The sequence below is a fragment of the Cheilinus undulatus genome, linkage group 13 (assembly GCF_018320785.1).
Source record: "Cheilinus undulatus linkage group 13, ASM1832078v1, whole genome shotgun sequence".
Classification (NCBI taxonomy): domain Eukaryota; kingdom Metazoa; phylum Chordata; class Actinopteri; order Labriformes; family Labridae; genus Cheilinus; species Cheilinus undulatus.
Window position 1 is genome coordinate 6,714,961 of NC_054877.1, and position 288,358 is coordinate 7,003,318.

The 288,358-nt window shown below is 39.9% G+C and overlaps 1 protein-coding gene across 2 annotated transcripts; it reads right to left on the reverse strand.

Moving 5' to 3' along the window:
* Positions 1–9,242: 9,242 nt before the first annotated feature.
* On the reverse strand, positions 9,243–166,551 carry LOC121519770 (neuropilin-1a-like). 2 transcript variants are annotated; one of them, XM_041802656.1, is made up of 18 exons: positions 165,907–166,551; positions 164,356–164,530; positions 110,430–110,611; positions 96,325–96,552; positions 85,879–86,049; positions 71,164–71,330; positions 53,083–53,238; positions 50,408–50,552; positions 44,436–44,611; positions 44,166–44,321; positions 37,957–38,101; positions 32,172–32,354; positions 30,682–30,726; positions 25,397–25,534; positions 20,970–21,274; positions 19,361–19,457; positions 19,121–19,165; positions 9,243–16,731 (listed from the first exon to the last, which is right to left on the reverse strand). In XM_041802656.1, exons 1-18 carry the CDS (start codon positions 165,995–165,997, stop codon positions 16,457–16,459), a joined length of 2,880 nt encoding a protein of 959 aa, XP_041658590.1. In that variant the 5' UTR covers positions 165,998–166,551; the 3' UTR covers positions 9,243–16,456. The 2 variants fall into 2 exon arrangements, with proteins under 2 accessions (XP_041658590.1, XP_041658591.1); XM_041802657.1 differs by lacking the exons at positions 164,356–164,530; positions 165,907–166,551 and adding an exon at positions 128,101–128,124.
* Between the last annotated feature and the right edge of the window lie 121,807 nt (positions 166,552–288,358).

The following is a 288,358-nucleotide window of genomic DNA, read 5'->3' on the forward strand; positions in this document are numbered from 1 at the left end:
GCATGTACAAGAATGACACATTACATACAACAATACATCTGCAACTCATCACAATTATGATTTAGATATGCACAAGCATTGGTTGTTATTATTTCTAGTCATTAAAAATAATGCTCACCTCATATTTGAGGCACACCTAGAATGATGATATCCGGAGGCCCCTAGAGCACTAAGTCCTGACATTTTCACACCTCTGAGTGCTTGAGGGAAGTCTGCAGATATGCAGACTTACAATAATTGTCATGCACTTCATTTCAAAGTGGGACAATACTGAGCATACTAACAATGAATTTGCCTCATAATCTTAAAGTTTATGTCAAGAGCCCAGAACATCAGGGGCCCCTAAGTCTATATTTGTAAATTTTCAGTTGCCTTCAGTTTGGGTTGTGTATACCGTGCCCACAAACAGGAGCCATATGAACTCCCAGTCCCCCTCCCTTGGTATTCATCAAATTTCTCTGAACTTTGAGATCAAGAGTTGCGCTTGAGGAAGTTTTCAGAAATGGAGAAGCCCATGGATTTTAATTTTTAGCCACGCATGGGAACAAAAGGTGCTATGGTAACTGTTAAGCTTGGTTAATGCTTCTCGGTTGAGGCTAGCACCAAAATTCTACATTGCATCTAAACTGCCACATTTTTAGCGTGTATGTGTTCAAGAAAACCTGGAAACTGAAACTAATCATGGGGGAGTTTGAGCTGATAAATGTCCAGCAACAGGTGATTTTTTTGCAGATAAAAGATGAAACATCTAAGGAGTTTGAAATTACGGCCACTGGGTCTTCTGATGTGTGAGGGGGAACGTTTTACCTGTTACCCTTTAGCTAAGTTTATGGTGACTTTAACCGATAGTTGTTTCCTTATCACTACTCCATATCCTCCCTCTTTCTCAAATACATTTTCTGTGAAAAAAGTTTGTTCGTGGCTAAATAAATAAAAGCATAACTTCTGTTGAGTGAGAGAAGAAAAAGAAGCTCAAAAATAAGCCTGGGCTCAACACTTAAGTAAAAGATCAATTCTACCAAGCATTTAAAGGTAAACGACCACATATTCATCTGTGGTGTCTTCACTTTTCATCAGTGTTGTTGACAGTTTCACCTCCATTTCCTGTGTGAACTGAGAGAGCTGTCTTTGATGCAAACCCTTGCTTCAGCTGACTAAAATATCTCTGCCTTTTCCTGTATAAGAATGAAGAAACAAGTCTTGATGCCTGTCAAAAGTTAGAAAGACACAGAGGTGGGTTTTACATGTGCAAAGAACCCGCATTAATCAATCTGGATTAAAAGGATAAATCTACACTTTTAAACCCCAGTTGTAAGGTAATTTCAACCAAACATTCAAAAACTCTACCACGCTAAAGTACTGATGTTGTGTGATTAAAGGAAATCAAAATAGTTGTCTGATATATCTCCATCTATACAACACCTTTCTAATCAACTGAATGTCTAGCTGTGATTCTAATTTGTAGGAGCCAAAGGGTTAAAGCACATAGCTGCTTTAGAAAAAAACAACCGATATTGACTTAAGCTCTCTGTCATCAATAACTAGACATGCACCGTTTGTACTGAGAACAATAATGATCTTAACTGAACCTTTTATATCATGGCGTACCATTTAATCAGACTTTTTAATAAAAAAAAAAAGATCATAACCACAGATTTCATATCATATCCTCACAAAAAAGTATTTCAATGCAAAAATTATCAAAAAAAAAAAAAAAAAAAAAAAATCATCCATTATCAATGTCTGGAGCCAGTCCCAGCTGCCACTGGGAAATAGGCTAGGTATGACATACATTATGATATAACACAGTAACACACTTGTGCATTCATCCATCATTGATTAGTATTATTGAAAGCTCTGTTCATCCATCCATCCATCCATCCATCTATCCATCAATTAATCATCCATCCATCCATCCATCCATCCATCCATCTATCCATCAATTAATCATCCATCCATCCATCCATCCATCCATCCATCTATCATCCATCTATCCATCCATCTATCCATCCATCCATCCATCCATCCATCCATCCATCCATCCATCCATCAGTAAACGAGCCATCCATCCATCAATTAATCGTCCATCCATCCATCCATCCATCTATCATCCATCTATCCATCCATCCATCCATCCATCCATCCATCCATCCATCCATCCATCCATCAGTAAACGAGCCATCCATCCATCAATTAATCGTCCATCCATCCATCCATCCATCTATCCATCCATCTATCCATCCATCCATCCATCCATCCATCAGTAAACGAGCCATCCATCCATCAATTAATCGTCCATCCATCCATCCATCCATCTTTCATCCATCTATCCATCCATCCATCCATCCATCCATCCATCCATCCATCCATCCATCCATCAGTAAACGAGCCATCCATCCATCAATTAATCATCCATCCATCCATCCATCCATCTATCATCCATCTATCCATCCATCCATCCATCCATCCATCCATCCATCCATCCATCAGTAAACGATCCATCCATCCATCAATTAATCGTCCATCCATCCATCCATCCATCCATCCATCTATCCATCAATTAATCATCCATCCATCCATCCATCCATCCATCTATCATCCATCTATCCATCCATCTATCCATCCATCCATCCATCCATCCATCCATCCATCCATCAGTAAACGAGCCATCCATCCATCAATTAATCATCCATCCATCCATCCATCCATCCATACCCAGTTGTCATTGGGCCAGAGGCAGGGCTCACTCATGACAATCTACTGGCAAACAAACAGTCATGCTCACAATCACACCTACAGTCCCCTCTAAAAGTATTGGAACGCTGGGCCCAATTCTTTTATATTTGCTGTAGACTGAAAACATTTGGGTTTGACACTTAAAGATGAATATGAGAAAAAAGATCAACATGTCAGCTTTGATTTCCAGATGTTTACATCTGGATCTGATCACAACTTAGGAGATAGCTTTATTTGTAACAGAAAACCAAATGAGCAAAAGTATTGGAGTAGATCAACTTAAAACAGATGAAAGTGAATAAGGCTTATTATTTAGTTGGAAATCCTATTCTTACAGTAACTGCATCAATCCTGTGACCCACTGACATCACCAAATGTTTGCATTCTACTTTTGTGATGCTTTTCCAGGCTTTCACTGCAGCCTCTTTCAGTTGTTGTTTGTTTTGGCGGGTTACTCCCTTCAATCTTCTCTTTAGCAGCTAAAATGCCTGCTCTATAAGGCTCAAGTCTGGGGATTGACTTGCCCAGTCTAAAACTCTCCACTTTTTGCCCCTGATGAACTCCTTTGTTGTTTTGGCAGTGTGTTTCAGGTCATTATCTCACTGCACCATTCAGTTTGGTTGCGTCTTTCTTTAGATTGGCAGACAAAATGTTTCTGTTGACTTCTGAGTCCATCACTGATTAATCTAAGCAGATGTCTTGGGACTATGGGAGGAAACGTACGTACCTGAAGAGAACCCACACATTATCAGGGAGGACATGCTAAATCCACAGAGAAAGGTCCTGTTTGACAGGAATTTGAACTAGAACACTGTGGCTGTGAGGCAACAGCTCTAACTGCAATAAATACACAGTGAAATAAAAATATGTGAACCAATACAATACAAGATATGTGCACCTGGATTAATGATGAAACTACAGAGTTGTGCAGGAAGTTGCAGAATGCTGCTTAGTGAAAATATGGAACTTACAGGGTAAAAATAACGACAGTTTGCTGTCATTGAGCATTCACAATCAGGTTTCACAATCAATGACTAGGAGCCCGTTGCCAGAGGAGCGCAGGGTCTGCGAGGGTTCATAAGGTAAAAGCAGTTCTGAAAAATAAGCAGGCCCAAGACCATTAAGACATTTAAAAACCAGTAAAAGAACTTTAAAATTGATCCTAAAACACATGGGGAGCCAATGCAGTGATTCTAAAACTGGTGTAATGTGGGCCCGCCCTCTGGTCTTCGTCAGGACACGTGCTGCTGAATTTTGGAGTAACTGTAGACCTGAAATATTCTTCTGGGAAGACCAGAGAGCAGGGCATTACAGTAGTGTACACGACTGGTGATAAATGCATGCATCAGCGTCTCCGTGTTGACCTGAGAGAGAATGGGGCGGACTCTGGCGATGTTCTTTAGATGATAAAAACCTATTTTTCTTACATTCTTAATGTGTGGAATAAAAGTCAGCTCAGAGTCAAAAATTACGCCCAGGTTTTTCGCTTGTGATGATGGATTAAAAGACAGTGCTTGTAGTTTGGGTAAAAGTTTCTCTCTCTGGGCCTCAGGACTGATAACTAAAACTCCAGAAAACATGAATTTAGTAGTTAGATTGTATTTCTGTGTTCAGGGGTGTAGCTAAGGATTTTGGGCCCCCAGAAAGAGTATTACACAGGGCCCCCCTTAACCGGCCAGCCAAGCAACAAATGTTGCATCATTTTTTTCAAATATATATACTTTCTAAATCTATTTTTGAACTGTAATTTCTCCATTTATGAGCAACATTTTTACTATGGTTAAATTGAATTTACTTGCATTATTTCACAGTGCTGGACTATACCATTTGGACATATTTATTTTACCCTATTTGATACAAAATTCAGTCTGTTGACCCATTCATTTTGTTGCTTTTAATAAATAATGACAGTAATTACTAAGAAAAAAAAATAGATAAAAACACATTTTTAATTGTAGGCTCCTCAAGGGCCCCTCCCTACCGTGGGCCTGGGTAATCAGTACCCCCCCCCCGCTACGCCCCTGTCTGTGTTACTTATGAATGGAATTTAACTGAAAGTACTGCTGCTGACTCTGAAATCCCCTCATGGACCCACTTAGAACCCACCATGTGAACTTCATGGAGAAGTATAGGGCTTCTGCAGCCATATTTAGCCTGTTAAATCCTTCTAAAATGTGTGATGAGGGTGTGAAGCAGCTGGTGCTGCCAGCTGTTTATTTGGCACATGAAGTCACCCTCTAGTCTTTTCACATATTTACATCATGGCCTAGCCGTCCTACCACCTCTGATCATCTGTTCAGGGAGAGTTTGCTGACTGATCTTTTTGCATCATCAGTTTCACACACATAGATAAAGCGAACACAACACCCAGCCTGTAATGGTGACTTCCTTTGAAGGCACACGCGAGGCATAAAGCAAGAAAAGTTATTTTGTTTGCTTTGTGTTTTGCACCCGCACAGCAAGACTGTAGCATGGCAGATCAACTCGGTGTTTTCTGTCTGAGAATAAGACTGAACTGAAACAGCAAATAAGCAGAACTGCAGACTTTGACCTGGGCCTGGGAAAGAGGCATGGTGGTGGATATTTGGACAGGAAACCTCCGTCAAACCAAAACCACATGACTAAAGTTCACATGAGAAGTTGAGAGAAAGCCAGGCAGAGCTGAATGTTGCAGTAAAATGTTGCTAACTTAACACTACCCAAAAATGAAGATGACGGCTTTAATCATGCATGTGAAGCATTTAGAGATTTTATGACATGCAGCTGTGAGACAGGAATGTTTCAAAGGGCAACACTGCCACTCAGTGGTCAAAACACGGTACTGCATGCAGATTATGATGGTTGCAATCCACAAGGACAACTCATATCCAGGTTTATATTCAGCCATGTCAAAGAACTAAACTCATTATTGATCTTTTTTCTATTTCTACTCTTCAGATAAGAATTTATATCTATATTGGAAAAAATTTTGTCGCATGCAAATGCGGTCTAGATAAGTCCTTGTGCTTTTGGAACTTCTGGTAGCATTTCATTTTTCATCTATATCTGTGCAGTCTAGAGCTCAACTATGATTCAAACAAGGTTACAAAGGAGAAAAGAAGCTCTGCAAAATACTTGAAAATAATTTAACAATTTTCAAAAGCAGTTTAAGAATTTTCTGGAAACCTAAAAGAACCAAAACAACATTTTAACACTGATTTCCTGTGATAGAGATTCAATTTTTAGTTGTTTTCTTGCGATCTTGACTCATTCCTCTCATACCCCGCAAGATACAGAAGCACAAACCGGACAGAACTAGGATTAACTTACCTCACTGGTGTGGGGAATAGCAGCACGACGTGACTGATCTGGACTGTCTCAGGTCCAGTCATCGGGCTGTTGTTTTGTTTCAGAAATTATCCTCTTATCAGAAGAAAACAAGCTTTTTTAATCTTAGGATAAGGAGGTGAATACGTTTAGGTCTTGAGAAAACCTGACCAAAACATGGTGTCATGATCCAGGTTTTGATTTATTATGTTTCTGAGTTTTCCTATGGTTATCCTTTGTGAATTCTGTGATTTCTAGTTTGAGCTTCTATTAGGTTTGGAGTTTATTAGGAGTTTTCTTTAGCCCTCGTGTTTCTTGTGTAGTATTTTCCTGTTTCCAGTATTTAGTTACTTCTTGTGTTTTATGTTTTATTACTCCTTGTATTTCATGTCTAGTTATTCTCTGTGCTTCATGTTTAGGTTATTCCCTGTGTTTTATGTTTAGTTACTCCTTGTATTTTATGTCTAGTTATTCCTTGTTTCATGTCTAGTTTTACTCCTCGTGTTTCATGTTTAGTAATTCCCTGCTTCATGTTAGTTTTACATTCCCTGTGTTTCATGTTTGGTTAATTCCTATGTCTCATGTTTAGTTTTACTCCCTATGTTTGAGTTTCACTCCTTGGTTCTTTGTATCCTCCTGTGTTTTCAGTGTTTCTGTAGTTTAGCTTCTTGTGGTCAGTTTTCAGTCCTTGTGTGCTTCTTGTGTTAGGTCCCATGTTTCCTGTTTTATTTTGTAGTTGCCTTCCCTTGTGTGTGATTCCAGTTTTGCTTCCTGCCTGAGTTTCCCTCCACTTTGATTATCTTTCACCAGTTTCACCTGTGTCTGATTGTCCACACCTGTCTGCCATTGTTAATCACTCCCTGTGTATATAAGCTTTGTGTCTCCCTGTGTCTGTGTCGGTTTATTGCATATGTCCTCCCCGTGCTTGTTACTCCTCGTGCTTCCTCGTGCTTCCTCGTGCTCTCTATGGATTTTGTTTTGTTTCTTTGATTTTGATTCCGGTGTTTTAAGTTGTAAGTAGTTCTTTTGTTTGTTTATTAAATCAGTTTTGTACCATCTGCATTTGGGTCCTCCCTTTTGAGTTTTTCCCCGTAACCCGTGACACATGGTATCTACACCGCAGACACAAACACCACACAGGAAAGGAATTCTTGCCAGGAAGTCATCTTATTCCAACCACTACCTTCACTGGTGCTATGGAGAAGTTCATGCTCATTCCTAGTGGCATACATGTCTATTTGAAGGGGTTTAATAGAGTCACCTGTGGCTGCAATCACAACACTGAGTCTGTGTGGATAGGTTTCAGTCACATCTGGACACTAAAATTTTACTCTATGATTCTATGAGGAGCTGCTCAAGCTCTGTCAGGTTGAACAGGGATCAGGCATGAAATAATCATGAAACATTACGAGACGGAGATGTTTTAAAGCTAAACGCAAAGCCAGAACTACACTCCAGACATGGCTGCTGCACTGTGTCACTCTGCCCAGTGGTTTACTCAAGAAATAGTTCAGAGTATTTGCTTCATTGTTGTAATGTTACATAATTATATGTTATTATTTCATAGCGTGGTGAATGTACAGGTCACAACTTTTCCTCGAGAGCGTTTTGGAGTTGTTGGATTGTGTATTTGATGAGTTTGATGAGGGAAAGCCGGAATACCGTCTGCTTATATTAAGTTGACACAGCAGGTCCAAACTCGGCAGCGCAGATCTAAAAACAGCTTGCACCGACAACTGAAGGTAACAAACCTATTACTAAGACTATAGAGATTATGGCAATGGGCGAATTTGCCAGAATGTTGAAATATCCCTTTAAGTCCAGCCACAAATTCTCTATTGGATTTAGGTCTGGGCTTTGGCTCAGCCACTCCAGGACATTTACCATGTTGTCTTTGAACCATTTTTGTGTAGCTTTCTCTGTAAGCTTCAGGTCTTTTTCATGCTGCAAAATAAATCTTCTACCAAGCCATAGTTCTCTTGCAGACTGGATAAGATTGCACTCCAGGATTTTCCTATATTTTGCTCTCATTTTAACCTCTACCTTTACAAGCCTTCCAGGCCAGCTGCCGACAATCATCCCCACTGCATGATGCTGCCACCACTGTTCTACACAGGGGAGAATGTGTTTGAGGTGATGTGCAGAGTTTGGTGTCCGCCAAACAAAACGTCTTGTCTGATGGCAAAAAGCACCATTTTGCACTTCTTCAACTTTACCATGGAGTCTCCCACATGCCTTCTGGTGAGCTCTAGTCCAGATTCAATCTGAGTTTTCTTCACCAGTGTCTTTCTCTTTGCCACTCTCCCATTAAGCTTTGACTGGTGAAGAACCCAGCCTACAGTTGTTGTCTGCAGTCTCTCCTGTCTCAGCTGCTGAAGCTTTTAACTCCTTCAGAGTAGTCATAGGTGTCTTGGTGGCCTCTCTCACTAGTCTCCTTCTTGCACGCTCACTCATTTGGTGAGGACGGCCTGATCTAAGCAGATTTACACATGGGCCATATTCCTTCCATCCCTTGGTGATGGATTAACTGAACTCTGGGGATGTTCAGTGCCTTGGAATTATTTCTGTATCCATCCCAACTTATACTTTTCAATAACCTTTTCTCTGAGTGGCTTGGAGTGTTCTTTTGTCTTCATGGTGTAATGGTAGCCAGGAATACCGATTAACCAGCGTCAGGACTTTACAGACCCAGGTGTCTTTATACTACAATCATTTGAGATGCATTCACTGCACTCAGGTGATTCCCATTTCACTGATTGTGAGACTAACAGCAATTGGCTGGACCTGTGTTGAATAAGGTCAGTCACTCTAAAGGGGGTGAATATTTATGCAGTCTCTTATTTTACCTGGACTATTCTTATTTGATAATATTACTTTATAGAAATCTGTTTTTATCTTGACATTAAAGAAATTTTGTGCAATATTTTTTCATCAAAAGCCAAACTATATTGACCATTTATAAAATCAATTAAACAACCCGGGAGGTGTTTCAGCTGTTGTTGTCACAGTGCTCTCCGTTGAAAACAGCTGAACAGAACAGCAGCGCTCTGAAACAGAGGTTTTGCAGACTAGAAGCACTCAAAGCCCTGGCTGCAGACACGGGTCCTTATTGAAACTGAAGCGTATTCATGGGACACTTTTATTGCCCAGACCCTCTAACATAAGAGACAACAGGTAGGAAATAAAAGAGTGGAGCAGCATTTACTTAAAACATTTATTTGATCCAATTCTTTGGAATGTAATAGTCGATGATCAGAGTCTGAGACAACAGAGACGGATGAGTCTGGGTGCTGACCAGAAAGTCAAAGTACAAACAATACTTTTAGTCACTTAAGGCCTCACTGCTAGTCCATTTTTTAACTTTCTTATTTCCTTTCTCATTTTTTTTCTTGATCTGAGACAGCAAAAGTTACAGAAGCAGTACTGAAAATAAAACTTTTTTTTCTCGTCATACAAATAAAACAAAAAAAGAAATCAATGGCACATACATCAGTGACAAAAACACAAGGTGATATTATACCAAGTAAATAAAACCGTTACGCTTCATATAAGCTTTTTCGAGAATGAAAAACATCTCAGTAAATTTTCAGAATAATAACATTGTCATCTGAAAGTGTTAAAAAGAAGCAACAATAACACTGTCCTCCTCCTCCTCTGCCTCTGTCTTTCTCTCTTTTATAAATCAACATCATAAACACAGATTTTTTTTAAATATATCAGTGCAACATTTGTTTTCACAGCGAGTGCTGCAGCATCCTTTCGCACCTGGATGATAAAGCACATCCTGTCAGACTGAAATTATACTTTAAAACCCAAAATCTTGCCCAGCTCTTTACTGAAAATGTTAGATAATAGGCAGAAAATACAAATATTCTTAAATCAGTGTGACTGTAAGGAGCTTTGCAGGGAAATCTCAACAATCAAAGCACTGGGATTAAATCAGAAATCTCTTAGTTCTAACACAAACATAAATGTGATTTAAATTTAGCTTTAAGAGGGCTCTTTCTCCACAGAAATAAAGCAAAAACATGTTTGATTGATGCTATATTGACAGTTTAACCTCACATTTTGAGCTAACATGATGCAACATAACGCTACATTAAAATCAACACAGTAAATTTCCACATTGAAATCCAGCTGCTGTTCACATGGGACAAACTTAAAGTGTTATCAGACCTGATCACAATGTTAATAGTTCTTTTAAAAACCTGCAGGACTTTGCAACTTTTCATTTGTGTTTGCACTGCAAAAATGAAGAAGAGGGGAGTCCAATCTTTCAGCACAAGAGGAACTTTCAGTGACAAATGCAGAAGCAGAAACAGAAGTTTGAAACATCTGCTGATCAGCTTATAATGGTAGCTTTAAAAAGCAGTAAAACAGGAAGAAAAGGGCTGATATTGAAGATTATATTGTGCATGTCTTCATTACAGTCCAGCAACTCAGATCTTAGCAAGTGTATTTGTTTAATTTCTTGTCATAAATATCTCTCTGGTAATGCTAAGCCATGTTTGCATTTAAGTCCAGATAAATATTTTATTTCAAAGTATAGAAATTATACGCAAATCAGAAATCCCACAGTTTCCAATCACCAGATAGTAAAAACTGCAGTGAGTCTAGAACAAAGGGCTGGGGTGTTTTCCACGGTACAATTACTATAAACAAGGCCTGATCATGAAGTGTAAAGACCTTGAAGCAGTCCTTTCTCAAGTGTGGATCTGGTGGGTCCCCGCGGCCGAGTTGGTCCTTAAAAGTGTATAAAATCAACAACAAAATTAACTTTTAAAACTTAAACTGTGTTTTAGTTGATCACAAAATACTTGATTACATGTTTACATATTACATTCTACTATATTCTACTACGCTACTTGCTTCCCGATGACAGAAATTTCCAGATGCCTGTGAGGTCTTCAAAATAACTATGAAAATGTTTAAAGACTTGAAACTTTGAACCAACATTACAAGGCAGATGGATTTGCCAAACTGTCATCAGGCGAGTCCATCTTGTAAAGCTCCAATCTACAATGTCTGTACCAAACCAGAAATGGTTCTGACCAATCAGCATAAGTTATAGTGTCAGCAGTTATCAATGGCTGCATGCAGGGTAGCGGTTAGCTCGGATGTAGCTATAGTAGAGTGTCAGTTTTATCAGTGCTGGACCACATGTCTTCACAGCATTGAAAGCTTTTCATGACGGGAAGGATGTTTACCTCTTCTGCTGACCTGTTTTGGTATGAGTTTACGATCATTACCAGTGAGGTTGACTTGTACTGTAAGCCAGCGTACAATAACTACCGCTACGGTAGCGAGAAGCTCGGATGCAGCTGTAGAAAAGCGGCAGTTTAATCAGACCTTGACAACATTTCTTAATCAAAACGAACAAAGATCCACATCGAAAGCATCTCTCGGCCTTCTGACAGGCTCTGGCATGATAACGCTAGCATAGTAGCTCTAGCCTTTATAGTTCAGGCTAGCATTGAAGCTGTGCATGCCCGGTACCTCATTTTGTCTTGTTGCTCCGATTGGCCCATCATGAATGTTGCAGAGTTTTTGTCCAATCACCTTTGCAAGATTTTTTTAAAGTCCTGCTCTTCCCTAACAGTTTTTAAGGGAGGTTCCCATAGATGAATGTGAAATATATATCCATGAAATGGATATGTGAATATATGATAGGCTATAATTAGACAGAATATGCAGGTGACTTTGCAGACGCCTGGTCAAAACAAAATAAACTGTGGTGGCTTGTTGGCTGTATTTTGCTTCTCTGTAAATTCTTTGCAAAGGTTGATGTCCCTAAAAGCCAAGCATTCAAACTAGGCAAAGGCTACCTCTGAGCAGTTCTGAAGGCTAGACATGACCCATGACCTCCAAATCTAGTTAGTCCATTCTTGGGTGGGTGAACATTTGTGCAAAATATGATGAAAATCTGTCAGAATGTTCACCTATTGCCAAGTATGGAGCAGGTTTAGTAAGTAAATCTAATTTTTATACACTCAAGTAAACTTTTCCTGCCTTTTTTTGCAGATCTTGTACTTAAATCAATTCAGGCCTTATTTACTGCTTTTTTTGTCTTGAAATAAAGAGTTTATCTGGACTTATAAGGCAAACATAGCTCGCAATAAGTGTACTGAAAAACTTTGACAAGAAATCAGAATGCACCTGTTAAGATTTACATTTTTCAATATGATAACTTTGCTACAAGCTTGGCGCTCTCCTTCTTGTTGTTGCATTTTTGTGTTGGCCACTAGCAATGACTTCTTTTTCGCCATGCATATGCAAACAAACAAAAAAATCCTTAAAGTTTGGTACTTGTTGTTTATGCTCCTGATTTTAATCTCCTTCTTAGAGCTTTTTTATCCACAAAAAGGCCAAATCTGTTCTCATAACTGCAGCATTTGGAACTATCATACCTGCCTAAAGTATGTCACATTTAGTCCATTAAAGAGAAAACATTCAGTAGGGTTTCTCCTCTTTTTAAAAGGGAAAACATAGAAAAATCAGTCCAGATATTGAAAAAATGTCTTTCTGATGGCTGACAATTTCTTCCTTTAAAGACTCAGATCTCTTGATTTAACAGTGCTAGAAACAAGTGAGCAGAAACACGACATTTAGCTACCAAAGCTAAACACAAACAAAGCAATTATCATGACAACAGCACTTAAAAAGGCTTTCTGTTTTTTAGTTTTTGACCAATTTATACAAAAAAAGCCAATATTTCATTCAAAAGGATCCACACTGCTTGAAGTGGCACTAATGTGGCATTTTATGTCCTGAAAAATGAATGACATTGGAATAAATGCTTCAAACTTGGTTCTGATTTGTACTGGTGTGACTGATCTTGACTGCTGCAAAAGAAGCAGAGTCTTCAGTCTGACTGTTTTTAGCGGATCTGGACCCCAAATGTATATTTATTCTGAATTTTCCTTTAACTTTTATGTGTTTTCCTTTTCTTGTTAATTGTTAATGTGGATTCGATAGAGAGTTGGTGCAAAATTCCTGCTGTAACTGTGCACTGATTGTTTCTGACGGGACATAAGGCTGTTTCAGTGAAGCTGGATGGTCAGAAGACACTCCAGTGAAACCTAAAAGTGGGTTAAATGCAAACTGAGGTGCAGCAGAAACCCTGAAACAAAAAGCCAAAGAACCATACAAATAAGCCTGCAAATGACCTTTTCCAAAAATCCAACTTTCTGGGTTTTTATGATTTAAAAAGACAAGATAACAAGCCTTTATATGTCTCTGCTGTGGTTTGCCAAAATGACATGTGAGGCAAGAATCGGACAGAATGATCCGCTGCGATAAGTCACATGTGGGAGTTGTTTGATGTCATTTCACTCCGTAAAAGATCCTTCAAATGTTTCTCCTCTGATAGTCAAAACCCTGACAGAAAGGGCAGCATTGTCGTAAAGTCTTCAAATAGAGTTTCCACTCCCAGTAAGCTCCATCAGAGGGACACGTGACGTCCGTTTCACAGCTGGACACACTTCAGCTTCAAGGTTTCACAGTCATTCCGTGTGCCAGTGAGAATATGTCGCCGTCTGTGGTGAAGGTATCTCCACAAGATCCATCCTTTGAGCAGTTCTGAGGTTGTCTGTTTTACCCTGTACAAAAACTTCACTTCCCATGATGCTCTTCCTCTCCTTAATCTCAAAGCCTTCCTCTTCCTCTCGCCAGAGCACAAACAGAAACCAAACAACAACGAAGATCACGTAGAAAAGCAGCACAAACATGGTTGTTAAAACTTTCTGTACATTTTCTGTACGTTTGGGACGAGTTTGATTCAAACAGAGAAAGGATACTGCGGCACTGGTGTCTTTTACTATATAGAAAAGGGCGCTCAAATATATTAAAACTATGTACAATATGTTGGATGTGTCATGTGCCATGAAAACGAGGCGTTCAGAGCTCCCACACATTCTGAAATGCCATAAATTATCCAGAGCTTTCAAAAAAAAACCTATCAATGCTTGTTTTAAGATAAATATGTCAGTGAGACTGCCATAAAGGCAAGATCTTTATATCCAAACCAACACATCTAGTATCAATAACACTTTACAATGAGGTACAGAAAGGTAGTGAACCAATGGAAAACATGCAGACTGATTTAACTTCAGATCTTCAGAATAACAGCAGCAGTGGACCAATAATGCAAATTGGCTTGCAGAATGTTGGGTTAATCATTTAGCTGCTAATACATGGTGAGTAACTCCCTGTTAGATGCACCTCCAGTGTTCGTCTCTGATGCAGGTAACTGTTAGTTCTTTACACCTTCATTTGCAAAAAGCGACATGTGCTCTTTTTCTTCCTTAGATCTGCTGGACTTGGTTTAATCCTCTTTCTAGACAGCCTGGCTTCAGACCGCAGATCTCAGATGCCCCCCCCTTCTGGACCACACTGAGATGTTGCATTTGTCAGAATGGAAAAGCATGCTAAAATTTAAGAAAAATAAAATCAAATTCAACTTCTAGTACCAGTTAAGATACCAACAGTTAAAAGTCAAAAACCTGACCTGCAAAACCTGATTACGAAATTAATAAAGTGAAATAAACAGTCTGCTAACAGGATAAAGCTCATCCTACATGAAAACATCCTGGCATAGCTAATGTAGCTAAGGTTAAAGCTAATGGAGCTATGGTAGCTACATAGATAATGCCGCTACAAAGGTAATGTAGCTAAATCTAAAGCTAATGAAGCTACGCAGCTATTTAGCTACATAACTAACATAGCTAAAGCTAAAGCAAACAAAGCTTCGATACATTATGCTATGTTAGCTAAAGCTAGACTGGTTTTAGAAGTACTTTATGCTAACAGTGGCTGGCTGAAGCTAATGTAGCTACATTGACCAATGCAGTAATGTTAACTACTTGGCTAGCAAAGCTTCTTTCCATCTGTCTATCTCCTTCTGCTTATTCGATGTTGGCTCACGGTTGCAGCAGGCATAGTAAGTCAACCCAGACAACCCTCTCCCCAGCAACTTTCCAGCTCTTCCTGAGGAATTTTCAAGGCCTTCTCAGGTCAAATGAGATGTATAATTCCTACAGTGAGGTCTGTGTCTGCTCTGGGGTCTTCTCAGGAGACCGGGGGGCCCGCCACAGGGAGGTTACCGGGAGACATCCTGATCAGATGCCCTAACCACCTCAAGTGGCTCCTTGTTGCTTTAGAGATCTGAGCTCCACACATTATCTCTAAGGCTGAGCCCAGACACCCTCATGGGGAACTCATTTTGACTCAAAAACCAGTCTGCACTGCTGGGGGGGGTCAGTACGCCTGGGCCTCCACCCTTGCCTGCCGCCTGGTCTCCAATGCAGCCGACCCTCATGCCTTTCCCTGCAGGTGGTCGGCCCACAGGGTTGCGGCACCATATTGCCTTTTCTAACTGGGCTCCACGGAGTATAGCCTAGCCACCAGCACTGGGTCTGACTCCAGGGGGTGCCCTGGTTTCTCTAAAGCTCACAGAGCAAAGTCACCCACCATTCACTGTTGATTATGTCACATTCTTTTATGTTGCCTGGTTGAGGCATTACCTGGTAACTAGGCCTGCTTTGAGTACCTTAATGTAAAGTGTTACCTTGATATAAATCCCTTTACCACAAGTCTAAAAAGCATGTAATTTATGGAAAAATCCAGGACTAATTTTCCGGACTTTACCGCGTGTTTTGTGTAGGAACCCTGAACGAAACGCCAGCCGATGAGAAAACAACCAGCAGAAAACAAGGCAACAGAAAATCTGAGAAAAAAAAGGCACTGTCGGAACTAGACACAGGTCACGATGGTACCCGCCCTCACTCACTCACATAGAAACAAACACACATAAAGAAAGATGCCTGCACTTCATATACACATAAAAACACAGGAGAAACTCTCACACACCTCACAGACGGACTCAGTGATACATACACACCTTAAATGCAGATGCATATGGACATGATTCTTTCACACACGCTCAAACACTCACACTCACACTCACAGGGAAATGTGGTCGGCTAAAGAGCCGGATATCTGAATTTTCACAAACTCTGCCCTCTCTCTATGAAATATCAGACAAAAAACAACGAAAACAAACAAATAAACAAATCTTTTCTGTCTGTAAAAGTTCACAAATGATACTTTCCTCTGAATTGGTCTCAACACCAGCATGTGATTACATGAAATCAACAAAGCACGCCGAAAAACAAATAGAATCCTTAGTTTTCTTCTTCTTCTTTTTTTTGCTGTACAGATTCTTTATACACAGTGCCCCCTGCAGGTCAGTCCTTTCTACTGCCGCTCCTGAGAAATAAAATGACATTGGCTCACTTTCAGCCCACCCTGCCGTCCGTCCCGTCGGTGGCTTCAGCCCTGCGCTCCTCCCGTTTGATTGGCTGCTTCACGAGTCCGTGCGGAGCCATCACAGCTCCGTGTGTCCCTCCCCCCTACCTCACGCCTCTGAGTAGTTAGTCTGTCCGTTCATCTTGTCCTTCTTTAGCTTCACGCCATCCACCAGCTCAAAGTTATAATTCTCCAGGGCGGATAAGTTCCTGTCCGTCATGCTGCCCTGCGAGCAGGCGCAGTACAGCACCACGCCGCAGATGGCGCCAAGGAAGACGCCCAGCGCTGACATGGCGATGATGGTGATGAGGATGGGGTCCAGGGTCTTCAGCATGTTGCCTGGGCCGCCGAGGTCGCTGTCCTCCTGTGGGAGGGAATCCATCGCTGTGGGAGAAAGAAAACGATGGTTAATGCTCCATTTCAACCAAAAAGTGCTGTGAAGAAGTATTTGCCCCCTTTAATCCTTGTCACTCTTAATGTTTCAGTTATCTAACAAATTCTTATATAAGACAAAAATAACCATAATTTTTGGAAAGCTGAGTTCAATTTCACCAGGCTGGATGACTGCCAGATCTGTTGAATTAAGAAATCCCTTAAATGGAACCTGTCTGACAAAGTGAAGTGGACCAAAAGATCTCAAAAAGCAACAAATCATGGCACCATCTAAAGAAACTCAAGAACAGATGAGAATCAAAGTCATTGACATCTATCAGTCTGGAAAGGGTTATTAGGCCATTTCTAAGGGCCTGGAATCCAGTGAACCACAATCAGAGCTATGAACCACAAATAAAGAAAACTTTAAACAGTGATGGACCTTTCCTGTAGTGGCCAGCCACTGTTAAGGGTTTGGGACTCCAGGGAGCCATGGTGAGAGCCATTAGCCACAAATGGAGAAAACTTTAAACAGTGGTGAACCTTCCCAGGAGCGGCCAGCCAACCAAAATTGCTCCAAGAGCATATCGACGGCTCATCCAGGTCACAAATGAACCGAGAACAACATCTTAAGATTCTCAAAGGCAAGGATGGGATGTTTTAAAAGCTTTGATGGCATCATCATCACAGACCGAGGACAGAATGTTGGTAAAGCTGGGGATGTTGGGGCCTTCGCCCTCCATTTCCACCAAACAGTAGGCCAAAGTTGCCAACAAAAGACAGTCAACATAAAGGAAAGACTGTTGGCGTATACAAGCGTAGTGAACCTACCCAGTAGTGGCCGGCCATTTCCAAGGCTTTGGGACTCCAGTGAACCAGGTGAGAGCCATTAACCACAAATGGAGAAAACTTTAAACTGCAGTGGACTTTGCCAGGAGTGGCCAGCCACTTCTAAGGCTTTGGGACCCCCAGTGAACCATGTTGAGAGCCATTGACCACAATGGAGAAAACATTCCCAGGAGCGGCCGGCCTACCTAAATTGCTCCATGAGAACACTGACGATTTATTCAGAAGGTCACAGTTAAGGTCAGTGGTCATGGTTTAATAATAAGAAAGAATCCAGGCAAATATGGCATCCATGGGAGAGTTCCAAGACCAAAATCACAGCTGACCATTAAGAACAAAAGCTTTAGAAGGCTCTCTCCCCCAATAAATGAAATCATCATTCAAATATTGTACTTTGCCTTTACTCTGGATATCTTTGTCTGAAACATTTAAGTGTGACAAATATGCAAAAAAAAAAAAAAAAATTAAACTAGAAAACAGGAAGAGGGCGAATACTTTTTAACAGCACTCTATATGACTACAAACTCCAATGACTGTGCAAGTGGTTGGACAGTTTCTGGATCATAAAATACAAATGGCAGCCTTTTCTAGCAACTTTTCTCCTTTAAACCTCAGTGTTTCTTCTCTGTTTAGCTTCCAGGTTTGATCTTATCCCATTATAACTTGTGAATGCTGTTCTTTTTTGGCAGCAGATACCACAATTTTTGATGCCAGGTGCTCCGTGAACCATGATAGGAAAGCTGCAGCGTAGATATTACCTCACATAAACAGTGTGTCAGAACTGATTCATTTATGACTTCAACCAAAATAAAATCAACAAGTTAAGGGCCACCTACACTGAAAAATAAAGCACTGAATGATCCCCCAGTGAACATCCTGGCTGGGGAACAATAATGCTCTGAAAACAGGGACACAGGCAAATTCATGCTCATTATCTTCAGCAGCTCTGAGGCCTGATTTATGCTGCTGTGTTGTACTTACGATAAAGGTCTGCATAGCCCTGAACCCTGCACATGTAGTTTGCATGCACCTCTTCAAAATTGTAACTACACAATGAAACATGGTTGTGATTGGTCCACTGGGTAGCACTGGATAACTGTCAGCCTCTGAGTAATGCCTACAGGTTTACTGTATGTGTGTATGTATGTATGAGGGAGATAGATGGCTGCAGATGGTGACACAACTAGTCAAATCTACTTGTTGGGGTTCGATGTGCATGTCTCTCCTACAGGTTGAACAAATGCAAAACATTCCCATACTCTGCCTTGGCTGGAACAGAAATAATTACAATATACTCAACTGTTGCCACTGAACAAGCAGGGAATGTGGTGATGGGACCAGGAACTTACATAAATTGTTTACGCTGACTGATTTTGCAAACCAAAGCTCAAAAAGAGTCAAAAACAAAAGAATCATTAAGGCAACTTAGCCAGTTTCACTGTGTAGATGAAACGACAGCCTGTGGAGGCTTGTCTGCTAAAATTAAGAATATATATGCAACCAAAACAAACATATTGACATTTTAACGACAAAATTAGATCAGAAAGGTCCTTACGTAGGATGATAATCTCAGTCGGCGGAGACGTAGGAGCTTCTGGATCTTTAAATGAGAAATAAAAACAACCTTGGTTTATTTAAATATCAGAGACTATTTATATCAGAGAAATTAACTGAGCATAACAAGAGGATGAGGAACAAAAAGTATTTGAAATTTGAAACCAAAGCATTACTTTGTGAATTACCCTAACTGAATATTTGATACAGTGAAAATGAGCTACAGTGATAGAAGTCAGACCTTTGCAGTCCTCAGGACTGAGTCCATCCAGGATCTGGATGTTGTCCACAGCTATGTGCCCTGCACTGCGTCTGTCGGCAACACCTTCCACAACCACCTGCAAGAGAAAAACATATTTAATCAGATGCTGCATGCTTAATTTTCCAGCCTACATGAAAGCAAGAAATTCCAAGATGATCCGCTAGACATGGAATCTGACAAAAACATCGCCTTTGCAAAGTTAGCTTTAAACATGACAACAATCTTCCTGTGACCCTGCATGTACCTATGAGGACAGTGGTACATTTAGGCTTAGCAGCGGCATAGTAATTTCCATTAAAGTTCAAGTGATTTCCATGGGAGTTCTGGAGAATTGGCTCTGAAAGTTTAAGGATTGTTTTCTCGAAAACTATTGGGGGATCTGGTTTTTGTTCACAGTGTTTTTTCAAAGCTGTGTGCTTTGAAGCTTTGGCATTTTTTGGTACTTTCATGGGAATTTGGAGAGTTTCTTTTTAAAGTCTGGGAATTTGAGTTGAAATTTTGGTGGAGAATTTCCTTTGAATTTTTCCTGAATTTCCATGGGATTTTTAGGGAATTTGTCTTGATATTTTCCATAATTTTACCTTAAATTTTTGGCTAATTTATTTTTTAATTTTCTTGATTTTCCTTAGAAATTTGGAGAAATTTCTTTTCAAGAAATTTGATAATTTGCTTCGAAATTTGGGGGAACTAGTTTGGAAGTTTGTTCATAATGTTCCAAGGAGTTTGAGGGAAAATAATGTGTATCTATTTTTTGTTAACGAAATTAAATTAAAAGTTTTGGTTGGAAATTGCTTTGAAATTTTGGGGAATTTGCCTTAATTTTTAGGAATTTCACTGGAATTTCTGACCTACATTGTATGTATATCTTAACACTTTTTCAGAAAAGGTTGCCAAAACCTTTGGGAACAATTGAGGACATTTTGAAGTATTTTTAAACGCTTTTTCTGAAATTTAACTTAATTTTTTGGTAATGTCCTTGAAATTTTGATGGAATTTGGGGGGGGTTATGTTTTGAAAATTTTCCAAGACCTCTGGAACTTTTAGTGGAAATTTAGTTCAAACATGACTTTACTGCCTGATAGGACCCCCTACCAACTGACCTGTACACTTTCAAAATTTATTTTAAAGAATGAGATAAAAAATGTTGTGTTGTATACTAAGATAAGTTTGGTGTCCTCATATGCAGACATCATTTTTGGTGAAAACTACTTCCTGTTCAAAGACAGGGCTAAGGCTTTATACTAACCATGTCTGACTTATCCTAAATAAGCGGGAGAAACTGAAAATGTAGTGCAAATAAAAGCTTGGGTTTCAGGAGGTTAAGGCTCAACATGTTGCTTATTCTGTGCAAAAGATCTAAAATCTTTTTCTGTATGAAGGTGAAGTGTGATATTTATCTTTGCTGTTGCTGTTTCAGCAAGAATTTACACATGACTCTCCTTAAATTTAAATCTAACTATTGATCAAATAGTCATCTTTTATAATAATTTACAGTCAAATTTTACCTTCATAAAGGCTAAAAATGTAAAGATAGAACTATAAATCTTAAACAGCATCACACATGATTTAAAACGGCATTGTTTTTTACCTGATATGAGACACTGGAGTGAGGCAGTAGCACCCGCCCCTCCCTCCATCTGCTGCCCTGGTGCCCGCTGACCGTCCACAGGATCTGCCCGCCCTCCCCTTCCCTCCTCTGTTTGATGTGCAGCGCTCCGGCGTGCTCCCCGAACATGTGATACCAGAACGACATGCACAGGTCGGCGTCTGGGGCAGTGATGGGCAGGCTGGCCAAGCTCGCCACCTTCTCTTCTTCATCATTGTCATCCTCACCGGTTTTACTCGGCATGTCTATGTCACCAAGCTGCATGTAGATGAAGTTCCCTGGTCCGCCTGCGGGGGGCAGCAGAAGACAAGGTAAGAAGTGGCTGTGTGGGGCAGAGGTTCTGACTTTGTTTTAATCAAATAATGAAGCAAAGACCCCAGAAACAAAAAAAAAATGAAGCCTGTAGGCAGTCTTCTGAATAAAAAGTAGTATGTAAATGATTTATATTGACCTTTTTAATGACAATGAGAGGTTTCAAGGGCTCTCAAGGGTTTATTATGCAGCCAATTCATGACATTAGAGTAAATAGCAAACACTCCTAACTATTTTTTGTGTTTCAAGTGTTAATTAATTGTTATGTGTCCTGTTTTTTACACAAAGTAACCTGTAAACATCAAACTCAAGGGCTTCACAAGGTTTCAAAGGACTCTATCAGCGCTGCTCCAGGAGGAGACACAACCAGAAATCACAAAAGCGCCTCATTTTTTACTCAGGATCTGGTTAAGTCAAGAAATCAAGGTGAAGCCATTCATTTCAGAGCTGCTGCTGTCTCCACGCAAACATCCATCACAGCAGCTTTGAATGGAGAGCGGAGGCACACTGATAAATGTGAGCACTGTATCCTTTCAAAAGTCAGGATTTTCAAGGCTGTCCATTCATATCAGTCAATACTGAAGGGATAGAAGCTTGGATAAGTTCTGCTCTGTTCTATTCACTGCAGGTACACAGCACATAAACATGGGGATGTATTGATTTCTGCTTCTATGCATCTTTGCAGGGCTGAAAATGTTTAAAGGTGTGGTATATTCCTTGATGTGTTGTTGTTGGTTCCGGGAATATTTTCTCACATATTTTATATTATCTCTGAAAGAATGGTCACCTGTTGCTTTTTGAATTTTCTTCCTGTCCCTCCACCAAGAAGTTGGCCTGACTGACAAAAGCTACCACACAAAGCTGCTACATGATGCTAGTTACCACAAATGCAAACCCAAATCCAAAAAAGTTGGGACACTGTGTAAAATTTGAATTCAGTGATGTGTGAATCCTTTTCAACCAGCAAATTATTTAAGCCTTAAACAGATAAACTATGTTGTTTTATGGAAATATACAAACATCCTACATTGATGCCTATCTCGTGTTCCAAAAAAGTTGGGACAGGAGCATGTATACCAATGTGTTAAATCAATCTATCTTCTAGCAACGTACTGTACATGTTTGAGGACTGACGACACTAAATGTTGAAGTAGTGAAAGTAGGATTCCTTTCCATTCTTGCTTGATTTTGTTCTTTATAATGCTCCATACAGTTTCAAAAGGAGACAGGTCTGGACTTCATTCAGTGGCTGCACTATTTTATTGTGAAGCTATGCTGTTGTAGCTTGTGCAGAGTATTTCTTTGCATTGTCTTGCTAAAATAAGTAGGAATGTTACTGAAAAAGATGCCTGGATGGAAACATATGTTGCTCCAAAACCTGCAAGTACCTCTCAGTATTAAAAGTGCCTTTACAGATGAACAAGGGACCCATGCAATGGGCACTAATACACCCACACACCATCAAAGATGCTGGCTTTTGAACTTTGCATTATACTAATGTGAACGGTCCTTTTCCTCTTTAGACTGGGGAACTTGGTGGCCAGTATTTCCATAAACAATCTGAGATGTGGATTCATCATACCACAGCACACTTTTCCACTTTAGGTCAGTCCATCTCAGATGAGCTAGGGTCCAAAGAAGTCATCAGTGCTTCTGGATGTTGTTGATTTAAGGCTTTCACTTTGCATGCTAGAGTCTTAACTTACATTTGTAGATGCAAAGATACACCGTGGTAACTAACAGTGATTTTTATAGAAGAATTCTAGAAGTTTATAATGCAGGGCCACTTGAGGAACTGAGGTGTTATTGAGCATGCCACAACTTTCCCAGTTTTTCCCTGCCCTGTCCCAAATATTTTGGAAAAGATTCGGAGGCATCAAGTTCAGTGTGCATACTTCCAAAAAACAGTAAAGTTTAACATTAAATGACTTGCTTTTGTGCTGAATTTAACTGAATAAAGAAAATTTGCAAGTCATAGTACTCGATTTGAATTGTCTTCCACGATGTCCCAACTTTTCTGGGATTAGGGTTTGTAAAGGTCAATTTATGAGCCCTATTACATGAAAGATGGGTTGTTTGTGACATATATATATATCCCCACTTTGTATCATGGTTTTTAAATTAAAGTGAAACAACTTAAGTTCAACTGAAATTAGACTTTGAATTTAAATTTCAATAACAGAAACACAGCTGCTGTTGGATTGCTGAACGGAAGATCTTTGCACCTTCAAATGCAATAGTTAACTGTCCACAAACATCATAAACTACAACTATAATACAAATCTGCAGCTTTTAATATAATAGCCCATAAACATAATTCATTTCCCACAAATATAACAGCAGGAGTGACTCTGGGATTTATTTTGTTTTTGGGAAGTTAAAAATTGTAATAATTTCCCACTAATGTAATATGACCATAAATTTTTGTGGTCATTGTTTTTTGTTGGAGCTTTTATACAACTTTTAGTGGTTTCGAGTCGGCCTGAGTTCAAGTCACATCAAAAAAAATGTAGCCATTGCAATTTTTAGTTCGCCATGAAACAGGAAGTAGTGTTTTATCAGAGTCTTGAAACACTGGTAGAGCCGTGAATCTTAGCAGAGTGGGTTAAAACAATCAAAACAATTCTCTGCAGAAATTATGTTTTACTTTAACATAAAAAATCCTCATCTAATCAAACTTTGTTTTCAGTCTCAGGAAGTTTGCACCCTGTATGTTTAAGACACAACTGACTTTAATAGGGAGAGTCAGCACAACTTTGACCTGTGAGTTTTGTTAACATGCAAAAAAAAGTTATATTTTTGTCAGCTCTTACTGAACCGTACAATAACATTTGGATTAGACAAAGCCCTTCTGAGGGTTTATTTCAAGAAGGACCCCTTGGAGTTTTTGCAGATTTTTCCAAACTTGATATCAGTCCTCTCCTTTTCTTTTTTATAAATTTTGTGCTAAGATTTTCAGTGTTTTGGACCCCAGAAAACAACTTCCTGTTTCATGGCGACCAACAAAAAAACAGTTTTTTGATGTCACCTAAGCATAAGGTGATTCAAACCCTCTCACTGAGAACCTACATATTTGTGCATTCTTTTACACGTTATAGTTTTGCATTGGCTCATGTTAAAGGCCCGGTTTATACTTTCGCTACGCCATAGCGATACAGTAGTGACCTACGCTGTTACTCCTCATGCTCCTCAGCAGTGATGCAGTTACCGGTCCTGCTACTACATTTCCTGCTTGTTTGTCTTCAGGAAACCATGAAAATTGAACCCAAGTGCATTATGTTAGAGCTTGAGCCACTAAATATTGAGTGAAAGTTGATTAAAATTCAGTTATTGCAAAGACAAAATCTGCTGTAGCATCTGGATATTGTCCCAGCAAGAATTTTCTAAGTCGTTGTTGTGCAAGCTTAATTAGAGTTTCCATTTATCCTTCCAAAGTAAACACTAAATTGAAAGTGCTTCCATTCTCATGAAAAAAGCAAAGATTATCATGGAACAGAATATTAAAGCTCTGGAAAAATGATTAAAAACTCATAAAGTTGTATTAAAATGTTCGAGAGAATGCTGCAAGCAGCCACAGTGTGGTTGAAAAGTTCAGCAAAAATCCCTTTTTGGAACAGATTTCCAGTTATTATCAGCAGATGTTATAACTTTAATCTAGTCTATTTATTTAACTTTATTTACACAGCTAACTAGCTCAGTCTGGATAGAAATCACATGAATATATTTACTGAGAGTTTCCCAAACATTTTTATTAATTTTCCACTCCTGGTTTTGGCCTTAATTTAGTGCTCCACGCTGATAAAATCACCTCCTGTTTTCAGCTTTATCCATGTTTTCTATCTGCTTTTCCATTCAGGAATAAACTTATGTCCAACACATTTCTTATAGCATTTTCCTCCAAGAGAAGCCTCTGCTGTGATTCCCAGAAGCAGCACAGACTGCAGTTTGTTATTTAGAGCTGACTGTAGTTAAAAATATTCTCACTTCTAATAGAAGAGGGTCAGACAGTAACAGAGAGAGAGAGCTGCAGAAAGCATCTGTAGAGAGCAGCTGGTTGAAAACACAAACAACACAAAGGTGAGGGAACAGCTGCCTACCTGTGTGGTCGAGGGTGGGCCCTCTGTGGATGGTCGGGGCCCCGTTGGGTTGGATGAGCCACTCGGCACCCGTTCCCGTCTCTCTGCTCCAGCCGCAGAACGATGAGAAGTCAAAGTTGCAGGCGAACCACACGTACGCTGAAGACACATAAAGAGGAGGGAATCTGTGGTGAGTTGGTTGAAAACTGAGGTTTCCTTGCTCTCTCATATGAAACAAACTTTAAGGAATATCCAAGCTGAGAGGTTTTACCACTTCCTCAAAACGTTGAGGTTTCTATCTGTCTTTAATGTGCAACCAAAATAGACAATGGATGATACAGACTGTATGAAACATGAACAGAGTCACAGGGACGCTGCCATCTGCTTGACAGGTGACAAGTGCTTGGTCTGACCTGCCTCTTGTATAATGTGGTTTTCAATTCTGGTGGTATTATGGTATACCGGGGAAAATTTGATAAGGTTAAACTGTTAAAAACAAGAAATCATTTAACCCTAATGAAAATCGCCACGTTACCTAACTTTGGTTACACTTCTGTACTTTGAAATGGGCATCACGAATATCAAACTGTATGCCTGATATTTCTGATATTCTTATAATTTTAGAGAAAATTTATTCCATGAGTCAATATTAGCAAATCTTGAGAGATCAAAGCGCAGAAAAGCGACTAGTTTGCTTCAGGCAGACTAAATCAGACCCTCATCTATTCCTTTAAAATTGTCTGAAAAAAGCAAAGTTCTGTTAACTTTTGCTGGACTGAGCATTAAAAGGCATCAAATTCAGAGTTTGGCAGGCTAAAACCTCTGATCGTACACCAGGTTCACCCTCTAAATTGACTTCAGCTCAGAGAGCTGGAGAGAGCAGGCAGTCTGGAGAAAAAAACCTGAGTCTTGTAACATCAATATTAGAAAGCTGTTCCTGCTCTATTGTACACACAGTGTAAATCAGAGAGCTTGTGGAGAACATGTCACACCGTACAAAAGCCCTGTGCAGATGTGCCGGGGTGAAAAAGACACAGAGACGGTTGTGATTGTAGCCGTGGTGCAGCGCTGCAGGGCCTGAGTGAAACGCAGGAACTCAGACGTCAGCAGTGATAGAAAACAGTGCCATCACGCACACATGTTTGGGATCAGGACATCCAAAGAGAGAAAAAAACGGAGCCTTTGACAGAGGAAGGCGTGGTGCCACCAACATGCGGATGTGGCCGCAAACAGAGAAAAAAAGCAGCATTTCCCTCCATGGTTTTTGTCTTTCTGTCAGTGCCAGCAGTCGGCTGGCGGCAGCGGTTTACCACAGCATCCAAACCGACGCTGGAGTCCCAAACGTACACTGGACATGTTGTTTCTGAGAGGCTAATAGGATGCAGAGATGACCGTGGAGCCGCTAACCCCCCTGCAACCCCAAGCTGTCTTCACGCGATGCCTCTGCTCAGCTAATTGAGACCCAAGAGGCCTTTATTCTCTGACTGTACACCTCGCCTGGCTCCTCTCTTTTACCTTCACTCTCCTTTTCTCCCTCTTCATCCTCCTCAGCCTCCTTCACTCTGTCTCATCTCTATTCAGTCCTCTCCTCCTTGCTGGCTCGCTCTCCCTCTCTCCGTCTTTGTGTCTCTGTCACTGCTTCTATTTTTCTACCTTTCCCTCTATTCATCACTCTCCTCCTTGGGTTGGTGATGAGATGAATTTGGAGTATTCACTGGGGAAGATAAACTGTGACACCGTGCTGAGATGTTCTCCCAGGAAATAAAGCTTACAGAGCTGAATTTGGATTTAAATGTGGAGTTAATTCAAGCTCACAAACCTTAGTGTCTTTCAATAAATAAGCAGGGGAAGAGAGAACTCCTGAAGACTTTATTTAGTCCTTCAGTCCTTTAGCTCAGAAGAAAGTCTTAGAAATACAGTCCTTGAACACTTGTAAGAGAGAAAAACATGCAAGATTGAGACTACTTTGGATATTTTCTGTGATTCTATCATCTTTTACAAAAACTAACATGTCTACTGAGTTATAAATTAATAAATGTACACATTTGATCGACCAAAATGTGGCTTTAAAGGTCAACTTTTCAGGCATGAATCATAAGTCAAGTTCAGACCGAAGATCTGCTGACATGTAGTTGAGATCAGCCGACCTTATGCAAGCCCTCATCAGCTGCAACAAGCTGATTCACTCTAAGAACGCTACTGGCAGATCACACTTGTGCTGCCATATTTAGTCTGCTCTAGCCAAGCTACACTTTGCTGCAAGCTGCTTTTGCAACCCTCCTCCACCCCAGCTCTTCCTTTATTCTCCTTCTCACTAAGGTCCCGTCCACATGGAGACAAATTTAGGAGTATATGCAAAAGTCTTTTGTCGTATCGGCGTTTCATTCATATGGAAATGGCGTTTTGGGATGCTGTAAACGCTAAATTTTGAGTGAACAAATCTGTAACCATTTCGTCTCTGTGTGGACAGCCAACCGCATCTTTCTTGAAAGGATTACGTCACACATAGCATAGCCCACGTAAGCCGCATGCACGGGTCAAGCCAAAACAACAATGGCGGGTTACAAGATTGTGTTCGTGCTGCAGAGGCTACTGGGCTTATTATGGCTTGTACAGCAAAATCTGGTGCTCCTTTACCACTACTGAAAACAACAAACACCAGATGTTCTTAAATCCACTGCAGAGAACAACCAGAAGGGCAACTAGGAGAAAGTTTGCGGCAGTTTTCTGTGATCTTCTTCTCTCTTTTGGTGCATTTCTGTGGCAGCGTTGTCCACGTACAGGCTTTGCATATATAATACAGTGTTTTCAGTCATTTTCAGTGGTTCTGTGCTTATGTAGATATTTTCTGAAATGGTAATGTGTTTAGGGAAAACTTTTTCAAAACGAAACGGTAATATATCATTTTCGTCTCTGTGTGGACAAGGCCTTAATCAAAGTCAGTCTGTTGTCATTGTTGCCTACTCTGCTCTTTTTTTTTTTTAACTCCTTCTCTCCCTGCCCTAGTCTTTCCTTGTAGGCACAGGAAAGGCAGGAATGAGTGCTGATCCTGCTTGGACTTTCCATGTAGGCTCAGGAGGATCCCAGAACAGCCAAATCTCCAAAAATGAATAACGGCAACATATGCAAATTAATCATTTAAATAAGAAAAATTAATACGACCACGGCTGAAAGGCGGGGCAGGGGTTAGCACTGTTGCCTCACGGCAAGAAGGTCCCTGGTTTGCTTCCTGGTCAGGGCCTTAATGTGCGGAGGTTGCATGTTCTCCCCGTGCATGTGTGTGTTCTCTCTGGGTACTCCGGCTTCCTCCAACCACCAAAAACCTGCTCATCAGGTTAACGGGTCACTCTAAATTGGCTGTAGGTGTGAGTGTGAGCGTGCCTGGTTGTCTGGCTCTATATGTCAGCGCTACGATTGACTGGCTACCAGTCCAGGGTGAACCCCGTCTCTCGCCCAATGACAGCTGGGATAAGCTCCAGCCTCCACGTGAACCCTAACGGGATAAGCAGTATGGAAAATGAATGGATGGAAATATGACCACAAACCATGAATGTTTCTTGACAAAGTGGTCCTGACTGAAGAAGACTGTTTGCAATACTGCAAGAAACAGTTACATATGTGTAAACTGAGCCTTCACAGTTATTGTTCAATCAAAAACAGCAGCCAGTCGTGTTTTACAATTAAACACAATCCACACATATTTACATGGGATTTTAAGAAACAGGGTTGTTTTGTCCATGTTATCCCATGTTGCCTGCTGTCATTGCTCTTTTTTGTTACATGTATAATAGCTGTGGAGTATCATTACCTTTCTAGAAGAGAAATATCCCAAAGTAAGGAGTCTAAACTGAAAAAGTGCCAATTCCAAACACAACCTGCTCTATAATCTGTGAAAACAGGCTACAGGCAGACACTATTTTAAAGTCCAGAGTCACATGAAGGGACCAAAAATGTTGGAAACTGCTGCCTAAGTCCAGTCGAAGTGTCACATGAGCTTGAAACACAATTTAGGTAATGTCTGCTAATTTTAAACCACTTGAAAGTAAGAAATGAGGTCAGTAAAATGACCATAATGCACAAATAACATTTATCTGCTGACAGACCTCCTGATTTTTATTGTTCAACAGTAAGAACATGAGATTTCTGTTGTCTCATTACATTCATTATTTATCTGTTCGCCTGTAAAATGCTTTTATTCTCCCTCTGTTTCTCAGCGTTTTCTCTCCTTTTTTTTTTTGGCCTCTCTATTTTCCATCTGTCGTCCCCGTGCAGTTTCATTTTAACTGGATTTTCTGGCGTGGCCGATGAGAAGGGAACAAAAACAATGCAGCTGCATTTTGGAGTAAATCTATCAACGTTTGTCTGCTCGGCTTGTCGGGCCGACAGCGTGCTGGGCTAAAGTCTCATTTGTGAACTGGGCCGATGAAAAAGCCATTTGCTCCCATGAAAGTCAGTTTCATTGTTCGGCGTGACTGTGGTCACAATTGATGGTGACACTGAATAACGGGGACACTGGCTGAATTTAAAGCCTGATCTGGCAACCCACAACAGGACTTCTTATTTGTAAATCTGCCTGCAGAGCGGTTCAGCTCCAAAGAAGCCGGGCAGTTTAGAGGGGTGATACGAGGGTTTGGAGCAGTGATACTCAATGTGTGGCTCTGGAGCCACATGAGGCTCTTTTGTGATTATTGTAATATTTAATTTTATTGAATATATAAATATTATTCCCCCAGAAAACCTCAAAGGGAAAGTTTTCACCCATTAGAGCTACCTTTTGCCATTAAATACCACCTGTTTCCTATTGTTTTGCCCATTTTTGCCACTTTTTTGCCACTTTAGCCCATTTTTTTTCTTTTCACATTTTTTTTTTTTTTGCCCATTTACGTTACCTTTTGCCATTAAATACCTACCACATGTTTCCTATTTTTTGCCCACTTTTTCCACTCACAACTGCTTTTTGCCCATTTTAGTGAATTCCCACTCATTTTTGCCACTTTTGGACCATTTATGCCACCTGTAACTTATTTTTTTGTCACTTTTCACCCATTTTTGCTATTTTCTGACCCTTCTTCCACTCTTCTCCCCATTTTTGCCCCTTTTCACACATTTTTGCTGCTTTTTGCCACTTTTCACCACTTACATTGTGGCTCTTACAGAGGTATTTTTCAATGATTTGGCTCTTTGGTTGAGCAGGGTTGAGTAACACTGGTTTGGAGAGAGAAAATATAAAATAAAAAGAGGAAAGAGGATAAAAAAAAGGTGACAGAAGAGTAAACACGGCAGCAGATTGTGTTGGACATCCTCACCTGGTATGAAATCCAGGATGGGGTCAGGGGCCGGGGTTCCTCCTGCTGTGGACAGATGGGAGAGCGGAGAAAGGTTAAGGTCAGGATGATTGGTCACACCCACACAGATGCCATCACATACTGAACACACCTTATGTGGAATTAATTATTATATTTAATGTTGGCTATTACGGACATATTTGCATCTAATTTTTCTCCTTTATATAGGATAACATGTTTATGTTTGGAGAAAATGACTAAAATGTACTTGTTAAGACAGCAAAACCAGCATTATTATTCCAATACATACAGAAGAAGAATTTTATATCTCAGAAGAAGAAGTTTATAACTAAAGAAAACAACAACAAGATTCTTTTTTTTTTTTTTTTTTTACAGGAAAACAGAAAATGCATGGAAGTCCACTTAAAGCTCTAGCATTTAGCATTTAGCACTGCATTTCAGAGAGCATTAGGAAACCCTGATCCAAATTCTTTTCATGCATGTTCACTCCGCTTAAATATAAGGAGGTTTGCATACATATGACAAGATAAAAGATGATAAAGGGGAATTTAAAGCATGGCTGTGACTAAAAACCTCCAAAAGAACCAGTGCTGTCAGCATTAATGCATTAATTGGGATGAGATTAAGGGGGAAAAATAATGCATTCAGTTTCTTAAACTGCATTCATTGCTGTTCTCTTATAAGCAAGTGGTTTCCAACTGGTGGACCCTTAAGTAGGCTGCACAGCTGTGTAAACAGTTTGCAACTTACGCTGCTCCAAGCAACAGCATATTGTTGTATTACTCTGTTTCATCAGGTAAATCCATCTTGCAAAGCTCCAGTTTGAAAGACAGGACCAATCAGCATCACTGGAGGAGAATGAGGCAGTAGCTACAGGCAGGGTTTAGTAGGAATGGAAGCTGATAGCAATGGCTGCCACCTGTGTAGGGTTTAGCTTGGGTTTAGCTATAGTATAGTGGCAGATGTATCTAAACTGGATCACTTTTTGATTAAAACAAGAGCAAAGAGCCACACTGTAAGCTTTATATGATAGAAAAGATATTTTCGCTTTCTGCCCGACCTGCTTTAGCATGAGTTTGCGATAGTTACAGGTGGTGTTTAGTCGTCCTCTTGCTCTGATTGGTCATCAATGAATGTATAGGATAGGAGGTGGGGTTTGAGGCTAGACTGGTAGACATACACTGCTTTAAGGATTGTAGTTAAGCAAGGGATCACCGGACATCAATGAGTCATTTTGTACATGCAGTCCACCATATTTAGTATGGGTGACCGGGGCTAAGAAGTTACACAATGGAATCTAGTTATCAGATTTTGCCTATTGTTGACAGATTTTTAGTGAAAGATTTCATTTTTCATTTTGAAAAGTTGAGGGGCAATTTGCTGTGCTGATCCTGTTTTGGCCCTCTGTTCCCAACTCCTCAGAAAGTCCAGTGGGGGATCACAGAAGCATAAATATGATGGCTTTAAATAGCTTTATTTCAATGCTTTACCTGTCACTATGTCGAACTCATCAGGGGCTTCGGTCTCCACCACACAGTCCAGTTGTCCCTCTTCACACTCTGGAGCTGGGGTCGTGCCTGGGATGGTGATGGGCGCTGTGGTGGTCGCTCCAAACGTGGTCATGGGAAGTGTGGAGGCCATGGGTGTGGTGGGAGGGGGCGCCGTTGTAATATCTGAATATTGGAAATAAGAAAATACAGTCTCTTATTTACAAAGATACAGACGTATATCCAAATTCTTGTCCAGTTTTTCAGAATAAAACTAAAAGAAATAAAATGTAGAAATCATGCGTGTTACAAAATATGATGTGCAGCCATCATCTACAATATGTTCCCTACATTTAAAGGTTTAAAGCATGTGAAACTTGTCATCACTTTCACTGTCAGGACTTTTCAGAAACCCACAAATCTTTTTAGAAACTCAGAAACTTTACTTCCCTTCCAAAAGAGGAACAGCTGTCTTAAAAAAGTTGGTATACCCAAAAAAGCGTAGCAAAGAAGGAAGTTTTTCTGCTAGAGCAAGCAGTGTAAGAGCGCATTATCCAGAGTTTCAGGTGGAAACACAAAAACTTGACTTTGTTTTAGTCAAACTGCAGGCCTAGCTACTTGAACGGTAAAAATGCAGTCACATATAACATCAGGAAAATAACGATTTGAGTTGGTTTCAGTTTTAATAACAAAATCCACAGTATATTCAGCGATGTGAAAAGGCTTTCCAGATAAAGAAAAGAGAAACTTTTGTTTCCTTTTTGATGGAGAAGTTTAAAAAAAAAAACAAGAAATAAGCAGAGCAGATCATTGCTTCACTATGGAAGTTATTAAAGGGCAGCGATGTTTCTCACTGGATACAAAACTGCATCTTACAAACTGCACACAGAGCTGGGAAAATTTTTTGCCGCCATCTAAAATCAGATATCAACTTAGATCAACCATATTTTTTTGGGAAGCTGAATTCAATTTCACTAGCCACACCCAGACCTGATTACTGCTAGACCTGTTAAATCCAGAAACCCCTTAAATCTGACCAAGTGATATAGGCTAAAAGATCACAAAAAGCAACACATCATGGCGCCATCTTAAGAAACTCAAGAACAGATGTAAACAAAGTCATTGACATCTTATTAGTCTGGAAAGGGTTACAAGGTCATTTATAAGGCTTTAAGACTCCAGTGAGAGCCATTATCCATAAAAAGAGAAAACCTGACACAGTGGTGAACCTTTCTAGTAGTGGCTGGCCATTTCTAAGGCTTTGGGACTCAAGCCAACCAAAGTGGGAGCCATTATCCACAAACGGAGAAAACTTGGAACAGTAATTACCCTCCCCAGTAGTGGCCAGCCATTTCCAAGGCTTTGGGACTCTAGCAAATCACAGTGAGAGCCATTATCCACAAATGGGGAAAACTTGGTACAGATGTGAACATTCCAAGGAGTGGCCAGCCAACCAAAATGACTCCAAAAGCGCATCGATGACTCCTCCAGGAGGTCACAAATGAACGCAGAACATCTAAAGACCTGCCTCCCTTGACTCAGTTGAGGTCAGTGTTTATGATTTACAGTAAAAAAGAGGCAGGGCAAAAACAGCCTGCTGACCAGAAACAATGCAAAGACATATTTCACACTTGACATAAACATCCAGATGAATATGATGGCATTAGTCTCAGAATTGAAAGAAATGCCCATTTAGGCTCTGTAAGCAGCTCTGACATCAAACAGAGAAGGTGCTGTATGACAGATCTACAATTTGCCCTGCAGAAAAGAGCAAAAGAGCGTTGCACATAGCCAAATCAAGGAGGCATATCTTCATTGTAATAGCATCTGAAGCTTTTTAAGATCTCTGCTTTTTGATGATTTCTGCAGGAGGATTGTGGCTCGCTTAGGTAAAGAGATATCAAACTGAAAACTCGACACTCTCGTTGACAATCCTGCTGCAAAACTCGAGAGTCTCCATTTTTTTCTGAACATTAAAGACAAGCCGACGCTCTTGTTCCCCATCAAGGACCGAAGTGATAACGACGGAAACTCACGTATCTTGTTAAACTCCAGCATGCTCTCCATGTCTGCTGATGTGCTTTTATGGAAATGCAGAAAATTGAAGATGAATTAGCATATGTAGGCTGTGTAAAAAATCACAGATGGTGTGCATGTAATTAAACTTTGTAAGGAGGGAAACATGTTTGAGTGGGATGAAGGTTCGCTCCGACAACAGCGTGGATGTAAGGACATGATTTAACTCAAAGCTGCTCCAGTAATGATAAAAGAAAACAACTGTTGAATGCGATTTCCAGGCAGATTGTGAGCTTGTTAGCTTCTCTGCTGTCTTGATTATTTTTACACAACATCGCTTTTAGAAGCTTTTTTCAAGGAGATGCTCAATTAATCCAAATAAACATCTAATTCAGGGATCTAACATTAGGCATCTTATAATAAAAAGGCTTTTAATAACAGCTTTAGACTGCAGCAGAGAGCATTAACGTATAACACGACTATAATTAGGATAATTGGTACAGCACTGCTAATTTGTATGTTAAGGGTTTATATTAAGATGTTTGTGGATTTGACTCTTTCTTTAAGCACCCATCTTTGTGTACAGTATGAGGCTGTATGTCTTTTTAATGCAAACATGAGGTTTGTATGCATCCGAGTGTGTAGAGAAGTCTGTTTAAAGTGTCATTATCCTCATCAGGGACATAAATACAGCTTTAAATAGCAGATTTGTTTGTTTTTCTCATCTTTCCCTCTCATTTAAAGCTCACTCTCATCCTCTCAGCCCCTTTCACCTCCCTACACTTGCACACCCCCACATCTCTCACCAGTGCAATAACCTCCTGAGACCCGAGCATTTGTTTCTAACACATTTTTATTTTCTCCCACTTATTTGGTGTCAGTAGGACCTAAAAGTTTAAGAGCTCAGCCTTGTCTTTAAACAGGAACCAGATTTTACCAAAAATGATATCCACAAATCTGCTGAAGGTCCAGAAAACACAGACCTGGATCGGTTTAGACCAGATGCTTTGTCTGTTATTGGGGTCTTCAGTCAGTCAGAAATGCTGTCAGCCATTAAGAGAGATGGGGGGGTCATTTTCATCTTATGTTGATGATGGACCACAGGGACAAAATTCCTGTAAAAGTTCTTAATTTATTGGATATTTTCCTTTTCCAAAATCCACAAACGTTTCCTAAAATTTAAAAGAAATTTCCTAAAATTTGCAAAGAAAATTGTTCAAAATACTTTAAAAATTTCCCATTAAAAGTACCCCAAAATTTCTTTAAATATTCCCTGACTATTTAAGTGAAACCTCACTATAAAGTCTTAACACTCCAATGAAACATCACCCCAAAATTCCAAGTAAATTCCTGGAAATTTTCAAGAAATTTCCCCTAAAATTTCTTAACAAATTCCCCCAAATTTACGAATATATTCATTAAAATTTCCAGGAAAATACCTAATCAAGTTCCTAATAAATGTCCAAATAAGTTTCCTAATTTCCTATGAAAAATGCCATTAACTATGAAAGCAAAATTCCTAAAATCTTCCAATGGAACTCCAAATTCCCCAAAATTTCAAAAAAATTTCCTAAAATGTGAGTCGAAATTTTTCAACATATCTTAAAGTATCCCATTTAAAATAATATTTAATTTCTTTAAATATTACCCAAATGTGTAGGTGAAACCTTACAATAAAACCTAAACAAGCCAGTAAAATTTTCCCCCCAAATTTCCATTTAAATTACTGAACAATTTCAAGCAAATTCCCTCAAAGTTTCTCATCAAATTCCCTGAAATTTACAAATGCATTTACTAAAATTCCATGAAAATGAAGGAAAATCCACCAAACAAACGAACAAACAAAAAATCCCTGAAATATTCATGAAAATTCTTGGAAATTTCAAATGCCCCCCCCACCAATTGCAAGTGATACTACTTTCAAAAATTGTTCAAGATGACTTTCTCCCTACGATTTAAACTGTTGGTAGAGCCATAAGCAGTGCAGAACTTTGGCCTTTTAAAAGTGTACTGACAGTACTGAGACGGGCTAACTGGCTTCTTTTAAGATGAAGGCTGGTGTGTGAACCTGTGCCAGAGACTTATGGACTACGTGCTGCTGCTAAAGTTACTCAGTGCTGAAAGCAGGTGACCTGGGCTCTCTGTGGAAGTCAGATAGACCCTGTTATCCCTGTTTAAAGTCACTGTACTATCAGATTAATTGTAAAACCAGTACATTAAGGTGAAAAAGATATTTTTGTTTTAAGTAAGCGGTTCAGGGAGAAATTGTTCCATTATTGGTTGGAGCTGGAAAGAAGGTAGCTGTTTTTTTACTGATTAATTAACAAAATAAAGAGAAATTGATCCAAACTACCCGTGCTGAAACTCAAAAGATACATGTTGTAGCATAATCCAGATGCACAATAGCTGTCAAATGCAATCATCCACAATGGAAATATAACAAAACAGAAAAGATAAAAAAGAACAAAAAGCAATAAATATAAAACATAAACCATTTCAAACTGAGTCAAACTTTGCACAAAGGGGTTCATAAATTCTTCTTGCTGATGCAGACATTAGAAATGCCCTTATTGTAAAAATGAGTCAATTATGCGACTCTTCCAACAAACACTGACTACATAAATGAGACAGACGGAGTCAAAAATGGTGAACTCTATCACAGAAGAATGAAATATGAGTGTTTACTGATGTGTACTGTATCACAGAGTCCTGTCCAGTAAACAGACCTTATTAAGAGAGCAGCATTCTCACAGCTCTGCTCTACATTAGCTGCCTGTCAAATCCTCCGCTCTGCTGCTTCTCATCTTTCAACACTTGAACTTTCAAATAAACTTCACAGTAAAAACAAACTAAAATAATCAGCCACTGAGAGTTTTCAGAGGTTTGGGCCTCCTCATATCTTCACTTTGAGGTTTTAAGGCATTCTCAGAAGCTAATATGATCTTCTGTGTCAGAAAAACTTTATCTGTTGTCTCTGTTACTCCTCTCCTCTCTCTCACCTCCCTCTCTCTCCTCTGAACTCTCTCCTGCTTCAGCTGATCCTTATCACTCTCCTTACAGGGAAACAGGAGACTCCAGAGAGCCTCCACTCCTCCTTTCATCTGCTCCTCCCTCACCTACTGTGGGAGGTCGAGCCCTCCTCTCTCCCTCCCCCTCTATCTGCGACACACACACAAGCTCCATCCAGGTCTGACCTCTGCTGCTGCAGAGATAGACGCCTGCCATGGCATCGGCAGCCCTTCATGTACTGTCTCTCTCTCTCTGACTCCCATTAAAGAGCTAGCATGGATAAAACTTACCAAACCCAGCCTGAAAACAAAATTACTGTCATCAAACTGCAGTTTTTACCTGAGAAACAATCTAAAACATCTCTTCTTAAGACAGAAACCACAGGGATGCTCTGCTTTAATATCAGCCAGAATGTAGTGTTATAAAAAAAGGATATTAAAATATAATAAGAGGAGACAAACTGCCCCAAGGAAGGTGTTTAAATCCTGCAGAGTAACCCAGTTTATACTTCTTCTTATTGTGTGAGTCTGTAATGTTCTGTCTACTATGTTCTTATGACAAGAATATTTTTATCAGGTTAGATGTTAGAAACTTAAATTTGAATCCTAGAAGAATCCTGTAATAAGTAATACATGATTCAAGAAATATCAAATTCATATTAAATTTTTGATTGATTTAATTGTTAATATTGTTTGCGGTCTGCATGTATGAGTTTCTGTTCCAACTTTTATTCCTGTCTTATTTTATAGCGAAGTCGACTCACCGTCCAGTTCACAGCCCAGCAGCTCCAGTCGGAGTCCCAAGCCCTCGATCGTCGCTCTCTCCGGGTAGATCCTAACAAAACGAGTCAAGAGGGGACCCACTGACCTCAGCTCTGGGGTGTCATGGTTCTGGTTCCCGGCAAATATCTGAAGAGGAAACAGAGACAGGTCAGGGCTGGATTCAGTCCTTAGTCACAGTTTTCCAAGAGGAAGACAATGCTTACAAATCATGACTGCAAAACATCTCATTCAGCACATAGCGTTAGTTCAGGTAGAGCAGGGGCGTCTAAACTGTTTTCATCCGGGCCACATACAGAAATATATATAATATAAGGATGGTAGGGCCACTTTCATGTACCTCACCATGAGGATATTAAAGTTATGTAGGTTAAGATGTGATTGGGTGTGCCCAAAGGCTATCTAATAGCTGACAAGGCAAATCGCCAATCATTTTAAGGAGTTTGGGGTGGCCAATCAGATTTCAGGTGGCTCACCTCAGCCATTGATACCACTGGCTTTGTCCCTGGAAAGTCATTGGTGCTGCTATTTACTGACATGATCTATCAGGGTGTTATCAAGCAAGATATTATTATTTTGGTTGCCAATGTATTTACCAGTGTTGCCTCAATTTAGTCATGAAAAAAGATGCAAATGGCGCATGCAACTGTTAAACTTTGTCATGAGATGAAGTGTTTGCCGTATCTCTGGTGTCTTATGAGGGCTGGGCACTATGTATGCATGACGAGTAAATAGAGTGCAATCAATCAATTAATCAATGCACTTTAATTTTCACCCTGGGGGATCTGTGTCACACTTCTTTAAGAAGAAGGGCACAGTGTTGACAATTTTCTTCACCTATAGTGCCACCAAGGAAGTCATTTCATTTTGTTTTCTCCCACTGGAGGAGGCACACTGGGTATTAAACCAGTTTTCTCAGCTGGTGAGGGCCAAAAGTGAAGTTAATCCTGTTTGACCTCCTTAAAATGGGAACTGAGTGTCCACATTATTATGATTTCTCCTCTTTGTGGGCATCTTTGAATTTGCTTTTACCAGTTTTCTCCACTGGAAATGCAAAGTGGGATGAATTTATTGAATATTTTCCACTGGAAGGGCAGCCTGGTGGTTATTTCCCCACAATTTTTCCAATGAAACGGCATCATGGAGAACATATAATCATATTTTACTAACTAGAATGGCACCCTGTATTGCTAACTCACACCTAATCCCTTGTCCTCCATTGGATGTGCAACCAGAGGGCACCTTTCTGCTTTATCTTTGCAAGGGACATCCTTGAGGGCATTTTTGTGGCATACCCTACTTAAGAGAAGAATAAGTCAATAAAAGAATCATAGATGAGTCCTTTTAGAGGCAGACAAACAAAATTAACTTGCTAATTTAGATATTTTGCAGCTTTATAATAACAAAGTTTGCAGACACTCCTTCATAAGTTGCTTCTGTTGCTTTAGTGTAAATCAGAGTATCAGAAAAACTGTTAACCAGGATGTCTGCACATTTCATCAAAGCTAAAACTTCAGAGAGCTTTGAAGAGTATGTTAAGACTTTTAGAAAGTAGATATCACTATTAAATGAACATGAAACTAGGGAGTAACTCTCCGATCACAGACGAAAACGGTTTTCTATCAAAGCAGAAATCAGACAAAGCTTAAGAGCATCATTTAAGGAGATCATTTATCAAACATGAAATATTCTCAGGGCTTTAAACACTTATCTTTCCAGGAAAAATCAGTTTTTACAAAATGTTAACAAATAGTTTTGACAAAGAGGTAAATCTCAGACACATGGACTAATCTGACTCTTTACTGCTTTATTCTGTCCCAAAACAAAGGAGCGTTCACTCTGTTTCTGATCAAATGTTGGTCATTTCGATAAGAAGCTGAAACCAAACGAAAGGAGGAAATAAAGGCCAAAGGCAGGAAATCAGAACCAGAGTCCTTCCTTTAAAAATGTCTGACGTGGAGGAGGCACAGATGAAAATGGTTTCCGTCACACTGGGGGGAAAACAGTCAGGCGGTGAACACCAAAAGCACCGCTGGATGTTTGAACTATGAAGGTTTTCATGTACCTGATTCAATAAAGGCTGCAGAGAGGCATTATGGGTAGAGTTAGGAAGTGGCCCCACATGTAAAAAGTGGAACTTTAAGGTAGATTTGCACCTCTAAGGGTGCCCAAACTATAGCATGGGGGCCAAATGTGGCCTGTGGTCCAATTTTGATTGGCCCGGAGCAAATTCTATAAATAAAATGAAATATGTCCCACATTTGATCGAGGAGCTTGTGCTTTTTTTGTGAATAAACTGAGAAAACACTGTACATGGTAAAAATGTTGGCAATCAAAACAATATCATCTTGTTTTCTAACTTCCTGATAAGTTTTGTCAGCAAACAGCATTACCAATAATATTCCAGAGGTGGAGCCAGTGGCAGCTAGAGCCAAACAAGACCCCCAAGACCCCATTAAATCGAGCGTTACACTCTGCTGCTCTCTCTGCAAGCTGCTCTCTCTGCAACCCTCCTCCACCCCAGCTCCTCCTTTATTCTGACTTAATCAGTGTCACATATCTCACCTTGTGGATATTAAATATGCCCTGACATCCTTGTATAATTCTATATGTGGCCCTCAGTGGCTTTATGGGAATGAAAAATACCCAAATTGTATGCTATTGTGCATGTGTGGAGGTGAAGATTGGTATTGTCTTTAACCAGGATCTATAGTACTAATTTTGATCCTTTTGTGCAGGAATCACAATAAATCCTCCCTGAATCCTTGAATCCTGATCCCTTGAACATTTTTATGCTTTATGAGAAACAGGTGTAAGGTGAGACAACCAACAGGCCAGATACTGTGAACATGAACATATACAGTAACTACGCTGTCCATGTGTGAGCCTCGTCTCAATGCATGTCCCAGCCCGGGCCTCGCTCAGCCTTTCCTGCCTCGCCTTTTGAAGCGGTTTTATAAAAAGACACAGGAAACAGAGCAGAGACGCAGGCTGAGGGGACAGAGGAGCATCTAGATCTGCGTCTGCACTAAATCAGCAGGAGACTGACGGCCAACCTCGTCCTCCGCCCCGCCATCTGGAACGCATCGAGGAGGATGTCGCACCAACAGGGCCGAGAGCCGAAGGGAGGAAGTGGAGTCTTAAAGCAATGACATGAATTTCCTCCAGGGGATCAGACACAAAGTCCCTAAAATCTCCAAGAAGGGATACAGACCGAGACTGAGACAAGAGGGATCTTTGCTTTTATTCTCTACTCCTAATCTGAGTTTCTTTTGGAGATTTGGTCTCCGTCTTTTACACTCAGTTGCACTTGTCAGTCAAATAAAAGCTACTGCTGCTTTCAAAGGCTGGCTCTCTGCTGCTGCTTTTGTAGCTCGTTGAACAGCCTAAATCTCCCTCCTTTATTCTGCATATAAAGTTAGTAAGAATAAATTTATTAGATGACCATAAAGCTAAGAGGGAAGTGTTTATCCGTTCACTGACATTAATGGTCTGAATGACTCCAATTTATTCAAAGTTAATTAAAATGTCGTCAGAGGCTCTTACATCAAAAAGCATTAGTATGCAGATGTGAAATGGGTGTCCACTAAATAAATTCATAAAATAATGAATAAAAATGCATTTTATAGTGAATGTGCAGCCATTAAAGTAGATTTGGCAAAACCAGCGGTAAAAGAAAGCAGATAAAAAAAACATATATGCAGGTTTGCATGCTTTATCTATGTACGTGGTGTTCAGACAGCGCAATAAACGTGAGTATAGAAGGATAAATCAGGGAATTAATGCAGATATCTGGAGGTCTCTATCTCTGTAATATTTACAGTCTTCAGTCCTCTCCAGCTACATGAGGTGATGGAGGTTAAGGCTCTAGAGGAGAAGTAGCTCCTCAGACTGTTAGACCGGCTCTAATGGCTCTATAGCTCATCCTTCATGACACGAGGACAAACAGAGCTCAGCAGGGACTACCTGCTTTTTTAGGACCCCTGGTTCCAGAAGCAAATCTATTTATATCAAAATCATCCAACCACATTTCAGAAATCAGTGTTTCCAATCCTGGAACCCAGCCAACCAGCAACCTGAAACGATCAAACTTTTAATTCAGAACAAAAATGGGATCTGAAAATGGAGAAAAGGGCTGTACACAGTTTCTCTGGGAGTAAAAGAGACACAAATCCTGCAGTAATTTAGCAAACCTCTTTAAAAAATCGCTGTTCAATACAAGTCTGATTCTGCTTGGGTTTTGGCCCATAAGCAGGATGTTTTTCAATCCGTGCATCAGTCCTGTGTTTAATATTTGGTTGACAATTAAATAACAGATGAATGTTAAAACCAAATCAAAGAATGAAAGAATGGCTCGTTTTCTCATTTCCGTTACTGAAACGAAATCAAACAAACAAACAAACAAAAAAAAAAACCAAAAAAAAACACTGTTTTGATAATCTAATTGCGATTTTTTCCCCTAATATTGCGATTTGATATGTGATTATGTCTGAAGTTCCTCAGTTTGTATATTTTCCAACAAATACAAGTAATAAACCATTCTATCTTACAACCAACACAATATTAGATTAAAGAAGAGCTGAACAATTCTGAAAAAATAACTTATTGTGATAATTTTGGCTCGTATTGCAAATCAAATATGAATTCTTGTATTGAAAGGAGTGTTAATTTTTGTCATTCTCATATTCTAAAGAAAAATGTACAAAAAAGGAGAAAAATTGAATTTTTGCAGACTAATCTAAAAAAATGGGACTTTTAAGACTGCATGATGTAATGTATAACATTGCACCTTCTGTAATTTGAAAATTGCAGTTATGATTAAATCTAATTTGCGATGAATTGCCCAGCCCAAAACAATACTCTTGAAAAATAACCCCAACAGGGATCACTGTACGACAGGCAATATTTTTACACAGCTAAGCACATCTAAATACTCTGCCCAAGGGCATGATGGGAAACTCTGCCAACACTTCTCTTAGATATGAAATACAGTGTAGTCAGAGGTGGAAAAAGTAAAAGAGTATAATACTCAAGTAAAAGTACAGCTACTCTAAAACTCTAAAACATACTTAGGTAAAAGCAAAAGTACTGATTTCTAAATGTACTCAAAAAAGTACAAGTACAAGGAAAAACGACTGAATTACAGCAGTTTGAGTTAAAGCAATCAGTTACTTTCCACCCCTGATAATGAGTAAGAAAAAGAGGAAAAAAGTAGGTCACATGTAAAATATTTAAGAACTCATTTGTACCAGTTAAATCACTACGTTTACTTCTGGGGGGGATATGGTACTTCTTGATTTTTGATATTCATGTTGGGATCATTGAATTGAATATGAAAAAACCGCCCCAAGCAATCAATTCCATTTCATTTTTCAATATTACTCAGTGCAGGTGTTGCGCTCAGAAAAGCATCCTGAGAATCCCGCGCCCATTATTGAGGAGCTCACTGCTTACTGCGATGATATAAGGATCACAACGTCAGTTTAGCTAGAGGCCACCAGATCAGGGTTTTATTCTAGTTATTCTTATCCATTGAAATGTATACTGCACATAATTTACACACAATCAAAAATAGGGAAAAGTTTTAATGTTGCTATAAATGTTAAGTAAAAAGAAGGTAAAAATAAAGTATGAAGAAGTCCTTATCTATGGCGTAGAAACAGCAGCACCTAAAGGTCTGAAGAGGCTGAAGTTCCAGTACAAACACCCTACAGGCTCTGGTCTGATGCATGGACCAAATCATACTGGGATTTTCCCTCAAACTTCTTAAACCATTGTGTTTCCATTTCCTAGCATGTATTTTTTGTTGTGCCCTCCAACACAGTTCCCTTTTTTAAGCTTTCCTCACGTCAAACCTTCTTTGAGCGCCTCGAACAAAAGCGTCCGACAATCAGAGCAGCCACCGCTCAGATGAACAGAAGTCTATAATTTGGGTGCCAAACATTTCATTCATGAGCGGCGTTGAGGTCGAGCGAGCGTCTTTGTGATGGCTTCCAGGAATTCCAGATTACAGTGAGAGGAGGTTTATTTCATGTCAACAACCTCTGACTCTCTCCTTTATAATTTACTTTCTGCTCATCTGTGCTGGCTTTATCGTCATGCTGCTGCTGAAGGATAGAAACCAGTGATAGAGGATGATAAAGACAGAGTATGGAGCTATCTATGACAGCATGCATGCTCAGGCTGAACCAACCTTAGGCCTGGTGGTGTTGTCTTCCTTTATAATAGTCCAATCCTCTCCATCTAGACTGTGGCCAATCCTGAACCTCTTCATGAAGACATTCCTGTCCCGGTGTTTTCCTCCCTGGATCACAACACCACTCACCATCTTGTCCTGGCCCAGATCCACCTACCAGGAAATACAAAGGGGACATCTGTCAATTTATAAAGCCCTAAATCCCCTGATTTATGCCTTGATTATCTTTTACAGTTCACTCTCTTTATTATCAGACATTGAACCCACCTGTAGCCACTCGTTCCTGAAAGGCTGCTTGGTCTGCTGCCCGGTCCAGCCTGATCTCCCCGTCAACAATCGAGAGTTTTCAGCGACCCAGCCTCGGTCTGCGTACGATGAGGCGCTGATCTGAGCATCTGATATTTGCCCTGACACCATCCCCAGCATCCCTGCACATGGATAGTCTGCAGAGAGAGAGAGAGAGAGGGGGAAACTTTTGAACGGCATACAAAAAAAGATAGGACAGCGCCTTATCTCGTCTCTAATGTAGTCAGCTGTTAAAGCCAGTGCCCTCTGGGTGCTGCTGCTGGGTTTAAACTTTAGAGTAGGAGCATAAAAGATCCATTTATTGCAGACATGTTGGCTGAATCTAACATCAAACTTTGCATCATTGGAGTGAATGTATTCACCTGGATCTCTGCTGTTAATCCATTAATCCAGAGATAATATTGAATACTTGAATAATGGCATGATTCATCTCTCTGATTCTACTATAAAGAGCCTCCTGTATGATACATGCTGTGGTTCTACTACTACTCCTACTGTTTCGACTGTGGCTAGAAAGACAATGTTTGGACCAGCAACAGCAAAGCTGCTCTTCTAGTGGGTGTTTGGAACAGAAACAGCCCTAGGATAAGAATACACAATGCTGCAATGAGCTAGGAATCAGCTGAAACGGTTCAATAATGTGTCATTAGTGTAAGAGCAGGGTCTAAGAGCGAGCTCATCCCCACGATTTCACTGTTATTTCATAGACAGAATAAAGGGATTATCCTCACCGGCACACTACAGTGAAGTATTCATTTTTTATAAACCAATCATGGTTAGTATAATTTGTTTTTTTGACACCCCCCCAAACTGCTCAAGGTTGCACAGGGATCGGGTGTGAACAGCCCTTTTCAAATCCAGCCACAAATTCTCTATTGGATTGAGGTCTGGGCTTTGACTCGTCCACTCCAGAGCGTTAACCTTGTTGTCTGTAAACCATTTTTGTGTAGCTTTCACTGTGTGCTTTGGCTTATTGTCTTGCTGGGAAATAAAGACTGAATAAGACTGTCCTCTAGGATCGCCCTATATTTTGCCACATCCATTTAACCCTCTACCTTTACAAGCCTTCTAGGCCCAGCTGCCGAGAAGCATCCCCACAGCATGATGCTGCCACCACCATGCTTCAGTGGGAATGGTATGTTAACGAAAAAGCACCATTTGGAGTCTCATGAGACCAAAAAGCTTTCTCCTACTTGACCATGGAGTCTCCTACATGCCTTTGCTGATCTCTAGTCCAGATTCAATCTGAGTTTTCTTCAACAGTGTCTTTCTCTTTGTCACTCTCCCATAAAGTTTTGATTGGTGAAAAACCTGGCCAACAGTTGCTGTATACAGAGTCTCTCATATCAGCTGCTGAAGCGCTGAACTCCTTCAGAGTAGTCATAGGTGTTTTGGTGGTCTTTCTCACTAGTTTCCTTCTTGCACGCTCACTCAGTCTGTGAGGACGGCCTGATCTAAGCAGATTTATATGTATGCAATATTCCCTCCATTTGTTGATGATGGATTTAACTGAACTCTAGGCGACGTTCAGTGACTTGGACGTTTTTTTAATCGATCCCCTGACTTATACTTTTCAATAACCTATTCTCTGAGTTGCTTGGAGTGTTCTTTTGTCTTCATGGTGTAATGGTAGCCAGGAATACTGATGAACCAGTGACTCAGGTGATCCACATTTCACTAATTGTGAGACTACTAGCACCAGTTGATTGGTCTTTAAAGGGGGTGGATATTCATGCAGTCACTTGTTCACATTACATCTTTTTGTTTAACTGACATTACTTTGCAGAAATCTGACTTTTACAGAGTTTTTTTGTAGTTTTTTTTTTTTTTTTGCAAAAAATGACATATTCTATTGACCATGATTGATCTATAAAATCAATAAAAGGGTAAAACATCCAAGGGGGTTAATACTTTTTATAGGTGCTGTATGGACTGAGGACTTGATGGTAAAACATAAACATTTCATACCAGAGGTGTCTCTATTTGCTCCACTTTAACCTTGGATATATAGATCATCTATAACTCAGAGCAGACTCGAAGGATCAAGTCGACTTTTCATCCAAATAGTATTTAAAGAAATGCCAAAAAGAATTGAAGCTCGTACCACTCATGACATCCTCATGTTTTAGTTTGTGTTTCAAGTGAAAATAGAAAACCTCAAATTAAATTGTCAGTCGCAGAAGAGAAAGCCCCCACATGGTATCAATGATTGTAATTCTATTAGAATAAACCAGAGTGCCAGTTTTTAAAGATGGCATGCAGCTAAAAACATCTCAAGAAAGAAAATTCAATAATAGAAACACAGAGAATAAAACTGATTTAATATGAAGCAAAAATGAGACTGAAATAAATCAGCTGATCTAAGTAAAGACGAAAAACAAAACCAGAGTAGCGAATTTCTGATCTGATTCCTAATAATAATTGTCATAATAAAAATCATAATGATTTAAAAAAAAAAAACTAAAAATAAAATGAAATATGTCCCTTTTAGCATGCTTTGGTGCAAAAGTCTAAACATAAACACAGCACATGGAGTTATTTTAACCACAGAGCTTAAGAAATAGTGCTATTTTCAAACTAAATACCACTTAAATAAGGACTTTTTATCTTTTACGTGTCCATCTGAGGCTTGCACGCTGACAGTGAAGAAGCAGCTGGTATCAGAGTCTCTGGAAAACGTTCAAAGTCTGGTCTCATGGCTGTTTGACACCGACAGACTCGTCTGGTGAAAGGGACGCTGCGGCCGCGTCGAGGTTAGAAGACAATCTGTTGGACAAGCAGGCTGGTCTGCTTTCTCTGAGGGTGTGCATGTATAAGGAAATATACTGAATAAATATTGGATAAACCACAGACCCACGATGCATTGTTAATTTAACTCTTAAATATACACAAACGAGTTTAAACTCTATTGATTAGATTTAACTACGAGGCTCAGACAGTCGAGGTCTCAGCGTGATATCAGACAGATGTTTTATATCTGTCTCTTTACAGCAGCTCCAGAGGATGTAAATTCCTTTACCATGTGAATATAGACACTCTGTGCTCCTTATGGAAACCCCCTGCAGTAAAGTCTGTGTGCATTCTTGTGGTCCTCTGCTTATGACTACATTACATCCCCTTAAAGACAGAAAAAAGGCTTTAAAGAGCAAAAGAGGGATGGTCTGCCTTTATTTCATCACGTTTTTGATATTCTAATAGTTTGAGATAGTGGTGTTTGATTTGTGTCAGCTGTGAGCCGCAATCATCAAAATTAGAATAACAAAAAAAAGTCTAAAAATATTTCTCTTTGTATGAGCTGAATCTATAAATACGTGGAAGTTTCACTTTTAAAATCACAGGGTAAATAACTTTCATGATATTCTTGTGTTTTGAGGTTGTGATGACTGGACTACTGTTGACATGGCGTTCCCTTTACAGAACGAAACAATGTTTTTTTTTATATTCTATTTTTATGTAGATGAACATGTTTCCGAGAATGTAGCATGTATGGACAGGATTTATTTTTGAAAACAGCATAACCTGCCTATGTGTGAACCACTTTAACCAGTGTATTTCTTTAGCTGACCAGAGTAACATCAGTGCTTAAAACTGACAAATGAACAGGAGAATATTGGGTTATATTTGCAAAAGACTGCTTCTCTTTCATGTTTTTATCACTTTTAAGAATGTTTGTTTCGTACCAGCAGTTCTGATGAAGTTTAAATGTGGAAATTAGATTAGACTGAAGTCAAAGGAGGATTAAGTTCAGTGGCAGTGGCAGACTCAGGACGTTTAAGGGTCGGGGGCAACAATGATGAGTGGGGCACCATCATTCATTAAGTTGTCATTTCTAGTTTAATTAATAATGAAACTATTAAGAAATCCTAGTTAAGATTTAATGTGTTTTTATTATGATTACAGCTACTACACCTCTGGAGTTATGAACCATTTAACCACATTTTAACAAAGATAGACAAACAAGGACGTCAATGGAAATAAACCTTATACCAAGGAGCTTTTAGCACTTTATTGCATTTTTTCCACTCTTAAACATGTGATTTGTCCACTAAGAAGACACCTATAAGGACAGCAGGGAGGGACTTTTCTCATGTATTGTCCATTTAAAAGGCAACCTGGAGACACTTATCATAAACTGTCTGAATTAAAGGCATTCAGGAGGCCCCCCCCCCCACTCATATCTAAGAAAAGCTAAGCTAATAAAGAGAATCTGTTCATGTTTAATATGAAACTCAAAATTCTTAAGTCTAGAAAGTTCTCGAATACAAGGAAAAATAGATTTTTAAAAAAATTTCAAACATTGTAAATGCACTTAAAACAAAATGTAGAATTTTTAAGACAATAAAGTCAAAAATCCAGACACTTTCATTTTTCTTGTAAATTTCTATTTTACAGTACTGTAAATTTAGGTTTTAAATTTTAAATTTTTGAGTTTCTAGTATCAAAATGTAAGAATTTTTAGACTTGGAAATTTCAAGTTTCTTCTATTAAATTTCCGACTTTTAAAACCTGAACTTCTGAGTTTGATTCCTTGTTAATATATGACTTTATAATGTTTTTCTTTCCCAAAAATGTTTATGTTTTTGCTCAACATGTTGTAGATTTTCTTCTGTTTCTCATCTTGTAGCTTGGTATTAATATATTATGTTTCTAATCATGGTTTTAAAAATGTGTATATGTACATCTAATTTTGACAACCTCAAGAGTAGACAGCGTCCTGCAACCCTCCTGAGATCTTTGGCAAACCCCCTAGGGGTGTCCGGGCCCCAGGTTGGGAACTACTGCTTTAGAGCAACCATTTTTCCTCATAAACGTGACACACTGCTGTCAAAAATCACCAGAGATTTTAATTGTTTCACTGATAAAACCCTATAAAGGCCTACGGATGCTTTTCTTATAAAAACACCTTTGTATAAAGTACTTCATAACTGCTTTATCATAGTTTTATTCAATATTTGCTAATCTAATTTTGGCAGCATCAGAGCAGACAAAGCCTCACCCTAAGATCTTTGGTTGCCCCCCCCCTGCAGGGTCCTGGACCCCAGGTTGGGAAGTAATGCACTTAGATGGCACTTATGTCCACTGAGTGGGAACCAAAGGGGGCATTTTATCATGTTAATTTACCATAGGGGTGTACAAGAGGGCACTTTCTGATGTTTTTCAACATTGGGGACCCCAGAGGTGTGACTCCTGACCCCCCTCTGAGTCCACCAGTGATTCAAGGTAAATGTTAGAGGAGCTTTCTATACAGGCAAAGTAAAAATGGTAGAAGATAGAGCTAAATGCCATGTTCTTGATTAGTAGTTTGGTCTGAGAATAGAGCTTGGTTAAGATCCAGGTGAAATGAGGATAAAGGACAAGGATCAGTTTCATGTTTAATACTTGCAAACACGCTCCGTGGTTTCCCGCTTCTGTCATTATATCACCTGAATCACCTGTCTCGCACTCTGCAGCCTGTTCTCCCATGAGTAACAGCCTAATATCTACTTTATGGAGCTCTCCTACTGAGAGTTGCTTGTAGCACATCAAGGACTGAGGTTTATATAATGTTAGAGGATGAGTAATGAGGCGGCGTGATTTTTCCTGCGTTCCTCTGTAATGAATAACGGTGTCCTTCTGTGGGAGTTTGGGCTCGCCTTGGAAGCAATGATTATTTTAAATCAACACAGAGCAGCAGGAGGTTCTCGTCCCGCAGCCAAAAAGATGCTGAGAAAAAGTGAGAAAACGTTGTTAAAGGGCGTGAAAGTGGAGGTTAGGGAAGAGAACAGTCAAACAGGCCTCAGCAGGTAAAACTTTTAAAGAAGTGTCCCAGACTGTCACTCATGTCTCCGAAAACTTTTAGTTGGTTTAAAAAGCATCCCCATAGAAATGTTCACAGAGCAGCTTGTAAAGGTCGCTGGCGTGTGAGTGAAACTATAAATGTTTGCTGCCGTTACCTGATGTCCTGCAGCCGTAGACCTCAAAGCGCATGCAGATGCCTTGCTCCCAGGTCATGGGGCGGATTCGGATGTAGCGAGCCAGCGTCTGTTTGGGGAGGTAGGCGTGAACCTCGTCTGTTGGGTTGTGGTTCCCCTGGAAGATCTAGAGAACAGAAAGTACAGGAACATTAAAAAAGGTTCTCGTGATGCTGATTTATCAGAGGTGCTCCCACGACTGGAGCTGCTGTGGATGCTAGTCAGTGCTGCTAAATCGACTAAATCACTCTCTCTGCTTGTTTCTTTTCTCTGCCACCTTTTCTTCTACATCTACCAACAGTTCACTGATTTCCATTACTTCTACTACAGAGTATGAATGGTTTTATAATTACTGCCAAAACAATTGTGCTTTCAAAACATTAACCAAATGAAAACTGCTACTTTTGCTAAGACTGCAAGCCTGTACTCAAACCGTTTCATTAGCCCACAGTTCACAGTGTCGTTTAAGGATCATTGGAGCCAGCGGGGGAGTGTGGCGCTTTTTAATATCAAACTGTTAAACTCATATAAAAGCAAACATATGACAGTAATGCAGGAGAGGAAAGGATGCAGATATAAAGATGTTAAAAATGCATACATTTTTTTACATAAATCTAAATTAACACTAGGAAGCAAACACACAAATGTAAACACTATCATTAGTACTTCTTCTGCCGCTTGCACTGCTAGCGCTCATTTTTTTTAATTTGCTATCAGGCAAAGACAGAGATTGCCCCAGGCTCTTGTGCTCTTAGGGGCCACAAGATATATCAATTATAGATGTTAATCTAGAATGAAGTATTACTTATAACACTACTAATAAGGAGCCAAGAGTGACTACAACTGCATGAAAATAGTATGAAAAACACAAGACTGGAGAGATGCTTGAATATGAAGATGATGCTATGCAGTGTTGCACAGGGTCAGTGGTAGTATATACAAAGGAATGCCTTGGGTTTGTTTGATAGAGTTGTCTATTACTCCTCTGAAATAACAGAAAATATAAGTGTAGCTTTATATCATTTCTGTTGAAGGAGGATGGATGCTGAAGCACATTGAAGTTGTTTTTAATTACACAAGCATAATAAGGGCTTTTTAACTTTTTTTTGGCATAAAGACGAGTGCCTTTAACCTTGCAAAGCAGATGGATACGCCCATTTTCCTTGTTTCTTACTGGGGAATCCATCTTGCAAAGCTCCCGTCTGAACAGTTTGGGCCTGGTTAGAAAGTGACAGGAACAGTCAGTGTCAAGGGGCAGTGCTTTCGGGGACGACAGAGTCGTGATGTAAGCAAGCAGCAACAAGAGGCCGGTGCAGATATGTCGGAAGACATTAGTGTGGATGCTGCTAAAGGGCCAGTTTTATCAGAACTTGGCAACATTTCTATGTTAAAAGAAGAACGAAGAACAGCAGTGAGTTGTTTTCTTTTCAAAAACGAACAAAGTCATGTACTGACATGTCTACAGTCGCCATGGTTCACGTTATGCAGCTCTCTGTGGAGATTACTCCTCGGTAGCGGCTACGTCATATGTTTCGTTGCTCTGATTGGCCAGAAAAGATGTGACAGATAGAACGTTCATCCAATCACCCTCAGAGTTTTTATGTCAGAGGCTCTGCCCTTCCCCAAACACCGTCTGTGGGAGGTTTACCAGATGCATGTGTGAAGCAAATCCATCTGGCGTGTCAGGTTAGAGGGTCTTGGTGTCTTTGATGAATTTTCTAGCATTAAAATAAATAACTGCAGTCAAGTAGAACCCTACACCTACCCTAACCCCACAGACATGCTAGAACAATGCATAAAGGCAACATGCAATATTTAAAATGCATTACTTGTAGCAGAAGAATGGATAATGCATTAGTGGTGAGCACATATTTGTTATTTTTGAGCGCCGCCTGGCCTAGAGACATGTTCAGATATTACAGTGTGCTGAGTTTGATTATGACGCTCCTCTTTGAGCTGATAGGCAAGCACTGTTAGGTATTTATATTTCACATTTAGGTCCCACACACCTCACTGGCTCTTGTGTGGAAAAAGAGCGCTGAAATTAAGTGTACTGCAAATATGATTCTTCCTACAAGCTTGTGCTGTTTCTGAGAATTCTTCTGTTTAAAACATGTCTATATTTAGATTGCATGGTTACGGGTGTCTTTATACATAATTGATGCATACAGGCAGCTTCCTTTGTAAAAGTGTGTCACGATGAATATTTTCTTTGTATTTTCTGAATGAGAGTAGCCTATATTATTTATGTAGCACACTTTTCAACATGAATAGAGAAGAGGGTGGATTATTAAAGCTGGTTACATGCAGTATATTCAACATTTTATCTATTATGCTCTCTTATTGACACTGGGAAGCTCTTTGAGCAATTATTCTTGAAAAGTAGATCAGAGATAACCAGAGCTATTATATAGGTCTCTCTTTGAATAAGTGCCATTTGCATTGTGTTGAATGTGGCTGTTAATGATATCTAGGCTTTCACTCATTTTGTTCACTGCCTTCCTTGTTTAGTTGTGTTTTTTTTTCTATTTACATGAATAAAATAAATTTTAATCAAGCAATCAGTCGAATAAATCAATGATATGTCTTCTATTCCAGAATCTGATTGAAGATTGAGGTTTAAGTAGTTGTAAAGTCAGGATTAAACCACTCGTTACCTTCTGCTTTGAGCCTTCCTTCACAGTGACCCAGTCCTCCCCTGTGGAGCTCACATCTACTTTGTACGTCCGGACATAGTAGTGCTTCTTGGTCTCTCTTGAGATTGCTCCCTGTGTCCCGATGGCCGTGACAAACCGGAGAAATCCCAGATCCACCTAGAGACACAGTAAAAATGGTAATTTAATGTTAATGGGAAAAAAAGACAGATTTGTTATAAAAGATAAACCTTGAAAAAAACATAAAAGAAAATTGGCCACCCTGTAAGTACAGTGGATTATGGAGACAGTAATTATAAGAAAGAGTGTTTCAGGGTCACCAGAGTAAAGACGACACTTTTTTGCTCTGTCACTAGCAGGTTTTGTGACCTTCTCTGCAGAATTTTACCCATTAAAAAGATTCTAGGGCTGCAGCTATCCTGAAGACAACAAGTTGAATGTGGTCTCCCATGGATGTATTTTACATTGTCAAGTACATACGTAGCTAGAGCCTCGACTTAAAGTGCTCTCACACCTACAAAAAAACTCCTTAAAATGTCCAAAATATGTGTGAGTTGCATGTGTGAATGCAAAGAGATAAATTTGGCCATTGTATGTGTGGCTGATGTGAAATCAGTTCTTTAAAAGTCGTAAATCTGCTTCACTATGTTTCCTGTTTGCCAGTATTTTGCTCTTTTCTTGAAACTAAAACCAACACTGATAGAAAGGCAAAAAACATCCCACTCTGTTTCTTTAGCTACCATTTCTACATCAGTATTTTTAAGGCATCTTCTGTCAACTAAGACCTGATTATCTCTGTGTGCACCCTGCGATTTCAGGCTTTCCTAAAAAACCCTGAAGTTAGTACCCCGCAAAGCCAGTGGAGATTCATTGGTGTCTTCAGGTGAATCCATCTTGCAAAGCCTCCAGCTGAAATGATTGTTACCATTCAGAGAATGATCAGTCTGCAGCTTTTTGAAATAGGCAGCAAGGTTAAGTTGTACCACAAGCCTGTAAACATGGCGGCCAGTGAAAAGACTAGCATGGGTGCAGCTATGGTAGTAGTGTTGTCAGAGCTGGAGCAAAGAACCATACTGAAAAGCTTTCCTTGGTGGAAAAAAATGCTTTTGCAACGACCCCAACCAGCTTCAGCAAGAGATGAATTCCCCAACTGGCTCCACTGGTAGTAAGAGATTGATTAAGGCTACCTGTCAGACTCACCCAGGTGGTGCATGCCTACTACATCTTATGTTTTGTTGCTCTGATTAGCCTGTAATAACTCAGAGAGACAAAACTTTTGTCCAATCAACCCACAAGATTGTTTTGAAGTGTCCTGCTCTACCCAAACAACATTCATGGGCTTTTGCCCACATGGAAAGGAAATATATCCCATGCAACATGTAATAGATATGCGAGGCAGTCTATTCGGCATGTCAGGTTACAAGCCTCCCCAGTCTTGAATTGTAACTATCTTGAGTTAAGAGTCTGGGCTAAAGTCTGTTCTATGCTTGACGCACCCAATTCAAATGTGACGTAAAATCTTATAGACACGCCCCTTCACAGGGGTCCCATACAGGGATTTTTCGCCTGGCCATGCACATCTGAGAACTTTTAAAAATATCAACATCTGTATATGATTCTTCCTTGAAGGATCACAGAAGCAGCACCTGGCTTGAAATATCACACATAGTAGGAAAATAAAAATGGCGTCCACATGGAAAGCATAACCGAGCTTTGAGGGATGACAATGGGGAGGTACCTATGAGAGGCAAGAGAGACCATTTTGATCGAATCAGCTTTGAAAAGCTCAAATAAGGTCAGAACTTGTGGTAAGGATGAGGCAGGTTTGGAAACATAGAGGAGTGAGTCATCTGCATAGAGAGAGAGCTTATGCCAGACTCTTCCCTTCCATATTCCTTATATATTTTTCTTTCATAAATAACAGCAATCACAAGTGGTTGATGGCACCTGTAAAAGAAGAAGGCGTCTGTCCCCTTGGATGTGTGGATTAAGATATTTAAAGTAAAAGGTTATTCAGTGAAACAGAATATACACCATGACAGCCAGATGATGTTTATGTGTTTATGTTTTTGTTTCTTCTGAAGAATTTATGTGAAATCTCATGTGTGAAATTCTTTCTACAAAATCTTGGTGTGCATTTAGGGTTTTAGATTTTAAAAACCATCTTTAAGTCTTCATCTCCCAAGAAGATTTCAGGGGCAGAACATTAAAACAATGACAGTCAGAGTTTTTGAATGGACAGTCTCTGTGTGAGATAATCAGGGCAAAAACAAAGCGGTTCAGAGCAGGGTAACCTGTGTCTTCAGCTGGAGAGAAATCTCCTCAGATGGTCTCCAAAGTGAGCAGCAGCAGGGTGGATGTTGTGGTTTTGGGATGTGTTTAAAAGCCCCATTAACAGCTCTGATAATGCGTCTGCCCAGCACCCATCAGCTCCCAAACACAGGAACAAGTTTAGCTCAGCGTTTAAACCTTTTATCAGCAGAAGCAGCACTTTGGATCATAAAATAAAATCCTGTTTCTTTGTTATCAAACAATCTTTCCCAAGAAGAGGACAGGCCGTGACACATGATGGAGGTCATGGGTTTAACTCTGTCTCAGAGATCCATGTGAGCTCGGAGCCTCTGATCCAGAAGGTTGTCCACCAGAGTCTGTTTCTCTGAGATACGGAGCCGTGTGTGAGACGTCAGACTCATTTAGAGCGCAGCAGGCAGCGTGTGATGAGAGTGTGTGAAAAACAGCTCAGGATCAATTTTACGGCTGTCCGCCCACATCACTAATGACTACGGTGTGACCTGCCATGTGTCTGTGTTTTTAACCTCCTGGATTTAGAGGTTAAGTTTGGCCAACAGCAGATTTCATGAGAGGAAATCAGGATTAAATATTTAACAACTGGACTTTAAAGTAGCTGCGTGGTAAAAGGTTCGGCCTTTAGCTGATTATACTCCAAAACTGCATGTCACCATTTTCAGAATTTACTGGTTATATCTGAGCAAAAGCATCACATTTCCCCAGTAAATCCAGCCAGGATCTGCCAGTTAGCCTAGCTTAGCATTAAGATCATAAGCAGTGGCAAAACGCCACTGACAGTGAAAGACATCATAGCAGCTCTCTGCAGATAGCATTAGCTAGGCTGCAAGGTTGTTTATCTAAACCAAAATCCCCCAAATAGAGCTCAGCAGTATGGTTTATAAAGTAAAAGCCCCAAAGTGGTTTAATTATTTGCCATAATAACAAAACAACGAGCTATCAGAGTGTAAAACAAAGATCCTGTAGAAGATACAAGCTTATATCATATCATTATATCATTATATTAACAAAGGCATGGTTTACTTGCAATCTTGGGTTAAAAAGCTGCAATGCACACAAAATCTGTCAAGTTGGATAGATTTTTTTGTTGATAAATAGTTGATAAATACATAAATAACCTTTAATGAGTTCTTCCTTTTGTAAAACGGTTCCCAACAAGTTTTTTTTAAAGTGTATGTTTTCTTAAAGACAGCGAAAATATTGCAGGGCCATCTGTAGCAAAGCTTAAATATGCTTTAAGAAAGACACAGTTTATTTGAGATCCTGGAGTAAAGAACTACACTACCCACAATCCCAGAGCACCACAGCATGTTCCCTGATTCATGTAGCCTGCTGTTTCCATGAAAAACGTTTACCATGCTGAACTTTGGCTGCTGCTGATGACTTTAAGCGCTATACTTTCCTTCCCATATGTACACAAACTACAATAGCTGGAAAAACGGCATTGATATTAAGAATGAGACACAACAGCATGTTTGGAAATAACTGAGCTACATAGCTATCCTTTGTGATGAAGCTCAACAGCGCTAGCCCACATTTTCATTGGCTCTGGTTCTGGAAGTAAAATTCACCATCCAAATCCCCCATAACATATTGTTTATAATTTGTCTCTTGAATATGTATTATTTATTATGACGTGTGCTGCTGACCTCTTGGCCAGGTCACCCTTGCAAAAGAGATCTCGATCTCAACCGGTTTTATCTGGTTAAATAAAGGTTAAATAAAAAATAGAGATTTTGTAACATCCATATTACAACATGTTAACACTTTATTTGAAGTTTTATTCATAAGACTGGCATTATGCTGTCATAATCATGACATGACACCTGTCATTAACATGAATAGGGCTTTCATGAGTGTTGCCATTAAGTGTCATTAAGTGTCATTCGCTAAATTATGACACCTTCACCGCAAAGTTGACATTTTTTCGGAAGGCATAATCATGATAACTTGACATTTTCGCGTACGTTCAACAGTTCCATGGTTACTGAAGACCCCACCAATCAGAGATGTTGCTGTGACATGTGAGGATTGTGGGTATTTTGGTATTTTTGGCTGAAATTGCAAATATACAATTGATGACAAACAAGTAGAAAAATCCAGGGCACTCTCTTTAAGCATTAAAATGCCTTTATTTTCACAGCATGGTCATGTGTAGACCTTAAAAACACACTGCAATGCATATCGGCATCAAGCCTTCATCAGGAAGTCAAACAAATGGTTACATTACCTAAATGCCCAGTTGGCATGTCCCTATTGGTCGGCACCACTATAAAGAACCTACATATAGTAGGTTTCTACGTCACATTAGCCCCGCCTTTCAGAAAAGCTAATTAAAAGTGGTAAAATGCAGATTTTTATCAGTTTAGTACAAATGTCAGAAATAACACCAGCACTGATGTATTTTATCTTAATTCAGCCAGATACCTTGTGTACAGATGAAACAATGTTAAAGTGTTATTTCTTTAAAGAGTGCCTTGGAGTTTTCTTCCTGTTTGTCATCAACTTAATGAATCCCTTTTCCAAAGAGCACCTAGAAGCACTCCTACCTATGTTTTTTTTTTTTGCAAATATGCAATGCTTTTTTTTTTTTCAAAAAGATGTTAACATCTTAGAAATGTTTGTTTTCTACGGGCGCTAACACCATTGTTTACCAAAAGCGGTACATCTACCTTTGATATTTCTGACAATATGGCTCATAATGAAATCTGCTATGGAGAAAATGAATTTGACTTCCAGAGCCAAACTGTTGAGCTCTATAAATTAAAGGAATCATGCTGGATTTTGGGATATGTAATCTCTTCACTCTTTTAAAAATAAATATGTGCATCCTGTTGTAACTTCTTGCCTTTTTCCTCCATTTTTGTTTAAAATCAAATGTTCCCACAGTCACGAGTATTCAGGTATTTGGTCGGCATGGCTCCAGGATTAAAACTGCTGATATAAGAATTTTCTAGAATGCCAATGAGGGATGTGACAGGGGGAATTTGTCTCAGTTGAGCTCTATTCTTGAATCTTTATTTATTTCACCTTAATTTAGCCAGGTTTGTCCCATCGAGATCAGAGATCTCTTTTTTCAAGGGAGACCTGACCAAGAATGGCAGCGACACAGATAAAGTTGTGACTTCTGGTCTAACTTAACAAACCGCCTAACTCTGCAAAAAAGACGTGGTGTTATGGGGAAAGTCTCCACATGTCTTCCTGCTTTGCATTTTTTGCTAAACTAATTTCCTGTCTAAAAATATGCCTGTTAGACACAAATTAAGTTATTTGTTTTCTACGTCATAGATCCAGAAAGATAAGCTGCTTTTATTCATTATGTGGAGCTGTAGCTCTGCTATCATATGATTTCTATGCCTATTATTATTGCATTACAAAGAACAACTACTTCCCAAAAGGATGAAGCTTTATTTGTTCCTTTGATCAAAGACAACTGCTGGATGTTTGGTTGTTTTGCAGTCAGGAAAGTTTTTTACAAAAAATGTTGCTCCTAACTGTGTACATAAAATGTGCACATAAAATAAGACAAAACTGCTGCAGCTCACAGCCTTGAAGCTAAAAACTGAATATTTTTCCTGGAGAAAAAGGAATTAAGAGTGACGCTCTTCTAATTAACTGTCACAGCTGAGATGAACCAACATTTCTCGCTCTGGTGGCTGAGGGAAATTTCCCACAGTGATTGTATTAAGTGACTAAATGAATTTTCTTGATCCTGATTGAGTTACAATGTTCTTTTAAACTCACTTAAAGACTCACAAGTCTCAGGACAAACTCAGCAGACATCCCAAAAATAGAGCGGCCTCATAAATCATCTGGTTTTCAGGTGTTTGATCTGTTTTTGGAGTCAAACTGTGATTCAGTGTTTAAACAAATCAGTGCCATCCTCAGTCGAGTTTCACTTTTTCAAAGCAACTCTGAGTGAAATTACAGGCTGATATTATCACTTCTCTTGGCTTTACTTTTCCTCGTTCTCTTATGAAGTTATGATCTAAAGAGCTACATAACAGATTAGAAAGAATCGTTCAAATGGCCGAGGCTTTTTTATCTCGCTTTGGTGAAGAAGCGTCCGGAAACGACAGATCAAAAACGCTGGAAAAGAGAAACGATAAGAAAAAGATTGCAATAAAAGATGTTATCATCAAAGAGGGCGATAACAGAGGGTCTTACAGTGCTCTTTATAATGTCAGATAAGCCTTTACTGCCCACAAATACTGTGATATAAAATTAAAAACAGGATATAGCTCCATGTGTCACATCAATGTTGAATGAAAACTTTATTTATCTTCATATATGTGTATTAAATTGAGTGAAAATCCTCCTTTCGTCCTCTTACTTCCTCTTCAACAGCGTTTCTTGTTTGCTGAGTTTGTGAATGATCAGCTGCATGCTAAAATAAACAGCCCTTCAGTGAGTGGGATGCCTGTAATATAGAGAGCAGCGTGTAATTATGTTACCATGCAGCTGTTGCTGCTGTGATATTGTACATGGGAAGGGACCGGAGGCCATTATTTAACTTCTCCCACTGTTGCTTTTTCAGGGCAGGAGAAGAAAATAGCTCCTGGTGGGTCTGTGCGGCTTCATGTGACTGACACAGAGACCACTGGGAAAACATGTTTGGTGGGACGCTCGCCTGGCGTTCCCAGCTGGGTCCTGATCACAAATTCCAACGAGATGCATCCCGCACATTCTGGATGTGACAAAGACGGAGGAGTTATTCATTAAGGCGCCTCCGAGGAGCGACCTGAAGGAGATACTGGATCATTTCTGTTGTCTTATTTCACGCCAGGAGTTTGAGAAATTGAAGCTTGAGTAGGAAACTTTATTGAATAAAATCCAGGTTAAAATGACACATTCTAATCACAGCATGGCGCTAGAATTAAAAGTTCATTTGAATAAATTTACACCTGATCTGTGTTTGAGAGTATCTTCCTACAGATTAGGGCTAGCTTGCATGTAACCAGCTATGTAACATGCTAGCATTCCTTATGGTAACTAAGAATGCACTTTTCCAGAAAGTTCCTCCAGAGTAGGGCTGGGTAGTTTAGCCTAAAATTTATATTCTGTTTTATTTTGTATTTTTTTGCTCTTTTTGGTGATAGCACTTTATTTTGGTATTACAAAATCAAAATTGCATTCAAGTGCATTCAAAACCCCTGTCCTCCCCTTAAAGCTGTGGTTTGCACCTGGTCCAGCCTCAGGACCCACCATTAACTTCAAAAGGAGAATTTTATCCCAAATATTGGATAGTTTTCAGAAATTAAAATTGAACAGTAGAAAAGATGTGACAAAATAAAGAAACAGGGCAAATGAAGCTTTTAAAAGAGTTTCACAGACATGATGCCACAATGTTGTTTTCCAGGGATTCGTGGCTCACTGAAACGGTCTTCAAGACCCACTTTTGGGTACCGACCTGTGCTGATTTCATCGAATGAAACAATGACTAAAAGTCTAAGTCTACAGCCTATTTTTTTTACATGAGAAAGACTAGACTAAGACTAGCCAAAAATAGGTTAGTTTTTGTTGGACATTCAAAATCCATGTTATTTCTCCATTGTGGGTAAATCTGTAAAATTACAATATAGTATGTAAAACATATACATATTCCTATGCCTACAATGAAAGCCTGAAGCCGGGAGAGAAGCAGCAAAACAGCAGATCAGGCACCAGTAATGACAGAATGACACTGATTAAGTTAGAAGTAGATAAAGGATGAGCTGGGGTGGAGGAGGGTTGCAAAAAGAGGCTTGCAGAGGCAGCAGCCAGGCTGAAGTAGCTTAAATTTGGCAGCATTTGTGAGATTAGCCAATAGTGTGCTTCGAGCGAATCAGCTGGTCATCTGCGTAAGATCAGGTGATCTCAACTATATGGCAGAGCTTAACTACAAGGCCTGCCTAAAGTAATGCTACATGCTGGGTTTAAAACACACCTTAAAACAGTCAAGTGATTTTACTTTGAGTGTAAGTCCTCTGTCAAAGCCCCAGATAGGCTGGCAGAGATGCTCTGCAAAGTGAGAACACTTGCTGCATGTTGCTGTTATTACAAATATCAAACTTGGAGAGAAGAGATCCCACCTGATTACTGTGATGCATGCGAACTACACTAACACTTGTTACCTGGCTGCTTTACAACGGCAGCAACAGTTATGTAAGCACTAAAACACAACATGCATCTAAACTGGGGATGATGGTGTTGCAAAAACCCATTTCATGGCAGGAATTTTGGCGGTGATGGTACCAGCTTTCCACCAACTACTATTCCAGGGTAAAGAATAGAAACTTTGTCTACAGTGGCGTTTGCTGCCCTGTGGCAGATTAAATATTTTCAAGCCTCAAACCCAAATCACAATGATGTTTTTTAGAACAGAGGGTGTATTGAGGGGATTATTTAGATGCAGAACCTGTCAGAGAAAACCGTCATGCATCGTCTCTTTAACTGACATGGAAAATATCTGAGTGGATATGCTTTTTACAAGGATTTCATGTGCCTGATCCCTTCGCAAATCAAAAACCTAACACAAGCTTCAATAACATTTCACCTTCAAGAGTACCTAAAAAGACAATTTTACAATGTTTTGTCATCCACTGCTTTAGGCCATTTGAATAAGAAGCCTTTGCTGAAAGATGAACTTGTTCTTCTACAAACACTCACATTTGGCGTGACGACTGTAAAGGTAAACAAACGCAACTTTTTCAAGGGTTTGACAAAAATAAAGTCCATGACTTAGCTACAGTTTAAACCGAACTAGCCTCGGCTCTACCAGCCGTTACAATCGTTATGTTTTCCAAGCTCCGTTCTCCAGACTTCCTCCATCAAACGACCAAGGCTAATTGCTCTACCATCTCCTAATTACTCAACACTTGGCAGTTCTTACATCTATGCCAGGGAAAATAGTCACACTTGGAGCTTTTTTTAATGAAGGGAACAAACTGCAGGAAGGGGACATAATTCAGTCAAGTGTGTCTAAATGAGATTGAACAGAAAACACTGCTGCTTCCTGCCAAAACAGGATACTGCCTGAGCGCTGATAGTAAAAGAAAGAGCCTCACTTACTGGAGTCTCATCTGAGGGTTTAGTGTTTGCTTAAGAAAGCGCTGCTGGGATGTAGAGGATCACATGAGGAGAGAAAACCTTTTCTTTATGAAAAATGCTGACTAAAGAAATCACAGGAATGACTGACGGTTCTGTTAGTCCTATAATCAGACTGTTAATACGACTGTCTTTATTTTAATGACTAAACATGGCTTTGTGTTCATATAAGCTGATTTCTGTCAGACAGTTTGATTTATTTTAATTCTGCTGGCATTATTTCACAATATCTAATGTGAGAAGCACTGACACATTTTAAATGATTTATTCTAGGGTTTTTAAGCCTGTATTAGAGAGACAGGACAGTGGAAGGAGGCAGCAGCTAAAGAGAGGGTGGGAAATGTCATGCAGGACAGGAGCCACAGGATTGATTTGACTCTGGGCTTCAACAGCCTCTGCACATGAGGCAAGCAGACTTAACCACAAGGCCACCAGCATTGCTGCAATGACTCATTCGACACTAATTAAGATATATAGACTCAACTCGGAGGATAGTTAGTGAGTTAGAACTGCAGTTTCTGATTTAAATGTAGATCGTAGTAGTAGTTGTCTTTGAATGCAGGCATCTACATGCAGACCTGCCCACTGAACAGCCTGGGTCCCTGATAAACCTGGTCAACGGGCCCTTATTGATGATATCAGTGGATGTGTGTTAGATCAGCAGCATTGGTTTTGGTGTCCTGGCATACAGTTAACCCATTTATGAGCTGAAATGTGTGTCAAGCTGTTAATGAGTTCTGATGTTCAAATGATTTATTTGTGCCACTTTTTAACCCCTATTTATCACTGTTTCAACCCGTTTTCCACATTTGACCAATTGTTGCATCTTTAAACCAATTTTTGCCATCTTTTTCCCATTTATGTCACTTCTAACCCTTTTTGCTACTCTTGTGACAAATTTTCACTACTTTAGCTGCCCATTTTATGCCCCTTTAGCCACTTTTCCCTCGTTGTTGACACTTTTTGCCAATAAATGTCATCTTTTTTAAAATAGATATATATTTTTGGGCCTTGGATACCTTCACTGATGGAGGACAGTGGATAGAATTGGAAATAGGGACAAGAGAGTGGGGGCAGGGGTGTAGCACAGGGGGGGGAAAGGGTACTGATTACCTAGACCCACAGTAGGGAGGGGCCCATGAGGAGCCTGCACCAAAAATTGTTTTTATTTATTTTTTCTTATTATTTGGTGTCATTATTTAATCAAAGCAACAAAATGAATGGGTCAGCGGACTGAAATTTGTATCAATTAGAGTAAAATGAAAACTGGGGGGCTTCAACTCCTCCCTTAAAAATGTCCAAATGGTATAGTCCAACGCTGCAAAATAATGCAATTAAATTCAGTTGAACAATAGTGAAAATATTGCTCATAAATGGGGAAACTACACTTCAAAAACACTTTGACATGGATACATATATTTTTAAAAAATGATGCAACATTTGTTGTTTGGCTAGCCAGTTGGGGGGTATTCTTTCTGGGGGCCCAAACTCCCTATCTGCGCCCCTGAGTGGGGGAGAGATATGTGGAAATGGTGTCCCAGGCCATCCGAATACATGGGACGCACCTTAAACCACTAGGCCATCTGTGCCAAATAAATGTCACGTTTTAACAGTATTTCACCATTTCCCACCCTTTTTAAAACTCTTTTAACCTATCTTAATCCATTTGTGCTACCCTGTAACCACTTTTCAACCTATTTTCTGTCAGTTTTTCCACCTTTAATTCATTTTTACCAATATCCCCCTTTTTGGCCTGCTACAGTTTTTCCATTAACATAATTTCAGATCCTTCTGCTTAAATGTCTTGAATCCTGACGTTTGGCTTTCATTTGAGTTTTTTTTTCTATTTTGCAAACCTGAAGTGGGCTTTCATGTGTTTTGCACCAAGGAGAGGTTTCCATCTAACCACTCTTTCATAAAGCCCAGATCAGTGGAGGGCTGCAGTGATGGTTGTCCTTCTGGAGCTTTGGCCCATCTCCACACAGGATCTCTGGAGCTCAGTCGGGGTGACCATCTAAGTCTACCAAGGCCCTTCTTCCCTTTATTGGCTGGGCGACCTGCTCTTGGAAGAGTCCTGGTGGTGCCAAACTTCTTCTATATGAAAACTATCTTTATGCTTTCTGACTGCATGGTATTATAAAGTATTACTGCAGGAATCAACAGCCAACTTTACAACTTCAGAAATGACCCACTCTACCACTCAACCAAAGCTGCCATAATTACATTTTTTTCCACAAAACCAAACCCCAAAAATGCAAATTTTGGGTCCAAATTTTTGGTTTGAGTCAAAATAAGCATGCAAAAAACTCAAAAATGGATATGACAGTGAAACATAACACATATTTCGTCTGTCATCTTTGTTCAACCTCACCTTATTTCTGGTATCATGATCACTTGAGCTCACAGCCTTTACAGGACATAGGTGGGGGAATATCTTTTCTTAAATGGTGTTACTTTGGGACTAGATCCATGACTTTATAAAACCTGAAACTGCTGGAGCTCATTCTTTAATTTCAACAGTACACTCTTATTAATAAGGAAGTTTGACTTCTTTTGTGTGACTTATGAAAAAGTTTGCTTCAGCAGCCTTGAGTTTCTTATTCCAGACTAATTATATAAGCTAATTAAACAGCTAAACCTTGTAAAAACTTTGTAAAAGCCTTTAAACTCTGGCTGGATAATCAAATGTTTTTATTTGGACTTATTACATAATTATGAATCTGCTTTGTGACTGAAATAACAGAACATAAAGCCTCATTACTCCGCACTGACTCACTGGCATCAATGGAAACGATGAATTCTGCTCTCATTCTTTCTTTTGGTGGCCTTGGGGTTTCTTTCTAAAACGAACATCAGACTGATTAAATCTACTTTGTTCTGGGGATTTATTTTATTTCAAGAATGACACAACTTCACTGTTTTTGTCTTTTCTCTCTCATTGCATAATGAATTAGATTTATGATAAAAACAGCTCAAAATCACTGGAATGTCTGAAGAAAGCCCTCACATGTCCGTCTGCGTGTTCTTTAGTCTGATTTGTGTTCAGGTTTCGCTCGGTTATTGACATCTTCTGGCTTTGGGAGTCCACTCTTTGATTCCTCCTGAGGTCTGCTCTGGATATTGAGGCCGTTTAACGCTCTCCGGAGGATCTTTTGTCTTTCAGTTTCCCCTCTGGCCCAGCTTCAACAACACAAGGCCCCAAATGTGTTCTCCAGATGCAAAGCGCTCAGCTCTTCCTGGTGGCGTCAAACAGATCCTCAAGACAAACGGCTCAGCGCTCTATAAATACCTGAAGTCAGGAGGGAAGGAAGCCTTTCCTGGGCTTACATCATGGGATTCAATAACAAGTCCATTTACTACAACTAAGGATGAAACAACCGAGCCTTGTTGAGCCACATGGGACTGATCGTCCTTGTTTTGGTGCATAATCAGATTCTGGATATTATTCTCAAATAAGGATGAATCTGTGCTTTTTGCAATTTTATGATTGCAATTAATCTCAGAGTGTCTGTAGTTAACTGTGATTAATTGCATTGTTTTTGTTTCATTTTTAAAATCACTATTCTGCATTAAACCTTTTTTCTGTCATGTTTCCGCAGTCCTAAATTAAAGGTACTTACTGTTTGAATGCAGAGCTGCTTTAATAGGTAGATTTAGGATTTTAACATAAACTTTATTATGGAAAAAGGAACTTGTTATGGACTGAAAAGGAAGTAAGGCAACAGACAAAGCTAATTTTTTGATAACACAAGGTTCAGATGAGTTTTGACTTGTCTACTGAGCTGTCTGAGGTTTTTTTTTTACAGTGAAATGAGGCATTAAGGAGCAGCAGTGGACTCATTTTACATCACTGAGGCTGCAGGGAGAGACTGCAGTGGATTAACTGCAGTATGCTAAAAGGGGCAAAAAAAACCCTTGCGATTAATCACACTCTTTTAAAAAATCACTAATGGTGGATCTCTATTAATTGTGATTAACACAATTAATCTTGATAGGCCTAATCTATACAGTACTCAACTCATTAAAAAAACACTTTTATCATGGATGTGGTGAATACTCGACTCTGATTGGCTCTGGAAGTTCCATTGGTGTCCATTAACTTCATATATATGGACATTGTTTGAACTTCACAAGTAGTTCCGGTCAAAAAATCTTTACACTGTTCCAAATTAATGCACCACAGCCATTAGATGATAGGAGTAACCATAGCAACCTGAGGCGGTCATACTTTCTAAACAGGGAGTACAGCGTCCACAGACAAAGAAGCCTCAGCCGTCATTTAACTGACATAAATTAAAGACAGACTCCAGGTTTAAGACCAGTAACACAAGACGGCCTTATCTCCTATTTCATATGTGCGACTTTTTCAAGGCTCACCTTAACACTGAGAAGGGAAGGGTTGCAAAAAAACCTCACTTCCCTCCTGTTCTAATTTCTATAAACCATTGTCTGAAGATTTAAATAACATAAAAAGAGAGAAAAGAAGCTGTTATTTGTAGAGCCAAAGGAAACACTTCTGATAAACAGGCATAATAATATCTGACTTAGAGGAGACAACTATCTCACACCCACGTCCATTAATCTCTTATAATTGGACACCTCACCAGGCATTAACCCTTACATAAAATGCTCATTTTACTTGGTAGTGGGTTTACTTGTAAAGATTTTATTGCTTATGGCTTTTCTTTCTTTCACATACTTTTTTTGTGATGTACTAACATTTATATTGATTTGATTTTCTTTCTAATAAGAGATGAGACCAGAATGGTGCTTTTTGGCCATCAGACGAGACGTTATGTTTGTTGTTCACCAAACACTGCAGATCACCACAAACACACCATCCCCACTGTGAAGCACGGTGGTGGCAGCATCATGCTGTGGGGATGCTTCTCGGTAGCCGGCCCTGGGAGGCTTGTAAAGGTAGAGGGTAAAATAAATGTGGTAGAATATAAGAACGTCCAATCTTATTCAGTCTGCAAGAGACCTACGGCTTAGGAGAAGATTTATTTTCCAGCAACACAACGACCTAAAGCCTACAGGGAAAGCAACACGGAAATGGTTTAAATGGTTTAAAGACAACAAGGGGAGTGCAATAAAGAATTTGTGGCTGGATTTGAAACACCAGATCTAGTATCTTATTAAAAAGCCTCATTTAATTTTTTTGTCTTCTCTGATATTCATTTATCAACATTTTCCCTCCATTAAAGTCTCTTTTTTGGTAATTTAAAGGCCACACATGTAAATGTCACTGTATTTTACTATAGTTGATTATTCTGTCATCCTGTATTCAGTCATAATGTGGTTAACAGATACGGACTCTTTGGCCCTTATTGTATAAAAACCCAGCATGCTGATGAAGTGGTTCGTACTGTGCCAATAAGATTACAGATTTATCATAAAAAAGTCCAGAGTGCCTCAGGCTAACATCTCCCTGACAGTGTTATAAATAGCAACCTGGAAACAACATTAATACTGGTATATAATATTAATATGAATGCCTTTAAATGAATAATAGAGGTGTTTGCACGGTGACGGCAGGCGTGCAAGAATTAACTAAGTCATAATTTTCTTCTCAAGTAAGATGAATGGAAAGCCGTGAGGCAAACCACGCTGCACAGAGCCGGCCACGCACCACACTAAATCAAATAAAATGGAAAATCCTTCTCACAAATACATCCAGTCATAGCTCAAATGCCTCACAGAGTCTGAGGTTTGAGTTCTGAGAGATAAATCACTGAGACACAGGGAGGGCGGGATGTTTCTCCAAGAGCGACGGACAACAAAGCTTCACTTAGAGATGAAGAAATGTGTCCTCATGAACCAGAGCTGTTGGCTGTTCTAAAGCCTGCTGTGGGTCAGGAGTGGCTGGTGTTGATCTCATGACTGGTACTAAACTGGGAGAGGGAATCCACAGTCAGGCTTCTTAGCCAGAGGGTAGAGCGGGCAGATCCATGACCTACAAACTCTTCTAGGTGTTTTACTTCTGAAGGTTTTTATAAATCATTAAAAATGGCATGTTTCCTTGTCTAAAGTTACTTTAGAAATCAAGAAAAAGTTTGTTAGTAGAGACCTAATGTAGGGAACTCTGCGTGACATTGTTGAACTGGGCAGGTCAGGTTTATAGACTGGTTTAAGGCTCCATCTTTTCTGACCCCATTTACCTCCATTAAATCTGATCTTTCATATTATTTTTTCCCAGCAGGCTCAGCTGTGGCCCGGTAGCTCAAACACGTCCCCAGACAGACAATAGAGAGCCACTGCTACTAATTTGGCTCTGAGGTCGTCTTCCTGTGCATTTCCTGTTGTAACCCCCACAGGAAGGAAGTGGGGGTCTGCTTTTAGTGTGGGGGGCATTGTGAGCCTTCCTCTATGAGTTCCTGTCCTGGACAATGGGACGGTCCTGGACTTAAACCGCGCCTTATTGGCCTGTCTGATAGGGCGATGGTAACTAGGTTAGCCGAGTTTTATTTGGTCCAGACAGTATTTAAAAAAATGCAGATGCTTGTAGGTTAAAAGGTGGACTGAGAGTGTTGGGATTTAAAAATAGCTGAAGCTTTGGTAAATTTCCATCCTGTTTGGATTAGAATATTCTTGACAAAGTTTGGCCTATAGGTTAAACTAATTAAGGATTCTTGATCTAGTGTTAACATGCTGATACACTGCAGGTCACAGCAGCTTGACAAACCAGTTTGATTTCCTTTAGTAAAAAAAAACATGCAATATAAATCAAAGAAAGGAAACATATTGCAGTGCCTGTATGTTTAAATTTCATTTAATCCTACCTTCACGGAGCCTCCTATTTAACCGCCTAAGGCCCTGCATGCACATACGTATGAGGTCATTACATTCTGGCTTTCCTACAACAAAGTGATAATTTCAACTATTAGAAAATTTGAGGGGCGCACAGATGGCCTAGCGGTCTACTGCGCTACCCATGTACTCAGGCAGCCCGGGTTTGAATTCGGCCTATGGCCCTTTGCCTCTCCCCACCCTCCTTCCTGTTTCTGAGTCTATCCACTGTCCTTCTCTATCTAAGAAAGGCATGAAGAGGCCCAAAAATAAATCTTAAAAGAAAAAGAAAGAATATTTGAAATAATTGTCTGGAATTTCCATTAAAGTTTAAGTAGTTTACTGGAAATACTGGATGAATTTGCCATTAAAATTTTCAGGAATTTTCATGGACATTTTGAGGAATATATCTTGGACATTTTCAAGCATTTTCATGGAAATTTTGGGAAATATATATAAATATTTGGAGGACTTTTTGACATTTTCAGACATTTTCATAACATTTTGGGAAATGTACTTGCAATTTTGGGGAATTAAATCTATGTTGTTTTTTTTTTTGGGGGGGGGGGTGCTTTAAATTTTTTTTGGCACTTTCAAGGAAACTTGGTAAGTATATTTGTTGGTTTGGGGAATTTAATTGCAGCTGGAGAAGACGATGTCAGTTGAAATTTCCTTATTTTTTTGGTGAAAATTATGGGAATTTATTAGGAGGTTTGGGTCATTTTAGTGGGAATTAGTTTGGAATTTTATGGATTTTTTTTTATTTTCAGGAGTTATTAGAATGTTTAAACTTTTTCTGAAATGGTTCCACTGAAAAATTTGAGAAATATCTGAAGAAATTTTGGGAACTTTTTACGAGAAACTTCAAGAATATGTTTTATTTTCCACAGAAATTTAGGTTGCTTCTCTGAAATTTTAGAGAATATGTGTTGCTATTGGACATTTTTCTTTGGCCAAATTTAATTTCTGTTCAAAGACAAGGCTGAGCATTTAAACCTGTCAGGTCCTACTCGTCCCTAATAAGTAGAAGAAACTAGAAATGCATTCAAACAGCTCAGGTCTCAGGAGGTTAAGGAAGAAGGTGATGGAGATGGAGCAGGTGTGTGTTGATGATGTGCATGCTTGATTTGCAAGGAAGGTGAGCCTATAATATGCAGACCATTGCATTTTTAATGTACAATATCAGTGGTTTGTGGTCGGTATGACTGCTACAAAACAAGCTGCATGTTTTGAAGGCCCAATACTGTATCTGACAATGTAGATTATATAATCACAGATCTTTTGATGGATGATGAAAGTCACATTTTTCTAAGTGCACTGAGAATCCCACAGTGCATTCTATTACTGCCTGAATAATCACAAAAATTAGACGCTCCAGAGAACAAAAACACTGAATATAACACACTTCATTTAAAAGCAGTCCCTGCATGAAGAAGTTTAACACATTTTCTCCCTCTCAAACTTTAACAGCAGTTAGTTTGACAAACTGAATCATCAAGAAGCAAAAAGATATTTAAATATGTTTAAAGAAATCCAGCCGAGTGCTGCTTTATTTCCACATTCTGCGACTGCAGACGGCTCTGTTAGATTTCACAGTGAATATAAGAAATGTCAACTGCGCTTGAGAGGCAGATTTCGATAAATAATGCATGTTGGCGTATTTCTTTCTGGCTTTTTGGGTCCCTTTTACGTGCAGAGAAGTGGTGCAAATGAGTGAACAATATTCAGACCAGATGTGAGTGAGATCTCAGCGGTACGACCAGGTTCAAATGGAGGAACACCGTTGGCATTCATGTGTTATGAGACCAGACTCTAAAATGAGCTGCAGTGTGACATAATTTCAGTTTTCATAATCCAGTTTGAGGTCCAGATTGATTTCTAATGCAGGTGAACGTGTCTGACCTGGATCCACTCCCTGACGGTGTCGTCTGAGGGCGTCCAGCCGTTCTCCGGGTAGTTGAGACGTGATCGTTCAGGGGACCAGTTGGAGTTGTACTGAGAGGAGGCGGTGATCTGCTCTGACGTTATTTCTCCTGACTGCATTCCCAGCGGCTCCATACAAGCGAAATCTGCAAAGACAGAGAAACTGCATTAGTAGAAGTTACAGAAGGGACATCAGCCAGCGCCAAAAGACAAAAAAGACCAGCTTTTAGTCAAAAAGGTGGATTCAGACAATGTTACAGTGTTCATTTAAGTTATATTACAAACAGGGGATGATGGTGTTCTTAATAATAACTCTAACTCTAAAATATCTTCATCCACATGACGAAGCAAAAAAGCTCTGATATGTGCGGTGAAGAGCACGCCATGTCAACAGAAGTCTTTGTGGGGAAATCAGCTCACTCAGAGACACCCAAACCCTTCAACACTGGCAGGTTTGTGTCTTCAAAGTGTCATATAAAGCAGCATTGACCATTCAGGTGTCTATTCATTAGCAGAGTGGGAGTGCAACTGTGCATTTTAGCATGTAAAACGTCCAGTTAGCAGTGGCAACACCAGCACAAGTTTGCTAAAGCCTGGCACACACTATAAGACAACTGTGCCAATTTAGGGCCCGATTTCCTCCCTCCCTCCACAGTCAGCAAAGGCCCCATTATCCCCATGAAAGGCCCCATGATCAGGGCTGCTCCAAAGTTTAAATAAAAAATATAAAACATGTTCAATAATTACAATCAGAAATGGAACGGAACAATCAGGAGCGAGCTGAGCCAAGGAGGAAGCACAACAAACACAGCCCTGGAGATGATAGCAAACATGAAGCACAGAGTTAGATGGCTGTCACAGCGTGAGACAAAAAGTGTACATAGCAATTACTACACCAGAAACTCTGCTTTTAAACCTTTTCACAAATAGGACATTTCTGTATTTCCTGTCTTCTGCCTGTCTTATCTAAAATGTGTTTGTTTTCCTCTATTGTTTTCATTTTTTTACCTTGAACAATTGAAGCAAAACTAAAAACTCTGTCCCTTATGTGCCTCACATTTCAAATGCATGCAGAGTTTCTGTTCCTGGAAAGAAAGTTGTAAAGACCACATTATTAAAGATAAGTAGATAACAGAAGAGTCCTTGATCCAAAACTTCATTATTCCTCTTCACATTTACATTGAGGTCAAAAAGAGAAATGTTTGCTATCAGAACTGTTGTAAATGTCTTTTAATATAAATCTAATAGCTTTATTACACACTCCATTAGCTGGATGAACTCAATTCTGCTCTTTCGCTCTCTATGTTGTTGCTGCTAATGGTTAAATTTATCATTAAAGATAAAGTTCATTTCGTCTCTGAGTCATGCAGGAAAACAAGTGAGTGTTGTGGTTAAAGCATCACTCAGATGTAGTAAAGTCTGAGTCCTGCTGGGCTCCCAGTCCCAGCAGTAAAGGAGTCGTGGCGACAATTCATAGGCCGGGCCGTGACGCTGGTCTTTGTACAGTATTCATAAATTAACACTGAGTCTACACGCAGATATTTACAGCTGAAAAGCACTGAATCTATCACCGGATCTCATTTAAATTCCAAAAACAACATGCTGTTTGGTTTTAGGGAAGGTTTTAGTTTGATTATGATACCAATATAAACACGTTCCACTACTTTTAAAGCTGAACGCATAAGAGAAGATAGCCAAAATAACCAAACGTATGTTAAAAATTCTGAAAAATATATTATCGTTTGGTAATTTCCGTCTTAATGTCATCAAAATGACTGAAGTTAAGGGGCTTTTCTCAAACTAATAGTCTATTTATTCATTTTTTCTCAGTAAAACAGAAGTTATTTACCCAGAAAATGTCAAAAATTATTAAAAACAGACACATCAAAAGCCTCTATCAGAGTCCATAGCATGGTAATATTGCATCTGAGATCTATGATTCAAAAACTACAATATTTAGGCCTCAAATAACAGTCCATAAACCAACTGGTGACTCTGTGTAGGCTGTTAATGTTGCTTTATTTGTTGATGTGATGGGTAGATTCAGCTTTGATTTTTAGCTTTGCCCAAAGTGTGTGGAGAGCAATGCTGATTAGATTAAATAAACCAAAAAGCCTGACTCTCACAACTTAAAAATCTTTAAAAAATGTCAGAGTCAATAATGAGTGTCCAAACAAGGCAGATAATGTGCCGCGAGAATTTCCATCATAGTCTTTTCCCCCAACAACTTTTTGCTGAAAATTCACCAAGAAAAAGAAAAAGTATGGCTAAAGTCCTGGAGAGGCTGTAAAAATGGGTTTATGAGTTAAGAAGTGAGCTGGAGGTGAGTAGAAATGGGTTTTCTGCCGTTTTTGTGCCCTTCCCCAGCCAGCTGGCTTCCCAGTAGACCGTATTCCCACAGCGGCCATGTTCCTGTAACATCATGCTCAGTCAGTGAAGCTCACATGTTATCATGTCCTGTTTCTGTTTTCAAGGTTGGAAGTCGTTAAAAAAAATCTGAAAATTATTTTCATGTCATCACTTGCTGACTGATATATAGAACAGTCTCTGTGACCTGTCAGGTTAGTAAAACTCACAACCTAGAGTAAACGACGACAGCACCACAACATTTGAGCTTCCTCTGCTGAGTGTAGCGTAAACAAAACTAAGTGAAGTTAATTTCAGTGGCTTTTTCTAACAAACATTTAATCTTTGTTTTAAGATTAAAATTTACTTTAGTACTACGCACATTTGTCATTTTCACTCTTTGTAGTTTGAGTCCAGTCTTAAGTCAATAAAAGGTCAAAATATTTCCTAGTTTTACATCTATTTATTCCATTGTTTTGCCACTTTTTAACCCTTTGCGGGTTCTTATATCCATTTTCTTACCAAATTTTTCCCACCATTTACCCCTTTTTGGAACTTAAGGCCCATTTATGCCACTGTTTTGCCACTTTCTTTAATCCCTTTTTGAAACCTAACGTCCATTTTTGCCAAATCATTGCCACTTTTTACCCTTTCTGGACACTTGAGGGCCATTTAACCCACTGTTTCGCCACGTTTTACCCCTTAATTGACACTAAACGGCCATTCTTTTGCCACAATTTTGCTACTATTAACCCCGCTTTCCAGTGTTCAGCCACTTTGTACCCCTTTTTGACACATTTTCCAGTTTTTTGCAAAATTTTTGCCCCAATTTCCTCCTTTTTGGAACTTATGTCCCATTTATTCCAATGTTTTGCCACATTTTACCCCTTTTTGACACTATGTCCATTTCTTGCTACATTTTTTCCAGTATTTACCCTTTTTACGAACTTATGTCCCATTAATGCCACTGTTTTGCAACTTTTTACCCCTTTTTTTAAAACTTAATGTTCATTTTTTTCCAAATTTTTTGCCTCTTTTCACCCCTTTTTGACAGTTTCCATTTCTTGCCACATTTTTACCACTATTTACCGCTTTTTGGAACTTATGTCCCTTTAATGCCACTATTTTGCCACTTTTTACCCCTTTTTGTTACTTAATGTCCATTTTTTGCCTTATCTCTTCCACCATTTACCCCTTTCTGACATTTAATGTCCATTTTTTGCTACATTTTTGACACTATTTACCCCTTTTGGCCCTTAGTGGCAGTGATGCTCTTCCAGGTGGCTTGGATAACTTTTGAGATACCTCACACAAAAAGAAAAATCTGATGAGATAATTTTGAGAAGCATAAAAAAATCAGGGCTTCGCATAATTTTTTCAGAAGGGGAGGCCTGAAGCTGACCCAGTTATCTGGTATTGTGCACGCCTCTTTAGCTGATTGTTCACTCTAACTAAACATGAGGTTCTCCTCTGTGGACGGATTCTCCACACTGTGTTGGACTCATGAAACCGTTTCCAAACAGCTTTTGAATAAACTCTAAATACATGTCTGTATCTGTGAGCAGCAGTGTCCACTGTAACAGCAGGGGGGCTTGGGGAAGGAAGAGGGAGTGGGGGGACTAAAGGAAACCTGAGTGTTTGTGTGCGTGTGGGAGGGCTGTCTGGAGACACGGGGTCTGCCAGACTGACACAAACACACTTATATCACTCAGAGTTACACAAATAAAGCAAAGGGAGAAAGTTTGCTTGCAACACCACCAAATTTCAGCACCGACTTGTTTCTATTTTAAGCCACAGTCTTCCAATTTAGAGATATCCCAACTGAATATCTCCAGTATTTGATTTGAAAACTTCCTCCTCACAATATAACGGTAAAATACCAGTCAGTTTGTTCTTATATTCCTAAAAGTTCTTTGTGTTTCCTCAGCCTACTCTTCTCTTTTACTTCTCTCATTCCTATTCATGAGACGGCCTCGGTGTCTCCCTCACAGCAGGCGCTAGGGACAAACTTCAACCTCGTCCTCCTACCTCTCCATCCTAAAAGAAAGACAAGGATATAAACTGACGCCCCCACCATCATTCAGATGATCAAAGGCCCAGCTGGAGGCCATTTCTCCTGCTGATGATGGGGGCAAAAAGAAAGAAAACTGTAAATTCACTGCAGGGTAACAAAGTTTGATTCTACAGAGGCTGTTAGTAAAGAAACTGCTGGAAGAAAAAAGGTTGTTTAGAGCTGCGGTTGCCAACACTTTTCTTTGAATGCAGCCCCCAAAGCCCCGTCTGATGAACTCATGGGCCTCTTCATCAACAAGCAGGAGGTCCGAACGGATTTAGAAGCATTCAAGGCTCAGCCTGACCGGTGGTGGATGAATGTTTAACTATTTTAGCTTCCTAATTCAAGAATATCTTAATATTTGAAGAAAGAATATATAAATAATGTATCCAATCAGTGTTTAATGTATGTGATAATGTCTTTTAGCTTACTGTTACCACTGTTACGCATGAATTCAACGACCATTTTGTTAACTGATTTAATTCTTAAAAAACTTTTACTTTTAAAGAACTTCTTAAATTGTTAAGAGTTTACTCAGTCATCCAAAGCTCTATTAACATGCATCACCTACTTTAGCCACTAAGTCTGACTGTTTTAGCATTTAGGCTATTGACCCTGACCACATTTTTGTCCATAAGGGCAAATTTTCACTTTTGTTTTGCAATCACTTTTGTTTTGTTGCATATTTCATGATCTTTTGTAGTTTTTTTTTTCCTTAATACATTTTGAAATTCCAATTTTGATTATTAACGGGCCTACAGCTTACTTAAGCCATTCATGACAAAAATGTCAGCTTTGAAAAACATCCATTAAAATCATAAAAATATATTTTGCTTTTTTAAAATTTCCTTTTATCAACTTCACTCTGGATTAAAACTACCACATGTTTTGATATTTTTTGTACTTTTTAAATCCCCCAAATAATTTAATATTTGGTAGATTTGATCAGGACTGAAGTTTATTGAAAGATTTAAGCCAAAACAAAGTGGAAATAAAATTATCCGCAATATTTTTATGGCAGTTTTTGGAAGTGGACATTTTTGTCCATACATGGCTTAGCAAGAAAGTAATGTTTAAATCTGACTCTACACAAAAACTAAAAATGCATTAAAAAGCAATTTTGTTGCTCATGTTTGACAAATCCAACCACCTGACACATTTCATAAAAAATAGCCCAAGTATTTTTAGGACATCTCTGTCAAATTGGCATTTGAATGGTTAAAATATGTGACAGTTTTTATCAGAACTGAAGTTAATAAAAAAAAAATACTAGATACTATATACTAATAGTATATAATACTAAATACCAAATCTTTAAATAATATCAGAGTGTATATTTTTGTCCTGAATGGATTGTTTGGGTCTAAACCTGAATGGCACTGGAGGGTTAAACTAGCTAAACTTCTGTAAATCATCTACTTAAGCTAGCTTTGTTTATTAGATTTGAAGTAAACAGATTACTTTAACCATGAATCACTTACAGAAATAACTATTTTTATTTTTTAGCATAGCTTAGCATATAAAAGTCAGCTATTCTAACCATTCATTGCTCACTGTGGCTAACTCTTTAAACTGTTTCACATTTTGGCTACAAAGATGGCTAACCCTGCAGATTAAATCCTACAAATTTAAGCCAACTTTTCAAACTGTTTAATGTTTTTTAGGTAATATTGTCAACCATTCATGGCTCACCTTAGCTAGGTAGCTTAGCTGATTAGCATTTAGACTGTTAAACCATCATATTTCATAAATCATTTACCAGTTACTTTGGCAAACTATTCCAACTCTATATATTTCAAGCTAATCCTGTTAACCAGGAATTGCTCACTACAGCTAACTCGTTCATCTGTTCAACATTTTGGCCATTAAGCTGGCGTGGTTGTAAAAGCATTAGGCTACTTAAGCTAACTATTCTTATGAAGTCAGTAAATAAAATCACCCATGCATTGCTCTATAAAGCTAACTAGTCCAGTTGTTTAGCATTTAGGCTATTAAGCTAGCTTTTCAAATCGTGTTTAACTTACTAAAGCTAACAATTTCAACTTTGAAAGTAATCCCATCAACCTTTCAGTGCTCACTATATCCAATTTCAACTGTTTACCATTACGGCTAACATGCTAGCTGATGTAGTATTCCTGTTTATGAATTTTTTATGAGTTTCACTTTTCAGAAGCCAGCTATGCCTATTCCACCCACAAACTGCGCATTCAGCTAACTTTATATCAGCAAAAGCATTTATGATGGTAGATTACTTAGTAAAACACGCGTCATGTACTTGAGCTAACTATTCCAACTGTTTTGCATTTCAGGAGCTAGCTATGTCAAGCTAAGGCTTGCTTAATATAGCTAACTGTTTTTATTGTAGTCACCGTATAAATTTAGCGATAGCCTTCAGATCAACCAGGGTGTGGTAGGCTAAATTGTTTTAAATTTACATCTTCTGTAGCCTACACTTCATTTTCATTTACTGAATCATCTTAGGAAACTATTTCAACTGTTAAGCTTGCAAAAAGCTAGCTAACTGTAAAAAGTATGCTCACTTTAAGATAGTAAGGATGAATTAAATCCATTAATTGATACTAGATTTATTACTATAGTATGTTCTTTACCAAGGCCTACTATTTAGCCAACATTTTGGTCATTTGCCAGACTACTTTTTACCTGATATTTACACAACATTAACATTTTTCGCTACCATTATTTTTTATTCATTACTTTTAGGCTCAGTATTGTAATGTTTCCTCTATTGTTTACTGATGCATTCAACTAACCCAGCAGACCTACTGCCTATATCTAACTATAAATGAACCATTAGGTCTGAACTTTTTAACAATAACCATTCTTTTAACTATTGGAACGATTCTTAGTTCATCAGTTCAGCCTCTTTTATTAAGTGCTATCACCCATAGGGACGCTTCTGCTGGCGAAGACAAAAAGAAAGTGGTGTCCAGGTGTAACAGCAGTCCTTAATTGTGGATATTATTCCTTACAAAACGTTATCCTGTTTTTTCCTAATTAACTGAGTTATAATCTTCCATAAAGCCCTCTGGTAAGTGTTAAAGTAGCCTACAAGCACCCTTGGCTGGGAATTACTGGCTTATAGCCATCAGAGTGGTAGTAAAATTTGTGGAAAAGATAATGTGATTTAGTTTGGTGAGAGGCTTTAATTCAATCTTTGGAGCTTAGACGGGTCTGAAGGCAAAGTAATTGTGACTGTGAGTGTGTTCATGCGTATGTGCAACTAAAGCTAACATAATTAGAGCTTTGTCTAACACCAGTGCTGCTCCCAGCCATTCCAGTTAAGACTAGAGGGACCGATTTATCTCTCTACCACACATACATAGAGCCCAGACATGTCTGATACATGTAGACTACATCCATGTTTTATCACCTTGTCATGAACACTAACCGTCCACAACAAAAGCCACACACACATGTATGAAGCCATACAGGGCCTACATCTTCTGCCTGTGGCAAAAACAAACAATAGAAGAGAAAAACACAAGATAATTACGTTGACCCCCCCTCCAGGAATGTCTGCATATGTGTATTAGTCAGGTGCATTTTCCAGGCCAGTGCATTCTTTGATGTGGCATCACATATAAATATGTAAATCAGCCTACATCCTATAAAGGGTAAAAACATGCAGGAGAAATGGACTGACTGGTGTAGAGGAACCGCTGTCTTTGTAAACGTGTATCTCTTATTTGTTTAATGGATTTTTAAAGTAGATATTAACCGGAGCCTCAACTTGTAGGTCAAAATGAATGAAAAGACCATAAAATGTTTAGAAATGGGGGCCAGCAGCCTTGAAGTTAGTTTGTGCGCCCACATGTAAAAAGGCTGATTGCCTGGTTCCTTTCCTGTAAGACATTCCCTACTCTCGCTACTCTCACTTATACCATCTTCTAACCCAAATCTAATGAGACCCTAACCTTTTAAGAGGTAAAATAAAGGATCTAATACCCTAAAACTGAGATTTGTACATTCAAACCTCAAATAAATATGAGTTTCTCTGCTGAAAAGATAAAAAACCAACAACAAAAGCTTCATAAAAATTATTGAACAGCGCTTGAGGCTAGACAGCTTAAATAGTGAATTATGGAATGATGTTTTAATTTTAGGCTATCTCATAGAAGATTTAGGAGTTGTATCAACACTACAAGGTCAGGCATTGTGGGAAAATTAAAGCAGAGATTTTGTCTCTTATATATACCACCAGTGGTGTAGTGCAGTGGTTCTCAACTTGGGGTTCGGGACACCCTTTGGGGCCACTAGACTCTGAGAGGGGTTCTACAGTTATTTCTAAAAAAACTAAAATTATTTTTCAAATTTCACATTTTCCACTTTACACCGACTTTGCTAAATTCAAACCTGTTTTTATCACTTGTACCCACCAATTATGCAAATTTTAACACATTTTTGCCACTTAAAACCCATTTTGTCAAGTTTAAACCCTTTTCACCACTTTTTTTCTGCCTGTTTATGCCACTTCTAAACCACTTCTTGCCACTTTACACCTATTATTGCCCCATTATTTCCACCATTAACCAGATTTTACCACTTTTTACATCAATTTTTGCCCGTTTTAACCAAATTTCATAATTTGTTATACCCAGTTCTGCCAATTTTGACCTGATTTCTGTCTCATTTAACCCATTTTTGCCAGTTTCAACTAATTTTTCTTCCCATTTCACATAATTGTCCACCCTTTTATGCCCCTTTGAACCCATTTCAACCACTTTTTAATCCCCTTTTACCACTGCTACCCCATTTCTGCTACTTACGAACTCCCATTTTACCACCTTTTTCACAATCTTTTAGTCATCTTTAACACATTTTACCTATTTTTAATCCAATATTAATTCTGTTATTTAGAAAAGGGATTTACACTTTTTCAGGAGGCTTTTTACTATGGCACAATATAATTTTTAATAAGTAATAATTCGATAAGAGCGATCATTCAGGTTAGAAAAAAATAAAATATGTATATCACAGCTTAACTTTACAATGGACCAGGATTTTGCTGACCTCCATGGTCACCCAGTCTAGCTGGGCCCCAGAAAGCTCTCCCATATATCCCCCCTTATGGACAGCCTTGTCTGCACACGAGTATTCTTGAATGTGCATGGCTGTGTTCAACCACCTTCAGGTATTTATTTTGGGGGTGGCGGGCTGAAAAGTTCGAGAACCACTGGTGTATAGTGGTGTTTGCAGAAGCGGGTATACTCTAATTTCCAACATACTCTAAAGCAGCAAGGGATAACCTCCCCCGTTACAAAAAAGACAAGTAAGACCATCCTGCATGTTTAGTTCAACTAAAACTCCAGCACTCCACTGTTAGCACAGATTATCATGAAATCAACGTCTAAACAAGAGCGGGTTTTACAATCACCACTGCAGGCTGAGACAACTCTACATTTGAGAGTATTTTTTAGCAGTTTAGGTCAGGATCATTTGTAAAAACACTGAACAAGTGTATTCAGATGACTTTTTGTTGTCTTTGCTGTCATTTGGAGATGAGATTTGGAAGTGGGTGTACTCACTATACTAGTGCATACCCCGCTCTACGCCTCTGGATACCACTGCTGTCACACCAGCCTGTTTCACTGCTGCACAAGGTTACAATAGTTTTAGGTTTTTCATTCGTTTTCACTTTCTGTGTTAAATTTAAGTTTAGTTTTAATCCGTTTTGACTGCTGGTTCGTTAGTTTAGTTTAGTTTTTATTTGGGAAAAGGCTTCATTTTAGTTTAGTTTTTATTAGTTTTAGTTAGATGTCAGGGCTAAGTGAACATTATACATTTTTTTAAAACATATTCAGCCAGGCTACTCTTCACTTTTTAGTCAATTATTTAAAGATGATGTTTGAATACAACTCCAGACATAAAGCTACCACTGTGTGAGGTCTTAACCAATCAAATCAGGCCGTTTTCACTCTCTAGACTTGGGTGTAGGTGCCAGTCAGTTTGGTTGTGTCAAACACTAAAACTAAGGATGTTTTGTCTTTATTTCTATTTTATTTTAGTTAGTTTTGTAAGTGCACGATATAGTTTTAATCAGTTTTTGGTTTTTTTTTGGTAAAGCTAAGTTTTTATTTAGTTTCAGTTAATTGAAATGATTTTCAAATTTTAGTTTTCGTTATTTAGTTAACTATAATAACCTTTCTGCTGCAGACTGAAGCAGAAGACTTAAACTGTTTTTATGTGTCTGGTTCATTAGATAATACTCAAAGCTTATTAAAGTGAGACTGTCAATTTAATGAGGACAATAAAAACTGAATACTTTCAAGAACCACAATGTGGTAATTGGCCAGACATAATCAATAGATTTAATGCACTTAAATATCAGTTTAGTCATTCTGAAAGAGCATTTTATGTTCCTTTTCCTCAAGTATTTTTTCCCCAAAAGCTCAAATCTTAACTGGAACCTAAATCTATGAACCAAAATTGATGGGAAAACCTTAAAATGCTATGGAGAATGGAAACTTAAGCATTCAAACCACAGATAAGTAGACATTCCACTGTTAAAATGATTTCTGGATACTGAACTAAACCCTTTAAGGCAGACTTGCAAAAATAAATTACTGTTTTCTGTGGCATATATTAAGCAAGTTTAGCAGTCACATCTACTCTACATTGCAATAGGACTTTGAGAGTTCAAATGAGGAAAAAAAGGAAATTTAATGCCTTCACAGAGCAGTGTATGAACCGGTATGAGCATGGACAGAACAGCTAAATGATTTGATGTCTTTAAATATCAGTTTAGTGGATTTTAGAGTAAATTTAACACTTTTTTTTACCCTCAATATTCTTCCATCAATTTGAGCCCCAATATGGATGAAAAGGCCCTAAAATTAAAAAAAAAAGAGAGAGAAAAGAAAAGATGTCTGACTATAAAATTCCTCTGCTAAAGATATAATTGTATACCAGCTAAAGAATTACAAAAATGTTGAATGGCCATCCAAACTTTTTTCTCCTTTTTGATAAGAGAAAACAGCAAACACAATTCTTTCACACACCACTGTGGAACGCTTAAAACTGCACAGCTGGCTGATTCAGCGTCTTTATATCAATTTAGCAAATTTAAAAGTGAAATTTATGTTCGTTTTCCCCCAAAGTTCCCCTTTTAGCTACTGTGGGACCTTATGTAAACTCACCTCTCACATTCCTGCACAGAGGTCAGCGGGGTTGAGGTTACCAGAGTGCAAAAACCATACGGGCCAACATAACTTAAATCTCTGCAGGCACTCAAACTAAGACAGACAGCTTTTTAAAAGAACATGTGGACTCCACACATGAAATATAAAATACGCCCAAAAAAGAAGCTGATCAACAAATGAGCAAACACAGTGAGATATGATCGTGATCTGTGACATCTGCCAAACGCATTGTTCAGTCTGAGATAAAGAGTTAAAGTAGGTCAAACAGATGAGAATGTAAAACCATTTGAATCAGAGCCAGATTAGATTTAAGCTACGGCTGAGAGATAAGACACATTAATGTTTGAAGTCAGACTCTGATATTTGAAATTGAATCCGGCCTGAATCAAACTGAAGCTGAAGAAAAGATCATACAGTTGGTTTTATCCTGCAAGGATCAACAGATTGGATAAGAGCCGTGGATCAAGAATCACATCTGGAATCAACAGGAAACATCTCTTTTATGAATAATAATGAACAAACTTTTATTTCCTCTCATTTATGGTGCTGGTCATTTTTAGCAGACAAAACACTCTTTCAGGAGTGTAAAAGAAGAGACGTGTGATATTTGATGAAGTGCAGATCATTACTGATCGATCCACTGAGCTGTGTGGAGTTTTTCAAAGTGAAAGGATTAGAGGTTGACAGATGCTGATTTTTCAGGGCTGATTATTGGTCATTTAAAAAAGTGATGACCAATACTTGATAGTAACTTATGTGCATCTAGACATAAAATAATCCAAGAGCTGCAGTCATAAAAAGAGCAAAATTAATAATTTAGTGCCAGCTTGACAAACAGGAAGTGGTGGGTTGTGTCACTGATTCCTTATGACAACCAGGCGATTGGATAGTTTTGTGGATCGATCATTAGAAAAGACTTGGAAATGAGACACAATGCACCAAAACCAGAGTGTTTGATCGATTAATTGATTGGTAATCAGTAAAATAAAACATTGATGCAGAAAACTGGCCAAAAGTAGAAAATCGGCCCAGATAATCAGCCAGGATGGTGATTGGCTGAGCTCAGAAGGAGCAGTGGTGTCCACTGTACCTTAACCCTTAAAGCTCACAGCTACTTTTTTCACTACCATGTCTGGACTTTCTGTCTTGAAAAGCTTGTAAAACATCAACCAGCAGTAGAGATGCAACTGGTTGACTACCCCTCCCACAATGCATTGATCAGTGTTAACTTTGTCGACTAAAACTATGACTAAAACTATTCGTCGACAACCTTTTTTTTCATGACAAAGACTAGACTAAGACTAACAAAAACAGATCTGTGATGACTGAAACTGACAAAAACTAAGTCAAGTGTTTGTCAAAATGACTAAAACTAGACCAAAATGTAGTTTAGTTTTCGTCGGACATTTAAAATCCGTGATATTTCTCCTCTGTGGATAAATCTGCCAAAAACAATGCAGCCGGAGCTGTTCTGCCTCTCAGCTGTAGAAAGCAGGGACCCCAGGTTTAGCAGGGTGTAGAGAACACAGTACCATGATTTAGGCAAGAAAATAAATGCTTGGACTAAAAGCAAAGACTAAAATGAGAGGACTTTTATGGACTAAAACTAGACTGAAACAAAAAAGGATAGAAATGACTAAAATGTGACTAAAACTAAAATGCATTTCATTTAAAGACTAAAACTAAGACTAAAATTAAAAATAGCTGCCAAAATTAACACTGTTGCAGTTATCAAAAAGGAGATGCCCTGGACAGAAAGCTGGAGTAAATGATTGAAAATGGATTAAAAATGGATAAAAAGATTCTTATTAATGGATCTAATAATCTGGATTTAATCTTTAAAGACCCCAAAAAAGTCACAGAATTTCTGGGCTCGCTAGAACGGCGTCCTTTAGGGCCACAGAAACATCGAGGGTAGCAAACCAACAACAAGAAGGTCAGCTTTCAGAGGAAAAAAAAGTGTCTATGACTTACAGTTCAAAAGTTATCAACATTTTTATAAACTTGTCACTTCTTGTTATTTACGACAACACCATCTTGAGAAACCCCGGAAAGTCAGCCGAGTTCTGGGCTCATTAGAAAATGTTCAGTAAGAGCTACAAATGCATGAAGAACATTATCAGAGAGGCACAACGGGGAGCTTTAAGATAAAAAAAATAAATAATAATTAAGTGCCTACGACTTAAATGTAACCAAGTGATTTATGAAGGGATGGAGAGCTCTAAGGGTTAACTATGGCTCAACAAAAAGGACAAAAAGCATGTGATTTATGCAACTATTAAAGTTGAATGCCTTCATTTCAGATCTTATTTACTCTGTGATGAGCATATCAATGCTGTCAGCTGTAATAAAAATGCCTCAAAGAGTTGGAAAAAGCTGGCTTTTGTATGAGTCTAAATGAAAAAATAAACTCCTAACCATTTTAGTTCCATAACAAAGAGAGCCAAAGGTCACCTGATCACCAGAAAACCAATGATTCTTTATGTACCTGCTATTTCAGGAATTTTTAAGGCAAAAAGCCATGATATTATACATTTTAATAAAGAAATGACAGGAAATTTAACATCTTGAGATTTTTCACTGATGCTTGATAAGAAATAGCAACAGTTAAGGATTTTTTGGTGTCTATGAAATGTTTAAACCCAGTTTATGGCGGTAAAAAGCTTTAAAAACAAGTGAATCATCAATGACAGTAATGATAGATGGGTGCCCAAGAGGGACATTCATTTTTCCAACCAAATCTTGTATAAATGTAGATATTTTTTCCTGCTGAAGTTCCACCTTTTCTTGCCTTGTGTTGACGGAAAAACTTGAGACATGGTTATTTTGAGGGTTTAAATATCTCCAGCATCTATTTTATGTGACTGATATTTTAGGAGGGGAATGATTCCTTTTAGTCAGACTAGTTTTCCTGATTGAAGTCTGGTGATATATCTTTAAAGAGCGTGGGAGCTTGAATGCGTATTTTGAGGTGTTACCTCCAGCCAAGAGGACTGTATTTTTGTGTTTTTATAGTGTCGAAACCACTATGACAAAGGAACATCCAGGAAAACGCACCCTGCTTCTCTCTGATGCCAGATGACATGTCCCCCCCGCCCCCTCCCCCTTTCCCTTATCACTAATCCAGCTGCTCACCCTCGTCTTCGTGCCCCGGGGGCAGACTCCTGTCCCGGATGGTGTAGTTGGCAGAGAAGCCCTCCCTGGCGATGGCGTTGTCTGTGGTGATGGTCATGGACAGGATGCCGGTGTAGGAGATCACACGGCCCGGGGACGTCTGGCCACAGTAGCGGCCAATGTGGGGACCCACTGAGGAAGGAGGAGAGAGAGAAAGGAGGTCAGAGGAGGAAAACTGAAGCACGAAATAGTGGGGACACAAAGGGAGCGAGAGATGGAGCAGGAGAGGTGAAGAAAAAGGAAAACGTCAGCTTCATCACTCATCAACAGCAGAGTGCTTTTTATTATTCACTTTGTCCTCTCCTGCCCTCAGAGCCCTGGGAAATGTTTCGTGACTTTGAGTGAAAACACAGACGAAAAGCTTGTTTTTCTGCAGAGAACGAGTGTTCAAACATGTCAAATTTAGGTTAAAAGCACCCAAAACTTCAAGTCATTTTAAATCTGCTGTGTTTGGAGACAAACGCAAAGAAACGTCGATCTCCTTCCAGCAGAAGCCTCGCACTTCTTATGAGTGATGTGGCACCTTTGGATGGGAATAAAGCTCAGATGGTAGGTGGCAAAAACACTCATTTTCAAAACATATGGTGTCATATAAACACTCTTTATAAGCTGCAAAGGCAAAGTCTTAAAAAGCAAAGCACGGGAAAACTTAAATTCAGTTTCTCTACAGTGAGAGGACAGAAGTAGCACACTCTCCATGCATCAGAAGGAACCCTATGTCTGCAAACCTGATCAAATTTAACTACAATTTTAGAACCCAGTCTGTTTTATTCCAGTCTTGCAGAATAAAATGTCAGAAAACTCCGACTCTGAGTTCACTCCTGGCCACAGAAAAAAAGAAAGCCAGACCTTCAGACATTCCCTTCCAGTTTTGGTCTCTCACACATTACATTCGAGTCACAGAGCTAAGCCTCCATTTTTCAGAGAGATAAATCCCTGCAGTCTGTGAAAAAGCCCAGAGGTGGTTAACAACATTTACTGCAGTTTTCAGGTGTTTCCACAATCCTCAGAAACTTTTCTGCCCATCGGGGGGACAAACAAGGTAAGGTAACCTTTGAAGCTGTCATTTCTGAAGACATTTCTTCACGGGGCTCTTATTACTACAGGGGAGGACAATATTTTATAGAAATGCCTCCATTCCACACAAATATACTCTCTTTACTTATTCAGAATGGTAAGCTGCATTTTCTCCTTTAAAAGCACAGCTGACCTGCTTACTCTGACTAAGATTACATACTGCAACACCATGATGACAAACAATTACAGTAACTCAATTCAACAGTTTAATTCATCCCTTTTAGGGGAATTTGTCTGGAACTACTTGTACATGAAGACGCAATAATTATGATTAGAATCAGAAATATGGAAGAAAAACTTTTTTCTTTTTGTGTGAGACAACTGAAATAGAATAGCCATATTTGTCAACTTTTTGACTTCATTCTCATTTCTTTTCAAAATCTAAACCAAGGAATTCAGGTTGTAAAGAGGAATGTTCATTTTGGCAGCTTTTTAAATCTAGTCTCAGTCTTCAGAGCCTTCAAAGTCTTCCAATCGAGGACAAAAAGGAGGAAAACGTCATCCGCTAGACCACAACAAAAAAGAAAAGTTTGTCCAATTCATCAACTTATTGCACACTAAAGTGTTCTTTGTCAAATTTTGTCCAACTAGAGGAAACAAAAGAGGAAATTTTGCACAATGTTTTCCATTTAGAGGACTCCAAAGGTAGAAATTGGTCAAATTTGTGCATTTAGAGGACTCCAAAGGTAGAAGTTGGTCAAATTTGTGCATTTAGAGGACTCCAAAGGTAGAAGTTGGTCAAATTTATGCATTTAGAGGACTCCAAAGGTAGAAATTGGTCAAATTTGTGCATTTAGAGGACTCCAAAGGTAGAAGTTGGTCAAATTTATGCATTTAGAGGACTCCAAAGGTAGAAATTGGTCAAATTTGTGCATTTAGAGGACTCCAAAGGTAGAAATTGGTCAAATCTGTGCATTTAGAGGACTCCAAAGGTAGAAGTTGGTCAAATTTATGCATTTAGAGGACTCCAAAGGTAGAAATTGGTCAAATTTGTGCATTTAGAGGACTCACCAAAGGTTAGAATTGGTTCAAAGTTTATGTTCATTTAGAGGACTCCAAAGGTAGAAATTGTCAAATTTGTGCATTTAGCAAAGGACTCCAAGAGGTAGAAGTTGGTCAAATTTATGCATTTGAGGACTCCAAAGAGAGCACTATGGTCAAATTTTGTGCATTTAGAGGACTCCAAAGGTAGAAATTTGTGAAATATGTCCATTTAAAGGACACCAAAGATGGTATGTTATCCAATTTGACCATTTAAAGGATATCGAATATGAAAAATCTGCACATTGTGCATTTAGAGACTACAAAAGAGGAAATTTTGTCCATTGAGATGACACCTAAGAGGGTCTTTTGTCCACTTGTGTCCATTTAGAGGGCATGAGGGAGGGCATGTTGTCAAATTTTGGTTCATTTGAGGACATCAGATGGAGAAGTTTGTCTATTTGTTTCCATCAAATGGACACCTAAGAGGGTTTAATTTTGTCCATTTGGGGACAACAAAGAGGGCATTTTATAAAATTTAGAAATATGTCCATTTAAAGGACACCAAAGATGGTATGTTATCCAATTTGACCATTTAAAGGATATCGAATATGAAAAATCTGCACATTGTGCATTTAGAGACTACAAAAGAGGAAATTTTGTCCATTGAGATGACACCTAATCAAGGAGAAATCTTTTGTCCACTTGTGGTCAATCAGATGTATTTAGTAAAAACAGTAGGGACTGGGCCTAAGACAGTACAAAGGGTGTAACAAAACAATGATAAAGGACAATATATGCATGGTTTATAGAGTCTCATAGACAATTTTGCACTTTTTTTTTTTCCAGGCACACTTCCGCGACCCAATGAAAAGGACTTCGCAACCAACTTTTGGGTCCTGACCCACCAGTTGAGAACCACTGTTTTAGAGGACCCCCACAGGACACTTTGTCAGATTTCCTCTGAGACCACAAAAGAGGGCTGTTTATGAAATTCAGTCAATTTTCAGGACACCTAAAGATGAATTTTGTCCAAATTTGTCAATATAAAGGACACAACTAGGGCACTGTAAAATTTTATTTTGAGGACAACAAAGACAGGACTTCTTCATTTTATCTACCAGGACTTTGTCAATATAAAGGACACAACTAGGGCACTGTAAAATTTTATTTTGAGGACAACAAAGACAGGACTTCTTCATTTTATCTACCATAAATGCACCATATAGGGCACTTTTGAGGCATTTTTTTCAAACATTAGGGCTTTTGGGGGACCATCCCCCTCCTTCATCCCCCTCTGAGTCCACCAGAGTGCCAAAGTTATAAGGTTGGTAAAGAGTTTATAGTCTGATGAAGAGCAACTGTGTTGTTAACATCACTTTGGTGGGATACATAATCTGTACATTCAATCCCAGCAGTGTACATTTTTGTAAATTTAGAAAGAAAAGTGTAGAAATGGTACACTGAACTCAGTGCTGGGATAGTACATGTATCATTGGTGTAAGGTAAATGGTAGTGGTACCTCTAAAGGGGATTTATCAGTCAGAGAAAGACATGCCGAGCTCAAATACAGCAATCATAAGACCCAAAGTGGAGCCAGCCTCTACTGTAACACTGATTTTCTGACATGCAGCACAGATGACAGACCGTCACTACAAGCGCTGACGTCTCGGCCTACCCACAGTGTTCAGCCCGTTTCATCCTGTTTCTTATCTGAACCAAACAATGCCGGCCTGTGCAGCCTCCTGTTTCTGAGCGATACTGTATCTGCAGGACTAACCGAGGGAACATCCAGTCCACGCTGAAGTCATACATGTCAGAAATATCATTCTTTTCCTGCAGCTTCAGGGAGAAAATGAATTAAAATAACACAGGGCGATCACACTGGAATGCAGAGCTTTGTAATCTGCTGGATTATGTTTATCAGTTACAGTTAAAAGCAGGTAGGCGCTAATCTGTGACGGATTACATTTTGAATTATTTCAGCCTTATCAGACGTGCTGTGAAATGGTTTGGCTGTGAGGCTGTCTGCTGTCGATGTTATCAGCTTTAAAATGGGAAAATCCCTCAAGCAGTGCAGCTGCATTTACATTAATGTAGGAAATGGAAGTATGCGGTATAAAGAGGCAGCTAAAGCAGATTCATTTACATCATTTCATCATCTTTAACAAGCCCAGTGCAACAGGGTAAAACAAAGATCCAATCATTATCCTCCAACGCTCTTTACTGCTGTAGGCTTTCAATGTTTTACACTAAAATTCTCATTCATAAATCAACATTTGTGTGTTTTTCAAAGCTTTGAAGCACAATTTAGGAACTTTACCCAGTGCAAGTTAAGTGACAGAAGATCTCTGTCAGCCTGTACTGGAATAAATCACCTCAGTTTAACTTGAGCCCAGCGCTACAGCAGTTTGTATTATAATGACTTTAGAAACTGTTTAAAGGAGTGTTTTAACCGGTGACTCACTTGTTTTAAGTTCATGACAACTCAACAAAGCAGACTGTGGTGTTGAAGTCGGGGAAACGGCTGTAAACACTGTAGCTCCATACACTCACCACTAAAAGTAAGTTAGATCAATGATAAACACATTAAAAATCAATAGCTGTTCAGTGAATGTGGTGTTACAGGCTTACACACCTCAGCAGGAGAGAAATTAAACTAAAAATGAACGCTTTGTAAAAACACTGAGATTTCTCTAAACATGTTTCTGGGCTCTTATGCACAGACATGGACTGAGTATTTCATCACAGGCTAGTTTTAAGGGTGAAGGGGCTTGGAGCGACTGATTTATGCATCTAAATGAGTTCTCCTTTATATTTTTTGAGACAAAAAACTCTGATATAAATTTGAGGCCATACTGCCCAGCTTTAGTAAAGAATAATTATGGTGTGTCACGTGTAAACAGCATCTAAACATGTAAATATGAATGAAGTAGCAGTTCCTGCTTCTTTATTTATAAGTACTTGATAAAATATCAGGTGTTTCCATGGCAACAATAAACATGCCATGTCTTTTCTTACTTTTTTCTGTCTATGAAAACTAAACTCTATAAATTAAAGGGAATATTTGAGGTAATGTAAGAGGTCAACAAAACATGTCACACAGCACTGTCGGGCAAAAACCTCATATGCCATATCTCCTTTGGCTGTATTTTTCAATGAATGGTCATTGCCAGCATACTCAAAAAATATTTTTATGTTAATTCTATTTAGACTTTTTATTGGTTTAAAATTTGTAAAGAAAAAAAACAGCCACAGATGTGAAGAGTGAGCAATAACACTAATTTATGAATAAAATAAAATAAAATAAAATAAAATAAAATAAAATAAAATAAAATAAATAGTAAAACCATAAAAAAATAGATACAAGGTTTTGGCCTGATGCCAGCAAGTTTGGTCATTTTAGATTAATGTCAAACATTTCAGTGCCAACTGTCGACATGTCTGCCAAAAAATAATGAAAGCATTTATGAATGAATAAATGAAAGAAATTTATTTTAGTTCACTTGCTTTAAAAACAACATTTTACAAGATCAAAGTGAAATTTCTGAATTTCAAAGGTAACCGAAAGGTTGTGTATTTAAGGATAATAAAAGGTCATTTATATCATTTTTCCCATTTAATTTAGTTTAAAATCAATCAGTCAAATATATACTGTTAATATTTCAGGAAGAAAATTAAAAGCCAAAAATGGCAAATTCTGACACAAAAAGTGATTCAATGATAGGGTTTGTTTCAATAAATCCTGACTAAAAATGTTCTGAAACCTTCAAAACTGTCATTTTTTGGCTAATTATGAGACAGATTATTATCCCTTTATGACTTATTTCTCAAGAATGAAAAAAAGACTTTTTCTCTAGAAAAAACATGATTAAAAAAAAAAAGTGCTTGTAAGATGAGGTTTAATTGTTTAAATTCCAAATGAGGATGTTATGAGATATTAAAATCATTCATTTTGTATATTTTAGAGGCTTATTATCATCCTTTCTTATTTTTCATTTCTGAAATAATCCTAAATGATAAAGATTCTTGGTGCAGTGTTAAATATTTAGCCAAGTAGCATTTAGCAGAGCAAACTTTGTTAAAATGATATTTATCAATAGGCCTATGGAACTAAGTGTTTGATCACCTGAATACAGAAAAGTGTTCATTTTTAAATCAATTTTGGATAAGCCTTTAACTCATACACCGGCAGGGTCCCTTCCATGGTGCCGCCATCTTGCATTTCTGCATCTCGCATGTTTCTACTGCACCAGAAATTGGACCAAATACCAGACATGCTTTCTTTTTTTGGTACTGCAACCTTGAATCTGACTCTCAGACGTCACTTATATTCACAAATTTTACACACTGCACCTTTAAATGGGAAAACACAACAGATTGTGAAAAAAATGTTTGAAATGGCCAATTTTAGAAAATCAATTAGGCCAATAATTGATGAATCAATCTCTAAAAATCTAAATTTCTTAGGAAATGAATTGCCATGGCATGCTAAAATTATGGAAAACAAATAAAAAGAGCCAGTTTTATGAGGACTGTGTGATTAATTCCCACCAGAATGAAATTAATTCATTTGAAGAGCAGATTAAGAGCCTTCAAAGGGAAAAATCTGATAGCAGTGCATGCTGGGAGTGTTGGGAGTCCATGTTAACGCTGTGAACGTGTTTGATGGAATGAAAAACTACATCCTGGTCTTCACCCTGCTGCAGAGATGCTTTGTTATCTGCACTGACACACATGTTGGGTGTGCAAACACAGAAAAAGGCTTGGCGGGAACCAAACACCAACATCCCACTAACACACAAACACCTGACTGCACACGCTCAGATACACACAGATCGTTTGACAGGAGGAGCTCTGGCATGTGCTGTATGCTGGCGCATCTTTAAAGTGTGTGTCACAGTCTGTATATGTGTGCCAGTCTCCTCCCTGGCAGTCACCAGCTCAAGCTCTGGGCACCAGCACTGAGTATTGTGGGCATCCTGGCAGCCCACTCAGGCCTGTCCAAGGTATGTCTCCCCCACCATTATCTGCACGCTGTACGGCTAATTAGACAACAATAGGAGGAGAGGAAACACCGTCCAAACGAGAGGACGGGGCGGAGTGAACAGAGGGGGGGGAGCGGGATCTGTCTCCGTCATGCAGAGAAAAAGCGGAGGAACAATGAGCAATCTGTGGAGGAGTCTTTTCAGTACAGCCAGCCTCCGTGTGCACAGGAGGATGAGTTTAAGATGAAATTAAAGCAAAGTGACTAACGGCTGAGTCATTTCTGATGAATATCTCCTGTGTGATGTCACTACTTCAGCATTTCAATGAACAGCTCTGGAAATATACTTTTCTCTTGGAGGAAAGAGTCACTAAACCGTGGATAAATGGGGATTTAATACTGTTTTTGATCTCTTTGGGTTCAAATTTTGACATTTGAGCACTATGTTTTACACCTCAAATCCCAAAAAAGTTGGGACACTGTGTAAAGTGTAAATAAAAATGGAATGCAGTGATTTGCAAATCTCATAAACCCATATTGTATTCATGAGAGAGCAAAATCATCAAAAGATTCAGAGTATCTGCAGAAATCTGTGCACAAAAGAGAAGGCTGAAGGATGCATTGGATGCTCATGATCTTCAGGCCCTCATGTGGCACTGCATTAAAAACAGACACCATTCTGTTCTGGAAATCACTGCACAGGTTCAGGAACACTTCCAGTAACCACTGTCTGTCAACACAGTTCACCGCGCCATCCACAAATGGATTTAAAACTGTATCATGCAAAGTAGAAGCCATATGTGAACAAGATCCAGAAATGTAACTCTGAGCAGTCTCCTCTGGACCAAAGCTCATTTAAAATGGACTGACACAAGATGGAAAACTGTTCTGTGTTCAGATGAATCAAAATTTGAAATTCCTTTTGAACACTATGGATGCCATTTCAGCGGACCAATGAGGAGAGGAACCATCCAGGTCGTTATCAGCACACAGTTTAAAAGCCTGCATCTCTGATGGTATGGGGTTGCATTAGTGTCTGTGGTGTGGGAAGCTTACACATCTGGAAAGGCACTGTCAGTGCTGGTTCTAGACCAGATAATGTCTCTTTCAGAGAAGGCCTATCATATTTCAGTAAGACATTGCTAAACCCAAAACCAAATCCATCAAAACTGTATGGCTTCACACTAGAAGAGTCCGGTTACTGAACTGGCCTCCTTGCAGTTCAGACCAAATAGAAAACAGTTGGAGCATCATAAAACAAAAAATCTGTAAAAGCAGACCATTGAGCAGCTAAAATCATACATCAGACAAGAATGGGACAACATCCCCCTCCCAAAACTCCAGAAACTTCTCACTTCCCAGACATTTGTTAAAAGAAGAGAGGAGGCTACACAGTGGTAAAACTTGGCCCTGTCCCTACTTTTCTGAGGCACGATGCTGCCATCAAATCAAAAATTAGCTAATATTTCTATGAAATGGTAAAATGTGGCACTTTCAACATCTGATATGTCGTTTATGTTCTATTGTGAATAAAATATGGATTTATGATACATTTACACAGTGCCCCAATTTTTTGGAATTGAGGTTGTATGTATAGTGGTGGTGCTTCTTGATGCACAACCAGTTGAGAACCATTTGATTAGAACACAATGATATTATCAGTTCATGCCTTTATTACCCATGCCGATGAAATCGACAGGTGGTTATGTAAAGGGTTCTGTATCTTTGTTTGTTTGTTTGTTTGTTTGTGTACAAGATAACTCGAGAACGGAAAGTCGGATCTTCACCAAACTTTCAGGGTATATTGGGATAGTGACAGGGAAGAATTGATTAGATTTTGGAGATGATCTGCGCACCCGTTCGGTTTTTCTCGGACTTCGAAATTTTGAACACCATAGTAATCAATGGGAGTGTGAGTTCCTCGGTGGCGCTGCTTCGGCATGGGTCTGCCGCCTCAGATAGCCATTCAGGTTGGTTAATGCATTGAGGTGCTGACGAGGGAGAAAAGCGGATAAAAAGTGGTGCCAAGCCTCATTGATCTAGTTTGTTGTTTTGTATCCCTGCATATCTTGAGCAGTGAGCTGCTGATTGCCTTTTAAGTATCATAAGTTTCACAGTTTCTTTCTATAAAAGTCTTAGGCCTGAGATATTCATGCAGTCAACAATGAGTGATAGCTGCTGTACAGATAAAGACAGATACAGAATTATCCTTAAACTCCCTATACAAGGAGTAAAACCATAAATAAATTATGAATACCCACGAAAAGGCCCTAGCAACAGGATTTCTGCAGATCCCATGTTATCATAACATGATAAAATATCAGACAGTACAAAGAAAGCATCCTGCTGGAGAGGATTTATACTCAAAAAAGTTGTCTGAAAATCCCAACAAGTGAAAACACATAACCTCCCCTCTTTCCCTGCTACCCTCCTTCAGTTTAAATCTCCTCCTTGTCTTTATCAATCTCCTCTCCTCCTCTGCTCTCGTCTCCATCGCTCAATCCGAGCTGGTCCCACCTGCAGGGAAAGCATCCATCCTTTGTTCTCCTCCTCTCCCTCACCTCCGCCTGTCTCTGTCAGCGTCTCTGTCTGTTCTCTGTGAGCCTCGGCAGAGAGAGCCCGTCTCCGGCGTTTCTTACATTCTTTTATCTGCACAGCTTCACAGCTCTGCATATTTACCCTCTGTATCTGCATCCTGCTTCCCATCTTCACTGTCTCCACCTGTGGAGAAGTCAGCCTGTTGCTTCTCTTTATCTTTTAGTCTCCCACCTCTTTTGTAAACTCAGCTCTATCCTGGTAATGCATCCTAACTATAACGCTGTGTTTGTGACACCAATTTAGATTTTGTGGGCTAAAAAACACCCTTATCTTTATTTTTATACCTTGTCTTTACTTGCAATCATGAAGCTCCTCAGGATTGAGAATTTGCATCTACTCAATGGTATAAAAAGTGATAAACAGCTTTAAAAACTGTAGTTTAGAAGGCTTTGAGTATGTAGCTTTGTGCCTTTTTTGTGGCTATGATGAACATGTATTTTTCATCACTTTAATAAAGAATTTTTGGACTCTTAAATGAAGCAAAATGTTCCTCTGTATCCAAAGATGCATGGTTCAACTATCCAAGAAGTCATGCTATAGTGCATCCATCTCCCAAGATGCATTGCATGCAAGCAGCTGCAGCCACAGCCTCTCCACACTGCCTTTTTAGGAATGCATTCACACTGAATATGCACAGATGAATAATCAGTATTTCATTTTGCATTGGCAGCACTCATTTTGAATATAAATGCAATGCAGTCCGGAGTTCTTAGTGCAAAAACGCTCCTGGTGTCTATTGTCTCAGGTTCAAACTCTCTTCTCACCTGCAGGGAATCCGTCCCAGATCTCCAGCCAGTCGTATCGGCAGAGGGCGCCCGGCGGTGGCGTGGTGTCCGGCTCCATGTCGAAGCTGTCAAACTCCACCACGATCTCAGACATCTTGGGGGCGAAGATCATAAAGGTGCAGTCCAGGTTGTTGGGGTACTTCTCAGGGAAACCCGGGGTCTTGATGATGCCTCTGGGAGCTGTAAAGTTCCTGGAACATTCTGGGCCTAGGAGAGAGGGGAGAGGGGTGAGTTTTTAAAGTGTCAGGACGTGTTTGGACAGAGAGAGTGATTCTCACATGGGTGGAGGTGTGCACTCTCAGGAGGCTCAGAGCACATCGAAAAACGTGATTTCCACTTAGAACATCATTGAAATACTTCCTCTTGATCCAAAATGAGATGCTTAGGTACTTTAAAAAGAAATGCATGTTTTCAAGCACACTTTAGTCCCACTTAAATCTGCCAGAGTGTCCTTAAAAGAGCCCTTTGTTGCTTGTTTGTGCTGAAGACAGCCTTTTTGTTTTTCCTGCTGCAAAAATAAGAACAAACACACTGAAGACACTGAGATTCTTTCAGTTTCTGACCTTTCTGGGCTGCTAGAAACTTTGCAGCTTTCATTTTATTGGAATTAACAATTACTGTGATTGACTTTGTACGTCATTTTTCCTAATTTTCTACTTAACTCCAAAGAAATTCAGGGGAAAAAAATCACAAGACATTAAATTCAACTATTTTTATCAGTGTCCTCCTGTGAATTTTGTCTAAAAAGAAGCACATGAGCCCTCCATGAAAACAGAAACACGTCACTAGATCCACATTAAAAACAGCCAAACTGTCAAAAGTCATACAAGTATAACGAGAGTGTTTTAATCTTTACGGTTCAATAACAAGTTATGATGTTTTTCCTTTTGTTTTATTGACTAAACACGTCATCTCCTTCCATTTAGACTGACTGGCCCCCTCCCCTGCCGGAGCCGGTGGGGGTTGTGTTGTGACTGGAGGGGTGGGGACGTTATTGACTGTCGCACACAGTGAGAGGCTGTTTACAGAGGCTGATCATGGTCAACAAACAACGAAAACACACACAGATGGACTCAGAGACAGACAAACACAGGCCAATTAGCTTATTAGACACATGTTAATGCACACGCACATGCTACCCTACATAACCAACCAACCACAACGTTAGTGCCATAACCAGATGATCTGTATTCACTGTAAGATGAGATATTAGTTTGATTCACTTTGTCCATCACAGACCAGCCTTCAGGGTCAGATGATTATTCATTTCATCCTTCCCTTCCAGTCTTGTGAACAAGATATCTCAAAAACGCTTTGAGGGGTTTTCTTCAAACTTTGCACAGATGTCCACTCTGATTTAAAGATGAACTACATAGATTTTGGATGCCATGGGTCAAAGGTGAATCTTATTGGGCCTAGAGGCTAGATGTACTGCCTGAGCCTGAGACTGGCCCTACGTAGCCTGCTGCTTGGAGCCAGGTCAGGCCAGCATCCCTGCCCCTCCCCGTCCCCTCAGCCCAGGCTGTGTCAGGCTCCAGGGGAGTCAGAGATGTCCTGTCAGACAAAGGAGCAAAGCTGTATTTCAATCAGTATATAAAGAGGAAACTAGGCCCTGCTAGCATGAAGAATGTGAAAAAAGGCGAGGTGAAACTACTCAAAAATATACCAAAATCAGCTGTAATCTACCTTAGATTTTAGTTTTTTTTTTAAATATTTCTCATAATAACTTCAGAACAACTTCCCTTAGTGAACACCCACTGCACACAGACACACACTGCCGAGTCCTGGTCGCATTTTCTGAATTTAGAAGTCTTTTCAACAGAAATGTCACTCCAAGCTGCTTGTTTCCTTAACATTCGGGGGTCATGATCAATCAATGTATATCGATACATCAAGACCAGAACAGGCCTCTGGTCTTATTTTGCTGACTATGTCTGCATTTATTTTTCTATATAACCGCCTCATGACATCATTCACAGATAAAAACCACTCTCCCCTTGTTAAAGCTAAAGTAGTGTGAGTGGTGTCCGGTACAGCCTCTACAGATAAACAGAGAAAAATGTCTGCTGCTTTGTGCCTCCATTTATACACCAGTTGTAGTCCATCATTCATGTTAAATTTAAAATGAAAGTATTAACTGTCTGGACTATTAGGGTCTCAGGCAGGACAGCTGCTCTTTATGTAATCCCCCCTCTATCTGTCTCGTTACGAGGCTGCTCATATTAACAGAGATTGTCCTGATTTAATCTCATTAAAATCTCACAATTTGCAAAATTACAAATTAAGTATATTGCACAGACTCCTGTTTAAAGTAGAAAAGCCTGAAATAAAACAGAAATAACTATTATATTCCACATGTGTGCAAAGAGTTGAAGAAAAAAATCTAAAATCTAAAACAGAGGTCAAAAGACTTAATCAAGACTATGAAACTAGCAGAAAGAGTATGGGTACTTTGGCCTGATCAGAGTGCATGAAAGGAAATAAAAATGTTAGGTGCTGAAAATGTTTGCAGTGTTAAAATCAACATGTTTAAATACAAATGACACATTATAATCCCAATATGAAGATAATCAGGGGCGCTAAATTTTGAATGACAAGAAACAAATGTAAAGAAATGGTCCGGTACGGTAAAAAAAACAAAAGATCTTTGCTCTTTTTGTTTAAAAATATTTTTTTTTAATTGACTGGGCTACAGAAACCTTTCAGTAATTGTGTGAAATTTATGCAAAAAAATATCTGATATCAATAGTAGGATCCTATTTCAGATCATATATCGCTGTCCAAAATATCAACATTGTATTGTACTGTGATGAAATAGGTGACAACCCTACTAAACATTGCATCACTGTTTAATTTGAATGTAAATTTTTTACATAATGGGGGAGAAAAGCTGTTAAAAAGTAGGGGTGCACATGATGAGCTGGCTAAATAGTCACGCTCAGTTGTCAGTACCTGCATGACCATTCAGTTAGCCCATTTTAGAAATGTTTTCTGTCATTTCAGGCCTCCAATCCCAGTCAAATCCTCCGTCTAAACTGCAAACTCTGTTTAACAGCTACTGCCAAGCAGGCATTAGCGCTTTGACAAGATGTAAACGATGATGACCTTATAGCACCGATAGCATCTTAAAGAAACGGTGTAGTTTAACATTATGATTAAGTAATGAGTGAAATTCTGCAAATACGAGTGAACACTAACATGCAGGAGGACTGAAGTCTGGTGTTGCTAGCACTGCTAACCTTCGCTACGTTCTGTAAACTAACTTCATGTTGTTTACTCAGTAGGTTGGGACGGGACAGTAGAAGGTGGCTGAAATGTATGTCCTATTTAAGCTCTAACAGGTCCACATGTTTAGCCCTTACTAATAAACACAATATCTCAAGAACACATGGAGAAATTTCCTTTAAACTTTGCTCAACTAAGTTAACTCTTCTGTTAGTACAAAGGTATACTGGTACTTCGTCTTGACCTGCCACTGTGCTTTTTCTGTCAAGTAAATAGACAGAAATGATATTTTTGACTAGAAATTAGACAGACTTTCTTAGTTTTGTTACATGTTTCATTATTTCAATAGAAAACAAAGCATTCATGCGAAGAAAGTAGAAACTCATAAATTAAGTTTTATTTCTTCACTCACACAAAAGAAAACCCCACACAAACATCATCTGCTGTTTTTTAACACCCTCAGATGATGTTTCATTTCTCACACTCTCATTCATGCATTTGCACGTAGCACCTTATTAGTGATAAAAGGCTCAGCTGTGTTGTGTTTACATGTCTCCCTGTTTCAGATTCATCTCACCATTGTAGTGGAGTAGTGTGATGTTGCTATGAAAGATTATGAATCAGGCTGCTGTGTTAATTTATCTCAAACTCTGGGTTGAATGAGGACAGACTCTAATTTGTGAAGTGGATGGAGCTGTAGATTTTCTAACATTTTTACAACATCACAATATTAATTTTGGTCAAGTGGATTCTCACTAAAAGCTTGGCAAATATTGCAGCTTGGTTAGCAAAGTCGTGTTTGGAGATCTATAGTATTCTTTTTATTCCCTTGTTTTACTTCAGAAGTCAATCAGATTCCCCATCTCACAGACCATTACTGTGACATGACGCCCCTGTCAGTATGGAAGTAACATCATTTGCAGATGCTACATATGTCCTGCTTTAGCTTAGTTTATCTTTTTTAATCCAAATTTGTTCATAAACAAAGTCTGGCAGTAACAATCATGAAATAACCCCCACATTGCAAACATTACAGACTATGCGACATTTCATAAATTTGACAGATGAAAAGGCCACAGGTTTAATTTGGGGTAAAATTATGTATAGACATGTTTAAAAAGTAGTTAATCAAACAGTAGCTTGTTTGAGCATTGTTTGCTTTTGCTAAAGCTAACATAGCTAAGCTAGCTAATAATTAACATTACCACATGTAACTGTATTAGCTTTAGCAATATAAGCTTTAGCAAACATAGTTAATGCTGTCACTGCTACATTAGTTACGTATTTAATGTTGCAACATAGCTTATGTAGCTAAGGCACCTTTAGCAAATGAAACATATGCTAAAGAAGCTACACAAGCTACTTAGCTACTTTACATGAAAACAATGTGGGTCAAAGAGATTTGCTAAACTGTAAACAGTGTACAGTTCTCAGCAATGTCAGCTACATAGCTTATGTAGCTAATATAACGTCATCAGATTTAGCCTTAGCTATGTTAGCTACACAAGCTACGTAGCTGACATAGCTGAAAACTGTACACCATTTACAGTTTAGCAAATCTCTTTGACCCACATTATTTTTCATGTGAAATAGCTAAGTAGCTTGTGAGCTTTCCAATTTTCTTTATGCCGATACCTAACCGAACTGTTGATTTATCACAGAGTTACTACTGCACTTCTAAAACTCATTAAAAAAAGTAAATGTTTCTGGTTAAAATTTACATTTTGAGTCAAGCAGGACGTTGCTTGATTCAATATTCACCCCACAAAGATCGTTTTATTGTACAAGTTTGACCTAAAGCTGCAAATGTATTTTGCTAACTTGACTGCAATGCCCTGTATGTGCAAAAACTTCGACTTTAAATGTACCAAATGAATATTAAGCGTGCAAAACCAAGGTAAGATGATTGATTGGTTTTTATATTTGCGAGACTGCATGTTTGCTGTTCCTAGAATTCAGTTGTCGAAGCGTCTATGTGCCAAGGTTGCCTCACAGCTTGTTGTGATAAGAGTTTACTGCTGAGACTGTGTTGGCTCCCGGGGACTCTGCTAATGATGCTACAAAGGAGCAGAGAAAATTATGCAAGACTGCCTGTGAAGTTACTGAAGTTACAGATGAGAGTTCAGCAGGGTGATGGCTGGAGGGAGCTAGAAGGATGACAAAGGACAGTGAAATAAAATCTATGAAACCAACAAAAAGTTCACTAAGAAGGAGCAGGACGTCGCAGATATGTCTCCTGATAAAAGTTCAAACAGAGCGGTGGGTGTAGACAGCAGCTGTTATGTCACTGTCGCTTCTTGTACACAAGCTGTTTCTCCACAGTCACACACACTAAAACACACTCTGTCGATACTGCTGGTGAAAAATCTCTGCGTCGACTCGCATCAGTCAGACGGCGGCTGGCAGCTCACACCTCTGCTGTCAAAAAGTGACATGAGCGAGTTTACGAGACAGTGACTGATCTCTGCGGGACCAAGACGACACGAGGCGGGGATCAGGGTCAACAATCCCTTGAGGGCACAGTTCGGGGGGGGGGGGGGATGTTTGTGTGTAAGGGGCGGGGCTCTGATGTTGCCAGGCCAGATGTGACCTGTGCGTTATCTGAGCATGCCTGTTAACATGAATGCACACACAAACACTCTCTCTGCAGTGGAAGCCTCGGTGTTGACACAGGTGGTGTCATTAAAAGGGCGACATGATAAATGATGCGGAGGAGACGAGGCAGGCTTCGATCCTGCTCAGCTGGCACACACTAGCCATTCTGTTAGTGTGTATGTGAAAAGTGCAGATGGGTTTGATGAATCTGTTCATGAGCTGTCTTAGCGGTCGTACGTTCATCAAGGTCAGAGATTAACAGATTTAAGGGACAAAAACTTAGCACCTGAAAATGCTGTCTGTTGCTTACATGACACCTGAACCTCATGGGCCACTGTAGCTCATAGTTTGAGAGCATCAGCAGATGACTTTTAAGAAAGTGATGTTATTAAGACATAAAGAGCACCTTTAAATCCAAATACTAGCAGAGAAATGAGACGGCAGTAGAGGTTAGGTCCTCTGCCAGAGCACAGGTCTAGTCTGACAAGGCCTGCGACTTGAATGCCAGGTCAGGCTTAAGGGTAGTCAAAGTCGTCCTATCAGATATAGAAGCACAGCAATAGTTTACCCTAGCTTTTTGAGTTTTTTGTCTGTTTTTTTCTCACTTCAGAATAACTTCCCTAGGTGTAGATGAACCTCAAAATAATGACCACCTTCATCCCACGACCCTACCCTTCATCCCTCCATCCAACTATCCTAACCTTCATCCCTCCATCCCATGACCCTAACCTTTATCCCTCCATCCCAGGACCCTAACCTTTATCCCTCCATCCCAGGACCCTAACCTTTATCCCTCCATTTCACGACCCAAACCACCCTAACCTTCATCCCTCCATCTGATGACGCTAACCTTCAACAATCCATCCTACCATCCTACCCTCTTTTCCTCCATCCCACGACCCTAACCTTTATCCGTCCATCCCACGGCCCTAACCTTCATCCCTCTATCCCACATCCAAACCTTTACCTCTCCCTTCCACGACCCTAACCAACCTAACCTTCATCCCTCCAGCCCACGAGCCTGACCTTTATCCTTCAATCCCACAACCCTAACGTCATCCTTCCATCCCATGACCCTAACCTTCACCCTCCATCCCACGACCCTAACCTATACCCTCATCCCATGACACTAACCTTCACCCTCCATCACAAAACCCTAACCTCCACCCTCCATCCCACGACCCTAACCTATACCCTCCATCCCATGACCCTAATCTTTATCTCTTCATCCCTCCATTTCTATACCATTTCATTATGTTTCTGACTAGTGCGGTGTTTTTTAGTGAAAAAGTTGCAAATAAAGCTAAACGACTACCTCTCTGGAGGTGGATACAACACTTCATCTCATGAAATATCTCAAAAAGACACATTTGCACTCAATAAAGATCCTAAACACCTTCTTGGGTCATTTGTGACAGACTGTTTGCACATTTAGGAGCATTGCTTCTTATATGTTGCGTTCACTGCCTTCAACATAAGCTGTACATTCTCAAGCACCATGGCACATTGCTCTGGTCTCTCATTGGCTCATCACCAGCCCGTCCATCCATCTTTGATTTTTTTATCAACAACTCTTCAATCAGCCAAACCGCTCAGACATGTGTTTCTGGTTTGTAAACCTGCAATAAAACCAGGGGAGTTTGTGCAAATATAGTTCCAGGAGGCTGAAGAGGACTCGCTCGGCTATCATTTATATCTGATATGTATCCTGTGGTCAGCAGAGGGTGGAGTCACGGTTCTGGTTTTTATGGTTATGAGAGGCGGATGTGCCATAGCTTTACAGGCCGACGCTCATTAGACAGAGATATACCGCCGCTGCCAGTGCCTATCTTTATCTCCAAACGGAGCTTGTCATCTGAGCGATGGTTTCTGCTTTTAGTGGTTTTTTCATCATAATGACAGACATGGAGGAGAAGGACAGGCTGAGGTGAAGACAGCAGGAAAGATCATGGAATACCAGACAGAAATGGGTACCACACAAAGCCATGCATGTTATGCCATGCCATACAGCTTAACATGACATGGTATTAAACCCTACTATGCTCATTTCTAACTTTCATTTTATGAGTATCATTCTTTGCTATGAGTGTGGACCCACATTAAGTTCACATAAAAAGGTTTGACAACTCTAATCCATGTCTAAATCTAATCAAATGTTGTGGGACTGAGGCGAAACAGTAAGAGAGAGAGAGATAAATAGTACCACAGAGACAAAGCAGAGAGTCTCAATAGAGTGAACAGCCTGTTGGTAACAGAACAGCAGCTCCATTTAGCAGCAGCTTCAATCTGCAGCCCTGACTGTAATGGATTTTAAATGTGGTGAGGAAACATGGCAGGGGATTACCTGAGTGAGTACAAGTGCTGTTTTAAACTTGTTAGAGGGTAGAGGACCCATATTTAGGCCGACTCACACACACACTGGCCCAGTTTCGACGCCCCTCGTCTACGCCAGAGCATCCATCTCATCTGCAGGTCACCTCTGGTACCACCAAGGACAAACAGCCCATTAGCTTAATGAGCCTGGGGTCCCATGCACCTGTCAGCATGTGGCTGCGTGCATGTGAGTGTGCAGCGGAGGATATAAACACTATGAATAAACTATGAAGACAGTTGTATGCATGTGCACACACGACACGAACACAAAACTGAAAAATAAAACCTGTGTAAACATTCAAAGAAGGTCAGTCATTTAAGCACAGATAAATATCTCTTGGCTGTGTCTGTTGTGTAGCCGGTAGCTGGTAAAGAGGAAACAGCAGCCAGACGTGCTTTAAATTTAGGGATGAGTAACAACAGGAAAACAGTTGCTGTGTTTCTCCAACAAACATGAGGAGAGACAGTAGCAGTGACAAGCAGAGCCACGTGTACCTCAAGTACAACCTGCTAAGTAATCAAATAATGCATTTCATTCATCTTCTAACTGCATCTACACAAGGAAGACCGATCAGCTTAGAGCTGATTTGAAATTCTTTAATAAAATAGATTGTCTTGCAGAAGGTCACATGATCTCACCAGGAGGTCACTTATGTGGCTGTAGCTGGAGCTGACCCCCAAAATAAAGGTGCCAGTGACCGGGACCCCCACTGTACCTGAAGGTACATTCAAGGGTAGTCATGTGGAGACAAGGCCACCCATTGGGTGGGGAGGGAGGCCCAGCCAAACTGGGGGCCAGCAAAATCATGGTCCTCGTAAGTTAAGCTGTGATATTTTACATTTAACCTGAATAATAACCACTCTTATCACAGAAACAAATTCATTTGTGTGTAGGTAGCTCTCTTAAAAATTGCTAAAATGCAAAAAATGATGAGAAAGGTGGTGAAATTGAAGTTTCAAAGTAGCAGAAATAGGGTTGGAAGTGCCAAAAATTGGATAAAAGTGGCAAAAAATAACCAAAAATGGCTTAAAGTGGAAAAAATGGGCATATCAAGTGGTAAAAGGGGATTTAAAAAGTGGCTGAAAGTGGAGTTAAAGTAGCAAAAATAGGTGAAAATTTGGGGAAATAAGATGAAAAATTGATATAAACTGGCAAAAAAAAAAAAAAAGGGTTAGCTAAGGTAGAAAAAGGCAGAAATGGGCTAAACTGGCAAAAATGGCCGTACTACATTGTGGCATAAAAAGTGGTAAAAGGGGTTAATAGTGGCAATAATGGGTCTACAGAGCTAACAGTAGGCAGAGAGTAGCAAGATTTGGTTTAGAAGTGGCAAAAACAGGCAGAAAAAAAGTGGTGGAAATGGTTAAAAATGACAAAAAAGGGTTTTAAAAGTGGCAAAAATACATTTAAGTTGGCAAAATTGGTGAGAAAAAAGTGATGACAACGGGTTGAAATCTGGCAAGACCCCCTCTCAGTGTCTCACGACCCCAAATGAGGTCCCCACCCCAACGTTGAGAACCCCTGGGTTAAATTACAAGATCAGCTGATGAGCTTGCCCAAACAAAAGAGGAAAGATAAATTAAAGACAGTATTTAGGCTCTGTTGACATGCTTTTCTCAACTGCTGGTAAATACTATTTAAATCTTTTGATTTCAAATGCTGCTCTTGACAGAATGGTGTGAGACTGACAGCCTGATTGGGACAGTGTCATCAGTATTTCAGGGTTGTGCTGGACTCTTGTGGTGAACATGAAGCTGAGCCAAAGCAAAGCAGAGTACCTCCACTGCTCCTTAGCATAGAAAGGAGCCAGCTCAGGTGGTTCGGGTGTCTGATAAAGGGGGCCTCCAGGGAGCCTCTCTCTGACAGTCCCCTGGTCATGTGCAACTGGGAGGAGACTATGAGGTAGATCCAGATTTTGCAGTATTGAAGACCTTTTGCAGATACGTCCCCATTACAACATATCCGACTGTATTGAATTTCAACTGTGGCTAAATAGAATTTGGCTACTTAGGCTTTAAAAACAGAGAAACTTGTGAAGAGTGGACTGGAAAGGGCTTCTCTCCATACAGGTGATTATCTTAAAGCATACTAAAGCCTTGATGACTATGTGGCTTCCCATGTGAATTCCTCTGTTTAGTGTTTCATTAAAATGTGAGCCTTGCTTATTAGACAACACTAAAGAGGCATTTGTGATTACTCTCTCTGTTTTCAGCATCTCAGTAGAGTGAACGTGGCTAACCTAAACAGTTAAATTTAGATCACATTAGCCAGTGCAAGATTTTCCATTGAACTAATTATCTATCATTTTAAGGGCTGTTAAGATTAATGAGTTAATCGTGATTCTAATTGGAAGATCAGATTTGATGCTTTCAGACATAGGCAGACCATAAACAAAGGACTGGGTTGGCTTATTTCACATATTGTGGCCCAGAAGGTACTCCAAATACCTAAATATCATATCCTTTTAGCAGCTTAAGCCTATCTTCATGAAATCCCACTAAGAAAATGTTGAGGACTGACATTTCTTCTGAGCTGACAGCCTTCTGACCTACTTTAAAAGATTTATTACCCTGACTTTCTAATAACATCCTGTCATTCATCAGTCAGCGCTCCACTTTGCACCCTGATATTACAGTCGATAAAGTTAGATTTGAAAGGTGTATCAGACATGGGGCCGTACTTTAAGAACAGATGGCAGTGCAGAGCCTGAGGAGCTCTGACCCTGCTCGAATTACTCCTCATTTAAGAGCAAAAAAACCCTCTCCACTCTCCATTTTTCATGTTACAACACAGCACTTATCAACGCAGGTCCACCTGGGGATTGTTATTCTTAGATCCTGTGATTCTGTGAATGGTTATTGCTCCCGGGGGTGCAAACAAAGGAAAAAAAAAAAGGGAGAAAAGGAGGGACCTCACGTATACACATGTTCCATTTTTATCTGATTTATCTCCGCTCTCCATTGGTGGGGAGCTGAACTGCTCACAGGAGACCCGCTGTTTGGCGGCAACTCAAGTAGACCCACGAGGGAAAAGCAAATATGAATGTAGGACACAGGAGCGAGGTCCTTTCCTTGACAGGCCCTGTTTATGTAGGTCTATCCTGCTAGCATCCTGCCCCAGCTGGGACTCGCTGCACCTCCAAAGGAATTCTGGGTCTTTGAGTTGATTGAACTTGCAGCTTTGAGGTCAGTGTACCAGGTTCAGATCAGGCTGTTTGGGAAACCTTTGGTCACTCTTTGAAAGGTTATTTTAGGATTCTGGTCTCTGGGTTGATCAAATATGGAAGAAGACAATTGCCATGGTTGAAATCTAAGACCCAGATTGTTTTTGGAGCTATTGTCTGAGTGCAGCTCTCATGTCTACTGGCATTTCTTCAACATTGTTCCCTGAAAAGAGAAAATTATTGAGATCTTAAGTGCAAGAAAAAAAAAAACATGGCTGGAAGCTGCATTGTTGTAACCTACTTCACTGAGGCAAACGCTGGTGAAAACCAGCTTAAAAGACCAGGCACATTTGGCAGCATCAATGCATCCTTGTGTTTGATTCATGCATGCTCTTTTAGTTATACATTACTAGAGGTGTAACAGTTCACAGAGGTCATTGTTGAGTTTGCATCTCGGTTTTGGTGTCCAGATACAGTACAGTCTAACTAAAAAACAAGTCCCAGTCTCATAATTCTAAGGTTCAAGGTTGTCTTTATTATCTCTGCTAAGAGCATTTTGCTTTGTAGACATCCGTCAAACAAAACAATCACTAACAAACACAGATATGATTCATTTAAAAGACAAAGGCAGCAAGAAAAATAAGACTTTAAGTCTTGTTGTCCTGCAAAGAAACTATTCATTATCTTGAACTTGCAGAAGCAACAGTTACGGTTTGTTTGTGCACTGGTGACCAGATGTCACAATTCAACTGGAACTGTCTCTATTTAACTGGGAATGTCCCTTTTTAACTGGGACTGTCCCTGTTTGACTAGAACCATCCCTATTTAACTGTGACTATCCCTATTTACATGTGACTGTCCCTATTTAACCAAGATAGTCCCTATTGACCCATGACATCCCGATAAAACCAGAACTGTCCCTATTTAACCGGGACAAACTCTTTTTAACTGTGACCATGCCAATTTAACTGTGACTGTCCAAATTTAACCAAGACGTCCCTATTTAACCTGGGCTGTCTTTATTTTACTGGGACCAACTTTATTAAACCAGGACTGTCCCTATTTAACCGGGATCATCTCTTACACTGGGACTGTCCCTGTATAAATGACACTTTCCCTATAAAACCATGATGGTCCCTATTTAACTAGGACCATCCCTATTTAGCCAAGATGTCCCTATTTACCCAGGACCATCCCTACTTAACCAGGACTATCCCGATTTAACTAAGACCACCCACCCCTATTTAACCAGGACTATCCTGATTTAACTAAGACCATCCCTATTTAACCAGGACTGTCCTGGTTTGACTAATACCACCCCTAGTTAACCGGGACTGTCCCTATTTAACCAGGACATCCCTATTAACCAAAGACATCCCAATTTAACCAGGACCACCACTATTTAACCAGGACATCCCTATTTAACAAAGACGTCCCTATTTAACCAGGACTGTCCTGATTTAACTAAGACCATACCAAATTAACCAGGACTGTACCTTTTTAAGCAGGACATCCCTATTTAACAAAGACGTCCCTATTTAACCAGGACCATCCCTATTTAACCAGGACTGTCCTGATTTAATCAAGACCATCCCTAGTTAACCAGGACGTCCCTATTTAACTGGGACTGACTTTATTTCAGGCTGTATGTATCATTACCTGGCAAAAATCTATAGAACACTCATGAGTCCTGTTTTTATACATCCTCCATCCTGATTTTAGCCGATTGAAATATCAAAACAATGCTCCATGTCTGCATCACATTTTCTATATTTATCTGTTTATGTTAATCATTGTCACTGTCCTAACTTTTGATATCAGATCAAAAGAAAAAACAAACTAAAGCACTACACAAAAAAGCTCACGACTGATTTTACTGTTACATTTGTCAGTCTCTGGGTACTGATCTGACCTGCTTCATAATGTCAGGTAGGCTGGCTCTCATAATGTAAAAGAAATCAGTTTTCCCTCCGAGCTCCAGAAGAAGAAAAACTAGGTGTTGAATAAGTTGCATTTTGCATGCACCTCAAGGGACTACTTTCAGAATAATTCGACATGTTTGCTGGATGTGATAAATTTTCAAGGTTGACCTGACAAAATGAACTCTCTGTTTCCACTTTTTAGATCATAATACAGCCAGCATGCCATGCTCCTGTGAGGTCATATTCTCTAAAAGACTGAGGAAAAAGAATAAAGAGCAACAGTTTGTGGTTAGTGACACAGTAAGAAGGCTGATTGATACAAACAAAGGACCTTCAGCCTTGTGATCCATGTTCAGTCCGGTCCCTAATCACACATCTGACCTGAAACTTACCAAACACATCAACTAAAACTGACCAAAAAGTTTTCTGATGTGCTTTTTAAACCCCATCTCATGAAATCTTACTTGGCTTACTACTATTTTGACTTGTTGTCATCCCCTTAAGGACCTAAAAAACTTCCAAGCCTCCAAAAACACAAACTTTTTAAAAAGTAGCTGGATATTTGTCTACATGTGGAGCACTGGGATGCACAGCATCAATTCAAAATCTGCAAAACAAACTTGTGGTAACCTCTTGAAGCCACAACTCAAGTTAGCTTGTCAGTTTTCTATTACAGTGATGATTTGTCACATTCAGCAGAAAACAAACAGAACAGCTGCAGCGCTGCTTCTGCTCTGTTTAGCTGAATCTACCGTCCAATCAAAACATGCAAGTTATGGTTGTCTTATAAAAAAAAGAAAGTCCATACCTGTCTTGAAGACCTCATAGCGAACGGAGAACCCCGCCCCGTGCGTCTCATAGTCGGACACAAACTTGATGAGGAGCTGGCTGCCGCTGGAGATGATCGGAGATGGAGCGATCTTCCCACAAAACTTTCCCAACATGGGCGACTGCTCGTCCCCGCCGTTATAAACCTCCACGTAGTCATACCTGCAGAAAAACAGAGGAGAGAGAAAGATGAAGTTTACTGCAGAAAAACAGATGGTCCTACTCTTTGGCTAACTATGAGCTCATGATTAAATTTCATGTTAATATGTCCCAGTGGATTATTAGGCACCATGTTGCCTCTACTGTGTTTACTCGTCTTTGCATGAGAGCGCACAGCTGCTCGACATATGCAGGCATAATTATTATTCTGAGCTTCATTTATTGTTAAAAAAAAACTTCTAGGCTATTAAAAGTGGGTTTTGTGCTGAGTAGATCTTTTTCTTGTTTGACATAGTAGAGTAAATTTAAAACTTAACAGCTAGCAGGAAGTCAGTGAATTACAACTTGTGGACATGCAGGGTCTGATAAAGTTGCTAGATGCAGATGCATTATGGGATGTATCTGGTATCTGCCACAAAACTTAAAGAAAATACGCAACAGGTTGCTGAGAAACTTGTTGTCATGCAAACCTTATAAAAAATCACACACATAAAAACGGTTATTCAAGCAGAAATGTGACCATTTCAAACACCACAATGCATTTCATAGGCAAGGAAACTGCCTCTTTAAGAGCCACATTGTATATTCACATTGCTGCTGATTGGGTAAAAACTCTAACACTGTAAAAAAAAACAAGACAGCATCATTTCAGGAGAGTATATCTGTTAATCTGTACAAAATAATGCAGTGTGATCAGACTGAGCATTCTGAAGTTTCCTAGTTAGCATTTTGCACTGAAATGATTCAATAATTATCTACATCCTCCTTCAAAGAAATTTTCAAAGCTGGTTGAAAAGAGAACTTTAGGCCTATCAGATTATAAGGTGGAAAAACTGCATCCATCACAAAATTCATCACACATTAGCACACACACTGACAGTGACTGTCAAACTGCCTTCAGATCAGACTACATGAATTCAGCCAAATTTGACTTGATTGTGCTGACAGAGCCCATCACTAAGTGTCAGACCTACATATGAACATCAGCAACCAGAAATGATATTGTAGTGTGACATAATCAATGATGCATCAGGATGCATCATTGATTATGTCACACAAGGCTGACCCCGATTCCACCAATTGGCATGTGAGTATTTTTCCTGCAGCCGTTTGACACTCTGACCTGACTTGAATGGCACCCAAGCAGCGATGCTGATCAATAAGATATTCTTTATTCTAGGAATGCAGAGATGCATTAGTTCAACATCTGTGTTGACGATATCATTCCTGCAGACAGGCGTCTGCAAAACGACAAATGGTGGTATGAACGGATTTGGGTGGCAGATTTTCATCTGTTATGTAGAATCAATTTTAACGCTGGCATCTAGAATACAGAGAAAAAGTTTTTTACTTAGAAAAAGTGATGGCGCTGATGTAGCAGGCACCCATAAGCAGAGGCTATAGTTCTCAACACACTGGTCATGGGATCAGTTCCCAGTCTCAGTGCATGTTTGGGCCATTTCTGTCTCTCTTCAGCTATTCTGTCAAATAAAGGCAAAATGTCCTAAAATGATCTTAACTGATTTTGATGCAAGGATATATTCAGGATTAATGTACGATTATCATTGTGAAGTTTGGTGATGATTGAAATAAACACAAGTTATAAGGCATTATTGGGGGAAATTTAGCTTTAAAATATGTACCAAAAGAAGGGTAAAAGAGGGCACCTATTGAGGCCATGCCCCCATGGTGAAAACTCAAGCTTTTTATAACTTTAGATCTGCAGGTTGTCGAGTTTAAGCAAGAAAAAAAAAACAACAAACAAAAATCTGGAGTAAAACCGATAAAATCCCTCGGAGTAGTTTGTTCAAATCTGCAATATGTCCGTTAGTGAAAAACGCCAAAATTTTACCTTTTCCTGTTTGTAGTGCGGTTCCTGTACATTTCAGAGGATGGCCCAAAGAGACTTTTTTTGTTGTCTAATCATGATACATATGTGTACAGATTTTCATGCACGTAGCTTTTACTCAGCTCCTACCCCTGTGTGACGGACTTGCCCTATCAGATGGCTATTTCCACTGGCAGATATTTTATGCATATGTTAAGGCCCCCAAAACAAGCCAGAAAGGTTCAGAAAAATTAAAACAAGGAAAATCTCTCATTTCGATAGGGTCCTTGCACCGAGGTCGGTGCTCAGCCCCTGAAAAGAAGAAGAAGTGACCTCATATATCTGTTCTGATTTTGTAGTCAAATGTGAAATTTAACCCCATTCTGGGAGCCTCACACCAAAAGAAGAGATCAAATAAACAGTTTATTGGCAAAAATGTTATTTAAAACATCAATCGCTGTGCCTTGCTGCTCAAACAACAACACTAAACACATTCTTGTGTTCAATCTTTTCCTCCCTCCCTCCAGGGATCTTCTCTTTGTAAACAATAAACCTGACATAGCCAGGCTAACTGGGCTTATTTTCCTGACATGCTATCACATTCTCTTCAATTTGACGTATAAACAGTCCATATTGTTCTCTCTTTAGTGCACAGAAGGATTTCAGAATTGTTCCTTTGTTTGTTAGTTTCTTCTCCTCAGAGAACAAGAGCGCTAGCATCCAACACAGCCATGCAGCAAAACACAACAGGAACACTTATGAGCCTACAGCTGCAGCACTTTAACTTTAATTGAATATGAAATATTTTAGAGTGGATTTAATCAGCAATGCTAATGCTTGATTGAAAATTTTAATGATGGTTTTTAATGCATTTTGTCAGATTGTGTCTTGAACTATGAATCAGTGTTATTGTTTGGGAACAATTTGGAACACCAAAGCTCCTTTCTGCACAGCAAATTTAACTTTTTAGAGACTAATGAAGATGCCTTGAACCTCTGTGATGGACACTCCTTGACCCCTCCCCAACAACCTTGGAACCTGTGCACAGTTGCAAAGACAGTCATAAAGACAGTATGTGATTGGTCAGAACCGCACTTTACAGAATTATGAGTCTATCAGCCAACAGTCTGTCATGGTACCATCATAAAAGACAACAAAATTTTGCATAGTCTGATCTAATTAGTCAGAGCTGCACAGCTGGAATGCATGCACATTTGCAGCTTTATACAATAGTGTTTCTCACAGAATGAGTCTGTTCATACAGGAGGTAGTAGGGGTGGTCATTCATCTGCCTCATTATAAAGATGCTCAAATATCATCACTATCCTCTTGAAAATTCTCAATAGATATTCCTTAATCATAGCTTGTGAGTTGTGCATATTGAGGCTTATTGTTGATGAGATAATGTAAAGCAACCATCAGTCTAAAGTGCAGGAGTACAGGTTGATATCAGCAGCCAATAGCTGCAGGTAAAATGTTCTAATGGTGATGTAAGAAGCTGAATTACCACCATGAAACACCGCCTCTGGAATAGTAAATTTTTGCACGAATGAATAGTGCATTTCTGCATGGATAGTGATTTTTTTTTTTTTTTTTTTAAATGTGATGAAAAAAATGGTCAACAAATATACTTGGGTGGCTGTAAATAAACCATGGTGGCCCACCCAAGTATCATTTATGTTTTGGAAACAATAAGCAGCATGTTTGTCTGCAGGGAATTATCAAAACCACCCTCTTTCCACTGCTCTGGACCTTCTTGTTGGCATCAAATAGCCAATAAAATGCTGCAAATATGATTTCTCTCCTCCCTGTAACCTGGGAAATGAACACAAGATCAAAATGAGACTGTGAAAGTGTCACTGCTTGCAAAGTTGCAATCTCAGTCTGTGCTCACTAGAAAACACGAGCAATGTGACAGAAGCAGAGACAGATTTCTGAATAACTTTTTACATTTGTAATCTACTATACTGAATGTCTACGCAGTGTTACAAGCTGCTGTTAGAGCCACAAAGACACACCCACGCTGTGAAACCACAACAAAATGTCATTTCTCAAACTTGCTGACTCTGACCGCTTCCTGATTTTCATTGAATTGAGGCGTTTTCCCAAAATACCCATCTGGTCATTGTACTGTTTTGTCTTCATGTCTTTATAGCTGTCTACAAAGAATGACTGGATGTAGATCAGTGAAGAACTACAGATACAGCAGCTGTAATGTGAATTATTCAGCTGTTTATGGGGGGGAAGGCACAGTTTGCCTACTTTGCATGGTAACAGCTACAGTTGTGTTATCATAGCAGGGTTTAGTATGCCAGAGAGTTTGTGAAGAACATTTAATCTAAAAAACAAGAACAAGATATGCAGATCAGAGCATAAGGAGGATCTTTGTCTTCAGAATGTGAATAGAAATCACTTCTTTCCCCTCAAAGAAGATAAGTGACCGCAGAATCTGCACCACATATCCACTGGCCTACATCTGAGGTTTGAATAAATGACGGTGCATGGTATTTCTCACCACATAGGTAAGAAAACAGCAGCTCTCTGTCATGTAAACATGCAAGAAAAGGAAGAAAATACCTCAGAATTATGGCTGAACAGTGTTAGCAGAGAGAGAGATAGGAGTGAGGCAGCAGTACAAACATAGAGAGCAGGCAGGATGAAGCACAGGGAGGCTGTGAGGATACTGCAGAGCACCCTGAGAGACTTAATCCATCTCTGCTGTCTGTGAGGACCTCCCACCGCCACCGCTGCACCTCATCCTTTAGCAGCCCACACCCTCTCTGTCCACCCTCTGTCCACTTCACCACAGCTCAAGTGAGCCCTATGGACAAGCACAATGTTTTTTATGTGAAACAACAAGTCTGTTTTACCTCCTGCACAGTATTCAGTTTAAGGGAATTTTTAGATGCAAGTCTCTCAAAGATTGACATCAGCATGTATGAAATGATCTGGGCATTTATTTTTTGGATACAATGCAATAATCCTAAATGCTTTGTGTAGAGACATATCAATGCTGGGCTCAGGCTGCAACCAGAGGTAGTCTGGGTAAACTTCATCCAGATGTTGGCCCGGTAAGAAGTAGTGGCATGAATCACTGGTGGACTCAGAGGGGGCAGGAGGGGCCATCACCCCTTGGTGCCCTCGTGTTTGAAATAAATCACAGCAAGAGTGCTCTCTTGTCTGCACCTTTAAGCGTCCTTGGGTTTCTTGAAAGGCGCTATATAAATTCAAGATATTAACTGTGATATATAAACATGATAAAGTGCCCAGTTTGATCTCAGTGGAAATCTTCTGTCATAATGCCAGGTTTGGTGCCTTCTACAAACACAAAATCTGAACAAGTGCCTCTTAAGTGCCTTCTGAGTTCACAAAATTTGGCAACAAGCCCTCACTGGTGCCATCTGAAAGGACAAGATTTGACAACATTTCCTCATTAACAGTGGACAAAATTTCACAAATGGCACATTAAGTCCACTGTAACCAGACAAAAACTGTCAAAGTCAATAGATAGCTAGGTTTTACTCTGAGGTGCCCTCTTAGTGGACAACGTGTGGCAACGTGAGGCCCCATTGCCCCCCCCCCCAAACAAAATGAACAAAAACAAAACAAAAAGCTATACAAAGTGTCCTCTTAAATGCACACACAGTGGGTAAAGTTTGTGTGACCTCTTAAGGGCCCGTTGAGTAGACAAATTTGACTATGTGCCCTATGAGTAGACAAAAGTTGATAATAAAAGTGGACATAATTTGGAAAAGTGTCCTCTAAGTACACAAGATTTGTTAGTGCCCTCTTAAGGCCCCTCACAAGTGCCTTCGAAGTAAACAAAATTTGACAAAATGCCCTCCAAAGTAACCTTGAAGTAGACAAAATTTGACATTGCCCTCCAAAGTGCCCTCGAAGTAGACAATATTTTGATAAAATGCCCTTAGAAGTGCCCTCAAGGGAGACAAAATTTGACAAAGTGACCTCCAAAGTGCCCTCAAAATAGACAAAATTTGACAAAGCACCCTCTTAGGTGCCCTCACAGTGGATGAAATGCAGCAAATTGCATCTTATGTGCCCTCTAAATTGATGTCATGACATAGTGTTCTCAAGGGGTCCTTTAAATAGACCAATTTGTATGACTTAAGGGCCCTCTGAGAAGATACTATTTGCGATGAGCCCTCACTGCTGCCCTCTTAATAGACAAAATTATACAAAGTGCCCTCACAGTAGAAGAATTTTGACAAATTGTATCTTAAGTGCCCTCTTAATGGACAACTTATGACAAAGTGCCCTCTTAAGGGCCCTCATAAGAGAAAAACTTGTGAAAGTGCACTCTTAGGGGCCCTCTGTAAACACAAAATTTGGCAGTGAGCCCTAATTAGTGCTATCTAATTACACAAAATTATACAAAGTGCCCTCTTAAGCACCCACTAAAAAGAGAAAAGTTGACAAAGTGCCCTTAGACAAAAAAATGTGCTCTTTGCGTCTGAAGAAACACCGCAAACCTGTTCACTTTGAAGGAAGAAAAGTGCCCTCTTTAGTGTCCTCCAAGTGGACAAAATTGACAAAGTGCTCCTTAGGATGCCCTACTAGTGGGCACAAGTGCCTACTTTGGTGCCCTTTCACTGAGGAAAAATGACAAAGTGCCCTTTATGTTCCCCTTTAAGTGGAAAACATTTCACCAAATGCCCCCCCACCTCTCCCCGAGTCCTACAGTGATTGTAAGCCATATTTCTAGTTGACGAGGTTAACAGTGCAGATGACATCAGGGCTGATATTGCTGATAACAGTGCATCCTTAATTCTAAAAAAACTCAAAGCTCAGTTTTGACTTTAAAAAATGGCAGCAGAGCTTCATTTAAAGGGATAACCTCTTGATTTAAGAATCCTAAGAAGCCCCAGTTACGGTCTGCTCAGTGGTTCCTGCTCTATCACCTCTGTTCTGTGGACAGCAGACTCACTTATCTGCTAACTGTGGTTTGTCTGTTTACATTACACACTATAAAACATGACCAGCACTTTAAATACTGGGTCAACCTTATCAGAAATGTAGGATATTATCAGGATCAGACTGTAAAGATTCCTAACAGATAATCTGACTGACCATCAGCCCTTACCCGGCCTCAGATTTCCCCTCTGACATAAAAAAAATCCCCCAGTGGAAATCAGCTCCGTGCACTCCTCTCAGCCTCAGAGGGACGTCCTGCATGGAAAACATAAATCTACATTTACATCACAAATGTGTTTTCATAGCGCTCATATATCTGGATTTAAATGTTGTGTTGGCATTCCTTCACCATGACTCCCACATCTGATATTCTCAAGTTTCCACATTTGTCTTATATTATTGCTGCTCGGTCTGAAAGCACTCTGTGGCTGTTTTGATAAGAGCTGCACAAATAAAGCACATTATACAGAACATGTTATATCGTATAACAAGTCTCTTCCTCCAGCAGCCAGCTGTGGAAACAACTTCTCCTGCACGGTGAGAGTGCAAAGCTGTAAAAGAGGAGCAGCAGAGAATCTGGATCTCAGTGTTTTTATCAGCTGCCGTGTCCTTCAGTGAGACAGAAAATCCATAGCAGGTTTCAGTTTTGAGGCAAGGCCTGACTTCTGACCTCTGACAGGAAAAACACAGTCTCCCTAAGGTGGGTTTCCTGGGTAGAATAGGGACCCAAAAGCAGATCGGGATGATACCAGGAAGCCAGAAAAAGAATCAAATGTTCTTTTAAAGCAACATAAAATATATTGTTACATAGATTATTTTCTTACCCATGTTCTTAGAGGATAATAAAGCCATATATTTCCCAGCCCTATGGTGGATTATCAAACTTGTCCTCCAGCCTGATCAGCAGTAAAGCCTCAGGTAGGAATGTGTGGAATCAGAGGAATGTGTTTCTAATGAGAGCAGACAGAAATGCAGATGTAGGATCAGACCTCCTGACCTGCAGACGGATAAATAACCACGCTGGGGTCAACATTTCTCCTATGGACTAAGAAATATCAGCTCTTCTTTCCGGAGATGCTTCATCAGCAGGTCTGGACTCAAGCTCGGACCGTCGGCTCGTCTCTGGCCGGAGGAATTCAGCTGTTGCCCGCTGATTTTCCTCACCGCTAACAACGTTAGCGTGCAGACAGAGAGCCTGTTAGGTGGAGCTTTTCAAAGGAGGCCCTTCATGAGTCTGACATGGGAAATGTGTTTTTCTCCATCAAATCTCTCACAGACATCTCACTTTGGTTTCTCTGGGTGGAAGTCCAGACACAGGTAGGCAGACGGAGGTTGTTACATCACAGCACAGATGTGTCTGATGGGTGCAGACGTGAAAATATGAGCCGGTCCTTCTGAGAGTCTTTGAGGGGAAATTTAAGATTTTGATCTTGAGCTGTGCCATATTTTCTTTCCTAGTATTTTAAACTGTTTTGTAATTTTATAAAGTGTTTAATCACATTTCTTGCAGACCCCCCCCCCCCTTTTCTGGTGTAGAATCAGACAGACAGAACAGCAGACACAGAGGAGACATGCAACATGTCGTCTCTGATAACTGAAGCTGTGATTTCTGTATGCAGGCCCGCTGACAGCTGACAGACATCCTGATGCAACTGTTAAGTAACAGTAGCACTTTCCTATCATTTAAAGGTGAGCTTCTTGCCCTTCACTTTCTATACACCAGCATTATTGACCTTTACTCTTTAAAATCACATAAATCTATCTAAACTGCCATCCTAGCAGTGATGTAAGAGGACGGAGTCTCCACCATGGCAAACATACAGATATGCAAACATCACAGGAACAAAGTTGTGGCTTACACTTTTCTTTTAGTGGTTTAGTCTCCCACGTGCTGCACAAGGGTGAAAAAAACTTGCGCTTTAAATAAGTGATTATTGCTTTTGTTCTTTAGATGTCAGATTAAAATGCTTGATGTGCTGCTCCATGTGGTCAATGGTCAGTGCCACTGCTCTAAACTCTTTTTGCCCTCCAGGCCTCCATGTGACTGGAAGCCAAGACTACCTAATGTAGTGGTTATTATGGGCAAAGAGTAGGGGCCCTTTTTATCAAGAGGAAAGTCAGAATTCTGTTTTTTTTTTTTTTTAAAGAATGTATGGGAAAATAAAGGTTGTGTACCAACTTTGAAAAAACTTTAATCTCAAAAATGTGTCTTTTAATTCTGATGTTAATCTGACACGCCAGATGGATGTGTTTTACACATCCATCTGGTAAACCTTCCATAGACGGCGTTTGGCAAAGCGCAGAGCCTTTGAAAAAAAACTCAGAGCGTGATTAGATGAGCATGTCACATCTGTCACATCTTTACAGGCCAATCAGAACAACAAAACACGTGAACCATGTCGACTGTAGACATGTCAGTACATGACTTTTGTCATTTTTGGAAAGAAAACAGCTCACTGCTGTTCTTTTTTCTTCTTTTAATAAAGAAATGTCATCAAGTTCTGATAAAACTGGCGCTTTAGCAGCATCCACACTAATGTCTTCGCCATAATTGCACTTCTGCCTCTTGTTGCTGCTTGCTTACATCACGACTCTGCCACACCCAAAAGTACTGCCCCTCGTTGCTGATTGGTCCTGTCACTTTCTTACCGGGCCCAGACGGTTCAGACGGGAGCTTTGCAAGATGAATTCATCAGTGAGAAACACGGAAACGGGTGAATCCATCTGCTTTGCAAGGTTACAGATTCTGACTTTAATCTTAGAGGTCCACCTTTTTTAATCCTTAATTCTGACAATAATCACAGAATTCTGATTTTAATCACAGAAATCTTACTGTTTTCTCTGAATTCTGACATGTATCTCTGCATTCTCTCTGACTTTTATCATAGATTTCTACTTTTAATCTATGAATTATGACTTTTTCCTCTAAATTCTCACTTAAATCTTAGATTTCTGACTGCAATCTCACAATTCTGACTCCTTTCTTTTTTTGAATTCTAACTTTTATTTACCCCCAAATTCAGACTTTAAACCTTGGGATTCTGACTTAATTTTCAGAGTTTTGTCTTTTTTCACTTTGAGTTCTGATTTTAGTCTCAGGTTTCTGATTTAAATTTCAGAATTCTGACCCTAATCTTCACTTTATTCTTTTAAAAAAAAAAGGCTTGGTCTAAAAAAGAAACAGATGTTTTTCAGGGGCCACGATTGTCTTCTGTATATTACAAAACAAGAACTTAAATAAGATGAAGTAAAGGGACCTTACCCTTGAAAGATGATGTCTACATTTAAGCCCTGCTGTTGCACTTTATCAACATGAACTTTTTAAATACCAACATTTGTTCAGTTTCCATCCAGTGAAACATGGAGTCATTGCTATGCAGGTCTGTTTAAAGACATCACGTATCAGCAGCACAGGCAGCTGAAGGCATAAACAATGTTTTCCATGTTTGAGTCGAGGTTTTTAAGCCGGAGGAGAACAAAAATCTGTTCTCTCCATCTCTGACTCTGTGTGTCTCCGTCTTATCCTCCATGTGTTCGCAGAAAGCTTTACATGCCCACAGAGAAAAGGACTTAAGAGCGCACTAGTAAAGTCTAGGAGCCGACGGTGATATTTAGGTGATGGCATTTTTATTCATAGCATCAAACTCCCCTCCCCTCTCCACCTCCGTGTCTTAGAGAGACTCATAAAGCCAAAGCCATAGGGAGAGGGAGTCAGAGAGAGTGTACATGCAGATGGCCACTCTCTCACTGCAGCCAGTCCTGGAGGCAGTCGGTGTTTACCGAGACGGGCCGTTTAATGAAGTGGCTCTGTCTCTTCACACTCTAGTTAGAGCCGCTCTCAGTCTGCAGCCCTGCAGCCTCCTCTCCATCCCCTCACATCATTCATTAACCGCACCGGCTACTCCAAACGCCCTCAAAAACCAGCTGTCCGGAACCAATGCCTTGCTCAAGGGCGAAACAATCGCACTTCCATCTGGGGGCCGAACAGCAGAGATTTAAAAGTAACGCTTTACGCTATTAACCGGCCCTTTCACACTCAGAAGAGTAACTGCATGTGGAGAGAATGTCAGATTTAATAAGTGACGGGTAGCAGGAAGTGCAAGGGAAGGTCAGGAGGAGTGTCAGACTATTACTGCATGTGGAAGAAGTGTTGGTTTAACTAGGACGAGTGTGAGAGGATACCTTTAAACAACAAAATAAAACCACAGAAGATTTTTAATTGGCTGGTTTTAATTAGAAAAATCCTCCTGAACATAAAACCTAATGAAGTTCTTCACCCAAGGCTGTAATTTTCACTGGATGTAGTTTCGCCTGTCTATTTACAAAAACGAGATTAAAAAAAGTTTTTAACTACTGAGAAGCATTTTTCAGGGCTGCCCTCGATTGATGCTGTAGCCTAATTAGCCCTGGGATCCTCAGACTAAGACGCTACCGTCTGGGGCTTGTTGAGATAATAGCCAGACTGTCAGGAGTCTTTGTAGAAACTAATGATGGCTGATAAATACATGTAGAACTGAGCATCAATAATCAGCTCTAAAACTGCCATTTTCTCAAATGCGGTCCTGAACATTCTAGACAAACTGGACTCTTCTGGGGTCAGCTGGTCACGCATGAACCTCACAGTGGGAGACTCTCCGTGTCAGACAGGAGGGGTAGTCTCAGGAGGTGGAACATCATGTTAAAATGGTGCAGAGTCCACGGTTAAATGCTAAATGACAACTTCTGTCTTTACACCAGAGCTATTCACAACAATAGAGCAAAGATCATACTAGCAAGCAGAAAAAATAATGAAGGAGATTGCTCAGTCTATGCTTGCAAAGCAGATGAATTATCCAGATTCCATGTCTGTCATTAGGCAGATCCATCTTGCAAAGCTCCACTCGCAAACGACTGCGCAAGGTCTGAAAATGAACCCGACCAATCACCATTTAAGGAAAATGAGGCGGTAGCTTGCACTGGAAGCCAATAGCAGTGGCTGCTGACGGTCCAGAGATTAGCTTAGATGTAGCGACAGTTTCATCAGAACTGTGCCACACTTCTTTCTTCCAGAAAGAGCAATGAGGCTTACTAAAAGCTTCTCCTTGTTTTTGCACCTCCTCCAACTGGCTTTAACATGATTTGTATCCATCAACATCTCCACCATTCATATGCTAATGGCAGCAATTGCCCGGCTACTTCTGGACAGACAGAATCACATTCTGAGATTGTTTTGTCCTCCCAAAACAGTTTAACCTGACACACCAGAGACTTTGAAAAAAACTCGGAGGGTGACTGGATGACCGTTCTGTCTGTCACATCTTTACGGGCCAATCAGGCCATCAGTGCACCGCCACTGAGGAGTAAACTCCATAGAGAACTGCACAACGTGGACAATGCCGACTGTAGACGTGTCAGTACATGACTTTTTCGTTTTTGAAAAGAAAACAACTCACTGCTGTTCTTTGTTCTTCTTTCAATGAAGAAATGTCAAGTTCTGATAAAACTGGCGCTTAAGCAGCATCCACACTAATGTCTAAGTGCACCGGCCTCTTGTTGCTGCTTGTTTACGTCACGACTCTGCTGCGCCCAAAAATACTGCCCCTCGACGCTGATTGGTCCTGTCACTTTCTAACCCGGCCCAAACTGTTCAGATGGGAGCGTTGCAAGATGGTTTCGCCAGTGAGAAACACAGAAACGGGCATATCCATCTACTTTGCAAGGTTACAAACACTTTGCATGGGAGGTGGATGTGAAATATATCCATGTAACATATATGTGAAACAGCCTATCCGGTGTGTCAGACTACTTGAGTGAGATCAGTGCCAATGGCCTAAACTGCAGCTGCCACTAGAGTGCGATTGTAATATTTTGGCTGTATATTCCTGGGGCTGGCATGTTGTCATCACTGGGTTTGATGCTAAAATGCTAAGTTGGTGGGAAAAATGTTTGGGAAACCATTCTACTGTGGTGCATCTGTGGAGGGAAAAACAAAACTCTCAAAGTGCCTGAATTTGAAAGTTGACATGGAAAACAGCCACTTTAATCAAGAATGAATTCATGATTATGTCTTATCATGCATCATATTCACTTATAATGACTGACAGGTGGCTTTCTGTAAAATGAATCAAACATTAAGCAAACATTTAAAGCATTTTGGGATTTTTTTTTGAAATACCATACCCTAAATACCACAACATATTCTTCCTCTGCACATTTACTGGTTTTAAAAATCTTCTGGGGCAGGATAGGAAGCTGTGGCGGGCCTGACGTGACCCCTGGACCACAACGATGATCCCTGCTTTAAGGCAAAGACTGTCATTGCTTATTGATGCTTTGTCTCTCGTTTTGGCACTTCATTTTACATCATGTCTTGTCTCCAGAGACTCCCGGTCCATCCCAATACTCCTTGCTGAGATGACAATGGCTAAGTCCCAATTCTCCCCCGACCCTCAGTCTCAAAATGCACGTTCCGCGAAGTGCGAGGGTTGTCCCAATTCTCCTGAGAGTTGAGTTGAGGGCTTTATCTCCCTCAATTTTGAGATGTTCCTGGAGCTCCCTTGGTATTGAGGGTTATCACTCAAAGAAAGATGGCGGCGAATGCGAGGAAGAAATCGAGCTGCAAATGTAAGTATTTCTTTGTTAATAGAGATCGAAAAATTACAAAATTACGAATGGATTATTGGCCTTTTTGTAGCGTAACATTTACTTTTATTTTTACGATCTTAAGCCGGTAACCGTGCGGTCTCCTTCTTCTTCTTCTTCTTAATCGACAGACTACGCCGTTTTGGCACATTACTGCCCTCTACAGTCTGAAAACGTAATTGCTATTAAGGGATGTCCCATAAGTCACGACATGGCCCTTACACTTGGTTTTTGAGTTAAGACTGAGGGTTGAGCTTGAGGGTAAGATTGAGGGTTAAAGAGAGAATTGGGATTCAGCCAAAGTGTTGACCAGCAACTTATGAAGATTTCAGGGGCAGTCTGTCTGAAATTCTCTAGAAATTGCACGCGTGTATGTGTGAAAATGACTGCAGTGGTCTTTCAGTTGAGGCTGCTTTCTTCTACACAAATTTGCATATTTTCATATCTGACTTTTTCCCTCAAGCAGCAGAAATAAAGCCTTCTTTAAGATTAAAAGTAGTGGGTGGTAGCACCAGCAGCTTTCTCCACAATGGCTGATCAGAAAAGAGTAATGCCCACACAAACTCACAGATAAAAATAAATCCCATTAACGAGAGAAAGAATGCAAGAAAAGGCTGTAATTACGAAGAAATCTCATTTTCATCTCACACAGCACGATAAGTGATCAGATTCATCAGAGTTACAGGGCAAAACAAAGTGACCTCTAAGAATGAACAGTGTTCCTAAATATAAATCCAAAGATGTGGCAGAGCATAACCTCTTTAAATAAACCACATCCAGACGCAGAAGGGGAATTTTTCACACAGCCCTGCATTCCTTCCCGCCTTGCTGCAAAGCTACTGGAGCTCTGTGCTAAAAGCAGACACCCCCACCCCTATTCTACCGCTACACCCATACACAACTCATTAACATGCTCGCACTGTTGTGTTGTGCCGTGTTCCCCCTGTGGCTGACTTCTTCAAACATCTGGAAGGTATCACGGGAGCATTTACGGGGCGAAGTTTTTTACATGAAGTCCTGCAAGGAGAGACGCAAGCTAGGAGGGAGTGACTCAGTGTTTCTGCAGAGCGCCGTCACACCTTTTCCTTAAGTCGTTCATTTATTCCATCCGACATCATCTTCACCTCCAAACGCCGTCTCCTCTCCACCTTTCTTTCCAGACATTCACCCAAACATGTCTGTAAAGGAAATATTTGGCTCCTGAAACTCCCAAACTGAACCGTCCAGGTGTTAAAGTTTGATCAAGCGCTGTAATAAACTTTTTGACACGTCCACCTCTCAAACAGCAGACCTCATCTACTTCTACCTCGTGTAGTAATTTCCTTCATTACCCAGAATGGCTTTCAACAACCTGAGGAGAGAGGTGGGGACGTGTTTGCTGACAGAGAGAGCGATCGAGCCAATAACACGGAGAGAGTGGGTTGTTCCAGTCGAGCAGACAGGAGTCGTTCCACTTTGTCACAATGCAACAGGTAGACCAGGCCGGAGTGGAGCTGGCTCTACTTGTGTGGTTATGAATGTCACTGCAAACTGTGGACTCAGAAATGAAGACTTTTTTGTTTTACATTGATGCTCTTAGGCACAGATCTGTTCATATATGACAATGTTTTACTTTTATTGATAAAAAATTGCATGAAGCATCATCAGCAATGGTTTTACAGATATTCACTACACTAGCCGCTACAAGATATAGTTTTGCAGCTAAAACAGCCTCCAATCTTTTTGTAAGGCTTTCCACAAGATTTATGAGTGTTTCTGTGGGAATTTGTGCCCATTCTTCCTGTAGAGCATTTATAAGGTCAGGCACTAATGTTGGATAAGAAGGCCTGGCTTGCAATCTCTGCTCCGGTTCATCCCAAACGGGCTCGATGGGGTTGAGGACAGTCAAGTCAAACCATGTCTTCATAGTCCTTGCTCTGTACACTGGGGCGCAGTCATGTTGCAATAGAAAAGGGGCCTTCCCCAAACTGTTGCCACAAAGCTGGAAGCATAGCATTGTCCAAAATGTCATGGTATGCAGAAGCATTAAGACTGGCTTTCAGTGGAGACAAGGGGTCTAACCCTAACCCTGAAAAACAGCCCCATACCAGTATCCCTCCCCCACCAAACTTCACAGTAGGCAGAATGGCAAATGGTAAACTAACTTCAGCTTGTATAGTGCTTTTCTAGTCGTATTCATAACCATTTACATGCCACCAATGAAGCAGTAGGAGCGAAATGGGGGTTAAGTGTCTAGCCTTAGGACATGAAAAGAGACGGGGATGATAACCACAACTCTACCTTCTAAGCTTTGTTCTACCAGCATCCACCAAACCCAGACTCACCCATCTAACTGCCATAAAGAGAAGTGGGATTTGTCACACCACAGACACATTTCCACTGCTCCACAGTCCAGTTGTGGTGTGCTTCACACCACTTTATCTAAAGCTGACTTGCATGCCATTGCTCCATGGAAATGCATTCCAGGAAGCTCCCTTCACACAGCTTTTGTGCTTACATTCATGCCAGTGGAAGCTCCGAACAATGCAGTGGCGATCGGCATCCTTTTCCGTACACCTTGTCTGCACGCTGAACCACCCCCACAAAATGTCACGTGGCCTAGGCAAGTCGTAGAAAAAGTTAGTCCATCAACTCTGTGCATTCGCCTCTATGCTCTCCAAGTTTACTCATCCTTCACTGCTCATCCTGTCCCGTCTTCTGGGAAGTCCGCAGTGTCTTCTTTTTGCGGTGGTTTCAAAGAGGGAGGAAGTGAGGTAGCAGTGGCTCAACCGGCTTGTTCAGAGAGTGAGTGAAGGGAGGAGGAGGTCTTACACCATAAAAAATAACAACAGCCTGCAGAGACTGGCTGCTGAAACTGTAATTATTGGAAAAGAGATAGACTCTGGGGGGAATTGGGGATTATTGATGGAGGCACTTGTTTCTTGAATTGACTGCACTGAACTGTATAACACACTGCGAGGACATTCTGGACTATTTTTGTGTTGAGTGTTTTTTGCTTGCTTGGTGTTGTGTTGATATGCTGGATTTAAAAAGGAAAGCAGTTGGTGCATGCATGCAAAACTACTTTGTCATAGCCAGCTCTGACTAGCACCCTGGCTTTACCGACATCCGCTACAACAATCGTAGCAGCCGTCGACCCCGCTCTGTGATTCAGCGTGGTCTTCTGCTGCTTAGCTGAGTTGCTGTTGTTCCTAAATGCTTCCGCTTTCTATTAATATCACAGACAAAACGTCTTATTGTAAAGGTGGCATCACCACAGTACCATGCAAACTCCAACACCTGACTCGCATCTAAATTAGGATTTCTGCATGTGCAAACCTTGGGCTGACACCACAAGGAGGCATGTTTTGGCTCATATACCTGACCCTGTCCTTAGCCCATGCCTTTGCTTTATTTTGCTCCATGGCTGAAATACATTTAAAGTGAGTCACATTTCATTACAAGAGAGAGAGAGACACTCTTGTCATACAATAGCATCTATGATATAATTCCAGTGGCTGTTCTTTTAATCTTCAGTGTTATGTCACACCAGGGAGTTTTTGTAATCCTCAGTGAATTAAGGTCAACGTGGGCATACACATAATTTGGTGTCAAAAAGGAATTTACTTGTTCTTTGTGCTTATAAACACTTGCCATTAGGAGCTTAGGCTTCAAAACATTGGCCTTGCTTGGTGCTTAGATTGATCCTCTTTAAAAGAAGTAGTAAAGAAGTAGAGCTTAATATGCAACACGACAAAACCCACAAACATGCAACCCTTTTAATCACAAAAGAGGAAAAACACCCAGAACACAACCTATCTGATGTTGTAAGTGAAACTTTACACTCATGAAATTCAGTGTTCCTCCTCCATACGCTCTGTTTTTGTCTCTATGTGTGCTTTGAGGAGCAGATCAATGCCTCCAAATGTGACTAAGCCAGTGCAAACAAGCTGACAAACACAGCAGAAGAAGCTACAATGTTCAGATTTGTTCTCCATGACTGGATTATGCATTTTAGTGCCGATAAACTGCGTCTGACCAGTCGTTCTGGGCTCTTCTGGGAGGCTACAGATGGCACATGTGTGTGTGAGCAGCAGAAACACTACGACGCCACCTGCCATCACACACTCACCAGTCAATCCATCCTCATTTCTCACCTCCTCCGTGTTCACCAAAAAATCGACATCATCTCTCCAGCTCATCGCAGCTCCTGTCGTCTCCCTCTGAATAACGGTCTTAGTCAGTTTCCTGTTCACATCACACGCACATATTTGAGGAAACACTGACTTATATTCATAGCACAGTCACGTGGGTTGGAAGTTTTACTACTATACTTGAGAGGAACTGCTGCTTTAAACAGCTTTAAGAGCTGTACATTTCTGTGGGATCTGTCTGAACTGATCCTAAAGGAGTTTTTGGGACAGCAGGCAGTGTGGGATTGAGCTCAGACACATAAAAACAACAAGAGGCTGAATGTTGACGTATGTTACCCATGAAAATGAGGCTGAAGTTTCTCTTTAAGTTCTGGCTTCTAAAATGTTTTATTTTGGTGTGATGCTTGCAGCCATGATCACAGCTGCTATTAGGTTTTTTTGCACAATACAAATGATGCTTGTTTAAATGCAACATGACCTGCAGTGATTTCAGGATGTGCAATGTCTCTGCAATGTGTCAAATATCTATTTTCAGTGCCAATTGAATATCTTGCAGCAGAGATGTTTAAGTGCACATTTTAAACAGAGATGTAAAAATAAATTCTTTGTTTGTGCAGAAATTGCAAAAAAACATACTCTTAATCATGCTTGTATTATTTCATAATCATTTTTTAGTATTTTAGCGATCAGAAAGAATAAATTGTCACTCTAATACCAAAAATTATATTCAAATTACAGAATAAGTCAAAATAACTGCAAATCAGTATTGAAAAAATATTTGATACTGCAGCAACAAAATCAAAAGTCATAGGCACCTAATACTGAGTGATTTCTTATTTTAACTTATAATAAATTGCAGGAAAACCCTGAACATTGTCTTAATTGCACAAATTCATTGGCAAAATTCTGCTGTCCAGAAGATTGCCTGCAATTTTCGACAGTTTTCTTCCTCCCCTTCCACTGAAAAGAAAAAGTCTCCATTGAAGCTTTAGCACTGTTGGTTACAAACATATCATCATATATCATCATAAAATCACCAATACAGCAGTGACTGTGATGTTTTAAACTCGTGGCATCAAACAAGATAGAACATTTTGACAACCATAGTTGCAAACCAATATCGTGCAAAAAACAGCTGCTGCAAATTCAGTCTGAATGCAAACCAAATGTTAGAAGCTTGTAATCTTGTAGTCTCCTGCTTGTTTGGATGAATGCCTGAAATACTGCAACATTGCAAAGCACATGCATATGGGTTCTCTTTTTATGTTTTTAATAATATTTAAGGATATATAATATAATAAAATCATATTGCCTTTTCAAGATATTTTCATCATTTACAATTTTAACTATATTTCAAGATTGTATCTTTTCCATTTCTTTCAGTTGTGTTCATTTATGCTAATGCAGTTTGTTCTGACTTTTAGCATGACTTTCAAGACCTTCTCTGTTTGATTCATAATCTTATTGTGTTGATTGTGGCATTTTCAGTTTTATTTTGAAAGATTTCCGGATGTCTGTTTCCTGCGTGGAGTTTTTGTTTCTCTCTTCTCAGAGATTGGGCGTCTCCCTGCACTGGTTCTCACGGCACCTTTGCACCTGCACGCAATCACTGCAATCACTGCAATCACCACTTCCTCTTAAGCTCTGCTGCGAGGCTTCTCAGGCGCCAGATTATTCCTGCATCTCATGTGGTATCGGCCCCTCACCCATGCAATTTGGCATGCTCTCCAGTATTCTGAGAATTTCTGTTGTTCACCTGTTACCTATGTCTGATCCTGCTCTCCTCTGTCTCTTCCAGTGCCTCCACGTGCCGCCAGTGCTACAGCCCAATCTCTGCCACGCTGCCACACTCTCTCTCAGGACTCACTCACCTGCTTCCTTCACAGAACCTCTTGCCTCTCCTCCTCACACCCTCCTGGATTCCCCCTTACCTCCTATTCCCCCAACAATAAATCTGTTAAAACCGCTTCATCTGTTTCCGGTCTGCTTCTAGGTTCAACTTAAAATAACATCAATCATCACACTTATCAAACCCTGAGCTTATGCCTTTTCTCAAGGTGCTATACAAATATATAGCATATATAATCTGTTTTGCCAGATTCTGTGTCTGAAATCAGGCAGGTCAATTTTGCAAAGTTCCAAACTGCAACACTTGTTCCTACCCAGAGAATGAGTGGACCTATCGGTGTCACTGGAAGAAAAAGAGGCGGTAACAACAACAGGCATGGTTTAGTTGTACTGCACCGTAAACGATGGCGGCCGGTGAAGAGATTATTCTGGATGCCATAGTGGCAGTTTTGTCAGAACTGGACATTTCTTCATTAAACAAAGAGGGAGAAAATATGTTTTTGTTCTCCTCCAGCTTTGGCCAAAGTTTGTTTTAACATCTGTCTCCACTAGTAGCAAAAAACAATAATGGTTATGGTTATGTAGCTTATCCTGTTTTCCATTCCCCACAGATGGTGGAGGTTCCAGCTACTATGACTCTGTAATGTGGAGGGCTTCAGGACCTTTATGCTTCGGGGTTGAAATTCTGACCCAGAGGGCATTTGGTATTTCCACCACTATTCCCAGTGGCAGTGCACACCCGCTACATTCTATGTTTTGTTGCTCTGATTGGCCTGGAATGAAGGGACAAACATAATGAGTTTTGAAATCTTCTACCTTTCCCAGACACCATCTATGGGGTGTTGCCCAGATTAGGACAAAAGATATCGCACCTTCCACAGTTTAAAAATTGCAGTAAGACAAATTGTAATTTAATTTACATTTAAATTAATTGCCCAGCCCTAGCCCAGATAGATGTGAAATATATTATGGTCCTTTTTATTTGACTAAACATCTCAAATCCCTTGTAGGGGAAGTGTCCAGCAGTGTTGATTTGCTCCTCATAACACTGATTTAAAACAGAGGGGTTAGGTACCAAGTCTTTGACATATTAGATCTATCATGAAATAGTCTGGTGTTTTAACGGTAACTTTAATCACTTGATCCCACTTTAATTCTTATATGCAGCCATTTTAGTGAGGACTAAAATATTAAAATCTCTCTAACAAAGACAGCGAATACAAGAGTCACCCTCATGAATGTTTACAAAATGACTCATCAATGCTCTCTGTGCAGTTTTCTAGAATAATATATCATAAACACACTCTTACACTCAAAAATGCTTGCATAAATAAAGACTTTAACTCATGCCACCCACCATCCACATACATCTCCTTTTATGACCATGAATGCTGGACAGAAGCAATAAACACAGCACTCAAAACAAACATCCAACCTTAGATTAGATGATGAATTATTTAGCAAAGCCAGCGCTAACAGTATGATGAAGTAGAACATTTCCAAAAATGGAGAAAATATAGTCGTGCAAATCTTATTAAAAAGAGGGTTAGTTCACACACACAAAGACTCCCTCTGCTTCCCCCAAAAATAAATTGGGCCAAGGAGCCAAAGTATGAATATCCCCATCCTTCACCTCTGCCGTGCAGATACAAAGCCACGGCAGCACAATCCTGCTGGGAAATTAAAAACGGAGGCGAAGGAGGAGGTGGAATTTGTTCTCATTTAGGAAGCCTTAATCTGACAGAGGGGGGAAGGAGGGCGCTGCTTTTTCCCCACTCTCTCCTCGACAGACTGTTTAGGGACCCTGAAGGATGAAATGAGATTTGGTACAAACTCAATGGGCTTTAATGGGAAAAAAAGTTGAAAAGAACCAAAGTCAAAGTCGACATTTTTGGGGGGAGAAGGGAAGTTTCTGTTAGGGTTAAAGCCTTGCAACTTTGCAAGTGTTAGAAGCGTTTTCAAACATGCACTGCACTCAAGAATAGATGCAAACTATACAGTATATGTGAATGCAGAGGGGAATTGTCTAAAATATTCACTGAACGAGTCGGCGGATAATGACACTGCTCCTGGTTGAACCGAGTTTCGCTGTGTCCCTCTGTTGATGCTATTTATATACCTGCAACCCCATTTCCTAAGAGTAGGATGTGATGAGTTGCAAAACTTCAGAACTCCATATTTAATTGAAAACCACAAAAGACAACATATTAAAATTGGGCAGTTCAACCAATCAAGGCAGAAAATAAAAGAATAACATGACAGTGACACAAAAGCTTAGACAGAATCCCATTTCCTCTATACTTTAACACTTCAGAGAAGAGCTAGAGAGGCCATTTCTGGCACAACCTCACCAAATTCAACACTTTTTGGAGCTACAAGTGACGCTAGACCTTTGAGTTACCTTCTAGACTTTAGAGCCAAGTATTAGTGTCGACTGCATCTTCATAAAATAGGTCTACTTGCTTAAGTGCCTTTAAATTTTTGGGTTGCTTGTCTGAAGTCCAGGATGATTAAAGGAAGTGGGCTGTAGCTCTGATTGGTGGTCAAAGAGGGCTTGTATATACTGTAGAGAACTATGGCTCAGGGGGCAAATGCGGCCCAAGGTCCATTTTTGATTGGCCTGCATCAAATTCTAAACATCAAATAAACTACAGGCCACAACATGAAGCTTGTGCTTGACTGTATTGTACTTTGTGGTTTCTGCAGAAGGCAGTGCTACCATGCTTATTCTGTAAACAAACATTTTGATGAGAAGAATTTATTTATTTGAGGGGTTTTTTTGTAACTAATGAAGACAACACTGTAAATAGAAAACATATTGGCAACCATAATAGTAATGTTTTGATTTATAATGCCCTGATGGATTACAAAAGCTTATAGAAGTTCTGATAGTGTTTTAGAGGCAGAGCTGGTATTAGCCAGGGCCAACCAGGGCAAACTCAAATCTGATTGGCCACCCTGAAATCCTTAAAATGATTGGCTATTTGCCTTGTCAGCCATTAACTGTCCACTTAAACATACCCAGTCACTATTATAAATGAGGCTTAACTCTATACTAGTTTATTCTTACTGTTGCTAACAGCTGTTGCTCAGCTATAGCTCAGTCATTTTGATGATTATCACATTATATTTCTAACCAGCTCTCAACAATAGAAGTCACCACTTATTATGTCGTTGAAATTCTTTTATTTTGAAACAGCCATATCAAGACATTTGCCGACATGGGATGGAGAAAACATCACAAGATTTTTGAGGGGTTAAAATGCAAAATATTGCATTTGAAAGCATGATTGCTTTTAATTTTGTCAAGCCCTGATGATATAACACTGTTACCATAAAAGCAAGAAGATACCATGAGATAAAGTTCACTTCATATTGAACACCGTTTCAACTGTTGAACATGTGCATCTTTGGAAAATTAATTGCCCATGTCAAGTTTGATGAGCATGTTTCAAAAAAGTTGGGATGGGGTCAATTTTGCATCACCTCTTCTTTTAACAATCCTCTGAAAGCATTTTGCATTTTGTTTTTCCTATTGCACCAAATATTCTCGGTAGATGGCAAGTTTGGACTCCAGGGATGCCCATACAGGTCCTGGACTCTTGCATTATGAAATTCATGCAGAATCTGGATTGGCATTTTCTTAGTGATAAAAGCAAATTCCCCCCCAAAAGGCCAGGGTGTAATTGGCTGTAAATATGGTTCAGCATTAATGGAGCCCACAAAAATGTGCAGATTACCCATGCCATGTATGCTTAGGCAGCCTCATATCATTAAAGGCACTGGCGTATTAATATATGCTAAGCACATGTGCAAAGGTCACAACTTTTACTAAAGTGAGGTTGTGCTGTGCTGTTGGGTATTGGGGGGGTAGCGCATGAAAGGCAGTTCAAGAAAGACTCATGGCCTTAATATCCTGGATTTTTTTGAAAATTGTGTGAAAAGAACTCAAAATCAAAGTAAGCTCATTAATCTAAGTAAGTCACAGTAACTTTAGCCTTAAAATAGCACATAAGGGTGTTTCCATTTCTAAGAAAAAGCCAACTTTTCCACCATTACCTGAGAGATTAGAAAGGAAAAAGGCCCTTTGTCAAGCGAAACTCAATCCACACCTCTCTAAAGTGAGTTAGGGGCAAAGCAATAAACAGCGTGTCACTTCCACTGCTCTTTGACATGTGTTAGCTCTCGACAAGTTCATCTGCATTAACGGAGAAGCCGGCCCGACTGCGCACTCACCTCTCCTGTTTCCAACAACATGTGACATTAATTAGCTCGCTCTATTCAGGCACACATATAGAAGGCCCAGCAGGGAATGCTTCAGTTTGGCAATGAGAGAGGCTGGTTGACAGACAGACGGAGAGGCAGATAGAGAGATAATGAGCAAACAGTTGGGCGTTATGAATAAGCCTCCATTTTAGAGAATTGTATTAAGCAGAAATGCCTGCTGTGCTAATAGTTTAGATGATTAATAAACCAAGTTGTTAAAGGCAATAAGCATATTTGCCAAATAAGCTTGTTAGCCACTTAACACAAACAAAAAAAACACTGGTGGTTCCTACAGGATCATGGGGTTAAGTTAGAAGGCTAATACTGAAGCGCTGTGATTGTTGGAAGAAGTTTGGTGCTAGTTAAGCTGCCAATCCCAGCACTTAAGCACCAAATATGACTAAAGGAAGTTCACATTTATGAGTCATGTTCAAGTAAAATTGAGTAAAAAATATATACTATATTGGCTAACATATCTTTATGCAATAAAGGTGCAAGTAGATACTATGAATAGGACAAAAGTTTAGTTCCTAACTAAGAACCAGAGACAGCTGGTATGAATTAATACAATTCTTCCTTCTAGTTTTCACTAGAGATGAGAAAATTCTTCTGCAAATAACAAACCAGATTGCTGTAAAGTGGAAGCTTAAGTAGCAAACAGCTACAATAAACTGTGATGTCTCTGTATGTGCTAAAATTTTAAATAGCATCCTCTTTCTTGTATTTCTAGATAGTAAACAAGTAACATGACTTTCCCTCCTACTTTCATTCAGACCATAGATCACTGACATTGGTTATACAACGGTAATAGATGCTTAAAAATGAGCCCCAATTTCCACAGATTCTATCTATGCAGCAGTCTGTCTATGACACAATCTCCCCTTGCCCTTTCTAGATGTTTGCATTTCCAGAACATGTGCTGAGATCTGTCTCCAGCAGGTGCTGGAAGTGCAACTGCACTCAAGATCTGGGCAGAGTCCGTTTTTTAATGGTGGTGCTACCCATGATGAGCTGAACATAGCAGACTGACTCAGGCAGGACGTCAGACATGGGAATGCACAGAGCATCCGGTCAATTTCAAAATAAAACACCAAGTACAGTCTGACAATCGTTTAGATCGTTAACATCAAAACAGGAAGCAAATAAACAACAAAATCAACAGGCAAAGTAGCATGCTGGCTGTATTTTGCCATCTTCAGTCCAGCATTAACTTTTAAACTCATGATCCATGTGCTCTGGACTACACTCTTCTGGTCTCCAAAAATGGACTTTGATGGTGAGGGTGTGCGCAATCAGAGCAAAACCAGAACAGTGGACACAGACTCTGTGGAAACTGCAGGTAATTTAGCACCTCTAAACTTAAGAAGCATGTCATTTGACTTCACATTGTTACATCAAAATCAACATTATTGCGCTAGTAATTCTATTAATCCTCTTATAAGATTTTCCATTATGTGTTATCATCATGCAAAGAAACCAAGGTGTACAACCAGGTCCATCTGTGAGAAATTACACACCTTTAGAGCATAACTGAGCCCACAGGCGGACTTAACCATTAGACATACTGTAGGTAGGCAACTGTTGGCTTGGCTCTGGACTACTAGGGGCCCCATTTGAAATGTTAAGGTTTTAGCACACTCATTAAAAGTGTGTAATATGATGTAAACTTGGTCATATTACAGACTGTTACACAGGAAAAATCTCAAGATTCTTACAGTCCAACAGTAACGATTCGCAGATACACAGAAACAGAAATTACCCTTTTAGTATGAGAAAAACAGGAAAAAATCAAACTCAGGTGTGTGCTGCCTGCCTTCTCTGTCATATTGTGGTCCAAAAACCAACCCTCGGACCAAGATAAAGGTAAAGGTCCAACAAACAAACCCAGCAACCTAACTAAGTCCCTGCTTATCACAGTGCCTATGTGCCTATGCCTGTGTTCGCCTTAGTCCCCACTGTTGCTAAGTCCACTACTGACTGAGCCAATGATGCACTTTAATGCACTTTTAACCAAAGTAGCTTTATAACAACAGAGCAGTTCTTCATAGAGATAGCATGTTTTCCTTGTTTAAAGACAGTTGGAAAGTCATGTTTACTTTTCATTCACTGGAGAGAAACTTCAGTCATTTTTAATAAAACAAGAAATGACATCAAATCCTGTCAAGATCCCAAACTATGACACAGACTAAGCAGCAAAACCACCACATCCTGCAGTGTCATCAGCTATGGATGCATCAGTTACACATGAATATCTACAAATATCAGCATTGTTGATTAGTGCTGACCAACTGCAAATGTGGCATGAACTGATGACAGCAGCGGATGTTTAGTCCAATCAATTTAATGCGGCCATTTAGCACTGCTAACTGCTGAATTAAATAAGAGTTTGAGGCTTGTCTGGAATGGGCCAACTTTCAGATAAACTCTGTCAATTTTCATGGTCAAACATGAGAGAAAATATTGGCATTGAGGGAGTCAAACACACTCTCGTCATACATTTTACCATTTTATTGCAAAATGGTAAATTGTATGAATGGTACAAAATAGTTTCACTTGGCAGAGAATGCCCTCCAAAAATAGTCCTTAGGTTGGTCAAGCAGCATGCTTTCAAACCCCCATATGGATAGGTGCGTTCATGACAATGCATACTGGATACATAAAATTAGTTCAAAAGCAATTAATCCATAGTAGCATGAATCTGAATATGAGGGTGCAACAAGCTTTAGCCTGTGAAGGAGGAGGCTGGGGTGGAGGAGGTTAAGCTTTGCCACTGCATCATCAGTAATGCAAGCAGCGATTAATGAAAAGAACGTCGTCATATTTAAATGGACCACTGTGTTGAGAGAAAGAGCTGTGATTGGCTGTGAGAGCTGGGAGGCGATAACTGAATCAGCTGGCGGTCGTAGGACTACTATGTCCTGCATGAAACAACATGGAGCTCCATTTACTGAAAATATCAACTTTTCAACAAATATTAGAAACATCATCAGCCTGAATCAGAGGATCTGTAGTTTTTATTAAAGGGACTAATTTTTATACCAGTGATCTTTACTATAACCTCTTATTTACTGTTTATTTGGCTGATTAATAAATCTGTCTCAACTTTATACTGAAGTGCAGCACTGTGCTATTTTACCTAGGTTAAAAATCTACCTTGCACCAACACAACTAGTGCTATTATTGAATCTACTTCTGGTTTAAGGACTCTAAAATACTTCACAACACTCTACAATATTTATATCTGCGAGTGCACTAAAGAAAAGAAAGCTTTTAACACCAGAGGGGATTATTTTCTAGTGAAACAGTCTTTAAAAACAGGACTAACCGCTGTAATACCTTTATTGTTTTCTTCAGTCAGCAGTCTGATTCAAAGAACTCAAGCACAGATGAACACTGAGTCACTCCACTGTTCACTCTACTTCTAAAATTTGCACACAAAAAAGTGCATCAAATCAAGCTTAAGACAAGAACATACTGGCTGAGGACCAGTAAACCACCGACTCAGATGTTGCTGCGTACCAAAAAGCCCCAGAGTAGAGCTGACCTGAAAGATTTGGGTCAGCAGACTGAATACATTCATGTCTGTTACATTCATGTCTCTATGCTTTTTTATTTTTTGTGCATGCATAATGGTGAGTGTGTACCTCCCACACACTTTAATCTGTTTATCGTCTGCCCACAACATGTGTCTGCGTGTGTATTTTCCACCTCCACGTCTCAATGGGAGGTCACCCTGGGGCGTTACTACCCAGACAGATACAACGCATTCCTCCACAGGCTGCGAAAGAAAGAGACTTTATTGTACACGCTGCTAGTGAACAGCCATTAAGGCTCCATCAGGGGGCGGGTTTTCCCGTCGCACATATTTAAAAGGACAAAGCCTCCCAGGGCGCTCATCGTTCTCGGGGAAGGTCGTGGCACGGTTTGACCTGCTAACCGACCTCTGACTCCGGTATCCCTATGCTGACCCGTCCCAAGCGTGGCATTGAGTTTGCACGGGCCGTAAAAGATCAGACGGAGGCAGAATTATAAATCAGATGTGTTTGATGTAGAGGCAGACGTTTAAATCCAGTGCTTTATGGGAATTTTATGGTGTCTTGTGACTTTTAGGACATTTACAAACATGAAAGTCAGTTCAAACAAAGAAAGTAGACAAAGATCTATCCATCCATCGATCGATCTATCTATCTATCTATCTATCTATCTATCTATCTATCTATCTATCTATCTATCTATCTATCTATCTATCTATCTATCTATCTATGAACCCAGTGACATGCATAATTCCTATATTTTAAGGATATTTAAATCAGTAAAGTTCATGAGGGTCGTTTTCACAGTATGCCAGTTGGACAGATTTTTTGCTGGACCTGAAGCTGTTTTCCCTACAGATCTGTGCTGAGGTGTGAAAGCTGCTGGAGCTGGACCGTAGTCCAAAAACATTTCAGTCTGAATCCGTCTCCCATGGAGTCTGCACCAAATGTGAAAGCCAAGAGATTCACAGGCTTGAAGCTGGTGTCACATTAGTGTCAGTTCTTATTTGGTACACAAAAATACAGAAAATATAGGTATGAAATGTTGTCATCCTAAAAAAGGTCTGCTCCTGAAAGTGTTGTTTCTTCAAAGATGCATCACTGTAAATAAAGCAACGCTGAGAGAAACAGCATGGCAGGCAGCTTTCAAACCTACATGAGCAGACAAAACTGGATTTTCTGTGGAGGTCTCTTACTCTAAAAAATAAAATGACTTAGGGATTGGACCAATCATTTTTGGATGGTATGTGACCTTCAGGAGCTGCAAGTTGAGCTGACAATGTGGCTGAAGACTGTTTATCTGAGATACTATAAGTCAGAACAGAAATATACACTAAAACACTCAATAAAATCAGATAAAACTTAAAAGCCTGACCTTTAAAACCTGATTACAAAATGTTTAATAAAGCTGAGTAAACCGTCTGCCTAAAAGAGCCAAGCTTGTCCTCCATGAAATCATTCTAACCCAGCTACTGTTGCTTACATAGCTCCATTAGCTATGAGTATGCTACGGAGCTAATGGGGCTACAAAGTTGTGCCATGGAGAAAGCTAAGTTCACAAAGCAGCTACGTAACCTTTATAGCTACATGATCTACATAGCTAAACTAGCTCAAGCCACATTTGCTATGGATCACATTACTAACGCTCTTATTGCCAAAGCTCACGTTGCTAGAGCTAACTTAACTATAGATAACAGCTATGTGGCTACATATCAAGCTAAGCTCGCAAAGCATCTATGTAAGTCAGGTAGATACATTATCTATGTAGCTATGTTAGCTTGAGCTACATTTGCTAAAGCTTGAGTTGCTAAATCTAAATTAACTACCAATAACAGAACTACTTAGCTACCTTAGCTAAAGCTAAGCTCACAAAGGAGCTACATAAGTCACATATCTATAATAACTACTTCGCTAAATTAGCTTTAGCTACATTTGCTAAGGTTCACACTGCGCGCATTGCTTAAGCTAACTTAGCTATAGAAAACATCTACTGACTACATGTAGCATAAGCTAAGCTCACAGGTAGATCAGTCAGGTAGATCTGTAATCTACATAGCTATGTTAGCTTTAGCTCCTTTTTCTAAAACCTACTCTACTAAAGCTAACTTAGCAATAGATAACAGAGCTACTTAGCTCACATAGCTATAGATAAGCTCACAAAGCAGCTATGTCAGTCAAGTAGATATGTTATCTATGTAGCTTTTATTAGCTTTAGCTATGTTTGCTAAGTTCATGTTGCTAAAGCTAACTTAGCTATAGATGAGCTCAAAAAAACAGCTACGTAAGCTAGTATGTTATCTACAGCATGATCTGATGTTTTCAGTGAAAAATGAGGCAGTTTAGACTTCAGATGGAACAAAAAAGGGATGTAGCACAGAGCTGAAGACTTATGCTTCAAGATAAAAGCAGCTTACAGACATTTTGCAACATATTTTTCCAGGCACATATTAGAGACCCACTGAAAATGGCTTTAACAAGTGAGAACCAAGGCTCTAGAGGTTTCCTCCAGAACGATGCATCATGTTTAAATAAATTTACTAGACTGCTAATGATGCAGCGTGATGCGGACTGGAGCAGAAGGTAAACAAGTATTATTACAGCATAAGAATCTCTGATAGTATCAGGATAGGAGGTAAAATATGAAAGACAACTTTCATCTCCATATTGAAGGGCCCAGTCTGATGTCAGATTACACTAATCTTGAGTTTGACAGAGCCCTATTTCTAAGAACAAGCCTCACTCTCTAATAAAAGGCTTGATTGTTCTGAATTTCTCCTTTTAGGGTGCTGAAGCGTTATGACTTACTATGAACTGAGCCATGACTGATTCCCCCCTGCTCTTATGTGGCATCAGAACCAAAGAAAAGCGGAAAGAAAAAAAAAGACCTTGCCTGTGTTCAGCGAGAAATTGGCATTTTTCAGGGGTGTGATGATGGCTTACGTTACTGTGAATCACATCTCTGAGGGATTCTCATGAATGAAAAACAGACTTATCACGTAAATGAAGCCAAATCCTAAAAAACTCTCAAGACTTTCAGATTTAAAAGCAGCTACTTCAAACTATTCACATTCAATATCCTCAGAGGTTAGATGCTTACAACCTACAAACTTTTCCAACAAACTAATCCTGCACTGCCAGAATGTGTCTGTTTACTGACTTTATTTTCATGCTTACTGTTCGTCCAGTTTTCCAAGGATTTAGGTCTGTGGAGCTTTATAGCATGTGAGAGCAGCAAACAGGAGCTGTGTGCAAAAATAGTTCAAAACAGGCTTTATCGTCACGGTGAAATCCAACTGTTTACTCTGATAAATGCCCCTCTCTTGTGCCTAAAGTGTGTATTTTGCTGCTCAGACATCTGGAGAGCATCAGTGAGAGCATCATATAAATCCTGGGATTGTTTAGTTGTGCATGTGAGTGCGTGTTTGTGTGTGATGCTGCTAAGTGGATACCCCCACCCCCCCGCCAAATTCTCTGCTTGTTAATCTGCTCGTTACAGATCTAATCTGACATGTGTTTTCATTGTGTGCGAAAGTGTGACTTTGTGTTTGTTTGTATGTGAGTGACTGATGAGTGGAGAATCCACAGTAAGTCCAGAGTAGTTTATCTTTTCTGTATATGTCCATGCTGAAGTGTGGACTCCATGCTTGCGTGGATCTGTCATCTGAGTGTGAATGTGGGTGGGCTGATTGCAGAATTTCTGTTTGTATTTGTTTAAAATGAAACCCAAGCAATGTACTGTTGCGTAAGTGTAACAATAGCAGGAATCAAAGTTGACTCTTCCTTCCATTAAACAAATATTTGCTGCTGAGAGACAAGAGGCAGCTGCTGAGAGTCCAGTCATCCAACTCTGATCCAGAGACAGGAGAAAAAAATCAGTCATGATTTACAAGCTTGCATAGCTGCTGGATGGCCAGATTTCACGTCTGTCATCAGACAGATGCTTCTTGTAAAAATTCAAGCTGTAACGCTTGTTCTTGGTCAGAGGACGACCGTTCCAATCAGCATCATTTGCAGAGAAAGACGTGGTAGTTAATACTGCAAGCCTGTAAACAATGGCGGCTAGTAAAGACATTAGCATGGATGCAGCTCAGGACTTGACGGCATTTCTTTATTAGAAGGACAAAGAACTGCACTGAGGCTCTCCGTGGTGATAAAGATGCTTTTCCTCTTCTCCTGATAGGCTTTAGCGAGAGTGTGATTTACCAACAAGAACAGCTGCACGCTTAACTTAGGTTCTACGTTCACTTCCTACTACATCTTATGTTTTGTTGCGTGGATTAGCCTGTAATGGAAGCAGCAGACCGAAATTTCATACAATCACATTAACATTTTTTCCCAACAGTACTACCACCCACACTCAATGGTAGCAGTAAAGGTCTCAGTATGTCTCTGTATTTAGCTGGATGAATAATTTACATTTAAGCAGCATATTATTTATTTAGACATTTAGATAGGGGTTTTTCTATCAGTGCTGGATCATTGAGATATCATCTAATCCAATGTATCCCAAACATTTGTCCTTGGAGCCCCCCCTACATGTACCTAAGGAAAGCTGAGACCCCCCTACCCAGGACCCAGGAGAGAAGAAAAAGTGACACACGGCCATCAAAAGTCAAAATAGATTACAATTTAAAAAAAAGGCCTATGCATGCTTTTCTTATTAAAGGACATTTGTATAAACTACTTAATTATTGCTTTATCATAGTTCTTGCAGATCTAATTTGGCAGCTTCAGAGCAAACAGGGGTCCCAGACCCCAGGGTGGGAACCGATGGTCTAATCTGTAGACTTTGTTTATCGCTCTGTTCTTAGATTAATAGACTTTTAACCCTGATTGCTGTGTTCTGTGTGGCAAAGTAAGTTGGACTTCTCTGGCACCGAGGCGTCATTAACACTTCAATCTTTTTATCTATAAATAAATAAATAAAGTCGAGCCACCATACATAACATCTATGCTAAACTGGACGACTGGGTGCTCCATGTAATGCTGCAAGTCTGGAGGGTTTACTCTGAATTTTGAAAACCTGCTTTTATGCTCCTGAAATGTTGACAGATTTACACGTTAGTTTACCTTGGACAATTTAAGACGATGATCTCAGATAATTTCACCACAGTGTGTTTCACTGAGCATCATCCTGTCTCGGTTTGTTTAAATTGTGTTTTTTTTGTATCTCACCATCATAGAGAAACAGCAAGGACTTTCCAGAGTTCCCTTCCAAAACAGCGTCTATGGACTACTGCCCTTATGGATGTGAAACGCATCAAATGCAATAGACATGTGACAACATCTATCGCTCATGTCAGATTAAAATTTAACAGTCTTGCATGTACAGAAAATTTGACTGACGTATCTGATGTTAGAACTTTAGTTTTCCAGCTTTATGGGGGAAAAAACTCAGTTAGCTTTTAGTTTGATTTACCAAACATGTTTGAGTTCTAACATTTATTTTTAACCACAGACATGAGCTTTAATACAAAAATAAAAGAGCTGTTGGTTTGAATGTACCTAAGCTTATAGTAGGGCTGAATGATGTGGAAAAAATATCTAATTTTGACTATTCTGACTCGTATGACCAGTTCGACATGAATTGTTGTATTGAAGCGGACACTCATTTTTATGCCATTCTCCTTTTTAATAAGAAATTATGTAAAAAACATAAGGAAAGTTGGGTATTTTGAAAACTAATCTAGAAAAAAATGACACGAGTGTTTGCATAATGTGATGAGCACAAGGGCTATGCTGCAAAAACTGTATTAAATTGACATTTTAACACATTTCAGGTTAAAGAAATGTTGCACCCTCTGCAATTGAAGAACTGCAGTAGGCCACATTACAGTTTAATCTAAATCTTAATTGCTCAGGCTAAAGTCATACATAGCTAAGTTGATGCTCAATTTCATGACATTGAAGATCTACGGCAACATATATGGTAGTAACTCAATATTTTCATGTGTATTTTAATGTAGCTGCAGCTATTATGTAATGAAGTTGCATACTTTACCCATGACTGTAAAAATCTATAAATAGTCTGGTGAAAATTATAAGGATGCACACAGGCATACTGTGTTCTTTAAAACTTATCTTTGCAGTGTTGGGAAAGGTTTAGTAGTTAGTTTGCACATCTGTAAGCAACATTAAATGGCATTTACACTGACACTGGGGGTCCTGGTCTCTGGCATTAGTATTAAGATGGTTGTAGGGTTTGTAATCCTTTGAGCTCTAACAATGAAGATTGAAGTGGGAAAAACTTAAGGCTAAAGCTTCAGCTCATCATATCCAACCTTTCATACTAACTGGTTCTTTAAGGTAGTCATATGTCAGATTTTGTGGTCTTTCCTGTGGTTATTCAGTCAGAAAGGAACATTTTATCTTGTATCTTAAGCTTCTATTCATTGGCCAGTCAATGCTAATACAAGTATCAATAATAATAACCTTTACAGACAGTGGTGTGGACAGTGTAGCCAGATTTCTCCTCCATGAAAAAGAGTGAACCAGACAGAGTCACAGCACCGCCACAGCTGAACAACAGGACAAATCGGCTGAAAACATGACAAGTGCAGCGAGAGTTCACAGAGTGTGAGGAGAGACAGAGACAGGCAGAGAGAAAGTGACGGATGAAAAAAGCGACAGAGCAGCCGGAGGGTGGAGGAGGAGGAGGAGGAGGAACAGCGAGAGGTCTGTCACAGAGGTCAGTGTTACACTGACCATGCCAACCAGCCTACGGCCCTCCGTCTCTCTCAGCCTGTCTCCTCTCCTCTGCTCTCCTCCTCTCTTCTTTCTCTTGTTTACTCTTAATCTCTCTTTGTTATTCAGCAGACTTATGCTTCTCTCCTCTCCTCTGCTTATTTTCAGCTCTATTCCACCATTTCATGTTAATTCAGTCCTTTAATATTTTATGTCCTGAAAAGATCTTAATGAATGACTGGGAGGCATTTCATGATTAAACTAATTTCATTTGTTTTAGTACTTTCAGCTCAGTAGGGGGGAATCCCAGATGGAAACATCAATGCAGCATGGGAAGTAATTTTAGAAAGTCATTGAGAAACAGCAGAAGAAGAGGGAGAGAGATGCAAACTGAGGATCAGTGTCTCATGATTTCAGCTATTAAAAGCTATGTAGAGTCAAATCTCATTGGCTCACAGCGGTAATCGTGGATAATTTTATACATCTCAAACATCAACAAATGTCAGCAAATTTAGGGCTTCAAATAACGATTATCTTAATGATCAATCTGACCCCATTCTGGAATAAATGGCAGTGAATGGGAGAGACAAGGGCATCAGGGATTTAGAAGCTTAATATACAAAAACCATACAGTTTAAAGGTTACTGGGAGCCAGGATCCACAGGCTAGTGAGTTAAACATTAAAACCATGGTTTTCCTGAACGAGGATTGGCAAAGTTATTGGTCTCATTGAGTGTCCGTTTGTTGTCATCACATACAGTCCTGTGCATAAGTTTAAGGCTTGCAGGGTGCCAATGATTCACTGTAGGGCCACAGCATGCTGCAAACAGGGGCTGGAGGGGGCCGCCTTTGTCAAGTTCGACACACATCAAGCTCAATGACATCTCTCTTGCACAGGGCCTCCTCATAATATGCCCGGAGACCGCCAGAGTTTTCTGGGCCCAGAGGCTTGCGGCGACCCTGCTACCCACCCAGACAGTACCCTAAGCCAGGGGTTCTCAACGTGGGGGTCAAGAGACACTGAGAGAGGGGGAGATGCCCTCAAAATATAAGCATGAATAAAATAATATGCATGCATATATCTATTCATGCATCTAAAAATAAATGCATGAAATTAGTTAAATGTAATTTAAAACATGCTAATTTGGTAAGTTTTATGCTGAAATCAAAGTAATGTTTAAAAAACTCAAAATGTAAGTCTGCACATGACAACCCTTGACCAGCTTCAGGCAAAGTCAGGGTCCCCAGTCTCTCACATCTTTATTTTGAAGGTTGGGGGATGAAAAGGTTTAGAACCCCTGCCCCAGGCCACAGTTATTCGCCACATCCACCTCTTACTGTTATCCTGTCAACAAACTTTTTTTCCATGTCCCTGGTAACATGCAAAGACAGCTGGAGCACTACCAGAGTTGTGTCAATCTTCCTTCTTGCCCGATGGTGCCCTTGGGTGGGCTTACACATGACAATTTTCAGCCTCAATTTTTGGCCAAAGAACTGTACCTTATGAGTGTATTTAACCATGTCAAACACATTGACTCTTTACTTTAACATATGAGTGAATGTGTGAAGGATCTGTCAGTGGGCAGTAGACTACAGCTTCTGCTGTCTCAGAGCGGTCACCAGCTTAAAGTCAGTAGGAACTCCAGTGTTAATTTTGGCAGCTATTTTTAATTTTAGTTTTAGTTTTAGTCTTTAAATGAAATGCATTTTAGTTTTAGTCACATTTTAGTCATTTCTATCTTTTTAGTTTTAGTCTGGTTTCAGTTGACGAAAACTCCAAACATTTTAGTTGTTTTAGTCCATAAAAAGTCTTCACATTTTAGTCTTTACTTTTAGTCCAAGCATTTATTTCCTTGTCTAAATCTGGTACCAAGTCATGGTAGTGGTTCTCTGCACCCTGCCAAACCTGGGGTCCCTGCTTTCTACAGCTGAGAGGCAGAAGAGCTACAGATGCATTGCATTTTGACAGATTTATCCACAGTGGAGAAATATCACAGATTTTGAACGTCCGACGAAAACTAAATTACATTTTAGTCTAGTTTTCGTCAGCTTGACAAAAACTACACTTGTTTTTTGTCAGTTTTAGTCATCACAGATCTATTTTGTTCGTTTTAGTCTAGTTTTTGTCATGGAAAAAAAGGCTGTCGACGAATAGTTTTAGTCATAGTTTTAGTTGACGAAATTAACACTGAGGAACTCAACACCCATCCCACATTTGACCACTTTATTCCTCCCTAGTTTCAGTCCAAAGCCACAGAGCTCTGCTTTTACACTCATTAATCCTTCGAGGATGAAAATATATGTTTTTAATCAAATTTGAAGCACAAAATGCAATGTAACAGCAGTGAATGACACTATTACCACTCTTTTCTAATCTGTAGCCGTTCAGTCTTATTGCTTGTTTTCATCCAAACGGGGGTTGTAGTCACTCAGGAGAGCTTGAAGTGATGTTCAACTGCTCTTATCAGAAGCAGCATCCATGCTAATCTCTTCACTGGTTGCCATTATTTAAACCACGACCATCGCTTTTGCCTCTTCTCCTCACATGAAGCTGATTGGTCCGGTCATTCTCTCACCAAGAAGGAGCTTTTCAAACTGAAGCTTTGTAAAACCAGTCCACCTGATGGCAGATGTGGTATCTAGCCAATCCAATGGCTTTGCAATGTTGAAACTGAATACTTAAGAAAATGTCTACGCCTTCATTAAAAACAGAACACAGACATCCTAGGGGTGTTTAAATCATATGAACCTGCTAAATCAAAGAAACTTACACATCATTCATTAACACATAAAAAAAATACAAATATATGCCTTACAACACATGCAGAATATTTTCCTTACCTCGTTTCTAAACAAACATACTAAAGATTATGCTGATGACAACAGCCCACTGACAAACCAATCAAACAGCATTTCATATGTTTTTATGGAGGCAGGCCTTAGCCTTGAAAGGTTACTGATATTATGAACTTTACATTTGTCAGTCACTGATTCAACAAGTTATTGTTATAAATCTTGCTGTCATGTCAGCTCTCCATCTCTTGCCGTTTCTCCTTGATGCACACATAAATGCACACAAAAACAGAAGCAACTGCTCCTCTAGTCTTCACCTGCAGGGATACATTTGTCTGCTCTCTTCTGCTTGCATTTTGACAGACTAATGAGACACAGTGGGGGCGAGATCATGGATTTTGAAGGTCACTGCTATTGTTTTTATCACATCAAGTCTCATGACTGAAAAAAAACCTCCATTATGTTTGAAGTTTTGCTAAAAAGATCTGTTTTAAAGGTCTCCAATGTCTCCTCTTTGTCATGGTAATGCACATTTATGAGCGTTTGTTCTCAGAACATCTGTAAATTATAAAACTATCAAAATAATGAGTGAAAGTAGAGCTTTTTAACTGTCTGCATGTGCAAGAGTGATGCACAGTCATGCAACCGAACAAATCAATCAATAGATAGAAAGTTAATTCTGGTCTGCTTTGTATTTTGATGTCATCTGTCTCCTTGCATCATGCCCTTGCATGCTCTTGATGTAATAAATGCCTTGTGTTTGTGTTTTTGGCTCTTTGAACAGCTCTATGTTGCTCATCATGTCTGAACTGAAAAGGATAATAATCCAAATTTAGTCCTCAGTAGAACCTAAAACAGTTCAGCTGTTTGTTTTTTTAAATTGCAAATACAAACATCTTATCTAATAAAGAAAACAAAAAAGTTTTGATGTTACATAAGAAATGATCCTTTCTCATTCAGTGAACAAACAGGAAGACAAAACCAATCTCCATCCTTCACTGACCTCATTCTCATGACTACTTTGTGTCTCAGAGAAACAAAACCAGAACTCCACATTGCTCAATACAGAACAAACAACCAAATAATTTTCTGAGGCTCACGCCTCACATTTCCTTGGAAACGTGCCACCGACTAACCATTCTGTGACAGCAATGCTTTAAATCTTCCTGTTTGTGCGGCTGGTGTGGAACTGAAAAATACAACCATCTGGAGGGGAGCGTTTTTATTTTGTTTAAAACTGGCAAACTCATCGCAGAGAGGAGGACCGCCTCTGTCCAAAAGCCACATTAAAAAAAGGGCTGAAGCTCAACAGATTATTTCTGATGTGGCAGATTTTTGGAGTCTTGAAACAACAAGACTAAACAATGTTGGCAATGTTGTTCTGCTCTTTCATAGGGAGAGGTCAGAAAGAATGTACTGGGAACTGAGGTTTGTCCAACTGTATATCCATCTATTCAGCAGTCCACCACACAATCCTGCTCAACATTTATACATCCGTCCAGCTAACCATCATCACACAGTATGTCCCTTCTTCCATTTAGTCACACAGTGTTTCATCTCTGTGAGTCATCCATCCATTATATTTATCATTTATATCAGATCTATTCATCCAACCAATCCATCACTTCTGCTTATCATCCCCTAACTCTCCTATGATCCAATAATCCATATATGAGATTCATCCATCAATCCTCTTTTCCTTCTTTCATAAAAAAACCTTTGTCCAATCCTCAGCTATTTCTATAGATTCAGGTCCTTCAGGTCCAACTATCCGTTCAGTTAAGAAGCAGTCTACTAATTTATATGTAATTCTATCGATCTATGTGTCCACCCTGCCCTCAGTCCAATTCATCCACCCATCCTTTGGGTAGAAACCCTGCATCTGCAGGCAGGTCCATTCAGCTCTCTCTCCTCTCTTCTACTGTGAAGCCATGCTGTTGTGATGCATGTAATTTGTGGTTCAGCATCAGAGATGCAGGCTTTTGAAGTGTGCCAGGATAAAAAGCTGGATGGTTCATCTCCCCTTTAGTCCGCAGAACACCAAAATAAATTTCAGCTTTTGATTCATGTGACCACAGAACAGTTTTCCACTTTTATTTACTTATTTTTTTATTGAGTGACGCAAGACAGAACATGACAGGTGAGGGACAACACATTTACAGTTCTAATAATACAAACAGTGGAAACAAGACAAGACAAAGACAAGCAGGAACTCATATCATTGTGACGTTTTAAATCTGAGCGTGTTGAAAGGCTATGTTTTTGTGTGTGTGGGTGAGTGTGTGTAGACATATGAGAGTGTGTATATATTTGTATGTATGTGTGTGTGCATTTATTTGTTTTAGGGGGAACATAATGGAATAGTGAAGGGATGGGATATCAGTATAATCTGGGATTGAGCTGTATGAATACATTAAAGACAAGACGAGGTACACTGTAAAAAATGCAATATATATATATATATATATATATATATGGATGTAGGATTTATATAGGTAAAGGAATAGTGGAAGAGATAGAAATAAAAAGCATTACAAATACTAAATGATATAGAAAGAATAAAAGAAGAGAGAAAAGGAACAAATCAACAGGGAAAAAAGGGAAAAACATAGCAATAATAATGATAAAAAATAATAATGCCATTAGAACTGTGCCAGGGTAACAAGCTGGATGGCCCATCTACTCTTTAGTCTACAGGACAGGGTGTCCATTAACCTGGCACCCCAGATGGATTTGTTTCACACATGCATCTGGAAAGCTTCTCATAGACAGCATTTGGGAAAGGGCAGAGCCTTTCAAAAAAAACCTCTGAGGGTGATTGGATGAGCGTTCTGTCTGTCACATCTTTACGGGCCAATCAGAGCAACAAAACACGTGACGTAGACGCTACTGAGGAGTAGACCCGCTATACAACTGCATAACGCGAACCATGGTGACTGTAGACATGTCAGTACACGACTTTTGTCGTTTTTCAAAAGAAAACTACTCAGTGCTGTTCTTTGTTCTTCTTTTAACAAAGAAATGTCCTCACATTCTGATAAAACTGGCCCTTTAGCAGCATCCACACTAATGTCTAACTGCACCGGCCTCTTGCCGCTGCTTACTTACATCACAACTCCGCCGCGCCCGAAAGTACCGCCCCTTGTCGCTGATTGGTCCTGTCACTTTCTAACCAGGCCCAAACGGTTCGGACGGAAGCTGGATTCGCCAATGAGAAACACGGCAACAGGCGTATCCATCATGCTTTGCAAGGTCAGGTGGCCATGGTTTCCAAAATAAATGTCAGATTTTGATCCATGTGACCACAGAACAGTTTTCCATTTTAAATTAGCTTTAGCCCAAAGAATTTGGCAGCATGTCTGGATCATGTCCACATATTGACACAAGATTCAGCCATCTGTTCCCAATACTAACTAGGAAAGGAGTTAATTGATTGTCCAACAGTCCTTATGTAGAGTCATACATCCAGCACTTATCCAAAAGTGGATTTAGTGGTGCTGACTGTTATCACACCCATGATCCAAGAACAGTCAACTGACCAGTGTACACATCCGGTCATCCATTATAACCCAACAATCTCATAAACAGAACCATGACTATCTTTGTCATCTAAAGCCCTTCATTTATTCTAGATAAGTCCATCAGCTCTGCATCAGGATCCACAGAAACTCCATCGACCCAACGATCCACAAATCTTTCCGTCAATCTAGTTTCTATTAGATTCACTGACAAGCATGTTTACTTAATAAAGTCATAATCATCAGCAAAGTACCATCAAATTAAAAGAAACATGAAATGATTCAAACTAAAGCCTTACTTTATAAATAACAGAAAACCTCCCATCCCCCACACTGATCCACACACACAAACACTCTCTAAGTAATGTGTTTTTTCATTCATGTGACAACTCCAGGCAGTGGGACGTCGGTCCTGTGACTGTGTCTCTGTTTGAGGAAACATTTTTTTGACTCATCATGGAGCACACGGCCTCAGGACATACAATAAGGAACAGCTAGTCCTTCCATTACACTGCAGAGGAATTTACAGCATTTCCCTCTGTTTCTTTCTCTTTCTAGTTCTGACCCTACCCCCACACGAGACCCCCACTCTTCCTTTGTGTATGGGTCAGGATTCAGCAATTATGTGGAGTAATTATATGTGCAGAAACTTAGAGTAGAGGAAGAGGAAAATGTGTGTGACTAAATATAATTGTCAAAATTAAGACATGGAATAAATGGATAATAAGAAAATACATGTAAATACATAATAAATCTATATGTTTAATGTTTGATATTTGCCAGGCTACTGGTTTAAGGGGGTCCCTGAAAAGGCAGAGTTGGCAACCCCTTCATTAAAGTACTCAGGATGCTTTTCTCTTACATGCAATGTAAAAAAATAGTGCAATTCAAGTTATCTCCTATATAGTAATCCCACAAACATACAGGGCAAAAAAATCTGTATCCTCATGCCCTTTTCACTGTCAGACTTTGAGCATAGCGAAGGCTGTACTGCACAGGTTATTGAGTGTTATTCCTGCAAAGTTAAAGACTATGGACTGTAAACGTGGCGGTACAATAACAGCAAAGCTGTCACAGTCAAAGGCAGGCGTACAGTCAGCTACGTGCCGTCTAGATAACATCGCCAGAGGAGGTTGCAAAAGGGTGTTGATTATTGTAAACTCCAAATTACGGTAAGGTATTGCTTTTCACTTAACACAGCCTTGTAGAGCTGATGCACTGGCCTGTCATCAGGCGGATTTATCTTGCACAACTTTGAGCTTGATGTGCTTGTTCACAGCCTGAGATTGATGTGACTAATCTGTGTCATTTGAGGTGAAAGAGGAAGTAGCTTTGGGTGTGGTTCAGTTTTACTCCAAGCATGAAAACATGATGATCGGTGAAGAGACTAGCATGAATGTAGCTACAAGAGAACCTGGCTGCAGAAATCAGGCATGCTAGTTGACATATTTGTAAGTGCACGCACATGAGAGAAATCACTGATTGAAGCTGTCCTCTTAAACATCGTTTTTAGAGTTCAGACAGTTTCCAAGGGGTGCATGGCTAGAAAACTCCGCATAGATGGATACATTTATTACAATGTGAGCTGGGAGGTGATAGATAATTGGGATCAGGTGGTCGACTACTGTGTCAGCTTCATATGTCGAGGCCTGGCTATGACTGATTGTAAAATGGCTCCAATTATTTAAATGTTTGTACCTTTGTACCAACTTTTGTTTGGGTTACTGGAAAATTAGCATTACCATTCATGAATTTATCTCACATTTACGAGGCGAGGCCGCCTTCTTGCTCTCTGTTTACATCAAACGCTTTCTTTCTTTTAACGCTTCTCTATCTTTTGCTATCGTTCCTCTTCAAAAAGCTATAGCTCAGAGTGGAGGATGGCAGTAAACCATTCCACTTGGCCATGCTCCAATGAAGTCAACTACACATGCCCTTACAGATATTTGAACTACATGTGTGTTTAGGGATGTCTGATGTGTACCGCCAGGTGTCTCTTGCTGTAGAGGCAGTTTTATCAGAACTGGACATTTCTTTATTAAAGAAGAGCAAAAAAAAAAAACAACTGAAAGCTTTTCTTGCTGGAGGACATGTTTTTCTCTCTTCTGGACAGGCTTCTGCAAGAGTTTGATTGACCATTTGGCTCTACCAATAGCGAAAAAATGGGTGCTGAGATGAAAGCAGCTGTCTGTGGACTGGATAAAACCCTACACCTTAAAAAGGTGTTTTTATCTCTGAGTCTTATTTTGAAATTTCTGGAAAAAATGCAGAATAACGAATGATATCAAAGCAGAATTTTTCCTCCAATAAGAGCATACCTTTTTTGACTGATAGGTGGGTGCGTGCTTGTCTCTAAAGCTTTACTTCAGCTCTAGTGAGTCATTGAACTTAACCTTATGAATACCCAAATATGGCTACTACTGGCTCCAAAAAGCCCACGATTGAGGCAGCCAAAAAAGTCAGTCTTGAGGCTTTAAACCAGCTGTCAACAGCAGTCACGGCAGCTATTTCCACTATTTGCAGTCACATATTCCTCCAAATCTCTCATAAATGTTCACTAAAACACATGACTTACACATTTTTTGATTTTTTAAACACTTAAAAACCTTTCAATTCAAAAAGCAATGTCATTATCTGGTCTTCCTAACAGGAAGAAGTTAAAAACAGTGTTAGAGTGAGTCTCTGTGTGCACATAACCATACAGGAATTTTGCAAAGCATGCACACTGGAGTCATGTTTGCACCACAAAGTGCACATTAAGCATACTGTAATTGATAGAAAGTTTGGTGGTCTGTGTGTGTGTTGTGTATGTGAGGGGCAGACTGTGCCAGCGCAGCCTCATGTAGGAGGAAACAGTTCAGCCAACTCCTCAACAGAGATGTCCCAAATTATCCCGCCACCGACGCATGTTCCTTATCCATGCCTCTGCTCTATTTTATCGCGCTCCGCAGGGATCCTCTTTGTCGGCCTCGCTATTTCAGACATGGATGTGAGACAAGACTGGTCCTGGTGCCGCTCCAGATTGGCTACGGAGGCAGAGCCAACGGATCTCGGAGTGTCTGGACAAAAGTGTTACTGGTTCTCATCTAAGGCAACGTCTGTTCTCCGAGCGCAGATTGTGTCACTTGAGAGTTTGTGGAAGAAAAAGGTTGTTGTCGGAGTTAGCACCCAGACGGACTGTTGTACAGAAGCTCATGAAAGCCTTTTGAACCACGGATTCATCTACTTAACCTCAGACATTTTTGAAAGAGTGCATTTGCAGTGATTTCGATACACTTCTGAAGACTTCATTGTTCCATCACCTAATTTCAGCCCAAAACTTCTCCATCATACATCACACTGGCAGAAACATTTCCCAGCTTTAAATAAGTACATATAAACAAGCTGTAACCACAGATCATAATTACAAACTCTGCATCACGTGCGTGCACGGTGGAAGATATTTTGTAACACAGATGTCGGAAATGTAGCCGGCGTTTGCTTTTGGCTCGGCGGCGCTGTTGCTTCTTTGTTTGGCTAGTAAACTGCAGACATGTTTCTCACAGCACTGGAACATGTTTGCTCCATTTTGGTCCAGTAATTTAATTATGGGACTGGGAGAGATAGGCAAGCTGTGACTGGATATCTGATGAGGGAGGGGGAGGGGTGCCATTCCAACAATACAATGCAGTCAGGAGGGTAAATTTGAGAGAAAGATAGCTGATAGTGAGATAGACGGGTGTTATTGAAAGTGTCCTGTCATTGCCACCAGCTTAATTTCCCTCTACAACTCTCAGAGAGTATTTTGGAGAAGGAACACTGAACCAATACAAGCTCATCTGCAGTGACATTACAAGATATAAACAAAGCTAAACAGGCACAGTTTAAAATTTGGATCAAAATCAGATTACTTACTGAGGGAAAAAAGGGATATAAACCAACATTCCCTTAATTGCTGCTTGTCAACTGATGGCAAATTTCCTTTGGTTTCAGACTGCTAGTTAAAATTAGAGTTTTGAATTAGTCATTCTGTGCTCAGGGAAAGTATGATGGTATACTGTCACCATTTTCCAACATTCTACTGCCTGGATATTTAAAGAAATAAAATGTTGCAATTTGGTTTGGTTCACTCTGACATTCACCAAAGGTCTCTGAGTGCAAATGCACGAGTCAACAAAGTCATGCGAGTCATGCCTCCTTTTCTTAGACATATATTTACATTTGTTGACAGAAAGATGGTGGTTAAGCTTACAAAGATGAGAAAAGCCAAAAAAAGCATGTCAAAATGATGATAACATTAACAGACTTTGCACAGATAGGACTTTGATAGGGTATACAGCCCATTTGCTTGCATGTGGAGAATGTGTTAGTTCAACTGCTGCTAAATAGAGAGGATAGTTTATCACATGCTCGTCAAATAGGTTTGCAAGGTTCCAAATTTATAAAACTAACCTGAAGACGGATGATAAAAGTGACATTTCTTTGCATAGTCTTGATTTTGGATAACTGTGTTCAAGGACTTTCTAAACCCAGTAAAGTGAATAAGCATGAGGCAAAGTTGACAGTGGGGAAAATGCAACCCATCTGTGATGAACCATGCCTATAGCAAAGTGCAATCCGTTCTAAGCGTGTTGCTTTCCCATTATTCTTGGGACAGATCATAACACCTATTTGCTGGGCAGCGGTGTAACCAGTTCAAGACTGATAGAGATACAGATACCAGAAGAACATATCCACAGCTCTATTACCTCTCTCTCTGCAGGCCCATGGGGATGTCAAAGACCAGATCTAAACCTGATATGTGTTCAGGGTCATGCTCATGGACACTTCAGCTCAGCACATGCTTGGTGTCCCATGTGGTTCTCAGTCGAATCATCAGGAGAGATTGAAGGCCAAACTTCAAGACGTCAGACTCATAGTAAAACATTATGTTCTGTGACTGTTTCCAATCAAAGAATTATAATATTTTGGAGTTGAAGCTCAACTTAATGGCATCAAACAGTGAAATAAAACTCTCAAATATCATCTCAGGAAATTTTTAAGTGGGCCTGCGGTCTCGCCAAAGGCTTACGGCCCAGCTCAATGGGCATATTTCGAACATTTGACTCGTTCCCAAAAACAACACAGCCTCCTGCCAAGTCAGAGAGCTACGAGCTACACACCCCGTCATCATCCAACACAAACTCACACAACAAATAATGAAACCAATCGAGCAAAACCGAGGGGCCTAAGAAAAACAGCCAAATGACACGTTACGGTGGCTGCAGGGTGGCCTGGCTGCTGAATGGTCACAGGTTTGGATCCTTTGGCTGGGAGAGCGTGTCGGTCTTAATGTGGAAATGTTTGCTCTCCTGACTGAACGCTAACCAAGAAGGGGAATCTGGTGTTTGCAGCCAAAGTCAACAGTAGAAACATAAGAAAATCAGCCTGAGCTCTGATAAAAAAAGCTGGATTTTTCCTTCACTTTCAGATTAGTAATAACTCAGTCCTCTCTTTACATTCTTTAGCCAAAAAAGGCTTTTTCCCCTGCCAATTCTGACAGTGGTTATGTTTTGTGTTTGATGGTTTAATGGTCAATCAGTCCACTTAGCTTTCTTGTGCACATAGACCCCCTGCAGGTGGCAGTGTAGCCTGATAAAAGACAAAAGTCATCTTTATTGGGTAATTTCATGCTTTTACTGACTTTGTTTAACAGCAGAATTAAGACCTTCCAAGGAGAGATGCATTAAGTATCCTACACTAAAAACGACTGAATAACAGTGTAAGGGTTCCTCTGTTCATTTATGTAAATTGATTGACAAATATTACCAACCAGGAAAATCTGAAGCCTATTCAACATGCTCAACGTTACAAATAGTGAAGATAATACAATGCTGTCCACCGTATTCCTGGCCCCCATGGATTGACGTGTTTCATCTTGAGCCTAGTGCTGCAGCTATTTATTTTATAATGGATTAAACATCTGTTTAAAGATGGTTTAACTCATGAACTGCTTGTTTTCAGTGCATGATGATTCAAAGAAGTAGGCTGCAGTATTAAACGAGGGCAGGGAAGCAGCTATAAACATGGTTGGTCCGTACACTCACTGATACCTCTGCTAGCTATGCTATGTCAAGAATAAACATCTATGGTTATTCAACCCAGCTCAGTTTAACTCAGGCTAACTTAACCTATCCTAACCAAACCTAAGCTGATTTAATGGAACTTAACTCAACATGGCCTAACTTAACTAAACCTAACCTATTTTAACTTAACCTGACTTAATTTAAGCTAATTTAACCTAACCAAACTAACAAAACTAACTAAACTAACACCACTTAACCTAACTGAACTTAACTGAACTTAACATTACCTATCTTAACTTAACCTAGCCTAACTTAATTTGACTTAACCTAACCTGATTAAAGCTAACTTAACCTAACCCAACTTGACTTAAACTAACATAATTTAAATTAACTTAGCTTAGCCTAACTTAACTTTACTCAGCTTAACTTAACCTAACCTAGCCTAACTGAACTCAATACATCTTAACTCTCCTTTACCTTACTCGGCTTAACCTTACTAACCTAACCTCACTTGACTTAATGTAACATCACTTAACCTAACCAAACTTAACTTTACTCAGGTTTACTTAACCTAACCTAGCCTAACTGAACTCAACACAGTTTCACTCACCTTTCCGTTGCTCAACTTAACCTAAACTAATTTAATCTAACCTAACCTTAGTTGACAGTGTAACTTAACCTAACCTAACTTTACTGAACTTAACTAAACACAGTTTAACATTACCTAACCTAACTTGACTTAACTTAATTTAACCTAAACTAACTCAACTTGGCCAAACTTAACTGAAATTATTTCAACACAGCTTAATTTAACTTAACCGAACCCAAATTATCTTAATGTTACCTTACCTAACTTAACCTAACTTAACTACCTCACCAATGCTTAACCTAATCCAGCCTAACCAAACTTAACTCAACTTAGTGTAACTCAACTTAACCTTACTAAGCTTTACTTAACCTACCTTAACTCAATTAAACTTAACTCAACTCAACTTAACTGAACTTCACTGAGCTTTGCTTAACCTAACCTAACCTAACCTAACCTAACCTAACCTGATAAAATTAAGGCTATACAGTTTAATTTAGATTTAAAATGCTGTTAAATTTAATAATTACTGACTAGAAATGCAGCTAGGTTATATAATGACACTATACCACACAGACAGAGCTTCTCTCAGCCACTGAGAGTATTAAACACAGAGAATCAGGGACATTAGATACTTATTTCAATCTACTAATCACATTTTTAAAGAAAATATGCCGGTAATGACTGGTTACTAATCTATTGGTGCATCTGTACTTTTTAGTCATGCAAACTCTCGTCTTGCTCTTTGTCTGACCACAGGAAAGAAGCCCATCTGCTCTTTCATTGGATAAGAACATATTACTTAAACATTTAGCACATGTTAGACCCTAATTAAACTGTAATATTACACTTTACAACCACCTTATTCCAGCTCATTAACCTGTGGAAAGTGATTTAAAGCACACAATAATACTCTGTTGATGGTGTGCTGCCCAGCCCCAACCTCCTACTGAAATTTTATCACCTAGATTTATGACATTTCATTACTAAAGCAGCATTATTACATACTTATACTGCTCCCTGGGTTATCACATGAAATAAGTTCACTGCACAGCGAGTTTGTCTTGAAGACAGCTCTCCTGATTGTTGGCTAAAACACTGAAGAAGGTGTGTAATCCCTTCAAAGACACACAATATCCACTATCTGTCCAGAAAGCTAATGGTTTATTAGTCCCCTGGTGCTGCAACATGATCCAATAGTATTGGAGGAGCCCATCTGTGAGACAGCCAGCGGTGATTTACACAGGAGCCGTTTATGGAGCTTTTAAAAGAGACAGAGGAACCGGCATAAAGACAGGCTTATTTATGGAAGAGGGAGACAACACATGGGCTGTTGTGTGGATGCACACAATCGGGCGAGTGTCTCCGGGTTAAAGATAGGGGGTGCGGGTGGGTTGTGCATGTCTTTGTGTGTCTACACGCATGAATGTTTGTTTAGATGTCATGTAGGGTGATGGCAGGAAGCACGGTCGGACATGTGGAGGAATGATGCATATGTGGAAAATGCTGTTTTCTGAGAAAGAGCTGGACCAAAATGACCCCTCTCTGGTCAGTGCAGAGGGATGAAAGGCACGGATGGGGACAGGAAGTACGGCATACACTGAAGTGTCTGTGTCTTAGTCAAACGATTTCACTTTTCTCGGATCAACAGATAAAACCGTCTCTGTAAAACACCAAAAAGCAAGCAAAACGTGCACTAAGTGTTCCCTGAAATTGTTCTCATTGAAGACTAAAAAGCATTTCTTTAACTTTTATAACTGGAAAAGCTGGATTTTAGGCATCTATGCCACCCAAAATGACCAGCTGTTACCTCTTTGGTGGAGCTTAACTTGATAACCTACATCAAGGTTCCCAGAAAAGTTCACCCTAAGGGCCAGATTGCATCAAAAATATCAAGCCAAGGGCTAAAACCTCTGCAAATTTACCTCAGCTGCAAAGATAAGTTGTTGTGTATGTTACCATTGCTTCTGTTGCCACTATTTTATAATTACAAAAAGTAACTTTTATGAAAGTCACACTAGAAAGACATGAAGCAATGTTATTCAAATGGTGCAGGTGTGGTCGGCAGTCAAAATAGGCAGGAAATCTTTTTAAAAATACTATTATTTTATTTTCTATATCAAATTATGACACATTTAATTCAGGGTAGCATTATGTAGAGGGTCCATGCAGGCTGATTTAGTGGCAGTGGTGGACCTGACCTGGCCCATGGGCCACCTTTTGGAGATCAGTGTCCTGCTTATTGGTACAAATTTGCAGGTGGGTACACTGTGTATGAATAAAACTACCAGAGACAGAGCCATCAGCTCATGTTTGACTTTATAACCAGGTGAAATCTTAAAAAAACCAAAGCAGTATCACTCTGTGATGTTCAATGAGAGCGCTGAGGCTCTATTTCTGCAAGAAAAGCTTCCAGAGCAACAGGTAAACGCCCTCAAAACGAGAAGCAAGCACAACTTCATGTGCTTCTGCAGCAAGCAAATAAAACATTGGTAATAAAAGCCTTTAGATACAAGTTTTACAGTTTTTACTCCTCTAAAGCACATAAAACCGACACCAATCTGCATTTCTTGAGTGAATTTCCAGGGCCCAGCAGGTTGATATGTTTGGCTCAACCACACAAACTTTATAGGGCTGTTCTTATCAATCAAAAAGCACCACAACCTCCACACTGACAACATGAAACCCCTGAATTTAAGGTATTTTCACACCCATAGCAACCAAAAACGTTCCTCTTTTTGTGGTGAACATTTTGAAGAATAAGAAGCTTTTTTAAGGACATGACGAGCTCTGGGTGAGAGAACATGCTCTCCATCAACAAACCACAAGAGACAGAATCATCAGCTCATGTTTCTGTCTTTAGAACTTCTTCAAACTTCCAAAAGTCAAGCAGCACTATTTTTGACCATTTCTAATGTTAGATCTCATCATGCAGGTTTCTGCAATCTAAGTTTACAAAGAATTTGGCGAAGTGCATCCGAATAAAAAGCTGCAAAATTTAGCACAGACAAGAGAACATTTTTCCAGCTTTATTCTTCTCTACAGCAGACCCACAAGCAGAAAGATGATGCAATGTACCGAGGAAGAAGCATTGTGCATGAATAAAACCACTGAAGACTAGACCATTAGCCCATGTTTGTGTCTTCTTACTCTGTGAATCTGACAAAAAGCCAAGCAGCATTGCTTTCAACTGTTTGTAATAGTCAATGAGCTCATTAAGGTTGTATTTCTGCAAACAAAGAAACAGGAAGAGGCCTCAAAATGAAAAGCAAACATAATTTCTCTGTTCCTACAAAAGAAAAACTGAACATTGCTATAAAAAGTGTTTAGACATGGAGGATCACAGGGTTCATCTTCCTCTACAACACCAAAAACGGATGAAAATTTGCATTTCTTGTGCCCATTTTCAGGGCTAAAGTACAAGCTGATTTCTAGTTAAACAATGCAGGGATGATAAGACTGTTCTTATAACTATAAAAAGTTCCAAAATGTCCACTCTGACAAAATCAAACTGCAGGATTCTTGACATTTTAACCCCAAAATGAGCCAAGTGTTGCCTATTTTGTCGTGATGATCCTGATAAATACCTGCCTCATTCATGCCATGCAATGCGTGAGACAACACATACTGAAACCACTGGAGACAGAACCATCCGCTCATTTTTGAGTCTCCTGATCCACCATCAAACTTTCAAAAGATGATCAGCAACACTTTCAACAACTTTTCTGTGTTTCTGACACAAGTAAACTGAATATCACTGCTAAAAACCTTTTAGAGAAAGAGTTTCACAGGTTTAGTCTTCTCTAAACAACCACAGTCATCTGTAGTTCTTGTTTCCGGGGACAAACAAGTTGATTTAATTACAAAGGAGACACAATTGTTATACAAAAGAGTTTTAAAAGGAGAAATTGAACATAAAAATGACATCATGTGGGATGTATTTCTACAAAAAACTTCTGAAACAACAGGAAACTGACTCAAAATGAAAGTAAGAACAATCTCTCTGTTCCTGCTACAAGAAAACTGAACAGTTGTAGTAAAAATGTCTTTAGACATGGACTATCACAGGGTTTATTCTCATCTGCACCAATTGAACAAACAACATTTTGCATTTCTTGTTGCTATGGCCCAATGAGATGATATTTTGGCTTGGCCAAACAAAGATAGTATTATTAAGAGCTCAGAATGGCACCAAAATCTCTGCACTGACAAATGGACCACTGTTCACTGAAACCACTGATTGTTTTTTGGCATTTTTGCCCCTGAAAATGATCTGAATGGTGGTCAACTCAAGGAATAACTGATTTACTGAAGCTCTGGGTGAGAAAAGTCACTGTACATGAAGAAAACCATTTGAGACAGAACAATCAGCTCATGTTTGAGTCTTTTTATCATTTTAAAGCTTAAAAAAGCCAGGCAGCAATGCTATAATTTAAAATGACATGATTTAGGTTGTATTTCTGCAAGCAAAGCTTCTAAAGCAACAGGAAACTGACTCAAAATGAAAAGCAAGCAAAATGTCTCTGTTTCTGCAACAAGAAACTGAACATTGTCACAAAAACGTCTTTAGACGTAGGTCACAGGGTTTATTCTTCTCTGCAGCACAGAAAAAATAACAACTGTATTTCTTGTTTCAGGGGCCAAATTAATTGCTTTGAAAGATTTTATTGTAAAGAGTTAATTTAAACATCAAAATGGGCCTGTGCCCCCAAATGACCTGAAAGGAGACCACTTGTGGTGGTCCACTTGTTGAATAACCAGCTCATTGATGCTCTGGGTGAGAATTATGCATAAATAAGACCACACAGGATGCGACCATCAGCTCATGCTTTTGTGTTTTTGCAACCTTAACCCTTGCAAAAAGCCAAGCAGCCTCACTTAGAACTATTTGCAAAGCTTAATGAGAAAGAAAAGAGGTAAACTGCCTCAAAATTAACACCCTCTCCAGCTTCTTTCTTGTTTCCAGGGCAACAAAGTGATTTTTCTAATTGACCAAACAAAGATGACAAAGATTTTCCATAAGAACTTTAAAAATGAGTACAATCGCCACAATGGCAGCATTTTTGCCCCCTTTTTGATACAATCCACTTTATTGTCCCATAAGGGAAATTTGCCTTGGACTTTAAGAGCTGCACAGATGAAGCTGCCAGATAATAACATGTAAGTCATAAATAAGAAAAACAGCAACGATGACCTTGTGAACAGACTTGCACATATCAATAAAGATGCAACTTCATAACCCACACATACTGCACAAGACTCTCTTAGAAATAAGAAAAAATGCTGACAATAAATAACAATGAGAAAGAATAAAATACAGCAAGATAAATAAAAGGTAAGAAGATAACATCCTGACATTATGGCACCATCCGCCCACATCTTCAGGAGTTGTTATTGAAAAGCCTAACCTTTGTTGTGATCATCTTTATGAATAACCACATCCTGATGCAACAAAGTGAGAAAACACAATGCTCAAGAATAAAACCACTGGAAATAGAACCATCAGCTCGTGTTTGTGTCTGCCTGATCACCTAAAATCTTCCACAAAGCCAAGCAGCGATGCTTTCTGTTAGATTTCATGTGAAATGACAACTCTGCACTTTAGCAAGCAAAGCTTCCAAAGAAACAGGAAACTGCCTCAAAATGAAAATCACGCACAAATTCTCAGCCCCTGCAACCTGATTATCAGTAGAAAGCTACTGGACGTCTAGTTTCACAGGCCTGAATGTAGTCTAAAAGAGTGGTTCTCAACCTGTCAGGCATCAGGATCCATCTAGGCCTCTTTTAGAGAAACTGAGACCAAGAATTTTGAAAACATTCAACCACTCAGATTTATTTCCTAAAAACTTTGGACACTAGTGGCATCTTTACAGAAAGACATGCGTGCATACTTTTTATTTTACAGCATAGAAATCTGTGATTTCTTGAGGAATTTCCTTGTTGACCAGCTGTGTTATCCAACGAAAAGGGGATCAATAAGTAGAAATCTTAAGATAGATACTGAGATTTACTCAGAATCATAGGAAAACCTAAAAAATACATGGATGAATTCACCCTTTGTCCACTTAGGGTCCTGTATGTAGAATTTTTGCCACTGTTTTTTTTCTTGGCACACATTTGAGACCCACTAGAAAGAGCTTTGCAACCCACTTTTGGTCCTGACCTGCCAGTTGACAACCACTGGTCTAAAACACATCCATAATCAGACAAAAATCTGCATTTTTTTTCTGAAAGTCACCTGTTTTAAATCTACGTATATTGCTAGTTGCAACAAAGATGAAATAAGTTTAAAAAAGAAACAAAATCCCAACTTTAGCAAACTAAAACCACTGAATTTTTCAGCATTTTTGCCCTCATGATGACCCAAACTTTGCCTGTTTTTGTGACAATCAGTTCCCTGAATGACTGACTTATTATTGATGCAGTGCTCTAGGTGAGAAAACACACGAGACAGAGCCATAAGCTCATATTTGTGCATTCTAATCACTTTGAAACTTCCAAAATCCAATCAGCATCTCTTTTTAATGATCAGTGAGTTCACTGAAGTTCTATTCCTGCAAGCAAAGTCAACAAACAAGCAGGTCAAATGTCTCCAAATGAAAAGCAAATGCCTATTCTCTGCATCCACAGCAGGTAAAGTGAGTTTCATTAACAAAAAGCTGGCTCATGCTGACTTTCACAGGGTTTACTCTCCTCTAAATTCCTGCCAAAAACACATCAGAAGCACATGCCACAAGAGACCCTTCCTCTTTATCAATGAATTACATAAACCCATCAAACGCCTATTTCCTCTGAACTAACAGCCAGGAGCCTCTGTGCCATATCTCATCCCTGCACCTTGACCAATAGGGGGCAGAGTTTCCCGCTGTATCCAGGCAGGATTGAGGAGGAGAAAAGAGCAGAGGATGGGTGGGAGAATGAGCAGAGAGAGAGAGAGAGTGTGTGAGGAGTGGAGTCTTACTTGCAGTCTCGGTCCTCCAGATCAAAATGCGGGTTGAAGTTGATGAGGATCTTCTGACCGGGCTCCGGGGCCGTGATCACCCACACGCACTGCTGGGAGGGCGGGTAGGCACCGGGGTAGCCCGGGGAGGTTAGGTAGTCCGCGGTGTGGATCTCTATGTTCCCCCCACATTTGTCTGCAGAGGGAAAGACAGAAAGTTGATCAGTTAGAGGAGGAGAGCTTTCTGGGATTCTGATAAAGATCAGGAGGAGTGAGGATGAGCAGAGCTGGGAAATAAATCACGTTTATAGACGTATCAATGATGAAATATAGAGTAAGATAAGGAAATTTATACCGAAAAAAGATAAGAGCGAGGACACCCACTTTTTTCCAAACGTTGCCAACATATTTGTGCACTTTCTCTCTGTTTGGTCAAAATTTAGACAGGAAATTGTAAAGTTTCTTTGCAATTAGACATTAAAAGTAATTAAAAAATTAGAATCTTAGATTAAAACATGTAAACAACTGTTAAAATGAAAATTTAGTCAATGTTTTGCATGCTTTAAACATTTATTTCCGTTTTAAATCATGAAATTGCCTCGTATTGATTACTTTGAACGTCTATTTTAGTTGCCATTGCATTAAAAAGCTGCCAACATTGTTTGATTTTTACCAAAAATCATTCAAAGTTTATAAATCTCAACATGTTTTGGACTATTGCATTAAAAATATCCAGATTCATATCATAGAAGAACGTTTAGCTAACAGAGAATATCAGTAGATGTGATGTTTGGTTCATATCGCCCAGCCCTAATCCTCAGAATCATTAAAATCACATTTTGAGGAAACATGTCTAATCAAAAATGCGCAGATTTCTGCGCAAAACCTCCCTTGCACATTTTTTTTAATGATTAAATCACTTGACAGAAAACTCTATCAGCCTAAAAGGCAATAAATCTCCCCAATCACACTCTTTTTGACAAGGTGTGCTATAAAGTGTTGCTCCGCATCCCTGCCATAAGGTGCGATGACGCCCGTGGAGGTGAGGTGGGCTGGCTGCAGCTGCTGCCTCCTGCGAACATGCAGCATGATTGAATTACATTTTCTCAATGAATGATTTATTAAAACGCTTGTAGGCTGCACCAGGCTTCAGCGGCAGCGTGCGTAAAAGCTCCAAAATGCGTCTTTGAATGGCTAAAGCGCAACGGAAACCTGCACGAAAATGCGCAAAAAATCCATAAAAATGACCCAAACCTTTACGCACAGCCTCCTTTCATTCCTGAAATGACATGATGTGATTCTGTAGTGATTGTTGGACACTTTGAGCTTCTTTATGGTGTTGCTTTGTATTCCAACAACAGGTATTTTGCATATCTTTGCTCATGCTGATCTATTCGTGGAAAAAGAAGGGTTTAACTACAACCCTTGCAGATGTGCTCTCACTGTGTAAGCACAGGCATAACAGGTGAGAGGCAGCAAGGCTGCAAAAATGATGCGAAATGGATCAATATTCAAGCAAACTGCCTGTTGTCGAGCCACATGTATTCATTCATACAGGCAGTCAACACCTACCAGTCTGAGTCAACGAAGCAACCGAGATGACTTGGGCGAAAAGGAACAATAGCAATCCACAAAGCATCCTTCGATTGTACAACACAGACATTCTGAATAAAGAAAACACAGACAAAAACGTCCAGGAGGGTGCTAGGTCGAAAATGTATCTCAAAGTAGCAGAGCTGGTTGTCGTGGGGTCCCCAGCATCCTGCGAGCTTCAGCAGCAGATCCCCGCGTCTGTCAGGCAACAACTTGCCATCTCCTGGAAACAAGAAATAATAATCCAAATGTAGGGAATAAGAATCAAAAAGGAGGAAATCCGTCAAAAGCAGCAGCCGTCAAGCCTCTCAAAAAGGAGCCAGCACGTACTTCCAAGTGATGATTTTGAAAGAGAAAACCAGGATTCAGCGAAAAGCAGCCCCGAGGATCATCGGAGCGCTGCTCTCTCCAGATCTTTACTCCTAATTCAGTCCAGCTCTCTGTCTTTCTCCGCCTCTCTCTCTCTCTCTCTCTCTCTCTCTCCTCTCTCTGTTCGCAGCGTCTGCCTGACCGTCACAGCAGAAATGTCAGAGATACGAGGCGAGCCGTGAAAGTAACAGCGGAATTTCCACTCCCCAAATTCCTGTTAGGAGGCAGAGTGCGCGCAACCAGCAGCCACCGAGCGACCGCTACAAGAGGCTGGAGCAAACTGACACCGCGGTGCGCCCCTCTGTGCGCTCCCGACGCATGAGAGGAGGGAAACTGCGCACGCAAACTCCCGCTGGCATGTCAGAGAGAGAGAGTGAGTGAGTGTGGTGCGAGGTGTGGGCAGTGTCCACCAGGCAGAGGCGCGTCCACATCTGATCTTTGTTAACCAGAGGAGCGGAGGATTCAAAAAGATAAATGATTTCTTTCCTCCTGTGGTGACCTACATCTGCTGGCGTGTCCCACTGACCGAATGGGATCAGCAGCGAGATAATGTGCGGTTTTTGGTCGTTTTTGTGATGGGAATGTGGGGATCTGGTTGATTGTTTTCAGAGATGATGGGGGAAATGATCTGTTTTATACTTGAATATACTATTTCTGTCTGTCCTAATACAGATAAACCTGGGGGAAAGCAAAACAATACAAATCTCTAAATGTCAGGGGCGGTCCAAGAAATTTGAAGGCCGTGGGCAAAGATCAAGATGGGGCCCTTCTTCATTTAGCTAAAAGCAAACAAAGCTAAAGAAAAAAAATATTTTGAAGCATCTGTTTTAAGGTGACAAAGCCACAAAACTACAGGATCAGTGGCAGACAGGGGATGCTGAAAGAGCTGGGGGAAAAATACCAAAAAGGGAGCACTTGTATGCAGTGGGGCACCAGTGCACAGAAAGTTGTCATACCTTTATGATGACATAGTTGGAAACCGTGGTTAAAATCACGACTTTTTATAGATGTGGTTATACTTTTACCTCTGCAGTGAAACAGACAAATCATAACATAAACAAATCAGGATGCCAGTAGAAAATAATACCAGGAGCTTACAGCACTTGATTGCATTTTCTCCACTCCAGGTTTTCACATTCATCTCGGAAAGCTTGCTATCAAGGCTTTTGGGAAGGGCAGGACTTTTAAAAAATTCCTCCAAAGGTGATTGGACACTCCCAAGGGCACTTTGTAACATTTTGTCTCCCAGAAAGGCACACTGGAGGGCACTTTGTCATATTTATTCCACTTGAAGGGCCCCCAAGAGAATACTTTGGCCCTTTGTCGCACTTTGTCCATTGGAAGGGCACTCAAAAGGGCACTTTGTCCCTCCATGTGCACTCTAGTATATATTTTGTCCACTAAAAGGCTGCTCTAGACAGCACTTTGTAACATTTAGTCTGCCAGAATGACCCCCTGGAGGGCACTTTCTCATGTTTTGTCCACAGGGAGGGCACCCAAGGGCACTTTATCATGCTTTGTGTTCTGAAAGGGCACCCAAAAGGGCCCATCAATATAGTTTCTTCTCTGGAAGGGGCAACAGCTAGGGCACTGTATCATGTTTTGTCCACTGGAAAGGCATTTTTAAGGCACTTTGTCACAATTGCCAACTGCGAGGGCATCTCGGTGGACACTTTATGTTTTGTCCATTTAAAGGGCACTCTGGTGGGCATTTGATCATACTTCATCCACAAAGAGGGCACTCCAGAGGGCACTTTGTGATGTTTTGTCCACTGGAAGGACACTTCAAACTGGACTTTTTTATGTTAAGTCCACTGACAGTTTATTCTGAAGGCATTTCATCTACTATAGACTACAAGAGGACACTTTTGCAGCATTATTTTGATTTATTATTATATCTACTACATGCACTTTTACTATATCATTGGCCCTAGTTCCAGTGTCTGTAGAGATCCATCTTACTATAGTTTGACTGATATGAAGACATTTTGGGGCTTTTTGAGGGGCTTGAGCTTTAATGGTTTGGTTAAATGATGACATTAGACTGTTGTCATAATTTTTAAATCTTGCCAGTGATTTGCAAGGCATTCTGGGACACATTCAGTTTTGAGTTTTCCTCTGGAGAACCTCAGTCTCAAGAGCCATGCAGCCAGAGGACTTAAACCTTTATGAAGATGTCCAGAAGCCTTTTGGGGGAGAGGTGAACCATCTTCAGGTCCAGTTGCTCCTTTAGGATCATTTTAATGGTAGAACTATGTACAGTATAAGGCTACATATTTTCTAAAGTTACTGAGAGTAAACTTTAGCCTCTTATGTCATCGACCTAACTCACCCTGGAAGGAGACATACAGTACGTATCCTTCATAGCCTGTAGAATTGACCTGGTATGGTCTTTATGTCCCACCCATGCATGATCAGTTATGATTTCTGTCATACTGATGAATGATAGGACGGCTTTATGTTATTATTAAATTCATGTCATGGGGAAATATCTGTTTATTTATGGTTTAAAGCTAAGAAATGACAGAGGCAATACATTTTCGAGGGGAAAGCTGACATAGCAAACAACATGACCACTGTTTTATATTTGTACTTTGATTTAACAGCAGTGTTTGAACCCTTGTAAATGGACGGTTTGTCTTTGTCATATTTAAGGTTTCACTGGAGGTGAACTGATATCTATACACCAACCCCAGTGTGTTTTTCATGACCTCTTCCGTTGTAGCACTAGATCTTTAGTAATAATATTGATTTCTCATATTCTGATTAATCTGTACATAGTTGTGTTTTGGTCTGTCAGTAATAGTGAAGCAGTACTGTCAGGTCTGTGCACTTTAAGTCTTCTGTAACAGAGATGTCTACACATGCTCATGGTTCACAGCCCTGGAGGAGGAGAGAAAATCTGTTAGAGGACAGTAAAAAATATCACCCAGATGTCCTCAAACATAAAATTTATGTCTTGAAGTTTAGCCAGAGGCAGAGTTTAAAGGGTCAGTACAAGTATTTACATCTTTAGCATACTCTTAAAAGTTTTTTGTCTTATCTTTTAAAAACTAAGATTATTAAGGAGCTTTTTGCTCTTTCTGACTGTATAACAGCCTGCCTGATGAGATCAGGCACACAGAATCAGTAACTTTGAGCTAAATCACTTCTAATAGCTCTCTTTTACAGACTCTGTGACATCAACTTTTGACAACAAAAGCCTTTTGAGTTCTCATTGTTTCATCCATTCTCAGCTCCTAACCTTTCTACACGTCCCCCATCTCTTACCTGAGGTCCTGCTGTTACCTTAGCTCCCTTATTGCCTTTATTAATCCTATAATTATATTTTTTATGAATGTTTTTTTAATCCTTATTTCCATTTTAATCTCCTGTGTTGCAATGATGCCATATTGTTATGATCATAAATTAATTTTATTGCTTTTCACCCTTATTTTTTTTTAGTAATTCTTAAGTAAAAAATGTACTTAGGTAGATATGTAATAATGATAATATAATAATAATAATAATAATAAAGTAATTATTAATATAACTAGTAATAAAAAGTCATAATAAAAATACAATTTAATTCATTTTAAGCAATAAGTCATATATACATATATATGTATATATATATTTTTTTATTTTCCATTATTCTTTCTTTTTTTCTATTGCTTTATTCTAACAGTTTTTAAGACTTTTTGTTCATAAGTTATACCTTTATCTTGATTTTCTTTTTTTTTCTAGGCCTTTATTTCATGTTTTTAAGGCTTCTCTGCGTTTGGTCCAACCACTAATGCTTATTATGTTATTTTCCATAGATCCTGCCTTAGCTTTGTCTGTTAAAGCACTTACTCAACATCTGCATTTAAAGGGATATTTCAGTAATTTTGAAGTTGGGTTTTTTTTAGGTTCTTGGTGAGAGTAGTTAATCTGACACGCCAGATAGATTTGTTTCACTCATCCATCTGGAAAACCTCCCATAGACTGTATTTGGGAAAAGGCAGAGCCTTTGAAAAAAGGATCGTGATTGGATGAACGATCTGTCTGTCACATCTTTACAGGCCAATCAGAGCAACAAAACACGTGACGATGACACTCTGGCTGAATCTGGTCCAGAGATGGGCAAAGATATTGTTTCCACAATGAAAACGACTCACTGCTGTTCTTTGTTCTTCTTTTAACAAAGAAATGTCGTCAAGTTCTGATAAGACTGGCGCTTTAGCAGCATCCACGCTAATCTCTTCCGCCATAACTGCACCGGCCTCTTGTTGCTGCTTGCTTACGTCATGTGTCCGCTGCGCCCAGGAGTGCTGCCACTTACTCCTGATTGGTCCTGTCACTTTCTCAAAGGGGCCCAGTCTGTTCAGATGAGAGCTTTGCAAGATGGATTTGCCAGTGATGGAAACATGGAAACATGGAAACGGGTGACTCCATCTGCTTTGCATGGTTAGAAAGTAGTGCCATAGCCTCCTGTGATTTCAAAGTGCATGCCCCTTTATCTCCTTAACACCTGAGCCTCTGGGCTCTTTATCTTGTTTCAACAAAAGCCCAGAAATTGCCATGTGAAAAACAAAAAAAGGAATTTTATGTTAGAGTTTTAGTGAAAATGGAGAAATTACCATAATAACATGTTGGCTGTGAAGCACAACCTCTCAGCTTTCAGAAACGTTTGAATCTTTCTGATAGCACAAACAGTACATAATTAGGTTATGCAAAATGGGCTTGCCCAGTGAGTAGCCGGCGACACACTAGGAGTTGAAGGGTTAAATATGACACGCTAGGAGAAGCTAGGTTACAGAGAAGAAATACTGTATTATTTAACAGGTTTCTGGTAAAAATGGGCCAAAAAACACCCAACGTCAGCTCAACTGTATACTTTAGCGAACATTTCTAAGCGTTTCAATTTTGACCCAGATGCCTCTGTGTCTAGCACTATTTTGCAATGCAAGCTTAGGCCGCCGGCTGTGTGCTCTTCCACCTCAACATATCTGATCAGCTATTAGGGTCTGTGGGCTTCGTCAGAGGAAACGACACCTAACTAAACTAAAACGACAGTAAAAGGAATGATGATGATACCGTTTACTGAGGATAGAGGACACTTTTATGAAACAGAGGAAAAACCTCAGATTGAGACTCAGTGGAAAGACAGAGAGGGGAGAAACTCAAGTGGAGACTGGTTAGCTTACCTGTGGTGTAGGTGTGGAAACTGTGAGTCCATGCCCGCTGAGCTACTATTGTCATATGTGGAATTTAGTTACAATACTTTCTCAGAACATTTCTGACCGAGTATAGCAGCTCACAGACGCCTGCAGCCTGCATCACTCCCCGTCCAGAGTCCCTGAACGCTGGTGATTTAACAACATTCTGTAATTTTCTGAGGATAAACTGGAGAAACCGACCATGACCTGGAGAGCTTAATGGAGATTTGTCATCAGGTAAGTTTGTGGCTGTCGCTCTATTTTTTTTTAAATTGCTGGTAAGTAAACAAACAGCCACAATATGTCTACTTTTTAAAAACACTGTCAGCTGTTGAAGAGGCAAACTGAGCTTAAATGATTAGTTTTAGTTTGGTTCGATGTTGTTTGTTGTAACAGCTGAGCAGATACGCTAAGGAAAAAGCGCACATAGCCGGTGGCCGAAGCTTGCATCACTAAATAGAGCCAGACACAGAAAAGTAAAACACTTAAAACTGTTACGCTGTGTGGCCTGTCTTCTCCAATCACGTCCTGTTTCAAGGGGCAACGCCCACTGAAATCACTGAGGCTAATGGCACTACTATCACCATACAAAACAGCCTAAAAAATACAGAAAATATCCCTTTAAAGCTGCAACATTAATAGAATTATTTTTATTTTCATTACATAAGTCAGCAGAAAAGAGCCCAGAAATGATCCGTTACTGTAACTCCTTTATTGACATAAACTTCCTAAATCAACAGTAGAATCTCCCTAACAATAGTTCTACCACTTTTTTAGATACTTTTATTCTGTGTAACTACATGCATTAGCAGGTTTTACACCCTTTTTGGTAATTATTTCTTTTGTGTCATTTGTCTTTGGTTTTTATTTTTAAATGCAGTATGTTGAGCCATGCTTAAGACAATTGCTGTCACGACACAATAAAGTTTTCTTTATTTGAATCTGAATCTGAGGAGAGAAAGCAGTGGAGGGCATGCACCTGTGTACTATATGGGTACCTTGGACCAACTGACACCTTACATGTTGTTTTAAAATGTATTTTTTAGATGGATAAGTAAAAAAAAAAATCACTTCAAAAAATAGCGTTTGATATACAGTATTTTCTTTCTCTTTTTGCTTCTATAGTATCCTGGTAGAGGTGGAGATGCTTTAACTTTCTCATATAGAGAAAAATGAAAGTAAAAGAAACACAAAAACACATAATTCCACAAATATATTTCATTTTTATGATGCTGCTCAACCTGTCTCAGCCGAGCGTTGATGCACTGCTGGTATTTGGACCCATGACCTCAGCATTTCTTAAATCCTCTGTCTCCAGGTGCCACTGTTTGTAATTAGGGGCTGCCTGCATGTTCAGCAGAACTTTCCCAGCTAAATAAAGATAAAAATGTGATTATTAAACACTTCTAAGAGCTGCTGGTGGCTAACCAGACTTTCAGAATGCAGTGTAGGTCATTGTGGCTGCACACTTTAAGAACTGCGCTGTTGTTTTTCTGCAGTTTGGGTTTCATCAGTGTCAGCATCAAATCCTCACTGAGGACGTGCTGGATGGATTTGATTTACTGCAGTTTTATTGAAGAGGTTACTGGAGGACTCTCTGTGCTTCAGAAGTGGTATTTTATATCTGTTTTGAAGTTGTCATCTGACCTGAAAAGAAAAAGGCGGAAACTGCTATCCAAGCCCCCAAAGAATCCGTCCAAGTGGCGATCTGACGAAGTGTCATGCTTTGCTATCTCTGTGGCTTACATGACTTTTCTGAACTGAGGTGACTTTTCAGTAAAACTGAATCCAAAAATGTGTAGGTACTGAATAGTAAACTGATGCTTCATTTTCCTGGTTAAGTTTCACATATTGAGAGTGAAAAGAAGTTTAAAAGATGCCTTCCAGAAATATGTCAGGTTAGGTATGGGAGCATATGCTGGTTCGAGACTTTGCCCTGTCAACCTTGGTCCTGTACCGCTCTGGTCCTCTGATAGCCACTCTCAAGCCCAGTACACCAACACTCTAGGTATCTTCCCAGCTGACCCCTCCATGATCTGGACCAGCCCTCCAAGTCCAAACCCAGTATGTGGTAAACTGGATCAGGCCCATAAAGCAAAGCTGCCATTCCCATCCCCACTCTCCTTAGCACATTAGCATGATCTTCAATTTCCACATACACTAACTGCAGCGCGATCCACTGGCGAATCATACTGCAGAGCAAATCGCTTCGTCTCTAGTCTGTGAGATCATTTCCACTGCCAGCGCTCCAGTTCGGCAGCGGCACATCCCTGGAGCGCCACTCTGCCCTGTTTCATTCGAGATACGCTGCAGGCCTATTTTCAGCGCTGGCGGCTGCAAAACCATGACAATTCAGAAAGCTCCAAACAGGAAGTCACAAGCATAAAATGTCCTGTTCTTTCAAAATACAACACAATGCACAAACTCCCAATCATAAAAGATCACTATATCGACATTACGTCTCATCCAGGAGAAAGAGCAAAAGGTCATCGAGAGGTCAGTGGGTCACAGAGTTACGACACCACTGAGGAGAAAAAAATTAACTTCCGAGTACATTTAGCCAAAGAATTTTACATAAAACCACAGATCCTTCAGGAAAACATTAACCTTTTAACTTCCTTATGTACTCACCCAATGGTGGAAGCAATAACATCATGGACTTATACCAGAAAGGATGATAAATTAAGCCCAAAAGGTAAAAATGTCCAGTGTTGACATACTATTCCTGCATGAACTCGCAGTTCTCCTGTGATCTCTTCCCGCTGATCAAGGCTGCGCGCCGCATTGGGGGAGGTTGCTCGCCTTTAATCAGAGCAAACCCACGGCACTTCGGTGGATAGTGCAGTCGTCGTATGTGGAAACTGCAGGTTAGACATGGTCTTAGATACCCAAAGATACACTGGAGAGGGTTTGTCACAGCGGAGTCCAACCCAGTGTTGATTTATTTGACTAAAACTGTGACTAAAAATGGTCGTCAACTGCCTTTTGTCCATGAGAAAGACTAGACTAAGACAAGCCAAAAATAGATCTGTGATGACTAAAACTGACAAAAAGAAAGGTTACTTTTGGTCAAGATGGCAAAAACTAAACTAAAATTTAATTTAGCTTTTGTTGGACATTTGAACTCCATGACATTTCTTCACTATGGGTAAATTTCAAAATTGAATTCAATACTATGCAGCTGTTGATATTCTGCCTTTCAGCTGTAAAAAGCAGGGACCCCAGACTTGGCAAAGTGCACAGAATACTCTACCATGATTTGGTACAAGATTGAGGCAAGAGAATAAATGTTTGGACTGAAAATTACAACTAAAATGCAAGACTAAAAGTAGACTAAAAGTATAGAGGGTAGAAATGTCTAAAATGTGACCAAAACCGAAAGGCATTTAATCTAAAGATTAAGACTGAGGCTAAAGTTAAATATAGCTGTCAAAATGAACACTGGTCCTGCCAGCACCTCTGGCCCTCAGTTAGCATCCAGGCCTGACAAGAGTAGAGCAAGACCGGGAGGACCAAAGACCGAAAGACTCTGACTTTCATCGGCATGCTGAGATACCAGGAACACCACACTGTCTTGCTCAGTGAACCCATCACCCCATGCACGAGTCCAAGTCTGCGGTTGATCTCAGCTTTGCAGTCAGTGGATCGATGAATAGGTGAACACTATGGCAGCATCCAAGGAATACCTCAGCACTTATTAAATGACTACTCACTTCAACAAAAGGAGCTGGGCAGACTATGACACCTGCAAGTTGAGGGCAGTGGTGGTTGTAACATTTAAAGTGTACAGATCTATTTTCGTACGGACGTATAGCTTACATGAGCCTCAGCTCTGGGATACGCCGGTATTATTCAACTCTTCTGGCTCTGACCCTCGTCAGTCTTAAAGGTTTTAGTCCAAGCTTTTCATATCAGCATTTTGGCTGGGGATGGTTTTGTAAATAGGGCCGGTCTGCTGCAAATTCAAGGGCTTTTTTTGCCAGCTAGACATGATAACAGCAGCATCAGGAGCCATTGCTAGCTAACAGGTGGGTAGCTGCTCCATTAAAAAATAATGCTGCTAGAATTCAACCAGACGCCACTAAAACTCCCACAATACTTAAGAGTTGCTATTTGTATCTTTTGACTTCTTTGTGGGAAATTTTTCTGTATACTTTTGGTTTTTTTTTTGCTTATTTGAAGACAATTAAATGACTAAAGATTCTCTAAACATGAATTGAATCAAAGATTATGATAATAGATGGAGCTAATTTAAGAAAACTTGAGAAAACAAGTCAAAAACCAGAGGCAGGGATCAGAAATGAGCATCAGGGCGGTTTGGACAGCAGGCGAGACGACACTCGAGTCACTTCTCAGAAACATTTTGTGTTACAATCCAAAAATCACCACAGACTTTCCAGTCAGTCCTCTAACAGGATTACAATCATTCTTCCTGATTAATGTGTTAAAGTTATATTTAAAAAGCTCAAATGTGTCTCAGTGGAGACAATACAAAGTCTTTGGCAGCCCGACACTCTCCTGACGCTGCCAACTAAGACTGAAATAGACTCAGCGGTACGTTAGTGACGCAGACTCTGCAGTGAGAACAGAACGTGGTGCGTGTTTGTGTGATGATAACAGATTAGAGCGTTTGAAGGATGATGATAACACTGTTCTTCTGCATTGATGCCACTAACGGCTCAGATTTTGAGCAAAAGGCAAACATCTTGATGTTTTTCCACTTTTATGCAAAGTGTTTCCGAGTATTCAGAGCCATTAATCAGGATTTAATAAAAGGCCAATAACAGCTCAATAAATCACTTTAATGCTGGCTGCTGTTCATTAATTACAGGGAGTGTGTTTGTGTTGCAGCGAGTTTAAGTGTGTGAGAGAGTGTGAGAGGACGGGGAGACATAAAGAGGAGTGTTGGTTTAAACACGTGTGCCAACAGGAGTGAATGTATATGAAGAATGTTTTTCTATCGTCTTTATACCGCTTCATCTCCCACATCAGATCTGGGAGTACTTCACGGAGCTTTTATTTTCTTAGCTGATGCACCTTATCTGCTTCAGGGTGATTTAAGACTGATGCTGAAGAAGTTGTTTTGTTTGAAAAGGTCCCAGAAGTTCACATCCTGTTCATTTTCTCACACAAATTTGAGATGACCGTCACTTGGAGTACTTCCAGAGCTTGATGGATTCAAACTCTACTGGCTTAGTCATGCTACAAATGTAGAGAAACAGAGTTAAAAATATCTTTGACAAACACTCGAAGGTGAAAAAAAAATGAAGAGGAACAAAAAAATGGCATTGTCAAATAAATTCATGGATTAAGTATTATATAGTTATTTCATTTTGGAGCTGAGAAGTGTGTGCAGCTATTCTTGGGCTCTGATTTTCAGATTATTTATTTTTAGTAGTTTTTAATCCCTTTTCATTTTTGGTTTGCAACATTTGTTTCAAAATTAAATACACTTTGCCCGTTTCAGCCCATTTGGGGATTTTTTTTAGCTTTTCCCACCCATTTTTGCCCCTTTATAACTGCTTTTCACTATTTTTACTGCCCCTTTAGGCAACTTCTAAGCCGTTTTACCGCTTTTTAACTGCTTTTCACCATTTTTACTGCCCCTTTTTACAACTCTAAGCCGTTTTTTTTTTTTGCCACTTTTTAACTGCTTTTTCACCATTTTTCTTCCCCTTTTGGCAACTGTAACCCCTTTTTGCCCTTTTTAACTGCTTTTCACCATCATTGCTGCACATTTTTGCAACTGTTAACCAATTTTTGCTAATTTTTAACCACTTTTCACCTTATTTACTGCTCGTTTTTGCAACTTTCAACCCATTTTTGCCACCTTTTAACTGCTTTTCACCATTTTTACTGCCCATTTGTGCTTTCACCCAATTTTGCCCCTTACTGCCCTTTTTAAACAGCTTTTTACCATTTTCATTGCCCTTTATTGCCACTTTCAACCCCATTTTTGCCATTTTAACCTTTTATCACCATTTTCATTGCCCCTGTTTGTTACTTTTAACCCATGTCCTTCCCCTTGTAATCAATTTTTATCATTTTGACTGCCCCTTATAACCCATTTTTTCCACTTTTTAATTGCTCTTCATCATTTATATTGCCCATTTTTGCCACTTTTTTTATTTCTTAAGTCATATTGCTGCTTATCCCATTTTTTTGCTACGTTTAATACATTTTTACCACTTTTTAACCATTCCATTCCATTTCTACAGCCCATTTGGATACTTTTTAACCATTTTTTACTGCCTGCTTTTGCTACTTTATTCCTTTCTCAGGTTATATTGATGCTTAAACCAATTTTTTGCTAATTCTAACCCATTTTGCCACTCTTAAACCACTGTTCACCACTCAGTCCTGCAGATTTTTTCACTTTTAGCCTATTTTGCCTTTTACTGTAGTGAGCTCTTTTCATCGTTTATACCCACAATATACAACTTTTGATATTGATAACAATTCTGCATGTTGACAATATCATGTTATATTCAGCAGTACAATAATATATTACATTGTATTTGTATATCATATTATAGTATATTATATATTATTATTTCTTCCCTCCCATCCTGTTGTACTACTACTAAATATTCATATGATACGTATGATGGTAGGTGTTCAAATCAAACTTCTGTCTTCAGTTGTCAGTTGTTTTTGCAAGACTGGACTATAAATCAACAGTGGCTGCAGGTGGCTGCAAAAACCCTGATTTTACCAGCTCTTAACAGCGGCAGTAATTGACAAGCAGATATTATCAGTGACAATTAAATAATGAAGTTTGAGCTGAACACAACATTAACAGCTGCTGACAGTATTCAGCTAGTTCATGCTAACCTTATGCCTACTTTCTGCACTGATACATAAAAATGTCTTTCTGAATGTCCCTACTTTTCAAAAGTTATCCAGCATTATGATATTTAGGATACTTTCCACTGTATCTATTTTAAAAATAGCATCTGCTGGTTGCCCCGGTGAGAAAAACATGCTAATCGTTATTCTGCACTGTGTTCAAGTCCAATATTGAAGTGGGAAACATTGCGACTTTAAGTATGGGTGATAACTGTAACAATCTAACATATTTTGATGTTTTAATAGATAAATAATCTCTAAGAGTTGTCTAAAACAGCTTGTGAAAGCTAACTTTGTCCTCAGCATCCCTTCATTTACAGCTAATTATAACAACTATATGGCACTTTTAAAAACAATTGTTTACAAATTGCAAAAATTCAGGGAAAAATTAGGTGAATACAGTGTATAGGAAGTGTTGAGTCACATCTCTCAAAGTACCCACGTTTCCTGAAGGCAACATAATTGGGGAAGGCCGAGTTTTCTTTGTGTTGCTGTTTCTCACAATTCCACATCCTTCTCATTTGAGACCACGCCCCCACGCCAGAATGGGGCCAAAAGCTTGAACATTTAAAAAATACAATCTGAAAGTGAAAAAAAAATTCTAAAACCAAAAAAAAAAAAAAAAAAAAAAGATTTTGAAACATTAAATCAGCAACTGACAAAAATTAACACTTCAAATGTGAAAATATATTTAAGAGTAAAAAATGAAAATGATTTAATTACAATAATTACAGAGCTGAAACAAAAGTATATGTAAATTGAAAAAACTTCAGTTAGGCTTTTTTTTAGTTTCAGTTTAGTGTTTTTATTTTTCAAAATTCAGGATCAGAAAAAACAAGGTGAAACACCCAATAGCAACCAGATCAATCTGTGAACTATGTGTAAACAAAGTCTTGGAGCTTCCTGTCCTTTAGCGTGTTTGCTTACATGACAAAGATGACAGAAGACCACCAGCATTGTTGAGTCATTTCACCCTACACTTAATCAAAACCCTGAAGTAAACTGCTTTACATGGTTTACAAGCCTGTTTTGAACAAGTAAAGTCCACATTTTTACTGAGCTTGCCCTTAAGGACAGCATTATGTTAGTGTTGTTAAGGTCAGTTTAAAAACAGAAGCTTCCAGGGAGCACAGCTATTTTCAGAACCATAGAAAATTCCAATTGCATGCTTATCTTTAGCTAGCCTATAGTGGCATCCTAGAATATAATCTTATTTTCTCCTGAAGTAAACTGCATCCTCTCTGCTTGCTGCACCATCACAGCTGACTCTGCACCGTCACAGCTGAAGATTTAACAAAGACAAGCTCACACCTGATGGGTCAGTCAGTCAGTAAAGTGGAAACTAGTCTGGTAGAAATCAGTCTTTCCAAATATTAACCTACTTTTTTGAGCTTGTTGTGCAAATGTGCATTTTGAAAGCTTAACAGTTGAGCGGTAGTCTAGTTCAGTGAATTTTAAAACAAATCCTTGCCCACATTTCCATGTAAATGTTGGTGAAAATCTCACATGCACAGAGAGCTGCTATGCTTGAAACCTTCAGAAAGACAGATAGAACCAAACTTGTTGAGTTTGAGAGGCTGGTGGAACAAACGGGTCAGACTAGGGCAGGAGTGAGTCATAGACTCGCTACCACCAACATACTCTGACAGACTGACTGGGTTTAATGTATTAACAGTAATAGCTGCTGTTATAATGAACTGCCTGGCACACACGCATGCAGATACACATTAATATTTACAGTTTAATGTATATCAGCGCCCTCACACATGCACACACATGTGTATAATGGCTGAGGAATGATGGAGGAGGGGAGTATTTGTCTAATGACACAGTGGTACCTCAGTAATTACAGGACACACTGACAGTGATCTATTAGCCTGCTGTGGGGAGCTGAGAGCAACAGCAGCTACATGCTGGCTAACACAGACACTGGTACACAGAGCTGAAGACTACTGTGTTTATATGAGTCCACAGTTTAGCCTTTTATGGATGCATGTGCTGAAAAGATGTTTTTTATATGTTTTTAGGTCTGTGTACACATGAAATTGACATCAGGGATGTTCCTCTGTGGATAATTTCACACTCAATTAAATGCAAATTATAACTTACAAGTCTAAAGTTCAGAAAATACTCAAGAAACAGTCAAAATCAAACACCACCTATTCAAACTGACATTTCATTAACTGCCTTTCCATCTCCCTTTGAAATGTGTAAAATCTATGCGCAATAAAACACTGGTAATGGAAACACCTGAAGTTTGATAAACCTCTCAATTATCGCTAAAAGGTTTTACTCTCTCATGACGAGGTTTTTCAGATGTTTCGATGTAGAAATTTATTGCAAAAGTGCGATGGAAACACTTTTTCCGTATTTTCACGTCACATTACGTAACTATGGTGTCACATGACCAGTTGACTCCGATACAACATGGCACGGTACGTGTGGACATTTAGGAGACTGAGACTTTTCTTAACATCATACTTTTACCCTTATATGTGGCTTTTTCCATACATAGGGACTTTGAACTCTGAACTATCATCTGTTGCCTTCGTCTTTTGTTCAGAATTGTCAAGGCAGCCGCTCTATATTATTCATGACTGTACCAACATGCAACAGGGTTTGAACGTCCACCTTTCTTGCAGGGGAGTCTCGTGAGATGAGATTTTATGAGAATTGCGAGACCCATGCCCAAACTCCCTTCAATGGAGACACTTTCAAAGCGCAACTGTACTTAGTCGAAATTTAAGAAATATTGCTTTCATTTTGTGAAAAACTGTAATGGAAACCCAGCTAATGTCATTTGGACTTGGTTAACAGAATGCAGCTAGCACAATCCACATTCATGTGGACACTGACTGTGCTGAACGTCTTCTCTTGTCCTGACTAAGGTTGATATAGTTAACTAAAACTAACTAAATAACTAAAACTAAAATTCAAAAATCATTTTATTTAACTAAAACAAAAGAAAAAGCTTTACCAAATAAACGAAAACTAACTAAAACTTTATAGTGCTCTTGCAAAACTAACTAAAATAAAATTTAAAAAGGAGACAAAATATCCTGAGTTTTAGTCTTTGACACAACCATACTGACTGGCACCTACACACAAGTCTGGGGAGTGTAAAACTGTCTGATCTGATTGGTTAAGACTTCACACAGTAGTAGTTTTATGTCTAGAGTTGTATTCAAACATCATCATTAAGTAAATAAAATGATAAGTGAAGAGTAGCCTGTTTGAATATGTTTTAAAAGATGTATGATGCTCACTCAGCCCTGACATCTATCTGTAGAAAACTAAAACTGACACTAAAACTAATAAAAACTAAACTAAAATGAAGCATTTTTGCAAAATAAAAACTAAACTAACAAACCAGCAGTCAAAACTAAACTGATATCGAACACAGAAAGTGAAAACAAAATAAAAATAAAAGCTAATGAAAAATCCAAACTATTATAACCTTGGTCCTGACAACACGAGTGGATATCAGTGACAAATTCAGCTGGACTTCACATCGTAGTATCCTGACAGCATGTCAGCTACACTGTGCTGTTCCTCGTTAAACGTCGCTTATTAGCATGCAAGCTGAGATTCATATCTGTGTTTCAAATGTGTTAAGCTCATACTTTCTGAAAACTATTTTGCTCAAAGCTGTAAAAAGGTTTGTCAGTACAAAATGCCAGACTGCTGTTTGTCTAAATTTAAAATAGAAACACTCAATGTCATACTATATACAGTAAAGGGGGGAAGCCTGAAATTTTCAGGGCAGAGAATTACATTTTTAAGGATGCAGGTTGGCCAGTGAGCATGTGACTCATTGTCTGATGCTTCCTCACATAAGTACTTTGGTTATACACTCACTGGCCACTTTATTAGGTACACTTTGCTAGTACTGGGCTGTACCCCATTCTGCCTTCAGAGCAGCCTTAAGTCTTCATGGCATAGTTTCAACAAGGTGTTGGAAACATTCCTCAGAGATTTTGGTGATATTGACATGATTGCATCATGCAGTTGATGCACATTTGTCGGCTCCACATCCATGATGCAAATCTCCCGTTCCGCCATATCCAAATGGTGCTCCACTCCAGTTTCCCCAGCCTCTTCACTGGTTGCTATCATTTGAAGGCTTGTAATACAACTAAACCATGCCCATATCTATAACTTCTCTCTTCTCAGTTGACACCCACCTGGAGAAAGTGCATCAATTTCAAGCTTTGCAAGATGGATCTGCCTGTCGATGGACATGTAATCTGGCCAGCCCATTCTTTTGCAAGGTTACATGTTCTCAACCAAAACAGTTTAGCTCTGAATTGATCTTTTCTTGGTGTAGAGTGCATGGGCTTTTACTTTCTTTGGGAGTGTTGTAGCTGTTAGCATGGTGGCTAAAGGCTAGCCTCAGCTTCACCTCTTTGGTTCGTACAAGACTGAAAGTAAAACGGTGTTAACATTTTCCAAAATGGTATCCTCCATCATTTGGCTTCAAAGCTCAGCTTAAGAACCAGTGGATGGTGTCACTGTGGCTATGCCCAGGTTTTATACATTATGTGATGTTTACATATAGATGGGATTTGTCTTGTTGTTTTGGTGCAAAAACAATCAACCTAAAAATATAACAAACTGAACAATTGCAATGTCTCCCGCATGTAGAGCCACAGCTTGTTGCCTTTCTATTGTTTGTGTGCCAATGTATGCATCCTGTGCTTATATTCATCTGGTCCTCTACTATTGCTTTACATTTAAATGAATGATTTCAGTGAGAGTGTAATCAAAGAAGGTTTATTTTCTTCACTACACATTCTGAGCTCTTTCTGCAGAGAAATCCCTTTACACTGCCACATTTCCTCCCATTTTCTTATTTTTTAAAACGCAGACTCCTTTAAGAGCACATGCATACAATAGGAGGTGTATATATGCACGCATGCATGAATGCAAACAAGATCACATAATATGCACAAGTGTGCATTAATATGTATACATTCGTATCACAGCCGCACACACCCTTTAGCACTTCTGCTCTCTGCTATTTCAAGAGCTACCATTTATAAAATAATCCAGCAAAACTGAAACACTCTCATGGCTCTGAACCACATTTGTCAACCCCCACATCCCTCTCCACACACATATACAGAGATATATGCACGCATACGCACACCCAGGGAAAATGCACACATTGTGAAAAGATATTTCAACACAACACGAGGTCATGGCACTGGCGATAGGATCTCACCGCCTGGCACCGGTCCAGACTGCCTTCTCGGGTTCACTCTCTGGGACCCAAACCAAGCGTTTGTTCAATCTCTCTCTCTCTCACACACACACTTAAACACACACTCTCTCTCAGCATGGCTCTGCAGTGGCCTTGCCAGTTACACCTCCCAGAGGACCTAATGAGGAGGCTCTAGATTGAGGAGTGAAATGGACGATGCCGGCCAAGAAACGCCTTGTTTGAGGACTTGGATTGTGATAATGACTGTCATTCCAAAGGCGCTAATTTGAAAAAGGCTGATGTTGCCACCATCCAGCTGTAGTAGTAAATAAAATATACCTACTCCAACTCGTTCACTACGTTGTAGGCTTGGTTAATGGCTCTTCAGAGCTCTAGAAAGAACAATAAACTGAATCATGAGCACTTTAGCAGGGGGAGCTGTTGTTTCAGCTAAACATTTGCACACCAGATCCCCTGAAAACAAAAGATCTGCCTCCACATTGGTCCTTGGTATAAGCATTAATACGAACAATAACTGAAAATATTACAGAGGCCAGTTTTTGAATTAAAGAGCACCTTATGTTTTACTGTGTACATTTCTCCTCGTTCCTTAATATCTTTGTAAAATATTCTCTAAATGTTATTTGCAGGAAATGCAACTAGTTAGCAAAAGGGTTTATTTGTCAGGCTTAAAAAATGCAATGCTAAGAGGTTCTTGTTATTATTTTTTTAACAAATATATGAATGTCTTTACTAGGAAAGAATTCAGACATCAACATTTGGCAGATTTTTGAAGCTGTATGAGACGATATGGCTGTTAAAAAAGAGACTAACGCTGTAATACAATTTTATTAAACAAACATTTTACAGTGTCTTTCTTCTTCTGCATCGACACAGCGCTGCATTCAAGTCTTCACTGATCAAATCAGTGCAGTAGGTTTTCTTCTGTTACAGAACCTCTGCCGATCTTTTCTTAAAGGGCACATATTAAGCAAAAATCACTTTTCAGGCGTTTCTAAGAAAATTCGTGCCCCTGGCCTGTCCACAATCCCCACAAATACCAGAAAAATCCATTCCCTTCCACCCTCTCTTTTTCCACTTTAAGAAATCGTGTGCTGAAACAAGCTGTTCTCAGATTTGCTCCTCTTGACCTCATGTGGGGAGTTAGCCCCGCCCCCAGGTTTGATTGGCCCTCCCTGCGTGGAAGAAAGTTCCACCCTCCTCTCCTGATCTTCCTATCGGCTGCCAGCTGAGATGCTGGGGAGCCCACCAGTGTTAATTTTGTTGACTTAAACTATGGTTAAAAATGTTGGTCAAAAACAAAAACAGATCTGCGATGGCTTAAACTGACAAAAACTAAGCTTAGTTTTTGTTAAGAATAAAACTAGATTAAAAAGTAATGTAGTTTTAATCAGACAAAATCTGCGATATTTCTCCACTGTGGGTAAATCTGTTAAAAACAATGCAGCTGTAGCTATTCTGCCTCTCAGCTGTAGAAAGCAGGGACCCCAGGTTTGGCAGAGTGCATAGAATACACTACCATGATTTGGTACCAGATTTAGGCAAGAAAATAAATGCTCGGACTAAAAGTAAAGACTAAAATGTGAGGACTTTTTACAGACTAAAACTAGACTAAAATTGTATTGAGTTTTCGTCGACTAAGACGACTTAAACTAAAAGGATGTAAATGACTAAAATGTGACTAAAATGCATTTCATTTAAAGACTAAATCTAAGACTAAAATTAAAAATAGCTGCCAAAATGAACACTGTGGCCCACTGGGACCCTGCTGACTTTGGTCTGAGAGATTGATGGTTCAGTCCCAGTCAGCTCCTTAACTTTGGATAAAAGCGTCTGTAACTTTGCAACATCAGGATTGCCACATCCATTTCCAGAGAGGGGTGTGGTCAGGGGGCGGAGTCAGACAGCTCATTAACATTTAAAGCCACAGACAGAAACAGTTCGTTCTAAGCAGGGCTGTAACAGACATGCAAAAATCTACTACTGGAGTGCTTTTTCAGCAACAAACTTCACAGGCGTGTTTTGGGAACCTCTGAGACCAGTATAAACTTGTCTTTAAAGGGTAAATTGTGTCCCCTTTGACTTCTGATACAGATTCTAATGTTTGAGCACAGATTTGATGTCAGGAAAAAGGAAAAAGTCCCACGGTGCTAGATCTGGTAACGAGGGAGGGTGATCAAGCACTGGGATTCATTTTGGGGTCAGAAACTGCTTTACTGAGAGCTCAGTGTAAGCTGAAGCATGGTTTTGATGGAAAATGACACCATTTTTCCACAACCTCTCTTTCTTCAGGCTTTTTCTCACAGTTTTTCTAGAACCTGTTTGTAATCGTGTTGATTCACCATGGCCTTAAGATCGGGTGTGCTTTGATGTGGTTTCTTGATCACTGTGGGTGACGGCGTTTTCCAATGCGATGAGGGCTGTTTTGTCTCAGGATTATATTGAAGGATCCAAATTTCACTGCATGTCCTCTCCCTTTTCAAAAAATGTTGGTTTCTTTAGATTTGTTCCAAAATGTCTCCACAAATGTGCTCGTGTTTTTGATCAGGACTCAGAAGTAAAACTTTGGCACACACTTTTGTCATGTTCAAACTTTCATGCAAATTTTTTTTGAACTGTCCCTTTATCAATTTAGACCATTTCTGGTCTCGTTCTTTCACTGAGTCAACAATAATTTTGAATGATTTGCTCAGTTTATTGAATGTTTTCAGTGCCAGAAAGTTCACAGTCTTGGACATCCTCCCTCCTTTAAACCTTTTGTGCCATTCAAACATACGTGCAGTGTTCCCATACTCCTCAGGTCATGTACCAAAAGATTCAACTGCTGTTTTTTTTTTTTTTGTTTGTTTTATTTCACCAAAAACTCAAAGTTAAACATTTGAAAACCTGATAAGGAATAGGGATGAGAAAACCGGTACTGACGTGGTTCAGGTACCAACACATCCGATACCTGCTGGACCAAATTACCGCACAGATATCGATACTTCATTTTGATACTGTGCCACCCTGTAAAAAAAGGCAAGAAATATGTTACGGGATTTATGTGATTAGTGTTTTAAGTTTCCTTTCATATCCCATGTTTGACTGGCACCGTAGAAAAATATTACCGGGAATTATTTATGAAACCCAGACAGTGTTTTTTTACTCTCCACATCATTGCAAATGAGAGCATGGTCTCAGTGGTGTCTCGAGAATAAATAAAGGATGAATTAATGAATATTTTTGGACTTTGGTTATAATTGGTGAATAAATGCTGCTTAGTAAAGCTTATATTCACACTACAGGTGTCAAAACTTTAGTGCTTTAAAACCACGATCTTTTAAAATTATACAATCTCTGCTTCTTTATCAATCCATATCAAAAAGCTTAAAAAACTTCTGAGCTTAAGTTATATTTTTCAGCTTAACCTGATGCACAAAAAGAGATTGGTAGCACTGTCTATATTAGTGGTTCTCAACTTGTGGGTTGGGACCCAAAAGTGGGTCGCCAAGCTGTTTTCAGTGGGTCATGAATGTGTCAGACTATTCAGTGCTTTGGTGCCATCAATTGAGTTTTTAATGAAAAAAAAACTGTTTTTCACCGAACTGACTGATTGATTTTGATTGAATTTTATTATTGTGTCATGCATAAAAAATATGCCCAGCCAAAACAGGCTTACAAGACACCATTATCTATACAGAAAGACCAGAAACCAAAAGTAGACACTCAGTAATATAGCAGACTAGTTCAGCAAACCATCCTGACACTTCTTCTGCAGGCTTTTGAAACTAAAGAGGCTAACTTAAAAAAAAAAGGAAACTAATCAATAATTTTCATTGTGAATGTACCCAAACTCAGAGTAGATATTATTCTTTCTTTTTTTTTTTTTTTTTTTTCTTTTTTTGAGAAAACTTGTGGTTTTCTTTAAAAGGTTAGGTTTTCTTAAGTTTGTGGGAGGTTTTCCTCAAATCTGGAAATCTTTGGTACTCATCCCTGGGACCTGTCTTTTAAATCTAAGAAAATTTCTTTCTTTCACCTGAAGTTATCAGGACTTTTCCCAGAAACTTTTATCATTTTTTATAGTAATATTTCAATTTTAATGGAAACGTTAGGGAATCTTGGAGATTGTTCCTGGAAAGATTGTTTGGATTTTATGTGGGATTTTTCTCAGAAACGCTTTGAAATCTCCTAAGATACTTCCTGGGAAATGTTTTTCTTTATTATTTATATCCTTGGTTTCTCAACTGGTGTGTCGGGACCCAAAAGTGGATCACATAGCCATGTCAGTGGGTCGCAGATGTGTCTCAAAAAAAAAAATATGTGGCAGAATACAAAGATGTGTTTCTATTTTGAAGGGCATGCCTCTATGCCGTTGTTTTGTCACATCTGTTGTTTAATTTCAGGTCAAATCGGCCTCATTTTTCATTCTAAAGCTTGGTTGTGATTGGAAGTTTTCAGGAAATAGGTGGGCCCTGACTCCAGGCCAGCTGAGAACCACTGGTTTATATCATTTGACTTACTTGTTTTATGAAATAAATCCAATTTACTGAAAAATAAATCAGAAAATTGGGTAATGATTTCTCATAATGGACCTCGTGGTGGGTTCCAAAGGTAAACCAGTTGAGAACCACTGGTCTATATTGTCCAGATATATTACTAAAATTTCAGTAAAGATCGCTAATGGTGGTTTTCTAGAAATCCCACCAATGATAGAGCTGGCTTGCAGATTTTTGGTTGTTTAAAACAAGAAATTTGTAGAACTGGGTTCCCATTTCTGCTGCTGGGATATCAAAAATGCTAAATATTCGAAGCTTTCTATCATATTTGTACTAAGAATGACATTGTGACAAGCCTTGTTTGCTTAAGCACATCTCTTCTGAGCTGGATTTTGCGGCTAGCGGCGGTTTCACGGGTATGAGCTCTCTGTTCGACCCTCTGAGTTGACCAATAATCATAAAACTGTTCTGTCAGTGAGTGAAAGTGGTGCAAACTTCAGAAAAGTTCAGAACAAGTTCAGGACTTATGATCAACAGTTCTCATCGCAGAACAAATGAAAGATTTTCAAGGCTGTTCCGAAAATCTGATTCCCCTCAACCTCCCTGCTTATCTAAAGAGCCGTGACATTAAACGCTGAGTCATACGGAGGCTCAGACAGCTGAAAGTCATACCTTTTCTGCCTGTCAGTGGGATTTCAGCTCCATTACTCAGTAGGCCTGCAGTGCTATAAGCACAAGGTTTCCATGCAACAACAACAATATTACAGTGAGTCAGTGTTTATCAGATCAAGTCAAGCCAAACGCACAAAGCAACTGTTGAGAATTAGTTTCAGTCAAACACTGATGAGCAATTTGTTTTTAAAAAGGACTGACAAAAGCTGAAAGTCTTTAAATACATCAATACAATACATCTGAACATCAGAAGTCAAACATCTGTAAGATAGTGATGTAGATTCTATATCTACATCTACCAAAAAAGTCCATGTGCTTTTCTTGCTGTTAAATTCATCAGATCCATTCCTGAAAGCTGTAGAAATGCAAATAGCTTTCTGTTGGTTCACAGCCCCTCCCACAATGCATTGCGGGTAAACAACTGGTGGCTCCCATGGCAGAAAGCTGAAGAAAATGATCAAAAATTGATTTAAAAAAGGATAAAAGGGGGATTTAATCTTTCAAGATCCCAAAAAGTCACAGAGGTTCTGTGCTTGCCAAAATGTCTTCTAGGGCTACGGACACATCGATGGTAGCAAACCAACGACAAAAAGGTCAGCTTTGACAGGACAGAAGAGTGTCTATGACTTATGGTTCAAAAGTTAACAACATTTTCACAAACTGTGTCACTTCTTGTTGTACACTATATTGCCAAAAGTATTCACTCACCCATCCAAATAATTGAAATCAGGCGTTCCAATCACTTCCATGTCCACAGGTGTATAAAATCAAGCACCTAGCCATGCAGACTGTTTCTACAAACATTTGTGAAAGAATGGGTCGCTCTCAGGAGCTCAGTGAATTCCAGCGTGGTGCTGTGATAGGATGCCACCTGTGCAACAAGTCCTGTGGTGAAATTTCCTCACTCCTAAATATTCCACAGTCAACTGTCAGTGGTGTTATAACAAAGTGGAAGCAATTGGAAACGACAGCAACTCAGTCACGAAGTGATCGGCCACATAAAAAATGACGGAGCGGGGTCAGCGGGTGCTGAAGCGCATAGTGTGCAGAGGTCGGCAAATTTGTGCAGAGTCAATCACTACAGACCTCCAACTTCATGTGGCCTTCAGATTAGCTCAAGAACAGTGTGTAGAGAGCTTCATGGAATGGGTTTCCATGGCCGAGCAGCTGCATCCAAGCCATACATCACCAAGTGCAATGCAAAGCATCAGATGCAGTGGAGTAAAGCACGCCACCACTGGACTCTAGAGCAGTGGAGACGCGTTCTCTGGAGTGACGAATCGCGCCTCTCCATCTGGCAATCTGATGGACAAGTCTGGGTTTGGTGGTTGCCAGAAGAACGGTACTTGTCTGACTGTATTGTGCCAAGTGTAAAGTTTGGTGGAGGGGGGAATTACGGTGTGGGGTTATTTTTCAGGAGCTGGGCTTGGCCCCTTAGTTCCAGTGAAAGGAACTCTGAATGCTTCAGCATGCCAAGAGATTTTGGACAACTCCATGCTCCCAACTTTGTGGGAACAGTTTGGGGATGGCCCCTTCCTGTTCCAACATGACTGTGCACCAGTGCACAAAGCAAGGTCCATAAAGACATGGATGAGAGAGTTTGGTGTGGATGAACTTGACTGGCCTGCACAGAGTCCTGACCTCAACCCAAAAGAACACCTTTGGGATGAATTAGAGCGGAGACTGAGAGCCAGGTCTTCTCGTCCAACATCAGAGTGTGACCTCACAAATGCATTTCTGGAAGAATGGTCAAAAATTCCCATAACACACAACACACTCCTAAACCTTGTGGGAAACCTTCCCAGAAGAGTTGAAGCTGTTATAGCTGCAAAGGGTGGACCGACATCAGATTAAACCCTATGGATTAAGAATGGGATGTCACTTAAATTCATATGAAAGTCGAGGTAGGTGAGTGAATACTTTTGGCAATATAGTGTATGTGACAATGTTGCCTCAGAGACCCTGGAAAGTCAGCCAAGTTCCAATGTGTTTGTATTTTGGGGTATTAGATTGAGAATTTATTTGTGTTGGGGGTGTTGGATGTTTTGGGGAATTTTCAAGCATTTTCCAGAATATTCTGGGGAATGTATTTGTGAATTTTTGGGAAATTGATCAGTAATTTTAGGGGGAATTTGCTTAGAATTTTCAGGACTTCATGGGATTAAGGGTTGATATTGTCAATGGAGTGTTTCAGCTTTATGATGTAGTTTCATGGAAATATTTGGGAAATATTCTAGAGATTTTGGGGTACTTTTTATGGGACAAGAACTTTTAATGATAGGTATTCATGCTTGGCCAAAACAAGTATCCCCAAAAATAACTCCATTACCTCTCTCAATGACTGAGATCATTTATTACTGACTAAAGACAGTGACTGACCTGATGTTATTTTCTGCAGAAACCGGACCTTCAGGAGATTTGTGGGTATCATATTTGGTTAAACCTACTTCCTGTTCAAAGACAAGGCTGAGGTTTGGAACTTCACATGTCCTACTGATTCCAAATAAGTGAAACTAAAAGTGCATTCTAGACAAAAGCTCAGGTTGAACAAGGTTTATAAAATGTGAAAACGCATTGTGAAAGCCACAAACGGGACATAAAATACACTAAATATTAAACATCCAGCCTCAGCCAAATTAAAATACATTAAAAACTAACAGGAAGTGCAAACACAGTTATCATTTCCCAGTAGTCGACATTTTCAAACTCAACTTCTGTCCAACCCTGAATCTAAAGTAGTCCTTTCAGTAATACTCAGCCAAGATTCTGATCCTCTTAGTGGACACAGATCAAGTTTGGGTGTGAAAATAACACCCCGTACATTCCTCAAACACTGGGGCTGAGGATGATGTTTGCCTTGCTCATTTTTAGGGACAGCTGTTTGAAATTTCTCCTTTCATTCTCACTCTTGGCACAGTCATCATCGATTTAGCCTAAGCCCTCGCTTGGCACCGAGCGGCTCCAGTACGAGGGAGAGCTTAAGTGTAAGTGCCAGAATCTGACACTTCTAGAGAGCCTCGTACTTTGTCATGTGATACGGAGAGCTGCTTGACAAGGAGGAAACACTGTCCTCTGCTCTGTCAGTGAGGGAGGGAGGATGATGCATAATGGGCTGCTGGATTGGATTAAGAGCGCAGGCATAGATGATACATCTATAATACACAGTAAGTCTTTAAAGGACAAATTACTTTAAAAAATGACTCTACATGTGGTAAATCATCATCTGTGCTTTGCTTATGAGGACTCAAGTGGTTCTGATAAGTACTAACTAACCAGGAGTATTGACTGGCCTACTTAGCCAGACACTTTAACATGTTAATCAATGAGTTTCTCAGTGTGCGTGAGTGAAGCTCATAATACCAGTGCATGTGGATGTAAAATAGTGATTCTTTGTGTGATCTGACAGAATTAAATGTTCTAACATTGTGAGATGATCTTCTGCTGTGCAGTGGACTCGGCTCTTAGAAGCTGTGTTTGCTTCCATGTTTGTCCACCAGTCAAAGATTAACCTTGTGCCTCATCCTGTGCTTTAATAACGATGCTGAGAGGATGGTCTGTCAGTTACACGAGTGCACTCTCTGACTCTGCTTTTTTGTTTTTTTCTTGAATAAAGACCACTTTCAGATTGAGAAGTGTTGTTACTCATCGTTTTGGCTCAACTCAGTTCCTCTACAGCTTTAAAGAAAATCCAAACGAGGACAGAGAAAGGAGTGAGTGTTAAAAGAGCAAAAAGATAAAGAAGAAAACAAGCTCAAAGTTCCTAATCCAGCTGATAAAAACAGGAGTGCTGTCTCCTCTTCGAGTGAGAACAACTGCTGCCTTTCATAACAGTTTTTCATTCTTTTTGTTCTTCTTAACTACTGTGTTAGAAGTTCAGTTTGCTGCAGTTCAGTTTCTTTGAGCTCGCTTCACTTAATTTAAGAACAACCAGAAAATCTCTCTTCACAATCAATGGGCCTCATTCAGCAATATCTTCAACAGCTTCTTCTGAAATTTGTTCTCAGGAAAGCTCTAAGGGTGCTTTCACACTAGGCCCAGTTGTTCCCACACCACAGCACGATCCCAACCGTGTCACCCACAATTTCCACATAGGACGACAGCACCGCGCACCGAAGCGCTCTGGGTTTGCTGCGACCGAAGGCGAGCGACTTTGCCCACTGGAAGTGGGTCTAGAGCGCTGCGGTGCACATCCCTGATCTGAGGGCAGTGATCATGGGAGAACTGTGAGTTCAAGCAGAAATAGTATGTCAACAGCGGACTATTTTACCTTTTAGGCTTAATTTTTTATCTATTCTGGTATAAGTCCATTATATTATTGCTTCTGCCATTGGGTGAGTACATCAGGAAGTTAAAAGGTTAATGTTTGCTTAAAGGATTTGTGTTTTTTTATGTAAAATTCTTTGGCTAAATGTCCTCAAAAGTGAACTTTTTCTCTGTGCATTGTGTTGTATTTTGAAAGAAAGAACCGGATAAGCTACACTTGTGACTTCCTTTTTTTGGAGCTTTCTGATCGACAGGAATTGACACAGTTTGGCAGCGGCCAGCTCTGAAAATAGACCTGCAGCGTATCTCGAACAAAGCAGAACGGAGTGGAGCTCCAGGGACGTGCCGCTGACGGTCTGGAGGGCTCTGATAGACTAGAGAGGGCACGATGGGCCTCGCAGTACGATATTGGTGGAACGTGGTGCAGTTGCTGTATGTGGAAAATTGAGGTCAGAGTCCACTTGGATCGCACCTGAGACCGCCTTGCCTGGTGAGCAGGCGCAGTTATGCTGCACACATACTGACCAAAACGAACTGGACTTTGAGCTCAAGTGTACTTGAGGGGCCTCGAGCGTGAAAACACCCTAAGAGAAACCTTTGTGGGATTCATGATGATCTAAACCTGCTGAACTGTTCGCACCTGTTTTCTTTATTTAAAGAATACCACATGCTCATGAACTGGAAACACATGCACTTTTCTCCAAATAAGCATAGAGACACGCCCCTTTTATGCCCACATAAATTCATGAGACTGCAAGACGTGCAAACACAGAACCCACACACAAAGTATCAGTTACATCCTTTGATTTTAAGGTAACACAAGCAAACCCTGTTAAATCTTTGGTATCTGCCTCCGACACTTCACCAGTGTTGTCAAACAGGAATCCTCCTTTGCCGCCATTTTGTCCATTTAGTCCAACAACACCTCCAGAGAGCGTGACAGGGTTCTCCAGCATCCCAGAGCCCCCCCCCCCCTTCATGCTAGCTCTCACTGCCCACCATGCCAACACAGAGACATTCTCTATCAAGCCTGCTTTACACATGACAGTCCAAACAGCAGAGCCACCGTCAACAGACCCAGAGCAGGGGTGAGGGCGGGCACTCATCCCTGCCAGACTGGGCTGATGCTCTACCTCCCTCTCCTACCTACCCTAGCACCACTCATAATTACAACTACCACAAGATTACTATCATCCTAATTAAAGCAAACTTTAAAACCGGTCTCAATGTTTTGAAATACTTTGATGTTCTGCAGTGGGTGCAGTGCTTCTCTAATGAGAGGAAGATTTAATAGTATTTTGCACCAGTGGACACAGGCATAGCACGGGGGAAAAGGGTACTGATTACCTAGTCCCACAGTAGGAAGGGGCCCTGTGGAAGCCTGCAGTGAAAATTGTATTTTTATTTAATTTTTCTTATTAATTAGTGTCATTATTGAATCAAAAGAAACTAAATGATTTAGTCAACAGACAAAAATTTGTATCAGAGAGAAGTAAAATGCCGGTGGTGCCCTGCTTCTCCCTCAAAAACATCCAAATAGTGTAGTCCAGTGCTGCAAAATAATGCAAGTAAATCTAACTTAACCATGTAAAATCTTGCTCTTAATTCCAGAAATTATGGTTCAAAAATACATTTAAATGTATAGATATTTGTAAAAATGACCCAACATTTGTCGCTTGGGTAGCCGGTTAGGGGGGCCCTGTACAATATTCTTTCTGGGGGCCCAAAATCCCTAGCTACGCCCCTGTCAGTGGATATCCAATAAATGCTACACAGAGATTTTTTGGATAAAACTACTGATTCTGACAGAAAATTCATCAGAAATGATGTGACCTGTTGCCAGTTTGAATACATCAGTAAATTAATTTTTCACGACATGGTAAAATGTCTCAGTTTCAACATCTCATATGTTGTTTTTGTTCTATAATGAATGGAGTATGGGTTTCTGAGATTTGCAAATTTTTCCATTGTGTTTTCACTTAAACGGTGTCCCAACTTTTTGGGATTTTGGGTTGTAATAGCATGAATCTGAACATTACATTACACTGAAACAGGCATGCATGTCTTCAATTACTGAGCCACAGCACGGCACGGTGTCAGGTTTTAACACTGATGTACTAGGGCCGGACTAAAGGGCTGTTTCTACATTTATTACTTGTCAAGTCATGACAATATAATCTCAAAAGTTCAGAGATTTTTCTTAGAAATGTATGTTTTTTTAAACCCTTTTCTAGAATGGACCTTATGCACTGTTGTAGGTTTCTTACATGGAGTGGCAGAAATGTTGCTGCTCACAGAAATAAAGCGGGATCCAAGAAATCAATGCAGCAAATGAGAGCGAAGGGAAAGAGAAAGTCTCACGGGCTAAAGGTCATAAAGAGTGTGATCAGTGAGCTGCAGATGCATGCAGGGGGGAGGAGGGGCGAGAGAGAGAGAGAGAGAGAGGAGATTGACTGATTGATTGATTGTGTCACTACATTAAAGAGTAGCTGTGATAAGGGAGGACAGTTTTTATGCTGTTTGCAAAGAAGAATGCAGGAATAAGGGGGCTGAAAGGATTTATACGGCTGTGTGCATTTGTGTTTGTATGTCTCTAAGTTTGTGTATTACATGGTGAGAAAGTAAGTGTGAGAGAAAAGTCTGTTTGTGTGCTTTAGGCAGATAAGACTATCAGCGTCCACAAACATGTCTCAACCAGCCTGAGACGCCAGAGCAACCATCACAGCAGAGCGGCTATCAGAGGTCAGAGCACGGGGGTCGTCCCGGTCCACTTCTAACGACCTGACCAGTTAATAAGAGTCTATCTGAGAGAGTGTTTAGGGAGGGGGGGGAGTCGGCCAGCCACGGGCTGGAGTTTTATTGCACATTCCTGCAGAATGTTTAGACCTGCTGAGGTTTTAAACTTCTCTTTAATGTTTGACATTTATGTGAGAAAACAACTGTAACAGTCAACACATCACACGCTGATAAAATACGAGGTGTGCTTCATGACCTCTTGGTTGCTCTTCCATCACAGTTGTCATAAAAGGATTTGGTGTGCAAAATTTTCAGCCACAAACTTCTTATTTAAAGTGCAGTCTAAGCTCACATTTTTCTTCTGAGGAGAAAAGAGTATTTCTGGGGTGTTAGGAAAGTCTCATGTGCAAAGACTACTATTCCCCAGACTCAGATCAGACCCAATACATCTCTCCATATTTATTTTCGGACTATATCAACCATCCTGTATGTAAACAATCTTAAGCCAGTCATGCACCGCCTGATTCCCAGTCAACTCTATAACATTCCTGGTGTAATATCAGCTCACATTGTTGGACTGAATCGTATAAGACACATGCCTATTGCTTGATTTATGTGCTCACTCTATTCAAATGAAGCCAGGATGGACTGTGAGAAATGCCACTTCACTCTTAGAGCAGGGGTGTCAAACCTGATCACAGCACAGGCCAGATTCTGGATTGAAGTCTAACCTGAGAGCCTGACAGGGTCAACATTTAACCATACACTGTCAACCTAATTTTCACTGGTGATGAATTATGGGGAAAAAACACTTAGCACTGATAATAAATGTTTTTGAGATTAGACAATAATTTTTTTTTTAATTGCTAAGTTTCTAGGCTTATCATCTGAGAAAAAAGTCCAACTTTTTTAGTTCAAAAGGTAAAAACGCGAAATATAAAGTCAAAGTAATGTTTTTAAAAGGCAAATACATGAGAAAGAAAGTCAAATCTAATATGAGGTAAAATTCAAAATAATTCATTTTTAAGTCCAAAGCATGGGTTTAAATTTTAAACTGTGAGTCTAAAAATATTAAATATGGGCTTAAAAGTCAGATTTGGGAGTTGACAAGGTCAAAACACAAAATAGAATTCTAAAGTTTTATGGTAAAATTATGACTTAAAATTTAGAAATTTGGAATCTAAAGGAGCAAAATATGTGATAAAAAGTCAAAATTTTGAACTAAAAAGTTCAAAACATGAAATTTAAACACAAAATCATAAGTTTTAGTCATAATTGTGATATGCAAAATTGAAAATGTGAAATGAAATCACAAATTTATTTCTTTCTCCAAATTCCTGACTTTTTATCTTAAAAATTTTCCCCCTCACTTTTTAATATTTTCATGACTTAACAAGAATATTTTAAATCATGAAGGTAAAGTTTACATTTTATACTAGAGGAAATCTGCAGACCTCCCACCGGTGGGCCAGTTATAATGAACATATGATCTGTTCTTGCCGGCCAGGTATAACTGTAGTACAGGCCTGATTTGGCCCCCGGGCCTTGAGTTTGACACCCCTGCCTTAGATGTCCACTGGCTATTTTGCCATTTTGTTAATTTTCTTTTGACAAAATAAACCACTCAGAAAATGTATACCATGCTTATGTTTGGTATAATCTTTTCTGGCACTACCTCAACTTTATGAAATGAAAACTGTTTTTTTTAAGTTTACTTTACTGTATTAGATATAGGGCCTCCAAAAAACACAACACCCCACAAAATTTGATTTTTAAGAATTGTTGTGTAAAAAATATATAGTCATTTTTAAAACAAAATTACAATATTCTGAAATTATGAAAATATATCAGTGCCGGTCCTGAACAGCATGGTCCACTGTCCCCTATGAGTAACACTGATTTTTATATCAAATTAAATGGATCATAATTCCTGTTTTACTTGGCAGACATCAAACAAAAACTGAAAGAAAGCTTAAAAGTCATGCTTTCCACACAAAGTGATTACAATGCAAAATTTGGCTTTGATTTCATGCTTTCATGTGACAAATGTAGCGCATGATGAGATCACGCCAGCGTGCTCGTGGACCTCTATGCTGTTTGACAGTTTAAAAGGAAAAAATGCCTCAAAGTTTAGGATTCTGCTACTGGTTCCCACTGTGTGAGCATATGCACTCATAGGACTGAAAACAACAAATATGCCAGAAATCCAGCCAACCAGCTAAGAGCTGCTGGTTGGACCATGGTCAGCCATCGTGTCCCTCTGTACTTTGCTCGTTAAACAAAGCACGATTACGCTGAAAGTTGGCCTGAGCTTCAAATGAGTCATGGCACTCATTGCCAACTGACAGAGCAGGCTACTGCTCATGGCCCTATGCCAGTAGGTGGCCCCATGCTGGTGACAAACCTTCAATAAAAAAGCTGAAAATGTACAAAATTTGCAATGACAGTAGGAACCCCCCTTTCAGGGCCCTATCTGAGAACTTGCACTCATTACATGTGACAAGCATTTCTTCTGCAATTCCAAGTTTGGTGGTGAAAGTCACTGAAGGAAAATAGTTTTAATGGTCTTTATACTTGTATTTAGGTTCCATAAACTGATACTGGAATGAACCTTGGAAATGAAAAATTACATTGATGTGAGAATAGCATCGTGTATCAGGTTATAACAGCTGGTTTCAGGTGGTGCCTGTGAATTTGCCTCACCACTGAACTTGGCTCTAGCAGTGGAGTAAAAAACACATTTTGGTTGATATTAGAATTAATCAGCCAAGCAATAACTGTAACTGTAATCAGCCTTAGTAAGAGAGGTGACCAAAAACCTGATGGTCACTCTGACTGAGCTCCAGAGATCCTGTTCAACCATTAGTGCGGCCTCCACTGATCCTGGTGTCATGGCAGAGTGCTTAGACGGAAGCCTCTCCTCGCTTGGAGTAGCCAAACCAGTCCTATCTGAGCTCTGCGGTCAGTTCCTGTCACCTCATGGCTTGGTTTTTGCTCTGATATGCATTGTCAGCTGTGAGGTCTTCTATAGAGAGGTGTGTGCCTTTCCAAATCATGTCCAATCAGTTTAATTTAGCACAAGCAGACTCCAATCAAGGTGTAGAACCATCTCAGCACAGATCCAGAGAAATGGGAGGAACCTGAGCTAAATGTCAAGTTTTTTTTTTTTTTTTTTTTTTTTCCCAAGGAGTTTGGATAGTTAAGTCAATGTGATATTTTATTTTTTTATTTTTTCAAAATTTGCAAAAATTTCTAAAATTCTGTTGTCAGTTTGTCATGATGGGGTACTGTAAGTGAGATTTTTTTTTACTTTACTTTTGACCTTTTTTTTTTGACTGCAACATAAGAAAACAAAAAAAGTGAAGGGTGTCTGAATAGTTTCTGAATACACTGTAGCGTAGTATTAATGTCTGCTTTCTCCATATGTGCATGCAGCTGTCCTCATATTGGGCAACCCGGGTTCAAATCTAGCCTATGGCTCCTTTCCCATGTGGTATTTCCCAATCTCCCATTCCCACAGTTTCTAATAAAACATAAAACCTCCAGTATTTTTGAAACATGAATCGCTTATGAAAATCATAATCAAACCTTGATGACAGTACTGTCAGGCAGACCTTTGGGACATATGATAGATCACATAACCACACAAAAAAATCAAGAGGAAATAACACAAAACATGTCTCTGAAGAAGGCAAGTTTGCAGAAAATTGTGTTCTCATAGAGTTTGCAAATGAAATAAAATTCATTTGCATAGTTGTCATCTCATGCAGTTTCATCAGAGAAGGGTTTCTATAAAACTAAATTATATTAATGTAAAAAAAATCCCATTTCCAAACACTGGCAGTAATAAAGGGAAAATCTGAGATTATGAACTGTTCTACATCTGCGGGCTGTGTGCTAATACAAGTCTTTGTGTGTTTTCTCATATCTGGGAAAAGGCTTTTGAATGCTCATTTGTTTACTCCTGTAGATTCAACAGAAACACGCCTAAAACAGAGATAAAAGATCATTGTTAAGCCGCTCAGATTCCAGCCAGAGTATTAAGATAATCTGCTGATATTTGTGTTTCATTTGTGGCAAGGCAAGAGAGAGAGAGAGAAGAACTTCAAAGATGAAAATCAAGATTAATATGCCGTGATTAAGCTGAGAAAATCAAAAAAGTGTGCTGTGTATCTGCCTAATGCTGAATCATTTTAGAGATGACAGCTGAGGAGAAAACGCTTGGCAGGAGTAAAAATAAGAGAGAGGAGCTGCTTGAATTAGTTACTTTTGGGCCTGTATAGTGAAATTTCATGTTTTATTCATTATTTTTATGTTTAGACCAAACACATGACATTTCAACAGACAATAGCCTTCTCATATAAAGTTCACACAGTGTGACCAATGACCGGTTTATAGTTTCTACATGAAAGAGGAAGGAGGATGCATTCACTTTATACAGGAGAGGAGCAAACAGTGACATTTGGTGCTTTCACACTGGCACACAACTCTCAAAAACTTTGGGAAATTTTCAGCCTGAGCTGCATGAGTGCTGCAAATGGTCAAACTTCTTTACCCTGGCCTACCTAGCATCATTACTGAAAGCCTGGTAGTAAATGTTGCATGTGAAGTCCTGGTGAGCTGATGTGAGAATGCAGCAGGAAATAATCAGGAAAATCCACCATGAGCAAGTAGGCAGGGTGGCGACTTTAATGTAGGAACATTGATGGGATGCGTGCAACCTTCGTAATCTCCATGCGCATCATGCAGCAGATTCATCATGTTTTTCTGCACATCAGTACATTCTCTGCTCTTTTATCAATGCCATGAATATGTCAAACTACACTAATGAAAACGGGAACATTCTCATTTTACCACTAGATTCTTTCACTTTATTTCCTTTTCATTCCTTTAATGTCATGTCCTGTCCTCCTGAGACCTCAGCTCCACAGCCCTGAGATAGTCTGCAGCTTTGAGGTGCAACACTGAACCACAGACTGTAGAAAATATAAAATGAAGCCTGAAAAACAGCTTCAACATGTCTGCATGAAGCCATATCGGCCACACCCCTGATTATGCATCATGAAACATCTGTTTGACCCTCTGAGCCCTGAGCTATTTTTCTTTTTTTTTTTACCATTTGGTCTCTCCTGGACTTTTTGGCTTAAAAAGCTCATAAAACCTTGTGGTGCAGGGTCAAGCTCTAATCATCCTTTTATTCAGGAAAACCTGAACTTTAAGAATATATGTGCTGAAGTAAGGGCACTTTAAATAAGAAAGAAAGATTTGCAACAATAAAACAAAGGAAAACTCGTAGATTTTTATGTGTGACACAGTAAACTGGCACAAACTTGTTCTCCTATCTCTTGGGGACCCGAAAATGAAAAAACAAGAAAAAAAAAATCTTCAAAATAATAACATATGTACAGAAAAATTCCTTGCCTTTTTTTATATTGGCTGATTATGTGCCATTATTCAAAGCAGCTCCTGTCTGCAGTGGCACAGAGGGCCACATCACAGGCTCTCTGTCTCTCTTTCTTACCATTATTTTTGCACAAGTGTTGTTTGGCAAAGCATGACGTGACAACAGAACAGCCAGCGATTGAAAATGGACTAAAAAATCGATTAAAATATGTTAAATATGGGAGTTCCTGATGTGTATTTGATCTGTAAAGACCCCAGAGGGGCACCAAAGTTCCAGGTTTGCTTGAAAAGCTACCATAAAGGCTAGGAAGATGTGGATAGCGTCATTAGAATGGCGAATTGGAAGTCTTGCAGAGGAACAAAGGAAGTGGAGACGATTTAATAACCTGTGTCTGTTCTCGTCGTATACGACAACATCAGTCTCGGAGAGTTAAATCAAGATGGACTAGTCAAATAAAATGCTCCCACCATTAAAGGTTTGTCCATAGCATTTACTATTCCATCCAAAAAATCAGACCTTTAACATGGGACTGATGCTACTTTCACAGCCAGGCTCAAGTGGACAGTCAAGGTACTGCAGTTTTAATTGGCACAATTGTGTGAAAAAGCAGCTGTGGAGATTACAGTTACAGCCAGACATTTTCTTACAATTTTCAGTAGTGCTTATGGTCCGTAATAGGTGCTTTTTTTTTTTTTAAATGTATTTATGCACAGGGATTGTGACTGACTTTGTGATGAGGATGCAGACACACTTCTCACTTTGGTTATTAGGGTACCAGATGGCTACAACGGCACCAGGGCCCTATATTCCTGTCGTACCCCCTAAATTTCCCCCCAAGGGCATGATCACAAGTTTTCTCCAAGTCCACGGCACACATGTAGACTGGATGTGAAAACTCCCATGCTCCCTCAAGAAGCCTTGCAAGGGTGAAGAGCTGGTCCAAGGTCTCATGGCCCAGGTGGAATCCACATTGTTCCTCCTGAATCCGAGGTTTGATGATTGGTGGGAGCCTCCTTTCCAGCACCCTGGAAAATGGGAAACATCACCTCTGTTAGCCACTCCACATTTTATAGACATGCGTCTTTAAACCGATGGCCTAACCAAGCCTGGTCTTAGCGCTAAACACACCCATTGTATTTGATTCCAACTAAAATCACATCATAAGAACAAAAAAATCGTAAGCACATCTAAACTCCTGATGCTTCAGAGGTAGACTGGGCGGCCTTTTCTCCTTGTTTAAATTGTTATATTTTAAAATGCTACTCCGCCATAAGCCTCCAAACCTATACATGGAAAAACCCACTTACCACCATCTTTGAAACACACCGCACTGTAAAGCTCCCATTACCGATAACCTCAGCAAACATTGCCCCTCTTCACATGACCAAACCCACTATCATTGTATTTACATTAGCAGAAATGAATGACCCTAATCGAGGGCAGCCCACAGTTCCTAAATCACTAAAAACAGCAATTGCGGGCTGACAACATGTTCAATTTTCCAGCCGCCTCACCTCATTTTTATTCTACGTGTGATGCCCGGTGTCACGGAGCAGAGGTTTCAAGCCCGAGCTGGAGGAACGGAGAGGAAGGAGAGGAGGAGGGAGGGAGGGCAGAGGGCTGCGATGGTTTAAAGCACCATGCATCTTTTCTATCTGAAGGAGTCTGCTGGTTACCGAGTCGATGGTTCACTGGGCCATGAAGGAGCCGATTTGTTCTCCTGCCTGAGACAGAGTCAGATAGCCAGCACATGGCAGGAAAAAAAAATCCATTTCAACAAGCTGCTTAATCTGGAATCACTTATATTTGTCTTTAGAAATAATCTCCCTATGTTTGGAAATACAGGTTTATCCATTTGAACACAACATATCAAACTGCAAACCCATAAAAACAATCCTTTTTGCTGAGTTAAAGGGAATTATACAAACATATTGGGTTGAATTAGAAACAAAGCAGCTCAGATTTTATGGATCTTTGTCATGAGAACAAATTTTATCCCATAAACTTGAGCGGCACTGGAATGTTGTGCAATCTCCTTTCTTCCAAACGCTCTAATTAAAACAGGATTGGGGGCCCAGCAGTAAACGGCCTGTTGACATGTTTTGTGGTGTTGAAAGGTGCCACATGTGGTGATATTTGAAAGAGAGGTGAGTGTGGACAAAGAGTGCTATCAATCACTGGACACCTTGTTCTGAAAAGAATTACAGCACAGCAGGAGGCCATCCTGGAAAGTAAAAGCGAGTCTATGACACTCACTAAGATACTGTATCAAATCCAGGTATACATGATAAATACCAGTGCAGGAAAATAATTCAAAATGATGCCATATTCAGAGCATGTCAGTCTTTGGAAAGGTATACTGTATTGCCAAAAGTATTCACTCACCTGCCTTGGCTCGCATATGAACTTAAGTGACATCCCATTCTTAATCCATAGGGTTTAATATGACGTCGGTCCACCCTTTGCAGCTATAACAGCTTCAACTCTTCTGGGAAGGCTTTCCACAAGGTTTAGGAGTGTGTTTATGGGAATTTTTGACCATTCTTCCAGAAATGCATTTGTGAGGTCACGCACTGGTGTTGGACGAGAAGGCCTGGCTCTTAGTCTCCGCTCTAATTCATCCCAAAGGTGTTCTTTTGGGTTGAGGTCAGGACTCTGTGCAGGCCAGTCAAGTTCATCCACACCAAACTCTCTCATCCATGTCTTTATGGACCTTGCTTTGTGCACTGGTGCACAGTCATGCTGGAACAGGAAGGGGCCATCCTCAAACTGTTCCCACAAAGTTGGGAGCATGGAATGGAATGGAATTGGATGGAATTGGGAGTTCCTTTCACTGGAACTAAGGGGCCAAGCCCAGCTCCTGATAAACAACCCCACACCATAATCCCCCCTCCACCAAACTTTACACTTGGCACAATGCAGTCAGACAAATACTGTTCTCCTGGCAACTGCCAAACCCAGACTTGTCCATCAGATTGACAGATGGACAAGTGCGATTTGTCACTCCAGAGAACGCGTCTCCACTGCTCTAAAGTCCAGTGGCAGCATGCTTTACATCACTGCATCTGACGCTTTGCATTGCACTTGGTGATGTATGGCTTGGATGCAGCTGCTTGGCCATGGAAACCAATGGCCAAGCAGTGCAGGCCAGCTCAGCTCCTGAGAGCGACCCATTCTTTCACAAATGTTTGTAGACACAGTCTGCATGCCTAGGGGCTTGATTTTATACACCTGTGGCCATGGAAGTGATTGGAACACCTGATTTCAATTATTTGGATGGGTGAGTGAATACTTTTGGCAATATAGTGTATGTGATGTTGAGACGGTTATTTCACATTTAACCCCCCTAAGTTGGTATATATATATATATATATATATATATATATATATATATATATATATATATATATATATAAAATTAACAACATATTTTAAAGACTAAGTTAAAAATATGTGTTCAGACAAAATTGTCCATACGTCAGACTAAGAGCTATCGAAACAAGTTAAAGTCATTGTATCTGATTAAGCCCCCATCGCATCACCAATGGGTTCGTCAGTTTCTGTTTTGCTGGTAGTTTACATTGACTTTAAGTGACCATATTTGGTCTAAGGAAGATGACCTGTAGAGAAGCAAAGTTTCAGTTATCAACTAATACTAGCATAGTTACACAAACCAGTGACCCGACTCTAAGTACTTGCTCTTTCATGTCTTTTTCAGACTGGGTGCGCAACAGCTGCATCACACCTTAGATTAAATTTTGGCATGCATGCTAACAAGTGCCTGCATGAGTGTTGCATTACATGTGCCTGATACGCACATCTCACACGGCAAAACTCCAGGGAAAAGATGAGCTGCTTAATTTTTCCATGAGCTGTGTGCATCTCTGGACCAAAATAGATGAAAAACTGAAGAGAGACATTTTAACTTGTTTTTAGCTGATATATATGATCACATCAGTAGAATAAGAGATTTTAGTCACAGACTAAGATTTGCAACAACTGTTGGCCACCAGCTGCAAGACTAGATTAAGATTCCTTTCAAGAGTATTTTCCATCATGCAACAGCTTTTGGGCAGAAAACAAGATGTAGAGGGAGACTGAGATCACATATGAGTTAATATCGCTTCCAAGCTGATGTTTTCAATTCATTTACAAGCAGTAGAAATGAAAGGAAAGTTCAACATTGAAGTTACTGCAATAACTGAAGGACTATCCCAGAAACAGTTCAGAATAAAAGTACCGTATGAAAACGTATGTAGTCTCACCACAGAAACAAAATGATCAGGCTTTTACTTTGAAAGCCCAACAGAGCAGTGATCGTCAACGGGCAGCCCGAGGACCAGATCAGGCCCCCCAACTGCCCCAGAATAAAAAATAAAGACCTGTTTCTTCCACAGATTTTTTTTCACCAATCAGGACACAGCACATTAGCATCAAGCTCAGTGATGGAGAGCATAACCCCAGAAATGTTCTGCTTAAATATCTCAGTCCCCCCCTTGTGGTTGGCCATGGCATGGGGTGATCTCTTTTAAAGTCTGAAAAAAGGCATACATTAAAAAGAACTTAAAAAAATGTCAGTCAGAACAAAATGTATAATTATTTTAGTTTATCTGAAAATTCAACCCCCAAAGCATTCATCAAGGAAAAATCTGGCCCTTGTACAAATGTAGTTGATAACCCTTGCAATAGAGGTTTACTGTACCTGTCATGCCAGCCTGGAATCAACTGACAGACATGATACAGACACAGGTGATCTGACTGAGGCTCTTAAAAGAAAAGTTCTTCCATCTCTTGTGTTCTGAGCGGACATTCAGCAGCTTCAGACTGAACTACGCTCATGTTCATGTTTTTAAAAAGTTAACTGTTTACACATGCTTTTGCACACCACTTGCTCCAATGACAGTTACATCATCACAACAGAATTTGCACGATACCATACCAAAGGCTTAAACTAAGGCTAAAGAAAGACTGCCTTAAAACTGCTTGGACTGAGATTTATTGCACATGACGACTGACATCATAAGAGCGTGCTGCAACTTTAGCAAGACTCACGGTTTTACTCCAACTTTGGATTTTTGTCTGTGACTTTGAAATTGCCTGAAAAGTCATTAGTTGTAAGGCCAGCATCAGATTGCAATATGTTTTTTTGATGAAGGCCACAAACCAAAACTTGTGGGTCTAATAAAGCTGCTCTCTGGACTTCAACTCTCCCTGGAGCTTTCCATTTTAACATTGGTAGAATAGATCACAGGCAAAATACAAACAGTATGGTCTCATGGTGTATGGTTTGAGCTTTTCAAAATAAAATCCCAGTTTAGACTTATCCAGAAATTTTTATACTTTTGTTATGAAATAAATTAAGACACTTATAGGGAGTTTGTTTTATTAAAACAGCAGGGAGACACAGGCAGCATGCAGTACACACATGCTATGAAAACTGTGATGGTGCAAGCCAAAGTGAACATGTGGTGCAGGCGTCATGCAGCCAATTGGAAACGGGCACTGCACCATAGATATACTTGCAGTTTCACCTTGTGTTTGTGTATGCATCCAGCTGCATTTTGGGGCATAATTGTAACGATATTTGGCAGTATGTAATGTGTGATACTGTAGGATACCTCTAGAGGGCACACCAGGGAGCTCAGGCTGTATTCAAATCCCTGATGTGTGGGATGTAAACCACAAACATGGCACTGGTAATAGTGGTGATCATTGTGAGCTCAAAACGAACATAATAAACATAACTAGTCAATAGTAATATTAGATTAGCTCAGGCGACTCGGTCACTCTCAGCACTGAGTGGCCCCGGTGTTATGATTAAAATCGAGACTGTGTTAGCTGGTGACTTTCAGTCTTATCTGCTTGTAGAGGTTTTAAAAATATATGATGTCCACTTTTATTGGCCCTTTGAGAATCATTCATGACAAGAATTGTTATTTCAGTATTACTGCAAAAACTAAAACTGAAACAAAAAAATAAAAATGAACAAAAAAAATGTTAAAAATTAAACCAATCAGTGAAAGTGATCACTGATATGTTTGCTGATTTGAAGTAAACACAAAATACTTCTGAGCTTCTGAGGGGATAGAAATGGTAAAGTTTTTAGTTTTGCAATAAATAAAGCTTTGGAAAAACAAACATTTGGACCTGAATTTTGATCTTATTAAAAAAAAAAACTAAACAAATAACAGTGTTTTGATTCACCCTAGTGGGAACATAAACATCTGATTAAGTGTTTTCCCAGCTGGTTGATTCTCAGAACCCAGGCTTACCTCTGAGAGCAACTTAAAACAACCTCATGGCTCACTTTTGGGTCCCAAACCCTCAGTTTGAAACCAAAGGTCTAAACATTTCAGACCACACAATACATTTTAAGATAAACCACACTGACAAGCACTGGCTACCCCAAAATATGTTTTTGTTAGGGCTACAAAAGCCCCTTTCTTCCTTTGTACTTTTTTCATTGCAGACTAACAACCCAGCTTAACCTCATCACTACAAACATACGTTTCCCTCCTCCAGGCTGATGTAAAAGTGTGTTTATCTCTGGATTCTGATGCCTAAACATGCAGAGAATGACTCATTGAGAAAGTCTGTCAGCAGAGACACTGTCACTCCATCACATTGATTACTTGGTCAGACTAGACGATTGTTTACAGGCCAATCAATACTTCGTGCAAATTGTAATCACACTGAACACACAAATGAATGAAAGCAGCCATTCATTGTGCTCATTCAGGGAATTTAGGGAAGTTGTGGATTCACGGAAACACACGATAAATCTATACTTCTGTGCATTGCTCATGCTAAACGGGTCAGCTTGTGTGGGTGTATGCATCTATATGCTTACAAACCTTATTGTTTCAGTGTGCATACAGTGAGTGAAAATGTGTTACTATCGTGGGTAAGACCACCTCCTGTGAACTGGAAGCACATCACATGATTGTACAGTTGCAAGATTTACACTCAATGCCAGTTTTTGTTGCCAGGGTTAGAGCTGCATCACCATGTACTGGAAATACAGAGCACAATTTCAATCAGAATCCTGAAATATGAATGTTCTGTCTGAAACTTTTCCAATTCATTTATTAACCCCACAGAAAAGCACTGCATTGTGAGTTTCATATGTTCTGCTTCATTTTGAGCCAACTATAGGGTCTTCTAGACTCTCTTGGTTTTACACAGCTCCCATTTCAATAAATCTACTGGCATATCAGGCGATCAGATCAATATTTTAGCTCTGACTGACATTTGGGAGGTCAGTTAAATAAAAGAAAGAATGATGAAGCCCATCCAGGATGGCATCAGTGGATTGGTCAAATAATTTCCACCAAGAGATCTGGCTTTAAAGGGATATTTTGTGATTTTCAAAGTTGGGTCATATAAGGTGCTTGGCTATAGTAGTGGCATTAGCCTCCAGTGATTTCTGTGAAATTTGCTCCTGTGGTTATTAAGAGCTCAGAGAGCTCTGCGGCATAATGGATGTAGATGGGAACGTTTAATTCATGTACAGTGCTTAACAAATTTATTAGACCACCACCCAAAGTAAGGTTTATGCCACAGCTGTCCTAAATTAACAGCATTGGTAATTACCAAAATCATTTTTTATGTTTCTGCAATGGTTAATACACCAACATTTAGAAGCCCTTTAACCCAAATGATATTTTTAATACTAAAATAAAACTATTATTATCCATGAATGTTCAAAATTACTGATTTACAAAAAAATGAAAAAGTAAAGCCCATTATATTTCTTGATTAATATGTCAAATTATAGATATTTACTTGCATTCCTGAACAGAAAAATTAGTTTTAGTGGTTGAATTTTATGCTTGATTCATTTCTGACTTCTCAGAGAAGACCAGTGAGCCGCCTCAAATTTGGGTGAATTCAGTTTGAAATTCCTCATTCCTGTTCAAAATGGTAAAACGTGGAGAGCTCATTGAAAATGAAAGAGTCCGCGTTAAAGCACTTCATGATGCTGGATGGTCTCTGAGACAAATATGACAGGTGGTCTAATAAATTTGTTAAGCACTGTGCAACATAGCTATATTTATTAGTATTGTATCAAATTGTAAAATTCTGGAATTGTGACTTTACCACACAAACATTCAAACATTTCAATCAAAAGCTATGGGTATGTATTAGTGGATACACATTTACAAAGCATAGATTAGATATATAATATGCAGTAGTTATTATTATCTAGTTAAAACTGTGCAGAATTCTGGAAGATGTTAAATCACTGAACATTTTTCATACGTGTGTACTCTTGAACTACTGTCTCCTCCTCGGTCATCTCTTCATTATTGAAAATAAGGAATACATTGTAAAATATAGTCATATTTACAAAGTACCTCAAACCTCCATGTCATTTAAATATTGCACTAATGCCAGATGATTTAATAATTACTGAGTGAATACGTCTTATTTATGGCCCAATGATGGCAGGACTGGATTCATGCATCTTTTAAATGGTACGAACTGCCTGCAGCTCTCAAACTAGATTCTGTTTCCATGCCCTTTGTGGATATTAAATCTTCATTATAATAAAAATTAACAACAAACAACACAGAAGGGAGTGGCTGTGGGTACAAATAAGCTCGACTGAGTGCGTAAACACAGACACATTTACTGTAAAGAGACACATTTTCCTTACGGCAGAGCGTCGCCCTCAGACATCGTCTGCCTTTGAAGTACATTTGTGAGTGAATTTTAGAAGTGTGGCTGAATTGAAAACAGAAGCCTGCAGATCAATATTTGAATACAAGTACTTTGGTTTGGTCCCATGTGAGTGCGTTCTCATGTCTGCCGGTGTGTGTTTGTGTGTATATGTGTGTGAGAGTGTTTCAGGCAGCCTGGGGCGGTGCTAGTGGGACGGATGCCAGACAGTTTACTGTCTGGAATTTGATGGGGTCTGGTAATGTTTTATATGCACTCGCCGCCACGATACATTATGAATGAAGCTCACCTTCCACCAAAGAGACAAAATAACGGAAACAAAGACATTAGACACAAGGTCCTATGTGCATGCAGGGGTGGGCAGGATAGTTGGAGTGAGCTTGGCCCTCTTTCCACTAAGGGTGGTTTAACATTAGGGACCCAGGGCCCAGATCGGGCTACACTAGATCCCTGAAGTCAAGCTGATTTGATCGGTGTGAACACGCTTGAAGAGGTGGTCTCGGGCATAAGTCATGAGTAGTCGAGTATAGTGCAAAGGAGATTTGAACACAACCGTGCTTAATTACCAGGGATTTGTAGCAGGTGTAGTTTATCTATCAATATCTCTTTAAAACCATTCTATCCATGCAGCACGGGCCGATTTGATTGCCTTAGCAGCACAGGAGAAGTGGAAGCAGGAAGAAGGTTGTTGACATCCCAAAAGTAACAGAATCATCCATAGTAGCCTGTAGGACGCACGCCAATGTCTGCACCAACTATAAACCAGATGACATGAGTGGTTGCTTCTTTCTTCTTCTTGGTGAATTAGAAAAGCAGCCATGTGCATACTGCCCCCCACTGTATCAGACTGTGCACATTTTATTGCTCAGACAAAGAACAATGTTACTGATGTGAAAGCAGAGCAACAGGGGGAGTCAAATGTGGAAATGCCCAATGAAACTAATTTTAGCTGATACTGATATTTACACACACATTTTGATTGTAAAGAACACCAAATGACTCTTGTTCAAATGGAGGCGCAGTCAAGTGGAGCTGAGAGGAGCAGAGAAGTCTAGCTGTCGTACATTTTGAGCTTTGTTCAAAATGTTCAGGGCTCACAGTGGGACCTCCTTGGGTGTGTGTCACTTTAGAACAGCGATACTCAACGTGTGGCTCTAGAGCCACATGTGGCTGATGATTTGTGGCTCTTTTATGTCTTTAGTTGAAATATTATTCCCCCAGAAAACCTTGAGAACTGTCAACTTTAACTTCAGAAGTTATCTATTGCAAGTTACATTAATCAGAGATTTCCCACTCTTGAACAGTTGGCTTTAATTGTCAATCTTCATTTTTTGTCTGTAGATTTCCATTGCCCTTATTTGTATTTTTCCCCATTTTTTCTTTTTTTGCCACTTTTAATCCATTTGTGTTGCTTTTTAAGCCCAAGTTTTCCACTTCTTTTTGCAACGTTTCACCAGTTTTTGCCTCTTTTATCCTATTTTTTTACTATTTACAATTTCTTCCCTCTTTTTTTGCCTTTTTTTTTGCCCCTTCTTGCCCATTTACACTGCCTTTTTCCATTGAATAACACTTCATTCCCCTATTTTTGCCACTTTTGCCCATTTTGGTCTCTTTTTACACATTTTTTTGCCATGTTTGTACAGTTTTTGACCACTTTTACCACCTTTAATTCATTTTTTAATCAATTTTTACCACTTTTTCCTCCCAATTTTTGCCAATTACACCCAGTTTTTGTCATTTTATGGCTATTTTGCCTCTTTTCACTCATTTATGCCACTTCTTTGTGCTTTTTGACCATTTTGCCACAACTTATTTTTCTATTGCCACTTGAACACAGTTTTGCCACTTTCCACCACTTAGATTGTGGATCTTGCAAAGGTATTTTTCAACAGTTTGGCTCTTTGGTTGAGCAGGGTTGAATAACACTGCTCTAGAAACTTGCCTGTACCTTTTTAAGGCTGATGTACAGCACATTCAGAAAGTATTCAGACACCCTTGATGTGTTTTCCAATTTTGTTATGTTGCAGCCTGATGTTACAGTTGAAAAAAACTTTTGTTTCCTCTAACTTTCAGACCCTTTGCAAAATATTACTGGGATGTTTTACACCTTTATCTCTGGATCTCAGTCAGAGTGACCATCAGATCAGAGAGGTGGCGTTCTTGGTCACCTTCTCCCCAAATCACGCAGTTTAGCTGGGTGACCAGCTCTTGGGAGAATCCTGGTTGTGCCAAAGTTCATCCATTTTTAGAATTCTGGAGACCCTAACCCAGTACAACTGAATTTTTCTGTAGCCTTCCCCAGATCTGTCTCTGAGCTCTGCTGACAGTTCCTTTGACCTCATGGCTTGGCTTTTGCTCTGATATGCGTTGTCAGGTGTGACGCCTTTGTAGAGAGGTGTGAGCCTTTCCAAGTCATGTCCAGTGAGTCTTAATTTACCTCAGGCAGACTCCAATCAAGGTGCAGAAACATCTCAGCAAAGACCAAGAGAAATTGGAGGAACCTGAGCTATATGCAGCGTTTTTGAAAATAGTTTTAATACAATTATCAATGATGTAATATCTTAGTTTTTATTTTTTTTTAAATTGCAAAGATGTCTAAAATTCCTTTTTCGCTTTGTCATGATGGGGAACTGAGCGTAGGTTAATGAGAAAAAAAATGATTTTTTGACTGTAGAATCAAGCTGCAACATGAGAAAACAAAAAAGTGTCTGAAAACTGTCTGAATCAGTGTTGATATCTTTGACTAAAACTATGACTAAAAATGTTCATTGACAGTCTTTTTTCCATGACAAAAACTAGACTAAGACAAGCAAAAGATTGATCTGTGATGACTGCCAGAAAGTAAGTTTAGTTTTCATCAAGATGACTAAAACTACACCAAAATGTAATTTAGTTTTTGTTGGACATTAAAAATCCATGATATTTCTCTAGTGTGGGTAAATCTGTTGAAACTCAATGCAGCTGTAGCTATTCTGCCTCTCAGCGGTAGAAAGCAGGGTCCCTCAGATATGATTTGATTCCGGACTTTAGCAAGAGAATAAATGCTTGGACAAAAAGTAAAGAGTAAAATGTTTGGGATTTTTCTTTGACTAAAACTAGACCAAAACTAAAAAGGGTTAACCTGGCACGCCAGATGGAAATCCGTCAATATATAGTGTTTGGGAAAGGACAGAGCCTTTGATAAAAAAAACTCGGAGGGTGATTGGATGAAAGTTCTGTCTGTCACATCTTTACAGGCCAACCAGAGCAAAACACGCAACATGGTTGCGAGCGAGCTGCGCCTGTGCCCCTACCGAAGGAGTTAACTCCATTAGAGCTGCATAACACGAACCATGGCGACTACAGACATGTCAGTACACGACTTTTTGTCGTTTTTGTAAAGAAAACAACTCAATGCTGTTCTTTGTTCTTCTTTTAACGAAAAAATGTCGTCAAGTTCTGATGAAACTGGCGCTTTAGCAGCATCCATGCTAATGTCTTCCGCCATAACTGCACCGGTCTCTTGTCGCTGCTTGCTTACGTCATGACTCCTCCGCACCCAAAAGTACTGCCCCTCGTCGCTGATTGGTCCTGTCACTTTCTAACTGGGCCCAAACTGTTCAGATGGGAGCTTTGCAAGATGGATTCGCCAGCGAGAAACATGGAAACGGGCGTATCCATCTGCTTTGCAAGGTTAAAAAAGGGTAGAAATGACTAAAATGTGACTAAAACTGAAAGACATGTAAACAAAGACTAAGACTTAAATAACTGTTAAAATTAACACTGGTCTGAATGCTCTGTGTGGTAACACCTTGTCAAAGTCTGCTTTCCCCATGTACTGATTCAAGCGTCCTCACATTGGGCAATCTGGGTTCAAATCTGGCCTATGCCTCCATGTGGTATTCCCCAATCTCTCTTTCCAACAGTTTTTAATCAAGCCAAGAAAAAAAGAATAAAAACCTCCAAGGCTAAACAAAACATGAAAATGATAATTAAACCTTGATGACAGTACTGTCAGGCAGACCTTTGGGACATATGATAGATCAGCTCCACATGACTGTTAAACCACACTAAAAAATCAAGAAGAAATAAGCCAAAACATGTCTCTGATGGAGGCTAGTTTGCAGAACAATGTGTCCTCATTATAAGTTATGACAGTGGAGAGATTGCAAATGAAATCAAATTCCTCTGCATAATTGTCATCTCATGCGGTTTATCAAAGATGGGTGTCTATAAAATAAAATTATGTTTAAGGAGGAACCTGAGCTAAATTTAAACTGATGAAAACCACAAGCTAAAATGTGTCTGTTTAATAAATTTGTTCTCTATACTTCTACTATTTTTCTGTTTCCACAACGGTACAAAATGTCACAGCAAAGATAAACACAGCACAAGCACACTTCCGGTTTGTGCTTTTCAAATGAAAAGCCTGGTGAAGCATTTCTTTGGCGGAGTTTTATTTGTTTGTGCAGAATGCTTTTATCTTGAATGGCTCCCACTTTACACTGAATCAAATCACATGTTGGGAGCTTTGCTGAGGTAAAGTGATGAATGACAGCGCGGTGACAGCAGGGAGATGCAGCAAACTAGCAGCACTCTCACGCCTGGTATGAAACCTGTGACGGTGCATGCCAGAGAGGACATGCACGGCTGCAGAACACACTGCTGGTCTGAAACTGCTGCAACCTTCAGACTCAGATGCAACACTGACTGCTACAAATGCACGGGGTCTTCTCATCTTTAAACGCTTGATTCAGACCTTGAAAAGAAGCTTCTCCGAACCTCATCTTTGATTTGAGAATATAGCTTGTTTGGATGTTACATTCCTACCTGATCTATTAAACAGTTAAGGCAGGGATGCCGAACTCAGTCACAGAGGGGGCCAAATTCTGAATTAAGGTCTAACCTGAGGGCCTAACAGGGTCCACTTTTAACCAATCTGTTAACCTCATTTTCACCAGTAATAACTTATGGGGCAAAAACTAGCACTGATGATAAATGATTTTGAGATTTAAAAAGTCAAAATGATTAGTTAAAAGGCTCAAAAACTGAGATAAAAAGTCAAACCTATTAGTTCAAAAGGTCAAAACATAATGTTAGATGTGAAAATAAGGCTTTTAAAAGGCAAATATATTAAAAAGAAAGTCACAATCATGTTTTTAAGGCAAAAATATGACTTATAATTTAAAATGGTGCAACTAAAAGGTCAAAATATTAGATAAAGGTCAAAATAATAAATTGAAAGGTTCAAATGGTTGGATAAAAAAGTCAGAATTATAAATTGAAAAGCTCAAATTTGAGATTAAAAGCGTAAATAATACATTTAATAAGTCAAAATATAAGACAAAAGTCAAAATAATGAATTGAAAATGGTCAAAATATGAAATTGAAGTCCAAATAATTGATTAAAGTCATAATTGTGCAATGAAAAATTGAAAAAATGAAATGAGAACACAAATTTATTTATTTACTCACATTTCTTTTTCTCAAATTTTTTTCACTCCCTATTTTTTCACATATTTATGACTTAAGTATATTTCATATCATCAAGGTTAATTTCTCAATTTTATCCTGGGGGAAATCTGTAGACTTTATATTTTAGGGCCAGTTATAATAAGAATAGGATATGATCTTGTGGGCTGGGTGTAACTGTACCACGGGCCGGATTTGGCCCCCTCGAGTTTGACCCCTCTGAGTTAAGGAATTAAATAATTATTTGATTTAGAAAACGATGCCACTGCTGCCAAGCTTCTTAAAAACAGTCTAACAGCTAATGTAGCTTTCTGTGGTTCTGCTAATGTCCATGCTGTGGTCGTGTATGTTTTTATGAAAGCACTGAATGTTTCTGTCATGTAATGATCATTCTTCTTCTTCTCCACCACAAACACAAACACGACGAGATTCTGCAGTGACATTTTGAAGTCATATCACAGTCTGACAGTTTTGGCTCACATGGTGATGCAGGGGGAGCCACATACACACAGCTATAAAGTTTTTATCTCATCTCTTATTGAGGCGGTTTATGGCTCCCTCTGACACCCACACACTAACTCAAACAGTAACCTAGTGGGAGAAAGAAAAGAGGGACAGACTTCATTTGATGATCCAGCAGCCCGGCCTCTCCCGTCCCTCGACCCTGAGGTCTCCTATTTCCACACTTTCCCACAGATGTCTCCTTCAATGATACAATATTGATTTATTGTCCCTGCATGACGGAGAGAGAGCGGGAGAAAGGCGCTCAGAGAGGGACACAGAGATATTGAGCCTGTGAGGGAGAGAGAAAGTGAAGGCTCTTATTAATGTTACTGGACTGTTTGTTGTTGTGTTGCTGTCATCAGCAGAACTCGTCTCTTTGTCCAAAGACCGTAAAAAATAGTCCACCAACAATCAGGAATAAAGTGTTTTTGTTCTGTGCTGAAAGTAAACCAGTTTGGAAAGTCAAACCATAAAAGGGACACTGAATCACTTCCAACACGCAGAGTTTCCAAGGTCGTTTGTTAATGACTATAAAGCGAATGAATTATTGAGTGTGGGAGATGAGATGCTGGGCAGTACATTACTGTCTCCTAGGCAACATATTGACTCTTGTGAAAATTGAATAGGGCTGGCATTTTTAGCCTTTATTTCTTCTTTAGAGTAAAAATGTTGAAGGTTATTCTGTTTCATTTGAGTGAAGAGGAACAGGCAGTACATGACAGAGGAAGGATAGAATCACTCAGTACATTTATAGTAGACTCGTAGCTCAGATCTAGACCTGTTCTGTATTTCTGAGGTAGGACTGTATGTCAGTAATAAGTGCACAGAAGGTGCTGGTCAGTGTGGCCCCTTTAAGGAGGGACCGGGCACAGAAGCTAGGCCACACAGCTATGGAAACAGGGCACCACTGGGGCGGCAGTAGCTCAGTCTGTAAGGACCTGGACTGGGAATCGGAGGGTCAGACCATATCTGGACTTTGGCCTGGCAGCTGGAGAGGTGCCAGGTCACTTCCTGAGCACTGCCAAAGCGCCCTGGAATAAGGCACTGAACCCCCAACAGACCCAGGCTTCAATGAGAGCAACGAGCAACGCCATCACTCTGACACTCTCCATTAGTGCACGTCCATGAGGATCCTGATTGTGCACGTGTACCTGCATGTGTTTCAGCCTATGTGTGTCTAGCATGTTCAATTTCCCTGCAGAGTTGATAAAGCATGACCTAACTGACTTAACTAAACAAGATACTTAAGCTCAACTGTAGGGATAAGCACTCATTGTAGAGATCCGTAAAACCGGTAAAGCTCCTAATACTGGACCCCACAAGTGAACTGTGCAGACCGATAGGTAACAAGAAGCCAGCATGTTGTCAAGCAGGAAGATCTTCACTGGCGTTTTTCCACTGACCATGCTAGTCCTCACCACCCACTGTGTCAACATGGAGACATTCTTTATCTTACTTATCCTACCACATGGCGATTGCAGCCCAAATGGCGTTGCCACCTTCAAAAGGCCCAAGCTCCATACAAGCCACCACAAAAGATAACTACTCCTGGTACCAACATCACACATGAGACTGCAAACAGAGAGGAAGCAGAAGTTCCCTCATTGGGGTCGGCACTCACCCCCTGCCTGGCTGGGCTGATGCTCTACCTCCCTCTACTCCCTCATTTTCACAAAGGAAGAGAAAGAAGAAACGCTTTGAACAGCTTATCTGACACTTCCTTAACTGTATTTCTTAAACCCCCTCCCCTGACAGCCTTGCTATAATTCCCCTACATCCCACTTCTAATGGACAAACCCTGACCCTAACTTTCCATCCGCTTTGTTCAGCAACTGTTCCTAAATCTACATATCATTGGCCTCAAACCATGATTGCCATTTATACTGTAACAGTCGTAAAAGGGTGGAATGCCCTCTCCAGGTTGGGAATGAGATCCTGCCCCAAGTGGAGGAGTTCAAGTATCTCGGGGTCTTGTTCACATATGAGGAAAGAATGGAGCAGGAGATCGACAGGCGGATCGGTGCAGCGTTGACAATGATGCGGTCTCTACATTGGTCTGTCGTGGTGAAGAAAGAGCTGAGTGGAAAGGCGAAGCTCTCGATTTACCGGTCGATCCACGTTCCCACCCTCACCTATGGTCATGAACTGTGGGCTGTGACTGAAAGAACAAGATCACGGATACAGGCAGCTGAAATGAGTTTCCTCCACAGGGTGTCTGGGCTCTCCCTTAGAGATAGGGTGAGAAGATTGGCCCCCCAGGAGAGACTCGGGGTAGAGCCGCTGCTCCTCCGCATTGAGAGGAGCCGGATGAGGTGGCTCATGCATCTGGTCTGGATGCCTCCTGGATGAGGTGTTCCGAGCATGTCCCACTGGGAGGAGGCCCCAGGGAAGACCCAGGACATGCTGGAGAGACTATGTCGCTCGGCTGGCCTGGGAACGCCTCGGGATCCCCCGGGAAGAACTGGATGAAGTGGCTGGGGAGAGGGAAGTCTGGGCTTCCCTGCTTAGGCTGCTGCCCCTGCGACCCGACCTCAGATTAGCGGGAGAAGATGGATGGATGGATGGACTGTAACGGTAAGTTCTATCAGATGTGTGAACAAGTTTCTTAAAAAAGAAAAGCCACAACAAGGACTACGAAACAAATACAAGTGACTTGAAGGATAATAAAGACTGTTACAAGCACTCTGATTGGCTAAATGACTCAATAGTGTTAGGAGAGTAGAATAAGGCAACTATCACAAATTAGCCAAAAAATGACTTAGGCAATTATGCTATGAGGCTAACGATTTTGAAGTTTTTTCCTTTTACAAGGTTAGAAAAGTAAAACATTCTTTCTTTGAGCTTGGCTGTTCTTAAAATGAGCTAAGCTATGTGGCTGTAACAGCCTCGTCCTCATAGCTGCATAGCTTAGCTTCCATAACGGCATTCTGGCTTCTCTGCTTAAAAAGGTAAGGGTAGCTGGTCTTTGTGTTGCTGACACATTTAATATTGTCTAGTACCTCTGCAACCTCACTCTAAGATATCAGTTATTACTATAATAGCAGCAGATTGGTGCATTGCTTTAAAATAAGGGTCAACCGATATTGGTTTTCCTGGGCCAACCAACACTGATTATTAGTAGTGCACGAGACCAAGAACTAATATTTGGAATCGATTCGTGTTTATTATGACAAACAAGATGTACTGACTTCAAGCCGATTGTCTTGCATGCAGGACATTTGGTCAGACTGTAGAGAGTGAAAACAAAGCCATAGGGGAAGACACACCTTGCAGTAAAGCCAAAGTAGCACGCCCTTTATCACGCATCAGTTATCTACTGATAATCAGCTATATGCCGAATATTGGCATGATTGATCGGCCAGGCTGATGATCGCTCTACCCCTACTTTAAAATATGACTAAGGGTACCTAGCTTTTGACCTCTCTGGATCCTGTTTCCTGTCCTCTATTGCTTTGACAGGCCACTGATTGGGTTTAACAAAGTAGGACCGAGTGAATGTTGACTTCTTTTCAGTAACGCAGGCATAGAAGCCTTGTGTATTGTAAGATGCATTACATTAATAACTTGTAAAAATTTGGCTTTAAGTCTTCAGTTTCATTCAGCAGATGCTTTTGTGCAAAGTGACGTAAATCTGAGGGTAAAAAATTCAAAGACAGAAACAACGTGAATTATCGACATATTGGTCAGTATCATTAAGAGCTAAGGTATTCATCATAGAGCTGGGTATTTAGCTTATCCTTAAATGTGCTTAGCAACTTTGAAGAGTTTGGCAAGTCATTTAGTCTCAATGAAAGTCAATCAGATTCTTTCATCTTTAGGCTTGCTCCTTTTTTTCTGTATTTTAAAATGACCTCCAAAATTTCTTCCTCCATACTCTGATGACCAAATTCATTTATTTGCAGATGACAGAGTCATCTGTATATCTGCAAATAATAGATCTGCCATTGAAAGTACTTTACAAAACAAGTGTGCCCTTGCTTGAAAGTGGTTCTCTTCAAATTAAGTTTTTCTAAACACTAAAAACTTGCTGCTGTGTGCTGTTTAGGGGTAGATTGTGGTGAATGTACAGGTCACAACTTGTCCACGAGAGCGTTTTGGAGTTGTTGGATTGTGTATTTGATGAGTTTGATGAGGGAAAGCCGGAAATATCGTCTGCTTACATTAAGCTGGCACAGCAGCTCCAAACTCGGCAGTGCTGATCTAAAAATAGCTTGCCCCGACAACTAAAGGTAACGAAACTATTACTAAGACTATAGGAATTATGGCAATGGGCGAATTTGCCAAAATGTTGAAGTATCCCTTTAAACTGTATACTGTCAATAGAGTGCAGCTATTTTAAACTTCTTAAACAGCGTCAAATGTTGGGAAACATTTCAAATGTGTTCTATTGCTTCACCAATTTCCAACATAATAATAATGGCTACAATGTCATATGACATTAGCTTATTCCTCTCACACTGCCACGACAACACACATGAATGTGATGTGTACAAAAATGACGATTGAAGATAAAGTAAAACCTGAGTTACTTTTCAAAGTAACTAGTTACTTTTACAAAGCAGTAACTCAGTTACTTTTTGCCAGCAGTAACTAGTAACTGTAACTAGTTACTATTTTTCAGTGACTTGCCCGACATTAGATATCAGAGACATATGTGATGAATCAGTAGTATTGGTGTTAGTGTCCTTGCTAACAGTTACTTCACTGGGTTCCAAATAACTTATTTGGGCCTCTTTAACTCCTTTTCATCATTGTTTCCACCCATTTCCCCTCAGCTTTTATACATCAAACCAATTTTTGCCAGTTTTAACCAATTTTTGCTAATCTTTAACCATCTTTACCATTTTTCTGCAACTTTTCGCCTCCTGTAAGCCTGTCTTAACCCTTTTTTGCAGTTTCAGCCTATTTTTTGAATCTTTTTTTTTTTTTACCCATTTTACCACTTCTGACCTTTCTTTGACACTGTGTAAACTTTTTTCTGACAATTTTGCCATTTTAACCCATTTTTGCCCTTTTAACCAATTTTGCCACTTTTTGTCTTTTTTAAACAATTTTTACTGCTTTCATCTATTTTAGCATATTTTTAACTTTTTTACCACTTTTAAGCCATTTTCTACTCTGCTGACATGTTTTCTGACATGTTTTGGCAATTTTTAATCCCTTTTTGCCCTTGTCAACCTATTTTGCCACTTTCTAACCGCTTTTCACCATGTTTTGCCATTTTATTCCCACTTTTTGCCTTACATAACCATTTTTTCAGATTTCATTCTATTTTTTGCCTCTTTTTTCCCCTATTTTTGCCACTCTTCAAACATATTTTGAGACAATTTCTCTCCCTTTAAACCCATTTTGCAAATTGTTGCCTTTTGTTTTCTTTTTAAAATAATTGTAATATTTTCTTTGAAAGGGCTTTATTGTCCAACAATATAAATATGTTTCTTTGGTAAGCATGTCTATTCTTCAGGTTTTATATAAAATAATGTTACAACAGATTAACTTTACAGTGGACTATGGTTTTCCTGATTTTCATGGGCCCCTTATTTGGCTGGACCCCAGTGAGATCTTCCCTTTATCCCCCCCTTATCGGCAACCCTGCATGGCAGAGGGGATGTATGGTGCATGCCATAACATCCTACTTTAATTTTTATAAATTGCCAACATTTTGACAACTTCATGTGTAACAGCCCCTAATTTTCTCCAGAATCAGGCACACCCCAGCTACAGAAGCTCCACTTTTATCTTAGTATGACACATCCTGCATTTGACTGCAATATCACAAGTTTGTGCTGAGATTCTGGCATGTAGTTCAAACTAGAAACTTATCGACCAGCACCAGAAAGCTTTGATAGAACCCTAAAACACTTTAATTAGGAAGATATTTCTTCATCTTTTGCTGTCAACTTATTTCGGATTCCTCTTTTGTCAGCCCAGTTAAAGTTTCAGTTTTGTAAATTTTAACACTGGAGAACTGGGGTTAATAAATTCCTAATTTATTCACATGTAAACAGGATTTTATTTAAAACCCAAATGCATTTGGTAACAAAAGCTACAAGTTAATTAAAACTATGAATGACGCCTCAGTGAATTGAGATGCAGAAGCTGCAGACGGCAGAATAACTGACTGTTACCATGACTGGCAAACTTCCATGGAGCTGAGGCCAGCCCACTAACTTCTAACCTTTTCCTGAAAGATTGCAGACAGTGAAAGGTCTAAAAAACATCATGCACACAGCAGAAATGTTTACATATTCAGCAGCAGAACACGTAATCTACACAACTGTTGAGTCGTCCCTGTCTCTGACTATTTATTTCTTCCCTTGCACAACCATACATGAAAATCCCTCCACAACACTCTGAACAGCTCATCTGTCTCAGGGAGTCCAACACAAAATTAGGGCCACTCTCCGCTCCTAGTTGCCAAGGCAACCGCTGAGAAATATAGAGGCTTTTCTGCACAGGGGCGAGCAGCAGGGCCGTATTATTTACCACTGACTGAGGCTGTAATCCCTGTCACCTCCCCGCTGTGTCACTGGCTATACCTCTGGAAAAGAACATCAGAACACCCTCCAGCAGCCCCCCACCCAATCACACACATACATCTACGCACAAGCACGCATACCCTCTCCATTGTTGGTCGCTGGGAACAGCAGGGCGACAGTTACCATGGCAATATCGATAGTTATCTTTTTTGCCCCCCTGCACGTCAACAGGTGAGCTCTGTAATGTAAATTTGCCAGGCTGTCACACACGGACGAGGAAGTCCACAGGGGAGAGCACATGTGCATAAACACAAACACATATAAAAGCACACATAAAGTCTAGTCTGCAGGATTTTACTCTAAAAACATTTGTGTTAGTGTGGTTGTTCATGTGCATGCAGGCAAAACACAGAAAAACAAACACAATCCATGAATTTCAAACCTGTACCTTTTAAAAGGAAACTTATAGCTAATTAATTTAAATAGGCTGTTGCAATTTTTAATTGCATGTTCAAAATTTCATTATTTTGCATTCCAGTTCAAAGTTTTTAGACCATATTGACAATGTAAATCAGTTCTTACCAGTGTCTGGATTTGATGAGTGTCATGATTTTGCCTTGTAGATCTGTTATCTAAAATAGTGCTGTGCTGCTACACCAGTGTGGTCTAGAACTATGAGGCAGAGGTAGGAAACAGCTTCTTAATGCTTACGCTGTCAAACACAGTATTTAACACCGTTATGAAGAAATGTGCAGGAGTGCATGTACAAAATGACTCACTGGCATCCAGTGTTCACCAGTAGTGACAGCAAATGCACTTTCTAACAGTCCATATTTTTGGTTTTTCTGCATGAGTAGCCTGGTAAATTAGAGGTTGTCTCAACAAACTGTTCAGAATCAGAACCAGTGGCCAAGTATGCAACCAGGACTCTGATAATACATTGATTAGTGTGAGGTGAGAGGTTTTCACAGTGAGATTTCTTACAGTGTCTGCTTTACAGTAAATCTGTAAGAGACAGTGTAAAATATTTACATTAAGCACGGCTAATGTGCTTGTTGAATTAATTATATCTTCTATGACTGCTGAGTGGGGATTTAAGTAACTCTTCATGATCTTACTTTGTATTTTGATCTGCCTTAAGCTAAACTTACTTTGCTTCCTGGTTTGAGGAAAACCTGGTTTAATCTTGAGAGAAAGGAGGGAACTTTTGGTTGATTAAAAGTGCCAAAATTAGTCCAAGCTTCTGAAAAAAATGTTATGAAGATGCCAATTACTTTTGGCTTGTCCACTCAGCTGTCTGCAAGTTTTCTAAAGTGACACAGCAGTAGCTGTAGTGACATTATTTACCATCACTGTGAGAGCAGGAGAATGCTAAGTTGTTTATTATCAGGCTGCTGCCCCACTACAGTAATACTATGTCCTACCTGCATGAGATGCAAGCGAGCGTTAGCAACAAAATTAGCCTGATTACAATGACTTATATAGTAGTGTCCTGACAGCATGAGAGCAATGCAGTCATTTTCCCCCTGTTGCTCTGTTACTTTCTTCTTGTCTGTAGGTCATCTGTTGAGGTAGATAAGGCATAGAAAGAGCCAGGTGGAATATTTCTTTGCTTTTCTTTGATTGTCCTCAATCTGCAGAACTTGTTGGCATGTTTTACAAAGAGGAGATATCTATGCATTAATAATATCCATATCCGTGTTTGAAATGTATTGTGCTCTGATTTTGTCAATTAAATATTTAACGAATCCAGTGTGGACAGCGAGCGTTGCCGTGTGATACAACACAGTGTCTGATGCATGCATGCTATTAGGACAGGGTGTAACTCAGTTATCCAAAAGTGGGGGGTGGGCTTGACAGAAAAGGGTGCCATTTGGCACCACTGGCAAAGCTTCAGAGGAACTCCCTATATATGTTTTGATAAGAATGAATCTACACCAGATGTCATGACTTCTGAGTCATGTCTCACCCTTGGCCTAATGTGTACAATGGTCTGTAAAGAGAGAGCCACACTCCTCCTTTTGTTATATTCTTTGCATAGATATTTCTGTGTTTATGCATGTTTGACTTGATGTGGATGGTGAGCAGAGGAAGGGCTTGGAAAGGCTGCAGTAACATTGTGTGGCTAAGAAAAAACAATGTACAATGCAACTGACGGTATTTTTTTTGAAGCGACATGTTAATTTGGACCTTTATCTCATTGTGATCAATGCACCAATAATGAACCTTGATACAAAGATATACAAATGAAGTCTCTCACTGGCATTACATACAAAAAACAACACATTTGGATTTAAGTGTAACATGCATGTTCACACTAGTCAACACAAACACATCCTGTATGTCTACATGCTAATACACTCTTTAACAGCAAATGTGTTTTCATGTTAGCTCTAAATCTATGTAAACAATCCACCCAATACACATGCTCCTTACAGTTTGTTGTTTTCTCCAAAAATCAGACACAGTCTTTCTCACAAAAACAGGAATGCACCCACCACCCCCAGTTCTCGCCCCATCAGTCAAATACATAATTGGTCGTCCATTATGCCAGAGTTCATTTGCATGGTTCCAGCTGAAGTGTTTACCAGATGTCTGTGGGTATCGCTAACATGATTATGCTGCCGTTCTGCTAATTTATTGGGTTGATCCTCTGGGTACTCTTCCATCACGGGGTGGATTTATGAAACGCTGTGAAAATGATTTCACTGAAAAACCTTGTATTTGTGTCTGGGACAGGGAAACCAATGTAAACACTGCTCATGACATCCTGTTGTCCTTACAGACAGTGAAGCTCCCTTAGCATGCTTTAATACCAGCGTGACTTTGATAAATTCACATGCATTTATCATGGTTACAACTAAAGAAGATTGATGCAGAATTTGCAGCAGGTCTGGTTTACTTTGGCTCTCCAGATAAGAACAAAGGAGTATCAAGCTGAGCAGACAAAGAAATCTAAATGTCTAGACATCGCCATGCTGTCTGCATGGGCTGCTGAGAAAACAACACATCCGGCCTCTACCTCTCTTTAATTCAACTGGCTTTAAATGAGGAATGGCTTTATTGTGGACAGGATAGTGAACAGAGTTGGAAAATAGTGTGTTCTAGCAGAGTGAATTTGTCATGATTGTTAGTACTTTATTATTTTTAGCTGAAGTTACAGTAAGTGGTTACTGAAATGTTAAAAGCTACATGCTGCCCTCTCTGTCTGTCTTCCTCTGTGTGTGATGAAGCCTAGAGCTCTGCAACTGGCAATCGAAGGCCTGTCAGCACAAGTTTAGCACAACATAATTTATGGCTTTCATAGCCCGTCATGAATGTGATGGACAGAAAATTCCTCCAATCATCTTTCAAGAATTTTTTGAAAAACCCCTGTCATTCCCAAACACGCTCTAGAGGAGCTTTCCCAGATGATTGTGAAATAAATCCATGCAATGGGTATATGAATCAATCTGGCATGTCAGGTTAGCTGTTTCCTGTCGACAGAGCTTTATGTTTTAAACTTTTAGGGTCCTTTAATTCTCAACCCACAGACATTAGGGACAACACAACTACACACACAAAAATTGTTGGCTTGAACTGGCTTTTCACCACAGGTCGAATATGATATAACTTCTTTGTCTCCATTAATACACAGATATGTAAAGGGACCTCTTTATAATGGCAGATGACTGGTTCAATCACATGTAAACAGACATAACTGGACCAGTCAAATGTCATTATAATGAAAAGAACTTATAGGCCAAAGTCCCTGCGCTATTGGTGATTACCAGAAAATAACTTAGATAAATCATACCAGCCCGAAAGTGTGTATGTCTCTGACTGGTGGATCCTGCTGTGACCCATGAATTTCAGCTATGGGCTGCTACTAGTGAAGTCAATGGTGGTGGAAAAATGGGTGGTAACTATTAAGCTCGGTAAGATTGCATTGTAGGTGGCGCACCGGTAGTTGAGTGGTTAAGGCGTGCGTGTACGCAAACGACCCGGGTTCGAATCCGGCCCACGGCACTATTTCCTGCATGTCTCTCTCTGCTCTCTTCCCTGTTTCCAACTCTATCCAAAAAAAAGATTGCATTGTTGGTGTCACTTGCCACCAGATCAGCCAGGAGAAAAGAAAGCAGTTGCAGCAGAAGGTTTCAAATGTCAAGATTTGGACCCCGGCTGATCAGAAGTACAACCAAATACACGTGAACATTTGTTTAAATTGGATTAATGGGTTCTGAGGGTTTAGTTACTCTTTAAACTGGTTAGTTTGTCAATCACAGGTTGCCACGCTCTAAAGCAGAGGTCATCAACTACATTTGAACAAGGGCCGGCTTTTTCCTGTACAGGCCCATCTGGGGCTGATCTCTAAAAAAATGAAAGACATATTTAAAATGGTCTCATTAACATATTTTTGCTTAAATATTTTTATTTACTTTCAAATACATGCAATAGATAGGCTCTAACAGTGAGACCAGTCCAGTTCATCACTGCCAGCCACAAGGGGGCGATGGAGATATTTTAGCTGAATATTCCTGAAGCCAGTTTTATCAGGAATAAACTGCTAAATTTGTGTATAACATGCATCATATTAGATAGTAACAACTGACAGGTGGTTTTCAAAATAAAAAAGCAAAGAATGAAACATAAATTCCTTCCTGATAAAACTGTTTCATTCTCAGTTGTTTTTTAGACTTGCTTTGATTGCTGTTAGGAGCTTATTTAAGAGAAATACAACAAAAATTCCTCTGCATATGTTCTGAATTTGGTGATGCTCTGGGGGCCTGATGGGAGGATGTTGGGGGCCTGATGTGGCCCCCCCCATTGCCAGTTGATGATCACTTTTCTAAAGCAAAGATGGGTCATCTATTTTGCACATTGGAGTATAATTTAGGGAAAATAAACAACATGCAGTGTTGGTGTAGCTGGCATAATGCACTGAGAGAATGCTTACACTGAACATCAAATGAAACGAGGGTCATTGTCTCAGACTGTTTCCTCAGCAGAGCTTACTTTTACAGCTGTCAGAGACCTTGTTTGCTAGCAAAGACTCTTATGACTTTGCTGAATCTCAGCAGAAGTCCTTAGCTTAGCTTACAGAGCTCTGAATCCTTTGTCTAAGCCTGAGCATGAGCTTTCACCATTAGAACTGCCAAAAAACAAATCAATTCAATGAAAATGTAGTATCTGGGCCACAGTATTTGCTGTTCCAGTAACAAATGACTGACTGAACAAGACTATAATTTGGTAAACAAGAGAGGCGGTTTGCTATCCATCATCAGAGAGGAGACGCTTCCATTTGTGAGACGGTGATGGACGTGTGAACACAAAATAAGCCCAAATATGTTTGCAATGATTTGTTTTGACACTTACATGCAAACACAGAAAATGGCATGTAAGAACTCACAGAAATCAGCAAAAAATACAAAAAAAATATGATGCACTCTCACACATGTTGGGCTCTCATTTATCGCCTCCCTGCTGTCATAACATTACATGCAATGCACATGCCAGTCTGCCAGCAGCTCCGCGAAGGCTCCTGACTCAATCCATTAAAAGCGAGAGAGGGAAATTTTCTGCAGTCATCTTTGTGGAAGTAAAAACGAAATCGGCTATCAGAGTGACATCTAAATAACATGCTAGGTGTCACGCCTATCTGAAATAGCAATCAGGAGACGCAAATGTCAATGGGAATTCAACTCAAGGGTGTTTTAGGAGAGGATTTCTGATCCTGAGATTTAAAACTAATATAAATGGCAAATGTGATTCCAGAGCAGCCTGCATGACAGCAATGTGGAGGTGGATTCAAATGCCAAGCAAATGTCAGAGGTATTACAAAAATACACATTTCTTATGAGATATGCCCATCAAGTGGAATATGTATATGTAGTTTCGCTCTGAATGGAGAGTAAACGTAAATTTAGGATAAACACAAATACCATAAAGGGGATGTGAGCATTTAGCACATCCTAGTGTGTGAACACTGATTCATTTTAAAGGTATTGTCTATTTGGAATAGAGAGCATCAACATTATTACTGCATGAATGATTGCATTGTTTTCTAAACTCTTCCCTGAATGCTTTTCACACCAGTAGGATGTGAAAATATGGCGCAAATTTGTGAAATCTGTGCATTAACATCTCTGCTTTCAAGCTTCCACCATATGGTGAGCTAATTGTCACATCTCTGGGTTTCCTCCTCGTAAATTTAGTACTTTGTCAGAGGCTTTAATATCTCCCTTTTATTATAGACTCATTTTTAACACACTATTTCCCCATCTTTCCAAAGCTCCTATAACAATGTTTACTGACAGCAGAGTGACAGCTGAGCCGTGATGCTGGAGGAGATGAGAGTGACAGAGAGATGGAGCTAAATAAGAAGCTGACAGCAGCTTTCACTCAGTGTTTTGCTGTTTTCTAAGCATTAGCATCAATGTTCCAGTTGATTCATGAGCTTAATTAAGCTTTTATTTGCATATTTTTGTGGTTATTATTTAGAAAGTGAAGGAGAGCTTTTTACTGGAATGCATTAGGGCTGCTGAATGATTACAATTTTGAAATTGTGATTAACCATAGAATTACTGTATAACCATTATAAATCTCTCATTCTGAAATCAGTCAATCAAACTTTATTTATAGCACACCAGAATTAATTCACTAAAATTATTAAAAATATGGATGATTAAAAAGAGACTGAGATTATAGATAAAGCAGCAAAAGAAATAAATTAGAAAATAAGAAACATCAAAATTAACATAAAATATTATTATAAGTATTATTAGTAGTAGTAGTAGTAGTAGTATCATTATTTGGATTATTAATATTATTATTATAATCATTATTACTATTATAATTATAAAAACAACAACAGTAATAAAAATGATAATTATTTATTATATTATTATTATTATTATTATTATTATTTAAAAACAACAATTACAATACTAAAAATAAATACAATAATAATAATAATAATAAAATAATAATAATAACAACAATAATAATAATAATAATAATAATAATAATAATAATAATAATAATAATAATAATAATGATGATGATGATGATGATCAAATAAATAAAACAATGATAAAATAAATTTTAAAAAATATAGATTTCTATTCTGTCTTAAACTGAGGGTAATAGACTTCCTGTCTGGATACAGACCTGCTTTTATTTTGATAGATAAAAGATAGCTGAGAGTAGATTGAAGAACCTGGCATGGGTTGTGTCCAGAAATACTCACCCACTCTCAACTCCCTATTCCTAACATAGATAGCTATCTATAGTAGGTTATGTTGTGCACTCACAATAAATAGATAAAAAATTGGATATTACTTTGGCCACAATTAATGAATTTATCACCATCTCACTTTAAGTCACAATAAGTATCTGTGACAAGGATTTGGGATTGAAAACAACTGTAGAACGTTAACTAAAAATATACTTCAGCCAGTCATTTCACGCTGGTAATCTTTTAAAATATGTATTATGGTAGCATAGCACAGTTTGGCTTCAGGCTCCGATTTCATCTCTCCTCAACGATTTATCTTACATGCAGAATTGAGGAGTGATGAGATAACATCTTAAACCCTCCAGTTGGAGCCAACAGGTGGATGCTGGGTGGAGGTGGGTTGAAGCGAGAGAGCGCAGTGCAGAGGAAGGTTAAACAGACCACTGAATTAAGAGGATGTGAGTCATGTGATTTAATTAGATTCATGTCAGGTGTGAATCATTGTGCTCAAAATTACTGCCTGAACTGTTTCACAGGGTTCGTCACATATTTGGCTGACTGCTGAGGTCAGCCCTACACATGGGTCTGTAAGTGACTGACTGCCTGACACTTCTTTCAGAGCCATAGAGTTGCACTGTGGGTGGAGTTTGGTTGTACTGAAAGCTGTCGCTAATGGCTGCCTCCAGCGTGGTAAATACCTCTGATACAGCTTCAGCACTGCATCTGTTTTACTACAGCTGGACCACGTTTCTTTATGAAATAAAGAATAAAAACAAAACTAAAAGCTTCTCATGTTGGAAAAGATGTTTTCACTCTGCTGCTGACCTGCTTCAGTGTGAGTATGTGATAACTGCAGAGAAAGGGTAAGTTGTGCGAATTAGGTGAGGGGTATTGGAGCTCTGCATTAAGGGGACAAGCTTGGCCGATTAAACCCTGAAGTGATGGCAGAGAGTAATCACAGTTCATCACAAGTAAGCAGAAACAAACATGCATGAGATACAGCAACAGAACAGCAGCTTCCAGCAGTTCCTTACTGTATGTAGCAGTCTTTGACTGAACATCCAGCATTCCCGCTGCAATGATGAACATTCAGTGTCTGTCACAGCCGCTCTGCTGGGGCAATCATGCCCTGTTGCAACTCAAGAATCAAGATTTTTTTCTGGCTCTGTAAACTGTCAGAAATACTTGAGGAAATGTAAGTGCTTAAGTGAAAAGCCAGGTTTATAAAGGCACATACTCCATCAAATATAAATAAAACACAGTGAGTAGGTAGGACTGTCAAAGGTTGAATCTCAATTTAAAATAAAGCAAGTAATAACAGAAGGAAAACTCACTACTGTGAACTCCTCTAACACACAAACATCTAGGCCTGTTTCCATTACTATTCTCTGCCAGTCCTCATGAAGACTTTGGAACCTCAAGGTCAGAACCTGCTCCAAACTTTGGCCTTGATCCTGGTCTTTATTCAGTGTTCAGGGTAGCAGCAGGGATACTCAGGGTCTCCATCCTGCCTCCTGAGTGCTTTATTAGTAATCCGAACAGCACTACGGTGGGATTAGAATTCCCTTCCACCTGCAGCGAGCGAGGAGTCCATTCAACATTTCATTCAACCGGGCCTAGTCAGAGGCAATGCCCTGCATCACGTCTGAGGATTAATAAACCGTGACTGGGCTACACTGACCCATAAATTACTCTTGTTGTTGAAGATCATTGCCTGCTTTGAATTATACTTTCTGAAGGTTGGTTTTGTGGTTAAAGGGCGATTCTATGACGTGAACCCTGCAACCACAAATGTGTCCATCAGCGGCGGAAAGATCCAAATCGACCTTTGTTAGTATTCTAAGCATGCTTTAAGCTCAAACTAAAGGCCTGAATTTTAAAGGACATTGCAAAAAAGTGGATGTTGATGAGATGGATGTGAATAAGGAATCTCTAATGCATCAACACTAAGACTCATGCTGCAAAATTAGTCTGCTTAATGCATTAAAATGCCATGCATCAGGGCTATTGATATGCTGATCTTTGAGTAAAACCTGAATGGAAGTTTTCATTAGTTTTCATTAGGCAGTGGAATTAAAATCCCATCTCATAAATAATACAAAAAAGCCTTTAAGATTTAATTGATTTCCCTGGAGGGTTAAGATTCATTCAGCACATAATTATAGGTTTCATGAGGATTATCAACATAATAATAATAATAAAAAAAAGAACATCACAACCAAGAATGGAAAAAGCATCTGTTCAAGCAGTAACAATGACATAACATTTAGTTTTCATTTCCCGTATTATCCTGGGAATTTCATTCCAGAAAATAATGATAGATAATGCAGGAAACAGTGCACAAGCTTTGTAATTGCTCGGTTCACAATGTGAACAAATGGGACTCTTTATATCTCACAGCAATTTTTCACAACAAAACATTTGTGTAGAGAAGACTCCAGCTGTCACATGTGTCTTTGTTTTTATTCTAACAGGAATGGCATTTCTATTCCCCACAATAAATCTGTGAAAAAGGAGAAAGTCTTTACTATTTTCTCATGTATGTATATTTCCAGCATTTTCACTGAGGGATTTTCTTCAAACTTTGAACAATTGTTCATCCTGACTCAAAGATGAACTTATTGTATTTCTTAAGTTGTAGGTCAAGGATCATACTGCCTAAAGCCAGGCACACAATATGCAATTCTAAGCCAAGTTGCAGTCGTGGCGGTGTGTCAGCTCCTACTGATATATGTGCTTATGTGAAATAAACTTTTTGACTACCTGTCACTGTGGCTGGTGGATTTGAAAATCTACCAGACATCACATTTTTTTCCCAGCCACTTTATTTTAACCCTCAATACAATATCATTCATATTTCAAGGCTAATAGTACTTCAAGTTAGACTATTTAATAAATTGAAATGTTTCAGTGGCATTTTTCTGCATTGTGGGTGTCAGACTATAGAAAATTAAATATTTTGTGCATGATTTCTAAGAGAGTGTGTCTGCAGACTGTAGATCTCAGACACCACTTCTCTTTTCGTGTGAGACGTCATTTCTGTCAGACAGGAAGTGCTGTAGTTTGCCGGTACGACATTTTAGTTTTTTGTTTTGTTTTGTTTTTTTAATTCAACTTTATTTATAAACAAAATCAGTTGGCAGTTAGCTTTAGCACTGTGAGCTCTAGAAAACAGCTATATCTAACATAGATACGTAGCTTATGTAGCTAACATTAGCTTTGTTGGCATCGATATTTATGAGATTCATGAGCTGGAGCTTTAGCTGTGTTAGCTAAATAGCTATGTTTTCTATGTAGCTTGTGAAACCAGCGTTGGCTTGATAGCTTTGTTAGTATAGATATATTTGCATGAGCTGGAGCTTTACTATGCTAGCTACATAGCTATAATATCTATGTAGCTTATGCAACTAATGTTGGCTTGGTAGCTTTGCTAATATAGAAAATCTTGAGCTTTAGCTATGTTAGGTAACATTACTGATTAAGAAGCATGAGCTTCAGCTAACATAGCTATACCTAACATAGCTAAAATTAGCATTTGAGCTTTGTTAGCATAGATATTTATGAGCTTTATTAGAGGGAGTTTTTGGCATGTTAGCAATGTAGCTATGTTTTTTTGAAGCTTATGTAACTAAAGTTGGCCTGTTAGCTGTTTTAGTATATTTTCATCATCATATCAATAGCCCTGATGCAGCTTTTGCTATGTTAGCTACGTTGCTTAAGAATTAATGTTGGCTTGGTAGCTTTGTTAGAATGGATGTACATTTGCTTCATGAGCTGGAGCTTGTGCTTTAGCAATGCTAGCTACATAGCTGAGTTATCTATGTAGCTTATGTAACTAACGTTGGCTTGGTAGCTTTGCTATGTTAGCTAACGTAGTTATGGTATTCATGTAGCTTATGCAACTTACTTACTTTTGTAAGAAAGTGTTCTTGGAGGATGATCTCTTATCCTGTAGTTAGACTATTTATTCTGCTTTTCTAAACATTTTGTAATTGCCCATTTCTCTGATGTCTTTGAAACCAAATGGTTAAAAAAAAAATTATCATTCTGTGACTTAAAGTCTTCAAAATGTTCACATTTTCACCAAAAAAGTCTTTGCTCTTTGTGGAATCAGAGACATTGTTTAAAGTAGCTCCTGCCTGCAGTGACAAAGGGTGGCATATTTCAACCTCTCTGTTTCAGTTTCTCTCAATTATGACTCATTCAGGCTCTTTTCTGCATGTGCCATTCAGGAAAGCATGACATGACAATGGAACAGCTTCTCATTGGTTGTCAGAGCCCAATCACAATGCATTCTGGGATACAAACAGGCAATATGGCAGCAGGGTAACCGGCTAACTGCAGGAACAATAAAAAAAATGGTTTATAAATGCATTAAAAAACAATCAACATTGGAGTTACTGGTATAGATTTAATCTTTACAGAAACTGGGAATTTACCCAAGTTTCAGACTTGCTGGACAACATTTTGTAAGAGCTATAAAGGCGTGGATAGCGTCATTAGAACAGCACAATGGAGGGCTTTCAGAGGAAAAACAAGTAAGTGGCTACAATTTATGGTTCAAAAGTCATATAACTTTGAATAACACGTCTCCTTTTACTGTACACAACAATGCCATGCTCAGAGGGCTGATGTTAAATGTGAATTCTCAGCTCCTTGTTGTAAAGCAGACTGGAGTGGATCCTGAAATAAGCCCATCTTTTAAACAAATAAGGAATGTTTGGTGAATTGAGAATCGGTTTAAAATGAAAATTGAGATTAAATAGAATTGTGACTTCTCAAAATGAAGAATAAGTTCAACTGATGATAACTTAATGATAATAATTTGAGATAGAGTATGTGGAATATGATGGAGCCCAGAAAATTAATATACATGTTTCTGAATTCGCTGCACAGTTTTCCATTCTAAACTCTTTCAACCGTTGCCAGTCATTTGTGCTCCTCAGCCACCATTATTCATGATACTGAAAACTAATGCTGTGCAAGAGTTGCAATATTGCCAGTGATTTATCAGATGGGTTTTGTGTATTATAGTCTACATCCTGGTATTGAGACAAATCTGAAAAATCCAGTGAGGAGGAGGCAAGGAGCCAAACCCAGAAAAATCTGGAGGAGTTTTTGAAGAATTAGGTTCACAGACATTAAAATGAGGCAGCCGCAGACGTCTTGGACTCTGCATGCATCTGCATGATTCCTCAAAGGTTGTCAGAGCAGATTTTAGTTAAAGGCTGTGATATGCTCTCAACAACACTGGTAATCCAAGTAGGCTAACCGTGTTTTTTTTTTGCCTACACACTAACAGCTAGCATTTCACTTGTAATCCTGTTACATGCTGCATAATCCCACCCACCCTCAGCGCGACGCTATGTCAGTCACCAGCTCTGACTTGGACATCTGTTAGCTATCTGTAGTCACAGACAGAGAGCGATAGTGACAGACTTGATAGAGGAGTCCTTGAGTTGACAGGAGGAGAGTTTGAGACAGACAGCCCAGTGTACAGGGTGAAGAGCCCAGGGCCTGCCAGAAAACCTGCCCTCCCACCCACAAGCCTCCAGCCCCCCGGAGGGCTCGAGCTGGTGTGTGTTCATGCCAGCAGATGATAGCAGCCGGTGAGCAGACGGTGTGAGTGTGTAGTTGTGTGTTTAAGAAGAGGCCAGCAGACTACATAGAGGCTGTAGGTGTTTGTAGCCAAGTGGGGAGATGATCTGACATGATGAGAACAATGGGAGGTCATTAAGCCTGGTTTGTTAAATTTGAAAGAGCAGAAACCATGAGGATGCTTCTAGGAGCTTCATAAATCATTAAGTACAACGCTATAATCAGTAAGAAAAGACTAACTAACCAACCTGATATGCCAAGAAGACTGTTTGCATATCAGTGGCATGAGGTGTATTCTGGGAAACAATCCAGAGCCAGTAGCTACCACCTTGTTCTTCTCAAATGACTCTGATTGGTCAGGTCTATTCTCAGACCAGGTAGTCATTTCAGGTTGAAGCTTTGCAAGATGCATCTGCCTGATGACAGACTTGGAATCCAGCAAATATATCATCCTTTTGAGGTTAAGAGAGCAATGCTGCTGTATACATGTATGCCACCATCTTACATCAGTGCCAAACAGATCTATGTGGAGGTAAAGAGTGTTGGGCCTAAAACTGTGCAACCCCCTAAGTGGCTTAACCATTTGACAAAGGTGAGCAATTGTCCAAAGTGTCCTACTCCAAGATATATTATATCCAGCTTCAAGACAGAATCATAATAGATGTCAGCACATATGATCCATCCATCCATTTTCTTCTGCTTATCCAGGGCATGTCAGCCCAGACCTTTCTCTCCTCAGTGACATTTTCCAGCTCTTCCTGGGGGATTCTGAGGCATTCCCAGGCCAATTTAGACATGTTATCCTTCCAGCGAAACCTGGGTCTACCCTGGGGTCTCCTCCTAGTTGGATGCCCCAGGAAGACCTCCACAAGGAGGTGTGCAGAAGCCAACCTAAAAGGATATCCAAACCAGCTCAGTTGGCTCCCTTTGAGGCAGAAGAGCAGTGGCTCTACTTTGAACTCCTCCTCGTTGTCCAAGCTCCTTAGTGCGACACCCTCCTGAGGAATCTCATTTCAACTGCTTGAACCTGCAATCTCATTCTTTCAGCCATCACCAGAAGCTCATGACTGTTGGTGAGGGTTGGAACGAAGAGTGACTGGTAAAGTGAGAGACTCCCCTTCCGGCTCCACTCTTCACTACAATGGTCCAGTACAACGTCTGCAATACTACAGATGCTGCACCAATCTGCCTGTCAGTCTGACAATCCATTCTATCCTCAACTGAGAACAAGGCCCCAAGATACTTGTACTCCTTCACTTGTGGCAAAGACTCACTCCACACCAACAGATGTGCATCAAATATGATGCATTCTTGAAAATATTTTCATCCATATGAAAATGAAAAAATGCACTACAGTGTGCTTTAAAGAGCACACCATACCAACAGTGCTCCGTCCCTCACTGTGTGGGCAAAGCAGCCCACTCAGAGACACCACCGATGTTCATGACATAGGACAATTCTTGTTATTCCTCTCTAATGATCATTTGATTTTCAAAGTTGTTCCACCAACCTTAAATGTGTTTCACCCTTTAAGAGCCAGTGTTGATGGCAGAGTCTGTGTCTTCAGAGTGTTGTATGGAGCAACAAACAACACTGTAATCCATTCAGGCATCTCTGTTCATTAACATGGTAGGACTGCATCTGTGTGTGATTCTGTAAACATAAAAAGTCCACTTAGCAACGTCAACACCAGCACAAGTTTGACTTTTGTAAAGTGATATCGAATATAGGAAAAACCAGTGCCCAGTGTGAAATTATGAGCCCAAATCTTCTCTGCGTATACATAAATACTGTAAACTAAGACTGTAAAGCTCATTTTCAGTGGCCTAAAACACAATTTGGATGTGTAGGAAAGGCCAAAAATACCTGCCTACTTTTGGACTACACCTCTGATGGCTCGGAGAAGTTGTAAAGGATCTCATATTGATCTTTGTCTGGGGCTTCAAGATTACGGGAAGCAACCCCATTTTCAAAAGTGGTCACCCCCAGTGTCTGGACAAGCCAACTGGGTCCTAGTTACCCAGTATAGGTTGACCCAGAAAGCCTGCCTGGTGTCTGTCAAAGTGCAGCTGTTTCAGCAGCTGACCCTTCTCATCCCTGCTTTCCAAAACAGTAGACACACAGTCTTGACAAAAATATCCAAAAGATGCATCAAAGAGAAAAATGTCACAATGGAGACCAGTCAGTGCCTCTGGCCATCAGTCAATGTCCAGGCCCCACAAGAGTATAAACTTTGGCAGACTTTTGTCTGCATGCTCGGATGCCGAGAACGCCACACTTTCTCACTCAGCAAACCCATCGGTCCATGAGCAAGTCTGCTGTCAGTGTTGAAGTGACACTGGTCCAGTGTAAAAAAAGTAACACTTGAAAAGTGTTAAAATAGCACTCAAAAATGAGGACACACATAAACACTTTCTAGTGTTAGATTGAACACTCCCACTGTTAATCTAACACTGGCGATTTTTCTGTGTAAAACCATACAAAATTACTGAAACTGCTTTGTCAAGAAACACATGATTTACGGTCATAAATATTTTTTCTTTATTGACATTGTGGATTTGGGTCATACCCTCTTTTATCTTCTTTTAATTTATCTGTCTGTGTGTAAAGCACTTTGTGCTACATTTTCTTGTATGAAAAGTGCTATATAAATAAATTTTGATTGATAAGTTTGATTGATTATTCAGCGTGGCTGTTCTGGGAAGGAGGAGCTGGGGTGGAGGAGGGTTATAAAAAGTGTCTTGGAGTAGAAGCAGCAAAGTGTAGCCAGGTTAGTTAGCAGTTTAAATGTGGCAGCATGAGTGCAATTAACCAATAGCATATTTTAAAGCAAATCAGCTGGCCATCAGCTGATGAGGGCTTGCATGAGATGAGCTGATCTCAGTGCTTGATTCCATCGCCTGCCTGAACTATATGTTTTATGCTTGATTTACTGTAACATGTTTTAAACAGGCATTTTTGCATAGATATGCATTTGATGGGCCTTCTTGATCTTGGGCCAAAAAGGTTGAAAACCACTGATTTGGACTGTTTCAGCTGATTTATACAAGTTAAAGAACAATCAGCTGTTAATGCAAGCCTCAGTCACGGCCCTCTGCCTGTTTGTTTCAAGTCAACATCTTTGAACACAAATAAAGAAATAGAGGGCACAGCTGTATGTTCTTTGTTGTCTACCATGTCTAACCTTAACTGTCACTTAAAGCTCAGCAGTGTTTTAATATTAATTTAATTCTTCAATGCAGCTCTAATCACAGCTAATCAGTCACGCACACTTCCTAAATCATGTTGACAACATGTGTAAACATGTTTTTAACACACATATGTAGACCCTCAGTGTGTTGATAATATGTACAGATGCAGGAGCCCACACATTAATCACACTGGGTGGAAAACTGGAGATTGACAGGTACTACACAGGGCTGGAGGAGGAGGCGCGATAAGGGAAATATCAAATATCATAATTGCATGTGGGTGAAGCATTTGATAGCATCACAGCAGCTGATTACAGCAGACAAGTGGAAACGTCCTCTCTTTTAAGTTTACTCTGATATGAGGCATTTTTACTGGAGGGAATCGGCTCTTTTTGGAAAGAAACTCCACAGATAAGCTTCTGTATTCAGCACCCATGGGAGCATTTTAATCACTCTGAAGTGGCTTCAATTCTGAATATTTTTAAAGACGTGCACAGTAAGTGAAAGTTTTATAGCATTTAGTATTTAAATCATGTTTTTAGTGATTTTTTTGTGTCTGTTTAAAGTGGATAACCCATCCAAATAATAAAATATTAATAAAACAGAAACACACTGCATTTGCTATTCTGGAAACTCTGAAATATTCAGCATGCCGATAATGATATGCTGTTTGGAGAAAGTTTAATTCGAGAGCATTTTAAAGTGTGAACAAGTTCCCGCTCCAACATGTTATTTCCGTGTTTTTCCCACTCAGAAACATGGGGCTATGAATAGGAAACATGTAGGTGCTTGTACTTGTGAGGTGTCCTGTAATTATCAGGCAAACAGCTTGAGACAATTTTAATGAAAAACCATATTGTGATCATTAAATGTTCGGTTAATTGTCTCTTTTCACATGAGTCACTCAATTTAGACTTAGAAAAACAAGTCAAAGCAGTAATAGTGTGACATATTATTCCCCGTGTAGGGAATGTGCTCTTCTGCTGACCTCCTCGGGGAGCCAGGTCTTAATCCTCCACGCAGAGCCTCTTCAAACACACCACACTTAAAGGGCAATAAATGTTTCAAAATCAAACGAATGTGCAGCAAATTAAAATTTAATACCACCCAAGACGCTCAAATAGGAATGCTTCGAGCGACTGGAAGCTTAAGACTGACTGACTTTAATTCCTCGGGATACCAAAACAGAGCGACATCTATTTTAATATTGTCCTTTATGAGGGATGTAGAGTTTAAAAAATACAAGCAGAATTACTCCAGAGACTTGTAACTGTGCCAGAATGACTGGCAGGAGGGGAATATCCTGGATTTTGAATATCACTCTGTTTAATTTCTGGACTAAACTCACTGTGAGGAGATTCCAACGGACTAGAATGAATATAGATTAATTTTTATGACCAGAAAAGTGAAAAAAAAAAAACCTTCATAAGGAATTGGAATGATTATTTTTCTAGTCATTTTTCATGTCAGTCACCACCTTTGGGCTGTTGGTGTTGAGACAATGTGTCTCTATTATGGCTGTCAGAAGATAACATGTTTAAACTGCAGTCAATCATAAGATCCAGGCCCGTCCACAGATTTGAGTGGGCCCCTGACGAACTCAGATGATGGGCCCTCCTCATCTGTGGTCTATTGATGATACCAGTGTGTGTTGCATCAGTGTTGATGCCAGTTATCCTGGCTAACAGTTCATCTTGAAGGGATGAAAAGTCTGTCAGGGCTGCACGCTGGTGCAGGGGTTAGCGCTGTTGCCTCACAGCAAGAAGGTCTCTGGTTCACTTCCTGGTCAGGGCCTTTCTGTGCAGAGTTCACATGTTCTCCCTGTGCACGTGCGGGTTGTCTGGGTACTCCGGCTTCCTCCCACCACCAAAAACATGCTTGTTAGGTTAATTGGTGACTCTAAATTGGCTGGAGGTGTAAATGTGAGTGTGCCTGGTTGTCTGTCTCTATATGTCAGCCAGCTGGGTTAGACTCCAGCCCCCCATAAACTTGAATGGGATAAGCGGTGTAGAAGATGGATGGATGGAAAAGTCTGTCAACCTATTGTCGGGTCTGATGTCCAACGTATTTATCCGTGGGGCGCAGGTGGCCAAATGGTTAAGGCGCGCCCCATGTACTCTGACGGCCCGGGCTTGGATCTGGCCTGAGGCCCTTAACCGCATGTCTCTCCCTCACTCTTGTCCCTGTTTCCAACTCTATCAAATAAAGGTACAAAAATGCCCAAGAATAAACCTTTAAAAAGAAAAAAAGTATGTATTTGTGACGCTTTTAACCTCTTTTAACTACTTTTTTAGCTCATTTTGCCACTTTTATTTCCCCTTTTCATCAATTTTGCACACATTTTACGCCTTTTCATAGCTTTTGATCCTATTTTACCATCTTGTCTGCCCATTTTTCCCCAATTCAGCCATTTTTCAAACCCTTTTCTTCAACTTTTCTACCCTTTCGCCTCTGTTACTCCATTGTTGCAACTTTCTACCTACTTTTTAAACTCAGTTAACTCTTCCTATCAAATTTATACCAGTTGTTGACATTCTAAACCCATTTTCCTCCTTTTAAGCAATCTTTGCCAATTTCAATCCTATTTTACAACCTTTTCTACCCATTTTGACCCATTTCAGCCATTTTGCCCTTTTCCTTCACTTTTTCTGCCTTTTTCACCTCTGTTAACCCTTCTTTTCCACTTTTAACCAATTGTTTCTAATTTAAGCCATTTTTTTTCCCTTCTAGTCCTATTTACCACCCTTCTGCCCATTATGCCCCACTTAAGACATTTTCCACTTCTGGAACCCTTTCCTTCACTTTTTTTTTGCCACTTTTGCTTCTGTTAACCCATGTTTAACCACTTTTCATCCTCTGTTGTCTCTGTTTATCCATTCTTGCCACCATTAACCTATTCTAACCCATTTCACAATATGCTCTTGTAACCTATTTTCACCACGTTTTCTACCTATTTTTACAATTCACAGCCATTTTTTTAACTTCCCACCTATGTTTTGCTTCTTTTTATCCCATTTTCAGAAAGATGGCTTTAATGATGGCTTTATTCTACAGCCTAAAAAAATTAATAATGTGTTGCTTAGATAGGGGTGCTTGTTATTCAGGTTATAAGGTAGAATGTCACAGCTGTCAAAGCTCAAATTTACAGTGGACCATGATTTTGCTGACCTCCATGGGCCCCCTATTTGGCTGGTCCCTGCAAAGCCCTCTTTTAACCCCTTATGGGAGGCCTTGCCAAGACCTCTGTGGTTAATCGTGAACAGCAATAATTCATTGGTTTAAAAATGACACTTTTTTGCATTGGAAAGCGTATTTTTTGGCTTAAAAAAGAGTAACTGACTTTATTTTTGGAAACAGACCAGCTCTCAGTGGTAGATCGAGGATAACAGCATGAACTAACTACAGAAAAAGGAACTTGTTATGGACTGAGAGGGAAACAAGACAGTAAATTTTTGATAATTTAAGGTGTAGATGACTTTTGCCTTGCCCACTGGTATATTGTGTTTTTTTTTTTTTTTTAATAATGCAATAATTGTGGAGCTTTGTCAAAGAGCCAAGCACTATTGATAGGTTAAACCCATCCAGGTAATTAACCCAGTGGAAAGCCAGTGGAAACACATTAATGGTCTGATATTTGACCACTTTACTCCCCTCTAGTTTCAACCCAAAGACATAGAGCTCTAATTTTACATTCATTTGTCCACTGACAATTAAAAAAACATGCTAAAATATGTTTGGATGCTCAAAAGACAATGCAGACCATTAAATCACATCCTGCAGCTGCAGATACTAAAGCCTGTTTTATGCTTGACGCATCCCCGAGGTCGAGAGTGTCCGCGTGTTGAACATGACGTCAAATATTAAGACACGCCCCTATGCGGAAGTCCCTTGCGGCCAGATGAAAATTGTCTGGCCGCGCACATCCCCAAAATTTTTACAGATGTGGACGCGGCAGACGTCAAAATGGACGATTTTGAGGAGCTTTTGGTGACAGAAGTCATAAAATATAAACACCTGTATTATTCTTCTTTGAAAGATCACAGAGACTGCCAGATGATCAAAAATTCCTGGATAGAAATGCCAAAAACAGTAGGAATAGAGGACGAATGTGTTGGAAGTCGTGGGAAAATCTGAGCGCTGAAGCTTAAGCCTTATCGAGCCTTTACGCTGACTGTGACGTCACATGCTTACCTTCTATTAAAGAACTACGGTATTACATATATTTTGCATTAAGTATTAATTCTAATTTAAAGCCCATAGCCTCTCATTCAAAGCTAGAGAGCACTAGATTTATCTTATACTCATACATGTTTCTCACAGAGGGCTTGGTACATGTTTGTGGGCATGAATGATACTTCCTGAGTCTGGTACATGTTAGCCTCATTCTCTCTTTTACTCAGTTCTAAAACAATCAGAATTTTTCATCCACTTTTAGACGGTGATTTTTCTTTTTAAATCAAATCGACTAAGCAAAGGCCCACTTTCCATATCTCCCATCTTTCCCCTGGTCTGCCCTGAATGAATATGCATAGAGGAGAGTGGCTCATTTCCCTGATTACAGGCTGGCTGTGCTGCAGGTGACAGGCAGACTGTGCTCTCAGTCTGCTCTACCTGTTTGATGAATAGCGTGCAAGTCTCTGGGAGCTGAATGCGCCTGAAACATGGCACAAACAGCTTGGGGGTGGAAGCTCGCCAACGTGGACGTGAACACCATGTTCCTCTGGGTGAAGGACGTTCTCTCCAATCAAATTATCAGTCATTACCAAAGCTAAAAGTGTGCACTTAGAGTGTGCCAGAGTGAGTTTGAAAATGCCCAATCAACCTGATGTAAGAGAAATATCTGAGACTGTGACCTCTCAGTGCTGCCTTAAACAATAGCAGCATAAATGTATAGAATTAAGAACTGGTGCCATGGAAACAGGGCTAATCTAAAGTAGACATGAAGGGAGCCTCTCTGAGATGCTCACAATAAGGTTAAGTTAGATTAGGTAGATCAGTCAAATATCATGAATAAAGATACACTACATTGTAAAAGCTGCTGACCATAACCCCAACAGGGACTGTCATGAAATTGTATTCAAATACATGAACTTTAACATGGAGTTGTTCAGCCTCACTCACTGATGTTGGACGACAAGGCCCCCACTTTCCAGTTCATCCTGGTGTTCAGTGGGGTTGAGGTCAGGGCTCTGTGTGGGTCAGCCAAGTTTTCCACGCAGAACTCATCAAACCACGTCTTTATAGTCCTTTCTTTGTGCACTGGGGCACAGTCACGTTGGAATAGAAAAGGGTCCTCTCCAAACTGTGGCCTCAAAGTTGGAAGCATAGCATTTTCCATAATGTCTCGATATACTGAAGTATGAAGTTTGGCTTTCATTGCGATAAGGGACCCAAACCCTGAAAAACAGCCCACACCAGTATCCCTCAAAGCACAAAGCAGCCAGGCCTGCTAAATCCAGATTCACCCATCTGACTGCCAAACAGAGAAGTGTCAGTGTCTTTTACACCACTCCATCTGAAGCTTGGCATTCGACACGGTGATGTGAGGCTTGCATGCAGCTGCTCAGCCATGGAGACCCACTCATGAAGCTCCCACCACACAGTTTTTGTGCTTCTCTTCAGCTATGGAAGAGTGTTAATTGGCAACTTTTACACACCATGCAGCTTCACAGTCGTTGACCCTGATCTGTCGTTTAACGTGGTCCTTTGCTTTGTGGCTGAGTTGCTGTTGTTCCTAAACTCTTCCGCTTTCTAATAACACCACTTAAAATTGACTGTGAAATATCCAGCAGGATATTCAAATCACAAATGTTTGCAAATGGAGACTGCATGGCTAGGTGCTTGACTTTATACACCTGTGGTAACAGGTCTGATTGAAACACCTGAATTCAATAATTAATAGGTTTGGCCAAATACTTCTGCCCTGTATCACCGGATTTTCTTTGTAGTGTTAATTGGGAAGCATTAAAATAAAAACAGCAGTCAGAGTCTTTTATTTTTTAATGGCTGACAACCATAAATTTAGCAGTAAAATATTAAAGCATTCCACCCTGGGTCTAACACCTCAGAAAACATGGCTGATAAGGAAACGTGGTCTGTCATGGCTATCATTTGCAAAGATGGGTTCATGTTATTCTTGCTTTTAGATTTTAAGGGTCAGTGAGGACGATGAGACATTGATGAAGTATTTCGAACTGGGATTGTGCACAAAAAATGTTGAAGTGCATTGGTGTAATAACTGGCAAGTGTAAAAGGTACAGGGCCACCTATACAGGGGGGTAAAGGGAAGAGCTTCAGCCAACTGGGGGGCCCATAAATGATAGGAAACTAATGGACCACTGGAAAGTTAAGCTGTGAAGAGCATATCTCACATTTAGCCTGAATAATAATCATTCTTATCAATGATACAAGAAAATTAATTATATTTATTTGTGCTGCTGAATAATACAACCCTTTCAAAATTTGAACTCCTTTTCTGAAAAGAGAATTCCCCTTTTTATTCTTCTGCTGCTTTTACCGTTGCAAATTTTCACTTTTACTAAACAATTGAAAAGTAATGTCAGACATTGAAATGATTGCAAAAGTGGGAAATAAGGCTACAAAAAGGGTTAAGATAGGCAAAAGGAGGCAAAAATGGTGTGAAAACTGTGACAAGTGGTTAAAAAGAAGCAAAAATTGTAAAAAAAAAAAAAAAAAAGAAAAAGAAAAAGCAAAGATTGTTTAATAATAACCACAGTTATTAGGAAAAATGTTTGCAGATTGTCAAAAATGGTTAAAAAAATGGGTAAAATTAGGATGGAAGCTGAAAAAATGGATTAAGAAAGGCAAAAAGGGGGCAAAAATGGCAGAAAAAACTGAAAAGCAGTTAAAAAGTGGCAGAAATTGGGTTGAAATTGGCAACAATTGTCAGAAAAAATGTTTACAGTATGGTGAACAGTGATAAAAATAGGTATTAAGGGGCCATAAAAGGATGAAAGCTGCACATATATGTCAAGAAAGGCAAATGAAGGTAAAAATGGTGGAAAAATGGTGAAAAGCGGTTTAAAAGCGGTTTAAATTTTCAGGGGCCTAGTCAATCCTGTGGGTGGGCCTAAATGGCCCATAAGTCCTATAATTAATATAAAATGTCTACCAGTGTTCTAAAACAAGATGACTGAATTCTCAGGTTTGGGTTAGATGCCAACAAATAAAGAGAAAAAATACAAATTTTGCAGATAAGAAAAAAAAAATCTAGACAGAAAACAAAAGAGCTTGTTTCTTGTTTCTTACAAGTCGAGAATCAAATGAAGCAGGGGAATCTATTTATTCCCACAGACACATTTTTCAAGGCAGGAAAGCAAGTGACAGCGAGCATCCCAGCATGCAGGCCTTCCTTTTCTCATTTCTCCAGGCTATATATAGCTGAACTGAAGGTTTCCCTATATCTCTGCTAGATGCCAAATGTCCTTCCTCTGCAGGTGTCCTTATCTGTGGCTAATATTAGCCCTGTATGGCGCCGGATCCACCAATCGTCTCTCTGGGGAGAGGAGGGAGGGCTGGAGGTGACGCTTCGCTGGTCCCCTAGGACCATCTGTCTTAGCACGGCACACAGCATGGGATAATGGCGTGGTGTACTGCTGTTGCTCACATCGGGGGGATCCTCAGATGCAGACACAGATTTTATCTATCAGCTCTGCTGACCTGGCCAAGGAAATTTTTGGTATTTAATAGCTTCTTTTGTGCTGCTTGCATACTGATGAGGAAATGCTGACCCTCATTTGAATGAGAAGGTTATTAGTGCAAACAGGATGTCAGTAATTAATGTCGTTCCTCTGTCGGCCAGCACTTGTTGAGTTGGGGGTGAAATCGGATGTATAAAGTCACAGAGAACCAAACTGTGACCTTTATGAATCCCAAAGCACCTTTCACTGAATTCTATTAATCCAAACAGCAGCCACAGATCAGAAACGCTGAAATGACAAAGGCCACGTAGCCAATCAGAGCCAGAAAACTCAACAAACCATCCCTCCCTCTTTTGTCATTATTCACAGCCATGCTAATCAAGAGGGCAAATCTCCATATGTCTGGACAAACCTAATTAACACCCATCACATCTTAACACCGCCAGCGCTGAGCTTTCCTTCTCTAATTAGACGACTCTTATAGAAGCGATGGCTCGACGATGTTTCGAGGCCTTGAACACGTCACAGAACATCACACGGGCTTTGTCTTCAGCCCACCCTCACTCACATCTCTGGATCTGCCACATTTTCGGCAAGTCGAGTGCCAGGCCATTAATCACCAAGCCATTAGCTATGCATCAATTACTCGAGATGCCCACCACGCTTTCTGATGAGAGGCTGCGCAAACTCTGGAACACTGATTTGGTGAATATTTAACAATTAGCTGTTAAAGCTCGCCAGTCCTGTTTCTGTGACAACCCTTCACTACATCAAACACCTCGGAGACATCTGGGATGTGAGAGGGTCCAAAAGCAAACCTCAATTTATTCCCTTGTCAAATCTGACATTTTTGGGTTGAGTGAGTATTGAAATGAATTAAAGCAGTTAAGGGGCTCTTTTGTCCGAAGCTCAAGTGTTTTGCTAAATTACCCATTCACATACTAATGGCAGACCTTTGGGTCAGTGGTACATCACTGGCCCCTTTGCACCTGCTGAACACCATCCACCCTACCTTTTGTGTTATCTGGTTGAACCAAGAGGGCAATCAGAGCAGCTGGCAGCAAGAAAGATGCACTCTTGAGTTATATCTTGGACTTTTAGTGTTTTTCACAGTTAAGTTGAAAACAGATGTTATAATTATGAAAGTAAAGAAGATGGATGTCCAGGACACCTTTGAGAGAAAGAACGGAAAATTTACATCAAGAAAAACCCAAAAAAGGTGAAAAGCATACCTCAGTCTCAACTACAACTCCTTAGCTAGCTTAAAAGCTAACAACAACAACTGCCAGTAACTGCAAGGGAACACTGCCTGATCAACAGGAGACTACTGAATGCTACCTATTGAGGTAGCATGGGGCGGCGCGTACGAATGCAGCGGCCTGGCACTCAATAGCCAGCAGCAAAACAAAGGCCTACTCTTACACCAGAACTGAGAGCGTGCCCATGGAGTTTACGTCTTTCCTGGTGGAGACACAGAGAGTGAAAGGAGAAGGATGCGGAGTAGCACTACACCTACAGCCAGTGGGGAGGCGGCAGAGATGGCATTTTTGCGAGAAGGTGGAAGCGGGGCAAGTGAGCTGGGCTGCAGGCTAGGCTAAGAGTGGCCCCACACAAACCTGTCATAATGAGCATCTTTCTCCTGGGTGTCTACTCCCTCGCCAGCAAGACGGATGATGTAAGGCTGCAGATTTCTAACCACCGCTTGGACAACTGTGTTTGCTTCCTGCCAACTATCCATCCATCCATTTTCAACACTATTCATCCGGTTCAGGGTTGTTGGGGGGCTGGAGCCTATTCCAGCTGTCATTGGACAGCCTGGACTGGTCGCCAGTCAATGGCAGGGCAGACACACAGGGACAAACAACCAGGCATACACACAGTCATACCTATGGGCAATTTAGAGTAACCAGTTAACCCAACAAGCATGTTTTTGGTCTGTTGGAGAAGGCCAGAATACCTGGAGAGTAAGCCTGGCTGGAGAGAACCCATGCATGCATGAGGAGAGCATGCAAACTCCACAGGAGAACCAGGAATCGTCTTGCTGTGATGCAATGATGCTAACCCCTGTGCTGCTATGTAGCCCCTGGTGCAGCTAATTATACTTCAACTCTGTTTATTTCAGTTAAGTTGAACTACATGGCTCATCTAAGCTGTCCTTATACCAGCAAACAAGCAAAGAAATGATCTATTTGACAGAAGTAAGTCTATCTCAAATATGCTTGTAGGTGATATTCCGCCTTTGAGCTAGTCATGATGAACCTTTTCCAGTTGTATGTGCTTACAGGTTAGCAAGCTGCAAAGTGGTCGTACGTTGAATGGTAAAAATATGAACAACCTAAGGTACAATGTATAGAATATTTGCACTACAATATCCAAAATATAAAAAAAATAACTTCTTAGTAAATGTTTTACGTTTTCATTTGTCATCACTTAAAGAGGTGGGAATGCAAAGGCAGAATTTGCAAAAGACAGTTAAGGAGATGTCAGATGATGCAGTTCAGGCCAGTCAGAAGATCTGGATGAGGAGGAGTAATGCCAGCCGAGGGCAAAAATAAACCCCTAACTCCTCTATTCATTAGCCTCTCACAATCTGTTCTTACCAGTCGTGCTAGGGTAGGTAGGAGGGGGGTGTAGAGCGTGAGTCTAGTCTGACGAGGGTGTTAGCCCCAGTAAGGGCATCTCACCCCAGCTCTGCTTCTCCCACCGTCTTGCTAAGCCTGGGTCTGTTGAAGGTGGCCATTCTGGTTGGCTATGTGTTAAGGTAGGTAAGAAAGAGATGTCCCCATGTTGGCATGGTGGGTGGTGAAAGCTAACATGGAGGGGGGTGGCTCTGGGATGCTGGAGAGCCCTCGGAGGTGTCGTGGGACTAACTGAGTGAAACACCGAAGTAGGAGGGTTTGAATGGATTAGGGATTTCTTCACTCAGTGCTGATCCTCCTAGTAAGGCACAAGTATCTTGTGTTTTTTCAGAATCATGTTGAAATTTCCAACAGTTTTCCATATAAATTCTTGACTTTTATAACCGAAACAGGACATGTCTCATTATGTTACAAAGTTAAAATGTCATTTAGCAGACACTTTTTTCCAAGAGTAAGTACAACACAAGCAACGCTCTAGACAAGAGTAAATAACATCAGTAAATGCCACAAATTGCTTCAAGCCCAATGGGATGCAGGTGCCATAATTCAATGTTAGAGGCAATGCACATAGATTTTTTTTTTCAAATGATAAGCATCAGCAATGAAAGACCTATCATCATCATAATGACCAAAGTACCAAGCCCTGGGTCTCTCAGAAAGAGCTGAGTGCAAAAACCCTCAGAAGAAGAGCAGGACAGTGTGAGCCAACTGTATTTGGTAGACTCTTTCTACAACTGGGGAGAACAGCAGAGAAGAATCTAGTGAAGAGCATACTGCTCTCGAAAAAGCTGGATCCTTAGCTTTCTCTTCAGAGTAGAAAGTGACTGTGTGGACCAAATGGTGCTGGGTAATTCATTCCAACATTGAGGGACAACAGGAGAAGATTCAAGCCAGTGACTTAGGCCCTGTTGCCAAATAAGTACCATTAGGCCAAATATGCTTTGCAAGTATCTTGCAGCATGATCCAGGAAGACAACTTTTAACAGCTTTTCTCTCTGTTTATGTAAAATCCATTGTTGGTTTACTACGTAGCATTATCTCTGTGTGGAGTGCTTTTTTGTTGAATGAGTCCTCAGTTCAAACCAAGAAGACAACAGCAGTGTTGGGCAGAACTGGACCATGCTTCTCTGCTGGTCACTTTTTGTTATTGTGTTGATTTAGAGCCTTGCTGTGGTGGAATCGTCTTACTGTGTTTAGCAGCTTGGTAAAGTTCGTACCATAGCTTTCACTTCTCATGCTAATGCGATGCACACTGTCAATCTATCTTATATTAAAAGTTAACGCAACTTTAGCTCTGCTTAGCATTTATGCTGCTCTTCTTTTCTATTAAACAGATGCTCATGTGTGCTTTTTAATTGTAAGAAACCAAAGGAAATTATGCAAAGGGACTACTCACAAGACATTGCATATTCAGATTTGTTTTTTGTCTGTTAAGTCCTACACCTCTTTAAAAAAAATGAATGAAAAAGGACACCTGAAAAAGACCACTTCACTAAGTATTCAAAGAACATTCATAGTTTCTAATCAGACACTGATAAATGGTCTTTTTAGTGTAGCTAGTTTTGCTTGCAATAAAGAAGAAGAAAAGGGCTGTGAATGACACATTTATTTGAACTGGGTTTCAAGCATCATATTTACCAGATCATTCAAAACTCAAAGGTAAATATCATAGAGGACAGCCATCTTCACCACAACTGGTACTCTGTTTATCTTTCTTTTGAGTCCTCTAACACTGAAGCCCATAAACACGGCGCTTCTGGATTTGCAACCGCAGGGCTGCAGGTACCTGGCAACAGCAATCTGGGCTGGAAAAGTGAAGCAGCAACAGTCTCCACTCAGCCGACAGCTGCCTTCAAGTAGCAAGACCTTAATTAACATTTTCACCCCTAATTGCTTCAAGCTGCATGGTGACCAACAGTATGGTTATCCCGGGTAATGTACCAAGAGTAAGTGGATGTAAGCTAAAAGAGTCCAAATCAATCCAAAATGATTCCAATGAAGGGCCTAAATCAGGGCCAGAGAGTGGAAAATGAGGGAACACTGGCCTCAGGGCAGCACCAAAAGGAGTGTTCAAATCACCAATGCAGAAAAGTTAGGCTGTTTAACCAACAATAACAAATGATTTCTCTGCAAATCCATGTTCTCTGCTGAAAGAGAAATCAATCTTTACTAATAGTTTCAAAGCTAAAGTTCAGACATATCAGAGGTGAAAACCAAGGAGTCTAAAATGAATGACTTGATGGTGATTTGACCTTCCTTATCCAACCAGTCTTTAACAGGAAGTTCCTCTCTCAGTGCCATCTGTGGTCCTTACCAATAAAGAGTTTTTCATTGTTTAGTTGCACACATTTTTTTATTTTAAGTTTCTCTAGACCAGTGGTTCTCAACCTTGGGGTCGGGGACCCCCTTTGGGGTCGCAGGACATTAGGAGGGGGTCACCAGATGAAACTATTACACTGTTGCCACTATACACCAATTTTACCAAATGTTAATCCTTTTTCATTACTTTTTTTAACACTAATTTTGCCAATTTTAGCCCATGTTTTCCTACATAAAACCAATTTTAGTCCATTTTAAATCCTTTCCATCACTTTTTTCTGCCTGTTTTTGCCACTTCTACACCAGTTCCTGCCACTTTCTGCCTATTGTTGCCTCTGTTGACCCATTACTGCCTCTATCACCACTTTTTACACCCGTTTTTTGCCAATTTTATATCAATTTTTCATCCCATTCCACCTAATTTCCAACCATTCTTTGTACTTTAAAGAATTTCAGCCACTTTTTAATCCCCTTTTACCACTTCTTGTGCCCATTTTTGCCACTTTTACCAACTTTTGGTTATTTTTGCCACTTTTAACTCATTTATGGACTTTAAAAATCCAATTTCATCACCTTTTCCACAAATTTTTTGCCATTATTAACCAATTTTAACCCATTTATTTATGTTTTTAACAGAATTTAAACAAGGTATTGAATACATTAAAGGGAAAATGTAAAATAAGTTGCAATTCTGTATAAATCCAGGAATATATTAAAATTTAAAGCTTTGCAATTAACCTACCACTCAATAATTTTTCCCTATAAACAAAAAGTGGCAAAAAGGGTTAAGGTTGGCAAAGATTGCCAAAAAGTAACAAAAATGGGGGAAAAAAGGCAAAACAGATATATGATCGTGAAAAGTGGCAGAAATGGGAAGAAAAAGTGGTAAAAATGATTGAGAATTGTCAAAAAAATAAGTTACAGGTGGCAAAAATTGTCAAAAAGCAGCAAAAACATAGCAAAATATTTGTGGAAAGTGACTTTAATGGGGAAGAAGCTGCAAAAAGGTGGGAAAAGTCCGCAAAGAGTGTCATTTATTGGCAAAAGGCTGAAAAATTGGAAATGGCAAAAAGGGGAAAAAAAATTGCAAATAGCAAAAAGCTGCAAAAGCAGGATAAAAGTAGCAAAAATTGACAAAAAGTGGCAGAAACAGATTAAAGGTGCCAAAAAATGGAAAAAGGGGCAAAAACTGAGAGTAAGGGCGATGGAAATATAAGACAGAAAATAAAGGTTGACAATTAAGTTTGACTCCTACAGTATAAGTGTGGGGAAAAAAACATGTGACTTGCAATGGATGATTTCTGAGGTCAAAATTTCCCTTGTAAAAGGTTTTCCGGGAGAATAATATTTCAAATTAAGACACAAGTGCTCAGTGATACTTGAATTTGGATCATACATGGATTTATTAAAATCAATCTCATGTAATTGCTGTGCTTGTTAGTCTAAAAACTTGTGTATTTTTCGTCTATTTGTATTTCCTCAAGTGTTGGACCTGCCTATATTAATATGGCGGTGATGCACGAAGAAAACAGTTAAAGTGACTACTGGTATTAGAAGATGAGATATGGCGACGACTGTCCAAATTCCGGTGTCATGTTATTGGTACGCAAACTGATGAGACCGGCATGATCATAGACTGTAGAAGGACGACATCCGCTGGTGATGTGAAACGTCTCATTTGACCTGTCTTTTTCAATTCAAGACAATCAGGACCTCTCATATCCTAAAAAAGCACATATGATAATCAACTTGAAAATATAAATCAATGGAATGACTTCTATTTTAGACTACGTTTGTTTTATATCATTGTGATCAATTTTCCTATATCTCCACATGTCAAAACAAATATGCTATGAGATAAAATAAAAGAAGCGTCATCAACAAATAAATCTATCTATCTATCTATCTATCTATCTATCTATCTATCTATCTATCTATCTATCTATCTATCTTCTTACTGGTGCTTTTATTTTGAAAATTTACGTTGACTTCTGGGTCACTTGGCCGCCCCTTTTTGCCTTTGTGCAGCCTAATTGTAAAACAACAAAAAGACAAGATATTAAACAAAATTCAACATTTTTTTAAAGTTCGTTTCCTCGTTTTACCATTTTAACTGAATAAAAAACCAAAAAGGAAAAATGGCAGCCATTCTTTGTTTTTTGATTTGTGTCCAGAAACGAAAAAAGCAGTGAAACTGGCCATTTTCTTGATTTCCGTACATTCAAACCCCCTTTCAAAATAAATTATATTCTGGTACCCTGACCACTTCCCTCTTGGTCTGAACATGACTTAACCTTCGTTTCAACAGTCTGAAGTACAGATGGGCTGGAAAGGTTGAGTGATTTGGAGTAAGAGTTTAACAAGGTTGTGTTTGACTCAAGGTCTTTGCCATTGCTAAATCACGCTCTCATTCAAAGTTACTAAAGCAGAAAAGTTTGCTAAACTTTGGTTTGAAAAAGACTTATAAATATGAAAATAGAGAATAAGATGTCTGAGCCAATATTTCTTCTAATTATGTCTTTGTTTAAGGCAGGGATTTCAGCGCCGGACTAATTTGATAGAAACATACTCCTCGTTCTCATCAGCCAAATCCTTGCCTGAGGCAGTGAAGTCAAACCAGAAGCAGAGTCGGGTCTAAAGCCACAGAGATGGAGGTCTAGCACCCTCAGGCTAATCACAACAGGACGTGGGTTATTCTACTGCCTTGGAAGGCTGTTCATTTCAGAAGCACGGGCTCAGGATAAGTGCTTTTTAATAAAAAAACCTGGGCTGGTGGACATGAAAAGAAAGCACAATGAAAAGCTTCTCCACATTAATTGACACTCGTGGGTCCATTAAATACTCGCAATAGCCTGGTGTAATTTCTCTCGATCAGAGCACTTGATGCAGCGAGGTTCAAAAGCGATCATGGGAGTTAATTACGTTCAAAAGAGTGCGCCAGTTTCATCACACCAGACCGTGGTGAGGATTAATGGCAGGCGTCACCGAAAAATCCAATAGAAGAGTGATTAGCATTCCTTGGAGATAGTCGAAGATTCGGTGCATTGCTTGATAATCAGAGCGTATTACTCTGGCTCAGCTTGACACACAACATGTAATTTCATCCCACTGGGAGAGGAGATTCATCACTGAACAAGAGGGTGAATCGTATTTAGGAGCATTATTATGAAAAGGTCCTGTTGTCCTTGAACCATGCATGAGACAAAGGGATACTGATATATCTCTGTATCAGATGTCACATACATTAGACTGAATGAGCAAGCTTTATCTGACCTAACACATAGTGAGCTAACAATCATGGCCACATAATGAAGCTGATGTCGTAACCCTCGGCCGGGTTTCTCTTGTTAAAATGATTGATAGCATCCAGCAGCCTGAGGTCAGTGACACCCTGGGTAAAAAAAAAGCTCATTCTGAAGGTAAATCAGAGCTCAGTGAATCTTTCAACTGTCTTTTAATCAGTCAGTATTTCAAGTCTTTCAAGTTCAATGCATTTCTGCCAAAAGTTCTGAGAAAAAGCATGAAATAAACTAAAATACACTGCTATTCAATGCAGCTATGATCCATTTTTGACCAGCTGTAGGAGGTTCAAACTGTGTTTGCAATCCCAGTGGTTTTGGAGTTGCAATGTTCAGTTGCTCTCTAATTTTCCTGCCATTTGGTTCAAAGTAGATACCTTTCAGGGTTTTTCCGCTGCCAGGTGTGAAATTGAGGCTGATTGCAATGGACAGAGTAGAAAACACCACATTTTAAATAATTATAGCTGAATGCATCTGAAACGCTCTTTAGAGCTGAGTGGGCCATCAGAGGGTAGCTAGTACACACTACTCTTCCATACTATTGCAAATATTCAACTAGTCATGAATCAAACATGGAGTTTTGGGGGGATTTTAAAGAGGCAAACCCCCTTAACACTGCAAGGCAAAAGGATTTGCTTGATTTCATGTCTGTTGGCTCCATCTTGCAAAGCTTAACACTGTTACGCTTGTTCCTGATCAGAGAATAACTGGACCAATCAGAATCATTTAAGGAGAAAGAGGTGTGGTTTAGTTTTACTGCAAACTTGTAAACAATGGTAGCCTGTAAGGAGATATGCTTAGATGCAGTTACAGCAGCTGTTTAATCAGAACTGGACATTTTTTATTAAAAAGAAGACCAGAGAACCACACTGAAGGCTTTTCTTGGCAGAACAGATGTCTGTCAAGCTTGTTATGGGGTTTGCTCCTCAGTGGAGACCACAACCCTACTATGTCCTGTTTTTTGTTGCTCTCATCGGCCCGTGGTGAATGTTCCAGAAAGAACATGAATCCAGTCACACTTTAAGTCTTTCTCAAAGCCAAGGAAAGATCCTGGTATGGCCATGTTCGAAGGATACTACATCATGGACTACCGTCAGAGGACAGTTCCAATGTCGAGTACTGAGTCTTTCGTGCAGAGAAATCACATACGTATACTTCTTACCCACAATCCAATGCACACTCTTTTCCTTCTCTTAAAAAAAAAAAAAAGCACAAAAAGTGAAATATATCAGAAGGATCAGCTGATTGGTCCTGTCACTTTGTCACCGGGCCCAAAAGGTTTGGACGGGATGTTTGCAAGATGGATTCGCCAGTGAGAAACACAGAAGCGGGAGGATCCATCTGCTTTGCCAGGTTAGTACTGTATACTTCAAACCAAAAATGTTCTCTGTTAGGGCAGATGAAATAGCTATTTTGGATTTTTACGATAACACCACTTATTTTTTAACATCTCAACTCACTGTATTCCTCAGAGAGCTGTGAAAAGTAGAGAGCAACTGATAGCCCAGCAATATTTACCATCATGCATCACAGTTAAAGCCTAAAACAAGCAGAGAGCGATATCTGACAGCTCTCATATCTGACAGATGAACAATAGGGGAACAATTACAGTGAATACAGCAAACTGAAATACCAATAAAGTTAATATATTGTGGAACTCTCCCTCCAAAATCTCTAATCTCTTAAAAAAGAAGTGATGTTTTCTTTCCTTTTGACAATTATAGATAAGAGACTGTGTCTGCATGCGCAAATAAATGAGCTACAGCACAAAATATGTATCCTTTTTATAGTAATAGTTATTAATTTAGACTTACTGATGATAAATGTATAATTTTTGGAAATATGAGTCATGGTATTTTCTCTCCCACTGATTTTTTGACTGGTTTTGGTTTAAAAAGGAAATGAAAATTGCAGCTCTTAGTATCACAACATAAATAAACTCAGTCATCTGAGCTCTTCAGTCTAGTGCAGTAGTTCTCAACTGATCTGGCCTCTGGATCCACCACCACCTCCTGAACAAGCAATCGGGACCCAAATTTCCTAAAATTTTCGACAAGTCAATCTAATTTTATTTATTATTTGTACCTTATTTGGACTATAATAAGACCAAAGAAAGAGACTGCACAAGGATGTCATTGTAGAAACGCTAAACTGATAAGCATGCATGGATTGTATGTTATTCCATTTCCTATGATAATGTGTAAATTTAAGTTGTTTTCAAGAAATTCTGAGAAAATAGCATTACTTAAGCAAGAAAGCCAGTTTGTTTTCCTCAGAAAAGGAGTTAAATAGGTATAGATATCAAGAAAATGACTAAAATTTACTCATTATCATGGAAAAACAGTAAAATTAAATGTAAAAATGTATTTTGGCTTTTGCCCTCCGTAGCTCATGGACTTTTAGATCCTGTTTTCTCCACAAACAGCTTTGGATCCACTGAATACAGCTCAGTGTACAGTGTACTGCCCAGTTGAACCTGTATTTTTGTCTGCCCTGCATTTAGGCAGTATAAACATAATCAAAGCAAACCCAACAAGTTAAATAAAGCAGAAAAGTTGCACTCAAGAAACCTAGTAACAGGTTTACTCAAGTGTTTCTGCTGTTTCTAATTTGTACTGTAACGGTAAACAGCCTGATGCTTGGCTCCTGTGTGTAGCTGCAGGAGCAGTGGGCCTTTATGTTTCCTAACTTCATAAGTCAACCAGCATAGGATTGGCCTGGAGTGCAATTGTAGACACGAAATTGCTTGCATTAGTACTTCTGCATACAAAGTAGACATTTATCATCTGCTTTGCTCCTAACTCCAATTTACAGCCAGATGAGGGAACAACAACAGCACTTGAAGGAGACGTTCATCGTGTGTCTCAGCAGACCTGTGGCTCGGAGCAAAGTCACGACTCTCCACTTGTGTTGTTGTCTCCTCTGAGCATCATCCTGCAAACATATGCAAGCACACAAACATGTGTATGCATGGCCTCACGCATAATGTTTACTGACTCTAAGTTGCTGATGTTATATATCTAATCCTCCAAGCCTCCAAGATGATATCAGTGAAATTATCTCTGCACTGGTGGACAATTGTTCCTGAGATGAAACTGAGGGGTGGGATTATAGATCAGCCCCACTGTGTCTGTTTATCAGCTGACTGCTGCTGATTGGATTTTAATGAAAATGTGTGGGATGATGCATGAATGCTCAGCTCTGGCTTCTTCTATATTATGGTGACTAGTCCAAGAGGCCACAGCTGTTTAAACAAAAAGCTTTAATGTGTCTGTTTTATGTGCTTTTTCATATCTAAAGATGATATTTCTCAGAGTAGGCCCTCCTAACAATACAATATTTAGCACTAAAGCTATCTACACAATCCAAGATTTTAAGCCAGATTTAGGGTACAACTCCCACAAAGATTGGGCTGTCATGATTTCTGGACTCTTACAACTTATTATTTGTCCAAATAATTCTCCAGTGTGTGGTGTCAGTATGAATATTTTTCTGGTCTTGGCAGAGTCTGAGCTTCCCCCTTATCTCCCTGAAATTGAGCAGACAGGGAAGAGTTGTTAGTGTAGTGTTGGAGCTCACAAACCTAGCAGCAAACATAAACACAACCACACCATCTTAGACTGGGTTCATCAATATTCTTAGTCTTGTTTCTGTTGCTGAAAAAAAGAACAAATACAAGAATGATGTTGAACATCCTCCATGTTTGTTTTACAGTTCTACAGATCGTACAGCAGCTCTGCATAATCAAAACAGGGCAAACACATTAAACTGAATTAACATAGCCAAGGCTTGATTTACAGTTCACCAAGTTAACACCAAGCATTACAGAACAAAGTTAGCACTGAGCATAAGCTTGTCATTCATGTTCTTACAGAGTTATACGGTTTGGCCTCTAATTCTTGGTTTGAAAATAAAATGAAACCTAAATTACTAGAATATTTTAAGTTCCCAGCTTTTACTTCCTGGTTAACCTTAAACAGAATACTCTGTCAGTGATTCAGGCCAGCCTGTAACATATCCATCCATCTATGAATCGATCCATGCGTCCATGCATGCATGCATCCATCCATCAATTCATCCATGAATCCACCCATGCATCCACACAAACATCCATCCAAACATCAAATGACATCCACATCAATCTACATCCATCCATGCATGCATGCATGCATACATCCATCCATCCATCCATCCACCCATCCATCCATCTGTCCATTCATCCATCCATCCATCCATCCATGCATCTATCTAGTCATCCATCCATCTATGGATCCATCCATGCATCAATCCATCCATACATTCATCCATCCATCTATGCATCTGTCCATCCATCCATCCATCCATCCATCCATCTATGCATCCATCCATCCATCCATTCATCCATCGTTTCATTCATTCATCCATCCACCCATCCATCCATCCATGCATCCATCCATCCATTCATCCATCGGTCCATCCATTTATCCATCCATCTATGCATCCATCCATCCATCCATCCATCCATCCATCGGTCCATCCATTTATCCATCCATCTATGCATCCATCCATCCATCCATCCATCCATCCATCCATCTATCCATCCATTTATCCATCGGTCCATCCATCCATCCATCCATTTATTCTCATCCAGATCAATCCACATCCATACAACCATATCAATACACATCCATCTATTCATTTCATTAACATCCATCCACATCCACCCTTTCACTTCCACATCCACATCCACATCCATCCATCCTATTTAAAACATTTTTATTGGAGTGTGGGATTTTAAATTCCCTTTTTAAAATAGTTCCTTCTCCACTTTGTCTTCATATCATTTGTGAAATGTCTTCTCGCTGAAATGTGCTGTAATAAAACCTCTCTAGCCAAGGTATGATCTATTTATGGTATTTCATTATTTCTGCAAAGTGAAAGAGCCACAGGTGTGCTCATTTATTGTCCATACAGCATGATACAGTATGGACCAAACTTACCCTGAAACCTGTTTGTGTCTTCTGGGACAAACCTGTCAGAGCTCACCCAAAGACCACCTGGTTGGCCATATGTGGTCCCTATGAACGCTGCTAAAGCTGTAATTGAGATGGTAGTGATAAAATGGCCCAGATCTGGCCTGTATATTCTGTCTTCAAACATAAATCCTCAAACAAAGAAAAACTACCTTTCTCAAACTCAAACATCAGCTCACTCAGCTCTCAAGAGTTTAGGTGCTTCTTGATGCACCCGGCATCACTAGCAGCACCCGAGCATCGAGCCCGCCCCTCCCATTGGGTGTTGAAGCATTCCATTGCTCCGCCCCATTTGAAGCTCCAGGCTCATTTTATTTCAATTAATTAACATAAATGTATGCATGTGAGTCCTCAGCACCCAGCCTCCCCTCCTCTCAGGCACCCCCCAAAGATCTAGTATGCAAATGTTAATTAGAAATTGATGTATTGCAGGAGGGTTTAAAGTAATGACATCCCAGGGGGAAACTTTCACCATAAAATACTGTAATCCTCACTGTCAGTGTAGCTTATGTAGCACAATATGCCTACAAATGTACCTTCAAGCCAAAACTGTCTGCTATACAACACAAATCAACTGTTGAGATAAACCAAGCAGGCTGTTAAGAAAACATGAATTTGGAGTAGAGCATATTCTGATTTATTCTTTTGATTCTTAGAGAGCTGCAGACATATTTGACTGATGGAGCCACACGCAAGTAAAACACAGTTTACCATCTTCACTTGATGTTTGAAGGGAAAGAGTTTATTTCTGCTTATGACTAACCCTGTTTGAAGAAGTGATGGAATTCAAGCTCATTTTGGTGATACGAATAATTCCAATTCAATTTTGCTTTATAAATCAGCCAAATGTAGCCATTTTTGACACACGATGGATACGTGTGCATAATTTTCAGTCAGATTGTGCGTAGCCTTTACGAATAGGGGAGACTGGGTATGGTTGTAACACTTTTTGCTTCAGCACAATTAACTCACTGAATTTTTGAGTTAGAGTTCTCAAACTTTAATAAAAAGTACCCACATTTGTTTACTTCAAATGGCACGTTTCTGTGTGAAATAAAGAATAAAAACAACATTAAAGCTTTTCATGATGGGAAAGATGCTTTCACCCTTCTGCTGGCCTGCTTTGGCATGACTTTGTGATACGAAGGTAAATAGTCATTTTTTGTGTTAATGCTCCAATACAATGGTGGCTAGTGGAGCAATTAGCTCAGACTTAGCCACAGCAGCAGTTTTGCCAGAAAGGGAGAACATTTCTTTCTCAAAACAAAGACAGAGAGCAACACTAAAAGCTTTTTGTGACAGAAAGATGTTTTCGCTCCTCTCCCAGTCTGCTTCTAACCTGACATGCCAGATGGATGCGTTTCACACATCCATCTGGTAAAGCTTCAATAGGACACGTTTGAGAGAAGGCAGAGGCTTTGAAAAAAACTCGGAGTGTGATTAGATGAACGTTCTGTCACATCTCTACAGGCCAATAAGAGCAACAAAACACATGACGTAGCAGCTATCGAGCTGCACGTGCGCAGCTACTGAGGAATAACGCAAAACATGGCGACTATAGACATGTAAGTACTCGACTTTTGTCGTATTGAAAAGAAAACAACTCACTGCTGTTCTTTGTTCTTCTTTTAACAAAGAAATGCCATCACGTTCTGCTAAAACTGGCACTTTAGCAGCATCCACGCTAATCTCTTCCTCCATAACTGCACCAGCTCTTGCTGCTGCTTGTTACGTCACGACTCTGCTGTGCCTGAAAGTACTGCCCCTTGTCGCTGATTGGTCCTGTCACTTTCGAACCGGGCCCAAACGGTTCAGATGGGAGCTTTGCAAGATGGATTCGCCAGTGAGAAACAAAGAAACGGGTGTATCCATCTGCTTTGCAAGGTTAGTCTGCTTCGGCGTGGGTTTGCGTCACAGGTGGGGTCTGCGGGTGTATCCAGGGGCTGCTGCTGCAGAAGCTGTCAGCTCGGATGTAGCTGTAGGAAAACGGAAGTTTAAGCAGAACTGGAACGCATTTCTTTTTCGAACAAGCGCATAGAGCAACACTGAAGGCTAGTCTTGGCAGAAAAGATGTTTTTGCACGTTGCTTGAGTGGCTTTGGCATCAATTTTATTTACAGACAAGCTCTGCAATCGAAGGCCTGTCAGCACAAGTATAGTTTAATTTGTGGCTCTGATAGCCCTTCATGAATGTGTCCTTTCAACAATTTTTAGAAAAGTCTTGCCCTCCCCAACCCTTTTCTAAGGGAGCTTTCCCAGATGAATGTGAAATATATTCATGCAATGGAGATATGAATTAGTCTGGCGTGTCAGGTTAGCCGTTTCCTGCCAACAGGGCTTTAAATTTTGCAATTTTGGGATCCTTCAATTCTCAACCCACAAACATAACAGCACAATTACACACCCCAAAAACCAATAGTTTCAACAGGCACTAGATAGTTGTGGTCAGCCATGTACAAGGTTTTAACCTAGTCTTGTTAAAGTTGGTTTATAGAATAAAATGGTGTCATAATTCATGTTAGAAGACAGTGCCAAAGACTAAAGCTAAGTTTACTTATGCAGGAAATGTCTAAAAATGTTGAAGATGTAGGGATTCTGCTTTTATGATATGGTTTCTGATACAAGCTCCAAAAGGGGCAAAATAAATGTCCCCCAGGTATCAATAGTCCCCCATACGGAATTCTTTGTATGCTGGCTTTGCCAAATGTTTAGTTAGCTGTTAACTCAGGGTGACTGGACAGAGAAACATGATAACGTTATGAAGTGTAGAATCATTAGACAAGAAATTACACTGACCGCGGGAGAAAATAAACAGTCAGAAATGCATAGGGCCTCAGACACAAGCTTTCATGGATGAGATCACTTAAGGCACAAATCATCATTCTGAGCATGTGATAACAGAGATACATGCCACCACAATGCATGCGTGGTTATCTGTTTTGACTCTGGAGTAGGGATGCCTTTGGCCCTGGAAAGACCCGAGTGTAATTGAAGACAACATGCTGAAGAAGTGGGTCAGAGAATCCACAAAAGGAACAAATCCCCATGAAGAAAGACCATGCAGTATGTCATGAGGAAACCCAGGACAGAAACAGAGTGAGTGTTTGTCTGCAGACATGGTGATGACGACAAACACGGAGCTAAACTGCGGGACCAATAAAGTCCTGACTCTGCTCTTTATCCCCCCAAATTAAAGCATCTTTTTCTCTCTCCGTCCTCCTCTCTTTGAGTCACATCGCCGTAACAACATGGAGCACCAAATGTCTCACGCTGCATTTCATGCAACAAATTTCCGTAACACTAAATGTATATTTCATGGCACGGAATGCATTGTTCGCACAAAATGCACCTTAGGGCGCCAAGTATCACTTCCTGTGCCATGTAATGAATTTTCTTGTGACAAAATGAAGAAAATGAACTGGTGATGATTAGAATATAATTACCATATCATTATCATATTAATTTGCAACACTTGGGACGCCGTGCTCTTTGATGACACTTCACGCCACTTTGGGGCACAAAATGTACTGAAGGCAAGAAAACGCTGCACGAGACATAAAATCTCCATGCAGCAAAGATGGCGGCTTTGATTGGAAGCATAAGGGGAAATTATCCTCTCAGGAATGTGGTTCTCTATAATGATGGTTCTCAGCTGGTGGGTCAGGCCCAAAAGTGGGTCATGGAGCTGATTTTATTGGGTCACAAAATTGTGTAATCTGTTTCAAATATCAGTGACATGGGATGTAGTTCACATCCACCCAGGCAACAGCCCGTAGACAGTGTTTAGCAAGGGCAGCACCTTTCAGAAGGAGATTCTGTCAGTCACATTCATTACAGAAGAATAAGAGCAAGTAAACATAAAATATAGAAGGTCTGCCCCACTGCCAAGGAGTTCTGAGAATGGCCCTTCCTACAAGCACTGCGCAATGTCCAAGCAGTTCGCAGGGTGCAATTTTCCGAGGGGGATTTACCCCTTCTTCTTCAGATATCACGCCCCCTGATGATTAATTTTCAGGCCATAGGGGAGATACCGTTTATCCCTGCCTCCACTTGGACTAACTACAGCTCTGTACCTGTGGTGATCTAATGTCGCACTGTGCAACTGAAGTGTTTATGACACACGACCAAAACTCAAGATTTGCATGCTCATACTGTGGTCCGATAGCTGGGCATGGCCTGACTTCTCATTCTGACGAGTGAGAAAAGGACAGACCATGTGCAAATCAAAGGTTACAACTTTTTCTGCACCTACTAATTACAAAAGTTTGAACCTTTCCCCTTCTGATAGACGAGTAAATTCTAGCCCGTGATAGAGACAGTTTTTAATTTATTAACTGGTGCCATTAAAGCATGCCGTTCTTATTGCCCTATCCAAAAATATGATTGTGTTTATTTTCTGCTCTCTAGAGACCCATAGATCAAGAATCATCAGAAGACTTTTCTTTAACTTCTATGAAGAAAAATTCTCTGTTTTTTTAACATAAGCGTGTTCTTGTTTGTTTATTAATGACGCAGAGAGAAAGAGAGAGAGAGAGAGAGTGGGAAAAGAGTGTCACCGTCAGTCTACAGTTTGATTTTTGATTTAAAACACTGTAAAGTCATTTAGATCAGACAGCGTAGAGATCAGACTGTGGTTGGGATGGATGAGGGCTCTGAAGGCTAAATCAATAGCTGTAGATGCACCCTCAAACGGGTCGCTCGGTTGTGATGGAAAAGCAAATCCCCTGCCGTGCTGGGCCGCCGTGCCAAGTCAAACCAAGTAGAGCTGAGCCGCCCCTCGTAAAGAAAAAGGCCAAATTGTTTACAGGCCTACAATCTCCACCCACTGTATGTTTCTCTTCAAATGACACAGAGTAGTCCGAGCCCGTCTCTGACCGGGTGCAAGCATATCAACTTGAAACTTAGAAAGACGGATCCACCTACATAATTTTCTCATGTTCTGAGTTCATTTACACCACATAAAGTGTTAATATTCCAACTCTTTTGTAGTGTTAATTTTTAACATTTTTAATTTTTCCTGCCATTATGCTTTGCTAGCTTAAATTATAGGTTCATACTCAATCTCTTAGCTAAATTATTTCTTTCTTTTTTAACATTCTTGGAGCTCATCACTACAAACATGGCTGTAAGAGAACATGTGGTCTGCTGTTATCTTGTAACGTGATCATTTAACCATCATGAACATGTAGCCCAGATAAACATGTAGCTTCTAGCATGCCTCTGAGGGAGCAGCACCATGTGCTGCAGATTCAGTGATGCAGTGACTTCAGTGGCTTCTGCCATTGCTGCAGCGTGCTGTAGATATGTGCCCTTACTTCAACAGCTTGTGCTGTGGCTAGTATGCCGAAAGGGGGTCAGCAGCATGTAGGCCTAGCACTCATTCATCACAACAGCATCATCTTCCACATCTGTATTCATTAAAAAATATCAGTGGTCTGACAAATTACTTACGCTGATTTTTTTTTTTTCCCATTGGACAGCGTAAGTGCAACATCATGGTATTACTTAAGGAATGTATTTGTTTCAATGGCCTGGTTTTTCACTGGATTGGAAATATGTTTGCTTCTGTCTCATTAGCATATTCTTGCAGATGACACTAGTAGGCTTGTAGCAAAGGTTATTCAAGCCAACAAGGTTAGCCTGTACTATCAGAATAGTAGCATAAATGGAGTCTAAATCAGGTCAAAACATACAGCTCGACATCTGTACCTGTCCTGGTAGTGCCTGAAAAAAGGGGTGTTGATATTAACAGATCATCTATCCTAGTATGCATCAAGGTGGAGGAGGTTTTCACCATTTTTATTACATATTCTGACTGGCTACAGTTGTTTGGTTGTCTTTGTTACCTTAGATCAAATTTGCTTTGAGTTTTTGCAATGATATTTTTGTAAAATCACAAGTATGTCATCTCAATAAATAGTAGAACATCACCAAAAAGCTGATTTATTTCAGTATTACAAAAACGAAAGGTTAAGGTATTTCAAGTTTTTAGTTATTTGGATTTTGATGATTATGGCTTACAGCAGATAAAAATCCAAAATTCAATATTTCAGAAAATTAGAATATTGCTTAAAACCATTAAAAAATTATGCAGAAATTTTGGATTACTGAAAAATATGGACATGTACTGCACTCAATACTTTGTCATGGCTCCTTTTGCATGAATTACAGCAGTAATATGGCATGGCATGGAGGCAATCAGTCAGTGGCACTGCTCAGGTGTTATGAAGCCCAGGTTGCTCTGATGGCGGCCTTCAGCTCTTCTGTGTTCTTGGTCTGGTGTCTCTCATCTCCCTCTTCATGATACCCCATAGATTCTCTATGAGGTTTTGGTCAGGTGATTTTCCTGGCCAACCCAGCACAGGATTACTATGGTCCTTGAACCAGGTATTGGTACTTCTGGCAGTGTTGGCGGGGGCCAATTCCTGCTGGAAAATGAAACCAGTATCTCTTTTCATATCAGGTTTTCACACCTGATAGTGCAATGGACTCGGTTCATTTTGGAACTTAAATTGCAACATTGTTTCTCTTTCCATTCACATTGCCCTCAAATGAACCAAACCATAAGTTTGTGGCGCTGTCATCCCAAATAAAGAGTGGCGAAGAAGAAAAAGAGACATAGAAGAAAACAAAACTGGAAATCCATTTCCGTCCTCCGGTCTTTTTTTTTTTTTTTTCCACATAAACAATAATAAAAAAATGTGCACTTTCTGGGGATTTCTGCTTTTGTTCTGGGTGTTATGAGCAGCCAGCAAAGTAGAGAGCTGTCCAGCATGCCTTTCTTAAAGGAGACATATTATACCCTTTTAAGACAAGCTTAAATTGGTCTCAGAGGTCCCCAAAACATGCCTGTGAAGTTTGTTGCTGAAAAAACACTCCAGTATAGAATTTTTATACGTTTAAAACCCCCTCTATTTCTGCCCTTCTCAGAATGAGCTGTTTCTGTGTCTGTGGCTTTAAATGGTAATTAGCTGTCTGACTCCGCCCCTGACCACACCCCTCTCAGGAAATAGATGCAGTAATCCTGGTACTACAGACACTTTTATCCAAAGTATAGAACTTGACTAGGATTCAAAACATCAACCTCCCAGATTGTAGTCAGCAGGGTAACCTATTGAGCTATCCAGCATCTCAGCTGGTAGCTGAGAGAATCAGTAGAGGAGGGCAGGACTTTCCTCCAAGTGGGGGAGGACCAACCAAACCTGGATGCGGGTGCTTATGCTCCTGGTGAGGTCACCAGGAGCTAAATCTGAGAACAGCTTGTTTCAGCACACATGTTCTGAAAGGTGGAGAAAGAGAGGGGGAGAGGGAATGGATTTTTCTGGTGTTTGAGGGGATTGTGGACAGGCCAGGGACACATATTTGTGTTAGAAAAGCCTGAAAAAGTGATTTTTGCATAATATGTCTCCTTTAAAATGAGACTCATGAATCGGTTCTGAAGAAAAAGGTGAGCTAACGTGAGTAAGAGACTATAACGTGTTGCTATGGCTGCTGAGTGAGGTATTTGACATGTACACCGACATGTATTTGAGTGTGTTTAATCACATATATAAATCTGAAAATTATTATGTTTTGTGCCACCTTATGCCTTTGGTTCACAAGTTGGTCCGCTTTGCTTTCACCCCTCAAACAAACCGCACCAGGGTTTGTTTTCAAGCAAACTGAGACCCCCTGTTTTCAAGCGGGCCAGAGTCCACTGGTTTGGTCTGCACCAGGGTTCATATGAGCTTTCACACCACTCCAAATGCACCAGACTATCCCGGAAAACAGACCAGAGTTCGTTTAAAGCAGTCCAAACAGCTCTGGTGGGAATGTGCCCTATAAAGCTGGTAAGTAGAGAGAAGCATGAAGTGCTCTAAAACTTCCTAGTAGATGGCTGCTGATAAAACACAGTGGACCAACACCAGTGGATGACAAGGCCTCTCAAACCATCACTGACTGTGGAAACCATTGGACCTCAAGCAACCTGGATTCTGTGTCTCTCCTCTCTTCCTCTAGACTCTGGGATCTTGATTTATCAAATGGCATGCAAAATTTACTCTCATCTGAAAAGAGGACTTTGGAGCACTGAGCAACGGTCCACTTCTTTTTGTCCTTAGCTCAGGTAAGACGCCTCTGACGTTTTCTCTGGTTCAAGAGTGGCTTGACACGAGGAATGCGACACTTTTAGTCTGGGATCCATCGGTGTGTGGAGGCTTTTGAAGCACTAACTCCACTCATTGTGAGACTCCCCCAAATTCTTGAACTGGTTTTGTCTCCCAATCCTCTCAAGGTTGCAGTTATCCCTGTTGCTTGTGCACCTTTGTGCACCGTGGAAGATGGTGCTGCTCTGACAGAAGAGTACCCGGTGAGACCTAACATGCCTCTGTTCTAACCAGAATAAACTTCATGGTGGTGCCAAAAGTGGACGTTTATGCCTGGTTTCATTTCTTTATTGATCATGAAATGAAATATTTCTCTACTTGTATACATGGTAAACATAATCTTAAATACAAACATACATGTTTACTTTTATGTCCAGTACTCTGTGACTGATGCATCTTTCTTAAAGTCAGCATCATGCCTGTCCTTGTGCAGTCCATTTATGAGGCTGTGAGTGAATGCATGTGTACATAAATGCGTGCACAAAGCCGTGTCATTTGGTTGGCAGTAAACAACATCCACTCTTATGTACCTTAGAGCATCTGACATGACAGCTACTCGTGTACTGAAGGACCTTGAAATGGTTTTAGCATCAACAAAGAGCAAAAGAAAGATCCAGAGGGAGTGAGTAGCAGGGAGAGAAGAGGATACACAGAGATAAACAGAGGGAAGGAGAATATATGCATGCAAGTGTTTGTCCATGAAAGCATGATCTGCCTTTGCATTAGTCAGTTTTTGTATTTGCATCAGTGAAATGTAGAAAAATCCACCCATGGAGCAAAATCAAGGCTCGAGTGGCCTCTTCTCATTTTCCATTACAGAATTCAACAGCATGAGGGCATACTCCATCTAAATATAGACAAATTAAAACAAAGCTACTCATTGGTGTAATAAAAGTTATCAGAGTAGACAGAGCTGCAGAGTAACGGCAGGCGTCCTTCAAATCCTGATGACTTACGAGACAATAAGAGACGCTCAAACCGCAGAGCTGAGACGGCGGCGTGCGTCTCATCCATCAAACAGCAGCAGGGACATAAACCATTAAGTGTCATTGTTCAAAGTAAATGTCATGTTGTCAGTTTCTGCAGAAGCAATAACATGAGCCTTTTGTCCAATTATTGATGGGAAGACACATGACGATGCATGATTGTTCCAGAAAAGACTTGTGATGACTAAAACTTTGTCTGTACAAAAGAAGGCTTTAAATGGTTGATGATGAGGGTGGCTGCATGCACGAGCTCGAGAAAAACTCTACTAAACATTTTCTAACAGGAGAAAATGACCAAATATGCACAAGCTGTGATGTCTTTAATGAACTGTGGAAGAGTTTATGTTAAAATCCATCTGCCTTCTCAGACTCAATAACAGTGAATGTAATGAAATGCAAGACTTTCACCTTGCTAGAAGTTCTGACAAACTAACTCAGGAGACAAAAAGGTGAGAACTGTACACAGAAACCAAAGCTTGACATTTAGAGTTGTTTACCCGAATTATCCAAGTACCAACAAGTTACCCTGTGTCCAAGGCTGCCCTTTAGGAGGTAGATCATAGCTAAGCCATGATCTGCACTAACGCCAGGGTGCCAAAGAAAAAAGCAGAAGAAACTGAAATAACTTCGAAAAGAAAAATATTGAACTAACTGCAAAAAGTTAAAAAAAAAAAGAAAAAAGGCAAAAATTGCCTGCATGGGTTAAAAGCGGCAAAAATTGGCCAAAAATAAAAATGATTACAGAGTGGCAAAAATGGGTAAATAGAGATAAAATAGGATAAAAGCTGCAAACATGGGTTAAGAAAGGCAAGAAGGGGCAAGAAATGATAGGAAAATGGGGAAGAGTGGTTTAAAGAAATTGGGAAGAAATGGGTTTAAAGTAGATAGATGTGAAAAAATGGACTGATGCAGTAATGAAAAGGGTTAAAAATGGAATAAAAATGGTTTCAGATCAGATCAAAAATAGATTAAAAGGGGTAAAATTGGTAAAAAGGGGCAAAAACAGGATAAAAGCTGCACAAATGGGTTATAAAAGGCAAAGGGGGACAGAACATGTTGGAGAAATGGTGGAAAGTGGTTTAAAAGTGACAAAAACATGGTTAAGGGGGCAGATATGGGTTTAAAGTTGAAAAAATGTCAAAAAATGAACAAAGAAATTAATTTAAAGGGGTAAAAAGTGGTAAAAATAGGATGACAGCTGCAAACTGGGGTTAAGAAAGCCAAAAGGTACGCAAGAAATGGTAGGAAAATGGGGAAAAGTGGTTAAAAGTTGGCAACAATTGGTTATAGAGGGCAGAAATGTGTTTAAAGTGGAAAAAAATGGAAAGAAACAATGATTATAAGGGGTTAAAAGAGGGAGAGTTGTCTCAAAAGTGGTTACAGAGCGGCAAAATGGGTCAGAAGTAGTGAAAATTGGTTAAAAGATGCAAATAGGAAGACAGTTGAAAAACTGGGTTAACAAAGGCCTAAACAGGCAAAAATGGTGGGAAAATGGTGAAAAGCAGCCATAAAGTGGCAAAGAATTGGATATAAGGGGCAAAAGTGGGTTTAAAGTGGAAAGAATGTGGAAAAGCTGAGAAAAGTCTGCCAAACTGGATATTTTCTAACCTTCATCAACGAGTTGTCGGCTGTAAAAGCAGTAACGTCTGATTTGAATTGTCAGTAATTGTAACGGCGTTAATGATTTTAAAAAGAAACGCGTTACACTACTAGTTACCATAAAAGTAACGGCGTGACTGTAACGGTTTACTCAGTAACACGTTACTCCCAACACTGCGGATCAGACACATATGTATCTGATATCAGTAAATCACTGCTGGGGAGGGCCAGTTCCATGGCCCAGCTAATTCTGTGGACAGGCCTGGCTGTGTGTTCCATTGGTCTCCTTTAAAGACTAGTTTCGGCTTATCTTCTCCTTTTACAGCGCTATTAAGAGAAGGGAGTTTGTTTACTTTGGCTTGTAACAATTCCTCCTCCCATCATTTTGCATGCATAGGGTGAAGAAATGCTTATGTCTACTTTTTTCCTACTGCACTATGAAAAATATTGCTAAGTAATGATATTTTTGTAATATTTGTCATATAGCAGACTGATGAGTCGGGAAAAAAGTCGTCAACTTGCACTATGGAATCATCATCAAGCATTTCTCCCACAAAGACGTTGCAGCAAGAAATATTAATAATCAGTTTGTCTAAAGGTTGTTTTTGTTTTTTTGTTTTCCCAGAGAGACGACACAATCAATCATTTCAGACTACAGCACAGGATGTTAGTAGTCCCAGACATCTTTGAAGGCCCACTGCACAAGGTTGATGTTACAGCAAACCACCAGCAAGTGTTGGCAGGCCCAGCACAGGCTGATCAGACCTAGGTGTGCGTCTCTAACTTCCTGAGGCCCAGTTGGAGTCTTTTTGTCCTTATCCATGGCTACTGGCTGCAGCGCTCCGCAGTCCCCGATGTCTCATTGATGGTGTTGTGCAGGGCTTTGCCTCGGATCGCCAGCTCTTTAAGGAGCCTGCAGCCTAGCTGTTCTGCATCTGCCTTCAGCTCAGCATACTGCAGCCTTCCACAGAGCTCAGTGAGTTTACACAGTGGGGGTCAACCAGACTAAACACTTGCTCAAACTGTATTTTTACGCAGATGTACGGCCAGATGTGACGTTTTTATGATGCAGAGTTTTTATTTGCATTTTTTACTTGTACAGCAATGACGAGCAATTGCCTGATCTTCCAACTGTAAGAAATTCCACTCAAGCTTATACTACACCTTCCTCAAATTCTTGGCTTTTACCCCAGATAATTTAAAGCAAATACAAAATTCAGAAAACATCTGTCTGTGATCCCACTGTCAGGCCAGTGTCATTACACGCTGATTAGTGTTTTTATCTCCAAGGAAAATACACGGTCCGCTGGGTGGGACATCAAAGGGTCAACTCCAGCTATCCTCTATTCTCCAGAGATGATCTCAGACCCAAAAAGCTGTCCTGATTAAGTTCCCCATGTGGCAGTGAAATGTTCCCCTCCTTGATCTGCGTGTCTCGAATGACACCAGTCGCTCCCGGTGGACGTGTCCTCAGTGAGAAACCGGCTCTTGCTCCTCTGAGAAGATTTCATGCAATTTAGTCACATTTGATGCTGCATTTGAGCAAAATGTCCCGCCACACTCTGAAGGTTTTTTAAGGACTGTTTGACAAAGTTTCTGCAGTGAGCGCTGCTCTTGGCGTGACCTTAGAAGTTGGCTGTGACTTTAAAAAGTTAGATCACAAGGAATATTTTCAGTTTTGATGTTGAAGAAATGTCAAACTTCTGACAGGAAATGCCGTGTTGGATAAAGGTTTCGGAGTAAAGGACACTCGTGAGGCAGACCATAAAAGTCCATGACCTTTCTATGTGAAAGGTGTGGTTGTATGTGTGTTTCACTACCTTTCACTTATAAGGTCATAGCTTCAGTCTGCATTGTCGTCCGTAGTGTACAATTTCATGGTAGCCTCTTCAGACACATGCGAATGTACTTCAAATGGAAAGATGAATATTTCTATAGCACAAGAAGAAGAAAGGGAATGTTATAAGCCAGAGACAAGTCTGCTCTGTGGAAGCAGGCTTTGGACTTGACATGACACATTAATGAAGATATGCCATACTTTCTTTTCTTAACTTTCTACAGAAGAGTGTGCAGCGCTGTCCAAACATGATGCATTATTCTCTCTGTGAATCTTCCTTTTTTGTGCTGCTGCTGGCCATCAACTGCAACTGACTTACTACAGTTTCAATTTATCAATCCATCCATTATCTGTATCAGGTATTCCATGTTAGTTCTCAATTATTATGTCAAAACATCCTCATAATAAGAGAAATAGAAAAACCAAATTAGTATAAACAGCTACAAACACACTCAGCTCGAAGTCACCAGTTAACACCATGGGTGTGTGTGTGTGTGGGGGGGGGGGACTGATAACCTGGGCCCTCAGTAGCTAGGGGCCCTAAAGAAGCCAGTAACTTAACAGTGAGGAGTCCCTGCTCTTCCCTTCTAAAATTTCAAAATGGTATCGTCCAGCCATGATATGGCACGGGACAGAAGAGCCTGGAAGAGAAAAGTGACAACAATAATTAAGGGCAAAAATGGGTTTAAAGTAGATAGATGTGGAAAAAATGGACTGATACAGTGATGAAAAGACGTTAAAAAGAAAAAATGGAATAAAAAATGGTTACAGATCAGCATAAATGAGTCAAAAGTGGTAAAATAGATAAACAAAGGGGCAAAAACAGGATAAAAGCTGCACAAATGGGTTAAAGAAGGCAAAGGGGGACAGAACATGTTGGAGAAATGGTGGAAACTGGTTTAAAAGTGACAAGTACATGGTTAAGGGGGCAGATATGGGTTTAAAGTGGAAAAAATTTGGAAAAATTGACAAAAATAGTGATAAAAGGGGTTAAGGGGGAAAAACTGTCTGACAAAAAAAGTTTGCAAAATGGCAAAAATGGGTAAAGAGAGGTAAATATTGGGTTAACAGCTGCAAAACTGAGTTAAGAAAGGCAAAAGGGGGCAAGAAATGGTAGGAAATGGTGAAAAGTAGTCAAAAAGTGACAACAAATCTTTAAAAGGGCAGGGAGGGGTGTAAAGTGGAAAAATGTGGAAAAAAAACAAACATAGAGGAAAAAGGTAAGAGGATGGAAAAAACAGAAAGCAAGGACAGAGAGCAAGATGAGGATGATGGGGAGAAGAAAGCAGGGATAGAGAGTGAGGTGAGGATGATGGAGGAGAAAGAAGAAGGGACAAAGAGCAAGATGAGGATGAAGGAAAGGAAAGCAGGGAAGGGGAACAAAATGAGGATTATAAAGAAGAAGAAAGCAGGGACAGACAAGATGAGGATGAGGAAGAGAAGAAATCGGATAGAGAGCAAGATGAAGATGATAAAGGGAAAGAAAAACAGGGACAGAAAGCAAAATGAGCATGATAAAGGAGAAGAAAGCAGTGATAGAGAGCAAGATGATGATGGGGGAGAAGAAAGCAGGGGAGGGGAGCAAATGAGGATGATAAAGGAGAAGAAAGCTGGGACAGAAAGCAAGATGAAGATGATAAAGGAGAGGAAAGCAGGGATGGAGAGCAAGATGAGGGTAATAAACTAATGTGAAATAATATGAGTAAAATTTATTTAATCATAATAAAAACATTGCTCATTAATGTAGGGAAATTATTGTTACAACAAAAGTAAAACTGCCTAGATATGAGCAGAACAACAGGACATTTCTGCTTAGCTGGCTGGCTAAGGGGGGGCCAAAATCCCTCGCTAACTGGTGGTTAACACGGTCACTTTTGTGTCTTTAACACCAACCTTTTTTTCATTATTCTACAGGTTTAAACATTTACCCTCAAACTGACTTTGTCTGCCTTAACTGGTTTGACAAACATGTCAGGTGGTCTTTAAAACTGTCAGCTGTGGTTGACTCTACAGCTGTAATGACTGTTGTCTGCCTCTACAACATTATGTTGATGCTGCATCTTATATCTGCATTGCTTCAATAAAATTGATTAGTTTTTGCAGATTTTTAAGATAATGTTCCATTCATTTTTTTCAACTACAACACGTTTTTAAGGATTTTTTCATGTAACAGTGCAGTTACTTTGTAAAAACAGCCTCCATCTGTCCAACACTGTGCAGCCAAATGATTCCAAGTGTAGACAAAGAGTGAAGTGATGCCAGCAGACCTGAGTCATGTTAAATCAGCTCCACATTCCTGCTCCCATATAAAATAGAGTTTATAAGAAAGGTATTCCTAAAGGACTGTCTTTGGGGCTTCTTCTCTGTAAATGTCATCTCACTCCAGACTTCATTCTGAAAATGTCACCCCTCTACCCTTTTCATTAGCTCACCATCTCTCTTCTCCATTATACACCGTTTTCCATTAGACAGATCCCCCCCACACACTGAGAGGCTCCTTCCAGCTGTGTGTGCTTAAATGTGATTGTGAGACTGCAAACGCGTCTGTTCTGGATGTTCTGGCACGCCGGCGTTAAGGTTTGATGTTGTTTGCTCAGACGTGATCACCTGTTATTGAAGATTGTCCATCGCCTCCCACGCTGCACTGCTGCAGAGAAATGAAGGGCCAGGCAAGATGTCAATCATGTCTGCAAAAGAGAAAGAATAAAGCATCCATTTTGGTGTTTTTACCTTCTTGAAATGAAAGTTTTGAAGGTTACAGTTTGTGTTAGATGACTTCAAAATGAGTCCTGGACTTTTAAAATCAGTTTAAAAGCAATAAGAAAATTGGTATTTCTGTTTATCTTGCCCTCTGGAGAATGGGTTTGAGTCCAAAAATAGGAAAGGCTGTCAATCATAGACTAGTCTGCCATCACTTGTAGATTACAAAAATGCACTTAATAAAACATTAAAATAAAAAGAACAGAACGAATTTAAAAAAAAAAACAGAACAGAAAGAGCAAATCTGCATTGATAGGCCTCATCATGATGATGATTAAACAGACAATTTAAATTTAGGTCTCAGTTAATTTATAAACCAAGCTATACAATTACAGAATGGTTACAGTGCAAAACCACAAAGATTTTAACTGGCAAATAATATATTAACAGGGTAATGTGAAATTGAGCAATACTGAGTCAACAAAGGGGTTTTAGTGTGATAAAATAAAAATAAATTAATTAATAAATATAAATTTATCATACAAATTATAAAAAGAGAGAAACAAAATAGAGTGGTTATGAGAGGTTGTAATGCAAAAAGTACAAAATTCCAGCACTGACAGTTTTCATCAGATTGACCGTGACAGTTGAGTGGCTGTCAAAGTATCTTTGTGATTGCTGAATAGAAATTTGTTTTTTACCTCATCTTTTTCAATAGAGACTAAAGCCGGGTATACACTGTGCAATTTCAAGCCCACTATACGACTGTCGTGGCAGAATGTCAACTCAAACTGTGCGTCTGAATCGTATATGACACACGACCATTGTGCACGATTTATGTGCTCACACTGAACAGTCCGATAGTCGTGCATGACCTGAGTGCTCACACTGTACGAGTGAAGTTGGGCCGGACTGTGACAGTAATCTTTGGAGTTTCCTTTATATAAAAAAAGTCTCGCACACTCTCTTTATCCCACACACACAAACAGCATCACCATCAGTGTCAGCTGCAGGTCCGCAGGTAGGAATATTTCCTGCTCGTTTTTTTCCTTTATCATAGTGGGGGTGCATCAGAAAGTCCTTCCAGTTGTTGTCATGGTAACTTAGGATGTTCCCACTGTGAAGTGTCTGGAGTCGTACGACCAAAATATCAAACATGCCAGAAATCCATTCGACCAGTCAGGAGCAGTTCTCGGTGCCGCAGTCGGACTGTGGTCGGCCGTCACACCCCGCTGTACACAGCACGAAGAATGATGCTGAAATTTGGCCCGGCTTCAAAGTGAGTCATGGGACTCAAAATTTGTGGCTGAGTCGGAGGACAATTGCAGTGTAGACCCGGCTTAAGAGCTTTTAAACAACCACAATGTTTTAGGAGCCACTTGGTTTCCAGGTTTCCAACTTTGATTAACAGAAATGTGGTCAGCTCAGCTGTGCTGTCATTCCTAGATCAGGTGTCCAACTACTGAAGTGAAAGGAAGGCATTATATGCCATGGACTTAACCACAGAAAAGGAAGATACAGAAGACTTTTGACTTGTCCACTAAGTTGTCTTAGTTTTTTTTAATCAAAATGAGACATAAAGGGGTAGTGATGGACTTATTTTACATTTCTATGGCTGCAGGGAGACACTGCAGTGGCTCAACAATAGTGTACTGAAAGGGAGGGCAAATATTGACTGAAACCATGATAAAGCAGTTATTAAGTAGTTAAAAATGTCTTTTGATAAAAAAAAGCATGCATAGGCCCTATTTTTAGGGTTTTATCAGTGAAACAATTAAAATCTATGTTGATTTTTGGCAGCAGTGTTCACTTTTTCTTCTCTCTTGGGTCCTGGGGGGACTCTGCTTTTCTTAGGTACATGTAGGGGGGGGCTCAAAGGAAAAATGGTTGGGAAACACTGCTCTGTAATGTAATCACACTGTTAATCAACTGCTGTGATCCAGTCTTAAATAAAAAGTGCTCAATTTGTACAGTTTTCTGCGTGTTTCTTCACCTAAGAATAGTCAACATAACAATCATTATTTGTGTTTAAGTGGATGTGAAATTATTCACCTAAGCACGTTACTAGTTCAGTAAAAGATGCTTGCCAGAGAATCAAACAGCCCCTTACACTCCCTCCTACAATATTTGACCAGCTTTAGCACCGGGATGGTTTTCAGTGAAATAATGACCTTTTATCTAACATAAATGAATCAACAGTTACACCTCTTCTGAAGAATGGTACACAAACTCTGAGGCATCATTTCTTTTCATATTTCTGTCATTTTTTTCTCCAGAATGAACATTTGGATATGGAAATGAAAGTCAAGCAGCACAACAGGCCTCATAAATGTAAAGTGGGTGGATTTCAATGAGCAGAAAATCATCCAGATTGAATCCAAATCACTTCGTATGCCCATTATCTAAAATCATCTCCTCATTCCTGCAGAGTTTTTCATGCACCGATGCCTTCCTTTGTCAACAGTAAACCTATTATTTGACGTCTGCTGTCCGTCAAAGTCAGTGCCCTGCTCCCTCGCTCTCACTCTCGGTGAGTAAAGGGTAATATTTGCTAATGAGTTGCTTTGCTGCTGCCATGGCAACAGGCCCATGGCAGCAGAGTGTGAAGCAGGAGTGGCACCCCTGACACCAACCCATAAAGCGAGCCACCCGGGCTGATGATCTGCGATGCATAATGCAGTGGCAGAGCCCTCATCCAGCCGTCTCTCCGTGTCTGTCTATCCCTGATTTCAAACCCCATGTCCCCCCAGCATCCACTCCATCTGGTTTAATCAAATCTGCTGGGGGGCCCTCTGTGCCCTTTGTAACCCTCCCCATCCCGATAATAAAAACGAGGCATGAGTTCCTAGAAGCTCTCAGAAAAATTACTGCTCCGCTTAAGTTCATGTTTTTTCAGAGTGTAATTGCAAAACGATGAAAAATGTAAGGTGTCAGGGTTTAAATTAATAAGTAAAACTCCAGGACCAAAATTAAAAACATCCCAGTAATAACTGATGATAGAATCTGTCTGTTGTGAGCCTAAAACTCTTCTTAAAGGGACATGCATAAATCTTCAGGGCAATATAATAACAAACCCTTTGGATAATAAATACAAAAATGATCAATAGGTTGTCAAAAAACAGGATTTAGATTAAAACAAGAAATCTGTCTTTGTCTTTTTGATGGAAAGAGCCAAACACGTCTGATAACCATTGGGCTATTAAGTCAAAACCAGAGAAAGCCATTAATAAATCCCCCAACATGCATTATAAAAAAGGCTGCTGTATTAACAAAAGCAGCAAACAACATGACTTACACTGTCCAAACTCTGTGAACAACACTTATCAGCAGGTGTAGTTAATAGAAATTAAAGATACATAGTCCACCTATGTCCAACTAGAATAATATCAACACTAATTCTGAATAACTCATCAAAACACAGATAAACAGGGACAGGAAAAATAACAGAGCAAGAATTATGAATGTGCAACAATCACAAGTCCAAACATATCCACCACAAACAATCCAGAAATCAAACGGTAAAATCAAATTAAACTGCACTCCTACCTAAAAGATGCTAATTCTGCATCTTTGCACTGCATCAAACATCTGAGGCCTTGGCATTTATTCCAATATCCTGATGAATGGTTATTGGTGCATTTACCCCGCAGTTTCAATAAAGACATGAACTTTCATGAGCAATCATGTGTGCACCCTTTTCTCACCTCAGCAGCTGTTTGATCTATCAGGGACAAAAAGAGAGCTGCATGAGGACAGAGACTAACTCTCCCTAGATAAAAGTCAAGCTTTAAGGTTTAATCAACACTGATCTCATCTGCACTGATGGACACTGCATCTGCTGAGAGTTGAAGCTGATCTCATATCTGTACTAACATAAAAAAATAAATTAACACAACAAAAAAGAGAGGCATATACTACTGCTGAATAACCTATTATTCAGGCAAATCGATCTTGAGAAGCTCTAATCCACAGCATTTGTGGGGAACCGAAAATGATTTGGACCAATCAGAGTCATTTGAAGGGAAAACAAGGTGGGGTTTAGTTGTACTGAAAGCAAGCAGCAACCTCCGGTCCTCAAAAATGAAACCAATGGGGGAGCAGGTGGCCTAGTGGTTAAAGGCGCTCCCCATGTACGGTCCGGGTTCCAATCTGGCCTGAGGCCCTTTACCGCATGTCTCTCCCCCACTCTTGACCCTGTTTCTGACTCTATCCACTTTCCCCCTCTATCTAATAAAGGCACAAAATGCTCAAAAATAAATCTTAAAAAAAAAAAAAATGAAACCAATGCAGAAAAGCAAAAAAATTTGCAATACTGCGAGTGTCCATTTGAGGCTGGCAGCAGGAACACCTAAAGTCCTGTCTCAACATGTCAAAAAGCCAGTTTTTACACGGCGTTTTACAGCCTGGTTTAGATAACCAAACGTGTCTCATTGGCTAATGTCTTCATGTGCTCTCACTGTACGGGGGGTGAATTTTTTTATACCACAATTTCGATTATATTTAGGAAAAACCTCACTGCGTGTTGATTGGCGCATCTCATTTGATTTGACAGATAGCTGGACAGGCAGAAGCTACGTCTCTGTCAACCAGAATGCTAGCTACACAGCTGACAGGAAGTCGAGTTAGTGGGCGGGCCGTTAGGTTGATCCAAAGTTCTGTTGGGACTGCAATTTCAATATGGCCCCGGCCGTGGATTGGCTTCCAGAGCTGTTTGAGTCCGCCTATTGTAAGCAGGCAGCTGACGTCACAGGGTTTGGGTTTGTCCAATTCTTTCTTCAGTCTATGACTGAAAGCTGATGACTGCAAGCGTGACGATTAGCTTGGATGTAGCCAAGAACCGCAGCAGTTTATCAGAACTGGACCGCATTTTGGTATGAAATAAGAAGCAATAAACAACACTGAAAGCTTTTCATGATGGAAAAAAATTTGAGATTGTTACAGGTGGGGTTTGGCGGTGTACACAGTTACTGGCATGGTAGCTATTTTTGTACAGATATTTGTACAATGTTATGCGGGTTTACATAGTGGTATATAGTGGTGGGCGGTACACCAGTATCAGTACTGTCACTGGTAAAATTTCCACCATGGAAAGGATTTCTGCAACAACGTCATCACCAGTTTAAATGTGTGCTGTGATGCACTTGTGAGGCATATTTGCTCCCACACTTGGTGGAGCGAGTGATTTGTGACAGACAGCTCAGGCTGAGTCCAGTCATTTCCACGTTTAGCTCTAGCATTATGTGTAGCTAGGTAACTAGCCAAGCATCACCTACTTTTGCTATTGTAACCAAGCATGGTTAACAGGCAAAAAGTATGTTCTGGCCTCTCCAGGTTTGATGGCTTTACTGCAACAAAATCAGTGTGCCGTTTCTTTCAGCATTAGTGGGGCTTTAACGCAGGCCAAGTGTTGCTTTGGCTGGTCATGGTTTGTCTAGAACCTAGCGCTGCAGCCATTCATCTTACGAAATCTTAAACAATTGTTTAAAGGTGTTTTTAACTTTTGACTTTCTTTTCTAAGTCCACAGTGAGTCAAAGATCCAGGCTGCAAAGTTAAAAGATAGAGAAGCAGCTGTAAACTAGCAGCTGGTGCGGCAGCCAAAGCTAAGATAAATCAATGCTTAACACGCTACTTCCATCAAGCTCTTCACAATTAAAATCTATTTTCTGAAACACTCTTATTATGATCGCCCTCATCAGGAAATGTGCCCAAGTCAATGGCAGCTTAACACACCTCAGCAGGATCAAGATGAAATATGAAACCTGGAGCACAGTTAGACAGAAGTAAACATAAAAAGACTTAAAAACAAAAATCATTTTTTTGGACAGGACGATGGGAAGTTTACAAGAATATGGACAGTTTTATGTATTTTCACTGCGTTTAAGCTAACAATGGTGTTGTTTGGAAAGTGAATGGCAAGAAATTCCTCATTTATGCGTAGTAGCTGCTTTACATTACTTAATGGTAGTATTAGGATCACTGTCAGCTGTCGATCAGTGTTCTGGTGCTGCAATGTGAGTTAAAAGGCAGACGTATTTTGATCTAGATGGCACAATATTTGATAGTAAGATTTAAAGTCTGTTTGGTGCTGTTGCACATAAAGTCAGATTAATGCCATGAGTTAACGAGACAACCCAACATCCCTTTTTTGTTTTGATGGTAAAACATGTCAATAAAACTGGTGCTTTAGAACCCTTACAGGCTAGTCAATAGTTCATCAATGAAGGCATCATGAATATTGATAAACGAATACACATCACTTGCAACTTTATTGATGTTTTAATCAATGACTGATGATGTGAATGACTCAGGTGTTTGTACATTTGACATTTTATTGGATAAGGAGGTGTAGTTCAGGACTTTAGGGAATAAACGACCTTAAAGATCATTATCTTGAAAAACATGATGCTGCTTTTTATATCTGGGTAAGATGATACTCTATGTTTTTAAAAATCTATCCCACAGAAATAATTTGTTTTCACATGCTCAAGCAGAGGGGACCCAGGGCTTTTTTTTCTGTGGAGTTTTTTTTAAGTGTTTAATAGTCAAACTACTTTAAAGTCAATCAAATTTAAAGCAGCTTTGTATGTTTGTCTGCATGAGTTTACTTAACTGTATCAAATCTAAACTGTTGTTTTAATGAACTGCTTACATCATAGGCCCGCAGCTACAGGTTTCAATGTCAGCACACCAGCCGCCACCACAGAGACCATCTATCTAATTACACAAAGGTTGCCCTGTCGCCCTTCTTGCCACGCCACGACCAGATGACAGCGCTCTCCTCTCCCATCTGTCCCGGCCTGCCGATGCCTCATGAAGCAGAAGCGGCACAGATTGCGACTCTTGTGTGACTTCGCAGTCACAGCAGGCCGAGATGCTCTCTCAGGCCTCGGCTGTCCTACGTCCCATATGACCCTTTACTGGATGTGAGAGTGCAGCCATGACGTGACTGCTCAGATGGGTATCTCACAATCTGTGATCAATGTGTCACCACTTTACCCCTCTGCAGTGAGAAATCACTTCACACTTTATATGAAGTCGTGACACGCCAGAGTGTCACCAGGCCACCATTTTTTCTCTACAGTTTTAAATCATTTCACCTTGTGTGTCTTTGACCTACGGAACATTTTCATGTCATTATGCTAACTGTTTAATTGTCCTGCACTTTTATATTTAGGGGCATCTATAATCTCTGAACTTATCAGCAATCATTTTCTGTTATCTTCTGATGGGTGCATATGTTCACCTTTTAAGTCTCAGTTCAGTAGGAAAATGTAACTAGAAATAGTTTCACTGCAGTCTCCTCACAAGTATGAGGATTTAAGTTTGTCAAACTGACACATCATAATGATGCAGAAAGTAAAAGGTCAACCTTTAGCAGGTCTGACAGTCAAGGGGAGAAGAAAACTTTTAAGATGTTTAATCTATCCTTTCATTTGTGCTCCAGGTAGTGGATGAATCTGCTGCTTGGCTTTCCCCTCACTGTCTAAAAGATTTGTGGCTCTACCTTAAATGTTTGATTTGCTGGCTGCACTTTCATGCAGATATCTGTTCATAGAGATTTAGCTTGATGGGAGATGGTATGACATTGGTGTGGATCGGGTTCCAGCTGTATGTGCAAGTGCAAAAATTGCAGTTCTTCAAGTGTCTGCTTGAGATTGTCTGCAAAAGCACAAAAGTCACCTACACTCACTGGTCACTTTATTAGGTACACTTTGCTAGTATCTGGATGGGCCCCGTTCTGCCGTTAGAACTGCCTTAATTCTTCATGGCATAGTTTCAACACCGTGTTGGAGACATTCTTCAGAGACTTTGTTCCATATTGACATGACAGCATCATGTAGTTGCTGCAGATTTGTCAGCTGCTCATCCATGATGCAAATCTCCCATTTTACCACATCCCAAAGGTGCTCTATTGGATTGAGATCTGGTGACTCGAGGCCATTGGAGTGCAGTGAACTCATTGCCGTGTTCAAGAAACCAATTTGAGATGATTTGAGCTTTGTGGTGGTGTGGTGGATTTGGTACTAAGGGGCCAAAGTGTGGCAAGAAAATATCCCGTTGGTACAAGGCAGGATGGATCCATGCTTTCATGTTTTTTAAGCAAAATTCGAAATGATGTGCACTCAGAGGTGGTATTCTGCATACCTCGGTTGTAATGAGTGGTTATTTGAGTTACTGTTGCCTTTCTATCATTTTAAACTAGTCTGCCCATTCTCCTCTGACCTCTGACATCAGCATGGCATTTTCGTCCACACATCTGCCGCTCACTGGTTATTTCCAATTTTCAGACCATTCTCTGTAAACCCTAGAGATGGCTGTGTGTGAAAATTCCAGTAGATCAGCACTTTCTGAAATACTCAGACCAGCCTGTTTGCCACCAACAACTATGCAACGTTAAAAGTCACTTAAACCCCCTGTCTTCCCAATTCCGATTCTCAGTTTAACCTTAAGGAAGTCGTCTTGCCCATGCCTGCATGCCTAAATGCAGTGAGCTGCTGCCATAGGATTGGCTGATTAGCTATTTGTGTTAGCAAGCAATTGAACAGGTGAACCTAATAAAGTGGCTGGTGAGTGTATGCCCAGGTTAAAATAGTGATATTTACAGCTGAAATGAACATGTTTAAAGTAGTGTTGTACTCAAGACTACGCTATCCAAGACCAAGACTTGCCCAAGACTAGAGTGCACCAAGACCAAAGCAAGACCAAGGCTTTTGGGGGTCGAGACCGAGACAAGACCAAGACCATAAAAATCAGTTTTAAAAGACCATGACAAGGTTGAACAGCTAAAGAGCATTCTGTCTTTAATCTTAGCTTTCTTTTTAACAAATTGACTGAACAAGGTGTCTGCAACTCTTTCAAAGAACAACATGCAAAAATCTCAAAACTCGACAAATTTGTTCAACTAACTTCTTGTAAAAAAAATAAATCCTTGTATGTATTTTAAAGCAACTGACAAGTACAGAATTTTTTAAAAATAACTTAAAATTGGATGTCTATCTAGATTTGTCAGGCTAAGGAGGCCTTACGCAAGTGTTCAGAGGTGTTTCTGACTAGAAATAAGATGGACTAATGTCTGAGTTTTTGTAGTGCTTCTCCTTATTTTCACATTAATGAAGCTGAAGAACAGTGATCAGTGCTGGTCTCAACTAACCTTGCAAAGCAGATGGATACGCCCGTTTCCGTGTTTCTCACTGGCGAATCCATCTTGCAAAGCTCCCATCTGAACAGATTGGGCCCAGTTAGGAGGTGGCAGGACCAATCAGCGACAAGGGGCAGTATTTTAGGGTGCGGTGGAGTCATGATGTATGCAAGCAGCAACAAGAGGCTGGTGTAATTACGGCAGAAGACAGCATGGATGCTGCTAAAGTGCAAGTCTTATCAGAACTTGACAGCATTTCTTTGTTAAAAAAAGAACAAAAAACAGCAGTGAGTTGTTTTCTTTTCAAAAACGGCAAAAGTGGTGAACTGACATGTCTACAGTCGCCATGGTTCGAATTTTTTAGTTCGCTATGGAGGCTACGTTACATGTTTTGTTGCTCTGATTGGCCCGTAAAGATGTGACAGAACATTCATCCAATCACCCTCCAAGTTTTTTTTCAAATCCTCTGCCCTTTCCCAAATGCTGTCTATGAGAGGTTTTCAGATGGATGTGTGAAACACATCTATCTGGTGTGTCAGGTTAATGATAAGACAATCTTGATGGAAAGTCTGAGTCCAAGACAAGACCAAGACATTAAAAATGTGGTCTTTAGACTGGTCTCGAGACCAAGACCATTTCTGAATACTGCAACATTAGTTTACAGACTGGTTAGAAGGGGAAAAAACTTGGGGATATAACCATTAACCAGCATATTGCGTGTATACGAATGTAAAAAAAAATGAAACTATTGGTAAGTAGTTACCAGAAATCGCGGCTAAGCAGTTCATTTAAATGGCCAAGCTTTGTTTGGAACTATTTAGCTGCTACATGAACCACGTGACCCTCTAACTTCCAGACCCCTCAATGACGCAACTCTCTCTCAATGGCTCTGGTCGTACCTCCGCCAGTAAAGCAACCTGGCTCTCAATATTCTTTTTAAATCCCTCTCTGTAATAATGGTTCCTGCAATGCCAGGCTTTTCAGAATGTCTTTGTAGCTCATTCCCAGCATAAAATTAAATTCATACTATCCCTGTCCATCATGTAGTTTTAGTCTCTCTACTGCCTCTACCTTAGACCTTAGAGAAGGTGCGCTCGATTTGCTTACCCAGCTGTCCAGGGATGATATTAATCTTATTAATTAGTATTTCGTGAACACATCATACCTACTTCGGGCCACAAATTAGTATTTCCTGTGCACGTTATAATTATTTTGTGGCCATGAATTAGTATTTTGTGCGCACTTTATAACTATATTGTGGCCACAATTAAATTTTTTTTGACCATGTCATGTCTGGGGCTCTGTAATTTCATGTTATCAAGACGGGAAATTGTAGTCTTGATCGTTTAAATCATTTATATCATTTATAGAAAAATATCCTCAACCATAGCTTTCCATTAATGGCTTTTTAAAATAAAAAGCTCTTAACTGTTAAGGATTTTGGGATTGCCAAAAGATTTTGGGATTGCTGATCAGAATTCAGGGGGCCTTCCCCTCTAGATCCACCCCTGCTTAGGATGAAAAGATGCACCTATCATGGTGACAGCTCATCTCCACATTCAGACTCAAAACAAGAGCAAACTGCAGGAGGCTGTGTAACTTTATAGTAGTGATGGTACTTAAAGATGTTTAGAGCCATCAGACACACTTCCCCTTGACTTCAGAGAAGAAATATTCGTTTTCCCATTGCGCCTGAAACTTTCAGCACTCACTTTCTATCTCGCGTTTCTTTGCTTCTCCCATGTTTCATCACCCATCAACTCTTGTTTGATTGATGGCACCTGTCTTTTGACATGGATAAGTTGCCTCTCCAACAAAGCTGCACCACCTAGTGTTGAATTTAAGAAGTACAATACAGTCAAGCACAAGCTTCATGTTCTCATGTGGCCATATTTTGTTTTATTTTTAGAATGGCCAATAAAAAAAACGGGCTGTGGCCCACAGTTGGCCCGCAGGCCGTAGTTTGAACACCCCTGTTTTAAACAGTTTGTTTATTAATCCTGTGGCTAATTTACTTGAAGCTTTCATCAGAGGGTTAAAATTGACCTATGGCTAAGCCACGCCCCCTCCACTCACTCGGACAAACAATGAACATTCAGTGACGGGCGCTATTGCAGTTGTCACAGTAGGAGACATTTCACAGGGGGCCATTGATGATTTTTGGAGACAGAAAGATTACATATCATCTAGAAGTCACCAAAAGGGTCTAAACTACGCATTGGAGGGATATATCAATCATTTTATTATCGAGAAGGTCGATAAAAAGCTTTAGTTACAAGCCAAAATTCACAGGTCCCAGTGCAAACGTGATAAACCGCATCTCATTGCCATTACAATCACAGACCACAAGCTAGAGGATCAGCATCAAAGAGCCAATGAAGTTCAGGTTTTAGGCTCAGAATATGAGAAAAATATAATGGCCTTTTTTTACCATCTTTACCTAGAGTGTCTCTGCATTAGTTTGGTGCTATAGTATATTTACATTGACTCATTCAGCATAACGTTTGTCAACCTTTGTTAACTCGGCTATTACAGATAAGTTAATGAAGCTAAGCTCCAGAAGTTGATGTTAGTTTAACTAGAGCCTTTTCGACAACAGCTAACAATGATGTTCGATCACCAAAGTACAAAAACTAGAACAAAAATGCCAATGAACTCCCAACAAACAACGTGACGCAATGAACAACGCAGCTAGGAGCTAACGTTAGGCTAACTTTAGCTAACGTTAGAGATGTTAAAAATAACTTTATATTTCTTTCCAGCAAAGTGATAATATGCTGCCTCAAATACGATGTTGGCTTACCTTAGAACAGATGTTGTTAATTTTATCCACGTTAAGTTGACGTAGTGGTCTACCACAAAATTTTTATCCAAAGAAGACACTTTTCTCGATTTAGCTGTGGCTTAGGAAAGGGTAAAAAATACATTCCGTTGCCCAGCCTCTCAGGATACCTTGTGTTGGAGTCGCATGTACCCCATGAACACCGTTTGACCATTTTAAACTTAAAATCTAAAAAAAAAAACCCTCATAAAACCGGACGAAAACTGACTTTCTCCCATTAATTTCAATGGACTTCCAGGCAGCCGATGTCTGAGTGTATTGTAGTGGTATACGCACTGTGATTGGCTCATCGCGTTTGAGGGCGGGACTTAGCCATAGGTCAATTGCTCTCGTCATGGGGAAAAAAAAAAAATCCATGGGGATTCCCCTTGGAATCCTCTCCCCCCCAAGCTTGCTAGACACAGTAACAGTAACCAAGGGGGGGATGGGGGGGGCGGGGCTTAGCCATGGCACATTCTAGACTGCATGTTTACTAGCTGGGGATTCCCCTTGGCAGCCACACCCACTGCAATGTCATCAAAGCCATTGATTGGGCAAAGATCAAAGCGCAATAACCTATACCTCAATCAGCAGGCTCTGTGGTGTATTGAGAATTCTGAACGTCAAGTTTATTGTTTGACAGAGCTTTTTGTTCTAGAACATTTCATTCTCATCCATTTTGTTTTTAACTTCAATTTTAATCATTTAAAAATGAACACAGAAAACAACGCTGAAAACATGATTGAGACCAACGTAGTGGTGAACAAAGACATTTTGCGCACCATAATCAGCGAATTTCTCAACCAGCTGACAGAGGTGCAATGGTCCAACGTACATATGGGAGCCTTCGATCGCCACACAAAGGATGTGTTGATGGAAATGTGTGTAGAAATTATCAACAGCTGTGCTACACACATTTTTAAGCTCTTCACTGCTAAAGAGGACAGCGATTTGGAAGAAAAATCCTCCAGACACTCCCCTGGATCTAAGGGATCGCAGACGAGTGTGGCTGTGTCCAAAGAACAGGTACAGCAGTGTTTGGGTAATATGGGTGGAGCTATCGCCGAGGCTTTGGCAGTGGTGATGGGTGTCCCAGGTGACGTCTATTTCCCCAGCACAGAGAAGGTGACAGAGCTCGTGGTCACAGAGGTAACAGAAAAGGTGTCTGAGCTCTCTAAAGGTGGGGGAAGTAGAGATAGCAGTGAAAACGAACGTGTGGGTTTTCCTGAAAAAATTAAGAATTTGGCCAAGCAAATTGGGAAAATGCTCCGAAGATGTGTGGCAAAGGTCTTGTCATGCTTAGGAAAATGCAAATCTCTGCAAGACGAGTCAGAGCCCACAACAGAGGAGCATACGGAGCAAGAGGAGGAAACTGAATCATCACAGATTGATCCGGAGGACATCGGCAAAATGTCTCAGACTTTTGTTAGTCCTCTGGATGCTCGGTCAGAGGAATTCAGATCATCTGTTGAAGCCATCAAGTCGATCCTAGAGGAAGAGGCCAGCAACGTTGCAGTTCAATATAATATGGACTGTTGCATGACCGAGGAAGAATACGACATGCATTTTAAGAAATCCTCCAAGGAGTCAGAAAAGTTAGCCTTTGCGATTGTTGACACGGTAAACAACGACTTTCAAGAGGATTTGGAATGCCAACCAGAGGGGGAGATCAAATCAGAAGCCGAATCAATCAAATCGATCAAATCATCAACCAAGGTGAGGCTTGAAAAAGAAGTGAAAGCTTTCTTTGTTGGCCATTATGTTCGGGAGTCAGTCTTGAACATGGTGGCCAAATTAAAGAGCAAACTCATGTTCAGCCAAACAAAAGATAATAAGGAATCGACTGAAAAGCTCATTCATAGCGTGCATGAGTTGGTGGAAGGTATGATCACCAGAGTTGAAGACGAAGGTGAAGAGGAGGTTTGCCTGTACGAGAGGATTGTCAGTAGTAGTTCCAGCAGTCTGCACAGCACTGTTGCAAA

Coding starts and splice junctions, on each gene's coding strand:
- LOC121519770 (XM_041802656.1), bottom strand. CDS start 165,997: ATGTCTGTGTTGTACAATCGAAGGATGCTTTGTGGATTGCTATTGTTC. Junction 86,050..96,324: donor CTGGGACGGATTCCCTGCAG/GTGAGAAGAGAG, acceptor CTCCTTCCTCAG/TGGGTCCCCACATTGGCCGC. Junction 38,102..44,165: donor ACAACACCACCAGGCCTAAG/GTTGGTTCAGCC, acceptor TTTCCTCTTCAG/ATATTTGCCGGGAACCAGAA.